This window comes from Kogia breviceps, chromosome 16 (assembly GCF_026419965.1).
Source record: "Kogia breviceps isolate mKogBre1 chromosome 16, mKogBre1 haplotype 1, whole genome shotgun sequence".
In the NCBI taxonomy this organism is placed as follows: Eukaryota; Metazoa; Chordata; class Mammalia; order Artiodactyla; family Physeteridae; genus Kogia; species Kogia breviceps.
Window position 1 is genome coordinate 36,078,655 of NC_081325.1, and position 288,358 is coordinate 36,367,012.

The window sequence follows — 288,358 nt, forward strand, 5'->3', positions numbered from 1 at the left end:
TAAAAGACACCGAATGTGGAAAAATGACTTGGTTGGAACCAGAGAAAAGAACTTGAGAGCAAGGCAGAATTGCAAAAATGGGATTTCAAGAGAGAGATGGGTCTCGCCTGGTAGGAACCTAGAATGTGGCAGTACTTCTTCAACCATGCCTTTGTCGAAAATGTGTGTATTCCTTTATCCTGAATATATTCAGGACAATGCATACACCGTTTTTGGCTAACCAAGCAGGGGCTCGGTGCAAATCAACACTACATAGTGCTATCACTTCCCATCAAAACAAACGGTCATCTACGAAAAGTGTAAAGACCAGAAATGCAGGGTAGGGTGGAGATTAATCGTTCCCATATTTTGTGGATTGTGGGATGGCAAATTGCAATCGCCCCTCTGGCGAAGTCTACGGTTGTGGGGCGCAGCAAAGCGTTGCCGCAAAGCAGGATAGAAAAAGCTGAGTCATCCATCCTGTAGCCAGTGCGCATGCGTTGAGATATGCTAACAAGGTTTTAGAGCAGTAACCAGTCCGAAGGCGACGTGTAGCTATGCCTTCTATATGAACCAGTCAGAGACTTGCACGGTACCCCGAATCTTATATAGGCAGCTGCAGTTAAGGCTGCGGGGTCTTCCTTCCATCTTTCCTTAACCAAGCTGTACTCCAATAAAGTGTGATACGAGAAGAATCTGGCGTGTGGCGACTGTTATTCTGCTGGTCAGACGCAGCTCGCCATAAGTGGTGCCGAAACCCGGGAATCGTTGCACCTCGCATGGAGGACCGATTCAGAACTCGACACACGGAGTGAACCGTTGGAGTGAACTGTCGGTGAGTAGTCCAGTCAGGTAAATTTTCGCTTTCACTTTTGTTCCTTTTGTTGTCCTCGCGTTCTTCCTTTGTGTGTTGTCGGCGTGGCCGAGTGCGCACCCCTGGTCGGTAAACAGTTCGAGTATTCTCCAGCTGCTTTCAGTAGGAATCGGCGGTATGGGGAATAGCTCATCTGCCGAAACTGCCATTGAGTTTCATGAACCCATTCAAGCCTTATTGAGAGATCGGGGACTTAAGCTGTCACAGAAAGCCATAAACAAGTTATTACAAGATATTGATGGCGCTGCACCCTGGTTTGCAGTGTCTGGCAGCTTGACTGTTCCATCATGGGAAAAACTCGGAAGAGATCTAACTGAGCACAGTAAGCTGGGAGAGCTTTCTCGGTGCACCCTCCCGTTGTGGAGGTTGATACACTCGTGTCTCAAGGGGGGAGGATGTGAGGATATAATTCAAAGGGGACGCAAGGCTCTTAGTATGTGTCAAGATAGTGCGTCAGAAGGCGAAAATGTAGGGACTACTGTAAATAGGCCTAAAAATCCAAGAAAAAGAGAAGAAAAACAAGCAGAAAAACAAGGGCCGGCGCCAAGATTGTATCCGCTCTTAGATGAGTTTAAAGCTTTACATTTATCTCAGGAAGAATTGAGTCCCAAAGAAGAGGCAGCTTTAGAAGAGGCGGCTGTAGAGTATGAACGGGGACAGTATGGGAGTTCCCCGTGTGCTCGTCCGCCATTATATGCCCCCGCTGCAGCACGAGCTTCCGCGCTTGTACAGACCCCTGCTTCAGCCGCTAATGCCCCCTGTGTACCTCAAGGACCATTAAAATGTACTTTTATCCCTCGGGAGGCATGGTCTCAGGTGCCCATGGCCTTTCCCGCATTTGAGGATCCAGCCACTCGTCAGAGATATTATGAGATGATAGATCATAAAATAATCAAGGATCTTGCAGAGGCTGCTAGAGGATATGGAGTCACTGCTAATTATACTCTGATGTTATTGCAACGCCTTACCCGAAATGCATTGACGCCCACAGATTGGCAGGACATTGCGCGTGCTTGCTTATCAATGGGGCAGTATCTGGACTGGAAATCCATTTTAACTGACTTGGCATATGGTCAGGCGAGGGAGAATGCCGCTCATGGGCAGCCTGCCTGGAATGTTGATATGTTATTAGGGCAAGGTCAATGGTTGAATAACCAAACAGTGTTTCCTGTGGAGGTCTATGGCCAAATAAACCAAATTGGTATGCAGGCCTGGCGTGCCCTCCCAAATAAAGGAGAAGTTTCAGGAAACCTGACTAAGATCATACAGGGCAGTACAGAAGCATTTTCTGACTTTGTAGCCAGAATGATGGAAGCTGCTGGTAGGATTTTTGGTAGTGTAGAAGATGCTATGCCATTAGTGAAGCAATTGATTTATGAGCAATGCACGAAGGAATGTCGTAGAGCAATCACACCAGTAAAAGGAAAGCCTTTAGATGTCTGGATGAAAATGTGCAGAGAAATAGGCAGGCCATTGTCTAACACTGGTCTTGCTGCAGCAGTTCTGGCCGCTGCCCGAAATACAACTAGTACCGTGAAATCAGGGGTTTGTTTCCAATGTGGACAGCCTGGGCACATTAAAAGGCAATGTAGAAATTTAGGCGCGAGGCCTAAAACGTCTTCGCCCCAGAAAATGCCAGGGACTTGTCCCCGATGCAAAAAAGGAAAGCATTGGGCCAACGAATGTAGATCTATTAAAGATATAACTGGACAAGTTATTCAGCCTGTTGCATCTGCAGTTAACCCTAGATCCACCTATGCTTCCGAGTCAAAAAACGGGAGAACGGGCCCATGGTCCCAGGGCCCGAAAGTTTTTGGGGCCCACGAGAATGTGACTTTCCAGCCACCCCGGCCCCAAGGCGAGCCACGACAGGATCCGCAGGGCTGGACCTCCGTGCCACCTCCAGAGTGGTATTAACAGCATCTATGGGTATACAACCTGTAAGTACAGACATGAGTGGACCACTGCCAAAGGGAGCAGTTGGGTTGGTGATTGGCCGTTCCTCTTCTACTTTGAAAGGACTTATAGTCCAACCTGGAGTAATTGACCCCGATTATACTGGACTCATTAAAGTGATGTGTCAATCCCCTAGGGGGGTAAGTATCATAAATCCTGGGGATCGGATTGCTCAGTTGTTAGTTTTACCATCTCTCCATGAGAATTATCCTGCATGCCCTAAGGAGCGGGGAGCTAACGGTTTTGGATCTACAGGAGTTGATTTTGCCCTTTTGTCATTGTCTCTTGACGATCGTCCAATGTTGGATTTGAAGATTGAAGGGAAGATATTTCCCGGATTAGTGGATACTGGGGCAGACCGTAGCATCATCACCCTCAAGTTTTGGCCAAAGTCGTGGCCTTTGCAACGATCTTCCCAGACGTTGCAGGGGCTAGGGTATGCACAGGCCCCTCACATTAGTTCCAAAGAATTGACCTGGATCTCAGGAGATCAGAGAGGGAAGTTTCGTCCCTTCGTGGTTGAGGGTTTACCGCTTAACTTATGGGGAAGAGATGTACAGAGTCAATTGAAACTTAGGCTTACTAATGATTATTCTGAGGTTTCTCAACAAATTATGTTGAAGGCAGGGTTCATACCAGATAGAGGGTTAGGAAAAAGGTTACAGGGGATTGTTGCCCCTATAGAAGCCCATGGGAATCCTCATCATCGAGGGTTGGGTTTTTCCCAGGGGTCACTGAGTTAATGATTCCGATTACTTGGATGACCATGACGCCAGTGTGGGTACCTCAGTGGCCTCTATCAAGGGAAAAACTGGAGGCAGCATCACAGCTAGTGGAAGAACAGTTACAGTTGGGGCATTTAGAACCCTCTCATTCACCCTGGAATACTCCCATTTTTGTTATTAAGAAAAAGTCAGGGAAATGGCGTTTGCTTCATGATCTGCGAGCAATAAATCAACAAATGCAGGTCATGGGTCCCATACAACGCGGGTTGCCAATGTTGACAGCCATCCCGCGAGGCTGGCCAGTTATAGCAGTAGATATAAAGGACTGTTTTTTCTCTATTCCGTTGAATGGGCAGGATAAAGAGAGATTTGCTTTTACCCTTCCCTCTGTTAATCATGAAAAGCCTGATCGGAGATATCAATGGGTTGTGCTTCCTCAAGGCATGGCTAACAGTCCCACTATGTGCCAGCTGTATGTTGACACGGCTTTGCAACCTGTACGAGACAAATTTCCCGGGGTAAGAATCATCCATTATATGGATGATGTGTTATTAGCGGCCCGTAGTATGGATTTACTTGATAACGTTTTAGGTGAATTAGCTGAACATTTGAGAACGAAAGGTTTGTTTCTTGCCCCAGAAAAGATTCAAAAAGGAGATGCCATAAAATTTTTAGGGACCACTATTGATGAGACTACAATTACTCCCCAAAAAATTGAAATCCGGACTAATAGCTTAACCACTTTGAATGATTTCCAGCGGCTTTTAGGAGACATAAATTGGGTTCGACCATATTTAAGTTTGACTCGATTGGAATTGAAGCCTTTGTTTGAAATATTAGAAGGCAATCCTGATCTTAACTCCCCGCGTCGCATGACTCTTGCAGCTCGGAAAGCACTCCATAAGGTGGAACAGGCCCTTATGAAGGCACAATTGCTGCGCTGTGAGCCTACCCTGCCTATTTGGATGTGTGTTCTCCCCACCTTGGGGTTTCCTACTGGTGTTCTATGGCAAAATGGACCCTTGCTTTGGATCCACACTAAATCTGTGGGGATGAGAACCCTGTCGCACTATCCATCCATGGTTGCTGAGGTAGCTCTATTAGGTATTAAACAATGTGTTTCCTCTTTTGCAAACTCACCAGACAGACTTGTAGTCCCCTATACGAAAAATCAAATAGAGGTTTTAACTGCAACTACCTCTGAATGGGCTATTCTTATTTATACCTTTTCCGGGGTAATTGATAATCATTTGCCTAAAAGCGAGCTTTTGGAGTTCATGATTCAACAACCTGTTATTTTTCCAAAAGTTACTGTGCAACAGCCCTTGGATGATGCCTTAACCATTTACACAGATGGATCTAAATCAGGGAGAGGAGCTTATATGGTCCAAGGACAACAGCCGGTGGTTATGAACTATCGACCCGGCACTCCTCAGGTTGTAGAATGTCAGGTGGTGTTGGAAGTTTTTAGACGCTTTCAGGAGCCCTTTAATTTAATTTCTGACTCATTATATGTCGTGAATGCAGTAAAAATCTTGGAAGTTACACCCTATGTGAAATCATCTAGTACAGTAGCGACCCTATTGACAGGGATAAGGTCACAGATATTGTCGCGTGTGCAGCCCTTTTACATTACTCATATTCGAGCACATTCCTTGTTGCCTGGCCCTATGGCAAAAGCAAATGAGCAAGTTGACCTGGCTACACGTGTTCTGGTAGCGCTGGATCCCGTAATGCAAGCTCAAGAATTTCATGACCTATATCACGTGTCATCTACTGTCTTAAGAAAAAAATTTCATATTACCAGGGAATCAGCCAGACACATTGTGAAAAGTTGCTCTGCCTGCGCTCAGTTCTTGCCTGCCCAACATGTTGGTGTTAATCCCAGAGGTGTTGCTCCAAATGAGTTATGGCAAATGGATGTCACTCATGTCTCTTCGTTTGGAAAACTACAATATGTACATGTGTCAGTAGATACTTGCTCGGGAGTATTTCATGCAACTCCCCTCTCTGGGGAACGGGTTCACCATGTTATTACCCATTGCCTTGAGGCCTGGGCAGCCTGGGGTAAGCCCACCAAGATAAAGACGGATAATGGCCCAGCCTATAGTTCTAAAAGTTTTGCTCTTTTTTGTCAACGGATGCAGGTGCTGCATGTTACTGGCTTGCCCTATAACCCACAAGGCCAAGGGATTATAGAGCGTGCCAATCGGACACTCAAAGAACTATTATTTAAACAAAAAGGGGGAATAGCAGAGAACTGCACCCCCAAACAGAGATTATCACTTGCCTTATTTACTATAAATTTTTTGAATGTGCATGATGATGATAAAACTGCTGCAGAGCGTCATGTGGCATTGACTCATAAAGAATATAGTACAGTGATGTGGAAAGATGTATTATCCAACCAATGGAAAGGCCCGGATCGCGTTATTGCTCGATCCAGGGGATCTCTCTGTGTCTCTCCACAGGATCAGGACCCGATTTGGGTGCCGTCAAGACTGACACGGAGCGTGGAAGAGAAGCTCGAAAGGGATGCCGAGTGTCGCACGGATGATGCAACAATGGATGATCGTAATGTTTCTTCCCTTGCTTAAGGCAGAGAACCTGACCTTTTGGGGGATCAGCCGGACCTGGCCAGTTCCCATGCCGGTGCATTCCCAGAGTAGAGTGCTCCCTATGCTGTATTCCACTAGCTGTGACATGAATGCGGCATGCACCACGCCATTAAAGCTTGATTGGGTGCCTTATAATGCTAGTAATATAGTTTTGAACAGAAGTCTTTGTTTCAGTTTCGATACTGACAAGGATTGTATTATTTTGAAAAAAGGAATATTACAGGCGTGGGAAAGCCCACTAAGGCATAGTATAGTTCCATTAAAGGTTTTGACGGAAGCGTTACAGCAGATTGCCTCTGGAGCCCAACAAGGTCAGGGTACGGGAATCAATGGCACTGACGAGGCAAATGTCACTACCTTTGCCTTGGAACATACAGGCATAGTTCCAGTAAGGAAAAACTCTTCTTGTGTACTGGCTAATAGGACCATTGTTGCTCCCTACTGTGAGCCAGATACGGCATCACCCCCGATTTTCACCCAATGTCAAGATAGAACCCTAGCGAAATATGAAATTAGCTCAGGTTTTCGATTTTCCCCTGATTTGAAGTCTTATATGGGTAGAAAGAATAAAATCACTAATGAGCGTTGGGTTTTTGAAGGGTGGCCATTTTACTCCTGGCTGTTGATTAATGAAGTGGGGGCCAGCATGGATATCTCTGCTTTGGCCATGTTGCAGCAAAGTAATGGTACCTATTACAATGTTTCTGGGACGGTGCAACATTCCAATGGGACCAGATATAAACTTAAGATCATGAAAACATATGAATCAGTGTATAATTACACCAGATCAGCAGCAGCGGTTTGTGTGAAATCGCCCTTTGTGCTGCTGCTTACTAATAACAGTGCAAATTGCACGAGATCTGGCTACTGCTGGCTGTCTGAGTGCTGGAATGGGACTCAGGTTACCACTGCCATCGTGGTGCGGGTGCCTACTTTCGTACCTATTCCGATTCGGGCAGATCCAAATAATTTCCCCATTTTAAATTTGCTTCGTATTAAAAGAGATTTTGGCATTACTGCCGCCATTGTCACAGCGATAGCCATTTCTGCCACCGCAGCGGTTACCGCAGGTGTAGCAATGGCGAGCCAAGTTAAGGCCGCAGGAGAAATCAATGAAATTGTGACAAAAACTTCACAGATTTTGGAAGAACAGACTCGATTTGATGCTCATATTGTGAGTGGCATTTTAGCTACCAATGAAAGAATCAATCTATTGGAAGAGGCCATGGATGATTTATATGGCCTCATACAAGTGGGCTGCATGCAGCATGTAGGCCATGTGTGTGTCACACCTTTTCTCGTTCCAGATGCACTCAATAAAAGCAGAGTGATCGGAAGATTCCTAGCGGGAAATTGGTCCCGAGAGGCGGAACGGATGATACTGAAACGGAAGATTCAAATATTGCGGCTTAATGCTACCAAACTGGAGCCAGTTACTTTCGGGGACTTACCTCTTGGCTCTCCTCTGCTTTCTCCTTTTTCAAAGAGTGGGTGGGAGTAGCTACGTTTGCAGCCTGCTGCCTGTTTGGGATTGTGTTATGTCTCTGGTTGGTCTGTCGAATTCGTGTCCGAGCGCGTCGAGATAAGGTTCTGCTCACTCAGGCGCTTTTGGCTATCGGTGAAGGTGATTCCCCTGCAGCCTGGCTCTCTGCCCTGAATAATCCCAGATGACTGCCCTTGCACGGAGAGGCCTTGCTGCCATTGCACCTCCATAGGGAGCTCTGTTTTTAGGTCTCGACAGCCCTAGCACCCTGCAGCCCTATGCTGGCATTGCACGCAGGAGGGTGTCGTAGATGTGCCATAGACAGCCCTTGCACCCTGCCGCCCTATGATGGCATTGCACGCAGGAGGGTGTCATAGATGTGCCAGTGGAAAACTGCCGTTGAACCGTGAGCACACCATGGTGTGAGCATGCGTACCGGCAAAACTTCACTGTGCTATAGTAAATAAATAAGGGGGAGATGTGGGGCGCGGCAAAGCGTTGCCGCAAAGCAGGATAGAAAAAGCTGAGTCATCCATCCTGTAGCCAGTGCGCATGCGTTGAGATATGCTAACAAGGTTTTAGAGCAGTAACCAGTCCGAAGGCGACGTGTAGCTATGCCTTCTATATGAACCAGTCAGAGACTTGCACGGTAACCCGAATCTTATATAGGCAGCTGCAGTAAAGGCTGCGGGGTCTTCCTTCAATCTTTCCTTAACCAAGCTGTACTCCAATAAAGTGTGATACGAGAAGAATCTGGCGTGTGGCGACTGTTATTCTGCTGGTCAGACGCAGCTCACCATATACGGTGTATTCCAAAAAAATGTAAGAAACAAAGCTACAGCACATAGGACACTTCCACTCAAGGACGTATATTTTCAGGAAAACCAAAGATCCTCAGGACATACGCAACCCAACGTTTACTGCTGCTCTCTTTACAAAAGCCTCGACTAGGGTACCATCTCAATGTCCTTGGATGGAAAACATGGATGAAGAAAATGTGATTCTTATCTACAATGATATATTTCTGAGCAGGGAATTCAATGAAATAACGTCACTTGCCGCCACCGGAGTGTTCTTAGTTACAATCATTCTCAGTGAATTTAGTCACATAGGAAAAAGTGGTTTATCAAAGATATGAGGTATAGGTGGAATATAAAATTGCATCACATGAACTAAATGGCAAACGAGAGAAAGAATTACACCTTTAGCAAACGCACTTACGCCTGTGGGAGTGCAAAGGTCACTTGAGGTGAGAAGAAATCAGGTGTTTCAAATGGGCACAGATACCATTCCATATCGACCAAAGACGGAATCAACACAACTTACTCTAAACCTCAAAGGACTGAATTCAGCCCACTTTACACACCAGAAAAGATTATTTACTCCTGGTCTGAATTTGAAAAACATTTATCGATGTCTCTCTGATAGAGAATCCAGTGGATGTACAGCAGCAAGCAACACAGCACTGAGAATCAGCTGCAGGCCGTTAGAAAAATAAACTGCAAAATAAAGGCAATGAGTGAGAAATAAATTCTTAGAGACTTCGTTCAGGGGCTGTGATTGAAGTTGTTTTGACCATATGTTAACACACAGAAGGATGGGACCTAAGGGAGGACACTCGTGGGTCTGAGTGTCTTCGTGAGCATGATTCAGCAAATGCAGCACGTTTAGAAAAACACTGCCTTGCGATGATTCCATGGATCCGAAATCTCCAAATGCAGATGACTCTTCCTACAGCGAACACATGCATGGGACAGCCACCGGATGCTACCCCATTGGAACGGGAAAAAAACTTGAAAAACCACCTCATCTTCTCATATCCTAGTGCTCGGGTTCAAGCTTCCAGCCGCTTTCGTGAATATATCCCAAGTTGGAGGAAGTCAGCACATTCAAAACCCTCTTTCTTATACCTTGGAATTGTTTCCATGGATGAACTGCAACGGGGAAGAATAAGACACAATGCATATATATTGGGACAGGCACATGGCACTCTAATTTCCAATGCTGCACAAGAATTGACCCAAGTCTAAGCTTGGACTGAGAAGCACACTAGGGCTTGATAATTTCCTGCTGCTTTGTGACCGGTTCCAAATGTGGGAAGTTGAGCAGGGGATCTCACGGAGCCTATAATTCATGGCGCTGCAGGATTGTAAAAGACACATAATGTGGAAAAATGCCTTGGGTTGAACCAGAAAAAAGAACTTGAGAGCAAGGCAGAATTGCAAAAATGGGATTTCAAGAGGGAGATGGGTCTCGCCTGGTAAGAACCTAGAATGTGGCAATACTTCTTCAACCATGCCTTTGTTGAAAAAGTATGTATATCCTGAATATATTCAGGATAAAGGCATACACCGTTTTGGGGCAACCTGGCAGGGGCTCAGTGCAAATCAACACTACATAGTGCTATCACTCCCCATCAAAAAAAAGGGTCATCTACGAAAAGTGTAAAGACCAGAAATGCAGAGTAGCGTGGAGATAAATCGTACCCACATTTTGTATATTGTGGGATGGCAAATTGCAATCGGCACTCTTGCAAAGTCTACGGTGTATTCCACAATAACGTAAGAAACAAAGCTAAAGCACACAGGACATTTCCACTCAAGGACGTATATTTTCAGGAAATCCAAAGATCCTCAGGACACAGGCAACCCAACGTTTACTGCTGCTCTCTTTACACAAGCCTCGAATAGGATACAATCTAACTTTCCTTGGATGGAAAACATGGATGCAGAATATGTGGTTCTTATCTATAATGATATATTTCTGAGCGGGGAAAATCAATGAAATAATGTCACTTGCCGCCACCGGAGTGTTCTTAGTTACAATCATTCTCAGTGAATTTAGTCACATAGAAAAATTGGTTTATCAAGGATCTGAGGTACAGGTGGAATATACAATTGCGTCACATGAACTACATGGCAAGTGAGAGAACGGATTACACATTTAACAAACACACTTATGCCTGTAGGAGCGCAAAGGTCACTTGAGGTGAGTAAAAACCAGGTGTTTTAAATGGGCACAGATACCATTCCATATAGACCAAAGAGGGAATCAACACAACTTACTCTAAACCTCAAAGCACTGAATCCAGCCCACTTTACACACCAGAAAAGATTATTTACAACTGGTCAGAATTTGCAACACAATTTATCGATGTCTCTCTGGAAGAGAATCAAGTGGATGTACAGCAGCAAACAACACAGCACAGAAAATCAGCTACACCCTGTGAGAAAACTAAACTGCAAAATAAAGGCAGTGAGTGAGAGATAAATTCTTAGAGACTTCGTTCATGGGCTATGATTGAAGTTGTTTTGACCATATATTAACACACAGAAGGATGGGACCTACGGGAGGACACTCGTGGTTTTGAGAGTCTTCGTGAGCATGAGTCAGCAAATGCAGCACTTTTAGAATAACACTAGCTTGCCCTCATTCCATGGATCCGAAATCTCCAAATGCAGATGACCCTTCCCACAGCGAACACATGCAAGGGACAGCCACCGGATGCTACCCCATTGGAACGGTAAAAAAACTTGAAAATCCACCTCATCTTCTCATATCCTCGTGCTCGGTTTCAAGCTTCCAGCTGCTTTCCTGTAAATATCCCAACTTGGAGGAAGTCAGCACTTTCAAAACCCTCTTTCTTATAGCTTGGCATTGGTTCCATGGATGGACAGCAACGGGGAAGAATAAGACACAATGCTTCATATTTGGACAGGCACATGGCGCTCTAATTTCCAATGCTGCACAAGAATTGACCCAAGTCTAAGCTTGCTCTCAGAAGCAGAATAGGGCTTGATAATTTCCTGCTGGTTTGTGACCAGTTCCGAAAGTGGGAAGTTGAGCAGGATATCTCAGGGAGCCTGTAATTCATGGCCCTGCAGGATTGTAAAAGACACCGAATGTGGAAAAATGATTTGGTTAGAACCAGAGAAAAGAACTTGAGAGCAAGGCAGAATTGCAAAAATGGGATTTCAAGAGAGAGATGGGTCTCGCCTGGTAGGAACCTAGAATGTGGCAGTACTTCTTCAACCATGCCTTTGTCGAAAATGTGTGTATGCCTTTATCCTGAATATATTCAGGACAATGCATACACCGTTTTTGGCTAACCAAGCAGGGGCTCGGTGCAAATCAACACTACATAGTGCTGTCACTTCCCATCAAAACAAACGGTCATCTACGAAAAGTGTAAAGACCAGAAATGCAGGGTAGGGTGGAGATTAATCGTTCCCATATTTTGTGGATTGTGGGATGGCAAATTGCAATCGGCCCTCTGGCGAAGTCTACGGTGTATTCCAAAATAATGTAAGAAACAAAGCTACAGCACCTAGGACACTTCCACTCAAGGACGTAAATTTTCAGGAAAACCAAAGATCCTCAGGACATACGCAACCCAACTTTTACTGCTGCTCTCTTTACAAAAGCCTCGACTAGGGTACCATCTCAATGTCCTTGGATGGAAAACATGGATGAAGGAAATGTGATTCTTATCTACAATGATATATTTCTGAGCAGGGAATTCAATGAAATAACGTCACTTGCCGCCACCGGAGTGTTCTTAGTTACAATCATTCTCAGTGAATTTAGTCACATAGGAAAAAGTGGTTTATCAAAGATATGAGGTATAGGTGGAATATAAAATTGCATCACATGAACTAAATGGCAAACGAGAGAAAGAATTACACCTTTAGCAAACGCACTTACGCCTGTGGGAGTGCAAAGGTCACTTGAGGTGAGAAGAAATCAGGTGTTTCAAATGGGCACAGATACCATTCCATATCGACCAAAGAGGGAATCAACACAACTTACTCTAAACCTCAAAGGACTGAATTCAGCCCACTTTACACACCAGAAAAGATTATTTACTCCTGGTCTGAATTTGAAAATCATTTATCGATGTCTCTCTGATAGAGAATCCAGTGGATGTACAGCAGCAAGCAACACAGCACTGAAAATCAGCTGCAGGCCGTTAGAAAAATAAACTGCAAAATAAAGGCAATGAGTGAGAAATAAATTCTTAGAGACTTCGTTCAGGGGCTGTGATTGAAGTTGTTTTGACCATATGTTAACACACAGAAGGATGGGACCTAAGGGAGGACACTCGTGGGTCTGAGTGTCTTCGTGAGCATGATTCAGCAAATGCAGCACGTTTAGAAAAACACTGCCTTGCGATGATTCCATGGATCCGAAATCTCCGAATGCAGATGACTCTTCCTACAGCGAACACATGCATGGGACAGCCACCGGATGCTACCCCATTGGAACGGGAAAAAAACTTGAAAAACCACCTCATCTTCTCATATCCTAGTGCTCGGGTTCAAGCTTCCAGCCGCTTTCGTGAATATATCCCAAGTTGGAGGAAGTCAGCACATTCAAAACCCTCTTTCTTATACCTTGGAATTGTTTCCATGGATGAACTGCAACGGGGAAGAATAAGACACAATGCATATATATTGGGACAGGCACATGGCACTCTAATTTCCAATGCTGCACAAGAATTGACCCAAGTCTAAGCTTGGACTGAGAAGCACACTAGGGCTTGATAATTTCCTGCTGCTTTGTGACCGGTTCCAAATGTGGGAAGTTGAGCAGGGGATCTCACGGAGCCTATAATTCATGGCGCTGCAGGATTGTAAAAGACACATAATGTGGAAAAATGCCTTGGGTTGAACCAGAAAAAAGAACTTGAGAGCAAGGCAGAATTGCAAAAATGGGATTTCAAGAGGGAGATGGGTCTCGCCTGGTAAGAACCTAGAATGTGGCAATACTTCTTCAACCAAGCCTTTGTTGAAAAAGGATGTATATCCTGAATATATTCAGGATAAAGGCATACACCGTTTTGGGGCAACCTGGCAGGGGCTCAGTGCAAATCAACACTACATAGTGCTATCACTCCCCATCAAAAAAAAGGGTCATCTACGAAAAGTGTAAAGACCAGAAATGCAGAGTAGCGTGGAGATAAATCGTACCCACATTTTGTATATTGTGGGATGGCAAATTGCTATCGGCACTCTTGCAAAGTCTACGGTGTATTCCACAATAATGTAAGAAACAAAGCTAAAGCACACAGGACATTTCCACTCAAGGACGTATATTTTCAGGAAATCCAAAGATCCTCAGGACACAGGCAACCCAACGTTTACTGCTGCTCTCTTTACAAAAGCCTCGAATAGGATACAATCTAACTTTCCTTGGATGGAAAACATGGATGAAGAATATGGGGTTCTTATCTATAATGATATATTTCTGAGCGGGGAAATCAATGAAATAATGTCACTTGCGGCCACCGGAGTGTTCTTAGTTACAATCATTCTCAGTGAATTTAGTCACATAGAAAACTTGGTTTATCAAGGATCTGAGGTACATGTGGAATATACAATTGCGTCACATGAACTACATGGCAAGTGAGAGAAGGAATTACACATTTAACAAACACACTTATGCCTGTAGGAGCGCAAAGGTCACTTGAGGTGAGTAAAAACCAGGTGTTTTAAATGGGCACAGATACCATTCCATATAGACCAAAGAGGGAATCAACACAACTTACTCTAAACCTCAAAGCACTGACTCCAGCCCACTTTACACACCAGAAAAGATTATTTACAACTGATCAGAATTTGAAACACAATTTATCGATGTCTCTCTGGAAGAGAATCAAGTGGATATACAGCAGCAAACAACATAGCACTGAAAATCAGCTACACCCTGTGAGAAAACTAAACTGCAAAATAAAGGCAGTGAGTGAGAGATAAATTCTTAGAGACTTCGTTCATGGGCTATGATTGAAGTTGTTTTGACCATATATTAACACACAGAAGGATGGGACCTACGGGAGGACACTCGTGGTTTTGAGAGTCTTCGTGAGCATGAGTCAGCAAATGCAGCACTTTTAGAATAACACTAGCTTGCCCTCATTCCATGGATCCGAAATCTCCAAATGCAGATGACCCTTCCCACAGCGAACACATGCAAGGGACAGCCACCGGATGCTACCCCATTGGAACGGGGAAAAAACTTGAAAATCCACCTCATCTTCTCATATCCTCGTGCTCGGGTTCAAGCTTCCAGCTGCTATCCTGTAAATATCCCAACTTGGAGGAAGTCAGCACTTTCAAAACCCTCTTTCTTATAGCTTGGCATTGGTTCCATGGATGGACAGCAACGGGGAAGAATAAGACACAATGCTTCATATTTGGACAGGCACATGGCACTCTAATTTCCAATGCTGCACAAGAATTGACCCAAGTCTAAGCTTGCTCTCAGAAGCAGAATAGGGCTTGATAATTTCCTGCTGGTTTGTGACCAGTTCCGAAAGTGGGAAGTTGAGCAGGATATCTCAGGAAGCCTGTAATTCATGGCCCTGCAGGATTGTAAAAGACACCGAATGTGGAAAAATGACTTGGTTGGAACCAGAGAAAAGAAGTTGAGAGCAAGGCAGAATTGCAAAAATGGGATTTCAAGAGAGAAATGGGTCTCGCCTGGTAAGAACCTAGAATGTGGCAGTACTTCTTCAACCATGCCTTTGTCGAAAATGTGTGTATGCCTTTATCCTGAATATATTCAGGACAATGCATACACCGTTTTTGGCTAACCAAGCAGGGGCTCGGTGCAAATCAACACTACATAGTGCTATCACTTCCCATCAAAACAAACGGTCATCTACGAAAAGTGTAAAGACCAGAAATGCAGGGTAGGGTGGATATTAATCGTTCCCATATTTTGTGGATTGTGGGATCGCAAATTGCAATCGGCCCTCTGGCGAAGTCTACGGTGTATTCCAAAATAATGTAAGAAACAAAGCTACAGCACATAGGACACTTCCAATCAAGGACGTATATTTTCAGGAAAACCAAAGATCCTCAGGACATACGCAACCCAACGTTTACTGCTGCTCTCTTTACAAAAGCCTCGACTAGGGTACCATCTCAATGTCCTTGGATGGAAAACATGGATGAAGAAAATGTGATTCTTATCTACAATGATATATTTCTGAGCAGGGAATTCAATGAAATAACGTCACTTGCCGCCACCGGAGTGTTCTTAGTTACAATCATTCTCAGTGAATTTAGTCACATAGGAAAAAGTGGTTTATCAAAGATATGAGGTATAGGTGGAATATAAAATTGCATCACATGAACTAAATGGCAAACGAGAGAAAGAATTACACCTTTAGCAAACGCACTTACGCCTGTGGGAGTGCAAAGGTCACTTGAGGTGAGAAGAAATCAGGTGTTTCAAATGGGCACAGATACCATTCCATATCGACCAAAGAGGGAATCAACACAACTTACTCTAAACCTCAAAGGACTGAATTCAGCCCACTTTACACACCAGAAAAGATTATTTACTCCTGGTCTGAATTTGAAAATCATTTATCGATGTCTCTCTGATAGAGAATCCAGTGGATGTACAGCAGCAAGCAACACAGCACTGAAAATCAGCTGCAGGCCGTTAGAAAAATAAACTGCAAAATAAAGGCAATGAGTGAGAAATAAATTCTTAGAGACTTCGTTCAGGGGCTGTGATTGAAGTTGTTTTGACCATATGTTAACACACAGAAGGATGGGACCTAAGGGAGGACACTCGTGGGTCTGAGTGTCTTCGTGAGCATGATTCAGCAAATGCAGCACGTTTAGAAAAACACTGCCTTGCGATGATTCCATGGATCCGAAATCTCCGAATGCAGATGACTCTTCCTACAGCGAACACATGCATGGGACAGCCACCGGATGCTACCCCATTGGAACGGGAAAAAAACTTGAAAAACCACCTCATCTTCTCATATCCTAGTGCTCGGGTTCAAGCTTCCAGCCGCTTTCGTGAATATATCCCAAGTTGGAGGAAGTCAGCACATTCAAAACCCTCTTTCTTATACCTTGGAATTGTTTCCATGGATGAACTGCAACGGGGAAGAATAAGACACAATGCATATATATTGGGACAGGCACATGGCACTCTAATTTCCAATGCTGCACAAGAATTGACCCAAGTCTAAGCTTGGACTGAGAAGCACACTAGGGCTTGATAATTTCCTGCTGCTTTGTGACCGGTTCCAAATGTGGGAAGTTGAGCAGGGGATCTCACGGAGCCTATAATTCATGGCGCTGCAGGATTGTAAAAGACACATAATGTGGAAAAATGCCTTGGGTTGAACCAGAAAAAAGAACTTGAGAGCAAGGCAGAATTGCAAAAATGGGATTTCAAGAGGGAGATGGGTCTCGCCTGGTAAGAACCTAGAATGTGGCAATACTTCTTCAACCAAGCCTTTGTTGAAAAAGGATGTATATCCTGAATATATTCAGGATAAAGGCATACACCGTTTTGGGGCAACCTGGCAGGGGCTCAGTGCAAATCAACACTACATAGTGCTATCACTCCCCATCAAAAAAAAGGGTCATCTACGAAAAGTGTAAAGACCAGAAATGCAGAGTAGCGTGGAGATAAATCGTACCCACATTTTGTATATTGTGGGATGGCAAATTGCTATCGGCACTCTTGCAAAGTCTACGGTGTATTCCACAATAATGTAAGAAACAAAGCTAAAGCACACAGGACATTTCCACTCAAGGACGTATATTTTCAGGAAATCCAAAGATCCTCAGGACACAGGCAACCCAACGTTTACTGCTGCTCTCTTTACAAAAGCCTCGAATAGGATACAATCTAACTTTCCTTGGATGGAAAACATGGATGAAGAATATGTGGTTCTTATCTATAATGATATATTTCTGAGCGGGGAAATCAATGAAATAATGTCACTTGCGGCCACCGGAGTGTTCTTAGTTACAATCATTCTCAGTGAATTTAGTCACATAGAAAAATTGGTTTATCAAGGATCTGAGGTACAGGTGGAATATACAATTGCGTCACATGAACTACATGGCAAGTGAGAGAAGGAATTACACATTTAACAAACACACTTATGCCTGTAGGAGCGCAAAGGTCACTTGAGGTGAGTAAAAACCAGGTGTTTTAAATGGGCACAGATACCATTCCATATAGACCAAAGAGGGAATCAACACAACTTACTCTAAACCTCAAAGCACTGACTCCAGCCCACTTTACACACCAGAAAAGATTATTTACAACTGGTCAGAATTTGCAACACAATTTATCGATGTCTCTCTGGAAGAGAATCAAGTGGATGTACAGCAGCAAACAACACAGCACTGAAAATCAGCTACACCCTGTGAGAAAACTAAACTGCAAAATAAAGGCAGTGAGTGAGAGATAAATTCTTAGAGACTTCGTTCATGGGCTATGATTGAAGTTGTTTTGACCATATATTAACACACAGAAGGATGGGACCTACGGGAGGACACTCGTGGTTTTGAGAGTCTTCGTGAGCATGAGTCAGCAAATGCAGCACTTTTAGAATAACACTAGCTTGCCCTCATTCCATGGATCCGAAATCTCCAAATGCAGATGACCCTTCCCACAGCGAACACATGCAAGGGACAGCCACCGGATGCTACCCCATTGGAACGGGGAAAAAACTTGAAAATCCACCTCATCTTCTCATATCCTCGTGCTCGGGTTCAAGCTTCCAGCTGCTTTCCTGTAAATATCCCAACTTGGAGGAAGTCAGCACTTTCAAAACCCTCTTTCTTATAGCTTGGCATTGGTTCCATGGATGGACAGCAACGGGGAAGAATAAGACACAATGCTTCACATTTGGACAGGCACATGGCACTCTAATTTCCAATGCTGCACAAGAATTGACCCAAGTCTAAGCTTGCTCTCAGAAGCAGAATAGGGCTTGATAATTTCCTGCTGGTTTGTGACCAGTTCCGAAAGTGGGAAGTTGAGCAGGATATCTCAGGGAGCCTATAATTCATGGCCCTGCAGGATTGTAAAAGACACCGAATGTGGAAAAATGACTTGGTTGGAACCAGAGAAAAGAACTTGAGAGCAAGGCAGAATTGCAAAAATGGGATTTCAAGAGAGAGATGGGTCTCGCCTGGTAAGAACCTAGAATGTGGCAGTACTTCTTCAACCATGCCTTTGTCGAAAATGTGTGTATGCCTTTATCCTGAATATATTCAGGACAATGCATACACCGTTTTTGGCTAACCAAGCAGGGGCTCGGTGCAAATCAACACTACATAGTGCTATCACTTCCCATCAAAACAAACGGTCATCTACGAAAAGTGTAAAGACCAGAAATGCAGGGTAGGGTGGAGATTAATCGTTCCCATATTTTGTGGATTGTGGGATGGCAAATTGCAATCGGCCCTCTGGCGAAGTCTACGGTGTATTCCAAAATAATGTAAGAAACAAAGCTACAGCACATAGGACACTTCCACTCAAGGTCGTATATTTTCAGGAAAACCAAAGATCCTCAGGACATACGCAACCCAACTTTTACTGCTGCTCTCTTTACAAAAGCGTCGACTAGGGTACCATCTCAATGTCCTTGGATGGAAAACATGGATGAAGAAAATGTGATTTTTATCTACAATGATATATTTCTGAGCAGGGAATTCAATGAAATAACGTCACTTGCCGCCACCGGAGTGTTCTTAGTTACAATCATTCTCAGTGAATTTAGTCACATAGAAAAAAGTGGTTTATCAAAGATATGAGGTATAGGTGGAATATAAAATTGCATCACATGAACTAAATGGCAAACGAGAGAAAGAATTACACCTTTAGCAAACGCACTTACGCCTGTGGGAGGGCAAAGGTCACTTGAGGTGAGAAGAAATCAGGTGTTTCAAATGGGCACAGATACCATTCCATATCGACCAAAGAGGGAATCAACACAACTTACTCTAAACCTCAAAGGACTGAATTCAGCCCACTTTACACACCAGAAATGATTATTTACTCCTGGTCTGAATTGGAAAAACATTTATCGATGTCTCTCTGATAGAGAATCCAGTGGATGTACAGCAGCAAGCAACACAGCACTGAGAATCAGCTGCAGGCAGTTAGAAAAATAAACTGCAAAATAAAGGCAATGAGTGAGAAATAAATTCTTAGAGACTTCGTTCAGGGGCTGTGATTGAAGTTGTTTTGACCATATGTTAACACACAGAAGGATGGGACCTAAGGGAGGACACTCATGGGTCTGAGTGTCTTCGTGAGCATGATTCAGCAAATGCAGCACGTTTAGAAAAACACTGCCTTGCGATGATTCCATGGATCCGAAATCTCCGAATGCAGATGACTCTTCCTACAGCGAACACATGCATGGGACAGCCACCGGATGCTACCCCATTGGAACGGGAAAAAAACTTGAAAAACCACCTCATCTTCTCATATCCTAGTGCTCGGGTTCAAGCTTCCAGCCGCTTTCGTGAATATATCCCAAGTTGGAGGAAGTCAGCACATTCAAAACCCTCTTTCTTATACCTTGGAATTGTTTCCATGGATGAACTGCAACGGGGAAGAATAAGACACAATGCATATATATTGGGAGAGGCACATGGCACTCTAATTTCCAATGCTGCACAAGAATTGACCCAAGTCTAAGCTTGGACTGAGAAGCACACTAGGGCTTGATAATTTCCTGCTGCTTTGTGACCGGTTCCAAATGTGGGAAGTTGTGCAGGGGATCTCACAGAGCCTACAATTCATGGCGCTGCAGGATTGTAAAAGACACATAATGTGGAAAAATGCCTTGGGTTGAACCAGAAAAAAGAACTTGAGAGCAAGGCAGAATTGCAAAAATGGGATTTCAAGAGGGGGATGGGTCTCGCCTGGTAAGAACCTAGAATGTGGCAATACTTCTTCAACCATGCCTTTGTTGAAAAAGTATGTATATCCTGAATATATTCAGGATAAAGGCATACACCGTTTTGGGGCAACCTGGCAGGGGCTCAGTGCAAATCAACACTAAATAGTGCTATCACTCCCCATCAAAAAAAAGGGTCATCTACGAAAAGTGTAAAGACCAGAAATGCAGAGTAGCGTGGAGATAAATCGTACCCACATTTTGTATATTGTGGGATGGCAAATTGCAATCGGCACTCTTGCAAAGTCTACGGTGTATTCCACAATAATGTAAGAAACAAAGCTAAAGCACACAGGACATTTCCACTCAAGGACGTATATTTTCAGGAAATCCAAAGATCCTCAGGACACAGGCAACCCAACGTTTACTGCTGCTCTCTTTACAAAAGCCTCGAATAGGATACAATCTAACTTTCCTTGGATGGAAAACATGGATGAAGAATATATGGTTCTTATCTATAATGATATATTTCTGAGCGGGGAAATCAATGAAATAATGTCACTTGCGGCCACCGGAGTGTTCTTAGTTACAATCATTCTCAGTGAATTTAGTCACATAGAAAAATTGGTTTATCAAGGATCTGAGGTACAGGTGGAATATACAATTGCGTCACATGAACTACATGGCAAGTGAGAGAAGGAATTACACATTTAACAAACACACTTATGCCTGTAGGAGCGCAAAGGTCACTTGAGGTGAGTAAAAACCAGGTGTTTTAAATGGGCACAGATACCATTCCATATAGACCAAAGAGGGAATCAACACAACTTACTCTAAACCTCAAAGCACTGAATCCAGCCCACTTTACACACCAGAAAAGATTATTTACAACTGGTCAGAATTTGCAACACAATTTATCGATGTCTCTCTGGAAGAGAATCAAGTGGATGTACAGCAGCAAACAACACAGCACTGAAAATCAGCTACACCCTGTGAGAAAACTAAACTGCAAAATAAAGGCAGTGAGTGAGAGATAAATTCTTAGAGACTTCGTTCATGGGCTATGATTGAAGTTGTTTTGACCATATATTAACACACAGAAGGATGGGACCTACGGGAGGACACTCGTGGTTTTGAGAGTCTTCGTGAGCATGAGTCAGCAAATGCAGCACTTTTAGAATAACACTAGCTTGCCCTCATTCCATGGATCCGAAATCTCCAAATGCAGATGACCCTTCCCACAGCGAACACATGCAAGGGACAGCCACAGGATGCTACCCCATTGGAACGGGAAAAAAACTTGAAAATCCACCTCATCTTCTCATATCCTCGTGCTCGGGTTCAAGCTTCCAGCTGCTATCCTGTAAATATCCCAACTTGGAGGAAGTCAGCACTTTCAAAACCCTCTTTCTTATAGCTTGGCATTGGTTCCATGGATGGACAGCAACGGGGAAGAATAAGACACAATGCTTCATATTTGGACAGGCACATGGCACTCTAATTTCCAATGCTGCACAAGAATTGACCCAAGTCTAAGCTTGCTCTCAGAAGCAGAATAGGGCTTGATAATTTCCTGCTGGTTTGTGACCAGTTCCGAAAGTGGGAAGTTGAGCAGGATATGTCAGGGAGCCTATAATTCATGGCCCTGCAGGATTGTAAAAGACACCGAATGTGGAAAAATGACTTGGTTGGAACCAGAGAAAATAAGTTGAGAGCAAGGCAGAATTGCAAAAATGGGATTTCAAGAGAGAAATGGGTCTCGCCTGGTAAGAACCTAGAATGTGGCAGTACTTCTTCAACCATGCCTTTGTCGAAAACGTGTGTATGACTTTATCCTGAATATATTCAGGATAATGCATACACCGTTTTTGGCTAACCAGGCAGGGGCTCGGTGCAAATCAACACTACATAGTGCTATCACTTCCCATCAAAACAAACGGTCATCTACGAAAAGTGTAAAGACCAGAAATGCAGGGTAGGTTGGATATTAATCGTTCCCATATTTTGTGGATTGTGGTATGGCAAATTGCAATCGGCCTTCTGGCGAAGTCTACAGTGTATTCCAAAATAATGTAAGAAACAAAGCTACAGCACATAGGACACTTCCACTCAAGGACGTATATTTTCAGGAAAACCAAAGATCCTCAGGACATACGCAACCCAACGTTTACTGCTGCTCTCTTTACAAAAGCCTCGACTAGGGTACCATCTCAATGTCCTTGGATGGAAAACATGGATGAAGAAAATGTGATTCTTATCTACAATGATATATTTCTGAGCAGGGAATTCAATGAAATAACGTCACTTGCCGCCACCGGAGTGTTCTTAGTTACAATCATTCTCAGTGAATTTAGTCACATAGAAAAAAGTGGTTTATCAAAGATATGAGGTATAGGTGGAATATAAAATTGCATCACATGAACCAAATGGCAACCGAGAGAAAGAATTACACCTTTAGCAAACGCACTTACGCCTGTGGGAGTGCAAAGGTCACTTGAGGTGAGAAGAAATCAGGTGTTTCAAATGGGCACAGATACCATTCCATTTCGACCAAAGAGGGAATCAACACAACTTACTCTAAACCTCAAAGGACTGAATTCAGCCTACTTTACACACCAGAAAAGATTATTTACTCCTGGTCTGAATTTGAAAAACATTTATCGATGTCTCTCTGATAGAGAATCCAGTGGATGTACAGCAGCAAGCAACACAGCACTGAGAATCAGCTGCAGGCCGTTAGAAAAATAAACTGCAAAATAAAGGCAATGAGTGAGAAATAAATTCTTAGAGACTTCGTTCAGGGGCTGTGATTGAAGTTGTTTTGACCATATGTTAACACAGAGAAGGATGGGACCTAAGGGAGGACACTCGTGGGTCTGAGTGTCTTCGTGAGCATGATTCAGCAAATGCAGCACGTTTAGAAAAACACTGCCTTGTGATGATTCCATGGATCCGAAATCTCCAAATGCAGATGACTCTTCCTACAGCGAACACATGCATGGGACAGCCACCGGATGCTACCCCATTGGAACGGGAAAAAAACTTGAAAAACCACCTCAACTTCTCATATCCTAGTGCTCGGGTTCAAGCTTCCAGCCGCTTTCGTGAATATATCCCAAGTTGGAAGAAGTCAGCACATTCAAAACCCTCTTTCTTATACCTTGGAATTGTTTCCCTGGATGAACTGCAACGGGGAAGAATAAGACACAATGCATATATATTGGGACAGGCACATGGCACTCTAATTTCCAATGCTGCACAAGAATTGACCCAAGTCTTAGCTTGGACTGAGAAGCACACTAGGGCTTGATAATTTCCTGCTGCTTTGTGACCGGTTCCAAATGTGGGAAGCTGAGCAGGGGATCTCACGGAGCCTATAATTCATGGCGCTGCAGGATTGTAAAAGACACATAATGTGGAAAAATGCCTTGGGTTGAACCAGAAAAATGAACTTGAGAGCAAGGCAGAATTGCAAAAATGGGATTTCAAGAGGGAGATGGGTCTCGCCTGGTAAGAACCTAGAATGTGGCAATACTTCTTCAACCAAGCCTTTGTTGAAAAAGGATGTATATCCTGAATATATTCAGGATAAAGGCATACACCGTTTTGGGGCAACCTGGCAGGGGCTCAGTGCAAATCAACACTACATAGTGCTATCACTCCCCATCAAAAAAAAGGGTCATCTACGAAAAGTGTAAAGACCAGAAATGCAGAGTAGCGTGGAGATAAATCGTACCCACATTTTGTATATTGTGGGATGGCAAATTGCAATCGGCACTCTTGCAAAGTCTACGGTGTATTCCACAATAATGTAAGAAACAAAGCTAAAGCACACAGGGCATTTCCACTCAAGGACGTATATTTTCAGGAAATCCAAAGATCCTCAGGACACAGGCAACCCAACGTTTACTGCTGCTCTCTTTACAAAAGCCTCGAATAGGATACAATCTAACTTTCCTTGGATGGAAAACATGGATGAAGAATATGTGGTTCTTATCTATAATGATATATTTCTGAGCGGGGAAATCAATGAAATAATGTCACTTGCCGCCACCGGAGTGTTCTTAGTTACAATCATTCTCAGTGAATTTAGTCACATAGAAAAATTGGTTTATCAAGGATCTGAGGTACAGGTGGAATATACAATTGCGTCACATGAACTACATGGCAAGTGAGAGAAGGAATTACACATTTAACAAACACACTTATGCCTGTAGGAGCACAAAGTTCACTTGAGGTGAGTAAAAACCAGGTGTTTTAAATGGGCACAGATACCATTCCATATAGACCAAAGAGGGAATCAACACAACTTACTCTAAACCTCAAAGCACTGAAACCAGCCCACTTTACACACCAGAAAAGATTATTTACAACTGGTCAGAATTTGAAACACAATTTATCGATGTCTCTCTGGAAGAGAATCAAGTGGATGTAGCAGCAAACAACACAGCACTGAAAATCAGCTACACCCTGTGAGAAAACTAAACTGCAAAATAAAGGCAGTGAGTGAGAGATAAATTCTTAGAGACTTCGTTCATGGGCTATGATTGAAGTTGTTTTGACCATATATTAACACACAGAAGGATGGGACCTACGGGAGGACACTCGTGGTTTGGAGAGTCTTCGTGAGCATGAGTCAGCAAATGCAGCACTTTTAGAATAACACTAGGTTGCCCTCATTCCACGGATCCGAAATCTCCAAATGCAGATGACCCTTCCCACAGCGAACACATGCAAGGGACAGCCACAGGATGCTACCCCATTGGAACGGGAAAAAAACTTGAAAATCCACCTCATCTTCTCATATCATCATGCTCGGGTTCAAGCTTCCAGCCGCTTTCCTGAAAATCCCAACTTGGAGGAAGTCAGCACTTTCAAAACCGTCTTTCTAATGCTTGGCATTGGTTCCATGGATGAAATGCAAAGGGGAAGTAATAGCAACAATGCCTATATATTTGGACAGGCACATGGTGCTCTAATTTCCAATGCTGCACAAGAATTGACCCAAGTCTAACCTTGCTCTCAGAAGAAGAATAGGGCTTGATAATTTCCTGCTGTTTTGTGACCAATTCCAAATGTGTGAAGTGGAAAGGGGATCGCAGGGAGCCTATAATTCATGGCCCTGCAGGATTGTAAAAGACACCGAATGTGGAAAAATCACTTGGATGGAACCAGAGAAAAGAAGTTGAGAGCAAGGCAGAATTGCAAAAATGGGATTTCAAGAGGTAGATGGGTCTCGCCTGGTAAGAACCTTGAATGTGGCAATACCTCTTCAACCACGCCTTTGTCGAAAAATGGTGTATGCCTTTGTCCTGAATATATTCAGCCTAAAGGCATACAGTGTTTTGGGGTAAGCAGGCAGGGGCTCGGTGCAAATCAACACTACATAGTGCTATCACTTCACATCAAAACAATGGGTCATCTACGAAAATTGTAAAGACCAGAAATGCAGGGTAGGGTTGTGATAAATCATACCCACATTTTGTGGATTGTGGGATGGCAAATTGCAATCGGCACTGTGGTGAAGTCTACGGTGTATTCTAAAATATTGTAAGAAGCAAAGCTACAGCACATAGGACACTTCCACTCAAGGATGTATATTTTCAGGAAAACCAAAGATCCTCAGACACAGGCAACCCAACGTTTACTGCTGCTCTCTTTACAAAAGTCTCGACTAGGATACAATCTAAATTTCCTTGGGCGGAAAACATGGATGAAGAATATGTGATTCTGGGCTTCCCTGGTGGCGAAGTGGTTGAGAGTCCGCCAGCCGATGCAGGGGACACGGGTTCGTGCCCCGGTCCGGGAAGATCCCACATGCTGCGGAGCGGCTGGGCCCGTGAGCCATGGCCCCGGAACCTGTGCTCCGCAACGGGAGAGGCCACAACAGTGAGAGGCCCACGTACCACAAAAAAAAAAAAAAAAAAAAAAAAAAAAAAAGAAAGAAGAATATGTGATTCTTATCTACAATGATATATTTCTGAGCGGGGAATTCAATGAATTAATGTCACTTGCCACCACCACAGATTTCTTCGTTACAATCATTCTCAGTGAATTCAGTCACATAGAAAAAAGTGGTTTTTCAAAGATCTGAGGTACAGGTGGAATATAAAATTGGGTCACATGAACTAAACGGCAAACGAGAGAAAGAATTACACATTTAGCAAACACACTTATGCCTGTAGGAGCACAAAGGTCATTTGAGGTGAGTAAAAACCTGGTGTTTTCAAGGGGCACAGATACCATTCCATATAGACCAAAGAGGGAATCAACAACTTACTCTAGACCTCCAAGGACTGAACTCAGCCCACTTTACACACCAGAAAAGATTATTTACACCAGGTCAGAATTTGAAAAACAATTTATTGATGTCTCTCTGGAAGAGAATCAAGTGGATGTACAGCAGCAAGCAACACAGCACTGAAAATCAGCTACACCCCGTTTGAAAAAAAAAAAACTGCAAATTAAAGGCAATGAGTGAGAGATAAATTCTTAGAGACTTTTTTCAGGGGCTGTGATTGAGGTTCTCTTGACCCTATATTAACCCACGGAAGGATGGGCCCTAAGGGGGGACATTCGTGGTTCTGAGAGTCTTTGTGAGCATGAGTCAGCAAATGCAGCACTTTTAGAATAACACTGCCTTGCGCTGATTCCATGGATTCGAAATCTCCAAATGCAGACGACCCTTCCTACAGAGAACACATGCAAGGGACAGCCACAGGATGCTATCCCATTGGAACGGAAAAAAACTTTAAAAACCACCACATCTTCTCATATCCTGGTACTCGGGTTTAAGCTATCAGCCGCTTTCCTGAAAATATCCCAACTTGGAGGAAGCCATCACTTTCAAAACCCACTTTCTTATGCTTGGAATTGGTTCCATGGATGAACTGCAACGGGGAAGTATAAGACGCAATGCGTATATATTTGGACAGGCACATGGCGCTCTTATTTCCAATGCTGCAAAAGAATTGACCGAAGTCTAAGCGTACTCTCAGAAGGAGAATAGCACTTGATAATTTCCTGCTGCTTTGTGACTGGTTTCGAAACTGGGAAGTGGAGCAGGGTGTCTCAGGGAGCCTATAATTCATGGTCCTGCAGGATGGTCAAAGACACCTAATGTGGAAAAATGACTTGGGTTGAACCAGGGAAAAGAAACAGAGAGCAAGGCAGAATAGCAAAATGGGATTTCAAGAGGCAGATGGGTCTTGTCTGATAAGAACTTAGAATGTGGCAGTACTTCTTCAACCATGCCTTTGCCGGAAAAGGGTGTATGCCTTTATCCTGAATATATTCAGGATAAAGGCATACACCGTTTTGGGGCAACCAGGCACGGGCTCGGTGCAAATCAACACTACATAGTGCTATCACTTCCCAGCAAAACAATCGGTCATCAACGAAAATTGTAAAGACCAGAAATGCAGGGTAGGGTGGAGATAAATCGTACCCACATTTTGTGGATTGTGGGATGGTAAATTGCAATTGGCACTCTGGCGAAGTCTATGGTGTATTCCAAAATAATGTCAGAAACAAAGCTACAGCACATAGGACACTTCAACTCAAGAACGTATATTTAAAGGAAAACCAAACATCCTCAGGACACAGGCAAACCAACGTTTACTGCTCCCCTCTTTATAAAAGCCTCCACTAGGATACCATCTAAGTTTCCTTGGACGGAAAACATAGATGAAGAAAATGGGATTCTTATCTACAATGATATATTTCTGAGCTGGGAATTCAATGAAATAACGTCATTGCCGCCACTGGAGTGTTCATAGTTACAATCATTCTCAGTGAATTTAGTCACATAGAAAAAAGTCCTTTATCAAAGTTATGAAGTACGGGTGGAACATAAAATTTTGTCACATGAACGAAAATGCAAACGAGAGAAAGAAATACCCATTTAGGAAACAAATTTCTGCCTGTAGGAGAGCAAAGTTCAGTTGAGGTGAGTAAAAACCAGGTGTTTTAAATGAGCACACATACCATTCCATATAGATCAAAGAGGGACTCAACACAACTTTCTCTAAACCTCAAAGGACTGAACTCAGCCCACTTTACACCAGAAAACATTATTTACAACTTGTCATATTTTGAAAAACAATTTATGGATGTCTCTCTGGAAGAGAATCAAGTGGATGTACAGCAAAAGGCAACACAGCACTGATAATCAGCTACACCCCGTTAGAAAAATAAACTGCAAAATAAAGTCAGTGAGTGAGAGATAAATTCTTAGAGACTTCGTTCAGGGCCTGTGATTGAAATTGTTTTGACCATATATTAACGCACAGAATGATTGGACCTAAGGGAGGACACTTGTGGGTTGAGAGTCTTGGTGATCATGAGTCAGCAAATGCCGCACTTTTAGAATGACACTGCCTTGCTCTGATCCCATGTATTCGAAATCTAAATATGCAGACGATCCTTCTTACAGCAAACACACGCATGGGAAAGCCACAGGATGCTACACCATTGGATCAGGAAAAAGCTTGAAAAGCCACTTCTTCTCATAACCCGGTGCTCGGGTACAGCTTCCAGCCGCCTTCCTGAAAATATCCCCAATTGGGGAAGTCAGCACTTTCAAAACCCTCTTTCTTATAGCTTGGAATTGGTTCCATGGATGAACTTCAACGGGGAAGAATAAGAATCAATACCTATATATTTTGACAGGCACATCGCGCTATAATTTCCAATGTGGAGCAAGAATTGATGCAAGGCTAAGCTTGCTCTCAGTAGGAGAATAGGGCTTGATAATTTCCTGCTGCTTTGTGACAGTTTCCGAAATTGGGAATTGGAGCAGGGGATCTCAGGAAGCCTATAATTCATGGCCCTGCAGGATGTTCAAAGACACCAAATGTGGAACAATGACTTGGGTTGTACCAGAGAAAAGAAATTGAGAGCAAGGCAGAATTGCAAAAATGGGATTTCAAGAGGAAGATTGGTCTCGCCAGGTAATAACCTAGAATGTGGCAGAACTTCTTCAACCATGTCTTTGTCGGAAAAGAGTATATGCCTTTATCCTGAATATATTCAGGATAAAGGCATACACCATTTTTGGGGAACCAGCCAGGGGCTCGGTGCAAATCAACACTACATAGTGCTATCACTTCCCATCAAAACAAAGGGTCATCTACGAAAAGTATAAAGACCAGAAATGCAGGGTAGGGTGGAGATAAATCGTACCCACATTTTGTGGATTGTGGGATGGCAAATTGCAATCGGCACTCAGGCGAAGTCTACGGTGTATTCCAAAATAATGTAAGAAACAAAGCTACAGCACATAGGACACTTCCACTCAAGGACGTATATTTTCAGGAAAACCACAGATTCTCCGGACACAGGCAACCCAACGTTTACTGCTGCTCCCTTTACAAAAGTCTCGAATAGGATACAATTCAAATTTCCTTGGACAGAAAACATGGATGAAGAACATGTGATTCTTATCTAAAATGATAAATTACTGAGCCAGGAATCAATGAAATAACGTCACTTGCCGGCACTTGAGTGTTCTTAGTTACAGTCATTCTCAGTGAATTTAGTCACATAGAAAAAAGTCATTTATCAAAGTTATAAGGTACAGGTGGAACATAAAATTGCGTCACATGAACGAAATGGCAAACGAGAGAACGAATTGCACATTTAGCAAACACACTTATGCCTGTAGGAGCACAAAGGTCACATGAGGGGAGTAAAAACCAAGGGTTTTAAATGAGCACAGATACCATTCCATATAGACCAAAGAGGGAATCAACACAACTTACTCTAAACCTCAAAGGACTGAACTCAGCCCACTTTACACACCAGAAAAGAGTATTTACAACTGGTCTGAATTTGTAAAACAATTTATCGATGTCTCTCTGGAAGAGAATCAAGTGGATGTACAGCAGCAAGCTACTCAGCACTGAAAATCAGCTACACGCCGTTAGAAAAATAAACTGCAAAATAAAGGCAGTGACTGAGAGTTAAATTCATAGAGACTTCGTTCAGGGGGGCTGTGATTGAATTTGTTTTGACCATATAGTAACACACAGAGGGATGGGACCTAAGGGAGGACACTCGTGGTTCTGAGCGCCTAGGTGAGCATGAGTCAGCAAATGCCCCACTCTTAGAATAACACTGCCTTGCCCTGATCCCATGGATCCCAAATCTCCAAATGCAGATAACCCTTCCTACAGTGAACACATGCATGGGACAGCCACAGGACGCTACCCCATTGAAACGGGAAAGAACTTGAAAAGCCACCTCATCTTCTCATATCCTGGTGCTCGGGTTCAAGCTTCCAGCAGCTTTCCTGAAAATATCCCCACTTGGGGAAGTCAGCACTTTCAAAACCCTCTTTCTTATAGCTTGGAATTGGTTCCTTGGATGAACTGCAATGGGGAAGAATAAGACACAATGCCTATATATGTGGACAGGTACATCACGCTCTAATTTCCAATGTGGAGCAAGAATTGACGCAAGTCTAAGCTTGTTCTCAGAAGGAGAATAGGGCTTGATAATTTCCTGCTGCTTTGTGACAGGTTCCGAAAGTGGAAAGTGGAGCAGGGGATCTCAGGGAGCCTATAATTCATGGCCCTGCAGGATGATAAAAGACACCAAATGTGGAAAAATGACTTGTGATGAACCAGAGAAAAGAAATTGAGAGCAAGTCAAAACTGCAAAAATGGGATTTCAAGAGGCACATGGGTCTCACCTGTTAAGAACCTAGAAAGTGGTAGTACTTCTTCAACCATGCCTTTGTCGGAAAAGAGTGTATGCCTTTACCCTGAATATATTCAGGGTAAAGGCATACACGGTTTTTGGGCAACCAGGAAGAGGCTCGGTGCAAATCAACACTATATAGTGCTATCACTTCCCATCAAAACAATAGCTCATCTACGAAAATTGTAAAGACCAGAAATGCAGGGTAGGGTGGAGATAAATCGTACCCACATTTTGTGGATTGTGGGATGGCAAATCGCAATCGGCACTCTGGCGAAGTCTATGGTGTATTCCAAAATAATATCAGAAACAAAGCTACAGCACATAGGACACTTCCACTCAAGGACGTATATTTTCAGGAAAACCAAAGATCCTCGGGACACAGGCAACCCAACCTTTACTGCTCCTCTCTTTACAAAAGCCTCAACTAGGATACCATCTAAATTTCCTTGGACAGAAAACATAGATGAAGAACATGTGATTCTTATCTACAATGATATATTACTAGGCCAGGAAATCAATGAAATAACATCACTTGCCACCACTGGAGTGTTCTTAGTTACAACCATTCTCAGTGAATTTAGTCACATATAAAAAAGTGGTTTATCAAAGGTATGAGGTACAGGTGGAACATAAAATTGCGTCACATGAACTAAATGGCAATCGGGGGAAGAATTACACATTTAGCAAACACAATTATGCCTGAAGGAACGCAAAGGTCACTTGTGGTGAGTCATAACCAGGTGTTTTAAATAAGGAAAGATACCATTCCATATCGACCAAAGAGGGAATCAACACAACTTACTCTAAACCTCAAAGGACTGAACTCAGCCCACTTTACACACCAGAAAAGAGTATTTACAACTGGTCAGAATTTGAAAAAAAAATTATCGAAGTCTCTCTGGAAGAGAATCAAGTGGATGTACAGCAGCAAGCTACTCAGCACTGAAAATCAGCTACACGCCGTTAGCAAAATAAACTGCAAAATAAAGGCAGTGACTGAGAGTTAAATTCTTAGAGACTTCGTTCAGGTACTGTGATTGAAGTTGTTTTGACCATATATTAACAAACAGAAGGATGGGACCTAAGGGAGGACACTCGTGGGTCTCAGAGTCCTGGTGAGCATGAGTCAGCAACTGCCGCACTTTTAGAATAACACTGCCTTGCCGTGATCCCATGGATCCCAAATCTCCAAATGCAGATGACCCTTCATACAGTGAACACATGCATGGGACAGGCACAGGATGCTACCCATTGAAACGGGATGAAACTTGAAAAGCCACCTCATCTTCTCATATGCTGTTGCTCGCGTTCAAGCTTCCACCCGCTTAACTGAAAATATCCCCACTTGGGGAAGTCAGCACTTTCAAAACCCTCTTTCTTATAGCTTGAAATTGGTTCCATGGATGAACTTCAACGAGGAAGAATAAGACACAATGCCTATATATTTGGACAGGCACATGGCGCTCTAATTTCCAATGCGGAGCAAGAATTGACCCAAGTCTAAGCTTGCTCTCAGAAGGACAAAAGGGCTTGATAATTTCCTGCTGCTTTGTGACCGGTTCCGAAAGTGGTAAGTGGAGCAGGGGATCTCAGGGAGCCTATAATTCATGGCCCTGCAGGATGTTCAAAGACACCAAATGTGGAACAATGACTTGGGTTGTACCAGAGAAAAGAAATTGAGAGCAAGGCAGAATTGCAAAAATGGGATTTCAAGACGGCGATGGGGCTCGCCTGCTAAGAACCTAGAATGTGGCAGTAATTCTTCAACCATGCCTTTGTCGAAAAAGGGTGTATGCCTTTATCCTGAATATATTCAGGATAAAGGCATACACGGTTTATGGGCAACCAGGCAGGAGCTCGGTGAAAATCAACACTACATAGTGCTATCAATTCCCATCAAAACAAAGGGTCATCTACGAAAAGTGTAAAGAGCAGAAATGCACGGGAGAGTGGAGATAAATCGTACCCACATTTTGTGGATTGTGGGATGGCAAATTGCAATCGGCACTCTGGCGAAGTCTACGGTGTATTCCAAAATAATGTCAGAAACAAAGCTACAGCACATAGGACACTTCCACTCAAGAACGTATATTTAACGGAAAACCAAAGATCCTCAGGACACAGGCAACCCAACCTTTACTGCTCCTCCCTTTATAAAAGCCTCCACTAGGATACCATCTAAATTTCCTTGGACGGAAAACATAGATGAAGAACATGTGATTCTTGTCTACAATCATATATTACTAAGCCAGGAAATCAATGAAATAACGTCACTTGCCACCACCGGAGTGTTCTTAGTTACAATCATTCTCTGTGAATTTAGTCACATAGAAAAAAGTCGTTTCTCAAAGTTATGAAGTACAGGTGGAACATAAAATTTCGTCACATGAACGAAATGCCAAACGAGAGAAAGAATTATACATTTAGCAAACACACTTATGCCTGTAGGAGCGCAAAGGTCACTTGAGGTGAGTAAAAACCAGGTGTTTTAAATGAGCACAGATACCATTCCCTATAGACCAAAGAGGGAATCAACACAACTTACTCTAAACCTCAAAGGACTGAACTCAGCCCACTTTACACAACAGAAAAGATTATTTACAACTGGTCAGAATTTGAAAAACAATTTATTGATGTCTCTTTGGCAGAGAATCAAGTGCATGTACAGCAGCAAGCAACAAAGCACTGAAAACCAGCGACACCCCGTTAGAAAAATAAACTGCAATAAAAAGGCGGTGAGTGAGAGATAAATTCTTAGAGATTTCGTTCAGGGGCTGTGATTGAAGTTGTTTTGACCATACATTAACACACAGAATGATGGGACCTAAGGGAGGACACTCCTGGGTCTCAGAGTCTTCGTGAGCATGAGTCAGCAAATGGAGCACTTTTAGAATTACACTGCCTTGCTCTGATTCCATGGATCCCAAATCTCCAAATGCAGATGACACTTCCTACAGTGAACCCATGCATGGGAACAACCACAGGATGCTACCCCATTGGAACGGGAAAAAACTTGATAAGCCACCTCATCTTCTCATATCCTTGTGCTCGGGTTCAAGCTTCCATCCGCTTTCCTGAAAATATCCCCACTTGGGGAACTCAGCACTTTCAAAATCCTCTTTCTTATAGGATGGTATTGGTTCTACGGATGAACTGCAATGGGGAAGAATAAGACAGAATTCCTATATATTTGGACAGGCACATGGAGCTCTAATTTCCAATGCGGAGCAAGAATTGACGGAAGTCTAATCTGGCTCTCAAAAGGAAAATAGGGCTTGAAATTTTCCTGCTGCTTTGTGACCGGTCCCAAAGTGGTAAGTTGAGAAGGGAATCTCAGGGAGCCTATAATTCATTGTCCAGCAGGATGGTAAAGATACCGAATGTGGAGAAATGCCTTGGGTTGAACCAGAGAAAAGAACTTGAGATCAAGGCAGTATTGCAAAAATGGGATTTCAAAAGAGAGATGGATCTCGCCTGGTAAGAAACTAGAATGTGGCAGCACTTCTTCAACCATGCCTTTGTCGGAAAAGGGTGTATGCCTTTATCCTGAATATATTCAGGATAAAGGCATACACCGCTTTTGGGAAACCAGGCAGGGGCTCGGTGCAAATCAACACTACATAGTGCTATCACTTCCCATCAAAACAAAGGGTCACCTAAGAAAAGTGTAAAGACCAGAAATGCAGGGTAGGGTGGAGATAAATCGTACCCACATTTTGTGGATTGTGGGATGGCAAATTGCAATCGCCACTCTGGCGAAGTTTACGGTGTATTCCAAAATAATGTGAGAAACAAAGCTACAACACATAGGACACTTCCACTCAAGGACGTATATTTTCAGGAAAACCAAAGATCCTCAGGATATACGCAACCCAACGTTTACTGCTGCTCTCTTTACAAAAGCCTCGACGATGATACCATCTAAATTTCCTTGGACGGGAAACATGGATGAAGACTATGTGATTCTTATCTACAATGATATATTACTGTGCCAGGAAATCAATGAATTAACGCACTTACCGCCACCGGAGTGTTCTTAGTTACAATCATTCTCAGTGAATTTAGTCACATAGAAAAAAGTGGTTTATCAAAGATATGAGGTACAGGTGGAACATAAAATTGCATAACATGAATGAAATGGCAAACGAGAGAAAGAATTACACGTTTAGCCAACACAGTTATGACTGTAGGAGCGCAAAGGTCACTTGAGATGAGTAAAAACCAGGTGTTTTAAATGGGCACAGATCCCATTCCATATAGACCAAAGAGGGAAACAACACAACTTACTCTAAACCTCAAAGGACTGACCTCAGCCCACTTTACACACCAGAAATGATTATTTACAACTGGTCAGAATTTGAAAAACAATTTATCGATGTCTCTCTGGAAGAGAATCAAGTGGATGTAGAGCAGCAGGCAACACAGCACTGAAAAACAGCTACACCCCATAAGAAAAATAAACTGCAAAATAAAGGCAGTGAGTGAGAGATAAATTCTTAGAATCTTCGTTCAGGGGCTGTGATTGAAGTTGTTTTGACCGTATACTAACACATAAAAGGATGGGACCTAAGGGAAGACACTCGTGGGTCTGAGAGTCTTCGTGAGCATGAGTCAGCAAATGCAGAACTTTTAGAATAACACTGCTTTGCCTTGATTCCATGGATCCGAAATCTCCAAATGCAGACGACCCTTCCTACAGCGATCACATGCATGGGAGAGCCACAGGATGCTACCGCATTGGAACGGGAATAAACTTGAAAAGCCACCTCATCTTCTCATATCCTCGTGCTCGGGGTCAAGCTTCCAGGCGCTTTCCTAAAAATATCCCCACTTGGGGAAGTCAGCACTTTCAAATCTCTCTTTCTTGTAGCTTGCAATTGGTTCCATGGATGAAGTGCAATGGGGAAGAATAAGAAACATTGCCAATATATTTGGACAGGCCCATGGCGCTGTAATTTCCAATGCTGAACAAGAATTGACCCAACTCTAAGATTGCTCTCACAAGGAGAATAGGGTTTGATAATTACCTGCTGCTTTCTGACTGCTTCCGAAAGTGGGAAGTTGAGCAGGGGATCTCAGGGAGCCTATAATTCATGGCGCTGCGGGATGGAAGAAGACACCTAATGTGGATAAATGCCTTGGGTTGAACCAGAGAAAAGAACTTGAGAGCAAGGCAGAATTGCAAACATGGGATTTCATGAGGGAGATGGGTCTCGCCTAATAAGAACCTGGAATGTGGCAGTACTTCTTCAAGCATGCCTAGGTCGAAAAAGGGTGTATGCCTTTATCCTGAATATATTCAGGATAAAGGCATACACCGTTTTTGGGCAACCAGGCAGTGGCTCGGTGCAAATCAACACTACATAGTGCTATCACTTCCCATCAAAACAAAGGGTCATCTACGAAAAGTGTAAAGACCAGAAATGCAGGGAAGGGTGGAGATAAATCATACCCACATTTTGTGGATTGTGGGATGGTAAATTGCAATTGGCACTCTGGCGAAGTCTATGGTGTATTCCAAAATAATGTCAGAAACAAAGCTACAGCACATAGGACACTTCCACTCAAGAACGTATATTTAACGGAAAACCAAAGATCCTCAGGACACAGGCAACCCAACCTTTACTGCTCCTCCCTTTATAAAAGCCTCCACTAGGATACCATCTAAATTTCCTTGGACGGAAAACATAGATGAAGAACATGTGATTCTTATCTACAATCATATATTACTAAGCCAGGAAATCAATGAAATAACGTCACTTGCCACCACCGGAGTGTTCTTAGTTACAATCATTCTCCGTGAATTTAGTCACATAGAAAAAAGTCGTTTCTCAAAGTTATGAAGTACAGGTGGAACATAAAATTTCGTCACATGAACGAAATGCCAAACGAGAGAAAGAATTATACATTTAGCAAACACACTTATGCCTGTAGGAGCGCAAAGGTCACTTGAGGTGAGTAAAAACCAGGTGTTTTAAATGAGCACAGATACCATTCCCTATAGACCAAAGAGGGAATCAACACAACTTACTCTAAACCTCAAAGGACTGAACTCAGCCCACTTTACACAACAGAAAAGATTATTTACAACTGGTCAGAATTTGAAAAACAATTTATTGATGTCTCTTTGGCAGAGAATCAAGTGCATGTACAGCAGCAAGCAACAAAGCACTGAAAACCAGCGACACCCCGTTAGAAAAATAAACTGCAATAAAAAGGCGGTGAGTGAGAGATAAATTCTTAGAGATTTCGTTCAGGGGCTGTGATTGAAGTTGTTTTGACCATACATTAACACACAGAAGGATGGGACCTAAGGGAGGACACTCCTGGGTCTCAGAGTCTTCGTGAGCATGAGTCAGCAAATGGAGCACTTTTAGAATTACACTGCCTTGCTCTGATTCCATGGATCCCAAATCTCCAAATGCAGATGACACTTCCTACAGTGAACCCATGCATGGGAACAACCACAAGATGCTACCCCATTGGAACGGGAAAAAACTTGATAAGCCACCTCATCTTCTCATATCCTTGTGCTCGGGTTCAAGCTTCCATCCGCTTTCCTGAAAATATCCCCACTTGGGGAACTCAGCACTTTCAAAATCCTCTTTCTTATAGGATGGTATTGGTTCTACGGATGAACTGCAATGGGGAAGAATAAGACAGAATTCCTATATATTTGGACAGGCACATGGAGCTCTAATTTCCAATGCGGAGCAAGAATTGACGGAAGTCTAATCTGGCTCTCAAAAGGAAAATAGGGCTTGAAATTTTCCTGCTGCTTTGTGACCGGTCCCAAAGTGGTAAGTTGAGAAGGGAATCTCAGGGAGCCTATAATTCATTGTCCAGCAGGATGGTAAAGATACCGAATGTGGAGAAATGCCTTGGGTTGAACCAGAGAAAAGAACTTGAGATCAAGGCAGTATTGCAAAAATGGGATTTCAAAAGAGAGATGGATCTCGCCTGGTAAGAAACTAGAATGTGGCAGCACTTCTTCAACCATGCCTTTGTCGGAAAAGGGTGTATGCCTTTATCCTGAATATATTCAGGATAAAGGCATACACCGCTTTTGGGCAACCAGGCAGGGGCTCGGTGCAAATCAACACTACATAGTGCTATCACTTCCCATCAAAACAAAGGGTCACCTAAGAAAAGTGTAAAGACCAGAAATGCAGGGTAGGGTGGAGATAAATCGTACCCACATTTTGTGGATTGTGGGATGGCAAATTGCAATCGCCACTCTGGCGAAGTTTACGGTGTATTCCAAAATAATGTGAGAAACAAAGCTACAACACATAGGACACTTCCACTCAAGGACGTATATTTTCAGGAAAACCAAAGATCCTCAGGATATACGCAACCCAACGTTTACTGCTGCTTTCTTTACAAAAGCCTCGACTATGATACCATCTAAATTTCCTTGGACGGGAAACATGGATGAAGACTATGTGATTCTTATCTACAATGATATATTACTGTGCCAGGAAATCAATGAATTAACGCACTTACCGCCACCGGAGTGTTCTTAGTTACAATCATTCTCAGTGAATTTAGTCACATAGAAAAAAGTGGTTTATCAAAGATATGAGGTACAGGTGGAACATAAAATTGCGTAACATGAATGAAATGGCAAACGAGAGAAAGAATTACACGTTTAGCCAACACAGTTATGACTGTAGGAGCGCAAAGGTCACTTGAGATGAGTAAAAACCAGGTGTTTTAAATGGGCACAGATCCCATTCCATATAGACCAAAGAGGGAAACAACACAACTTACTCTAAACCTCAAAGGACTGACCTCAGCCCACTTTACACACCAGAAATGATTATTTACAACTGGTCAGAATTTGAAAAACAATTTATCGATGTCTCTCTGGAAGAGAATCAAGTGGATGTAGAGCAGCAGGCAACACAGCACTGAAAAACAGCTACACCCCATAAGAAAAATAAACTGCAAAATAAAGGCAGTGAGTGAGAGATAAATTCTTAGAATCTTCGTTCAGGGGCTGTGATTGAAGTTGTTTTGACCATATACTAACACACAAAAGGATGGGACCTAAGGGAAGACACTCGTGGGTCTGAGAGTCTTCGTGAGCATGAGTCAGCAAATGCAGAACTTTTAGAATAACACTGCTTTGCCTTGATTCCATGGATCCGAAATCTCCAAATGCAGACGAGCCTTCCTACAGCGATCACATGCATGGGAGAGCCACAGGATGCTACCGCATTGGAATGGGAATAAACTTGAAAAGCCACCTCATCTTCTCATATCCTGGTGCTCGGGGTCAAGCTTCCAGGCGCTTTCCTAAAAATATCCCCACTTGGGGAAGTCAGCACTTTCAAATCTCTCTTTCTTGTAGCTTGCAATTGGTTCCATGGATGAAGTGCAACGGGGAAGAATAAGAAACATTGCCAATATATTTGGACAGGGCCATGGCGCTCTAATTTCCAATGCTGAACAAGAATTGCCCCAACTCTAAGATTGCTCTCACAAGGAGAATAGGGTTTGATAATTACCTGCTGCTTTCTGACTGCTTCCGAAAGTGGGAAGTTGAGCAGGGGATCTCAGGGAGCCTATAATTCATGGCGCTGCGGGACGGAAGAAGACACCTAATGTGGATAAATGCCTTGGGTTGAACCAGAGAAAAGAACTTGAGAGCAAGGCAGAATTGCAAACATGGGATTTCATGAGGGAGATGGGTCTCGCCTCATAAGAACCTGGAATGTGGCAGTACTTCTTCAAGCATGCGTAGGTCGAAAAAGGGTGTATGCCTTTATCCTGAATATATTCAGGATAAAGGCATACACCGTTTTTGGGCAACCAGGCAGTGGCTCGGTGCAAATCAACACTACATAGTGCTATCACTTCCCATCAAAACAAAGGGTCATCTACGAAAAGTGTAAAGACCAGAAATGCAGGGAAGGGTGGAGATTAATCATACCCACATTTTGTGGATTGTGGGACGGTAAATTGCAATTGGCACTCTGGCGAAGTCTATGGTGTATTCCAAAATAATGTCAGAAACAAAGCTACAGCACATAGGACACTTCCACTCAAGAACGTATATTTAACGGAAAACCAAAGATCCTCAGGACACAGGCAACCCAACCTTTACTGCTCCTCCCTTTATAAAAGCCTCCACTAGGATACCATCTAAATTTCCTTGGACGGAAAACATAGATGAAGAACATGTGATTCTTATCTACAATCATATATTACTAAGCCAGGAAATCAATGAAATAACGTCACTTGCCACCACCGGAGTGTTCTTAGTTACAATCATTCTCCGTGAATTTAGTCACATAGAAAAAAGTCGTTTCTCAAAGTTATGAAGTACAGGTGGAACATAAAATTTCGTCACATGAACGAAATGCCAAACGAGAGAAAGAATTATACATTTAGCAAACACACTTATGCCTGTAGGAGCGCAAAGGTCACTTGAGGTGAGTAAAAACCAGGTGTTTTAAATGAGCACAGATACCATTCCCTATAGACCAAAGAGGGAATCAACACAACTTACTCTAAACCTCAAAGGACTGAACTCAGCCCACTTTACACAACAGAAAAGATTATTTACAACTGGTCAGAATTTGAAAAACAATTTATTGATGTCTCTTTGGCAGAGAATCAAGTGCATGTACAGCAGCAAGCAACAAAGCACTGAAAACCAGCGACACCCCGTTAGAAAAATAAACTGCAATAAAAAGGCGGTGAGTGAGAGATAAATTCTTAGAGATTTCGTTCAGGGGCTGTGATTGAAGTTGTTTTGACCATACATTAACACACAGAAGGATGGGACCTAAGGGAGGACACTCCTGGGTCTCAGAGTCTTCGTGAGCATGAGTCAGCAAATGGAGCACTTTTAGAATTACACTGCCTTGCTCTGATTCCATGGATCCCAAATCTCCAAATGCAGATGACACTTCCTACAGTGAACCCATGCATGGGAACAACCACAGGATGCTACCCCATTGGAACGGGAAAAAACTTGATAAGCCACCTCATCTTCTCATATCCTTGTGCTCGGGTTCAAGCTTCCATCCGCTTTCCTGAAAATATCCCCACTTGGGGAACTCAGCACTTTCAAAATCCTCTTTCTTATAGGATGGTATTGGTTCTACGGATGAACTGCAATGGGGAAGAATAAGACAGAATTCCTATATATTTGGACAGGCACATGGAGCTCTAATTTCCAATGCGGAGCAAGAATTGACGGAAGTCTAATCTGGCTCTCAAAAGGAAAATAGGGCTTGAAATTTTCCTGCTGCTTTGTGACCGGTCCCAAAGTGGTAAGTTGAGAAGGGAATCTCAGGGAGCCTATAATTCATTGTCCAGCAGGATGGTAAAGATACCGAATGTGGAGAAATGCCTTGGGTTGAACCAGAGAAAAGAACTTGAGATCAAGGCAGAATTGCAAAAATGGGATTTCAAAAGAGAGATGGATCTCGCCTGGTAAGAAACTAGAATGTGGCAGCACTTCTTCAACCATGCCTTTGTCAGAAAAGGGTGTATGCCTTTATCCTGAATATATTCAGGATAAAGGCATACACCGCTTTTGGGCAACCAGGCAGGGGCTCGGTGCAAATCAACACTACATAGTGCTATCACTTCCCATCAAAACAAAAGGTCACCTAAGAAAAGTGTAAAGACCAGAAATGCAGGGTAGGGTGGAGATAAATCGTACCCACATTTTGTGGATTGTGGGATGGCAAATTGCAATCGCCACTCTGGCGAAGTTTACGGTGTATTCCAAAATAATGTGAGAAACAAAGCTACAACACATAGGACACTTCCACTCAAGGACGTATATTTTCAGGAAAACCAAAGATCCTCAGGATATACGCAACCCAACGTTTACTGCTGCTCTCTTTACAAAAGCCTCGACTATGATACCATCTAAATTTCCTTGGACGGGAAACATGGATGAAGACTATGTGATTCTTATCTACAATGATATATTACTGTGCCAGGAAATCAATGAATTAACGCACTTACCGCCACCGGAGTGTTCTTAGTTACAATCATTCTCAGTGAATTTAGTCACATAGAAAAAAGTGGTTTATCAAAGATATGAGGTACAGGTGGAACATAAAATTGCATAACATGAATGAAATGGCAAACGAGAGAAAGAATTACACGTTTAGCCAACACAGTTATGACTGTAGGAGCGCAAAGGTCACTTGAGATGAGTAAAAACCAGGTGTTTTAAATGGGCACAGATCCCATTCCATATAGACCAAAGAGGGAAACAACACAACTTACTCTAAACCTCAAAGGACTGAACTCAGCCCACTTTACACACCAGAAATGATTATTTACAACTGGTCAGAATTTGAAAAACAATTTATCGATGTCTCTCTGGAAGAGAATCAAGTGGATGTAGAGCAGCAGGCAACACAGCACTGAAAAACAGCTACACCCCATAAGAAAAATAAACTGCAAAATAAAGGCAGTGAGTGAGAGATAAATTCTTAGAATCTTCGTTCAGGGGCTGTGATTGAAGTTGTTTTGACCATATACTAACACACAAAAGGATGGGACCTAAGGGAAGACACTCGTGGGTCTGAGAGTCTTCGTGAGCATGAGTCAGCAAATGCAGAACTTTTAGAATAACACTGCTTTGCCTTGATTCCATGGATCCGAAATCTCCAAATGCAGACGACCCTTCCTACAGCGATCACATGCATGGGAGAGCCACAGGATGCTACCGCATTGGAACGGGAATAAACTTGAAAAGCCACCTCATCTTCTCATATCCTGGTGCTCGGGGTCAAGCTTCCAGGCGCTTTCCTAAAAATATCCCCACTTGGGGAAGTCAGCACTTTCAAATCTCTCTTTCTTGTAGCTTGCAATTGGTTCCATGGATGAAGTGCAACGGGGAAGAATAAGAAACATTGCCAATATATTTGGACAGGCCCATGGCGCTCTAATTTCCAATGCTGAACAAGAATTGCCCCAACTCTAAGATTGCTCTCACAAGGAGAATAGGGTTTGATAATTACCTACTGCTTTCTGACTGCTTCCGAAAGTGGGAAGTTGAGCAGGGGATCTCAGGGAGCCTATAATTCATGGCGCTGCGGGATGGAAGAAGACACCTAATGTGGATAAATGCCTTGGGTTGAACCAGAGAAAAGAACTTGAGAGCAAGGCAGAATTGCAAACATGGGATTTCATGAGGGAGATGGGTCTCGCCTCATAAGAACCTGGAATGTGGCAGTACTTCTTCAAGCATGCGTAGGTCGAAAAAGGGTGTATGCCTTTATCCTGAATATATTCAGGATAAAGGCATACACCGTTTTTGGGCAACCAGGCAGTGGCTCGGTGCAAATCAACACTACATAGTGCTATCACTTCCCATCAAAACAAAGGGTCATCTACGAAAAGTGTAAAGACCAGAAATGCAGGGAAGGGTGGAGATAAATCATACCCACATTTTGTGGATTGTGGGATGGTAAATTGCAATTGGCACTCTGGCGAAGTCTATGGTGTATTCCAAAATAATGTCAGAAACAAAGCTACAGCACATAGGACACTTCCACTCAAGAACGTATATTTAACGGAAAACCAAAGATCCTCAGGACACAGGCAACCCAACCTTTACTGCTCCTCCCTTTATAAAAGCCTCCACTAGGATACCATCTAAATTTCCTTGGACGGAAAACATAGATGAAGAACATGTGATTCTTATCTACAATCATATATTACTAAGCCAGGAAATCAATGAAATAACGTCACTTGCCACCACCGGAGTGTTCTTAGTTACAATCATTCTCCGTGAATTTAGTCACATAGAAAAAAGTCGTTTCTCAAAGTTATGAAGTACAGGTGGAACATAAAATTTCGTCACATGAAAGAAATGCCAAACGAGAGAAAGAATTATACATTTAGCAAACACACTTATGCCTGTAGGAGCGCAAAGGTCACTTGAGGTGAGTAAAAACCAGGTGTTTTAAATGAGCACAGATACCATTCCCTATAGACCAAAGAGGGAATCAACACAACTTACTCTAAACCTCAAAGGACTGAACTCAGCCCACTTTACACAACAGAAAAGATTATTTACAACTGGTCAGAATTTGAAAAACAATTTATTGATGTCTCTTTGGAAGAGAATCAAGTGCATGTACAGCAGCAAGCAACAAAGCACTGAAAACCAGCGACACCCCGTTAGAAAAATAAACTGCAATAAAAAGGCGGTGAGTGAGAGATAAATTCTTAGAGATTTCGTTCAGGGGCTGTGATTGAAGTTGTTTTGACCATACATTAACACACAGAAGGATGGGACCTAAGGGAGGACACTCCTGGGTCTCAGAGTCTTCGTGAGCATGAGTCAGCAAATGGAGCACTTTTAGAATTACACTGCCTTGCTCTGATTCCATGGATCCCAAATCTCCAAATGCAGATGACACTTCCTACAGTGAACCCATGCATGGGAACAACCACAGGATGCTACCCCATTGGAACGGGAAAAAACTTGATAAGCCACCTCATCTTCTCATATCCTTGTGCTCGGGTTCAAGCTTCCATCCGCTTTCCTGAAAATATCCCCACTTGGGGAACTCAGCACTTTCAAAATCCTCTTTCTTATAGGATGGTATTGGTTCTACGGATGAACTGCAATGGGGAAGAATAAGACAGAATTCCTATATATTTGGACAGGCACATGGAGCTCTAATTTCCAATGCGGAGCAAGAATTGACGGAAGTCTAATCTGGCTCTCAAAAGGAAAATAGGGCTTGAAATTTTCCTGCTGCTTTGTGACCGGTCCCAAAGTGGTAAGTTGAGAAGGGAATCTCAGGGAGCCTATAATTCATTGTCCAGCAGGATGGTAAAGATACCGAATGTGGAGAAATGCCTTGGGTTGAACCAGAGAAAAGAACTTGAGATCAAGGCAGAATTGCAAAAATGGGATTTCAAAAGAGAGATGGATCTCGCCTGGTAAGAAACTAGAATGTGGCAGCACTTCTTCAACCATGCCTTTGTCGGAAAAGGGTGTATGCCTTTATCCTGAATATATTCAGGATAAAGGCATACACCGCTTTTGGGCAACCAGGCAGGGGCTCGGTGCAAATCAACACTACATAGTGCTATCACTTCCCATCAAAACAAAGGGTCACCTAAGAAAAGTGTAAAGACCAGAAATGCAGGGTAGGGTGGAGATAAATCGTACCCACATTTTGTGGATTGTGGGATGGCAAATTGCAATCGCCACTCTGGCGAAGTTTACGGTGTATTCCAAAATAATGTGAGAAACAAAGCTACAACACATAGGACACTTCCACTCAAGGACGTATATTTTCAGGAAAACCAAAGATCCTCAGGATATACGCAACCCAACGTTTACTGCTGCTCTCTTTACAAAAGCCTCGACTATGATACCATCTAAATTTCCTTGGACGGGAAACATGGATGAAGACTATGTGATTCTTATCTACAATGATATATTACTGTGCCAGGAAATCAATGAATTAACGCACTTACCGCCACCGGAGTGTTCTTAGTTACAATCATTCTCAGTGAATTTAGTCACATAGAAAAAAGTGGTTTATCAAAGATATGAGGTACAGGTGGAACATAAAATTGCGTAACATGAATGAAATGGCAAACGAGAGAAAGAATTACACGTTTAGCCAACACAGTTATGACTGTAGGAGCGCAAAGGTCACTTGAGATGAGTAAAAACCAGGTGTTTTAAATGGGCACAGATCCCATTCCATATAGACCAAAGAGGGAAACAACACAACTTACTCTAAACCTCAAAGGACTGACCTCAGCCCACTTTACACACCAGAAATGATTATTTACAACTGGTCAGAATTTGAAAAACAATTTATCGATGTCTCTCTGGAAGAGAATCAAGTGGATGTAGAGCAGCAGGCAACACAGCACTGAAAAACAGCTACACCCCATAAGAAAAATAAACTGCAAAATAAAGGCAGTGAGTGAGAGATAAATTCTTAGAATCTTCGTTCAGGGGCTGTGATTGAAGTTGTTTTGACCATATACTAACACACAAAAGGATGGGACCTAAGGGAAGACACTCGTGGGTCTGAGAGTCTTCGTGAGCATGAGTCAGCAAATGCAGAACTTTTAGAATAACACTGCTTTGCCTTGATTCCATGGATCCGAAATCTCCAAATGCAGACGACCGTTCCTACAGCGATCACATGCATGGGAGAGCCACAGGATGCTACCGCATTGGAACGGGAATAAACTTGAAAAGCCACCTCATCTTCTCATATCCTGGTGCTCGGGGTCAAGCTTCCAGGCGCTTTCCTAAAAATATCCCCACTTGGGGAAGTCAGCACTTTCAAATCTCTCTTTCTTGTAGCTTGCAATTGGTTCCATGGATGAAGTGCAACGGGGAAGAATAAGAAACATTGCCAATATATTTGGACAGGGCCATGGCGCTCTAATTTCCAATGCTGAACAAGAATTGCCCCAACTCTAAGATTGCTCTCACAAGGAGAATAGGGTTTGATAATTACCTGCTGCTTTCTGACTGCTTCCGAAAGTGGGAAGTTGAGCAGGGGATCTCAGGGAGCCTATAATTCATGGTGCTGCGGGATGGAAGAAGACACCTAATGTGGATAAATGCCTTGGGTTGAACCAGAGAAAAGAACTTGAGAGCAAGGCAGAATTGCAAACATGGGATTTCATGAGGGAGATGGGTCTCGCCTAATAAGAACCTGGAATGTGGCAGTACTTCTTCAAGCATGCCTAGGTCGAAAAAGGGGGTATGCCTTTATCCTGAATATATTCAGGATAAAGGCATACACCGTTTTGGGGCAACCAGGCAGTGGCTCGGTGCAAATCAACACTACATAGTGCTATCACTTCCCATCAAAACAAAGGGTCATCTACGAAAAGTGTAAAGACCAGAAATGCAGGGAAGGGTGGAGATAAATCATACCCACATTTTGTGGATTGTGGGATGGTAAATTGCAATTGGCACTCTGGCGAAGTCTATGGTGTATTCCAAAATAATGTCAGAAACAAAGCTACAGCACATAGGACACTTCCACTCAAGAACGTATATTTAACGGAAAACCAAAGATCCTCAGGACACAGGCAACCCAACCTTTACTGCTCCTCCCTTTATAAAAGCCTCCACTAGGATACCATCTAAATTTCCTTGGACGGAAAACATAGATGAAGAACATGTGATTCTTATCTACAATCATATATTACTAAGCCAGGAAATCAATGAAATAACGTCACTTGCCACCACCGGAGTGTTCTTAGTTACAATCATTCTCCGTGAATTTAGTCACATAGAAAAAAGTCGTTTCTCAAAGTTATGAAGTACAGGTGGAACATAAAATTTCGTCACATGAAAGAAATGCCAAACGAGAGAAAGAATTATACATTTAGCAAACACACTTATGCCTGTAGGAGCGCAAAGGTCACTTGAGGTGAGTAAAAACCAGGTGTTTTAAATGAGCACAGATACCATTCCCTATAGACCAAAGAGGGAATCAACACAACTTACTCTAAACCTCAAAGGACTGAACTCAGCCCACTTTACACAACAGAAAAGATTATTTACAACTGGTCAGAATTTGAAAAACAATTTATTGATGTCTCTTTGGAAGAGAATCAAGTGCATGTACAGCAGCAAGCAACAAAGCACTGAAAACCAGCGACACCCCGTTAGAAAAATAAACTGCAATAAAAAGGCGGTGAGTGAGAGATAAATTCTTAGAGATTTCGTTCAGGGGCTGTGATTGAAGTTGTTTTGACCATACATTAACACACAGAAGGATGGGACCTAAGGGAGGACACTCCTGGGTCTCAGAGTCTTCGTGAGCATGAGTCAGCAAATGGAGCACTTTTAGAATTACACTGCCTTGCTCTGATTCCATGGATCCCAAATCTCCAAATGCAGATGACACTTCCTACAGTGAACCCATGCATGGGAACAACCACAGGATGCTACCCCATTGGAACGGGAAAAAACTTGATAAGCCACCTCATCTTCTCATATCCTTGTGCTCGGGTTCAAGCTTCCATCCGCTTTCCTGAAAATATCCCCACTTGGGGAACTCAGCACTTTCAAAATCCTCTTTCTTATAGGATGGTATTGGTTCTATGGATGAACTGCAATGGGGAAGAATAAGACAGAATTCCTATATATTTGGACAGGCACATGGAGCTCTAATTTCCAATGCGGAGCAAGAATTGACGGAAGTCTAATCTGGCTCTGAAAAGGAAAATAGGGCTTGAAAATTTCCTGCTGCTTTGTGACCAGTCCCAAAGTGGTAAGTTGAGAAGGGAATCTCAGGGAGCCTATAATTCATTGTCCAGCAGGATGGTAAAGATACCGAATGTGGAGAAATGCCTTGGGTTGAACCAGAGAAAAGAACTTGAGATCAAGGCAGTATTGCAAAAATGGGATTTCAAAAGAGAGATGGATCTCGCCTGGTAAGAAACTAGAATGTGGCAGCACTTCTTCAACCATGCCTTTGTCGGAAAAGGGTGTATGCCTTTATCCTGAATATATTCAGGATAAAGGCATACACCGCTTTTGGGCAACCAGGCAGGGGCTCGGTGCAAATCAACACTACATAGTGCTATCACTTCCCATCAAAACAAAGGGTCACCTAAGAAAAGTGTAAAGACCAGAAATGCAGGGTAGGGTGGAGATAAATCGTACCCACATTTTGTGGATTGTGGGATGGCAAATTGCAATCGCCACTCTGGCGAAGTTTACGGTGTATTCCAAAATAATGTGAGAAACAAAGCTACAACACATAGGACACTTCCACTCAAGGACGTATATTTTCAGGAAAACCAAAGATCCTCAGGATATACGCAACCCAACGTTTACTGCTGCTCTCTTTACAAAAGCCTCGACTATGATACCATCTAAATTTCCTTGGACGGGAAACATGGATGAAGACTATGTGATTCTTATCTACAATGATATATTACTGTGCCAGGAAATCAATGAATTAACGCACTTACCGCCACCGGAGTGTTCTTAGTTACAATCATTCTCAGTGAATTTAGTCACATAGAAAAAAGTGGTTTATCAAAGATATGAGGTACAGGTGGAACATAAAATTGCGTAACATGAATGAAATGGCAAACGAGAGAAAGAATTACACGTTTAGCCAACACAGTTATGACTGTAGGAGCGCAAAGGTCACTTGAGATGAGTAAAAACCAGGTGTTTTAAATGGGCACAGATCCCATTCCATATAGACCAAAGAGGGAAACAACACAACTTACTCTAAACCTCAAAGGACTGACCTCAGCCCACTTTACACACCAGAAATGATTATTTACAACTGGTCAGAATTTGAAAAACAATTTATCGATGTCTCTCTGGAAGAGAATCAAGTGGATGTAGAGCAGCAGGCAACACAGCACTGAAAAACAGCTACACCCCATAAGAAAAATAAACTGCAAAATAAAGGCAGTGAGTGAGAGATAAATTCTTAGAATCTTCGTTCAGGGGCTGTGATTGAAGTTGTTTTGACCATATACTAACACATAAAGGGATGGGACCTAACGGAAGACACTCGTGGGTCTGAGAGTCTTCGTGAGCATGAGTCAGCAAATGCAGAACTTTTAGAATAACACTGCTTTGCCTTGATTCCATGGATCCGAAATCTCCAAATGCAGACGACCGTTCCTACAGCGATCACATGCATGGGAGAGCCACAGGATGCTACCGCATTGGAACGGGAATAAACTTGAAAAGCCACCTCATCTTCTCATATCCTGGTGCTCGGGGTCAAGCTTCCAGGCGCTTTCCTAAAAATATCCCCACTTGGGGAAGTCAGCACTTTCAAATCTCTCTTTCTTGTAGCTTGCAATTGGTTCCATGGATGAAGTGCAACGGGGAAGAATAAGAAACATTGCCAATATATTTGGACAGGCCCATGGCGCTCTAATTTCCAATGCTGAACAAGAATTGCCCCAACTCTAAGATTGCTCTCACAAGGAGAATAGGGTTTGATAATTACCTGCTGCTTTCTGACTGCTTCCGAAAGTGGGAAGTTGAGCAGGGGATCTCAGGGAGCCAATAATTCATGGCGCTGCGGGATGGAAGAAGACACCTAATGTGGATAAATGCCTTGGGTTGAACCAGAGAAAAGAACTTGAGAGCAAGGCAGAATTGCAAACATGGGATTTCATGAGGGAGATGGGTCTCGCCTAATAAGAACCTGGAATGTGGCAGTACTTCTTCAAGCATGCCTAGGTCGAAAAAGGGTGTATGCCTTTATCCTGAATATATTCAGGATAAAGGCATACACCGTTTTGGGGCAACCAGGCAGGGGCTCGGTGCAAATCAACACTACATAGTGCTATCACTTCCCATCAAAACAAAGGGTCACCTAAGAAAAGTGTAAAGACCAGAAATGCAGGGTAGGGTGGAGATAAATCGTACCCACATTTTGTGGATTGTGGGATGGCAAATTGCAATCGCCACTCTGGCGAAGTTTACGGTGTATTCCAAAATAATGTGAGAAACAAAGCTACAACACATAGGACACTTCCACTCAAGGACGTATATTTTCAGGAAAACCAAAGATCCTCAGGATATACGCAACCCAACGTTTACTGCTGCTCTCTTTACAAAAGCCTCGACTATGATACCATCTAAATTTCCTTGGACGGGAAACATGGATGAAGACTATGTGATTCTTATCTACAATGATATATTACTGTGCCAGGAAATCAATGAATTAACGCACTTACCGCCACCGGAGTGTTCTTAGTTACAATCATTCTCAGTGAATTTAGTCACATAGAAAAAAGTGGTTTATCAAAGATATGAGGTACAGGTGGAACATAAAATTGCGTAACATGAATGAAATGGCAAACGAGAGAAAGAATTACACGTTTAGCCAACACAGTTATGACTGTAGGAGCGCAAAGGTCACTTGAGATGAGTAAAAACCAGGTGTTTTAAATGGGCACAGATCTCATTCCATATAGACCAAAGAGGGAAACAACACAACTTACTCTAAACCTCAAAGGACTGACCTCAGCCCACTTTACACACCAGAAATGATTATTGACAACTGGTCAGAATTTGAAAAACAATTTATCGATGTCTCTCTGGAAGAGAATCAAGTGGATGTAGAGCAGCAGGCAACACAGCACTGAAAAACAGCTACACCCCATAAGAAAAATAAACTGCAAAATAAAGGCAGTGAGTGAGAGATAAATTCTTAGAATCTTCGTTCAGGGGCTGTGATTGAAGTTGTTTTGACCATATACTAACACACAAAAGGATGGGACCTAAGGGAAGACACTCGTGGGTCTGAGAGTCTTCGTGAGCATGAGTCAGCAAATGCAGAACTTTTAGAATAACACTGCTTTGCCTTGATTCCATGGATCCGAAATCTCCAAATGCAGACGACCCTTCCTACAGTGATCACATGCATGGGAGAGCCACAGGATGCTACCGCATTGGAACGGGAATAAACTTGAAAAGCCACCTCATCTTCTCATATCCTGGTGCTCGGGGTCAAGCTTCCAGGCGCTTTCCTAAAAATATCCCCACTTGGGGAAGTCAGCACTTTCAAATCTCTCTTTCTTGTAGCTTGCAATTGGTTCCATGGATGTAGTGCAACGGGGAAGAATAAGAAACATTGCCAATATATTTGGACAGGGCCATGGCGCTCTAATTTCCAATGCTGAACAAGAATTGCCCCAACTCTAAGATTGCTCTCACAAGGAGAATAGGGTTTGATAATTACCTGCTGCTTTCTGACTGCTTCCGAAAGTGGGAAGTTGAGCAGGGGATCTCAGGGAGCCTATAATTCATGGCGCTGTGGGATGGAAGAAGACACCTAATGTGGATAAATGCCTTGGGTTGAACCAGAGAAAAGAACTTGAGAGCAAGGCAGAATTGCAAACATGGGATTTCATGAGGGAGATGGGTCTCGCCTCATAAGAACCTGGAATGTGGCAGTACTTCTTCAAGCATGCGTAGGTCGAAAAAGGGTGTATGCCTTTATCCTGAATATATTCAGGATAAAGGCATACACCGTTTTTGGGCAACCAGGCAGTGGCTCGGTGCAAATCAACACTACATAGTGCTATCACTTCCCATCAAAACAAAGGGTCATCTACGAAAAGTGTAAAGACCAGAAATGCAGGGAAGGGTGGAGATAAATCATACCCACATTTTGTGGATTGTGGGATGGTAAATTGCAATTGGCACTCTGGCGAAGTCTATGGTGTATTCCAAAATAATGTCAGAAACAAAGCTACAGCACATAGGACACTTCCACTCAAGAACGTATATTTAACGGAAAACCAAAGATCCTCAGGACACAGGCAACCCAACCTTTACTGCTCCTCCCTTTATAAAAGCCTCCACTAGGATACCATCTAAATTTCCTTGGACGGAAAACATAGATGAAGAACATGTGATTCTTATCTACAATCATATATTACTAAGCCAGGAAATCAATGAAATAACGTCACTTGCCACCACCGGAGTGTTCTTAGTTACAATCATTCTCCGTGAATTTAGTCACATAGAAAAAAGTCGTTTCTCAAAGTTATGAAGTACAGGTGGAACATAAAATTTCGTCACATGAACGAAATGCCAAACGAGAGAAAGAATTATACATTTAGCAAACACACTTATGCCTGTAGGAGCGCAAAGGTCACTTGAGGTGAGTAAAAACCAGGTGTTTTAAATGAGCACAGATACCATTCCCTATAGACCAAAGAGGGAATCAACACAACTTACTCTAAACCTCAAAGGACTGAACTCAGCCCACTTTACACAACAGAAAAGATTATTTACAACTGGTCAGAATTTGAAAAACAATTTATTGATGTCTCTTTGGCAGAGAATCAAGTGCATGTACAGCAGCAAGCAACAAAGCACTGAAAACCAGCGACACCCCGTTAGAAAAATAAACTGCAATAAAAAGGCGGTGAGTGAGAGATAAATTCTTAGAGATTTCGTTCAGGGGCTGTGATTGAAGTTGTTTTGACCATACATTAACACACAGAAGGATGGGACCTAAGGGAGGACACTCCTGGGTCTCAGAGTCTTCGTGAGCATGAGTCAGCAAATGGAGCACTTTTAGAATTACACTGCCTTGCTCTGATTCCATGGATCCCAAATCTCCAAATGCAGATGACACTTCCTACAGTGAACCCATGCATGGGAACAACCACAGGATGCTACCCCGTTGGAACGGGAAAAAACTTGATAAGCCACCTCATCTTCTCATATCCTTGTGCTCGGGTTCAAGCTTCCATCCGCTTTCCTGAAAATATCCCCACTTGGGGAACTCAGCACTTTCAAAATCCTCTTTCTTATAGGATGGTATTGGTTCTACGGATGAACTGCAATGGGGAAGAATAAGACAGAATTCCTATATATTTGGACAGGCACATGGAGCTCTAATTTCCAATGCGGAGCAAGAATTGACGGAAGTCTAATCTGGCTCTCAAAAGGAAAATAGGGCTTGAAATTTTCCTGCTGCTTTGTGACCGGTCCCAAAGTGGTAAGTTGAGAAGGGAATCTCAGGGAGCCTATAATTCATTGTCCAGCAGGATGGTAACGATACCGAATGTGGAGAAATGCCTTGGGTTGAACCAGAGAAAAGAACTTGAGATCAAGGCAGAATTGCAAAAATGGGATTTCAAAAGAGAGATGGATCTCGCCTGGTAAGAAACTAGAATGTGGCAGCACTTCTTCAACCATGCCTTTGTCGGAAAAGGGTGTATGCCTTTATCCTGAATATATTCAGGATAAAGGCATACACCGTTTTTGGGCAACCAGGCAGGGGCTCGGTGCAAATCAACACTACATAGTGCTATCACTTCCCATCAAAACAAAGGGTCACCTAAGAAAAGTGTAAAGACCAGAAATGCAGGGTAGGGTGGAGATAAATCGTACCCACATTTTGTGGATTGTGGGATGGCAAATTGCAATCGCCACTCTGGCGAAGTTTACGGTGTATTCCAAAATAATGTGAGAAACAAAGCTACAACACATAGGACACTTCCACTCAAGGACGTATATTTTCAGGAAAACCAAAGATCCTCAGGATATACGCAACCCAACGTTTACTGCTGCTCTCTTTACAAAAGCCTCGACTATGATACCATCTAAATTTCCTTGGACGGGAAACATGGATGAAGACTATGTGATTCTTATCTACAATGATATATTACTGTGCCAGGAAATCAATGAATTAACGCACTTACCGCCACCGGAGTGTTCTTAGTTACAATCATTCTCAGTGAATTTAGTCACATAGAAAAAAGTGGTTTATCAAAGATATGAGGTACAGGTGGAACATAAAATTGCGTAACATGAATGAAATGGCAAACGAGAGAAAGAATTACACGTTTAGCCAACACAGTTATGACTGTAGGAGCGCAAAGGTCACTTGAGATGAGTAAAAACCAGGTGTTTTAAATGGGCACAGATCCCATTCCATATAGACCAAAGAGGGAAACAACACAACTTACTCTAAACCTCAAAGGACTGACCTCAGCCCACTTTACACACCAGAAATGATTATTGACAACTGGTCAGAATTTGAAAAACAATTTATCGATGTCTCTCTGGAAGAGAATCAAGTGGATGTAGAGCAGCAGGCAACACAGCACTGAAAAACAGCTACACCCCATAAGAAAAATAAACTGCAAAATAAAGGCAGTGAGTGAGAGATAAATTCTTAGAATCTTCGTTCAGGGGCTGTGATTGAAGTTGTTTTGACCATATACTAACACACAAAAGGATGGGACCTAAGGGAAGACACTCGTGGGTCTGAGAGTCTTCGTGAGCATGAGTCAGCAAATGCAGAACTTTTAGAATAACACTGCTTTGCCTTGATTCCATGGATCCGAAATCTCCAAATGCAGACGACCCTTCCTACAGCGATCACATGCATGGGAGAGCCACAGGATGCTACCGCATTGGAACGGGAATAAACTTGAAAAGCCACCTCATCTTTTCATATCCTGGTGCTCGGGGTCAAGCTTCCAGGCGCTTTCCTAAATATATCCCCACTTGGGGAAGTCAGCACTTTCAAATCTCTCTTTCTTGTAGCTTGCAATTGGTTCCATGGATGAAGTGCAACGGGGAAGAATAAGAAACATTGCCAATATATTTGGACAGGCCCATGGCGCTCTAATTTCCAATGCTGAACAAGAATTGACCCAACTCTAAGATTGCTCTCACAAGGAGAATAGGGTTTGATAATTACCTGCTGCTTTCTGACTGCTTCCGAAAGTGGGAAGTTGAGCAGGGGATCTCAGGGAGCCTATAATTCATGGCGCTGCGGGACGGAAGAAGACACCTAATGTGGATAAATGCCTTGGGTTGAACCAGAGAAAAGAACTTGAGAGCAAGGCAGAATTGCAAACATGGGATTTCATGAGGGAGATGGGTCTCGCCTCATAAGAACCTGGAATGTGGCAGTACTTCTTCAAGCATGCGTAGGTCGAAAAAGGGTGTATGCCTTTATCCTGAATATATTCAGGATAAAGGCATACACCGTTTTTGGGCAACCAGGCAGTGGCTCGGTGCAAATCAACACTACATAGTGCTATCACTTCCCATCAAAACAAAGGGTCATCTACGAAAAGTGTAAAGACCAGAAATGCAGGGAAGGGTGGAGATAAATCATACCCACATTTTGTGGATTGTGGGATGGTAAATTGCAATTGGCACTCTGGCGAAGTCTATGGTGTATTCCAAAATAATGTCAGAAACAAAGCTACAGCACATAGGACACTTCCACTCAAGAACGTATATTTAACGGAAAACCAAAGATCCTCAGGACACAGGCAACCCAACCTTTACTGCTCCTCCCTTTATAAAAGCCTCCACTAGGATACCATCTAAATTTCCTTGGACGGAAAACATAGATGAAGAACATGTGATTCTTATCTACAATCATATATTACTAAGCCAGGAAATCAATGAAATAACGTCACTTGCCACCACCGGAGTGTTCTTAGTTACAATCATTCTCCGTGAATTTAGTCACATAGAAAAATGTCGTTTCTCAAAGTTATGAAGTACAGGTGGAACATAAAATTTCGTCACATGAACGAAATGCCAAACGAGAGAAAGAATTATACATTTAGCAAACACACTTATGCCTGTAGGAGCGCAAAGGTCACTTGAGGTGAGTAAAAACCAGGTGTTTTAAATGAGCACAGATACCATTCCCTATAGACCAAAGAGGGAATCAACACAACTTACTCTAAACCTCAAAGGACTGAACTCAGCCCACTTTACACAACAGAAAAGATTATTTACAACTGGTCAGAATTTGAAAAACAATTTATTGATGTCTCTTTGGCAGAGAATCAAGTGCATGTACAGCAGCAAGCAACAAAGCACTGAAAACCAGCGACACCCCGTTAGAAAAATAAACTGCAATAAAAAGGCGGTGAGTGAGAGATAAATTCTTAGAGATTTCGTTCAGGGGCTGTGATTGAAGTTGTTTTGACCATACATTAACACACAGAAGGATGGGACCTAAGGGAGGACACTCCTGGGTCTCAGAGTCTTCGTGAGCATGAGTCAGCAAATGGAGCACTTTTAGAATTACACTGCCTTGCTCTGATTCCATGGATCCCAAATCTCCAAATGCAGATGACACTTCCTACAGTGAACCCATGCATGGGAACAACCACAGGATGCTACCCCGTTGGAACGGGAAAAAACTTGATAAGCCACCTCATCTTCTCATATCCTTGTGCTCGGGTTCAAGCTTCCATCCGCTTTCCTGAAAATATCCCCACTTGGGGAACTCAGCACTTTCAAAATCCTCTTTCTTATAGGATGGTATTGGTTCTACGGATGAACTGCAATGGGGAAGAATAAGACAGAATTCCTATATATTTGGACAGGCACATGGAGCTCTAATTTCCAATGCGGAGCAAGAATTGACGGAAGTCTAATCTGGCTCTCAAAAGGAAAATAGGGCTTGAAATTTTCCTGCTGCTTTGTGACCGGTCCCAAAGTGGTAAGTTGAGAAGGGAATCTCAGGGAGCCTATAATTCATTGTCCAGCAGGATGGTAAAGATACCGAATGTGGAGAAATGCCTTGGGTTGAACCAGAGAAAAGAACTTGAGATCAAGGCAGAATTGCAAAAATGGGATTTCAAAAGAGAGATGGATCTCGCCTGGTAAGAAACTAGAATGTGGCAGCACTTCTTCAACCATGCCTTTGTCGGAAAAGGGTGTATGCCTTTATCCTGAATATATTCAGGATAAAGGCATACACCGTTTTTGGGCAACCAGGCAGGGGCTCGGTGCAAATCAACACTACATAGTGCTATCACTTCCCATCAAAACAAAGGGTCACCTAAGAAAAGTGTAAAGACCAGAAATGCAGGGTAGGGTGGAGATAAATCGTACCCACATTTTGTGGATAGTGGGATGGCAACTTGCAATCGCCACTCTGGCGAAGTTTACGGTGTATTCCAAAATAATGTGAGAAACAAAGCTACAACACATAGCACACTTCCACTCAAGGACGTATATTTTCAGGAAAACCAAAGATCCTCAGGATATACGCAACCCAACGTTTACTGCTGCTCTCTTTACAAAAGCCTCGACTATGATACCATCTAAATTTCCTTGGACGGGAAACATGGATGAAGACTATGTGATTCTTATCTACAATGATATATTACTGTGCCAGGAAATCAATGAATTAACGCACTTACCGCCACCGGAGTGTTCTTAGTTACAATCATTCTCAGTGAATTTAGTCACATAGAAAAAAGTGGTTTATCAAAGATATGAGGTACAGGTGGAACATAAAATTGCGTAACATGAATGAAATGGCAAACGAGAGAAAGAATTACACGTTTAGCCAACACAGTTATGACTGTAGGAGCGCAAAGGTCACTTGAGATGAGTAAAAACCAGGTGTTTTAAATGGGCACAGATCCCATTCCATATAGACCAAAGAGGGAAACAACACAACTTACTCTAAACCTCAAAGGACTGACCTCAGCCCACTTTACACACCAGAAATGATTATTTACAACTGGTCAGAATTTGAAAAACAATTTATCGATGTCTCTCTGGAAGAGAATCAAGTGGGTGTAGAGCAGCAGGCAACACAGCACTGAAAAACAGCTACACCCCATAAGAAAAATAAACTGCAAAATAAAGGCAGTGAGTGAGAGATAAATTCTTAGAATCTTCGTTCAGGGGCTGTGATTGAAGTTGTTTTGACCATATACTAACACACAAAAGGATGGGACCTAAGGGAAGACACTCGTGGGTCTGAGAGTCTTCGTGAGCATGAGTCAGCAAATGCAGAACTTTTAGAATAACACTGCTTTGCCTTGATTCCATGGATCCGAAATCTCCAAATGCAGACGACCCTTCCTACAGCGATCACATGCATGGGAGAGCCACAGGATGCTACCGCATTGGAACGGGAATAAACTTGAAAAGCCACCTCATCTTCTCATATCCTGGTGCTCGGGGTCAAGCTTCCAGGCGCTTTCCTAAAAATATCCCCACTTGGGGAAGTCAGCACTTTCAAATCTCTCTTTCTTGTAGCTTGCAATTGGTTCCATGGATGAAGTGCAACGGGGAAGAATAAGAAACATTGCCAATATATTTGGACAGGCCCATGGCGCTCTAATTTCCAATGCTGAACAAGAATTGACCCAACTCTAAGATTGCTCTCACAAGGAGAATAGGGTTTGATAATTACCTGCTGCTTTCTGACTGCTTCCGAAAGTGGGAAGTTGAGCAGGGGATCTCAGGGAGCCTATAATTCATGGCGCTGTGGGATGGAAGAAGACACCTAATGTGGATAAATGCCTTGGGTTGAACCAGAGAAAAGAACTTGAGAGCAAGGCAGAATTGCAAACATGGGATTTCATGAGGGAGATGGGTCTCGCCTAATAAGAACCTGGAATGTGGCAGTACTTCTTCAAGCATGCCTAGGTCGAAAAAGGGTGTATGCCTTTATCCTGAATATATTCAGGATAAAGGCATACACCGTTTTTGGGCAACCAGGCAGTGGCTCGGTGCAAATCAACACTACATAGTGCTATCACTTCCCATCAAAACAAAGGGTCATCTACGAAAAGTGTAAAGACCAGAAATGCAGGGAAGGGTGGAGATAAATCATACCCACATTTTGTGGATTGTGGGATGGTAAATTGCAATCGGCACTCTGGCGAAGTCTATGGTGTATTCCAAAATAATGTCAGAAACAAAGCTACAGCACATAGGACACTTCCACTCAAGAACGTATATTTAACGGAAAGCCAAAGATCCTCAGGACACAGGCAACCCAACCTTTACTGCTCCTCCCTTTATAAAAGCCTCCACTAGGATACCATCTAAATTTCCTTGGACGGAAAACATAGATGAAGAACATGTGATTCTTATCTACAATCATATATTACTAAGCCAGGAAATCAATGAAATAACGTCACTTGCCACCACCGGAGTGTTCTTAGTTACAATCATTCTCCGTGAATTTAGTCACATAGAAAAAAGTCGTTTCTCAAAGTTATGAAGTACAGGTGGAACATAAAATTTCGTCACATGAACGAAATGCCAAACGAGAGAAAGAATTATACATTTAGCAAACACACTTATGCCTGTAGGAGCGCAAAGGTCACTTGAGGTGAGTAAAAACCAGGTGTTTTAAATGAGCACAGATACCATTCCCTATAGACCAAAGAGGGAATCAACACAACTTACTCTAAACCTCAAAGGACTGAACTCAGCCCACTTTACACAACAGAAAAGATTATTTACAACTGGTCAGAATTTGAAAAACAATTTATTGATGTCTCTTTGGAAGAGAATCAAGTGCATGTACAGCAGCAAGCAACAAAGCACTGAAAACCAGCGACACCCCGTTAGAAAAATAAACTGCAATAAAAAGGCGGTGAGTGAGAGATAAATTCTTAGAGATTTCGTTCAGGGGCTGTGATTGAAGTTGTTTTGACCATACATTAACACACAGAAGGATGGGACCTAAGGGAGGACACTCCTGGGTCTCAGAGTCTTCGTGAGCATGAGTCAGCAAATGGAGCACTTTTAGAATTACACTGCCTTGCTCTGATTCCATGGATCCCAAATCTCCAAATGCAGATGACACTTCCTACAGTGAACCCATGCATGGGAACAACCACAGGATGCTACCCCATTGGAACGGGAAAAAACTTGATAAGCCACCTCATCTTCTCATATCCTTGTGCTCGGGTTCAAGCTTCCATCCGCTTTCCTGAAAATATCCCCACTTGGGGAACTCAGCACTTTCAAAATCCTCTTTCTTACAGGATGGTATTGGTTCTACGGATGAACTGCAATGGGGAAGATTAAGACAGAATTCCTATATATTTGGACAGGCACATGGAGCTCTAATTTCCAATGCGGAGCAAGAATTGACGGAAGTCTAATCTGGCTCTCAAAAGGAAAATAGGGCTTGAAAATTTCCTGCTGCTTTGTGACCGGTCCCAAAGTGGTAAGTTGAGAAGGGAATCTCAGGGAGCCTATAATTCATTGTCCAGCAGGATGGTAAAGATACCGAATGTGGAGAAATGCCTTGGGTTGAACCAGAGAAAAGAACTTGAGATCAAGGCAGAATTGCAAAAATGGGATTTCAAAAGAGAGATGGATCTCGCCTGGTAAGAAACTAGAATGTGGCAGCACTTCTTCAACCATGCCTTTGTCGGAAAAGGGTGTATGCCTTTATCCTGAATATATTCAGGATAAAGGCATACACCGTTTTTGGGCAACCAGGCAGTGTCTCGGTGCAAATCAACACTACATAGTGCTATCACTTCCCATCAAAACAAAGGGTCATCTACGAAAAGTGTAAAGACCAGAAATGCAGGGAAGGGTGGAGATAAATCATACCCACATTTTGTGGATTGTGGGATGGTAAATTGCAATTGGCACTCTGGCGAAGTCTATGGTGTATTCCAAAATAATGTCAGAAACAAAGCTACAGCACATAGGACACTTCCACTCAAGAACGTATATTTAACGTAAAGCCAAAGATCCTCAGGACACAGGCAACCCAACCTTTACTGCTCCTCCCTTTATAAAAGCCTCCACTAGGATACCATCTAAATTTCCTTGGACGGAAAACATAGATGAAGAACATGTGATTCTTTTCTACAATCATATATTACTAAGCCTGGAAATCAATGAAATAACGTCACTTGCCACCACCGGAGTGTTCTTAGTTACAATCATTCTCCGTGAATTTAGTCACATAGAAAAAAGTCGTTTCTCAAAGTTATGAAGTACAGGTGGAACATAAAATTTCGTCACATGAACGAAATGCCAAACGAGAGAAAGAATTATACATTTAGCAAACACACTTATGCCTGTAGGAGCGCAAAGGTCACTTGAGGTGAGTAAAAACCAGGTGTTTTAAATGAGCACAGATACCATTCCCTATAGACCAAAGAGGGAATCAACACAACTTACTCTAAACCTCAAAGGACTGAACTCAGCCCACTTTACACAACAGAAAAGATTATTTACAACTGGTCAGAATTTGAAAAACAATTTATTGATGTCTCTTTGGCAGAGAATCAAGTGCATGTACAGCAGCAAGCAACAAAGCACTGAAAACCAGCGACACCCCGTTAGAAAAATAAACTGCAATAAAAAGGCGGTGAGTGAGAGATAAATTCTTAGAGATTTCGTTCAGGGGCTGTGATTGAAGTTGTTTTGACCATACATTAACACACAGAAGGATGGGACCTAAGGGAGGACACTCCTGGGTCTCAGAGTCTTCGTGAGCATGAGTCAGCAAATGGAGCACTTTTAGAATTACACTGCCTTGCTCTGATTCCATGGATCCCAAATCTCCAAATGCAGATGACACTTCCTACAGTGAACCCATGCATGGGAACAACCACAGGATGCTACCCCATTGGAACGGGAAAAAACTTGATAAGCCACCTCATCTTCTCATATCCTTGTGCTCGGGTTCAAGCTTCCATCCGCTTTCCTGAAAATATCCCCACTTGGGGAACTCAGCACTTTCAAAATCCTCTTTCTTATAGGATGGTATTGGTTCTACGGATGAACTGCAATGGGGAAGAATAAGACAGAATTCCTATATATTTGGACAGGCACATGGAGCTCTAATTTCCAATGCGGAGCAAGAATTGACGGAAGTCTAATCTGGCTCTCAAAAGGAAAATAGGGCTTGAAAATTTCCTGCTGCTTTGTGACCGGTCCCAAAGTGGTAAGTTGAGAAGGGAATCTCAGGGAGCCTAGAATTCATTGTCCAGCAGGATGGTAAAGATACCGAATGTGGAGAAATGCCTTGGGTTGGACCAGAGGAAAGAACTTGAGATCAAGGCAGAATTGCAAAAATGGGATTTCAAAAGAGAGATGGATCTCGCCTGGTAAGAAACTAGAATGTGGCAGCACTTCTTCAACCATGCCTTTGTCGGAAAAGGGTGTATGCCTTTATCCTGAATATATTCAGGATAAAGGCATACACCGTTTTTGGGCAACCAGGCAGGGGCTCGGTGCAAATCAACACTACATAGTGCTATCACTTCCCATCAAAACAAAGGGTCACCTAAGAAAAGTGTAAAGACCAGAAATGCAGGGTAGGGTGGAGATAAATCGTACCCACATTTTGTGGATAGTGGGATGGCAAATTGCAATCGCCACTCTGGCGAAGTTTACGGTGTATTCCAAAATAATGTGAGAAACAAAGCTACAACACATAGCACACTTCCACTCAAGGACGTATATTTTCAGGAAAACCAAAGATCCTCAGGATATACGCAACCCAACGTTTACTGCTGCTCTCTTTACAAAAGCCTCGACTATGATACCATCTAAATTTCCTTGGACGGGAAACATGGATGAAGACTATGTGATTCTTATCTACAATGATATATTACTGTGCCAGGAAATCAATGAATTAACGCACTTACCGCCACCGGAGTGTTCTTAGTTACAATCATTCTCAGTGAATTTAGTCACATAGAAAAAAGTGGTTTATCAAAGATATGAGGTACAGGTGGAACATAAAATTGCGTAACATGAATGAAATGGCAAACGAGAGAAAGAATTACACGTTTAGCCAACACAGTTATGACTGTAGGAGCGCAAAGGTCACTTGAGATGAGTAAAAACCAGGTGTTTTAAATGGGCACAGATCCCATTCCATATAGACCAAAGAGGGAAACAACACAACTTACTCTAAACCTCAAAGGACTGACCTCAGCCCACTTTACACACCAGAAATGATTATTTACAACTGGTCAGAATTTGAAAAACAATTTATCGATGTCTCTCTGGAAGAGAATCAAGTGGGTGTAGAGCAGCAGGCAACACAGCACTGAAAAACAGCTACACCCCATAAGAAAAATAAACTGCAAAATAAAGGCAGTGAGTGAGAGATAAATTCTTAGAATCTTCGTTCAGGGGCTGTGATTGAAGTTGTTTTGACCATATACTAACACACAAAAGGATGGGACCTAAGGGAAGACACTCGTGGGTCTGAGAGTCTTCGTGAGCATGAGTCAGCAAATGCAGAACTTTTAGAATAACACTGCTTTGCCTTGATTCCATGGATCCGAAATCTCCAAATGCAGACGACCCTTCCTACAGCGATCACATGCATGGGAGAGCCACAGGATGCTACCGCATTGGAACGGGAATAAACTTGAAAAGCCACCTCATCTTCTCATATCCTGGTGCTCGGGGTCAAGCTTCCAGGCGCTTTCCTAAAAATATCCCCACTTGGGGAAGTCAGCACTTTCAAATCTCTCTTTCTTGTAGCTTGCAATTGGTTCCATGGATGAAGTGCAACGGGGAAGAATAAGAAACATTGCCAATATATTTGGACAGGCCCATGGCGCTCTAATTTCCAATGCTGAACAAGAATTGACCCAACTCTAAGATTGCTCTCACAAGGAGAATAGGGTTTGATAATTACCTGCTGCTTTCTGACTGCTTCCGAAAGTGGGAAGTTGAGCAGGGGATCTCAGGGAGCCTATAATTCATGGCGCTGCGGGATGGAAGAAGACACCTAATGTGGATAAATGCCTTGGGTTGAACCACAGAAAAGAACTTGAGAGCAAGGCAGAATTGCAAACATGGGATTTCATGAGGGAGATGGGTCTCGCCTCATAAGAACCTGGAATGTGGCAGTACTTCTTCAAGCATGCCTAGGTCGAAAAAGGGTGTATGCCTTTATCCTGAATATATTCAGGATAAAGGCATACACCGTTTTGGGGCAACCAGGCAGTGGCTCGGTGCAAATCAACACTACATAGTGCTATCACTTCCCATCAAAACAAAGGGTCATCTACGAAAAGTGTAAAGACCAGAAATGCAGGGAAGGGTGGAGATATATCATACCCACATTTTGTGGATTGTGGGACGGTAAATTGCAATTGGCACTCTGGCGAAGTCTATGGTGTATTCCAAAATAATGTCAGAAACAAAGCTACAGCCCATAGGACACTTCCACTCAAGAACGTATATTTAACGGAAAGCCAAAGATCCTCAGGACACAGGCAACCCAACCTTTACTGCTCCTCCCTTTATAAAAGCCTCCACTAGGATACCATCTAAATTTCCTTGGACGGAAAACATAGATGAAGAACATGTGATTCTTATCTACAATCATATATTACTAAGCCAGGAAATCAATGAAATAACGTCACTTGCCACCACCGGAGTGTTCTTAGTTACAATCATTCTCCGTGAATTTAGTCACATAGAAAAAAGTCGTTTCTCAAAGTTATGAAGTACAGGTGGAACATAAAATTTCGTCACATGAACGAAATGCCAAACGAGAGAAAGAATTATACATTTAGCAAACACACTTATGCTTGTAGGAGCGCAAAGGTCACTTGAGGTGAGTAAAAACCAGGTGTTTTAAATGAGCACAGATACCATTCCCTATAGACCAAAGAGGGAATCAACACAACTTACTCTAAACCTCAAAGGACTGAACTCAGCCCACTTTACACAACAGAAAAGATTATTTACAACTGGTCAGAATTTGAAAAACAATTTATTGATGTCTCTTTGGCAGAGAATCAAGTGCATGTACAGCAGCAAGCAACAAAGCACTGAAAACCAGCGACACCCCGTTAGAAAAATAAACTGCAATAAAAAGGCGGTGAGTGAGAGATAAATTCTTAGAGATTTCGTTCAGGGGCTGTGATTGAAGTTGTTTTGACCATACATTAACACACAGAAGGATGGGACCTAAGGGAGGACACTCCTGGGTCTCAGAGTCTTCGTGAGCATGAGTCAGCAAATGGAGCACTTTTAGAATTACACTGCCTTGCTCTGATTCCATGGATCCCAAATCTCCAAATGCAGATGACACTTCCTACAGTGAACCCATGCATGGGAACAACCACAGGATGCTACCCCATTGGAACGGGAAAAAACTTGATAAGCCACCTCATCTTCTCATATCCTTGTGCTCGGGTTCAAGCTTCCATCCGCTTTCCTGAAAATATCCCCACTTGGGGAACTCAGCACTTTCAAAATCCTCTTTCTTATAGGATGGTATTGGTTCTACGGATGAACTGCAATGGGGAAGAATAAGACAGAATTCCTATATATTTGGACAGGCACATGGAGCTCTAATTTCCAATGCGGAGCAAGAATTGACGGAAGTCTAATCTGGCTCTCAAAAGGAAAATAGGGCTTGAAAATTTCCTGCTGCTTTGTGACCGGTCCCAAAGTGGTAAGTTGAGAAGGGAATCTCAGGGAGCCTAGAATTCATTGTCCAGCAGGATGGTAAAGATACCGAATGTGGAGAAATGCCTTGGGTTGGACCAGAGGAAAGAACTTGAGATCAAGGCAGAATTGCAAAAATGGGATTTCAAAAGAGAGATGGATCTCGCCTGGTAAGAAACTAGAATGTGGCAGCACTTCTTCAACCATGCCTTTGTCGGAAAAGGGTGTATGCCTTTATCCTGAATATATTCAGGATAAAGGCATACACCGTTTTTGGGCAACCAGGCAGGGGCTCGGTGCAAATCAACACTACATAGTGCTATCACTTCCCATCAAAACAAAGGGTCACCTAAGAAAAGTGTAAAGACCAGAAATGCAGGGTAGGGTGGAGATAAATCGTACCCACATTTTGTGGATAGTGGGATGGCAACTTGCAATCGCCACTCTGGCGAAGTTTACGGTGTATTCCAAAATAATGTGAGAAACAAAGCTACAACACATAGCACACTTCCACTCAAGGACGTATATTTTCAGGAAAACCAAAGATCCTCAGGATATACGCAACCCAACGTTTACTGCTGCTCTCTTTACAAAAGCCTCGACTATGATACCATCTAAATTTCCTTGGACGGGAAACATGGATGAAGACTATGTGATTCTTATCTACAATGATATATTACTGTGCCAGGAAATCAATGAATTAACGCACTTACCGCCACCGGAGTGTTCTTAGTTACAATCATTCTCAGTGAATTTAGTCACATAGAAAAAAGTGGTTTATCAAAGATATGAGGTACAGGTGGAACATAAAATTGCGTAACATGAATGAAATGGCAAACGAGAGAAAGAATTACACGTTTAGCCAACACAGTTATGACTGTAGGAGCGCAAAGGTCACTTGAGATGAGTAAAAACCAGGTGTTTTAAATGGGCACAGATCCCATTCCATATAGACCAAAGAGGGAAACAACACAACTTACTCTAAACCTCAAAGGACTGACCTCAGCCCACTTTACACACCAGAAATGATTATTTACAACTGGTCAGAATTTGAAAAACAATTTATCGATGTCTCTCTGGAAGAGAATCAAGTGGGTGTAGAGCAGCAGGCAACACAGCACTGAAAAACAGCTACACCCCATAAGAAAAATAAACTGCAAAATAAAGGCAGTGAGTGAGAGATAAATTCTTAGAATCTTCGTTCAGGGGCTGTGATTGAAGTTGTTTTGACCATATACTAACACACAAAAGGATGGGACCTAAGGGAAGACACTCGTGGGTCTGAGAGTCTTCGTGAGCATGAGTCAGCAAATGCAGAACTTTTAGAATAACACTGCTTTGCCTTGATTCCATGGATCCGAAATCTCCAAATGCAGACGACCCTTCCTACAGCGATCACATGCATGGGAGAGCCACAGGATGCTACCGCATTGGAACGGGAATAAACTTGAAAAGCCACCTCATCTTCTCATATCCTGGTGCTCGGGGTCAAGCTTCCAGGCGCTTTCCTAAAAATATCCCCACTTGGGGAAGTCAGCACTTTCAAATCTCTCTTTCTTGTAGCTTGCAATTGGTTCCATGGATGAAGTGCAACGGGGAAGAATAAGAAACATTGCCAATATATTTGGACAGGCCCATGGCGCTCTAATTTCCAATGCTGAACAAGAATTGACCCAACTCTAAGATTGCTCTCACAAGGAGAATAGGGTTTGATAATTACCTGCTGCTTTCTGACTGCTTCCGAAAGTGGGAAGTTGAGCAGGGGATCTCAGGGAGCCTATAATTCATGGCGCTGCGGGATGGAAGAAGACACCTAATGTGGATAAATGCCTTGGGTTGAACCACAGAAAAGAACTTGAGAGCAAGGCAGAATTGCAAACATGGGATTTCATGAGGGAGATGGGTCTCGCCTCATAAGAACCTGGAATGTGGCAGTACTTATTCAAGCATGCCTAGGTCGAAAAAGGGTGTATGCCTTTATCCTGAATATATTCAGGATAAAGGCATACACCGTTTTGGGGCAACCAGGCAGTGGCTCGGTGCAAATCAACACTACATAGTGCTATCACTTCCCATCAAAACAAAGGGTCATCTACGAAAAGTGTAAAGACCAGAAATGCAGGGAAGGGTGGAGATATATCATACCCACATTTTGTGGATTGTGGGACGGTAAATTGCAATTGGCACTCTGGCGAAGTCTATGGTGTATTCCAAAATAATGTCAGAAACAAAGCTACAGCCCATAGGACACTTCCACTCAAGAACGTATATTTAACGGAAAGCCAAAGATCCTCAGGACACAGGCAACCCAACCTTTACTGCTCCTCCCTTTATAAAAGCCTCCACTAGGATACCATCTAAATTTCCTTGGACGGAAAACATAGATGAAGAACATGTGATTCTTATCTACAATCATATATTACTAAGCCAGGAAATCAATGAAATAACGTCACTTGCCACCACCGGAGTGTTCTTAGTTACAATCATTCTCCGTGAATTTAGTCACATAGAAAAAAGTCGTTTCTCAAAGTTATGAAGTACAGGTGGAACATAAAATTTCGTCACATGAACGAAATGCCAAACGAGAGAAAGAATTATACATTTAGCAAACACACTTATGCTTGTAGGAGCGCAAAGGTCACTTGAGGTGAGTAAAAACCAGGTGTTTTAAATGAGCACAGATACCATTCCCTATAGACCAAAGAGGGAATCAACACAACTTACTCTAAACCTCAAAGGACTGAACTCAGCCCACTTTACACAACAGAAAAGATTATTTACAACTGGTCAGAATTTGAAAAACAATTTATTGATGTCTCTTTGGCAGAGAATCAAGTGCATGTACAGCAGCAAGCAACAAAGCACTGAAAACCAGCGACACCCCGTTAGAAAAATAAACTGCAATAAAAAGGCGGTGAGTGACAGATAAATTCTTAGAGATTTCGTTCAGGGGCTGTGATTGAAGTTGTTTTGACCATACATTAACACACAGAAGGATGGGACCTAAGGGAGGACACTCCTGGGTCTCAGAGTCTTCGTGAGCATGAGTCAGCAAATGGAGCACTTTTAGAATTACACTGCCTTGCTCTGATTCCATGGATCCCAAATCTCCAAATGCAGATGACACTTCCTACAGTGAACCCATGCATGGGAACAACCACAGGATGCTACCCCATTGGAACGGGAAAAAACTTGATAAGCCACCTCATCTTCTCATATCCTTGTGCTCGGGTTCAAGCTTCCATCCGCTTTCCTGAAAATATCCCCACTTGGGGAACTCAGCACTTTCAAAATCCTCTTTCTTATAGGATGGTATTGGTTCTACGGATGAACTGCAATGGGGAAGAATAAGACAGAATTCCTATATATTTGGACAGGCACATGGAGCTCTAATTTCCAATGCGGAGCAAGAATTGACGGAAGTCTAATCTGGCTCTCAAAAGGAAAATAGGGCTTGAAATTTTCCTGCTGCTTTGTGACCGGTCCCAAAGTGGTAAGTTGAGAAGGGAATCTCAGGGAGCCTATAATTCATTGTCCAGCAGGATGGTAAAGATACCGAATGTGGAGAAATGCCTTGGGTTGAACCAGAGAAAAGAACTTGAGATCAAGGCAGAATTGCAAAAATGGGATTTCAAAAGAGAGATGGATCTCGCCTGGTAAGAAACTAGAATGTGGCAGCACTTCTTCAACCATGCCTTTGTCGGAAAAGGGTGTATGCCTTTATCCTGAATATATTCAGGATAAAGGCATACACCGTTTTTGGGCAACCAGGCAGGGGCTCGGTGCAAATCAACACTACATAGTGCTATCACTTCCCATCAAAACAAAGGGTCACCTAAGAAAAGTGTAAAGACCAGAAATGCAGGGTAGGGTGGAGATAAATCGTACCCACATTTTGTGGATAGTGGGATGGCAACTTGCAATCGCCACTCTGGCGAAGTTTACGGTGTATTCCAAAATAATGTGAGAAACAAAGCTACAACACATAGCACACTTCCACTCAAGGACGTATATTTTCAGGAAAACCAAAGATCCTCAGGATATACGCAACCCAACGTTTACTGCTGCTCTCTTTACAAAAGCCTCGACTATGATACCATCTAAATTTCCTTGGACGGGAAACATGGATGAAGACTATGTGATTCTTATCTACAATGATATATTACTGTGCCAGGAAATCAATGAATTAACGCACTTACCGCCACCGGAGTGTTCTTAGTTACAATCATTCTCAGTGAATTTAGTCACATAGAAAATAGTGGTTTATCAAAGATATGAGGTACAGGTGGAACATAAAATTGCGTAACATGAATGAAATGGCAAACGAGAGAAAGAATTACACGTTTAGCCAACACAGTTATGACTGTAGGAGCGCAAAGGTCACTTGAGATGAGTAAAAACCAGGTGTTTTAAATGGGCACAGATCCCATTCCATATAGACCAAAGAGGGAAACAACACAACTTACTCTAAACCTCAAAGGACTGACCTCAGCCCACTTTACACACCAGAAATGATTATTTACAACTGGTCAGAATTTGAAAAACAATTTATCGATGTCTCTCTGGAAGAGAATCAAGTGGATGTAGAGCAGCAGGCAACACAGCACTGAAAAACAGCTACACCCCATAAGAAAAATTAACTGCAAAATAAAGGCAGTGAGTGAGAGATAAATTCTTAGAATCTTCGTTCAGGGGCTGTGATTGAAGTTGTTTTGACCATATACTAACACATAAAGGGATGGGACCTAACGGAAGACACTCGTGGGTCTGAGAGTCTTCGTGAGCATGAGTCAGCAAATGCAGAACTTTTAGAATAACACTGCTTTGCCTTGATTCCATGGATCCGAAATCTCCAAATGCAGACGAGCCTTCCTACAGCCATCACATGCATGGGAGAGCCACAGGATGCTACCGCATTGGAACGGGAATAAACTTGAAAAGCCACCTCATCTTCTCATATCCTGGTGCTCGGGGTCAAGCTTCCAGGCGCTTTCCTAAAAATATCCCCACTTGGGGAAGTCAGCACTTTCAAATCTCTCTTTCTTGTAGCTTGCAATTGGTTCCATGGATGAAGTGCAACGGGGAAGAATAAGAAACATTGCCAATATATTTGGACAGGCCCATGGCGCTCTAATTTCCAATGCTGAACAAGAATTGACCCAACTCTAAGATTGCTCTCACAAGGAGAATAGGGTTTGATAATTACCTGCTGCTTTCTGACTGCTTCCGAAAGTGGGAAGTTGAGCAGGGGATCTCAGGGAGCCTATAATTCATGGCGCTGCGGGATGGAAGAAGACACCTAATGTGGATAAATGCCTTGGGTTGAACCACAGAAAAGAACTTGAGAGCAAGGCAGAATTGCAAACATGGGATTTCATGAGGGAGATGGGTCTCGCCTAATAAGAACCTGGAATGTGGCAGTACTTCTTCAAGCATGCCTAGGTCGAAAAAGGGTGTATGCCTTTATCCTGAATATATTCAGGATAAAGGCATACACCGTTTTGGGGCAACCAGGCAGTGGCTCGGTGCAAATCAACACTACATAGTGCTATCACTTCCCATCAAAACAAAGGGTCATCTACGAAAAGTGTAAAGACCAGAAATGCAGGGAAGGGTGGAGATAAATCATACCCACATTTTGTGGATTGTGGGATGGTAAATTGCAATTGGCACTCTGGCGAAGTCTATGGTGTATTCCAAAATAATGTCAGAAACAAAGCTAGAGCACATAGGACACTTCCACTCAAGAACGTATATTTAACGGAAAGCCAAAGATCCTCAGGACACAGGCAACCCAACCTTTACTGCTCCTCCCTTTATAAAAGCCTCCACTAGGATACCATCTAAATTTCCTTGGACGGAAAACATAGATGAAGAACATGTGATTCTTATCTACAATCATATATTACTAAGCCAGGAAATCAATGAAATAACGTCACTTGCCACCACCAGAGTGTTCTTAGTTACAATCATTCTCCGTGAATTTAGTCACATAGAAAGAAGTCGTTTCTCAAAGTTATGAAGTACAGGTGGAACATAAAATTTCGTCACATGAACGAAATGCCAAACGAGATAAAGAATTATACATTTGGCAAACACACTTATGCCTGTAGGAGCGCAAAGGTCACTTGAGGTGAGTAAAAACCAGGTGTTTTAAATGAGCACAGATACCATTCCCTATAGACCAAAGAGGGAATCAACACAACTTACTCTAAACCTCAAAGGACTGAACTCAGCCCACTTTACACAACAGAAAAGATTATTTACAACTGGTCAGAATTTGAAAAACAATTTATTGATGTCTCTTTGGAAGAGAATCAAGTGCATGTACAGCAGCAAGCAACAAGGCACTGAAAACCAGCGACACCCCGTTAGAAAAATAAACTGCAATAAAAAGGCGGTGAGTGAGAGATAAATTCTTAGAGATTTCGTTCAGGGGCTGTGATTGAAGTTGTTTTGACCATACATTAACACACAGAAGGATGGGACCTAAGGGAGGACACTCCTGGGTCTCAGAGTCTTCGTGAGCATGAGTCAGCAAATGGAGCACTTTTAGAATTACACTGCCTTGCTCTGATTCCATGGATCCCAAATCTCCAAATGCAGATGACACTTCCTACAGTGAACCCATGCATGGGAACAACCACAGGATGCTACCCCATTGGAACGGGAAAAAACTTGATAAGCCACCTCATCTTCTCATATCCTTGTGCTCGGGTTCAAGCTTCCATCCGCTTTCCTGAAAATATCCCCACTTGGGGAACTCAGCACTTTCAAAATCCTCTTTCTTATAGGATGGTATTGGTTCTACGGATGAACTGCAATGGGGAAGAATAAGACAGAATTCCTATATATTTGGACAGGCACATGGAGCTCTAATTTCCAATGCGGAGCAAGAATTGACGGAAGTCTAATCTGGCTCTCAAAAGGAAAATAGGGCTTGAAATTTTCCTGCTGCTTTGTGACCGGTCCCAAAGTGGTAAGTTGAGAAGGGAATCTCAGGGAGCCTATAATTCATTGTCCAGCAGGATGGTAAAGATACCGAATGTGGAGAAATGCCTTGGGTTGAACCAGAGAAAAGAACTTGAGATCAAGGCAGAATTGCAAAAATGGGATTTCAAAAGAGAGATGGATCTCGCCTGGTAAGAAACTAGAATGTGGCAGCACTTCTTCAACCATGCCTTTGTCGGAAAAGGGTGTATGCCTTTATCCTGAATATATTCAGGATAAAGGCATACACCGTTTTTGGGCAACCAGGCAGGGGCTCGGTGCAAATCAACACTACATAGTGCTATCACTTCCCATCAAAACAAAGGGTCACCTAAGAAAAGTGTAAAGACCAGAAATGCAGGGTAGGGTGGAGATAAATCGTACCCACATTTTGTGGATAGTGGGATGGCAACTTGCAATCGCCACTCTGGCGAAGTTTACGGTGTATTCCAAAATAATGTGAGAAACAAAGCTACAACACATAGCACACTTCCACTCAAGGACGTATATTTTCAGGAAAACCAAAGATCCTCAGGATATACGCAACCCAACGTTTACTGCTGCTCTCTTTACAAAAGCCTCGACTATGATACCATCTAAATTTCCTTGGACGGGAAACATGGATGAAGACTATGTGATTCTTATCTACAATGATATATTACTGTGCCAGGAAATCAATGAATTAACGCACTTACCGCCACCGGAGTGTTCTTAGTTACAATCATTCTCAGTGAATTTAGTCACATAGAAAATAGTGGTTTATCAAAGATATGAGGTACAGGTGGAACATAAAATTGCGTAACATGAATGAAATGGCAAACGAGAGAAAGAATTACACGTTTAGCCAACACAGTTATGACTGTAGGAGCGCAAAGGTCACTTGAGATGAGTAAAAACCAGGTGTTTTAAATGGGCACAGATCCCATTCCATATAGACCAAAGAGGGAAACAACACAACTTACTCTAAACCTCAAAGGACTGACCTCAGCCCACTTTACACACCAGAAATGATTATTTACAACTGGTCAGAATTTGAAAAACAATTTATCGATGTCTCTCTGGAAGAGAATCAAGTGGGTGTAGAGCAGCAGGCAACACAGCACTGAAAAACAGCTACACCCCATAAGAAAAATAAACTGCAAAATAAAGGCAGTGAGTGAGAGATAAATTCTTAGAATCTTCGTTCAGGGGCTGTGATTGAAGTTGTTTTGACCATATACTAACACACAAAAGGATGGGACCTAAGGGAAGACACTCGTGGGTCTGAGAGTCTTCGTGAGCATGAGTCAGCAAATGCAGAACTTTTAGAATAACACTGCTTTGCCTTGATTCCATGGATCCGAAATCTCCAAATGCAGACGACCCTTCCTACAGCGATCACATGCATGGGAGAGCCACAGGATGCTACCGCATTGGAACGGGAATAAACTTGAAAAGCCACCTCATCTTCTCATATCCTGGTGCTCGGGGTCAAGCTTCCAGGCGCTTTCCTAAAAATATCCCCACTTGGGGAAGTCAGCACTTTCAAATCTCTCTTTCTTGTAGCTTGCAATTGGTTCCATGGATGAAGTGCAACGGGGAAGAATAAGAAACATTGCCAATATATTTGGACAGGCCCATGGCGCTCTAATTTCCAATGCTGAACAAGAATTGACCCAAATCTAAGATTGCTCTCACAAGGAGAATAGGGTTTGATAATTACCTGCTGCTTTCTGACTGCTTCCGAAAGTGGGAAGTTGAGCAGGGGATCTCAGGGAGCCTATAATTCATGGCGCTGCGGGATGGAAGAAGACACCTAATGTGGATAAATGCCTTGGGTTGAACCACAGAAAAGAACTTGAGAGCAAGGCAGAATTGCAAAAATGGGATTTCATGAGGGAGATGGGTCTCGCCTAATAAGAACCTGGAATGTGGCAGTACTTCTTCAAGCATGCCTAGGTCGAAAAAGGGTGTATGCCTTTATCCTGAATATATTCAGGATAAAGGCATACACCGTTTTTGGGCAACCAGGCAGTGGCTCGGTGCAAATCAACACTACATAGTGCTATCACTTCCCATCAAAACAAAGGGTCATCTACGAAAAGTGTAAAGACCAGAAATGCAGGGAACGGTGGAGATAAATCATACCCACATTTTGTGGATTGTGGGATGGTAAATTGCAATTGGCACTCTGGCGAAGTCTATGGTGTATTCCAAAATAATGTCAGAAACAAAGCTACAGCACATAGGACACTTCCACTCAAGAACGTATATTTAACGGAAAGCCAAAGATCCTCAGGACACAGGCAACCCAACCTTTACTGCTCCTCCCTTTATAAAAGCCTCCACTAGGATACCATCTAAATTTCCTTGGACGGAAAACATAGATGAAGAACATGTGATTCTTATCTACAATCATATATTACTAAGCCAGGAAATCAATGAAATAACGTCACTTGCCACCACCAGAGTGTTCTTAGTTACAATCATTCTCCGTGAATTTAGTCACATAGAACGAAGTCGTTTCTCAAAGTTATGAAGTACAGGTGGAACATAAAATTTCGTCACATGAACGAAATGCCAAACGAGATAAAGAATTATACATTTAGCAAACACACTTATGCCTGTAGGAGCGCAAAGGTCACTTGAGGTGAGTAAAAACCAGGTGTTTTAAATGAGCACAGATACCATTCCCTATAGACCAAAGAGGGAATCAACACAACTTACTCTAAGCCTCAAAGGACTGAACTCAGCCCACTTTACACAACAGAAAAGATTATTTACAACTGGTCAGAATTTGAAAAACAATTTATTGATGTCTCTTTGGAAGAGAATCAAGTGCATGTACAGCAGCAAGCAACAAAGCACTGAAAACCAGCGACACCCCGTTAGAAAAATAAACTGCAATAAAAAGGCGGTGAGTGAGAGATAAATTCTTAGAGATTTCGTTCAGGGGCTGTGATTGAAGTTGTTTTGACCATACATTAACACACAGAAGGATGGGACCTAAGGGAGGACACTCCTGGGTCTCAGAGTCTTCGTGAGCATGAGTCAGCAAATGGAGCACTTTTAGAATTACACTGCCTTGCTCTGATTCCATGGATCCCAAATCTCCAAATGCAGATGACACTTCCTACAGTGAACCCATGCATGGGAACAACCACAGGATGCTACCCCATTGGAACGGGAAAAAACTTGATAAGCCACCTCATCTTCTCATATCCTTGTGCTCGGGTTCAAGCTTCCATCCGCTTTCCTGAAAATATCCCCACTTGGGGAACTCAGCACTTTCAAAATCCTCTTTCTTATAGGATGGTATTGGTTCTACGGATGAACTGCAATGGGGAAGAATAAGACAGAATTCCTATATATTTGGACAGGCACATGGAGCTCTAATTTCCAATGCGGAGCAAGAATTGACGGAAGTCTAATCTGGCTCTCAAAAGGAAAATAGGGCTTGAAATTTTCCTGCTGCTTTGTGACCGGTCCCAAAGTGGTAAGTTGAGAAGGGAATCTCAGGGAGCCTATAATTCATTGTCCAGCAGGATGGTAAAGATACCGAATGTGGAGAAATGCCTTGGGTTGAACCAGAGAAAAGAACTTGAGATCAAGGCAGAATTGCAAAAATGGGATTTCAAAAGAGAGATGGATCTCGCCTGGTAAGAAACTAGAATGTGGCAGCACTTCTTCAACCATGCCTTTGTCGGAAAAGGGTGTATGCCTTTATCCTGAATATATTCAGGATAAAGGCATACACCGTTTTTGGGCAACCAGGCAGGGGCTCGGTGCAAATCAACACTACATAGTGCTATCACTTCCCATCAAAACAAAGGGTCACCTAAGAAAAGTGTAAAGACCAGAAATGCAGGGTAGGGTGGAGATAAATCGTACCCACATTTTGTGGATAGTGGGATGGCAAATTGCAATCGCCACTCTGGCGAAGTTTACGGTGTATTCCAAAATAATGTGAGAAACAAAGCTACAACACATAGGACACTTCCACTCAAGGACGTATATTTTCAGGAAAACCAAAGATCCTCAGGATATACGCAACCCAACGTTTACTGCTGCTCTCTTTACAAAAGCCTCGACTATGATACCATCTAAATTTCCTTGGACGGGAAACATGGATGAAGACTATGTGATTCTTATCTACAATGATATATTACTGTGCCAGGAAATCAATGAATTAACGCACTTACCGCCACCGGAGTGTTCTTAGTTACAATCATTCTCAGTGAATTTAGTCACATAGAAAATAGTGGTTTATCAAAGATATGAGGTACAGGTGGAACATAAAATTGCGTAACATGAATGAAATGGCAAACGAGAGAAAGAATTACACGTTTAGCCAACACAGTTATGACTGTAGGAGCGCAAAGGTCACTTGAGATGAGTAAAAACCAGGTGTTTTAAATGGGCACAGATCCCATTCCATATAGACCAAAGAGGGAAACAACACAACTTACTCTAAACCTCAAAGGACTGACCTCAGCCCACTTTACACACCAGAAATGATTATTTACAACTGGTCAGAATTTGAAAAACAATTTATCGATGTCTCTCTGGAAGAGAATCAAGTGGATGTAGAGCAGCAGGCAACACAGCACTGAAAAACAGCTACACCCCATAAGAAAAATAAACTGCAAAATAAAGGCAGTGAGTGAGAGATAAATTCTTAGAATCTTCGTTCAGGGGCTGTGATTGAAGTTGTTTTGACCATATACTAACACACAAAAGGATGGGACCTAAGGGAAGACACTCGTGGGTCTGAGAGTCTTCGTGAGCATGAGTCAGCAAATGCAGAACTTTTAGAATAACACTGCTTTGCCTTGATTCCATGGATCCGAAATCTCCAAATGCAGACGACCCTTCCTACAGCGATCACATGCATGGGAGAGCCACAGGATGCTACCGCATTGGAACGGGAATAAACTTGAAAAGCCACCTCATCTTCTCATATCCTGGTGCTCGGGGTCAAGCTTCCAGGCGCTTTCCTAAAAATATCCCCACTTGGGGAAGTCAGCACTTTCAAATCTCTCTTTCTTGTAGCTTGCAATTGGTTCCATGGATGAAGTGCAACGGGGAAGAATAAGAAACATTGCCAATATATTTGGACAGGCCCATGGCGCTCTAATTTCCAATGCTGAACAAGAATTGACCCAACTCTAAGATTGCTCTCACAAGGAGAATAGGGTTTGATAATTACCTGCTGCTTTCTGACTGCTTCCGAAAGTGGGAAGTTGAGCAGGGGATCTCAGGGAGCCTATAATTCATGGCGCTGCGGGATGGAAGAAGACACCTAATGTGGATAAATGCCTTGGGTTGAACCACAGAAAAGAACTTGAGAGCAAGGCAGAATTGCAAAAATGGGATTTCATGAGGGAGATGGGTCTCGCCTAATAAGAACCTGGAATGTGGCAGTACTTCTTCAAGCATGCCTAGGTCGAAAAAGGGTGTATGCCTTTATCCTGAATATATTCAGGATAAAGGCATACACCGTTTTGGGGCAACCAGGCAGTGGCTCGGTGCAAATCAACACTACATAGTGCTATCACTTCCCATCAAAACAAAGGGTCATCTACGAAAAGTGTAAAGACCAGAAATGCAGGGAAGGGTGGAGATAAATCATACCCACATTTTGTGGATTGTGGGATGGTAAATTGCAATTGGCACTCTGGCGAAGTCTATGGTGTATTCCAAAATAATGTCAGAAACAAAGCTACAGCACATAGGACACTTCCACTCAAGAACGTATATTTAACGGAAAGCCAAAGATCCTCAGGACACAGGCAACCCAACCTTTACTGCTCCTCCCTTTATAAAACCCTCCACTAGGATACCATCTAAATTTCCTTGGACGGAAAACATAGATGAAGAACATGTGATTCTTATCTACAATCATATATTACTAAGCCAGGAAATCAATGAAATAACGTCACTTGCCACCACCAGAGTGTTCTTAGTTACAATCATTCTCCGTGAATTTAGTCACATAGAAAGAAGTCGTTTCTCAAAGTTATGAAGTACAGGTGGAACATAAAATTTCGTCACATGAACGAAATGCCAAACGAGATAAAGAATTATACATTTAGCAAACACACTTATGCCTGTAGGAGCGCAAAGGTCACTTGAGGTGAGTAAAAACCAGGTGTTTTAAATGAGCACAGATACCATTCCCTATAGACCAAAGAGGGAATCAACACAACTTACTCTAAGCCTCAAAGGACTGAACTCAGCCCACTTTACACAACAGAAAAGATTATTTACAACTGGTCAGAATTTGAAAAACAATTTATTGATGTCTCTTTGGAAGAGAATCAAGTGCATGTACAGCAGCAAGCAACAAAGCACTGAAAACCAGCGACACCCCGTTAGAAAAATAAACTGCAATAAAAAGGCGGTGAGTGAGAGATAAATTCTTAGAGATTTCGTTCAGGGGCTGTGATTGAAGTTGTTTTGACCATACATTAACACACAGAAGGATGGGACCTAAGGGAGGACACTCCTGGGTCTCAGAGTCTTCGTGAGCATGAGTCAGCAAATGGAGCACTTTTAGAATTACACTGCCTTGCTCTGATTCCATGGATCCCAAATCTCCAAATGCAGATGACACTTCCTACAGTGAACCCATGCATGGGAACAACCACAGGATGCTACCCCATTGGAACGGGAAAAAACTTGATAAGCCACCTCATCTTCTCATATCCTTGTGCTCGGGTTCAAGCTTCCATCCGCTTTCCTGAAAACATCCCCACTTGGGGAACTCAGCACTTTCAAAATCCTCTTTCTTATAGGATGGTATTGGTTCTACGGATGAACTGCAATGGGGAAGAATAAGACAGAATTCCTATATATTTGGACAGGCACATGGAGCTCTAATTTCCAATGCGGAGCAAGAATTGACGGAAGTCTAATCTGGCTCTCAAAAGGAAAATAGGGCTTGAAATTTTCCTGCTGCTTTGTGACCGGTCCCAAAGTGGTAAGTTGAGAAGGGAATCTCAGGGAGCCTATAATTCATTGTCCAGCAGGATGGTAAAGATACCGAATGTGGAGAAATGCCTTGGGTTGAACCAGAGAAAAGAACTTGAGATCAAGGCAGAATTGCAAAAATGGGATTTCAAAGGAGAGATGGATCTCGCCTGGTAAGAAACTAGAATGTGGCAGCACTTCTTCAACCATGCCTTTGTCGGAAAAGGGTGTATGCCTTTATCCTGAATATATTCAGGATAAAGGCATACACCGTTTTTGGGCAACCAGGCAGGGGCTCGGTGCAAATCAACACTACATAGTGCTATCACTTCCCATCAAAACAAAGGGTCACCTAAGAAAAGTGTAAAGACCAGAAATGCAGGGTAGGGTGGAGATAAATCGTACCCACATTTTGTGGATTGTGGGATGGCAAATTGCAATCGCCACTCTGGCGAAGTTTACGGTGTATTCCAAAATAATGTGAGAAACAAAGCTACAACACATAGGACACTTCCACTCAAGGACGTATATTTTCAGGAAAACCAAAGATCCTCAGGATATACGCAACCCAACGTTTACTGCTGCTCTCTTTACAAAAGCCTCGACTATGATACCATCTAAATTTCCTTGGACGGGAAACATGGATGAAGACTATGTGATTCTTATCTACAATGATATATTACTGTGCCAGGAAATCAATGAATTAACGCACTTACCGCCACCGGAGTGTTCTTAGTTACAATCATTCTCAGTGAATTTAGTCACATAGAAAAAAGTGGTTTATCAAAGATATGAGGTACAGGTGGAACATAAAATTGCGTAACATGAATGAAATGGCAAACGAGAGAAAGAATTACACGTTTAGCCAACACAGTTATGACTGTAGGAGCGCAAAGGTCACTTGAGATGAGTAAAAACCAGGTGTTTTAAATGGGCACAGATCCCATTCCATATAGACCAAAGAGGGAAACAACACAACTTACTCTAAACCTCAAAGGACTGACCTCAGCCCACTTTACACACCAGAAATGATTATTTACAACTGGTCAGAATTTGAAAAACAATTTATCGATGTCTCTCTGAAAGAGAATCAAGTGGATGTAGAGCAGCAGGCAACACAGCACTGAAAAACAGCTACACCCCATAAGAAAAATAAACTGCAAAATAAAGGCAGTGAGTGAGAGATAAATTCTTAGAATCTTCGTTCAGGGGCTGTGATTGAAGTTGTTTTGACCATATACTAACACACAAAAGGATGGGACCTAAGGGAAGACACTCGTGGGTCTGAGAGTCTTCGTGAGCATGAGTCAGCAAATGCAGAACTTTTAGAATAACACTGCTTTGCCTTGATTCCATGGATCCGAAATCTCCAAATGCAGACGACCCTTCCTACAGCGATCACATGCATGGGAGAGCCACAGGATGCTACCGCATTGGAACGGGAATAAACTTGAAAAGCCACCTCATCTTCTCATATCCTGGTGCTCGGGGTCAAGCTTCCAGGCGCTTTCCTAAAAATATCCCCACTTGGGGAAGTCAGCACTTTCAAATCTCTCTTTCTTGTAGCTTGCAATTGGTTCCATGGATGAAGTGCAACGGGGAAGAATAAGAAACATTGCCAATATATTTGGACAGGCCCATGGCGCTCTAATTTCCAATGCTGAACAAGAATTGACCCAACTCTAAGATTGCTCTCACAAGGAGAATAGGGTTTGATAATTACCTGCTGCTTTCTGACTGCTTCCGAAAGTGGGAAGTTGAGCAGGGGATCTCAGGGAGCCTATAATTCATGGCGCTGCGGGATGGAAGAAGACACCTAATGTGGATAAATGCCTTGGGTTGAACCACAGAAAAGAACTTGAGAGCAAGGCAGAATTGCAAAAATGGGATTTCATGAGGGAGATGGGTCTCGCCTAATAAGAACCTGGAATGTGGCAGTACTTCTTCAAGCATGCCTAGGTCGAAAAAGGGTGTATGCCTTTATCCTGAATATATTCAGGATAAAGGCATACACCGTTTTTGGGCAACCAGGCAGTGGCTCGGTGCAAATCAACACTACATAGTGCTATCACTTCCCATCAAAACAAAGGGTCATCTACGAAAAGTGTAAAGACCAGAAATGCAGGGAAGGGTGGAGATAAATCATACCCACATTTTGTGGATTGTGGGATGGTAAATTGCAATTGGCACTCTGGCGAAGTCTATGGTGTATTCCAAAATAATGTCAGAAACAAAGCTACAGCACATAGGACACTTCCACTCAAGAACGTATATTTAACGGAAAGCCAAAGATCCTCAGGACACAGGCAACCCAACCTTTACTGCTCCTCCCTTTATAAAAGCCTCCACTAGGATACCATCTAAATTTCCTTGGACGGAAAACATAGATGAAGAACATGTGATTCTTATCTACAATCATATATTACTAAGCCAGGAAATCAATGAAATAACATCACTTGCCACCACCGGAGTGTTCTTAGTTACAATCATTCTCCGTGAATTTAGTCACATAGAAAAAAGTCGTTTCTCAAAGTTATGAAGTACAGGTGGAACATAAAATTTCGTCACATGAACGAAATGCCAAACGAGAGAAAGAATTATACATTTAGCAAACACACTTATGCCTGTAGGAGCGCAAAGGTCACTTGAGGTGAGTAAAAACCAGGTGTTTTAAATGAGCACAGATACCATTCCCTATAGACCAAAGAGGGAATCAACACAACTTACTCTAAGCCTCAAAGGACTGAACTCAGCCCACTTTACACAACAGAAAAGATTATTTACAACTGGTCAGAATTTGAAAAACAATTTATTGATGTCTCTTTGGAAGAGAATCAAGTGCATGTACAGCAGCAAGCAACAAAGCACTGAAAACCAGCGACACCCCGTTAGAAAAATAAACTGCAATAAAAAGGCGGTGAGTGAGAGATAAATTCTTAGAGATTTCGTTCAGGGGCTGTGATTGAAGTTGTTTTGACCATACATTAACACACAGAAGGATGGGACCTAAGGGAGGACACTCCTGGGTCTCAGAGTCTTCGTGAGCATGAGTCAGCAAATGGAGCACTTTTAGAATTACACTGCCTTGCTCTGATTCCATGGATCCCAAATCTCCAAATGCAGATGACACTTCCTACAGTGAACCCATGCATGGGAACAACCACAGGATGCTAACCCATTGGAACGGGAAAAAACTTGAAAAGCCACCTCATCTTCTCATATCCTTGTGCTCGGGTTCAAGCTTCCATCCGTTTTCCTGAAAATATCCCCACTTGGGGAACTCAGCACTTTCAAAATCCTCTTTCTTATAGGATGGTATTGGTTCTACGGATGAACTGCAATGGGGAAGAATAAGACAGAATTCCTATATATTTGGACAGGCACATGGAGCTCTAATTTCCAATGCGGAGCAAGAATTGACGGAAGTCTAATCTGGCTCTCAAAAGGAAAATAGGGCTTGAAATTTTCCTGCTGCTTTGTGACCGGTCCCAAAGTGGTAAGTTGAGAAGGGAATCTCAGGGAGCCTATAATTCATTGTCCAGCAGGATGGTAAAGATACCGAATGTGGAGAAATGCCTTGGGTTGAACCAGAGAAAAGAACTTGAGATCAAGGCAGAATTGCAAAAATGGGATTTCAAAAGAGAGATGGATCTCGCCTGGTAAGAAACTAGAATGTGGCAGCACTTCTTCAACCATGCCTTTGTCGGAAAAGGGTGTATGCCTTTATCCTGAATATATTCAGGATAAAGGCATACACCATTTTTGGGCAACCAGGCAGGGGCTCGGTGCAAATCAACACTACATAGTGCTATCACTTCCCATCAAAACAAAGGGTCACCTAAGAAAAGTGTAAAGACCAGAAATGCAGGGTAGGGTGGAGATAAATCGTACCCACATTTTGTGGATTGTGGGATGGCAAATTGCAATCGCCACTCTGGCGAAGTTTACGGTGTATTCCAAAATAATGTGAGAAACAAAGCTACAACACATAGGACACTTCCACTCAAGGACGTATATTTTCAGGAAAACCAAAGATCCTCAGGATATACGCAACCCAACGTTTACTGCTGCTCTCTTTACAAAAGCCTCGACTATGATACCATCTAAATTTCCTTGGACGGGAAACATGGATGAAGACTATGTGATTCTTATCTACAATGATATATTACTGTGCCAGGAAATCAATGAATTAACGCACTTACCGCCACCGGAGTGTTCTTAGTTACAATCATTCTCAGTGAATTTAGTCACATAGAAAAAAGTGGTTTATCAAAGATATGAGGTACAGGTGGAACATAAAATTGCGTAACATGAATGAAATGGCAAACGAGAGAAAGAATTACACGTTTAGCCAACACAGTTATGACTGTAGGAGCGCAAAGGTCACTTGAGATGAGTAAAAACCAGGTGTTTTAAATGGGCACAGATCCCATTCCATATAGACCAAAGAGGGAAACAACACAACTTACTCTAAACCTCAAAGGACTGACCTCAGCCCACTTTACACACCAGAAATGATTATTTACAACTGGTCAGAATTTGAAAAACAATTTATCGATGTCTCTCTGAAAGAGAATCAAGTGGATGTAGAGCAGCAGGCAACACAGCACTGAAAAACAGCTACACCCCATAAGAAAAATAAACTGCAAAATAAAGGCAGTGAGTGAGAGATAAATTCTTAGAATCTTCGTTCAGGGGCTGTGATTGAAGTTGTTTTGACCATATACTAACACACAAAAGGATGGGACCTAAGGGAAGACACTCGTGGGTCTGAGAGTCTTCGTGAGCATGAGTCAGCAAATGCAGAACTTTTAGAATAACACTGCTTTGCCTTGATTCCATGGATCCGAAATCTCCAAATGCAGATGACCCTTCCTACAGCGATCACATGCATGGGAGAGCCACAGGATGCTACCGCATTGGAACGGGAATAAACTTGAAAAGCCACCTCATCTTCTCATATCCTGGTGCTCGGGGTCAAGCTTCCAGGCGCTTTCCTAAAAATATCCCCACTTGGGGAAGTCAGCACTTTCAAATCTCTCTTTCTTGTAGCTTGCAATTGGTTCCATGGATGAAGTGCAACGGGGAAGAATAAGAAATATTGCCAATATATTTGGACAGGCCCATGGCGCTCTAATTTCCAATGCTGAACAAGAATTGACCCAACTCTAAGATTGCTCTCACAAGGAGAATAGGGTTTGATAATTACCTGCTGCTTTCTGACTGCTTCCGAAAGTGGGAAGTTGAGCAGGGGATCTCAGGGAGCCTATAATTCATGGCGCTGCGGGATGGAAGAAGACACCTAATGTGGATAAATGCCTTGGGTTGAACCACAGAAAAGAACTTGAGAGCAAGGCAGAATTGCAAACATGGGATTTCATGAGGGAGATGGGTCTCGCCTAATAAGAACCTGGAATGTGGCAGTACTTCTTCAAGCATGCCTAGGTCGAAAAAGGGTGTATGCCTTTATCCTGAATATATTCAGGATAAAGGCATACACCGTTTTGGGGCAACCAGGCAGTGGCTCGGTGCAAATCAACACTACATAGTGCTATCACTTCCCATCAAAACAAAGGGTCATCTACGAAAAGTGTAAAGACCAGAAATGCAGGGACGGGTGGAGATAAATCATACCCACATTTTGTGGATTGTGGGATGGTAAATTGCAATTGGCACTCTGGCGAAGTCTATGGTGTATTCCAAAATAATGTCAGAAACAAAGCTACAGCACATAGGACACTTCCACTCAAGAACGTATATTTAACGGAAAGCCAAAGATCCTCAGGACACAGGCAACCCAACCTTTACTGCTCCTCCCTTTATAAAAGCCTCCACTAGGATACCATCTAAATTTCCTTGGACGGAAAACATAGATGAAGAACATGTGATTCTTATCTACAATCATATATTACTAAGCCAGGAAATCAATGAAATAACGTCACTTGCCACCACCGGAGTGTTCTTAGTTACAATCATTCTCCGTGAATTTAGTCACATAGAAAAAAGTCGTTTCTCAAAGTTATGAAGTACAGGTGGAACATAAAATTTCGTCACATGAACGAAATGCCAAACGAGAGAAAGAATTATACATTTAGCAAACACACTTATGCCTGTAGGAGCGCAAAGGTCACTTGAGGTGAGTAAAAACCAGGTGTTTTAAATGAGCACAGATACCATTCCCTATAGACCAAAGAGGGAATCAACACAACTTACTCTAAACCTCAAAGGACTGAACTCAGCCCACTTTACACAACAGAAAAGATTATTTACAACTGGTCAGAATTTGAAAAACAATTTATTGATGTCTCTTTGGAAGAGAATCAAGTGCATGTACAGCAGCAAGCAACAAAGCACTGAAAACCAGCGACACCCCGTTAGAAAAATAAACTGCAATAAAAAGGCGGTGAGTGAGAGATAAATTCTTAGAGATTTCGTTCAGGGGCTGTGATTGAAGTTGTTTTGACCATACATTAACACACAGAAGGATGGGACCTAAGGGAGGACACTCCTGGGTCTCAGAGTCTTCGTGAGCATGAGTCAGCAAATGGAGCACTTTTAGAATTACACTGCCTTGCTCTGATTCCATGGATCCCAAATCTCCAAATGCAGATGACACTTCCTACAGTGAACCCATGCATGGGAACAACCACAGGATGCTACCCCATTGGAACGGGAAAAAACTTGATAAGCCACCTCATCTTCTCATATCCTTGTGCTCGGGTTCAAGCTTCCATCCGCTTTCCTGAAAATATCCCCACTTGGGGAACTCAGCACTTTCAAAATCCTCTTTCTTATAGGATGGTATTGGTTCTACGGATGAACTGCAATGGGGAAGAATAAGACAGAATTCCTATATATTTGGACAGGCACATGGAGCTCTAATTTCCAATGCGGAGCAAGAATTGACGGAAGTCTAATCTGGCTCTCAAAAGGAAAATAGGGCTTGAAATTTTCCTGCTGCTTTGTGACCGGTCCCAAAGTGGTAAGTTGAGAAGGGAATCTCAGGGAGCCTATAATTCATTGTCCAGCAGGATGGTAAAGATACCGAATGTGGAGAAATGCCTTGGGTTGAACCAGAGAAAAGAACTTGAGATCAAGGCAGAATTGCAAAAATGGGATTTCAAAAGAGAGATGGGTCTCGCCTGGTAAGAAACTAGAATGTGGCAGCACTTCTTCAACCATGCCTTTGTCGGAAAAGGGTGTATGCCTTTATCCTGAATATATTCAGGATAAAGGCATACACCGTTTTTGGGCAACCAGGCAGGGGCTCGGTGCAAATCAACACTACATAGTGCTATCACTTCCCATCAAAACAAAGGGTCACCTAAGAAAAGTGTAAAGACCAGAAATGCAGGGTAGGGTGGAGATAAATCGTACCCACATTTTGTGGATTGTGGGATGGCAAATTGCAATCGCCACTCTGGCGAAGTTTACGGTGTATTCCAAAATAATGTGAGAAACAAAGCTACAACACATAGGACACTTCCACTCAAGGACGTATATTTTCAGGAAAACCAAAGATCCTCAGGATATACGCAACCCAACGTTTACTGCTGCTCTCTTTACAAAAGCCTCGACTATGATACCATCTAAATTTGCTTGGACGGGAAACATGGATGAAGACTATGTGATTCTTATCTACAATGATATATTACTGTGCCAGGAAATCAATGAATTAACGCACTTACCGCCACCGGAGTGTTCTTAGTTACAATCATTCTCAGTGAATTTAGTCACATAGAAAAAAGTGGTTTATCAAAGATATGAGGTACAGGTGGAACATAAAATTGCGTAACATGAATGAAATGGCAAACGAGAGAAAGAATTACACGTTTAGCCAACACAGTTATGACTGTAGGAGCGCAAAGGTCACTTGAGATGAGTAAAAACCAGGTGTTTTAAATGGGCACAGATCCCATTCCATATAGACCAAAGAGGGAAACAACACAACTTACTCTAAACCTCAAAGGACTGACCTCAGCCCACTTTACACACCAGAAATGATTATTTACAACTGGTCAGAATTTGAAAAACAATTTATCGATGTCTCTCTGAAAGAGAATCAAGTGGATGTAGAGCAGCAGGCAACACAGCACTGAAAAACAGCTACACCCCATAAGAAAAATAAACTGCAAAATAAAGGCAGTGAGTGAGAGATAAATTCTTAGAATCTTCGTTCAGGGGCTGTGATTGAAGTTGTTTTGACCATATACTAACACACAAAAGGATGGGACCTAAGGGAAGACACTCGTGGGTCTGAGAGTCTTCGTGAGCATGAGTCAGCAAATGCAGAACTTTTAGAATAACACTGCTTTGCCTTGATTCCATGGATCCGAAATCTCCAAATGCAGACGACCCTTCCTACAGCGATCACATGCATGGGAGAGCCACAGGATGCTACCGCATTGGAACGGGAATAAACTTGAAAAGCCACCTCATCTTCTCATATCCTGGTGCTCGGGGTCAAGCTTCCAGGCGCTTTCCTAAAAATATCCCCACTTGGGGAAGTCAGCACTTTCAAATCTCTCTTTCTTGTAGCTTGCAATTGGTTCCATGGATGAAGTGCAACGGGGAAGAATAAGAAACATTGCCAATATATTTGGACAGGCCCATGGCGCTCTAATTTCCAATGCTGAACAAGAATTGACCCAACTCTAAGATTGCTCTCACAAGGAGAATAGGGTTTGATAATTACCTGCTGCTTTCTGACTGCTTCCGAAAGTGGGAAGTTGAGCAGGGGATCTCAGGGAGCCTATAATTCATGGCGCTGCGGGATGGAAGAAGACACCTAATGTGGATAAATGCCTTGGGTTGAACCACAGAAAAGAACTTGAGAGCAAGGCAGAATTGCAAAAATGGGATTTCATGAGGGAGATGGGTCTCGCCTAATAAGAACCTGGAATGTGGCAGTACTTCTTCAAGCATGCCTAGGTCGAAAAAGGGTGTATGCCTTTATCCTGAATATATTCAGGATAAAGGCATACACCGTTTTGGGGCAACCAGGCAGTGGCTCGGTGCAAATCAACACTACATAGTGCTATCACTTCCCATCAAAACAAAGGGTCATCTACGAAAAGTGTAAAGACCAGAAATGCAGGGACGGGTGGAGATAAATCATACCCACATTTTGTGGATTGTGGGATGGTAAATTGCAATTGGCACTCTGGCGAAGTCTATGGTGTATTCCAAAATAATGTCAGAAACAAAGCTACAGCACATAGGACACTTCCACTCAAGAACGTATATTTAACGGAAAACCAAAGATCCTCAGGACACAGGCAACCCAACCTTTACTGCTCCTCCCTTTATAAAAGCCTCCACTAGGATACCATCTAAATTTCCTTGGACGGAAAACATAGATGAAGAACATGTGATTCTTATCTACAATCATATATTACTAAGCCAGGAAATCAATGAAATAACGTCACTTGCCACCACCGGAGTGTTCTTAGTTACAATCATTCTCCGTGAATTTAGTCACATAGAAAAAAGTCGTTTCTCAAAGTTATGAAGTACAGGTGGAACATAAAATTTCGTCACATGAACGAAATGCCAAACGAGAGAAAGAATTATACATTTAGCAAACACACTTATGCCTGTAGGAGCGCAAAGGTCACTTGAGGTGAGTAAAAACCAGGTGTTTTAAATGAGCACAGATACCATTCCCTATAGACCAAAGAGGGAATCAACACAACTTACTCTAAACCTCAAAGGACTGAACTCAGCCCACTTTACACAACAGAAAAGATTATTTACAACTGGTCAGAATTTGAAAAACAATTTATTGATGTCTCTTTGGAAGAGAATCAAGTGCATGTACAGCAGCAAGCAACAAAGCACTGAAAACCAGCGACACCCCGTTAGAAAAATAAACTGCAATAAAAAGGCGGTGAGTGAGAGATAAATTCTTAGAGATTTCGTTCAGGGGCTGTGATTGAAGTTGTTTTGACCATACATTAACACACAGAAGGATGGGACCTAAGGGAGGACACTCCTGGGTCTCAGAGTCTTCGTGAGCATGAGTCAGCAAATGGAGCACTTTTAGAATTACACTGCCTTGCTCTGATTCCATGGATCCCAAATCTCCAAATGCAGATGACACTTCCTACAGTGAACCCATGCATGGGAACAACCACAGGATGCTACCCCATTGGAACGGGAAAAAACTTGATAAGCCACCTCATCTTCTCATATCCTTGTGCTCGGGTTCAAGCTTCCATCCGCTTTCCTGAAAATATCCCCACTTGGGGAACTCAGCACTTTCAAAATCCTCTTTCTTATAGGATGGTATTGGTTCTACGGATGAACTGCAATGGGGAAGAATAAGACAGAATTCCTATATATTTGGACAGGCACATGGAGCTCTAATTTCCAATGCGGAGCAAGAATTGACGGAAGTCTAATCTGGCTCTCAAAAGGAAAATAGGGCTTGAAATTTTCCTGCTGCTTTGTGACCGGTCCCAAAGTGGTAAGTTGAGAAGGGAATCTCAGGGAGCCTATAATTCATTGTCCAGCAGGATGGTAAAGATACCGAATGTGGAGAAATGCCTTGGGTTGAACCAGAGAAAAGAACTTGAGATCAAGGCAGAATTGCAAAAATGGGATTTCAAAAGAGAGATGGGTCTCGCCTGGTAAGAAACTAGAATGTGGCAGCACTTCTTCAACCATGCCTTTGTCGGAAAAGGGTGTATGCCTTTATCCTGAATATATTCAGGATAAAGGCATACACCGTTTTTGGGCAACCAGGCAGGGGCTCGGTGCAAATCAACACTACATAGTGCTATCACTTCCCATCAAAACAAAGGGTCACCTAAGAAAAGTGTAAAGACCAGAAATGCAGGGTAGGGTGGAGATAAATCGTACCCACATTTTGTGGATTGTGGGATGGCAAATTGCAATCGCCACTCTGGCGAAGTTTACGGTGTATTCCAAAATAATGTGAGAAACAAAGCTACAACACATAGGACACTTCCACTCAAGGACGTATATTTTCAGGAAAACCAAAGATCCTCAGGATATACGCAACCCAACGTTTACTGCTGCTCTCTTTACAAAAGCCTCGACTATGATACCATCTAAATTTCCTTGGACGGGAAACATGGATGAAGACTATGTGATTCTTATCTACAATGATATATTACTGTGCCAGGAAATCAATGAATTAACGCACTTACCGCCACCGGAGTGTTCTTAGTTACAATCATTCTCAGTGAATTTAGTCACATAGAAAAAAGTGGTTTATCAAAGATATGAGGTACAGGTGGAACATAAAATTGCGTAACATGAATGAAATGGCAAACGAGAGAAAGAATTACACGTTTAGCCAACACAGTTATGACTGTAGGAGCGCAAAGGTCACTTGAGATGAGTAAAAACCAGGTGTTTTAAATGGGCACAGATCCCATTCCATATAGACCAAAGAGGGAAACAACACAACTTACTCTAAACCTCAAAGGACTGACCTCAGCCCACTTTACACACCAGAAATGATTATTTACAACTGGTCAGAATTTGAAAAACAATTTATCGATGTCTCTCTGGAAGAGAATCAAGTGGATGTAGAGCAGCAGGCAACACAGCACTGAAAAACAGCTACACCCCATAAGAAAAATAAACTGCAAAATAAAGGCAGTGAGTGAGAGATAAATTCTTAGAATCTTCGTTCAGGGGCTGTGATTGAAGTTGTTTTGACCATATACTAACACACAAAAGGATGGGACCTAAGGGAAGACACTCGTGGGTCTGAGAGTCTTCGTGAGCATGAGTCAGCAAATGCAGAACTTTTAGAATAACACTGCTGTGCCTTGATTCCATGGATCCGAAATCTCCAAATGCAGATGACCCTTACTACAGCGATCACATGCATGGGAGAGCCACAGGATGCTACCACATTGGAACGGGAATAAACTTGAAAAGCCACCTCATCTTCTCATATCCTGGTGCTCGGGGTCAAGCTTCCAGGCGCTTTCCTAAAAATATCCCCACTTGGGGAAGTCAGCACTTTCAAATCTCTCTTTCTTGTAGCTTGCAATTGGTTCCATGGATGAAGTGCAACGGGGAAGAATAAGAAACATTGCCAATATATTTGGACAGGCCCATGGCGCTCTAATTTCCAATGCTGAACAAGAATTGACCCAACTCTAAGATTGCTCTCACAAGGAGAATAGGGTTTGATAATTACCTGCTGCTTTCTGACTGCTTCCGAAAGTGGGAAGTTGAGCAGGGGATCTCAGGGAGCCTATAATTCATGGCGCTGCGGGATGGAAGAAGACACCTAATGTGGATAAATGCCTTGGGTTGAACCAGAGAAAAGAACTTGAGAGCAAGGCAGAATTGCAAACATGGGATTTCATGAGGGAGATGGGTCTCGCCTAATAAGAACCTGGAATGTGGCAGTACTTCTTCAAGCATGCGTAGGTCGAAAAAGGGTGTATGCCTTTATCCTGAATATATTCAGGATAAAGGCATACACCGTTTTTGGGCAACCAGGCAGTGGCTCGGTGCAAATCAACACTACATAGTGCTATCACTTCCCATCAAAACAAAGGGTCATCTACGAAAAGTGTAAAGACCAGAAATGCAGGGAAGGGTGGAGATAAATCATACCCACATTTTGTGGATTGTGGGATGGTAAATTGCAATTGGCACTCTGGCGAAGTCTATGGTGTATTCCAAAATAATGTCAGAAACAATGCTACAGCACATAGGACACTTCCACTCAAGAACGTATATTTAACGGAAAACCAAAGATCCTCAGGACACAGGCAACCCAACCTTTACTGCTCCTCCCTTTATAAAAGCCTCCACTAGGATACCATCTAAATTTCCTTGGACGGAAAACATAGATGAAGAACATGTGATTCTTATCTACAATCATATATTACTAAGCCAGGAAATCAATGAAATAACGTCACTTGCCACCACCGGAGTGTTCTTAGTTACAATCATTCTCCGTGAATTTAGTCACATAGAAAAAAGTCGTTTCTCAAAGTTATGAAGTACAGGTGGAACATAAAATTTCGTCACATGAATGAAATGCCAAACGAGAGAAAGAATTATACATTTAGCAAACACACTTATGCCTGTAGGAACGCAAAGGTCACTTGAGGTGAGTAAAAACCAGGTGTTTTAAATGAGCACAGATACCATTCCCTATAGACCAAAGAGGGAATCAACACAACTTACTCTAAACCTCAAAGGACTGAACTCAGCCCACTTTACACAACAGAAAAGATTATTTACAACTGGTCAGAATTTGAAAAACAATTTATTGATGTCTCTTTGGCAGAGAATCAAGTGCATGTACAGCAGCAAGCAACAAAGCACTGAAAACCAGCGACACCCCGTTAGAAAAATAAACTGCAATAAAAAGGCGGTGAGTGAGAGATAAATTCTTAGAGATTTCGTTCAGGGGCTGTGATTGAAGTTGTTTTGACCATACATTAACACACAGAAGGATGGGACCTAAGGGAGGACACTCCTGGGTCTCAGAGTCTTCGTGAGCATGAGTCAGCAAATGGAGCACTTTTAGAATTACACTGCCTTGCTCTGATTCCATGGATCCCAAATCTCCAAATGCAGATGACACTTCCTACAGTGAACCCATGCATGGGAACAACCACAGGATGCTACCCCATTGGAACGGGAAAAAACTTGATAAGCCACCTCATCTTCTCATATCCTTGTGCTCGGGTTCAAGCTTCCATCCGCTTTCCTGAAAATATCCCCACTTGGGGAACTCAGCACTTTCAAAATCCTCTTTCTTATAGGATGGTATTGGTTCTACGGATGAACTGCAATGGGGAAGAATAAGACAGAATTCCTATATATTTGGACAGGCACATGGAGCTCTAATTTCCAATGCGGAGCAAGAATTGACGGAAGTCTAATCTGGCTCTCAAAAGGAAAATAGGGCTTGAAATTTTCCTGCTGCTTTGTGACCGGTCCCAAAGTGGTAAGTTGAGAAGGGAATCTCAGGGAGCCTATAATTCATTGTCCAGCAGGATGGTAAAGATACCGAATGTGGAGAAATGCCTTGGGTTGAACCAGAGAAAAGAACTTGAGATCAAGGCAGAATTGCAAAAATGGGATTTCAAAAGAGAGATGGGTCTCGCCTGGTAAGAAACTAGAATGTGGCAGCACTTCTTCAACCATGCCTTTGTCGGAAAAGGGTGTATGCCTTTATCCTGAATATATTCAGGATAAAGGCATACACTGCTTTTGGGCAACCAGGCAGGGGCTCGGTGCAAATCAACACTACATAGTGCTATCACTTCCCATCAAAACAAAGGGTCACCTAAGAAAAGTGTAAAGACCAGAAATGCAGGGTAGGGTGGAGATAAATCGTACCCACATTTTGTGGATTGTGGGATGGCAAATTGCAATCGCCACTCTGGCGAAGTTTACGGTGTATTCCAAAATAATGTGAGAAACAAAGCTACAACACATAGGACACTTCCACTCAAGGACGTATATTTTCAGGAAAACCAAAGATCCTCAGGATATACGCAACCCAACGTTTACTGCTGCTCTCTTTACAAAAGCCTCGACGATGATACCATCTAAATTTCCTTGGACGGGAAACATGGATGAAGACTATGTGATTCTTATCTACAATGATATATTACTGTGCCAGGAAATCAATGAATTAACGCACTTACCGCCACCGGAGTGTTCTTAGTTACAATCATTCTCAGTGAATTTAGTCACATAGAAAAAAGTGGTTTATCAAAGATATGAGGTACAGGTGGAACATAAAATTGCGTAACATGAATGAAATGGCAAACGAGAGAAAGAATTACACGTTTAGCCAACACAGTTATGACTGTAGGAGCGCAAAGGTCACTTGAGATGAGTAAAAACCAGGTGTTTTAAATGGGCACAGATCCCATTCCATATAGACCAAAGAGGGAAACAACACAACTTACTCTAAACCTCAAAGGACTGACCTCAGCCCACTTTACACACCAGAAATGATTATTTACAACTGGTTAGAATTTGAAAAACAATTTATCGATGTCTCTCTGGAAGAGAATCAAGTGGATGTAGAGCAGCAGGCAACACAGCACTGAAAAACAGCTACACCCCATAAGAAAAATTAACTGCAAAATAAAGGCAGTGAGTGAGAGATAAATTCTTAGAATCTTCGTTCAGGGTCTGTGATTGAAGTTGTTTTGACCATATACTAACACACAAAAGGATGGGACCTAAGGGAAGACACTCGTGGGTCTGAGAGTCTTCGTGAGCATGAGTCAGCAAATGCAGAACTTTTAGAATAACACTGCTTTGCCTTGATTCCATGGATCCGAAATCTCCAAATGCAGACGACCCTTCCTACAGCGATCACATGCATGGGAGAGCCACAGGATGCTACCGCATTGGAACGGGAATAAACTTGAAAAGCCACCTCATCTTCTCATATCCTGGTGCTCGGGGTCAAGCTTCCAGGCGCTTTCCTAAAAATATCCCCACTTGGGGAAGTCAGCACTTTCAAATCTCTCTTTCTTGTAGCTTGCAATTGGTTCCATGGATGAAGTGCAACGGGGAAGAATAAGAAACATTGCCAATATATTTGGACAGGCCCATGGCGCTCTAATTTCCAATGCTGAACAAGAATTGACCCAACTCTAAGATTGCTCTCACAAGGAGAATAGGGTTTGATAATTACCTGCTGCTTTCTGACTGCTTCCGAAAGTGGGAAGTTGAGCAGGGGATCTCAGGGAGCCTATAATTCATGGCGCTGCGGGATGGAAGAAGACACCTAATGTGGATAAATGCCTTGGGTTGAACGACAGAAAAGAACTTGAGAGCAAGGCAGAATTGCAAACATGGGATTTCATGAGGGAGATGGGTCTCGCCTAATAAGAACCTGGAATGTGGCAGTACTTCTTCAAGCATGCCTAGGTCGAAAAAGGGTGTATGCCTTTATCCTGAATATATTCAGGATAAAGGCATACACCGTTTTTGGGCAACCAGGCAGTGGCTCGGTGCAAATCAACACTACATAGTGCTATCACTTCCCATCAAAACAAAGGGTCATCTACGAAAAGTGTAAAGCCCAGAAATGCAGGGAAGGGTGGAGATAAATCATACCCACATTTTGTGGATTGTGGGATGGTAAATTGCAATTGGCACTCTGGCGAAGTCTATGGTGTATTCCAAAATAATGTCAGAAACAAAGCTACAGCACATAGGACACTTCCACTCAAGAATGTATATTTAACGGAAAACCAAAGATCCTCAGGACACAGGCAACCCAACCTTTACTGCTCCTCCCTTTATAAAAGCCTCCACTAGGATACCATCTAAATTTCCTTGGACGGAAAACATAGATGAAGAACATGTGATTCTTATCTACAATCATATATTACTAAGCCAGGAAATCAATGAAATAACGTCACTTGCCACCACCGGAGTGTTCTTAGTTACAATCATTCTCCGTGAATTTAGTCACATAGAAAAAAGTCGTTTCTCAAAGTTATGAAGTACAGGTGGAACATAAAATTTCGTCACATGAAAGAAATGCCAAACGAGAGAAAGAATTATACATTTAGCAAACACACTTATGCCTGTAGGAGCGCAAAGGTCACTTGAGGTGAGTAAAAACCAGGTGTTTTAAATGAGCACAGATACCATTCCCTATAGACCAAAGAGGGAATCAACACAACTTACTCTAAACCTCAAAGGACTGAACTCAGCCCACTTTACACAACAGAAAAGATTATTTACAACTGGTCAGAATTTGAAAAACAATTTATTGATGTCTCTTTGGCAGAGAATCAAGTGCATGTACAGCAGCAAGCAACAAAGCACTGAAAACCAGCGACACCCCGTTAGAAAAATAAACTGCAATAAAAAGGCGGTGAGTGAGAGATAAATTCTTAGAGATTTCGTTCAGGGGCTGTGATTGAAGTTGTTTTGACCATACATTAACACACAGAAGGATGGGACCTAAGGGAGGACACTCCTGGGTCTCAGAGTCTTCGTGAGCATGAGTCAGCAAATGGAGCACTTTTAGAATTACACTGCCTTGCTCTGATTCCATGGATCCCAAATCTCCAAATGCAGATGACACTTCCTACAGTGAACCCATGCATGGGAACAACCACAGGATGCTACCCCATTGGAACGGGAAAAAACTTGATAAGCCACCTCATCTTCTCATATCCTTGTGCTCGGGTTCAAGCTTCCATCCGCTTTCCTGAAAATATCCCCACTTGGGGAACTCAGCACTTTCAAAATCCTCTTTCTTATAGGATGGTATTGGTTCTACGGATGAACTGCAATGGGGAAGAATAAGACAGAATTCCTATATATTTGGACAGGCACATGGAGCTCTAATTTCCAATGCGGAGCAAGAATTGACGGAAGTCTAATCTGGCTCTCAAAAGGAAAATAGGGCTTGAAATTTTCCTGCTGCTTTGTGACCGGTCCCAAAGTGGTAAGTTGAGAAGGGAATCTCAGGGAGCCTATAATTCATTGTCCAGCAGGATGGTAAAGATACCGAATGTGGAGAAATGCCTTGGGTTGAACCAGAGAAAAGAACTTGAGATCAAGGCAGAATTGCAAAAATGGGATTTCAAAAGAGAGATGGGTCTCGCCTGGTAAGAAACTAGAATGTGGCAGCACTTCTTCAACCATGCCTTTGTCGGAAAAGGGTGTATGCCTTTATCCTGAATATATTCAGGATAAAGGCATACACTGCTTTTGGGCAACCAGGCAGGGGCTCGGTGCAAATCAACACTACATAGTGCTATCACTTCCCATCAAAACAAAGGGTCACCTAAGAAAAGTGTAAAGACCAGAAATGCAGGGTAGGGTGGAGATAAATCGTACCCACATTTTGTGGATTGTGGGATGGCAAATTGCAATCGCCACTCTGGCGAAGTTTACGGTGTATTCCAAAATAATGTGAGAAACAAAGCTACAACACATAGGACACTTCCACTCAAGGACGTATATTTTCAGGAAAACCAAAGATCCTCAGGATATACGCAACCCAACGTTTACTGCTGCTCTCTTTACAAAAGCCTCGACGATGATACCATCTAAATTTCCTTGGACGGGAAACATGGATGAAGACTATGTGATTCTTATCTACAATGATATATTACTGTGCCAGGAAATCAATGAATTAACGCACTTACCGCCACCGGAGTGTTCTTAGTTACAATCATTCTCAGTGAATTTAGTCACATAGAAAAAAGTGGTTTATCAAAGATATGAGGTACAGGTGGAACATAAAATTGCGTAACATGAATGAAATGGCAAACGAGAGAAAGAATTACACGTTTAGCCAACACAGTTATGACTGTAGGAGCGCAAAGGTCACTTGAGATGAGTAAAAACCAGGTGTTTTAAATGGGCACAGATCCCATTCCATATAGACCAAAGAGGGAAACAACACAACTTACTCTAAACCTCAAAGGACTGACCTCAGCCCACTTTACACACCAGAAATGATTATTTACAACTGGTCAGAATTTGAAAAACAATTTATCGATGTCTCTCTGGAAGAGAATCAAGTGGATGTAGAGCAGCAGGCAACACAGCACTGAAAAACAGCTACACCCCATAAGAAAAATAAACTGCAAAATAAAGGCAGTGAGTGAGAGATAAATTCTTAGAATCTTCGTTCAGGGTCTGTGATTGAAGTTGTTTTGACCATATACTAACACACAAAAGGATGGGACCTAAGGGAAGACACTCGTGGGTCTGAGAGTCTTCGTGAGCATGAGTCAGCAAATGCAGAACTTTTAGAATAACACTGCTTTGCCTTGATTCCATGGATCCGAAATCTCCAAATGCAGACGACCCTTCCTACAGCGATCACATGCATGGGAGAGCCACAGGATGCTACCGCATTGGAACGGGAATAAACTTGAAAAGCCACCTCATCTTCTCATATCCTGGTGCTCGGGGTCAAGCTTCCAGGCGCTTTCCTAAAAATATCCCCACTTGGGGAAGTCAGCACTTTCAAATCTCTCTTTCTTGTAGCTTGCAATTGGTTCCATGGATGAAGTGCAACGGGGAAGAATAAGAAACATTGCCAATATATTTGGACAGGCCCATGGCGCTCTAATTTCCAATGCTGAACAAGAATTGACCCAACTCTAAGATTGCTCTCACAAGGAGAATAGGGTTTGATAATTACCTGCTGCTTTCTGACTGCTTCCGAAAGTGGGAAGTTGAGCAGGGGATCTCAGGGAGCCTATAATTCATGGCGCTGCGGGATGGAAGAAGACACCTAATGTGGATAAATGCCTTGGGTTGAACGACAGAAAAGAACTTGAGAGCAAGGCAGAATTGCAAACATGGGATTTCATGAGGGAGATGGGTCTCGCCTAATAAGAACCTGGAATGTGGCAGTACTTCTTCAAGCATGCCTAGGTCGAAAAAGGGTGTATGCCTTTATCCTGAATATATTCAGGATAAAGGCATACACCGTTTTTGGGCAACCAGGCAGTGGCTCGGTGCAAATCAACACTACATAGTGCTATCACTTCCCATCAAAACAAAGGGTCATCTACGAAAAGTGTAAAGCCCAGAAATGCAGGGAAGGGTGGAGATAAATCATACCCACATTTTGTGGATTGTGGGATGGTAAATTGCAATTGGCACTCTGGCGAAGTCTATGGTGTATTCCAAAATAATGTCAGAAACAAAGCTACAGCACATAGGACACTTCCACTCAAGAATGTATATTTAACGGAAAACCAAAGATCCTCAGGACACAGGCAACCCAACCTTTACTGCTCCTCCCTTTATAAAAGCCTCCACTAGGATACCATCTAAATTTCCTTGGACGGAAAGCATAGATGAAGAACATGTGATTCTTATCTACAATCATATATTACTAAGCCAGGAAATCAATGAAATAACGTCACTTGCCACCACCGGAGTGTTCTTAGTTACAATCATTCTCCGTGAATTTAGTCACATTGAAAAAAGTCGTTTCTCAAAGTTATGATTTACAAGTGGAACATAAAATTTCGTCACATGAACGAAATGCCAAACGAGAGAAAGAATTATACATTTAGCAAACACACTTATGCCTGTAGGAGCGCAAAGGTCACTTGAGGTGAGTAAAAACCAGGTGTTTTAAATGAGCACAGATACCATTCCCTATAGACCAAAGAGGGAATCAACACAACTTACTCTAAACCTCAAAGGACTGAACTCAGCCCACTTTACACAACAGAAAAGATTATTTACAACTGGTCAGAATTTGAAAAACAATTTATTGATGTCTCTTTGGCAGAGAATCAAGTGCATGTACAGCAGCAAGCAACAAAGCACTGAAAACCAGCGACACCCCGTTAGAAAAATAAACTGCAATAAAAAGGCGGTGAGTGAGAGATAAATTCTTAGAGATTTCGTTCAGGGGCTGTGATTGAAGTTGTTTTGACCATACATTAACACACAGAAGGATGGGACCTAAGGGAGGACACTCCTGGGTCTCAGAGTCTTCGTGAGCATGAGTCAGCAAATGGAGCACTTTTAGAATTACACTGCCTTGCTCTGATTCCATGGATCCCAAATCTCCAAATGCAGATGACACTTCCTACAGTGAACCCATGCATGGGAACAACCACAGGATGCTACCCCATTGGAACGGGAAAAAACTTGATAAGCCACCTCATCTTCTCATATCCTTGTGCTCGGGTTCAAGCTTCCATCCGCTTTCCTGAAAATATCCCCACTTGGGGAACTCAGCACTTTCAAAATCCTCTTTCTTATAGGATGGTATTGGTTCTACGGATGAACTGCAATGGGGAAGAATAAGACAGAATTCCTATATATTTGGACAGGCACATGGAGCTCTAATTTCCAATGCGGAGCAAGAATTGACGGAAGTCTAATCTGGCTCTCAAAAGGAAAATAGGGCTTGAAATTTTCCTGCTGCTTTGTGACCGGTCCCAAAGTGGTAAGTTGAGAAGGGAATCTCAGGGAGCCTATAATTCATTGTCCAGCAGGATGGTAAAGATACCGAATGTGGAGAAATGCCTTGGGTTGAACCAGAGAAAAGAACTTGAGATCAAGGCAGAATTGCAAAAATGGGATTTCAAAAGAGAGATGGGTCTCGCCTGGTAAGAAACTAGAATGTGGCAGCACTTCTTCAACCATGCCTTTGTCGGAAAAGGGTGTATGCCTTTATCCTGAATATATTCAGGATAAAGGCATACACTGCTTTTGGGCAACCAGGCAGGGGCTCGGTGCAAATCAACACTACATAGTGCTATCACTTCCCATCAAAACAAAGGGTCACCTAAGAAAAGTGTAAAGACCAGAAATGCAGGGTAGGGTGGAGATAAATCGTACCCACATTTTGTGGATTGTGGGATGGCAAATTGCAATCGCCACTCTGGCGAAGTTTACGGTGTATTCCAAAATAATGTGAGAAACAAAGCTACAACACATAGGACACTTCCACTCAAGGACGTATATTTTCAGGAAAACCAAAGATCCTCAGGATATACGCAACCCAACGTTTACTGCTGCTCTCTTTACAAAAGCCTCGACGATGATACCATCTAAATTTCCTTGGACGGGAAACATGGATGAAGACTATGTGATTCTTATCTACAATGATATATTACTGTGCCAGGAAATCAATGAATTAACGCACTTACCGCCACCGGAGTGTTCTTAGTTACAATCATTCTCAGTGAATTTAGTCACATAGAAAAAAGTGGTTTATCAAAGATATGAGGTACAGGTGGAACATAAAATTGCGTAACATGAATGAAATGGCAAACGAGAGAAAGAATTACACGTTTAGCCAACACAGTTATGACTGTAGGAGCGCAAAGGTCACTTGAGATGAGTAAAAACCAGGTGTTTTAAATGGGCACAGATCCCATTCCATATAGACCAAAGAGGGAAACAACACAACTTACTCTAAACCTCAAAGGACTGACCTCAGCCCACTTTACACACCAGAAATGATTATTTACAACTGGTCAGAATTTGAAAAACAATTTATCGATGTCTCTCTGGAAGAGAATCAAGTGGATGTAGAGCAGCAGGCAACACAGCACTGAAAAACAGCTACACCCCATAAGAAAAATAAACTGCAAAATAAAGGCAGTGAGTGAGAGATAAATTCTTAGAATCTTCGTTCAGGGTCTGTGATTGAAGTTGTTTTGACCATATACTAACACACAAAAGGATGGGACCTAAGGGAAGACACTCGTGGGTCTGAGAGTCTTCGTGAGCATGAGTCAGCAAATGCAGAACTTTTAGAATAACACTGCTTTGCCTTGATTCCATGGATCCGAAATCTCCAAATGCAGACGACCCTTCCTACAGCGATCACATGCATGGGAGAGCCACAGGATGCTACCGCATTGGAACGGGAATAAACTTGAAAAGCCACCTCATCTTCTCATATCCTGGTGCTCGGGGTCAAGCTTCCAGGCGCTTTCCTAAAAATATCCCCACTTGGGGAAGTCAGCACTTTCAAATCTCTCTTTCTTGTAGCTTGCAATTGGTTCCATGGATGAAGTGCAACGGGGAAGAATAAGAAACATTGCCAATATATTTGGACAGGCCCATGGCGCTCTAATTTCCAATGCTGAACAAGAATTGACCCAACTCTAAGATTGCTCTCACAAGGAGAATAGGGTTTGATAATTACCTGCTGCTTTCTGACTGCTTCCGAAAGTGGGAAGTTGAGCAGGGGATCTCAGGGAGCCTATAATTCATGGCGCTGCGGGATGGAAGAAGACACCTAATGTGGATAAATGCCTTGGGTTGAACGACAGAAAAGAACTTGAGAGCAAGGCAGAATTGCAAACATGGGATTTCATGAGGGAGATGGGTCTCGCCTAATAAGAACCTGGAATGTGGCAGTACTTCTTCAAGCATGCCTAGGTCGAAAAAGGGTGTATGCCTTTATCCTGAATATATTCAGGATAAAGGCATACACCGTTTTTGGGCAACCAGGCAGTGGCTCGGTGCAAATCAACACTACATAGTGCTATCACTTCCCATCAAAACAAAGGGTCATCTACGAAAAGTGTAAAGCCCAGAAATGCAGGGAAGGGTGGAGATAAATCATACCCACATTTTGTGGATTGTGGGATGGTAAATTGCAATTGGCACTCTGGCGAAGTCTATGGTGTATTCCAAAATAATGTCAGAAACAAAGCTACAGCACATAGGACACTTCCACTCAAGAATGTATATTTAACGGAAAACCAAAGATCCTCAGGACACAGGCAACCCAACCTTTACTGCTCCTCCCTTTATAAAAGCCTCCACTAGGATACCATCTAAATTTCCTTGGACGGAAAGCATAGATGAAGAACATGTGATTCTTATCTACAATCATATATTACTAAGCCAGGAAATCAATGAAATAACGTCACTTGCCACCACCGGAGTGTTCTTAGTTACAATCATTCTCCGTGAATTTAGTCACATTGAAAAAAGTCGTTTCTCAAAGTTATGATTTACAAGTGGAACATAAAATTTCGTCACATGAACGAAATGCCAAACGAGAGAAAGAATTATACATTTAGCAAACACACTTATGCCTGTAGGAGCGCAAAGGTCACTTGAGGTGAGTAAAAACCAGGTGTTTTAAATGAGCACAGATACCATTCCCTATAGACCAAAGAGGGAATCAACACAACTTACTCTAAACCTCAAAGGACTGAACTCAGCCCACTTTACACAACAGAAAAGATTATTTACAACTGGTCAGAATTTGAAAAACAATTTATTGATGTCTCTTTGGCAGAGAATCAAGTGCATGTACAGCAGCAAGCAACAAAGCACTGAAAACCAGCGACACCCCGTTAGAAAAATAAACTGCAATAAAAAGGCGGTGAGTGAGAGATAAATTCTTAGAGATTTCGTTCAGGGGCTGTGATTGAAGTTGTTTTGACCATACATTAACACACAGAAGGATGGGACCTAAGGGAGGACACTCCTGGGTCTCAGAGTCTTCGTGAGCATGAGTCAGCAAATGGAGCACTTTTAGAATTACACTGCCTTGCTCTGATTCCATGGATCCCAAATCTCCAAATGCAGATGACACTTCCTACAGTGAACCCATGCATGGGAACAACCACAGGATGCTACCCCATTGGAACGGGAAAAAACTTGATAAGCCACCTCATCTTCTCATATCCTTGTGCTCGGGTTCAAGCTTCCATCCGCTTTCCTGAAAATATCCCCACTTGGGGAACTCAGCACTTTCAAAATCCTCTTTCTTATAGGATGGTATTGGTTCTACGGATGAACTGCAATGGGGAAGAATAAGACAGAATTCCTATATATTTGGACAGGCACATGGAGCTCTAATTTCCAATGCGGAGCAAGAATTGACGGAAGTCTAATCTGGCTCTCAAAAGGAAAATAGGGCTTGAAAATTTCCTGCTGCTTTGTGACCGGTCCCAAAGTGGTAAGTTGAGAAGGGAATCTCAGGGAGCCTATAATTCATTGTCCAGCAGGATGGTAAAGATACCGAATGTGGAGAAATGCCTTGGGTTGAACCAGAGGAAAGAACTTGAGATCAAGGCAGAATTGCAAAAATGGGATTTCAAAAGAGAGATGGATCTCGCCTGGTAAGAAACTAGAATGTGGCAGCACTTCTTCAACCATGCCTTTGTCGGAAAAGGGTGTATGCCTTTATCCTGAATATATTCAGGATAAAGGCATACACCGTTTTTGGGCAACCAGGCAGGGGCTCGGTGCAAATCAACACTACATAGTGCTATCACTTCCCATCAAAACAAAGGGTCACCTAAGAAAAGTGTAAAGACCAGAAATGCAGGGTAGGGTGGAGATAAATCGTACCCACATTTTGTGGATTGTGGGATGGCAAATTGCAATCGCCACTCTGGCGAAGTTTACGGTGTATTCCAAAATAATGTGAGAAACAAAGCTACAACACATAGGACACTTCCACTCAAGGACGTATATTTTCAGGAAAACCAAAGATCCTCAGGATATACGCAACCCAACGTTTACTGCTGCTCTCTTTACAAAAGCCTCGACGATGATACCATCTAAATTTCCTTGGACGGGAAACATGGATGAAGACTATGTGATTCTTATCTACAATGATATATTACTGTGCCAGGAAATCAATGAATTAACGCACTTACCGCCACCGGAGTGTTCTTAGTTACAATCATTCTCAGTGAATTTAGTCACATAGAAAAAAGTGGTTTATCAAAGATATGAGGTACAGGTGGAACATAAAATTGCGTAACATGAATGAAATGGCAAACGAGAGAAAGAATTACACGTTTAGCCAACACAGTTATGACTGTAGGAGCGCAAAGGTCACTTGAGATGAGTAAAAACCAGGTGTTTTAAATGGGCACAGATCCCATTCCATATAGACCAAAGAGGGAAACAACACAACTTACTCTAAACCTCAAAGGACTGACCTCAGCCCACTTTACACACCAGAAATGATTATTTACAACTGGTCAGAATTTGAAAAACAATTTATCGATGTCTCTCTGGAAGAGAATCAAGTGGATGTAGAGCAGCAGGCAACACAGCACTGAAAAACAGCTACACCCCATAAGAAAAATTAACTGCAAAATAAAGGCAGTGAGTGAGAGATAAATTCTTAGAATCTTCGTTCAGGGGCTGTGATTGAAGTTGTTTTGACCATATACTAACACACAAAAGGATGGGACCTAAGGGAAGACACTCGTGGGTCTGAGAGTCTTCGTGAGCATGAGTCAGCAAATGCAGAACTTTTAGAATAACACTGCTTTGCCTTGATTCCATGGATCCGAAATCTCCAAATGCAGACGACCCTTCCTACAGCGATCACATGCATGGGAGAGCCACAGGATGCTACCGCATTGGAACGGGAATAAACTTGAAAAGCCACCTCATCTTCTCATATCCTGGTGCTCGGGGTCAAGCTTCCAGGCGCTTTCCTAAAAATATCCCCACTTGGGGAAGTCAGCACTTTCAAATCTCTCTTTCTTGTAGCTTGCAATTGGTTCCATGGATGAAGTGCAACGGGGAAGAATAAGAAACATTGCCAATATATTTGGACAGGCCCATGGCGCTCTAATTTCCAATGCTGAACAAGAATTGACCCAACTCTAAGATTGCTCTCACAAGGAGAATAGGGTTTGATAATTACCTGCTGCTTTCTGACTGCTTCCGAAAGTGGGAAGTTGAGCAGGGGATCTCAGGGAGCCTATAATTCATGGCGCTGCGGGATGGAAGATGACACCTAATGTGGATAAATGCCTTGGGTTGAACCACAGAAAAGAACTTGAGAGCAAGGCAGAATTGCAAACATGGGATTTCATGAGGGAGATGGGTCTCGCCTAATAAGAACCTGGAATGTGGCAGTACTTCTTCAAGCATGCCTAGGTCGAAAAAGGGTGTATGCCTTTATCCTGAATATATTCAGGATAAAGGCATACACCGTTTTTGGGCAACCAGGCAGTGGCTCGGTGCAAATCAACACTACATAGTGCTATCACTTCCCATCAAACAAAGGGTCATCAACGAAAAGTGTAAAGACCAGAAATGCAGGGAAGGGTGGAGATAAATCATACCCACATTTTGTGGATTGTGGGATGGTAAATTGCAATTGGCACTCTGGCGAAGTCTATGGTGTATTCCAAAATAATGTCAGAAACAAAGCTACAGCACATAGGACACTTCCACTCAAGAACGTATATTTAACGGAAAGCCAAAGATCCTCAGGACACAGGCAACCCAACCTTTACTGCTCCTCCCTTTATAAAAGCCTCCACTAGGATACCATCTAAATTTCCTTGGACGGAAAACATAGATGAAGAACATGTGATTCTTATCTACAATCATATATTACTAAGCCAGGAAATCAATGAAATAACGTCACTTGCCACCACCGGAGTGTTCTTAGTTACAATCATTCTCCGTGAATTTAGTCACATAGAAAAAAGTCGTTTCTCAAAGTTATGAAGTACAGGTGGAACATAAAATTTCGTCACATGAACGAAATGCCAAACGAGAGAAAGAATTATACATTTAGCAAACACACTTATGCCTGTAGGAGCGCAAAGGTCACTTGAGGTGAGTAAAAACCAGGTGTTTTAAATGAGCACAGATACCATTCCCTATAGACCAAAGAGGGAATCAACACAACTTACTCTAAACCTCAAAGGACTGAACTCAGCCCACTTTACACAACAGAAAAGATTATTTACAACTGGTCAGAATTTGAAAAACAATTTATTGATGTCTCTTTGGAAGAGAATCAAGTGCATGTACAGCAGCAAGCAACAAAGCACTGAAAACCAGCGACACCCCGTTAGAAAAATAAACTGCAATAAAAAGGCGGTGAGTGAGAGATAAATTCTTAGAGATTTCGTTCAGGGGCTGTGATTGAAGTTGTTTTGACCATACATTAACACACAGAAGGATGGGACCTAAGGGAGGACACTCCTGGGTCTCAGAGTCTTCGTGAGCATGAGTCAGCAAATGGAGCACTTTTAGAATTACACTGCCTTGCTCTGATTCCATGGATCCCAAATCTCCAAATGCAGATGACACTTCCTACAGTGAACCCATGCATGGGAACAACCACAGGATGCTACCCCATTGGAACGGGAAAAAACTTGATAAGCCACCTCATCTTCTCATATCCTTGGGCTCGGGTTCAAGCTTCCATCCGCTTTCCTGAAAATATCCCCACTTGGGGAACTCAGCACTTTCAAAATCCTCTTTCTTATAGGATGGTATTGGTTCTACGGATGAACTGCAATGGGGAAGAATAAGACAGAATTCCTATATATTTGGACAGGCACATGGAGCTCTAATTTCCAATGCGGAGCAAGAATTGACGGAAGTCTAATCTGGCTCTCAAAAGGAAAATAGGGCTTGAAAATTTCCTGCTGCTTTGTGACCGGTCCCAAAGTGGTAAGTTGAGAAGGGAATCTCAGGGAGCCTATAATTCATTGTCCAGCAGGATGGTAAAGATACCGAATGTGGAGAAATGCCTTGGGTTGAACCAGAGAAAAGAACTTGAGATCAAGGCAGAATTGCAAAAATGGGATTTCAAAAGAGAGATGGATCTCGCCTGGTAAGAAACTAGAATGTGGCAGCACTTCTTCAACCATGCCTTTGTCGGAAAAGGGTGTATGCCTTTATCCTGAATATATTCAGGATAAAGGCATACACCGTTTTTGGGCAACCAGGCAGGGACTCGGTGCAAATCAACACTACATAGTGCTATCACTTCCCATCAAAACAAAAGGTCACCTAAGAAAAGTGTAAAGACCAGAAATGCAGGGTAGGGTGGAGATAAATCGTACCCACATTTTGTGGATTGTGGGATGGCAAATTGCAATCGCCACTCTGGTGAAGTTTACGGTGTATTCCAAAATAATGTGAGAAACAAAGCTACAACACATAGGACACTTCCACTCAAGGACGTATATTTTCAGGAAAACCAAAGATCCTCAGGATATACGCAACCCAACGTTTACTGCTGCTCTCTTTACAAAAGCCTCGACTATGATACCATCTAAATTTCCTTGGACGGGAAACATGGATGAAGACTATGTGATTCTTATCTACAATGATATATTACTGTGCCAGGAAATCAATGAATTAACGCACTTACCGCCACCGGAGTGTTCTTAGTTACAATCATTCTCAGTGAATTTAGTCACATAGAAAAAAGTGGTTTATCAAAGATATGAGGTACAGGTGGAACATAAAATTGCGTAACATGAATGAAATGGCAAACGAGAGAAAGAATTACACGTTTAGCCAACACAGTTATGACTGTAGGAGCGCAAAGGTCACTTGAGATGAGTAAAAACCAGGTGTTTTAAATGGGCACAGATCCCATTCCATATAGACCAAAGAGGGAAACAACACAACTTACTCTAAACCTCAAAGGACTGACCTCAGCCCACTTTACACACCAGAAATGATTATTTACAACTGGTCAGAATTTGAAAAACAATTTATCGATGTCTCTCTGGAAGAGAATCAAGTGGATGTAGAGCAGCAGGCAACACAGCACTGAAAAACAGCTACACCCCATAAGAAAAATTAACTGCAAAATAAAGGCAGTGAGTGAGAGATAAATTCTTAGAATCTTCGTTCAGGGGCTGTGATTGAAGTTGTTTTGACCATATACTAACACACAAAAGGATGGGACCTAAGGGAAGACACTCGTGGGTCTGAGAGTCTTCGTGAGCATGAGTCAGCAAATGCAGAACTTTTAGAATAACACTGCTTTGCCTTGATTCCATGGATCCGAAATCTCCAAATGCAGACGACCCTTCCTACAGCGATCACATGCATGGGAGAGCCACAGGATGCTACCGCATTGGAACGGGAATAAACTTGAAAAGCCACCTCATCTTCTCATATCCTGGTGCTCGGGGTCAAGCTTCCAGGCGCTTTCCTAAAAATATCCCCACTTGGGGAAGTCAGCACTTTCAAATCTCTCTTTCTTGTAGCTTGCAATTGGTTCCATGGATGAAGTGCAACGGGGAGGAATAAGAAACATTGCCAATATATTTGGACAGGCCCATGGCGCTCTAATTTCCAATGCTGAACAAGAATTGACCCAACTCTAAGATTGCTCTCACAAGGAGAATAGGGTTTGATAATTACCTGCTGCTTTCTGACTGCTTCCGAAAGTGGGAAGTTGAGCAGGGGATCTCAGGGAGCCTATAATTCATGGCGCTGCGGGATGGAAGAAGACACCTAATGTGGATAAATGCCTTGGGTTGAACCAGAGAAAAGAACTTGAGAGCAAGGCAGAATTGCAAACATGGGATTTCATGAGGGAGATGGGTCTCGCCTAATAAGAACCTGGAATGTGGCAGTACTTCTTCAAGCATGCCTAGGTCGAAAAAGGGTGTATGCCTTTATCCTGAATATATTCAGGATAAAGGCATACACCGTTTTTGGGCAACCAGGCAGTGGCTCGGTGCAAATCAACACTACATAGTGCTATCACTTCCCATCAAAACAAAGGGTCATCTACGAAAAGTGTAAAGCCCAGAAATGCAGGGAAGGGTGGAGATAAATCATACCCACATTTTGTGGATTGTGGGATGGTAAATTGCAATTGGCACTCTGGCGAAGTCTATGGTGTATTCCAAAATAATGTCAGAAACAAAGCTACAGCACATAGGACACTTCCACTCAAGAACGTATATTTAACGGAAAGCCAAAGATCCTCAGGACACAGGCAACCCAACCTTTACTGCTCCTCCCTTTATAAAAGCCTCCACTAGGATACCATCTAAATTTCCTTGGACGGAAAACATAGATGAAGAACATGTGATTCTTATCTACAATCATATATTACTAAGCCAGGAAATCAATGAAATAACGTCACTTGCCACCACCGGAGTGTTCTTAGTTACAATCATTCTCCGTGAATTTAGTCACATAGAAAAAAGTCGTTTCTCAAAGTTATGAAGTACAGGTGGAACATAAAATTTCGTCACATGAACGAAATGCCAAACGAGAGAAAGAATTATACATTTAGCAAACACACTTATGCCTGTAGGAGCGCAAAGGTCACTTGAGGTGAGTAAAAACCAGGTGTTTTAAATGAGCACAGATACCATTCCCTATAGACCAAAGAGGGAATCAACACAACTTACTCTAAACCTCAAAGGACTGAACTCAGCCCACTTTACACAACAGAAAAGATTATTTACAACTGGTCAGAATTTGAAAAACAATTTATTGATGTCTCTTTGGCAGAGAATCAAGTGCATGTACAGCAGCAAGCAACAAAGCACTGAAAACCAGCGACACCCCGTTAGAAAAATAAACTGCAATAAAAAGGCGGTGAGTGAGAGATAAATTCTTAGAGATTTCGTTCAGGGGCTGTGATTGAAGTTGTTTTGAACATACATTAACACACAGAAGGATGGGACCTAAGGGAGGACACTCCTGGGTCTCAGAGTCTTCGTGAGCATGAGTCAGCAAATGGAGCACTTTTAGAATTACACTGCCTTGCTCTGATTCCATGGATCCCAAATCTCCAAATGCAGATGACACTTCCTACAGTGAACCCATGCATGGGAACAACCACAGGATGCTACCCCATTGGAACGGGAAAAAACTTGATAAGCCACCTCATCTTCTCATATCCTTGTGCTCGGGTTCAAGCTTCCATCCGCTTTCCTGAAAATATCCCCACTTGGGGAACTCAGCACTATCAAAATCCTCTTTCTTATAGGATGGTATTGGTTCTACGGATGAACTGCAATGGGGAAGAATAAGACAGAATTCCTATATATTTGGACAGGCACATGGAGCTCTAATTTCCAATGCGGAGCAAGAATTGACGGAAGTCTAATCTGGCTCTCAAAAGGAAAATAGGGCTTGAAAATATCCTGCTGCTTTGTGACCGGTCCCAAAGTGGTAAGTTGAGAAGGGAATCTCAGGGAGCCTATAATTCATTGTCCAGCAGGATGGTAAAGATACCGAATGTGGAGAAATGCCTTGGGTTGAACCAGAGAAAAGAACTTGAGATCAAGGCAGAATTGCAAAAATGGGATTTCAAAAGAGAGATGGGTCTCGCCTGGTAAGAAACTAGAATGTGGCAGCACTTCTTCAACCATGCCTTTGTCGGAAAAGGGTGTATGCCTTTATCCTGAATATATTCAGGATAAAGGCATACACCGCTTTTGGGCAACCAGGCAGGGGCTCGGTGCAAATCAACACTACATAGTGCTATCACTTCCCATCAAAACAAAGGGTCACCTAAGAAAAGTGTAAAGACCAGAAATGCAGGGTAGGGTGGAGATAAATCGTACCCACATTTTGTGGATTGTGGGATGGCAAATTGCAATCGCCACTCTGGCGAAGTTTACGGTGTATTCCAAAATAATGTGAGAAACAAAGCTACAACACATAGGACACTTCCACTCAAGGACGTATATTTTCAGGAAAACCAAAGATCCTCAGGATATACGCAACCCAACGTTTACTGCTGCTCTCTTTACAAAAGCCTCGACGATGATACCATCTAAATTTCCTTGGACGGGAAACATGGATGAAGACTATGTGATTCTTATCTACAATGATATATTACTGTGCCAGGAAATCAATGAATTAACGCACTTACCGCCACCGGAGTGTTCTTAGTTACAATCATTCTCAGTGAATTTAGTCACATAGAAAAAAGTGGTTTATCAAAGATATGAGGTACAGGTGGAACATAAAATTGCGTAACATGAATGAAATGGCAAATGAGAGAAAGAATTACACGTTTAGCCAACACAGTTATGACTGTAGGAGCGCAAAGGTCACTTGAGATGAGTAAAAACCAGGTGTTTTAAATGGGCACAGATCCCATTCCATATAGACCAAAGAGGGAAACAACACAACTTACTCTAAACCTCAAAGGACTGACCTCAGCCCACTTTACACACCAGAAATGATTATTTACAACTGGTCAGAATTTGAAAAACAATTTATCGATGTCTCTCTGGAAGAGAATCAAGTGGATGTAGAGCAGCAGGCAACACAGCACTGAAAAACAGCTACACCCCATAAGAAAAATAAACTGCAAAATAAAGGCAGTGAGTGAGAGATAAATTCTTAGAATCTTCGTTCAGGGTCTGTGATTGAAGTTGTTTTGACCATATACTAACACACAAAAGGATGGGACCTAAGGGAAGACACTCGTGGGTCTGAGAGTCTTCGTGAGCATGAGTCAGCAAATGCAGAACTTTTAGAATAACACTGCTTTGCCTTGATTCCATGGATCCGAAATCTCCAAATGCAGACGACCCTTCCTACAGCGATCACATGCATGGGAGAGCCACAGGATGCTACCGCATTGGAACGGGAATAAACTTGAAAAGCCACCTCATCTTCTCATATCCTGGTGCTCGGGGTCAAGCTTCCAGGCGCTTTCCTAAAAATATCCCCACTTGGGGAAGTCAGCACTTTCAAATCTCTCTTTCTTGTAGCTTGCAATTGGTTCCATGGATGAAGTGCAACGGGGAAGAATAAGAAACATTGCCAATATATTTGGACAGGCCCATGGCGCTCTAATTTCCAATGCTGAACAAGAATTGACCCAACTCTAAGATTGCTCTCACAAGGAGAATAGGGTTTGATAATTACCTGCTGCTTTCTGACTGCTTCCGAAAGTGGGAAGTTGAGCAGGGAATCTCAGGGAGCCTATAATTCATGGCGCTGCGGGATGGAAGAAGACACCTAATGTGGATAAATGCCTTGGGTTGAACGACAGAAAAGAACTTGAGAGCAAGGCAGAATTGCAAACATGGGATTTCATGAGGGAGATGGGTCTCGCCTAATAAGAACCTGGAATGTGGCAGTACTTCTTCAAGCATGCGTAGGTCGAAAAAGGGTGTATGCCTTTATCCTGAATATATTCAGGATAAAGGCATACACCGTTTTTGGGCAACCAGGCAGTGGCTCGGTGCAAATCAACACTACATAGTGCTATCACTTCCCATCAAAACAAAGGGTCATCTACGAAAAGTGTAAAGCCCAGAAATGCAGGGAAGGGTGGAGATAAATCATACCCACATTTTGTGGATTGTGGGATGGTAAATTGCAATTGGCACTCTGGCGAAGTCTATGGTGTATTCCAAAATAATGTCAGAAACAAAGCTACAGCACATAGGACACTTCCACTCAAGAATGTATATTTAACGGAAAGCCAAAGATCCTCAGGACACAGGCAACCCAACCTTTACTGCTCCTCCCTTTATAAAAGCCTCCACTAGGATACCATCTAAATTTCCTTGGACGGAAAGCATAGATGAAGAACATGTGATTCTTATCTACAATCATATTTTACTAAGCCAGGAAATCAATGAAATAACGTCACTTGCCACCACCGGAGTGTTCTTAGTTACAATCATTCTCCGTGAATTTAGTCACATTGAAAAAAGTCGTTTCTCAAAGTTATGATTTACAAGTGGAACATAAAATTTCGTCACATGAACGAAATGCCAAACGAGAGAAAGAATTATACATTTAGCAAACACACTTATGCCTGTAGGAGCGCAAAGGTCACTTGAGGTGAGTAAAAACCAGGTGTTTTAAATGAGCACAGATACCATTCCCTATAGACCAAAGAGGGAATCAACACAACTTACTCTAAACCTCAAAGGACTGAACTCAGCCCACTTTACACAACAGAAAAGATTATTTACAACTGGTCAGAATTTGAAAAACAATTTATTGATGTCTCTTTGGAAGAGAATCAAGTGCATGTACAGCAGCAAGCAACAAAGCACTGAAAACCAGCGACACCCCGTTAGAAAAATAAACTGCAATAAAAAGGCGGTGAGTGAGAGATAAATTCTTAGAGATTTCGTTCAGGGGCTGTGATTGAAGTTGTTTTGACCATACATTAACACACAGAAGGATGGGACCTAAGGGAGGACACTCCTGGGTCTCAGAGTCTTCGTGAGCATGAGTCAGCAAATGGAGCACTTTTAGAATTACACTGCCTTGCTCTGATTCCATGGATCCCAAATCTCCAAATGCAGATGACACTTCCTACAGTGAACCCATGCATGGGAACAACCACAGGATGCTACCCCATTGGAACGGGAAAAAACTTGATAAGCCACCTCATCTTCTCATATCCTTGTGCTCGGGTTCAAGCTTCCATCCGCTTTCCTGAAAATATCCCCACTTGGGGAACTCAGCACTTTCAAAATCCTCTTTCTTATAGGATGGTATTGGTTCTACGGATGAACTGCAATGGGGAAGAATAAGACAGAATTCCTATATATTTGGACAGGCACATGGAGCTCTAATTTCCAATGCGGAGCAAGAATTGACGGAAGTCTAATCTGGCTCTCAAAAGGAAAATAGGGCTTGAAATTTTCCTGCTGCTTTGTGACCGGTCCCAAAGTGGTAAGTTGAGAAGGGAATCTCAGGGAGCCTATAATTCATTGTCCAGCAGGATGGTAAAGATACCGAATGTGGAGAAATGCCTTGGGTTGAACCAGAGAAAAGAACTTGAGATCAAGGCAGAATTGCAAAAATGGGATTTCAAAGGAGAGATGGATCTCGCCTGGTAAGAAACTAGAATGTGGCAGCACTTCTTCAACCATGCCTTTGTCGGAAAAGGGTGTATGCCTTTATCCTGAATATATTCAGGATAAAGGCATACACCGCTTTTGGGCAACCAGGCAGGGGCTCGGTGCAAATCAACACTACATAGTGCTATCACTTCCCATCAAAACAAAGGGTCACCTAAGAAAAGTGTAAAGACCAGAAATGCAGGGTAGGGTGGAGATAAATCGTACCCACATTTTGTGGATTGTGGGATGGCAAATTGCAATCGCCACTCTGGCGAAGTTTACGGTGTATTCCAAAATAATGTGAGAAACAAAGCTACAACACATAGGACACTTCCACTCAAGGACGTATATTTTCAGGAAAACCAAAGATCCTCAGGATATACGCAACCCAACGTTTACTGCTGCTCTCTTTACAAAAGCCTCGACTATGATACCATCTAAATTTCCTTGGACGGGAAACATGGATGAAGACTATGTGATTCTTATCTACAATGATATATTACTGTGCCAGGAAATCAATGAATTAACGCACTTACCGCCACCGGAGTGTTCTTAGTTACAATCATTCTCAGTGAATTTAGTCACATAGAAAAAAGTGGTTTATCAAAGATATGAGGTACAGGTGGAACATAAAATTGCGTAACATGAATGAAATGGCAAACGAGAGAAAGAATTACACGTTTAGCCAACACAGTTATGACTGTAGGAGCGCAAAGGTCACTTGAGATGAGTAAAAACCAGGTGTTTTAAATGGGCACAGATCCCATTCCATATAGACCAAAGAGGGAAACAACACAACTTACTCTAAACCTCAAAGGACTGACCTCAGCCCACTTTACACACCAGAAATGATTATTTACAACTGGTCAGAATTTGAAAAACAATTTATCGATGTCTCTCTGGAAGAGAATCAAGTGGATGTAGAGCAGCAGGCAACACAGCACTGAAAAACAGCTACACCCCATAAGAAAAATAAACTGCAAAATAAAGGCAGTGAGTGAGAGATAAATTCTTAGAATCTTCGTTCAGGGGCTGTGATTGAAGTTGTTTTGACCATATACTAACACACAAAAGGATGGGACCTAAGGGAAGACACTCGTGGGTCTGAGAGTCTTCGTGAGCATGAGTCAGCAAATGCAGAACTTTTAGAATAACACTGCTTTGCCTTGATTCCATGGATCCGAAATCTCCAAATGCAGACGACCCTTCCTACAGCGATCACATGCATGGGAGAGCCACAGGATGCTACCGCATTGGAACGGGAATAAACTTGAAAAGCCACCTCATCTTCTCATATCCTGGTGCTCGGGGTCAAGCTTCCAGGCGCTTTCCTAAAAATATCCCCACTTGGGGAAGTCAGCACTTTCAAATCTCTCTTTCTTGTAGCTTGCAATTGGTTCCATGGATGAAGTGCAACGGGGAAGAATAAGAAACATTGCCAATATATTTGGACAGGCCCATGGCGCTCTAATTTCCAATGCTGAACAAGAATTGACCCAACTCTAAGATTGCTCTCACAAGGAGAATAGGGTTTGATAATTACCTGCTGCTTTCTGACTGCTTCCGAAAGTGGGAAGTTGAGCAGGGGATCTCAGGGAGCCTATAATTCATGGCGCTGCGGGATGGAAGAAGACACCTAATGTGGATAAATGCCTTGGGTTGAACCAGAGAAAAGAACTTGAGAGCAAGGCAGAATTGCAAACATGGGATTTCAAAAGAGAGATGGGTCTCGCCTAATAAGAACCTGGAATGTGGCAGTACTTCTTCAAGCATGCGTAGGTCGAAAAAGGGTGTATGCCTTTATCCTGAATATATTCAGGATAAAGGCATACACCGTTTTTGGGCAACCAGGCAGCGGCTCGGTGCAAATCAACACTACATAGTGCTATCACTTCCCATCAAAACAAAGGGTCATCTACGAAAAGTGTAAAGACCAGAAATGCAGGGAAGGGTGGAGATAAATCATACCCACATTTTGTGGATTGTGGGTTGGTAAATTGCAATTGGCACTCTGGCGAAGTCTTTGGTGTATTCCAAAATAATGTCAGAAACAAAGCTACAGCACATAGGACACTTCCACTCAAGAACGTATATTTAACGGAAAACCAAAGATCCTCAGGACACAGGCAACCCAACCTTTACTGCTCCTCCCTTTATAAAAGCCTCCACTAGGATACCATCTAAATTTCCTTGGACGGAAAACATAGATGAAGAACATGTGATTCTTATCTACAATCATATATTACTAAGCCAGGAAATCAATGAAATAACGTCACTTGCCACCACCGGAGTGTTCTTAGTTACAATCATTCTCCGTGAATTTAGTCACATAGAAAAATGTCGTTTCTCAAAGTTATGAAGTACAGGTGGAACATAAAATTTCGTCACATGAACGAAATGCCAAACGAGAGAAAGAATTATACATTTAGCAAACACACTTATGCCTGTAGGAGCGCAAAGGTCACTTGAGGTGAGTAAAAACCAGGTGTTTTAAATGAGCACAGATACCATTCCCTATAGACCAAAGAGGGAATCAACACAACTTACTCTAAACCTCAAAGGACTGAACTCAGCCCACTTTACACAACAGAAAAGATTATTTACAACTGGTCAGAATTTGAAAAACAATTTATTGATGTCTCTTTGGAAGAGAATCAAGTGCATGTACAGCAGCAAGCAACAAAGCACTGAAAACCAGCGACACCCCGTTAGAAAAATAAACTGCAATAAAAAGGCGGTGAGTGAGAGATAAATTCTTAGAGATTTCGTTCAGGGGCTGTGATTGAAGTTGTTTTGACCATACATTAACACACAGAAGGATGGGACCTAAGGGAGGACACTCCTGGGTCTCAGAGTCTTCGTGAGCATGAGTCAGCAAATGGAGCACTTTTAGAATTACACTGCCTTGCTCTGATTCCATGGATCCCAAATCTCCAAATGCAGATGACACTTCCTACAGTGAACCCATGCATGGGAACAACCACAGGGTGCTACCCCATTGGAACGGGAAAAAACTTGATAAGCCACCTCATCTTCTCATATCCTTGTGCTCGGGTTCAAGCTTCCATCCGCTTTCCTGAAAATATCCCCACTTGGGGAACTCAGCACTTTCAAAATCCTCTTTCTTATAGGATGGTATTGGTTCTACGGATGAACTGCAATGGGGAAGAATAAGACAGAATTCCTATATATTTGGACAGGCACATGGAGCTCTTATTTCCAATGCGGAGCAAGAATTGACGGAAGTCTAATCTGGCTCTCAAAAGGAAAATAGGGCTTGAAAATTTCCTGCTGCTTTGTGACCGGTCCCAAAGTGGTAAGTTGAGAAGGGAATCTCAGGGAGCCTATAATTCATTGTCCAGCAGGATGGTAAAGATACCGAATGTGGAGAAATGCCTTGGGTTGAACCAGAGAAAAGAACTTGAGATCAAGGCAGAATTGCAAAAATGGGATTTCAAAAGAGAGATGGATCTCGCCTGGTAAGAAACTAGAATGTGGCAGCACTTCTTCAACCATGCCTTTGTCGGAAAAGGGTGTATGCCTTTATCCTGAATATATTCAGGATAAAGGCATACACCGTTTTTGGGCAACCAGGCAGTGGCTCGGTGCAAATCAACACTCCATAGTGCTATCACTTCCCATCAAAACAAAGGGTCACCTAAGAAAAGTGTAAAGACCAGAAATGCAGGGTAGGGTGGAGATAAATCGTACCCACATTTTGTGGATTGTGGGATGGCAAATTGCAATCGCCACTCTGGCGAAGTTTACAGTGTATTCCAAAATAATGTGAGAAACAAAGCTACAACACATAGGACACTTCCACTCAAGGACGTATATTTTCAGGAAAACCAAAGATCCTCAGGATATACGCAACCCAACGTTTACTGCTGCTCTCTTTACAAAAGCCTCGACTATGATACCATCTAAATTTCCTTGGACGGGAAACATGGATGAAGACTATGTGATTCTTATCTACAATGATATATTACTGTGCCAGGAAATCAATGAATTAACGCACTTACCGCCACCGGAGTGTTCTTAGTTACAATCATTCTCAGTGAATTTAGTCACATAGAAAAAAGTGGTTTATCAAAGATATGAGGTACAGGTGGAACATAAAATTGCGTAACATGAATGAAATGGCAAACGAGAGAAAGAATTACACGTTTAGCCAACACAGTTATGACTGTAGGAGCGCAAAGGTCACTTGAGATGAGTAAAAACCAGGTGTTTTAAATGGGCACAGATCCCATTCCATATAGACCAAAGAGGGAAACAACACAACTTACTCTAAACCTCAAAGGACTGACCTCAGCCCACTTTACACACCAGAAATGATTATTTACAACTGGTCAGAATTTGAAAAACAATTTATCGATGTCTCTCTGGAAGAGAATCAAGTGGATGTAGAGCAGCAGGCAACACAGCACTGAAAAACAGCTACACCCCATAAGAAAAATAAACTGCAAAATAAAGGCAGTGAGTGAGAGATAAATTCTTAGAATCTTCGTTCAGGGGCTGTGATTGAAGTTGTTTTGACCATATACTAACACACAAAAGGATGGGACCTAAGGGAAGACACTCGTGGGTCTGAGAGTCTTCGTGAGCATGAGTCAGCAAATGCAGAACTTTTAGAATAACACTGCTTTGCCTTGATTCCATGGATCCGAAATCTCCAAATGCAGACGACCCTTCCTACAGCGATCACATGCATGGGAGAGCCACAGGATGCTACCGCATTGGAACGGGAATAAACTTGAAAAGCCACCTCATCTTCTCATATCCTGGTGCTCGGGGTCAAGCTTCCAGGCGCTTTCCTAAAAATATCCCCACTTGGGGAAGTCAGCACTTTCAAATCTCTCTTTCTTGTAGCTTGCAATTGGTTCCATGGATGAAGTGCATCGGGGAAGAATAAGAAGCATTGCCAATATATTTGGACAGGCCCATGGCGCTCTAATTTCCAATGCTGAACAAGAATTGACCCAACTCTAAGATTGCTCTCACAAGGAGAATAGGGTTTGATAATTACCTGCTGCTTTCTGACTGCTTCCGAAAGTGGGAAGTTGAGCAGGGGATCTCAGGGAGCCTATAATTCATGGCGCTGCGGGATGGAAGAAGACACCTAATGTAGATAAATGCCTTGGGTTGAACCACAGAAAAGAACTTGAGAGCAAGGCAGAATTGCAAACATGGGATTTCATGAGGGAGATGGGTCTCGCCTAATAAGAACCTGGAATGTGGCAGTACTTCTTCAAGCATGCCTAGGTCGAAAAAGGGTGTATGCCTTTATCCTGAATATATTCAGGATAAAGGCATACACCGTTTTTGGGCAACCAGGCAGTGGCTCGGTGCAAATCAACACTACATAGTGCTATCACTTCCCGTCAAAACAAAGGGTCATCTACGAAAAGTGTAAAGACCAGAAATGCAGGGAAGGGTGGAGATAAATCATACCCACATTTTGTGGATTGTGGGATGGTAAATTGCAATTGGCACTCTGGCGAAGTCTATGGTGTATTCCAAAATAATGTCAGAAACAAAGCTACAGCACATAGGACACTTCCACTCAAGAACGTATATTTAACGGAAAGCCAAAGATCCTCAGGACACAGGCAACCCAACCTTTACTGCTCCTCCCTTTATAAAAGCCTCCACTAGCATACCATCTAAATTTCCTTGGACGGAAAACATAGATGAAGAACATGTGATTCTTATCTACAATCATATATTACTAAGCCAGGAAATCAATGAAATAACGTCACTTGCCACCACCGGAGTGTTCTTAGTTACAATCATTCTCCGTGAATTTAGTCACATAGAAAAAAGTCGTTTCTCAAAGTTATGAAGTACAGGTGGAACATAAAATTTCATCACATGAACGAAATGCCAAACGAGAGAAAGAATTATACATTTAGCAAACACACTTATGCCTGTAGGAGCGCAAAGGTCACTTGAGGTGAGTAAAAACCAGGTGTTTTAAATGAGCACAGATACCATTCCCTATAGACCAAAGACGGAATCAACACAACTTACTCTAAACCTCAAAGGACTGAACTCAGCCCACTTTACACAACAGAAAAGATTATTTACAACTGGTCAGAATTTGAAAAACAATTTATTGATGTCTCTTTGGAAGAGAATCAAGTGCATGTACAGCAGCAAGCAACAAAGCACTGAAAACCAGCGACACCCCGTTAGAAAAATAAACTGCAATAAAAAGGCGGTGAGTGAGAGATAAATTCTTAGAGATTTCGTTCAGGGGCTGTGATTGAAGTTGTTTTGACCATACATTAACACACAGAAGGATGGGACCTAAGGGAGGACACTCCTGGGTCTCAGAGTCTTCGTGAGCATGAGTCAGCAAATGGAGCACTTTTAGAATTACACTGCCTTGCTCTGATTCCATGGATCCCAAATCTCCAAATGCAGATGACACTTCCTACAGTGAACCCATGCATGGGAACAACCACAGGATGCTACCCCATTGGAACGGGAAAAAACTTGATAAGCCACCTCATCTTCTCATATCCTTGTGCTCGGGTTCAAGCTTCCATCCGCTTTCCTGAAAATATCCCCACTTGGGGAACTCAGCACTTTCAAAATCCTCTTTCTTATAGGATGGTATTGGTTCTACGGATGAACTGCAATGGGGAAGAATAAGACAGAATTCCTATATATTTGGACAGGCACATGGAGCTCTAATTTCCAATGCGGAGCAAGAATTGACGGAAGTCTAATCTGGCTCTCAAAAGGAAAATAGGGCTTGAAAATTTCCTGCTGCTTTGTGACCGGTCCCAAAGTGGTAAGTTGAGAAGGGAATCTCAGGGAGCCTATAATTCATTGTCCAGCAGGATGGTAAAGATACCGAATGTGGAGAAATGCCTTGGGGTGAACCAGAGAAAAGAACTTGAGATCAAGGCAGTATTGCAAAAATGGGATTTCAAAAGAGAGATGGATCTCGCCTGGTAAGAAACTAGAATGTGGCAGCACTTCTTCAACCATGCCTTTGTCGGAAAAGGGTGTATGCCTTTATCCTGAATATATTCAGGATAAAGGCATACACCGCTTTTGGGCAACCAGGCAGGGGCTCGGTGCAAATCAACACTACATAGTGCTATCACTTCCCATCAAAACAAAGGGTCACCTAAGAAAAGTGTAAAGACCAGAAATGCAGGGTAGGGTGGAGATAAATCGTACCCACATTTTGTGGATTGTGGGATGGCAAATTGCAATCGCCACTCTGGCGAAGTTTACGGTGTATTCCAAAATAATGTGAGAAACAAAGCTACAACACATAGGACACTTCCACTCAAGGACGTATATTTTCAGGAAAACCAAAGATCCTCAGGATATACGCAACCCAACGTTTACTGCTGCTCTCTTTACAAAAGCCTCGACGATGATACCATCTAAATTTCCTTGGACGGGAAACATGGATGAAGACTATGTGATTCTTATCTACAATGATATATTACTGTGCCAGGAAATCAATGAATTAACGCACTTACCGCCACCGGAGTGTTCTTAGTTACAATCATTCTCAGTGAATTTAGTCACATAGAAAAAAGTGGTTTATCAAAGATATGAGGTACAGGTGGAACATAAAATTGCGTAACATGAATGAAATGGCAAACGAGAGAAAGAATTACACGTTTAGCCAACACAGTTATGACTGTAGGAGCGCAAAGGTCACTTGAGATGAGTAAAAACCAGGTGTTTTAAATGGGCACAGATCCCATTCCATATAGACCAAAGAGGGAAACAACACAACTTACTCTAAACCTCAAAGGACTGACCTCAGCCCAATTTACACACCAGAAATGATTATTTACAACTGGTCAGAATTTGAAAAACAATTTATCGATGTCTCTCTGGAAGAGAATCAAGTGGGTGTAGAGCAGCAGGCAACACAGCACTGAAAAACAGCTACACCCCATAAGAAAAATAAACTGCAAAATAAAGGCAGTGAGTGAGAGATAAATTCTTAGAATCTTCGTTCAGGGGCTGTGATTGAAGTTGTTTTGACCATATACTAACACACAAAAGGATGGGACCTAAGGGAAGACACTCGTGGGTCTGAGAGTCTTCGTGAGCATGAGTCAGCAAATGCAGAACTTTTAGAATAACACTGCTTTGCCTTGATTCCATGGATCCGAAATCTCCAAATGCAGACGACCCTTCCTACAGCGATCACATGCATGGGAGAGCCACAGGATGCTACCGCATTGGAACGGGAATAAACTTGAAAAGCCACCTCATCTTCTCATATCCTGGTGCTCGGGGTCAAGCTTCCAGGCGCTTTCCTAAAAATATCCCCACTTGGGGAAGTCAGCACTTTCAAATCTCTCTTTCTTGTAGCTTGCAATTGGTTCCATGGATGAAGTGCAACGGGGAAGAATAAGAAACATTGCCAATATATTTGGACAGGCCCATGGCGCTCTAATTTCCAATGCTGAACAAGAATTGACCCAACTCTAAGATTGCTCTCACAAGGAGAATAGGGTTTGATAATTACCTGCTGCTTTCTGACTGCTTCCGAAAGTGGGAAGTTGAGCAGGGGATCTCAGGGAGCCTATAATTCATGGCGCTGCGGGATGGAAGAAGACACCTAATGTGGATAAATGCCTTGGGTTGAACCACAGAAAAGAACTTGAGAGCAAGGCAGAATTGCAAACATGGGATTTCATGAGGGAGATGGGTCTCGCCTAATAAGAACCTGGAATGTGGCAGTACTTCTTCAAGCATGCCTAGGTCGAAAAAGGGTGTATGCCTTTATCCTGAATATATTCAGGATAAAGGCATACACCGTTTTTGGGCAACCAGGCAGTGGCTCGGTGCAAATCAACACTACATAGTGCTATCACTTCCCGTCAAAACAAGGGGTCATCTACGAAAAGTGTAAAGACCAGAAATGCAGGGAAGGGTGGAGATAAATCATACCCACATTTTGTGGATTGTGGGATGGTAAATTGCAATTGGCACTCTGGCGAAGTCTATGGTGTATTCCAAAATAATGTCAGAAACAAAGCTACAGCACATAGGACACTTCCACTCAAGAACGTATATTTAACGGAAAGCCAAAGATCCTCAGGACACAGGCAACCCAACCTTTACTGCTCCTCCCTTTATAAAAGCCTCCACTAGCATACCATCTAAATTTCCTTGGACGGAAAACATAGATGAAGAACATGTGATTCTTATCTACAATCATATATTACTAAGCCAGGAAATCAATGAAATAACGTCACTTGCCACCACCGGAGTGTTCTTAGTTACAATCATTCTCCGTGAATTTAGTCACATAGAAAAAAGTCGTTTCTCAAAGTTATGAAGTACAGGTGGAACATAAAATTTCATCACATGAACGAAATGCCAAACGAGAGAAAGAATTATACATTTAGCAAACACACTTATGCCTGTAGGAGCGCAAAGGTCACTTGAGGTGAGTAAAAACCAGGTGTTTTAAATGAGCACAGATACCATTCCCTATAGACCAAAGACGGAATCAACACAACTTACTCTAAACCTCAAAGGACTGAACTCAGCCCACTTTACACAACAGAAAAGATTATTTACAACTGGTCAGAATTTGAAAAACAATTTATTGATGTCTCTTTGGAAGAGAATCAAGTGCATGTACAGCAGCAAGCAACAAAGCACTGAAAACCAGCGACACCCCGTTAGAAAAATAAACTGCAATAAAAAGGCGGTGAGTGAGAGATAAATTCTTAGAGATTTCGTTCAGGGGCTGTGATTGAAGTTGTTTTGACCATACATTAACACACAGAAGGATGGGACCTAAGGGAGGACACTCCTGGGTCTCAGAGTCTTCGTGAGCATGAGTCAGCAAATGGAGCACTTTTAGAATTACACTGCCTTGCTCTGATTCCATGGATCCCAAATCTCCAAATGCAGATGACACTTCCTACAGTGAACCCATGCATGGGAACAACCACAGGATGCTACCCCATTGGAACGGGAAAAAACTTGATAAGCCACCTCATCTTCTCATATCCTTGTGCTCGGGTTCAAGCTTCCATCCGCTTTCCTGAAAATATCCCCACTTGGGGAACTCAGCACTTTCAAAATCCTCTTTCTTATAGGATGGTATTGGTTCTACGGATGAACTGCAATGGGGAAGAATAAGACAGAATTCCTATATATTTGGACAGGCACATGGAGCTCTAATTTCCAATGCGGAGCAAGAATTGACGGAAGTCTAATCTGGCTCTCAAAAGGAAAATAGGGCTTGAAAATTTCCTGCTGCTTTGTGACCGGTCCCAAAGTGGTAAGTTGAGAAGGGAATCTCAGGGAGCCTATAATTCATTGTCCAGCAGGATGGTAAAGATACCGAATGTGGAGAAATGCCTTGGGGTGAACCAGAGAAAAGAACTTGAGATCAAGGCAGTATTGCAAAAATGGGATTTCAAAAGAGAGATGGATCTCGCCTGGTAAGAAACTAGAATGTGGCAGCACTTCTTCAACCATGCCTTTGTCGGAAAAGGGTGTATGCCTTTATCCTGAATATATTCAGGATAAAGGCATACACCGCTTTTGGGCAACCAGGCAGGGGCTCGGTGCAAATCAACACTACATAGTGCTATCACTTCCCATCAAAACAAAGGGTCACCTAAGAAAAGTGTAAAGACCAGAAATGCAGGGTAGGGTGGAGATAAATCGTACCCACATTTTGTGGATTGTGGGATGGCAAATTGCAATCGCCACTCTGGCGAAGTTTACGGTGTATTCCAAAATAATGTGAGAAACAAAGCTACAACACATAGGACACTTCCACTCAAGGACGTATATTTTCAGGAAAACCAAAGATCCTCAGGATATACGCAACCCAACGTTTACTGCTGCTCTCTTTACAAAAGCCTCGACTATGATACCATCTAAATTTGCTTGGACGGGAAACATGGATGAAGACTATGTGATTCTTATCTACAATGATATATTACTGTGCCAGGAAATCAATGAATTAACGCACTTACCGCCACCGGAGTGTTCTTAGTTACAATCATTCTCAGTGAATTTAGTCACATAGAAAAAAGTGGTTTATCAAAGATATGAGGTACAGGTGGAACATAAAATTGCGTAACATGAAGGAAATGGCAAACGAGAGAAAGAATTACACGTTTAGCCAACACAGTTATGACTGTAGGAGCGCAAAGGTCACTTGAGATGAGTAAAAACCAGGTGTTTTAAATGGGCACAGATCCCATTCCATATAGACCAAAGAGGGAAACAACACAACTTACTCTAAACCTCAAAGGACTGACCTCAGCCCAATTTACACACCAGAAATGATTATTTACAACTGGTCAGAATTTGAAAAACAATTTATCGATGTCTCTCTGGAAGAGAATCAAGTGGGTGTAGAGCAGCAGGCAACACAGCACTGAAAAACAGCTACACCCCATAAGAAAAATAAACTGCAAAATAAAGGCAGTGAGTGAGAGATAAATTCTTAGAATCTTCGTTCAGGGGCTGTGATTGAAGTTGTTTTGACCATATACTAACACACAAAAGGATGGGACCTAAGGGAAGACACTCGTGGGTCTGAGAGTCTTCGTGAGCATGAGTCAGCAAATGCAGAACTTTTAGAATAACACTGCTTTGCCTTGATTCCATGGATCCGAAATCTCCAAATGCAGACGACCCTTCCTACAGCGATCACATGCATGGGAGAGCCACAGGATGCTACCGCATTGGAACGGGAATAAACTTGAAAAGCCACCTCATCTTCTCATATCCTGGTGCTCAGGGTCAAGCTTCCAGGCGCTTTCCTAAAAATATCCCCACTTGGGGAAGTCAGCACTTTCAAATCTCTCTTTCTTGTAGCTTGCAATTGGTTCCATGGATGAAGTGCAATGGGGAAGAATAAGAAACATTGCCAATATATTTGGACAGGCCCATGGCGCTCTAATTTCCAATGCTGAACAAGAATTGACCCAACTCTAAGATTGCTCTCACAAGGAGAATAGGGTTTGATAATTACCTGCTGCTTTCTGACTGCTTCCGAAAGTGGGAAGTTGAGCAGGGGATCTCAGGGAGCCTATAATAAATGGCGCTGCGGGATGGAAGAAGACACCTAATGTGGATAAATGCCTTGGGTTGAACCAGAGAAAAGAACTTGAGAGCAAGGCAGAATTGCAAAAATGGGATTTCATGAGGGAGATGGGTCTCGCCTAATAAGAACCTGGAATGTGGCAGTACTTCTTCAAGCATGCCTAGGTCGAAAAAGGGTGTATGCCTTTATCCTGAATATATTCAGGATAAAGGCATACACCGTTTTGGGGCAACCAGGCAGTGGCTCGGTGCAAATCAACACTACATAGTGCTATCACTTCCCATCAAAACAAAGGGTCATCTACGAAAAGTGTAAAGACCAGAAATGCAGGGAAGGGTGGAGATAAATCATACCCACATTTTGTGGATTGTGGGATGGTAAATTGCAATTGGCACTCTGGCGAAGTCTATGGTGTATTCCAAAATAATGTCAGAAACAAAGCTACAGCACATAGGACACTTCCACTCAAGAACGTATATTTAACGGAAAGCCAAAGATCCTCAGGACACAGGCAACCCAACCTTTACTGCTCCTCCCTTTATAAAAGCCTCCACTAGCATACCATCTAAATTTCCTTGGACGGAAAACATAGATGAAGAACATGTGATTCTTATCTACAATCATATATTACTAAGCCAGGAAATCAATGAAATAACGTCACTTGCCACCACCGGAGTGTTCTTAGTTACAATCATTCTCCGTGAATTTAGTCACATAGAAAAAAGTCGTTTCTCAAAGTTATGAAGTACAGGTGGAACATAAAATTTCGTCACATGAACGAAATGCCAAACGAGAGAAAGAATTATACATTTAGCAAACACACTTATGCCTGTAGGAGCGCAAAGGTCACTTGAGGTGAGTAAAAACCAGGTGTTTTAAATGAGCACAGATACCATTCCCTATAGACCAAAGAGGGAATCAACACAACTTACTCTAAACCTCAAAGGACTGAACTCAGCCCACTTTACACAACAGAAAAGATTATTTACAACTGGTCAGAATTTGAAAAACAATTTATTGATGTCTCTTTGGAAGAGAATCAAGTGCATGTACAGCAGCAAGCAACAAAGCACTGAAAACCAGCGACACCCCGTTAGAAAAATAAACTGCAATAAAAAGGCGGTGAGTGAGAGATAAATTCTTAGAGATTTCGTTCAGGGGCTGTGATTGAAGTTGTTTTGACCATACATTAACACACAGAAGGATGGGACCTAAGGGAGGACACTCCTGGGTCTCAGAGTCTTCGTGAGCATGAGTCAGCAAATGGAGCACTTTTAGAATTACACTGCCTTGCTCTGATTCCATGGATCCCAAATCTCCAAATGCAGATGACACTTCCTACAGTGAACCCATGCATGGGAACAACCACAGGATGCTACCCCATTGGGACGGGAAAAAACTTGATAAGCCACCTCATCTTCTCATATCCTTGTGCTCGGGTTCAAGCTTCCATCCGCTTTCCTGAAAATATCCCCACTTGGGGAACTCAGCACTTTCAAAATCCTCTTTCTTATAGGATGGTATTGGTTCTACGGATGAACTGCAATGGGGAAGAATAAGACAGAATTCCTATATATTTGGACAGGCACATGGAGCTCTAATTTCCAATGCGGAGCAAGAATTGACGGAAGTCTAATCTGGCTCTCAAAAGGAAAATAGGGCTTGAAAATTTCCTGCTGCTTTGTGACCGGTCCCAAAGTGGTAAGTTGAGAAGGGAATCTCAGGGAGCCTATAATTCATTGTCCAGCAGGATGGTAAAGATACCGAATGTGGAGAAATGCCTTGGGTTGAACCAGAGAAAAGAACTTGAGATCAAGGCAGAATTGCAAAAATGGGATTTCAAAAGAGAGATGGATCTCGCCTGGTAAGAAACTAGAATGTGGCAGCACTTCTTCAACCATGCCTTTGTTGGAAAAGGGTGTATGCCTTTATCCTGAATATATTCAGGATAAAGGCATACACCGTTTTTGGGCAACCAGGCAGGGGCTCGGTGCAAATCAACACTCCATAGTGCTATCACTTCCCATCAAAACAAAGGGTCACCTAAGAAAAGTGTAAAGACCAGAAATGCAGGGTAGGGTGGAGATAAATCGTACCCACATTTTGTGGATTGTGGGATGGCAAATTGCAATCGCCACTCTGGCGAAGTTTACGGTGTATTCCAAAATAATGTGAGAAACAAAGCTACAACACATAGGACACTTCCACTCAAGGACGTATATTTTCAGGAAAACCAAAGATCCTCAGGATATACGCAACCCAACGTTTACTGCTGCTCTCTTTACAAAAGCCTCGACGATGATACCATCTAAATTTCCTTGGACGGGAAACATGGATGAAGACTATGTGATTCTTATCTACAATGATATATTACTGTGCCAGGAAATCAATGAATTAACGCACTTACCGCCACCGGAGTGTTCTTAGTTACAATCATTCTCAGTGAATTTAGTCACATAGAAAAAAGTGGTTTATCAAAGATATGAGGTACAGGTGGAACATAAAATTGCGTAACATGAATGAAATGGCAAACGAGAGAAAGAATTACACGTTTAGCCAACACAGTTATGACTGTAGGAGCGCAAAGGTCACTTGAGATGAGTAAAAACCAGGTGTTTTAAATGGGCACAGATCCCATTCCATATAGACCAAAGAGGGAAACAACACAACTTACTCTAAACCTCAAAGGACTGACCTCAGCCCACTTTACACACCAGAAATGATTATTTACAACTGGTCAGAATTTGAAAAACAATTTATCGATGTCTCTCTGGAAGAGGATCAAGTGGATGTAGAGCAGCAGGCAACACAGCACTGAAAAACAGCTACACCCCATAAGAAAAATAAACTGCAAAATAAAGGCAGTGAGTGAGAGATAAATTCTTAGAATCTTCGTTCAGGGGCTGTGATTGAAGTTGTTTTGACCATATACTAACACACAAAAGGATGGGACCTAAGGGAAGACACTCGTGGGTCTGAGAGTCTTCGTGAGCATGAGTCAGCAAATGCAGAACTTTTAGAATAACACTGCTTTGCCTTGATTCCATGGATCCGAAATCTCCAACTGCAGACGACCCTTCCTACAGCGATCACATGCATGGGAGAGCCACAGGATGCTACCGCATTGGAACGGGAATAAACTTGAAAAGCCACCTCATCTTCTCATATCCTGGTGCTCGGGGTCAAGCTTCCAGGCGCTTTCCTAAAAATATCCCCACTTGGGGAAGTCAGCACTTTCAAATCTCTCTTTCTTGTAGCTTGCAATTGGTTCCATGGATGAAGTGCATCGGGGAAGAATAAGAAGCATTGCCAATATATTTGGACAGGCCCATGGCGCTCTAATTTCCAATGCTGAACAAGAATTGACCCAACTCTAAGATTGCTCTCACAAGGAGAATAGGGTTTGATAATTACCTGCTGCTTTCTGACTGCTTCCGAAAGTGGGAAGTTGAGCAGGGGATCTCAGGGAGCCTATAATTCATGGCGCTGCGGGATGGAATAAGACACCTAATGTGGATAAATGCCTTGGGTTGAACCACAGAAAAGAACTTGAGAGCAAGGCAGAATTGCAAACATGGGATTTCATGAGGGAGATGGGTCTCGCCTAATAAGAACCTGGAATGTGGCAGTACTTCTTCAAGCATGCCTAGGTCGAAAAAGGGTGTATGCCTTTATCCTGAATATATTCAGGATAAAGGCATACACCGTTTTGGGGCAACCAGGCAGTGGCTCGGTGCAAATCAACACTACATAGTGCTATCACTTCCCATCAAAACAAAGGGTCATCTACGAAAAGTGTAAAGACCAGAAATGCAGGGAAGGGTGGAGATAAATCATACCCACATTTTGTGGATTGTGGGATGGTAAATTGCAATTGGCACTCTGGCGAAGTCTATGGTGTATTCCAAAATAATGTCAGAAACAAAGCTACAGCACATAGGACACTTCCACTCAAGAACGTATATTTAACGGAAAGCCAAAGATCCTCAGGACACAGGCAACCCAACCTTTACTGCTCCTCCCTTTATAAAAGCCTCCACTAGGATACCATCTAAATTTCCTTGGACGGAAAACATAGATGAAGAACATGTGATTCTTATCTACAATCATATATTACTAAGCCAGGAAATCAATGAAATAACGTCACTTGCCACCACCGGAGTGTTCTTAGTTACAATCATTCTCCGTGAATTTAATCACATAGAAAAAAGTCGTTTCTCAAAGATATGAAGTACACGTGGAACATAAAATTTCGTCACATGAACGAAATGCCAAACGAGAGAAAGAATTATACATTTAGCAAACACACTTATGCCTGTAGGAGCGCAAAGGTCACTTGAGGTGAGTAAAAACCAGGTGTTTTAAATGAGCACAGATACCATTCCCTATAGACCAAAGAGGGAATCAACACAACTTACTCTAAACCTCAAAGGACTGAACTCAGCCCACTTTACACAACAGAAAAGATTATTTACAACTGGTCAGAATTTGAAAAACAATTTATTGATGTCTCTTTGGAAGAGAATCAAGTGCATGTACAGCAGCAAGCAACAAAGCACTGAAAACCAGCGACACCCCGTTAGAAAAATAAACTGCAATAAAAAGGCGGTGAGTGAGAGATAAATTCTTAGAGATTTCGTTCAGGGGCTGTGATTGAAGTTGTTTTGACCATACATTAACACACAGAAGGATGGGACCTAAGGGAGGACACTCCTGGGTCTCAGAGTCTTCGTGAGCATGAGTCAGCAAATGGAGCACTTTTAGAATTACACTGCCTTGCTCTGATTCCATGGATCCCAAATCTCCAAATGCAGATGACACTTCCTACAGTGAACCCATGCATGGGAACAACCACAGGATGCTACCCCATTGGAACGGGAAAAAACTTGATAAGCCACCTCATCTTCTCATATCCTTGTGCTCGGGTTCAAGCTTCCATCCGCTTTCCTGAAAATATCCCCACTTGGGGAACTCAGCACTTTCAAAATCCTCTTTCTTATAGGATGGTATTGGTTCTACGGATGAACTGCAATGGGGAAGAATAAGACAGAATTCCTATATATTTGGACAGGCACATGGAGCTCTAATTTCCAATGCGGAGCAAGAATTGACGGAAGTCTAATCTGGCTCTCAAAAGGAAAATAGGGCTTGAAAATTTCCTGCTGCTTTGTGACCGGTCCCAAAGTGGTAAGTTGAGAAGGGAATCTCAGGGAGCCTATAATTCATTGTCCAGCAGGATGGTAAAGATACCGAATGTGGAGAAATGCCTTGGGTTGAACCAGAGAAAAGAACTTGAGATCAAGGCAGAATTGCAAAAATGGGATTTCAAAAGAGAGATGGATCTCGCCTGGTAAGAAACTAGAATGTGGCAGCACTTCTTCAACCATGCCTTTGTCGGAAAAGGGTGTATGCCTTTATCCTGAATATATTCAGGATAAAGGCATACACCGCTTTTGGGCAACCAGGCAGGGGCTCGGTGCAAATCAACACTACATAGTGCTATCACTTCCCATCAAAACAAAGGGTCACCTAAGAAAAGTGTAAAGACCAGAAATGCAGGGTAGGGTGGAGATAAATCGTACCCACATTTTGTGGATTGTGGGATGGCAAATTGCAATCGCCACTCTGGCGAAGTTTACGGTGTATTCCAAAATAATGTGAGAAACAAAGCTACAACACATAGGACACTTCCACTCAAGGACGTATATTTTCAGGAAAACCAAAGATCCTCAGGATATACGCAACCCAACGTTTACTGCTGCTCTCTTTACAAAAGCCTCGACTATGATACCATCTAAATTTGCTTGGACGGGAAACATGGATGAAGACTATGTGATTCTTATCTACAATGATATATTACTGTGCCAGGAAATCAATGAATTAACGCACTTACCGCCACCGGAGTGTTCTTAGTTACAATCATTCTCAGTGAATTTAGTCACATAGAAAAAAGTGGTTTATCAAAGATATGAGGTACAGGTGGAACATAAAATTGCGTAACATGAATGAAATGGCAAACGAGAGAAAGAATTACACGTTTAGCCAACACAGTTATGACTGTAGGAGCTCAAAGGTCACTTGAGATGAGTAAAAACCAGGTGTTTTAAATGGGCACAGATCCCATTCCATATAGACCAAAGAGGGAAACAACACAACTTACTCTAAACCTCAAAGGACTGACCTCAGCCCACTTTACACACCAGAAATGATTATTTACAACTGGTCAGAATTTGAAAAACAATTTATCGATGTCTCTCTGGAAGAGAATCAAGTGGGTGTAGAGCAGCAGGCAACACAGCACTGAAAAACAGCTACACCCCGTAAGAAAAATAAACTGCAAAATAAAGGCAGTGAGTGAGAGATAAATTCTTAGAATCTTCGTTCAGGGGCTGTGATTGAAGTTGTTTTGACCATATACTAACACACAAAAGGATGGGACCTAAGGGAAGACACTCGTGGGTCTGAGAGTCTTCGTGAGCATGAGTCAGCAAATGCAGAACTTTTAGAATAACACTGCTTTGCCTTGATTCCATGGATCCGAAATCTCCAAATGCAGACGACCCTTCCTACAGCGATCACATGCATGGGAGAGCCACAGGATGCTACCGCATTGGAACGGGAATAAACTTGAAAAGCCACCTCATCTTCTCATATCCTGGTGCTCGGGGTCAAGCTTCCAGGCGCTTTCCTAAAAATATCCCCACTTGGGGAAGTCAGCACTTTCAAATCTCTCTTTCTTGTAGCTTGCAATTGGTTCCATGGATGAAGTGCAACGGGGAAGAATAAGAAACATTGCCAATATATTTGGACAGGCCCATGGCGCTCTAATTTCCAATGCTGAACAAGAATTGACCCAACTCTAAGATTGCTCTCACAAGGAGAATAGGGTTTGATAATTACCTGCTGCTTTCTGACTGCTTCCGAAAGTGGGAAGTTGAGCAGGGGATCTCAGGGAGCCTATAATTCATGGCGCTGCGGGATGGAAGAAGACACCTAATGTGGATAAATGCCTTGGGTTGAACCACAGAAAAGAACTTGAGAGCAAGGCAGAATTGCAAAAATGGGATTTCATGAGGGAGATGGGTCTCGCCTAATAAGAACCTGGAATGTGGCAGTACTTCTTCAAGCATGCCTAGGTCGAAAAAGGGTGTATGCCTTTATCCTGAATATATTCAGGATAAAGGCATACACCGTTTTGGGGCAACCAGGCAGTGGCTCGGTGCAAATCAACACTACATAGTGCTATCACTTCCCATCAAAACAAAGGGTCATCTACGAAAAGTGTAAAGACCAGAAATGCAGGGAAGGGTGGAGATAAATCATACCCACATTTTGTGGATTGTGGGATGGTAAATTGCAATTGGCACTCTGGCGAAGTCTATGGTGTATTCCAAAATAATGTCAGAAACAAAGCTACAGCACATAGGACACTTCCACTCAAGAACGTATATTTAACGGAAAGCCAAAGATCCTCAGGACACAGGCAACCCAACCTTTACTGCTCCTCCCTTTATAAAAGCCTCCACTAGGATACCATCTAAATTTCCTTGGACGGAAAACATAGATGAAGAACATGTGATTCTTATCTACAATCATATATTACTAAGCCAGGAAATCAATGAAATAACGTCACTTGCCACCACCGGAGTGTTCTTAGTTACAATCATTCTCCGTGAATTTAGTCACATAGAAAAAAGTCGTTTCTCAAAGATATGAAGTACACGTGGAACATAAAATTTCGTCACATGAACGAAATGCCAAACGAGAGAAAGAATTATACATTTAGCAAACACACTTATGCCTGTAGGAGCGCAAAGGTCACTTGAGGTGAGTAAAAACCAGGTGTTTTAAATGAGCACAGATACCATTCCCTATAGACCAAAGAGGGAATCAACACAACTTACTCTAAACCTCAAAGGACTGAACTCAGCCCACTTTACACAACAGAAAAGATTATTTACAACTGGTCAGAATTTGAAAAACAATTTATTGATGTCTCTTTGGAAGAGAATCAAGTGCATGTACAGCAGCAAGCAACAAAGCACTGAAAACCAGCGACACCCCGTTAGAAAAATAAACTGCAATAAAAAGGCGGTGAGTGAGAGATAAATTCTTAGAGATTTCGTTCAGGGGCTGTGATTGAAGTTGTTTTGACCATACATTAACACACAGAAGGATGGGACCTAAGGGAGGACACTCCTGGGTCTCAGAGTCTTCGTGAGCATGAGTCAGCAAATGGAGCACTTTTAGAATTACACTGCCTTGCTCTGATTCCATGGATCCCAAATCTCCAAATGCAGATGACACTTCCTACAGTGAACCCATGCATGGGAACAACCACAGGATGCTACCCCATTGGAACGGGAAAAAACTTGATAAGCCACCTCATCTTCTCATATCCTTGTGCTCGGGTTCAAGCTTCCATCCGCTTTCCTGAAAATATCCCCACTTGGGGAACTCAGCACTTTCAAAATCCTCTTTCTTATAGGATGGTATTGGTTCTACGGATGAACTGCAATGGGGAAGAATAAGACAGAATTCCTATATATTTGGACAGGCACATGGAGCTCTAATTTCCAATGCGGAGCAAGAATTGACGGAAGTCTAATCTGGCTCTCAAAAGGAAAATAGGGCTTGAAAATTTCCTGCTGCTTTGTGACCGGTCCCAAAGTGGTAAGTTGAGAAGGGAATCTCAGGGAGCCTATAATTCATTGTCCAGCAGGATGGTAAAGATACCGAATGTGGAGAAATGCCTTGGGTTGAACCAGAGAAAAGAACTTGAGATCAAGGCAGAATTGCAAAAATGGGATTTCAAAAGAGAGATGGATCTCGCCTGGTAAGAAACTAGAATGTGGCAGCACTTCTTCAACGATGCCTTTGTCGGAAAAGGGTGTATGCCTTTATCCTGAATATATTCAGGATAAAGGCATACACCGCTTTTGGGCAACCAGGCAGGGGCTCGGTGCAAATCAACACTACATAGTGCTATCACTTCCCATCAAAACAAAGGGTCACCTAAGAAAAGTGTAAAGACCAGAAATGCAGGGTAGGGTGGAGATAAATCGTACCCACATTTTGTGGATTGTGGGATGGCAAATTGCAATCGCCACTCTGGCGAAGTTTACGGTGTATTCCAAAATAATGTGAGAAACAAAGCTACAACACATAGGACACTTCCACTCAAGGACGTATATTTTCAGGAAAACCAAAGATCCTCAGGATATACGCAACCCAACGTTTACTGCTGCTCTCTTTACAAAAGCCTCGACTATGATACCATCTAAATTTGCTTGGACGGGAAACATGGATGAAGACTATGTGATTCTTATCTACAATGATATATTACTGTGCCAGGAAATCAATGAATTAACGCACTTACCGCCACCGGAGTGTTCTTAGTTACAATCATTCTCAGTGAATTTAGTCACATAGAAAAAAGTGGTTTATCAAAGATATGAGGTACAGGTGGAACATAAAATTGCGTAACATGAATGAAATGGCAAACGAGAGAAAGAATTACACGTTTAGCCAACACAGTTATGACTGTAGGAGCGCAAAGGTCACTTGAGATGAGTAAAAACCAGGTGTTTTAAATGGGCACAGATCCCATTCCATATAGACCAAAGAGGGAAACAACACAACTTACTCTAAACCTCAAAGGACTGACCTCAGCCCACTTTACACACCAGAAATGATTATTTACAACTGGTCAGAATTTGAAAAACAATTTATCGATGTCTCTCTGGAAGAGAATCAAGTGGGTGTAGAGCAGCAGGCAACACAGCACTGAAAAACAGCTACACCCCGTAAGAAAAATAAACTGCAAAATAAAGGCAGTGAGTGAGAGATAAATTCTTAGAATCTTCGTTCAGGGTCTGTGATTGAAGTTGTTTTGACCATATACTAACACACAAAAGGATGGGACCTAAGGGAAGACACTCGTGGGTCTGAGAGTCTTCGTGAGCATGAGTCAGCAAATGCAGAACTTTTAGAATAACACTGCTTTGCCTTGATTCCATGGATCCGAAATCTCCAAATGCAGACGACCCTTCCTACAGCGATCACATGCATGGGAGAGCCACAGGATGCTACCGCATTGGAACGGGAATAAACTTGAAAAGCCACCTCATCTTCTCATATCCTGGTGCTCGGGGTCAAGCTTCCAGGCGCTTTCCTAAAAATATCCCCACTTGGGGAAGTCAGCACTTTCAAATCTCTCTTTCTTGTAGCTTGCAATTGGTTCCATGGATGAAGTGCAACGGGGAAGAATAAGAAACATTGCCAATATATTTGGACAGGCCCATGGCGCTCTAATTTCCAATGCTGAACAAGAATTGACCCAACTCTAAGATTGCTCTCACAAGGAGAATAGGGTTTGATAATTACCTGCTGCTTTCTGACTGCTTCCGAAAGTGGGAAGTTGAGCAGGGGATCTCAGGGAGCCTATAATTCATGGCGCTGCGGGATGGAAGAAGACACCTAATGTGGATAAATGCCTTGGGTTGAACCACAGAAAAGAACTTGAGAGCAAGGCAGAATTGCAAAAATGGGATTTCATGAGGGAGATGGGTCTCGCCTAATAAGAACCTGGAATGTGGCAGTACTTCTTCAAGCATGCCTAGGTCGAAAAAGGGTGTATGCCTTTATCCTGAATATATTCAGGATAAAGGCATACACCGTTTTTGGGCAACCAGGCAGTGGCTCGGTGCAAATCAACACTACATAGTGCTATCACTTCCCATCAAAACAAAGGGTCATCTACGAAAAGTGTAAAGACCAGAAATGCAGGGAAGGGTGGAGATAAATCATACCCACATTTTGTGGATTGTGGGATGGTAAATTGCAATTGGCACTCTGGCGAAGTCTATGGTGTATTCCAAAATAATGTCAGAAACAAAGCTACAGCACATAGGACACTTCCACTCAAGAACGTATATTTAACGGAAAGCCAAAGATCCTCAGGACACAGGCAACCCAACCTTTACTGCTCCTCCCTTTATAAAAGCCTCCACTAGGATACCATCTAAATTTCCTTGGACGGAAAACATAGATGAAGAACATGTGATTCTTATCTACAATCATATATTACTAAGCCAGGAAATCAATGAAATAACGTCACTTGCCACCACCAGAGTGTTCTTAGTTACAATCATTCTCCGTGAATTTAGTCACATAGAAAAAAGTCGTTTCTCAAAGATATGAAGTACAGGTGGAACATAAAATTTCGTCACATGAACGAAATGCCAAACGAGAGAAAGAATTATACATTTAGCAAACACACTTATGCCTGTAGGAGCGCAAAGGTCACTTGAGGTGAGTAAAAACCAGGTGTTTTAAATGAGCACAGATACCATTCCCTATAGACCAAAGAGGGAATCAACACAACTTACTCTAAACCTCAAAGGACTGAACTCAGCCCACTTTACACAACAGAAAAGATTATTTACAACTGGTCAGAATTTGAAAAACAATTTATTGATGTCTCTTTGGAAGAGAATCAAGTGCATGTACAGCAGCAAGCAACAAAGCACTGAAAACCAGCGACACCCCGTTAGAAAAATAAACTGCAATAAAAAGGCGGTGAGTGAGAGATAAATTCTTAGAGATTTCGTTCAGGGGCTGTGATTGAAGTTGTTTTGACCATACATTAACACACAGAAGGATGGGACCTAAGGGAGGACACTCCTGGGTCTCAGAGTCTTCGTGAGCATGAGTCAGCAAATGGAGCACTTTTAGAATTACACTGCCTTGCTCTGATTCCATGGATCCCAAATCTCCAAATGCAGATGACACTTCCTACAGTGAACCCATGCATGGGAACAACCACAGGATGCTACCCCATTGGAACGGGAAAAAACTTGATAAGCCACCTCATCTTCTCATATCCTTGTGCTCGGGTTCAAGCTTCCATCCGCTTTCCTGAAAATATCCCCACTTGGGGAACTCAGCACTTTCAAAATCCTCTTTCTTATAGGATGGTATTGGTTCTACGGATGAACTGCAATGGGGAAGAATAAGACAGAATTCCTATATATTTGGACAGGCACATGGAGCTCTAATTTCCAATGCGGAGCAAGAATTGACGGAAGTCTAATCTGGCTCTCAAAAGGAAAATAGGGCTTGAAATTTTCCTGCTGCTTTGTGACCGGTCCCAAAGTGGTAAGTTGAGAAGGGAATCTCAGGGAGCCTATAATTCATTGTCCAGCAGGATGGTAAAGATACCGAATGTGGAGAAATGCCTTGGGTTGAACCAGAGGAAAGAACTTGAGATCAAGGCAGAATTGCAAAAATGGGATTTCAAAAGAGAGATGGATCTCGCCTGGTAAGAAACTAGAATGTGGCAGCACTTCTTCAACCATGCCTTTGTCGGAAAAGGGTGTATGCCTTTATCCTGAATATATTCAGGATAAAGGCATACACCGTTTTTGGGCAACCAGGCAGGGGCTCAGTGCAAATCAACACTCCATAGTGCTATCACTTCCCATCAAAACAAAGGGTCACCTAAGAAAAGTGTAAAGACCAGAAATGCAGGGTAGGGTGGAGATAAATCGTACCCACATTTTGTGGATTGTGGGATGGCAAATTGCAATCGCCACTCTGGCGAAGTTTACGGTGTATTCCAAAATAATGTGAGAAACAAAGCTACAACACATAGGACACTTCCACTCAAGGACGTATATTTTCAGGAAAACCAAAGATCCTCAGGATATACGCAACCCAACGTTTACTGCTGCTCTCTTTACAAAAGCCTCGACTATGATACCATCTAAATTTCCTTGGACGGGAAACATGGATGAAGACTATGTGATTCTTATCTACAATGATATATTACTGTGCCAGGAAATCAATGAATTAACGCACTTACCGCCACCGGAGTGTTCTTAGTTACAATCATTCTCAGTGAATTTAGTCACATAGAAAAAAGTGGTTTATCAAAGATATGAGGTACAGGTGGAACATAAAATTGCGTAACATGAATGAAATGGCAAACGAGAGAAAGAATTACACGTTTAGCCAACACAGTTATGACTGTAGGAGCGCAAAGGTCACTTGAGATGAGTAAAAACCAGGTGTTTTAAATGGGCACAGATCCCATTCCATATAGACCAAAGAGGGAAACAACACAACTTACTCTAAACCTCAAAGGACTGACCTCAGCCCACTTTACACACCAGAAATGATTATTTACAACTGGTCAGAATTTGAAAAACAATTTATCGATGTCTCTCTGGAAGAGGATCAAGTGGATGTAGAGCAGCAGGCAACACAGCACTGAAAAACAGCTATACCCCATAAGAAAAATAAACTGCAAAATAAAGGCAGTGAGTGAGAGATAAATTCTTAGAATCTTCGTTCAGGGGCTGTGATTGAAGTTGTTTTGACCATATACTAACACACAAAAGGATGGGACCTAAGGGAAGACACTCGTGGGTCTGAGAGTCTTCGTGAGCATGAGTCAGCAAATGCAGAACTTTTAGAATAACACTGCTTTGCCTTGATTCCATGGATCCGAAATCTCCAAATGCAGACGACCCTTCCTACAGCGATCACATGCATGGGAGAGCCACAGGATGCTACCGCATTGGAACGGGAATAAACTTGAAAAGCCACCTCATCTTCTCATATCCTGGTGCTCGGGGTCAAGCTTCCAGGCGCTTTCCTAAAAATATCCCCACTTGGGGAAGTCAGCACTTTCAAATCTCTCTTTCTTGTAGCTTGCAATTGGTTCCATGGATGAAGTGCAACGGGGAAGAATAAGAAGCATTGCCAATATATTTGGACAGGCCCATGGCGCTCTAATTTCCAATGCTGAACAAGAATTGACCCAACTCTAAGATTGCTCTCACAAGGAGAATAGGGTTTGATAATTACCTGCTGCTTTCTGACTGCTTCCGAAAGTGGGAAGTTGAGCAGGAGATCTCAGGGAGCCTATAATTCATGGCGCTGCGGGATGGAATAAGACACCTAATGTGGATAAATGCCTTGGGTTGAACCACAGAAAAGAACTTGAGAGCAAGGCAGAATTGCAAACATGGGATTTCATGAGGGAGATGGGTCTCGCCTAATAAGAACCTGGAATGTGGCAGTACTTCTTCAAGCATGCCTAGGTCGAAAAAGGGTGTATGCCTTTATCCTGAATATATTCAGGATAAAGGCATACACCGTTTTGGGGCAACCAGGCAGTGGCTCGGTGCAAATCAACACTACATAGTGCTATCACTTCCCATCAAAACAAAGGGTCATCTACGAAAAGTGTAAAGACCAGAAATGCAGGGAAGGGTGGAGATAAATCATACCCACATTTTGTGGATTGTGGGATGGTAAATTGCAATTGGCACTCTGGCGAAGTCTATGGTGTATTCCAAAATAATGTCAGAAACAAAGCTACAGCACATAGGACACTTCCACTCAAGAACGTATATTTAACGGAAAGCCAAAGATCCTCAGGACACAGGCAACCCAACCTTTACTGCTCCTCCCTTTATAAAAGCCTCCACTAGGATACCATCTAAATTTCCTTGGACGGAAAACATAGATGAAGAACATGTGATTCTTATCTACAATCATATATTACTAAGCCAGGAAATCAATGAAATAACGTCACTTGCCACCACCGGAGTGTTCTTAGTTACAATCATTCTCCGTGAATTTAGTCACATAGAAAAAAGTCGTTTCTCAAAGTTATGAAGTACAGGTGGAACATAAAATTTCGTCACATGAACGAAATGCCAAACAAGAGAAAGAATTATACATTTAGCAAACACACTTATGCCTGTAGGAGCGCAAAGGTCACTTGAGGTGAGTAAAAACCAGGTGTTTTAAATGAGCACAGATACCATTCCCTATAGACCAAAGAGGGAATCAACACAACTTACTCTAAACCTCAAAGGACTGAACTCAGCCCACTTTACACAACAGAAAAGATTATTTACAACTGGTCAGAATTTGAAAAACAATTTATTGATGTCTCTTTGGAAGAGAATCAAGTGCATGTACAGCAGCAAGCAACAAAGCACTGAAAACCAGCGACACCCCGTTAGAAAAATAAACTGCAATAAAAAGGCGGTGAGTGAGAGATAAATTCTTAGAGATTTCGTTCAGGGGCTGTGATTGAAGTTGTTTTGACCATACATTAACACACAGAAGGATGGGACCTAAGGGAGGACACTCCTGGGTCTCAGAGTCTTCGTGAGCATGAGTCAGCAAATGGAGCACTTTTAGAATTACACTGCCTTGCTCTGATTCCATGGATCCCAAATCTCCAAATGCAGATGACACTTCCTACAGTGAACCCATGCATGGGAACAACCACAGGATGCTACCCCATTGGAACGGGAAAAAACTTGATAAGCCACCTCATCTTCTCATATCCTTGTGCTCGGGTTCAAGCTTCCATCCGCTTTCCTGAAAATATCCCCACTTGGGGAACTCAGCACTTTCAAAATCCTCTTTCTTATAGGATGGTATTGGTTCTACGGATGAACTGCAATGGGGAAGAATAAGACAGAATTCCTATATATTTGGACAGGCACATGGAGCTCTAATTTCCAATGCGGAGCAAGAATTGACGGAAGTCTAATCTGGCTCTCAAAAGGAAAATAGGGCTTGAAAATTTCCTGCTGCTTTGTGACCGGTCCCAAAGTGGTAAGTTGAGAAGGGAATCTCAGGGAGCCTATAATTCATTGTCCAGCAGGATGGTAAAGATACCGAATGTGGAGAAATGCCTTGGGTTGAACCAGAGAAAAGAACTTGAGATCAAGGCAGAATTGCAAAAATGGGATTTCAAAAGAGAGATGGATCTCGCCTGGTAAGAAACTAGAATGTGGCAGCACTTCTTCAACCATGCCTTTGTCGGAAAAGGGTGTATGCCTTTATCCTGAATATATTCAGGATAAAGGCATACACCGTTTTTGGGCAACCAGGCAGGGGCTCGGTGCAAATCAACACTCCATAGTGCTATCACTTCCCATCAAAACAAAGGGTCACCTAAGAAAAGTGTAAAGACCAGAAATGCAGGGTAGGGTGGAGATAAATCGTACCCACATTTTGTGGATTGTGGGATGGCAAATTGCAATCGCCACTCTGGCGAAGTTTACGGTGTATTCCAAAATAATGTGAGAAACAAAGCTACAACACATAGGACACTTCCACTCAAGGACGTATATTTTCAGGAAAACCAAAGATCCTCAGGATATACGCAACCCAACGTTTACTGCTGCTCTCTTTACAAAAGCCTCGACTATGATACCATCTAAATTTCCTTGGACGGGAAACATGGATGAAGACTATGTGATTCTTATCTACAATGATATATTACTGTGCCAGGAAATCAATGAATTAACGCACTTACCGCCACCGGAGTGTTCTTAGTTACAATCATTCTCAGTGAATTTAGTCACATAGAAAAAAGTGGTTTATCAAAGATATGAGGTACAGGTGGAACATAAAATTGCGTAACATGAATGAAATGGCAAACGAGAGAAAGAATTACACGTTTAGCCAACACAGTTATGACTGTAGGAGCGCAAAGGTCACTTGAGATGAGTAAAAACCAGGTGTTTTAAATGGGCACAGATCCCATTCCATATAGACCAAAGAGGGAAACAACACAACTTACTCTAAACCTCAAAGGACTGACCTCAGCCCACTTTACACACCAGAAATGATTATTTACAACTGGTCAGAATTTGAAAAACAATTTATCGATGTCTCTCTGGAAGAGAATCAAGTGGATGTAGAGCAGCAGGCAACACAGCACTGAAAAACAGCTACACCCCATAAGAAAAATAAACTGCAAAATAAAGGCAGTGAGTGAGAGATAAATTCTTAGAATCTTCGTTCAGGGGCTGTGATTGAAGTTGTTTTGACCATATACTAACACACAAAAGGATGGGACCTAAGGGAAGACACTCGTGGGTCTGAGAGTCTTCGTGAGCATGAGTCAGCAAATGCAGAACTTTTAGAATAACACTGCTTTGCCTTGATTCCATGGATCCGAAATCTCCAAATGCAGACGACCCTTCCTACAGCGATCACATGCATGGGAGAGCCACAGGATGCTACCGCATTGGAACGGGAATAAACTTGAAAAGCCACCTCATCTTCTCATATCCTGGTGCTCGGGGTCAAGCTTCCAGGCGCTTTCCTAAAAATATCCCCACTTGGGGAAGTCAGCACTTTCAAATCTCTCTTTCTTGTAGCTTGCAATTGGTTCCATGGATGAAGTGCAACGGGGAAGAATAAGAAACATTGCCAATATATTTGGACAGGCCCATGGCGCTCTAATTTCCAATGCTGAACAAGAATTGACCCAACTCTAAGATTGCTCTCACAAGGAGAATAGGGTTTGATAATTACCTGCTGCTTTCTGACTGCTTCCGAAAGTGGGAAGTTGAGCAGGGGATCTCAGGGAGCCTATAATTCATGGCGCTGCGGGATGGAAGAAGACACCTAATGTGGATAAATGCCTTGGGTTGAACCAGAGAAAAGAACTTGAGAGCAAGGCAGAATTGCAAACATGGGATTTCATGAGGGAGATGGGTCTCGCCTAATAAGAACCTGGAATGTGGCAGTACTTCTTCAAGCATGCCTAGGTCGAAAAAGGGTGTATGCCTTTATCCTGAATATATTCAGGATAAAGGCATACACCGTTTTTGGGCAACCAGGCAGTGGCTCGGTGCAAATCAACACTACATAGTGCTATCACTTCCCATCAAAACAAAGGGTCATCTACGAAAAGTGTAAAGACCAGAAATGCAGGGAAGGGTGGAGATAAATCATACCCACATTTTGTGGATTGTGGGATGGTAAATTGCAATCGGCACTCTGGCGAAGTCTATGGTGTATTCCAAAATAATGTCAGAAACAAAGCTACAGCACATAGGACACTTCCACTCAAGAACGTATATTTAACGGAAAGCCAAAGATCCTCAGGACACAGGCAACCCAACCTTTACTGCTCCTCCCTTTATAAAAGCCTCCACTAGGATACCATCTAAATTTCCTTGGACGGAAAACATAGATGAAGAACATGTGATTCTTATCTACAATCATATATTACTAAGCCAGGAAATCAATGAAATAACGTCACTTGCCACCACCGGAGTGTTCTTAGTTACAATCATTCTCCGTGAATTTAGTCACATAGAAAAAAGTCGTTTCTCAAAGTTATGAAGTACAGGTGGAACATAAAATTTCGTCACATGAACGAAATGCCAAACGAGAGAAAGAATTATACATTTAGCAAACACACTTATGCCTGTAGGAGCGCAAAGGTCACTTGAGGTGAGTAAAAACCAGGTGTTTTAAATGAGCACAGATACCATTCCCTATAGACCAAAGAGGGAATCAACACAACTTACTCTAAACCTCAAAGGACTGAACTCAGCCCACTTTACACAACAGAAAAGATTATTTACAACTGGTCAGAATTTGAAAAACAATTTATTGATGTCTCTTTGGAAGAGAATCAAGTGCATGTACAGCAGCAAGCAACAAAGCACTGAAAACCAGCGACACCCCGTTAGAAAAATAAACTGCAATAAAAAGGCGGTGAGTGAGAGATAAATTCTTAGAGATTTCATTCAGGGGCTGTGATTGAAGTTGTTTTGACCATACATTAACACACAGAAGGATGGGACCTAAGGGAGGACACTCCTGGGTCTCAGAGTCTTCGTGAGCATGAGTCAGCAAATGGAGCACTTTTAGAATTACACTGCCTTGCTCTGATTCCATGGATCCCAAATCTCCAAATGCAGATGACACTTCCTACAGTGAACCCATGCATGGGAACAACCACAGGATGCTACCCCATTGGAACGGGAAAAAACTTGATAAGCCACCTCATCTTCTCATATCCTTGTGCTCGGGTTCAAGCTTCCATCCGCTTTCCTGAAAATATCCCCACTTGGGGAACTCAGCACTTTCAAAATCCTCTTTCTTATAGGATGGTATTGGTTCTACGGATGAACTGCAATGGGGAAGAATAAGACAGAATTCCTATATATTTGGACAGGCACATGGAGCTCTAATTTCCAATGCGGAGCAAGAATTGACGGAAGTCTAATCTGGCTCTCAAAAGGAAAATAGGGCTTGAAAATTTCCTGCTGCTTTGTGACCGGTCCCAAAGTGGTAAGTTGAGAAGGGAATCTCAGGGAGCCTATAATTCATTGTCCAGCAGGATGGTAAAGATACCGAATGTGGAGAAATGCCTTGGGTTGAACCAGAGAAGAGAACTTGAGATCAAGGCAGAATTGCAAAAATGGGATTTCAAAAGAGAGATGGATCTCGCCTGGTAAGAAACTAGAATGTGGCAGCACTTCTTCAACCATGCCTTTGTCGGAAAAGGGTGTATGCCTTTATCCTGAATATATTCAGGATAAAGGCATACACCGTTTTTGGGCAACCAGGCAGGGGCTCGGTGCAAATCAACACTCCATAGTGCTATCACTTCCCATCAAAACAAAGGGTCACCTAAGAAAAGTGTAAAGACCAGAAATGCAGGGTAGGGTGGAGATAAATCGTACCCACATTTTGTGGATTGTGGGATGGCAAATTGCAATCGCCACTCTGGCGAAGTTTACGGTGTATTCCAAAATAATGTGAGAAACAAAGCTACAACACATAGGACACTTCCACTCAAGGACGTATATTTTCAGGAAAACCAAAGATCCTCAGGATATACGCAACCCAACGTTTACTGCTGCCTTCTTTACAAAAGCCTCGACTATGATACCATCTAAATTTCCTTGGACGGGAAACATGGATGAAGACTATGTGATTCTTATCTACAATGATATATTACTGTGCCAGGAAATCAATGAATTAACGCACTTACCGCCACCGGAGTGTTCTTAGTTACAATCATTCTCAGTGAATTTAGTCACATAGAAAAAAGTGGTTTATCAAAGATATGAGGTACAGGTGGAACATAAAATTGCGTAACATGAATGAAATGGCAAACGAGAGAAAGAATTACACGTTTAGCCAACACAGTTATGACTGTAGGAGCGCAAAGGTCACTTGAGATGAGTAAAAACCAGGTGTTTTAAATGGGCACAGATCCCATTCCATATAGACCAAAGAGGGAAACAACACAACTTACTCTAAACCTCAAAGGACTGACCTCAGCCCACTTTACACACCAGAAATGATTATTTACAACTGGTCAGAATTTGAAAAACAATTTATCGATGTCTCTCTGGAAGAGAATCAAGTGGATGTAGAGCAGCAGGCAACACAGCACTGAAAAACAGCTACACCCCATAAGAAAAATAAACTGCAAAATAAAGGCAGTGAGTGAGAGATAAATTCTTAGAATCTTCGTTCAGGGGCTGTGATTGAAGTTGTTTTGACCATATACTAACACACAAAAGGATGGGACCTAAGGGAAGACACTCGTGGGTCTGAGAGTCTTCGTGAGCATGAGTCAGCAAATGCAGAACTTTTAGAATAACACTGCTTTGCCTTGATTCCATGGATCCGAAATCTCCAAATGCAGACGAGCCTTCCTACAGCGATCACATGCATGGGAGAGCCACAGGATGCTACCGCATTGGAACGGGAATAAACTTGAAAAGCCACCTCATCTTCTCATATCCTGGTGCTCGGGGTCAAGCTTCCAGGCGCTTTCCTAAAAATATCCCCACTTGGGGAAGTCAGCACTTTCAAATCTCTCTTTCTTGTAGCTTGCAATTGGTTCCATGGATGAAGTGCAACGGGGAAGAATAAGAAACATTGCCAATATATTTGGACAGGCCCATGGCGCTCTAATTTCCAATGCTGAACAAGAATTGACCCAACTCTAAGATTGCTCTCACAAGGAGAATAGGGTTTGATAATTACCTGCTGCTTTCTGACTGCTTCCGAAAGTGGGAAGTTGAGCAGGGGATCTCAGGGAGCCTATAATTCATGGCGCTGCGGGATGGAAGAAGACACCTAATGTGGATAAATGCCTTGGGTTGAACCAGAGAAAAGAACTTGAGAGCAAGGCAGAATTGCAAACATGGGATTTCATGAGGGAGATGGGTCTCGCCTAATAAGAACCTGGAATGTGGCAGTACTTCTTCAAGCATGCCTAGGTCGAAAAAGGGTGTATGCCTTTATCCTGAATATATTCAGGATAAAGGCATACACCGTTTTTGGGCAACCAGGCAGTGGCTCGGTGCAAATCAACACTACATAGTGCTATCACTTCCCATCAAAACAAAGGGTCATCTACGAAAAGTGTAAAGACCAGAAATGCAGGGAAGGGTGGAGATAAATCATACCCACATTTTGTGGATTGTGGGATGGTAAATTGCAATCGGCACTCTGGCGAAGTCTATGGTGTATTCCAAAATAATGTCAGAAACAAAGCTACAGCACATAGGACACTTCCACTCAAGAACGTATATTTAACGGAAAGCCAAAGATCCTCAGGACACAGGCAACCCAACCTTTACTGCTCCTCCCTTTATAAAAGCCTCCACTAGGATACCATCTAAATTTCCTTGGACGGAAAACATAGATGAAGAACATGTGATTCTTATCTACAATCATATATTACTAAGCCAGGAAATCAATGAAATAACGTCACTTGCCACCACCGGAGTGTTCTTAGTTACAATCATTCTCCGTGAATTTAGTCACATAGAAAAAAGTCGTTTCTCAAAGTTATGAAGTACAGGTGGAACATAAAATTTCGTCACATGAACGAAATGCCAAACGAGAGAAAGAATTATACATTTAGCAAACACACTTATGCCTGTAGGAGCGCAAAGGTCACTTGAGGTGAGTAAAAACCAGGTGTTTTAAATGAGCACAGATACCATTCCCTATAGACCAAAGAGGGAATCAACACAACTTACTCTAAACCTCAAAGGACTGAACTCAGCCCACTTTACACAACAGAAAAGATTATTTACAACTGGTCAGAATTTGAAAAACAATTTATTGATGTCTCTTTGGAAGAGAATCAAGTGCATGTACAGCAGCAAGCAACAAAGCACTGAAAACCAGCGACACCCCGTTAGAAAAATAAACTGCAATAAAAAGGCGGTGAGTGAGAGATAAATTCTTAGAGATTTCGTTCAGGGGCTGTGATTGAAGTTGTTTTGACCATACATTAACACACAGAAGGATGGGACCTAAGGGAGGACACTCCTGGGTCTCAGAGTCTTCGTGAGCATGAGTCAGCAAATGGAGCACTTTTAGAATTACACTGCCTTGCTCTGATTCCATGGATCCCAAATCTCCAAATGCAGATGACACTTCCTACAGTGAACCCATGCATGGGAACAACCACAGGATGCTACCCCATTGGAACGGGAAAAAACTTGATAAGCCACCTCATCTTCTCATATCCTTGTGCTCGGGTTCAAGCTTCCATCCGCTTTCCTGAAAATATCCCCACTTGGGGAACTCAGCACTTTCAAAATCCTCTTTCTTATAGGATGGTATTGGTTCTACGGATGAACTGCAATGGGGAAGAATAAGACAGAATTCCTATATATTTGGACAGGCACATGGAGCTCTAATTTCCAATGCGGAGCAAGAATTGACGGAAGTCTAATCTGGCTCTCAAAAGGAAAATAGGGCTTGAAAATTTCCTGCTGCTTTGTGACCGGTCCCAAAGTGGTAAGTTGAGAAGGGAATCTCAGGGAGCCTATAATTCATTGTCCAGCAGGATGGTAAAGATACCGAATGTGGAGAAATGCCTTGGGTTGAACCAGAGAAAAGAACTTGAGATCAAGGCAGAATTGCAAAAATGGGATTTCAAAAGAGAGATGGATCTCGCCTGGTAAGAAACTAGAATGTGGCAGCACTTCTTCAACCATGCCTTTGTCGGAAAAGGGTGTATGCCTTTATCCTGAATATATTCAGGATAAAGGCATACACCGTTTTTGGGCAACCAGGCAGGGGCTCGGTGCAAATCAACACTCCATAGTGCTATCACTTCCCATCAAAACAAAGGGTCACCTAAGAAAAGTGTAAAGACCAGAAATGCAGGGTAGGGTGGAGATAAATCGTACCCACATTTTGTGGATAGTGGGATGGCAAATTGCAATCGCCACTCTGGCGAAGTTTACGGTGTATTCCAAAATAATGTGAGAAACAAAGCTACAACACATAGGACACTTCCACTCAAGGACGTATATTTTCAGGAAAACCAAAGATCCTCAGGATATACGCAACCCAACGTTTACTGCTGCTCTCTTTACAAAAGCCTCGACTATGATACCATCTAAATTTCCTTGGACGGGAAACATGGATGAAGACTATGTGATTCTTATCTACAATGATATATTACTGTGCCAGGAAATCAATGAATTAACGCACTTACCGCCACCGGAGTGTTCTTAGTTACAATCATTCTCAGTGAATTTAGTCACATAGAAAAAAGTGGTTTATCAAAGATATGAGGTACAGGTGGAACATAAAATTGCGTAACATGAATGAAATGGCAAACGAGAGAAAGAATTACACGTTTAGCCAACACAGTTATGACTGTAGGAGCGCAAAGGTCACTTGAGATGAGTAAAAACCAGGTGTTTTAAATGGGCACAGATCCCATTCCATATAGACCAAAGAGGGAAACAACACAACTTACTCTAAACCTCAAAGGACTGACCTCAGCCCACTTTACACACCAGAAATGATTATTTACAACTGGTCAGAATTTGAAAAACAATTTATCGATGTCTCTCTGGAAGAGAATCAAGTGGATGTAGAGCAGCAGGCAACACAGCACTGAAAAACAGCTACACCCCATAAGAAAAATAAACTGCAAAATAAAGGCAGTGAGTGAGAGATAAATTCTTAGAATCTTCGTTCAGGGGCTGTGATTGAAGTTGTTTTGACCATATACTAACACACAAAAGGATGGGACCTAAGGGAAGACACTCGTGGGTCTGAGAGTCTTCGTGAGCATGAGTCAGCAAATGCAGAACTTTTAGAATAACACTGCTTTGCCTTGATTCCATGGATCCGAAATCTCCAAATGCAGACGACCCTTCCTACAGCGATCACATGCATGGGAGAGCCACAGGATGCTACCGCATTGGAACGGGAATAAACTTGAAAAGCCACCTCATCTTCTCATATCCTGGTGCTCGGGGTCAAGCTTCCAGGCGCTTTCCTAAAAATATCCCCACTTGGGGAAGTCAGCACTTTCAAATCTCTCTTTCTTGTAGCTTGCAATTGGTTCCATGGATGAAGTGCAACGGGGAAGAATAAGAAACATTGCCAATATATTTGGACAGGCCCATGGCGCTCTAATTTCCAATGCTGAACAAGAATTGACCCAACTCTAAGATTGCTCTCACAAGGAGAATAGGGTTTGATAATTACCTGCTGCTTTCTGACTGCTTCCGAAAGTGGGAAGTTGAGCAGGGGATCTCAGGGAGCCTATAATTCATGGCGCTGCGGGATGGAAGAAGACACCTAATGTGGATAAATGCCTTGGGTTGAACCAGAGAAAAGAACTTGAGAGCAAGGCAGAATTGCAAACATGGGATTTCATGAGGGAGATGGGTCTCGCCTAATAAGAACCTGGAATGTGGCAGTACTTCTTCAAGCATGCCTAGGTCGAAAAAGGGTGTATGCCTTTATCCTGAATATATTCAGGATAAAGGCATACACCGTTTTTGGGCAACCAGGCAGTGGCTCGGTGCAAATCAACACTACATAGTGCTATCACTTCCCATCAAAACAAAGGGTCATCTACGAAAAGTGTAAAGACCAGAAATGCAGGGAAGGGTGGAGATAAATCATACCCACATTTTGTGGATTGTGGGATGGTAAATTGCAATCGGCACTCTGGCGAAGTCTATGGTGTATTCCAAAATAATGTCAGAAACAAAGCTACAGCACATAGGACACTTCCACTCAAGAACGTATATTTAACGGAAAGCCAAAGATCCTCAGGACACAGGCAACCCAACCTTTACTGCTCCTCCCTTTATAAAAGCCTCCACTAGGATACCATCTAAATTTCCTTGGACGGAAAACATAGATGAAGAACATGTGATTCTTATCTACAATCATATATTACTAAGCCAGGAAATCAATGAAATAACGTCACTTGCCACCACCGGAGTGTTCTTAGTTACAATCATTCTCCGTGAATTTAGTCACATAGAAAAAAGTCGTTTCTCAAAGTTATGAAGTACAGGTGGAACATAAAATTTCGTCACATGAACGAAATGCCAAACGAGAGAAAGAATTATACATTTAGCAAACACACTTATGCCTGTAGGAGCGCAAAGGTCACTTGAGGTGAGTAAAAACCAGGTGTTTTAAATGAGCACAGATACCATTCCCTATAGACCAAAGAGGGAATCAACACAACTTACTCTAAACCTCAAAGGACTGAACTCAGCCCACTTTACACAACAGAAAAGATTATTTACAACTGGTCAGAATTTGAAAAACAATTTATTGATGTCTCTTTGGAAGAGAATCAAGTGCATGTACAGCAGCAAGCAACAAAGCACTGAAAACCAGCGACACCCCGTTAGAAAAATAAACTGCAATAAAAAGGCGGTGAGTGAGAGATAAATTCTTAGAGATTTCGTTCAGGGGCTGTGATTGAAGTTGTTTTGACCATACATTAACACACAGAAGGATGGGACCTAAGGGAGGACACTCCTGGGTCTCAGAGTCTTCGTGAGCATGAGTCAGCAAATGGAGCACTTTTAGAATTACACTGCCTTGCTCTGATTCCATGGATCCCAAATCTCCAAATGCAGATGACACTTCCTACAGTGAACCCATGCATGGGAACAACCACAGGATGCTACCCCATTGGAACGGGAAAAAACTTGATAAGCCACCTCATCTTCTCATATCCTTGTGCTCGGGTTCAAGCTTCCATCCGCTTTCCTGAAAATATCCCCACTTGGGGAACTCAGCACTTTCAAAATCCTCTTTCTTATAGGATGGTATTGGTTCTACGGATGAACTGCAATGGGGAAGAATAAGACAGAATTCCTATATATTTGGACAGGCACATGGAGCTCTAATTTCCAATGCGGAGCAAGAATTGACGGAAGTCTAATCTGGCTCTCAAAAGGAAAATAGGGCTTGAAAATTTCCTGCTGCTTTGTGACCGGTCCCAAAGTGGTAAGTTGAGAAGGGAATCTCAGGGAGCCTATAATTCATTGTCCAGCAGGATGGTAAAGATACCGAATGTGGAGAAATGCCTTGGGTTGAACCAGAGAAAAGAACTTGAGATCAAGGCAGAATTGCAAAAATGGGATTTCAAAAGAGAGATGGATCTCGCCTGGTAAGAAACTAGAATGTGGCAGCACTTCTTCAACCATGCCTTTGTCGGAAAAGGGTGTATGCCTTTATCCTGAATATATTCAGGATAAAGGCATACACCGTTTTTGGGCAACCAGGCAGGGGCTCGGTGCAAATCAACACTCCATAGTGCTATCACTTCCCATCAAAACAAAGGGTCACCTAAGAAAAGTGTAAAGACCAGAAATGCAGGGTAGGGTGGAGATAAATCGTACCCACATTTTGTGGATTGTGGGATGGCAAATTGCAATCGCCACTCTGGCGAAGTTTACGGTGTATTCCAAAATAATGTGAGAAACAAAGCTACAACACATAGGACACTTCCACTCAAGGACGTATATTTTCAGGAAAACCAAAGATCCTCAGGATATACGCAACCCAACGTTTACTGCTGCTCTCTTTACAAAAGCCTCGACTATGATACCATCTAAATTTCCTTGGACGGGAAACATGGATGAAGACTATGTGATTCTTATCTACAATGATATATTACTGTGCCAGGAAATCAATGAATTAACGCACTTACCGCCACCGGAGTGTTCTTAGTTACAATCATTCTCAGTGAATTTAGTCACATAGAAAAAAGTGGTTTATCAAAGATATGAGGTACAGGTGGAACATAAAATTGCGTAACATGAATGAAATGGCAAACGAGAGAAAGAATTACACGTTTAGCCAACACAGTTATGACTGTAGGAGCGCAAAGGTCACTTGAGATGAGTAAAAACCAGGTGTTTTAAATGGGCACAGATCCCATTCCATATAGACCAAAGAGGGAAACAACACAACTTACTCTAAACCTCAAAGGACTGACCTCAGCCCACTTTACACACCAGAAATGATTATTTACAACTGGTCAGAATTTGAAAAACAATTTATCGATGTCTCTCTGGAAGAGAATCAAGTGGATGTAGAGCAGCAGGCAACACAGCACTGAAAAACAGCTACACCCCATAAGAAAAATAAACTGCAAAATAAAGGCAGTGAGTGAGAGATAAATTCTTAGAATCTTCGTTCAGGGGCTGTGATTGAAGTTGTTTTGACCATATACTAACACACAAAAGGATGGGACCTAAGGGAAGACACTCGTGGGTCTGAGAGTCTTCGTGAGCATGAGTCAGCAAATGCAGAACTTTTAGAATAACACTGCTTTGCCTTGATTCCATGGATCCGAAATCTCCAAATGCAGACGAGCCTTCCTACAGCGATCACATGCATGGGAGAGCCACAGGATGCTACCGCATTGGAACGGGAATAAACTTGAAAAGCCACCTCATCTTCTCATATCCTGGTGCTCGGGGTCAAGCTTCCAGGCGCTTTCCTAAAAATATCCCCACTTGGGGAAGACAGCACTTTCAAATCTCTCTTTCTTGTAGCTTGCAATTGGTTCCATGGATGAAGTGCAACGGGGAAGAATAAGAAACATTGCCAATATATTTGGACAGGCCCATGGCGCTCTAATTTCCAATGCTGAACAAGAATTGACCCAACTCTAAGATTGCTCTCACAAGGAGAATAGGGTTTGATAATTACCTGCTGCTTTCTGACTGCTTCCGAAAGTGGGAAGTTGAGCAGGGGATCTCAGGGAGCCTATAATTCATGGCGCTGCGGGATGGAAGAAGACACCTAATGTGGATAAATGCCTTGGGTTGAACCAGAGAAAAGAACTTGAGAGCAAGGCAGAATTGCAAACATGGGATTTCATGAGGGAGATGGGTCTCGCCTAATAAGAACCTGGAATGTGGCAGTACTTCTTCAAGCATGCCTAGGTCGAAAAAGGGTGTATGCCTTTATCCTGAATATATTCAGGATAAAGGCATACACCGTTTTTGGGCAACCAGGCAGTGGCTCGGTGCAAATCAACACTACATAGTGCTATCACTTCCCATCAAAACAAAGGGTCATCTACGAAAAGTGTAAAGACCAGAAATGCAGGGAAGGGTGGAGATAAATCATACCCACATTTTGTGGATTGTGGGATGGTAAATTGCAATCGGCACTCTGGCGAAGTCTATGGTGTATTCCAAAATAATGTCAGAAACAAAGCTACAGCACATAGGACACTTCCACTCAAGAACGTATATTTAACGGAAAACCAAAGATCCTCAGGACACAGGCAACCCAACCTTTACTGCTCCTCCCTTTATAAAAGCCTCCACTAGGATACCATCTAAATTTCCTTGGACGGAAAACATAGATGAAGAACATGTGATTCTTATCTACAATCATATATTACTAAGCCTGGAAATCAATGAAATAACGTCACTTGCCACCACCGGAGTGTTCTTAGTTACAATCATTCCCCGTGAATTTAGTCACATAGAAAAAAGTCGTTTCTCAAAGTTATGAAGTACAGGTGGAACATAAAATTTCGTCACATGAACGAAATGCCAAACGAGAGAAAGAATTATACATTTAGCAAACACACTTATGCCTGTAGGAGCGCAAAGGTCACTTGAGGTGAGTAAAAACCAGGTGTTTTAAATGAGCACAGATACCATTCCCTATAGACCAAAGAGGGAATCAACACAACTTACTCTAAACCTCAAAGGACTGAACTCAGCCCACTTTACACAACAGAAAAGATTATTTACAACTGGTCAGAATTTGAAAAACAATTTATTGATGTCTCTTTGGAAGAGAATCAAGTGCATGTACAGCAGCAAGCAACAAAGCACTGAAAACCAGCGACACCCCGTTAGAAAAATAAACTGCAATAAAAAGGCGGTGAGTGAGAGATAAATTCTTAGAGATTTCGTTCAGGGGCTGTGATTGAAGTTGTTTTGACCATACATTAACACACAGAAGGATGGGACCTAAGGGAGGACACTCCTGGGTCTCAGAGTCTTCGTGAGCATGAGTCAGCAAATGGAGCACTTTTAGAATTACACTGCCTTGCTCTGATTCCATGGATCCCAAATCTCCAAATGCAGATGACACTTCCTACAGTGAACCCATGCATGGGAACAACCACAGGATGCTACCCCATTGGAACGGGAAAAAACTTGATAAGCCACCTCATCTTCTCATATCCTTGTGCTCGGGTTCAAGCTTCCATCCGCTTTCCTGAAAATATCCCCACTTGGGGAACTCAGCACTTTCAAAATCCTCTTTCTTATAGGATGGTATTGGTTCTACGGATGAACTGCAATGGGGAAGAATAAGACAGAATTCCTATATATTTGGACAGGCACATGGAGCTCTAATTTCCAATGCGGAGCAAGAATTGACGGAAGTCTAATCTGGCTCTCAAAAGGAAAATAGGGCTTGAAATTTTCCTGCTGCTTTGTGACCGGTCCCAAAGTGGTAAGTTGAGAAGGGAATCTCAGGGAGCCTATAATTCATTGTCCAGCAGGATGGTAAAGATACCGAATGTGGAGAAATGCCTTGGGTTGAACCAGAGAAGAGAACTTGAGATCAAGGCAGAATTGCAAAAATGGGATTTCAAAAGAGAGATGGATCTCGCCTGGTAAGAAACTAGAATGTGGCAGCACTTCTTCAACCATGCCTTTGTCGGAAAAGGGTGTATGCCTTTATCCTGAATATATTCAGGATAAAGGCATACACCGTTTTTGGGCAACCAGGCAGGGGCTCGGTGCAAATCAACACTCCATAGTGCTATCACTTCCCATCAAAACAAAGGGTCACCTAAGAAAAGTGTAAAGACCAGAAATGCAGGGTAGGGTGGAGATAAATCGTACCCACATTTTGTGGATTGTGGGATGGCAAATTGCAATCGCCACTCTGGCGAAGTTTACGGTGTATTCCAAAATAATGTGAGAAACAAAGCTACAACACATAGGACACTTCCACTCAAGGACGTATATTTTCAGGAAAACCAAAGATCCTCAGGATATACGCAACCCAACGTTTACTGCTGCCTTCTTTACAAAAGCCTCGACTATGATACCATCTAAATTTCCTTGGACGGGAAACATGGATGAAGACTATGTGATTCTTATCTACAATGATATATTACTGTGCCAGGAAATCAATGAATTAACGCACTTACCGCCACCGGAGTGTTCTTAGTTACAATCATTCTCAGTGAATTTAGTCACATAGAAAAAAGTGGTTTATCAAAGATATGAGGTACAGGTGGAACATAAAATTGCGTAACATGAATGAAATGGCAAACGAGAGAAAGAATTACACGTTTAGCCAACACAGTTATGACTGTAGGAGCGCAAAGGTCACTTGAGATGAGTAAAAACCAGGTGTTTTAAATGGGCACAGATCCCATTCCATATAGACCAAAGAGGGAAACAACACAACTTACTCTAAACCTCAAAGGACTGACCTCAGCCCACTTTACACACCAGAAATGATTATTTACAACTGGTCAGAATTTGAAAAACAATTTATCGATGTCTCTCTGGAAGAGAATCAAGTGGATGTAGAGCAGCAGGCAACACAGCACTGAAAAACAGCTACACCCCATAAGAAAAATAAACTGCAAAATAAAGGCAGTGAGTGAGAGATAAATTCTTAGAATCTTCGTTCAGGGGCTGTGATTGAAGTTGTTTTGACCATATACTAACACACAAAAGGATGGGACCTAAGGGAAGACACTCGTGGGTCTGAGAGTCTTCGTGAGCATGAGTCAGCAAATGCAGAACTTTTAGAATAACACTGCTTTGCCTTGATTCCATGGATCCGAAATCTCCAAATGCAGACGACCCTTCCTACAGCGATCACATGCATGGGAGAGCCACAGGATGCTACCGCATTGGAACGGGAATAAACTTGAAAAGCCACCTCATCTTCTCATATCCTGCTGCTCGGGGTCAAGCTTCCAGGCGCTTTCCTAAAAATATCCCCACTTGGGGAAGTCAGCACTTTCAAATCTCTCTTTCTTGTAGCTTGCAATTGGTTCCATGGATGAAGTGCAACGGGGAAGAATAAGAAACATTGCCAATATATTTGGACAGGCCCATGGCGCTCTAATTTCCAATGCTGAACAAGAATTGACCCAACTCTAAGATTGCTCTCACAAGGAGAATAGGGTTTGATAATTACCTGCTGCTTTCTGACTGCTTCCGAAAGTGGGAAGTTGAGCAGGGGATCTCAGGGAGCCTATAATTCATGGCGCTGCGGGATGGAAGAAGACACCTAATGTGGATAAATGCCTTGGGTTGAACCAGAGAAAAGAACTTGAGAGCAAGGCAGAATTGCAAACATGGGATTTCATGAGGGAGATGGGTCTCGCCTAATAAGAACCTGGAATGTGGCAGTACTTCTTCAAGCATGCCTAGGTCGAAAAAGGGTGTATGCCTTTATCCTGAATATATTCAGGATAAAGGCATACACCGTTTTTGGGCAACCAGGCAGTGGCTCGGTGCAAATCAACACTACATAGTGCTATCACTTCCCATCAAAACAAAGGGTCATCTACGAAAAGTGTAAAGACCAGAAATGCAGGGAAGGGTGGAGATAAATCATACCCACATTTTGTGGATTGTGGGATGGTAAATTGCAATCGGCACTCTGGCGAAGTCTATGGTGTATTCCAAAATAATGTCAGAAACAAAGCTACAGCACATAGGACACTTCCACTCAAGAACGTATATTTAACGGAAAGCCAAAGATCCTCAGGACACAGGCAACCCAACCTTTACTGCTCCTCCCTTTATAAAAGCCTCCACTAGGATACCATCTAAATTTCCTTGGACGGAAAACATAGATGAAGAACATGTGATTCTTATCTACAATCATATATTACTAAGCCAGGAAATCAATGAAATAACGTCACTTGCCACCACCGGAGTGTTCTTAGTTACAATCATTCTCCGTGAATTTAGTCACATAGAAAAAAGTCGTTTCTCAAAGTTATGAAGTACAGGTGGAACATAAAATTTCGTCACATGAACGAAATGCCAAACGAGAGAAAGAATTATACATTTAGCAAACACACTTATGCCTGTAGGAGCGCAAAGGTCACTTGAGGTGAGTAAAAACCAGGTGTTTTAAATGAGCACAGATACCATTCCCTATAGACCAAAGAGGGAATCAACACAACTTACTCTAAACCTCAAAGGACTGAACTCAGCCCACTTTACACAACAGAAAAGATTATTTACAACTGGTCAGAATTTGAAAAACAATTTATTGATGTCTCTTTGGAAGAGAATCAAGTGCATGTACAGCAGCAAGCAACAAAGCACTGAAAACCAGCGACACCCCGTTAGAAAAATAAACTGCAATAAAAAGGCGGTGAGTGAGAGATAAATTCTTAGAGATTTCGTTCAGGGGCTGTGATTGAAGTTGTTTTGACCATACATTAACACACAGAAGGATGGGACCTAAGGGAGGACACTCCTGGGTCTCAGAGTCTTCGTGAGCATGAGTCAGCAAATGGAGCACTTTTAGAATTACACTGCCTTGCTCTGATTCCATGGATCCCAAATCTCCAAATGCAGATGACACTTCCTACAGTGAACCCATGCATGGGAACAACCACAGGATGCTACCCCATTGGAACGGGAAAAAACTTGATAAGCCACCTCATCTTCTCATATCCTTGTGCTCGGGTTCAAGCTTCCATCCGCTTTCCTGAAAATATCCCCACTTGGGGAACTCAGCACTTTCAAAATCCTCTTTCTTATAGGATGGTATTGGTTCTACGGATGAACTGCAATGGGGAAGAATAAGACAGAATTCCTATATATTTGGACAGGCACATGGAGCTCTAATTTCCAATGCGGAGCAAGAATTGACGGAAGTCTAATCTGGCTCTCAAAAGGAAAATAGGGCTTGAAAATTTCCTGCTGCTTTGTGACCGGTCCCAAAGTGGTAAGTTGAGAAGGGAATCTCAGGGAGCCTATAATTCATTGTCCAGCAGGATGGTAAAGATACCGAATGTGGAGAAATGCCTTGGGTTGAACCAGAGAAAAGAACTTGAGATCAAGGCAGAATTGCAAAAATGGGATTTCAAAGGAGAGATGGATCTCGCCTGGTAAGAAACTAGAATGTGGCAGCACTTCTTCAACCATGCCTTTGTCGGAAAAGGGTGTATGCCTTTATCCTGAATATATTCAGGATAAAGGCATACACCGCTTTTGGGCAACCAGGCAGGGGCTCGGTGCAAATCAACACTCCATAGTGCTATCACTTCCCATCAAAACAAAGGGTCACCTAAGAAAAGTGTAAAGACCAGAAATGCAGGGTAGGGTGGAGATAAATCGTACCCACATTTTGTGGATTGTGGGATGGCAAATTGCAATCGCCACTCTGGCGAAGTTTACGGTGTATTCCAAAATAATGTGAGAAACAAAGCTACAACACATAGGACACTTCCACTCAAGGACGTATATTTTCAGGAAAACCAAAGATCCTCAGGATATACGCAACCCAACGTTTACTGCTGCTCTCTTTACAAAAGCCTCGACTATGATACCATCTAAATTTCCTTGGACGGGAAACATGGATGAAGACTATGTGATTCTTATCTACAATGATATATTACTGTGCCAGGAAATCAATGAATTAACGCACTTACCGCCACCGGAGTGTTCTTAGTTACAATCATTCTCAGTGAATTTAGTCACATAGAAAAACGTGGTTTATCAAAGATATGAGGTACAGGTGGAACATAAAATTGCGTAACATGAATGAAATGGCAAACGAGAGAAAGAATTACACGTTTAGCCAACACAGTTATGACTGTAGGAGCGCAAAGGTCACTTGAGATGAGTAAAAACCAGGTGTTTTAAATGGGCACAGATCCCATTCCATATAGACCAAAGAGGGAAACAACACAACTTACTCTAAACCTCAAAGGACTGACCTCAGCCCACTTTACACACCAGAAATGATTATTTACAACTGGTCAGAATTTGAAAAACAATTTATCGATGTCTCTCTGGAAGAGAATCAAGTGGATGTAGAGCAGCAGGCAACACAGCACTGAAAAACAGCTACACCCCATAAGAAAAATAAACTGCAAAATAAAGGCAGTGAGTGAGAGATAAATTCTTAGAATCTTCGTTCAGGGGCTGTGATTGAAGTTGTTTTGACCATATACTAACACACAAAAGGATGGGACCTAAGGGAAGACACTCGTGGGTCTGAGAGTCTTCGTGAGCATGAGTCAGCAAATGCAGAACTTTTAGAATAACACTGCTTTGCCTTGATTCCATGGATCCGAAATCTCCAAATGCAGACGAGCCTTCCTACAGCGATCACATGCATGGGAGAGCCACAGGATGCTACCGCATTGGAACGGGAATAAACTTGAAAAGCCACCTCATCTTCTCATATCCTGGTGCTCGGGGTCAAGCTTCCAGGCGCTTTCCTAAAAATATCCCCACTTGGGGAAGTCAGCACTTTCAAATCTCTCTTTCTTGTAGCTTGCAATTGGTTCCATGGATGAAGTGCAACGGGGAAGAATAAGAAACATTGCCAATATATTTGGACAGGCCCATGGCGCTCTAATTTCCAATGCTGAACAAGAATTGACCCAACTCTAAGATTGCTCTCACAAGGAGAATAGGGTTTGATAATTACCTGCTGCTTTCTGACTGCTTCCGAAAGTGGGAAGTTGAGCAGGGGATCTCAGGGAGCCTATAATTCATGGCGCTGCGGGATGGAAGAAGACACCTAATGTGGATAAATGCCTTGGGTTGAACCAGAGAAAAGAACTTGAGAGCAAGGCAGAATTGCAAACATGGGATTTCATGAGGGAGATGGGTCTCGCCTAATAAGAACCTGGAATGTGGCAGTACTTCTTCAAGCATGCCTAGGTCGAAAAAGGGTGTATGCCTTTATCCTGAATATATTCAGGATAAAGGCATACACCGTTTTTGGGCAACCAGGCAGTGGCTCGGTGCAAATCAACACTACATAGTGCTATCACTTCCCATCAAAACAAAGGGTCATCTACGAAAAGTGTAAAGACCAGAAATGCAGGGAAGGGTGGAGATAAATCATACCCACATTTTGTGGATTGTGGGATGGTAAATTGCAATCGGCACTCTGGCGAAGTCTATGGTGTATTCCAAAATAATGTCAGAAACAAAGCTACAGCACATAGGACACTTCCACTCAAGAACGTATATTTAACGGAAAGCCAAAGATCCTCAGGACACAGGCAACCCAACCTTTACTGCTCCTCCCTTTATAAAAGCCTCCACTAGGATACCATCTAAATTTCCTTGGACGGAAAACATAGATGAAGAACATGTGATTCTTATCTACAATCATATATTACTAAGCCAGGAAATCAATGAAATAACGTCACTTGCCACCACCGGAGTGTTCTTAGTTACAATCATTCTCCGTGAATTTAGTCACATAGAAAAAAGTCGTTTCTCAAAGTTATGAAGTACAGGTGGAACATAAAATTTCGTCACATGAACGAAATGCCAAACGAGAGAAAGAATTATACATTTAGCAAACACACTTATGCCTGTAGGAGCGCAAAGGTCACTTGAGGTGAGTAAAAACCAGGTGTTTTAAATGAGCACAGATACCATTCCCTATAGACCAAAGAGGGAATCAACACAACTTACTCTAAACCTCAAAGGACTGAACTCAGCCCACTTTACACAACAGAAAAGATTATTTACAACTGGTCAGAATTTGAAAAACAATTTATTGATGTCTCTTTGGAAGAGAATCAAGTGCATGTACAGCAGCAAGCAACAAAGCACTGAAAACCAGCGACACCCCGTTAGAAAAATAAACTGCAATAAAAAGGCGGTGAGTGAGAGATAAATTCTTAGAGATTTCGTTCAGGGGCTGTGATTGAAGTTGTTTTGACCATACATTAACACACAGAAGGATGGGACCTAAGGGAGGACACTCCTGGGTCTCAGAGTCTTCGTGAGCATGAGTCAGCAAATGGAGCACTTTTAGAATTACACTGCCTTGCTCTGATTCCATGGATCCCAAATCTCCAAATGCAGATGACACTTCCTACAGTGAACCCATGCATGGGAACAACCACAGGATGCTACCCCATTGGAACGGGAAAAAACTTGATAAGCCACCTCATCTTCTCATATCCTTGTGCTCGGGTTCAAGCTTCCATCCGCTTTCCTGAAAATATCCCCACTTGGGGAACTCAGCACTTTCAAAATCCTCTTTCTTATAGGATGGTATTGGTTCTACGGATGAACTGCAATGGGGAAGAATAAGACAGAATTCCTATATATTTGGACAGGCACATGGAGCTCTAATTTCCAATGCGGAGCAAGAATTGACGGAAGTCTAATCTGGCTCTCAAAAGGAAAATAGGGCTTGAAAATTTCCTGCTGCTTTGTGACCGGTCCCAAAGTGGTAAGTTGAGAAGGGAATCTCAGGGAGCCTATAATTCATTGTCCAGCAGGATGGTAAAGATACCGAATGTGGAGAAATGCCTTGGGTTGAACCAGAGAAAAGAACTTGAGATCAAGGCAGAATTGCAAAAATGGGATTTCAAAAGAGAGATGGATCTCGCCTGGTAAGAAACTAGAATGTGGCAGCACTTCTTCAACCATGCCTTTGTCGGAAAAGGGTGTATGCCTTTATCCTGAATATATTCAGGATAAAGGCATACACCGTTTTTGGGCAACCAGGCAGGGGCTCGGTGCAAATCAACACTCCATAGTGCTATCACTTCCCATCAAAACAAAGGGTCACCTAAGAAAAGTGTAAAGACCAGAAATGCAGGGTAGGGTGGAGATAAATCGTACCCACATTTTGTGGATTGTGGGATGGCAAATTGCAATCGCCACTCTGGCGAAGTTTACGGTGTATTCCAAAATAATGTGAGAAACAAAGCTACAACACATAGGACACTTCCACTCAAGGACGTATATTTTCAGGAAAACCAAAGATCCTCAGGATATACGCAACCCAACGTTTACTGCTGCTCTCTTTACAAAAGCCTCGACTATGATACCATCTAAATTTCCTTGGACGGGAAACATGGATGAAGACTATGTGATTCTTATCTACAATGATATATTACTGTGCCAGGAAATCAATGAATTAACGCACTTACCGCCACCGGAGTGTTCTTAGTTACAATCATTCTCAGTGAATTTAGTCACATAGAAAAAAGTGGTTTATCAAAGATATGAGGTACAGGTGGAACATAAAATTGCGTAACATGAATGAAATGGCAAACGAGAGAAAGAATTACACGTTTAGCCAACACAGTTATGACTGTAGGAGCGCAAAGGTCACTTGAGATGAGTAAAAACCAGGTGTTTTAAATGGGCACAGATCCCATTCCATATAGACCAAAGAGGGAAACAACACAACTTACTCTAAACCTCAAAGGACTGACCTCAGCCCACTTTACACACCAGAAATGATTATTTACAACTGGTCAGAATTTGAAAAACAATTTATCGATGTCTCTCTGGAAGAGAATCAAGTGGATGTAGAGCAGCAGGCAACACAGCACTGAAAAACAGCTACACCCCATAAGAAAAATAAACTGCAAAATAAAGGCAGTGAGTGAGAGATAAATTCTTAGAATCTTCGTTCAGGGGCTGTGATTGAAGTTGTTTTGACCATATACTAACACACAAAAGGATGGGACCTAAGGGAAGACACTCGTGGGTCTGAGAGTCTTCGTGAGCATGAGTCAGCAAATGCAGAACTTTTAGAATAACACTGCTTTGCCTTGATTCCATGGATCCGAAATCTCCAAATGCAGACGACCCTTCCTACAGCGATCACATGCATGGGAGAGCCACAGGATGCTACCGCATTGGAACGGGAATAAACTTGAAAAGCCACCTCATCTTCTCATATCCTGGTGCTCGGGGTCAAGCTTCCAGGCGCTTTCCTAAAAATATCCCCACTTGGGGAAGTCAGCACTTTCAAATCTCTCTTTCTTGTAGCTTGCAATTGGTTCCATGGATGAAGTGCAACGGGGAAGAATAAGAAACATTGCCAATATATTTGGACAGGCCCATGGCGCTCTAATTTCCAATGCTGAACAAGAATTGACCCAACTCTAAGATTGCTCTCACAAGGAGAATAGGGTTTGATAATTACCTGCTGCTTTCTGACTGCTTCCGAAAGTGGGAAGTTGAGCAGGGGATCTCAGGGAGCCTATAATTCATGGCGCTGCGGGATGGAAGAAGACACCTAATGTGGATAAATGCCTTGGGTTGAACCAGAGAAAAGAACTTGAGAGCAAGGCAGAATTGCAAACATGGGATTTCATGAGGGAGATGGGTCTCGCCTAATAAGAACCTGGAATGTGGCAGTACTTCTTCAAGCATGCCTAGGTCGAAAAAGGGTGTATGCCTTTATCCTGAATATATTCAGGATAAAGGCATACACCGTTTTTGGGCAACCAGGCAGTGGCTCGGTGCAAATCAACACTACATAGTGCTATCACTTCCCATCAAAACAAAGGGTCATCTACGAAAAGTGTAAAGACCAGAAATGCAGGGAAGGGTGGAGATAAATCATACCCACATTTTGTGGATTGTGGGATGGTAAATTGCAATCGGCACTCTGGCGAAGTCTATGGTGTATTCCAAAATAATGTCAGAAACAAAGCTACAGCACATAGGACACTTCCACTCAAGAACGTATATTTAACGGAAAGCCAAAGATCCTCAGGACACAGGCAACCCAACCTTTACTGCTCCTCCCTTTATAAAAGCCTCCACTAGGATACCATCTAAATTTCCTTGGACGGAAAACATAGATGAAGAACATGTGATTCTTATCTACAATCATATATTACTAAGCCAGGAAATCAATGAAATAACGTCACTTGCCACCACCGGAGTGTTCTTAGTTACAATCATTCTCCGTGAATTTAGTCACATAGAAAAAAGTCGTTTCTCAAAGTTATGAAGTACAGGTGGAACATAAAATTTCGTCACATGAACGAAATGCCAAACGAGAGAAAGAATTATACATTTAGCAAACACACTTATGCCTGTAGGAGCGCAAAGGTCACTTGAGGTGAGTAAAAACCAGGTGTTTTAAATGAGCACAGATACCATTCCCTATAGACCAAAGAGGGAATCAACACAACTTACTCTAAACCTCAAAGGACTGAACTCAGCCCACTTTACACAACAGAAAAGATTATTTACAACTGGTCAGAATTTGAAAAACAATTTATTGATGTCTCTTTGGAAGAGAATCAAGTGCATGTACAGCAGCAAGCAACAAAGCACTGAAAACCAGCGACACCCCGTTAGAAAAATAAACTGCAATAAAAAGGCGGTGAGTGAGAGATAAATTCTTAGAGATTTCGTTCAGGGGCTGTGATTGAAGTTGTTTTGACCATACATTAACACACAGAAGGATGGGACCTAAGGGAGGACACTCCTGGGTCTCAGAGTCTTCGTGAGCATGAGTCAGCAAATGGAGCACTTTTAGAATTACACTGCCTTGCTCTGATTCCATGGATCCCAAATCTCCAAATGCAGATGACACTTCCTACAGTGAACCCATGCATGGGAACAACCACAGGATGCTACCCCATTGGAACGGGAAAAAACTTGATAAGCCACCTCATCTTCTCATATCCTTGTGCTCGGGTTCAAGCTTCCATCCGCTTTCCTGAAAATATCCCCACTTGGGGAACTCAGCACTTTCAAAATCCTCTTTCTTATAGGATGGTATTGGTTCTACGGATGAACTGCAATGGGGAAGAATAAGACAGAATTCCTATATATTTGGACAGGCACATGGAGCTCTAATTTCCAATGCGGAGCAAGAATTGACGGAAGTCTAATCTGGCTCTCAAAAGGAAAATAGGGCTTGAAATTTTCCTGCTGCTTTGTGACCGGTCCCAAAGTGGTAAGTTGAGAAGGGAATCTCAGGGAGCCTATAATTCATTGTCCAGCACGATGGTAAAGATACCGAATGTGGAGAAATGCCTTGGGTTGAACCAGAGAAAAGAACTTGAGATCAAGGCAGAATTGCAAAAATGGGATTTCAAAAGAGAGATGGATCTCGCCTGGTAAGAAACTAGAATGTGGCAGCACTTCTTCAACCATGCCTTTGTCGGAAAAGGGTGTATGCCTTTATCCTGAATATATTCAGGATAAAGGCATACACCGTTTTTGGGCAACCAGGCATGGGCTCGGTGCAAATCAACACTACATAGTGCTATCACTTCCCATCAAAACAAAGGGTCACCTAAGAAAAGTGTAAAGACCAGAAATGCAGGGTAGGGTGGAGATAAATCGTACCCACATTTTGTGGATTGTGGGATGGCAAATTGCAATCGCCACTCTGGCGAAGTTTACGGTGTATTCCAAAATAATGTGAGAAACAAAGCTACAACACATAGGACACTTCCACTCAAGGACGTATATTTTCAGGAAAACCAAAGATCCTCAGGATATACGCAACCCAACGTTTACTGCTGCTCTCTTTACAAAAGCCTCGACTATGATACCATCTAAATTTCCTTGGACGGGAAACATGGATGAAGACTATGTGATTCTTATCTACAATGATATATTACTGTGCCAGGAAATCAATGAATTAACGCACTTACCGCCACCGGAGTGTTCTTAGTTACAATCATTCTCAGTGAATTTAGTCACATAGAAAAAAGTGGTTTATCAAAGATATGAGGTACAGGTGGAACATAAAATTGCGTAACATGAATGAAATGGCAAACGAGAGAAAGAATTACACGTTTAGCCAACACAGTTATGACTGTAGGAGCGCAAAGGTCACTTGAGATGAGTAAAAACCAGGTGTTTTAAATGGGCACAGATCCCATTCCATATAGACCAAAGAGGGAAACAACACAACTTACTCTAAACCTCAAAGGACTGACCTCAGCCCACTTTACACACCAGAAATGATTATTTACAACTGGTCAGAATTTGAAAAACAATTTATCGATGTCTCTCTGGAAGAGAATCAAGTGGATGTAGAGCAGCAGGCAACACAGCACTGAAAAACAGCTACACCCCATAAGAAAAATAAACTGCAAAATAAAGGCAGTGAGTGAGAGATAAATTCTTAGAATCTTCGTTCAGGGGCTGTGATTGAAGTTGTTTTGACCATATACTAACACACAAAAGGATGGGACCTAAGGGAAGACACTCGTGGGTCTGAGAGTCTTCGTGAGCATGAGTCAGCAAATGCAGAACTTTTAGAATAACACTGCTTTGCCTTGATTCCATGGATCCGAAATCTCCAAATGCAGACGACCCTTCCTACAGCGATCACATGCATGGGAGAGCCACAGGATGCTACCGCATTGGAACGGGAATAAACTTGAAAAGCCACCTCATCTTCTCATATCCTGGTGCTCGGGGTCAAGCTTCCAGGCGCTTTCCTAAAAATATCCCCACTTGGGGAAGTCAGCACTTTCAAATCTCTCTTTCTTGTAGCTTGCAATTGGTTCCATGGATGAAGTGCAACGGGGAAGAATAAGAAACATTGCCAATATATTTGGACAGGCCCATGGCGCTCTAATTTCCAATGCTGAACAAGAATTGACCCAACTCTAAGATTGCTCTCACAAGGAGAATAGGGTTTGATAATTACCTGCTGCTTTCTGACTGCTTCCGAAAGTGGGAAGTTGAGCAGGGGATCTCAGGGAGCCTATAATTCATGGCGCTGCGGGATGGAAGAAGACACCTAATGTGGATAAATGCCTTGGGTTGAACCAGAGAAAAGAACTTGAGAGCAAGGCAGAATTGCAAACATGGGATTTCATGAGGGAGATGGGTCTCGCCTAATAAGAACCTGGAATGTGGCAGTACTTCTTCAAGCATGCCTAGGTCGAAAAAGGGTGTATGCCTTTATCCTGAATATATTCAGGATAAAGGCATACACCGTTTTTGGGCAACCAGGCAGTGGCTCGGTGCAAATCAACACTACATAGTGCTATCACTTCCCATCAAAACAAAGGGTCATCTACGAAAAGTGTAAAGACCAGAAATGCAGGGAAGGGTGGAGATAAATCATACTCACATTTTGTGGATTGTGGGATGGTAAATTGCAATTGGCACTCTGGCGAAGTCTATGGTGTATTCCAAAATAATGTCAGAAACAAAGCTACAGCACATAGGACACTTCCACTCAAGAACGTATATTTAACGGAAAACCAAAGATCCTCAGGACACAGGCAACCCAACCTTTACTGCTCCTCCCTTTATAAAAGCCTCCACTAGGATACCATCTAAATTTCCTTGGACGGAAAGCATAGATGAAGAACATGTGATTCTTATCTACAATCATATATTACTAAGCCAGGAAATCAATGAAATAACGTCACTTGCCACCACCGGAGTGTTCTTAGTTACAATCATTCTCCGTGAATTTAGTCACATAGAAAAAAGTCGTTTCTCAAAGTTATGAAGTACAGGTGGAACATAAAATTTCGTCACATGAACGAAATGCCAAACGAGAGAAAGAATTATACATTTAGCAAACACACTTATGCCTGTAGGAGCGCAAAGGTCACTTGAGGTGAGTAAAAACCAGGTGTTTTAAATGAGCACAGATACCATTCCCTATAGACCAAAGAGGGAATCAACACAACTTACTCTAAACCTCAAAGGACTGAACTCAGCCCACTTTACACAACAGAAAAGATTATTTACAACTGGTCAGAATTTGAAAAACAATTTATTGATGTCTCTTTGGAAGAGAATCAAGTGCATGTACAGCAGCAAGCAACAAAGCACTGAAAACCAGCGACACCCCGTTAGAAAAATAAACTGCAATAAAAAGGCGGTGAGTGAGAGATAAATTCTTAGAGATTTCGTTCAGGGGCTGTGATTGAAGTTGTTTTGACCATACATTAACACACAGAAGGATGGGACCTAAGGGAGGACACTCCTGGGTCTCAGAGTCTTCGTGAGCATGAGTCAGCAAATGGAGCACTTTTAGAATTACACTGCCTTGCTCTGATTCCATGGATCCCAAATCTCCAAATGCAGATGACACTTCCTACAGTGAACCCATGCATGGGAACAACCACAGGATGCTACCCCATTGGAACGGGAAAAAACTTGATAAGCCACCTCATCTTCTCATATCCTTGTGCTCGGGTTCAAGCTTCCATCCGCTTTCCTGAAAATATCCCCACTTGGGGAACTCAGCACTTTCAAAATCCTCTTTCTTATAGGATGGTATTGGTTCTACGGATGAACTGCAATGGGGAAGAATAAGACAGAATTCCTATATATTTGGACAGGCACATGGAGCTCTAATTTCCAATGCGGAGCAAGAATTGACGGAAGTCTAATCTGGCTCTCAAAAGGAAAATAGGGCTTGAAAATTTCCTGCTGCTTTGTGACCGGTCCCAAAGTGGTAAGTTGAGAAGGGAATCTCAGGGAGCCTATAATTCATTGTCCAGCAGGATGGTAAAGATACCGAATGTGGAGAAATGCCTTGGGTTGAACCAGAGAAAAGAACTTGAGATCAAGGCAGAATTGCAAAAATGGGATTTCAAAGGAGAGATGGATCTCGCCTGGTAAGAAACTAGAATGTGGCAGCACTTCTTCAACCATGCCTTTGTCGGAAAAGGGTGTATGCCTTTATCCTGAATATATTCAGGATAAAGGCATACACCGCTTTTGGGCAACCAGGCAGGGGCTCGGTGCAAATCAACACTACATAGTGCTATCACTTCCCATCAAAACAAAGGGTCACCTAAGAAAAGTGTAAAGACCAGAAATGCAGGGTAGGGTGGAGATAAATCGTACCCACATTTTGTGGATTGTGGGATGGCAAATTGCAATCGCCACTCTGGCGAAGTTTACGGTGTATTCCAAAATAATGTGAGAAACAAAGCTACAACACATAGGACACTTCCACTCAAGGACGTATATTTTCAGGAAAACCAAAGATCCTCAGGATATACGCAACCCAACGTTTACTGCTGCTCTCTTTACAAAAGCCTCGACTATGATACCATCTAAATTTCCTTGGACGGGAAACATGGATGAAGACTATGTGATTCTTATCTACAATGATATATTACTGTGCCAGGAAATCAATGAATTAACGCACTTACCGCCACCGGAGTGTTCTTAGTTACAATCATTCTCAGTGAATTTAGTCACATAGAAAAACGTGGTTTATCAAAGATATGAGGTACAGGTGGAACATAAAATTGCGTAACATGAATGAAATGGCAAACGAGAGAAAGAATTACACGTTTAGCCAACACAGTTATGACTGTAGGAGCGCAAAGGTCACTTGAGATGAGTAAAAACCAGGTGTTTTAAATGGGCACAGATCCCATTCCATATAGACCAAAGAGGGAAACAACACAACTTACTCTAAACCTCAAAGGACTGACCTCAGCCCACTTTACACACCAGAAATGATTATTTACAACTGGTCAGAATTTGAAAAACAATTTATCGATGTCTCTCTGGAAGAGAATCAAGTGGATGTAGAGCAGCAGGCAACACAGCACTGAAAAACAGCTACACCCCATAAGAAAAATAAACTGCAAAATAAAGGCAGTGAGTGAGAGATAAATTCTTAGAATCTTCGTTCAGGGGCTGTGATTGAAGTTGTTTTGACCATATACTAACACACAAAAGGATGGGACCTAAGGGAAGACACTCGTGGGTCTGAGAGTCTTCGTGAGCATGAGTCAGCAAATGCAGAACTTTTAGAATAACACTGCTTTGCCTTGATTCCATGGATCCGAAATCTCCAAATGCAGACGAGCCTTCCTACAGCGATCACATGCATGGGAGAGCCACAGGATGCTACCGCATTGGAACGGGAATAAACTTGAAAAGCCACCTCATCTTCTCATATCCTGGTGCTCGGGGTCAAGCTTCCAGGCGCTTTCCTAAAAATATCCCCACTTGGGGAAGTCAGCACTTTCAAATCTCTCTTTCTTGTAGCTTGCAATTGGTTCCATGGATGAAGTGCAACGGGGAAGAATAAGAAACATTGCCAATATATTTGGACAGGCCCATGGCGCTCTAATTTCCAATGCTGAACAAGAATTGACCCAACTCTAAGATTGCTCTCACAAGGAGAATAGGGTTTGATAATTACCTGCTGCTTTCTGACTGCTTCCGAAAGTGGGAAGTTGAGCAGGGGATCTCAGGGAGCCTATAATTCATGGCGCTGCGGGATGGAAGAAGACACCTAATGTGGATAAATGCCTTGGGTTGAACCAGAGAAAAGAACTTGAGAGCAAGGCAGAATTGCAAACATGGGATTTCATGAGGGAGATGGGTCTCGCCTAATAAGAACCTGGAATGTGGCAGTACTTCTTCAAGCATGCCTAGGTCGAAAAAGGGTGTATGCCTTTATCCTGAATATATTCAGGATAAAGGCATACACCGTTTTTGGGCAACCAGGCAGTGGCTCGGTGCAAATCAACACTACATAGTGCTATCACTTCCCATCAAAACAAAGGGTCATCTACGAAAAGTGTAAAGACCAGAAATGCAGGGAAGGGTGGAGATAAATCATACCCACATTTTGTGGATTGTGGGTTGGTAAATTGCAATTGGCACTCTGGCGAAGTCTATGGTGTATTCCAAAATAATGTCAGAAACAAAGCTACAGCACATAGGACACTTCCACTCAAGAACGTATATTTAACGGAAAACCAAAGATCCTCAGGACACAGGCAACCCAACCTTTACTGCTCCTCCCTTTATAAAAGCCTCCACTAGGATACCATCTAAATTTCCTTGGACGGAAAACATAGATGAAGAACATGTGATTCTTATCTACAATCATATATTACTAAGCCAGGAAATCAATGAAATAACGTCACTTGCCACCACCGGAGTGTTCTTAGTTACAATCATTCCCCGTGAATTTAGTCACATAGAAAAAAGTCGTTTCTCAAAGTTATGAAGTACAGGTGGAACATAAAATTTCGTCACATGAACGAAATGCCAAACGAGAGAAAGAATTATACATTTAGCAAACACACTTATGCCTGTAGGAGCGCAAAGGTCACTTGAGGTGAGTAAAAACCAGGTGTTTTAAATGAGCACAGATACCATTCCCTATAGACCAAAGAGGGAATCAACACAACTTACTCTAAACCTCAAAGGACTGAACTCAGCCCACTTTACACAACAGAAAAGATTATTTACAACTGGTCAGAATTTGAAAAACAATTTATTGATGTCTCTTTGGAAGAGAATCAAGTGCATGTACAGCAGCAAGCAACAAAGCACTGAAAACCAGCGACACCCCGTTAGAAAAATAAACTGCAATAAAAAGGCGGTGAGTGAGAGATAAATTCTTAGAGATTTCGTTCAGGGGCTGTGATTGAAGTTGTTTTGACCATACATTAACACACAGAAGGATGGGACCTAAGGGAGGACACTCCTGGGTCTCAGAGTCTTCGTGAGCATGAGTCAGCAAATGGAGCACTTTTAGAATTACACTGCCTTGCTCTGATTCCATGGATCCCAAATCTCCAAATGCAGATGACACTTCCTACAGTGAACCCATGCATGGGAACAACCACAGGGTGCTACCCCATTGGAACGGGAAAAAACTTGATAAGCCACCTCATCTTCTCATATCCTTGTGCTCGGGTTCAAGCTTCCATCCGCTTTCCTGAAAATATCCCCACTTGGGGAACTCAGCACTTTCAAAATCCTCTTTCTTATAGGATGGTATTGGTTCTACGGATGAACTGCAATGGGGAAGAATAAGACAGAATTCCTATATATTTGGACAGGCACATGGAGCTCTAATTTCCAATGCGGAGCAAGAATTGACGGAAGTCTAATCTGGCTCTCAAAAGGAAAATAGGGCTTGAAAATTTCCTGCTGCTTTGTGACCGGTCCCAAAGTGGTAAGTTGAGAAGGGAATCTCAGGGAGCCTATAATTCATTGTCCAGCAGGATGGTAAAGATACCGAATGTGGAGAAATGCCTTGGGTTGAACCAGAGAAAAGAACTTGAGATCAAGGCAGAATTGCAAAAATGGGATTTCAAAAGAGAGATGGATCTCGCCTGGTAAGAAACTAGAATGTGGCAGCACTTCTTCAACCATGCCTTTGTCGGAAAAGGGTGTATGCCTTTATCCTGAATATATTCAGGATAAAGGCATACACCGTTTTTTGGCAACCAGGCAGGGGCTCGGTGCAAATCAACACTACATAGTGCTATCACTTCCCATCAAAACAAAGGGTCACCTAAGAAAAGTGTAAAGACCAGAAATGCAGGGTAGGGTGGAGATAAATCGTACCCACATTTTGTGGATTGTGGGATGGCAAATTGCAATCGCCACTCTGGCGAAGTTTACGGTGTATTCCAAAATAATGTGAGAAACAAAGCTACAACACATAGGACACTTCCACTCAAGGACGTATATTTTCAGGAAAACCAAAGATCCTCAGGATATACGCAACCCAACGTTTACTGCTGCTCTCTTTACAAAAGCCTCGACTATGATACCATCTAAATTTCCTTGGACGGGAAACATGGATGAAGACTATGTGATTCTTATCTACAATGATATATTACTGTGCCAGGAAATCAATGAATTAACGCACTTACCGCCACCGGAGTGTTCTTAGTTACAATCATTCTCAGTGAATTTAGTCACATAGAAAAAAGTGGTTTATCAAAGATATGAGGTACAGGTGGAACATAAAATTGCGTAACATGAATGAAATGGCAAACGAGAGAAAGAATTACACGTTTAGCCAACACAGTTATGACTGTAGGAGCGCAAAGGTCACTTGAGATGAGTAAAAACCAGGTGTTTTAAATGGGCACAGATCCCATTCCATATAGACCAAAGAGGGAAACAACACAACTTACTCTAAACCTCAAAGGACTGACCTCAGCCCACTTTACACACCAGAAATGATTATTTACAACTGGTCAGAATTTGAAAAACAATTTATCGATGTCTCTCTGGAAGAGGATCAAGTGGATGTAGAGCAGCAGGCAACACAGCACTGAAAAACAGCTACACCCCATAAGAAAAATAAACTGCAAAATAAAGGCAGTGAGTGAGAGATAAATTCTTAGAATCTTCGTTCAGGGGCTGTGATTGAAGTTGTTTTGACCATATACTAACACACAAAAGGATGGGACCTAAGGGAAGACACTCGTGGGTCTGAGAGTCTTCGTGAGCATGAGTCAGCAAATGCAGAACTTTTAGAATAACACTGCTTTGCCTTGATTCCATGGATCCGAAATCTCCAAATGCAGACGAGCCTTCCTACAGCGATCACATGCATGGGAGAGCCACAGGATGCTACCGCATTGGAATGGGAATAAACTTGAAAAGCCACCTCATCTTCTCATATCCTGGTGCTCGGGGTCAAGCTTCCAGGCGCTTTCCTAAAAATATCCCCACTTGGGGAAGTCAGCACTTTCAAATCTCTCTTTCTTGTAGCTTGCAATTGGTTCCATGGATGAAGTGCAACGGGGAAGAATAAGAAACATTGCCAATATATTTGGACAGGCCCATGGTGCTCTAATTTCCAATGCTGAACAAGAATTGACCCAACTCTAAGATTGCTCTCACAAGGAGAATAGGGTTTGATAATTACCTGCTGCTTTCTGACTGCTTCCGAAAGTGGGAAGTTGAGCAGGGGATCTCAGGGAGCCTATAATTCATGGCGCTGCGGGATGGAAGAAGACACCTAATGTGGATAAATGCCTTGGGTTGAACCAGAGAAAAGAACTTGAGAGCAAGGCAGAATTGCAAACATGGGATTTCATGAGGGAGATGGGTCTCGCCTAATAAGAACCTGGAATGTGGCAGTACTTCTTCAAGCATGCCTAGGTCGAAAAAGGGTGTATGCCTTTATCCTGAATATATTCAGGATAAAGGCATACACCGTTTTGGGGCAACCAGGCAGTGGCTCGGTGCAAATCAACACTACATAGTGCTATCACTTCCCATCAAAACAAAGGGTCATCTACGAAAAGTGTAAAGACCAGAAATGCAGGGAAGGGTGGAGATAAATCATACCCACATTTTGTGGATTGTGGGTTGGTAAATTGCAATTGGCACTCTGGCGAAGTCTATGGTGTATTCCAAAATAATGTCAGAAACAAAGCTATAGCACATAGGACACTTCCACTCAAGAACGTATATTTAACGGAAAACCAAAGATCCTCAGGACACAGGCAACCCAACCTTTACTGCTCCTCCCTTTATAAAAGCCTCCACTAGGATACCATCTAAATTTCCTTGGACGGAAAACATAGATGAAGAACATGTGATTCTTATCTACAATCATATATTACTAAGCCAGGAAATCAATGAAATAACGTCACTTGCCACCACCGGAGTGTTCTTAGTTACAATCATTCTCCGTGAATTTAGTCACATAGAAAAAAGTCGTTTCTCAAAGTTATGAAGTACAGGTGGAACATAAAATTTCGTCACATGAACGAAATGCCAAACGAGAGAAAGAATTATACATTTAGCAAACACACTTATGCCTGTAGGAGCGCAAAGGTCACTTGAGGTGAGTAAAAACCAGGTGTTTTAAATGAGCACAGATACCATTCCCTATAGACCAAAGAGGGAATCAACACAACTTACTCTAAACCTCAAAGGACTGAACTCAGCCCACTTTACACAACAGAAAAGATTATTTACAACTGGTCAGAATTTGAAAAACAATTTATTGATGTCTCTTTGGAAGAGAATCAAGTGCATGTACAGCAGCAAGCAACAAAGCACTGAAAACCAGCGACACCCCGTTAGAAAAATAAACTGCAATAAAAAGGCGGTGAGTGAGAGATAAATTCTTAGAGATTTCGTTCAGGGGCTGTGATTGAAGTTGTTTTGACCATACATTAACACACAGAAGGATGGGACCTAAGGGAGGACACTCCTGGGTCTCAGAGTCTTCGTGAGCATGAGTCAGCAAATGGAGCACTTTTAGAATTACACTGCCTTGCTCTGATTCCATGGATCCCAAATCTCCAAATGCAGATGACACTTCCTACAGTGAACCCATGCATGGGAACAACCACAGGATGCTACCCCATTGGAACGGGAAAAAACTTGATAAGCCACCTCATCTTCTCATATCCTTGTGCTCGGGTTCAAGCTTCCATCCGCTTTCCTGAAAATATCCCCACTTGGGGAACTCAGCACTTTCAAAATCCTCTTTCTTATAGGATGGTATTGGTTCTACGGATGAACTGCAATGGGGAAGAATAAGACAGAATTCCTATATATTTGGACAGGCACATGGAGCTCTAATTTCCAATGCGGAGCAAGAATTGACGGAAGTCTAATCTGGCTCTCAAAAGGAAAATAGGGCTTGAAAATTTCCTGCTGCTTTGTGACCGGTCCCAAAGTGGTAAGTTGAGAAGGGAATCTCAGGGAGCCTATAATTCATTGTCCAGCAGGATGGTAAAGATACCGAATGTGGAGAAATGCCTTGGGTTGAACCAGAGAAAAGAACTTGAGATCAAGGCAGAATTGCAAAAATGGGATTTCAAAAGAGAGATGGATCTCGCCTGGTAAGAAACTAGAATGTGGCAGCACTTCTTCAACCATGCCTTTGTCGGAAAAGGGTGTATGCCTTTATCCTGAATATATTCAGGATAAAGGCATACACCGTTTTTGGGCAACCAGGCAGGGGCTCGGTGCAAATCAACACTACATAGTGCTATCACTTCCCATCAAAACAAAGGGTCACCTAAGAAAAGTGTAAAGACCAGAAATGCAGGGTAGGGTGGAGATAAATCGTACCCACATTTTGTGGATTGTGGGATGGCAAATTGCAATCGCCACTCTGGCGAAGTTTACGGTGTATTCCAAAATAATGTGAGAAACAAAGCTACAACACATAGGACACTTCCACTCAAGGACGTATATTTTCAGGAAAACCAAAGATCCTCAGGATATACGCAACCCAACGTTTACTGCTGCTCTCTTTACAAAAGCCTCGACTATGATACCATCTAAATTTCCTTGGACGGGAAACATGGATGAAGACTATGTGATTCTTATCTACAATGATATATTACTGTGCCAGGAAATCAATGAATTAACGCACTTACCGCCACCGGAGTGTTCTTAGTTACAATCATTCTCAGTGAATTTAGTCACATAGAAAAAAGTGGTTTATCAAAGATATGAGGTACAGGTGGAACATAAAATTGTGTAACATGAATGAAATGGCAAACGAGAGAAAGAATTACACGTTTAGCCAACACAGTTATGACTGTAGGAGCGCAAAGGTCACTTGAGATGAGTAAAAACCAGGTGTTTTAAATGGGCACAGATCCCATTCCATATAGACCAAAGAGGGAAACAACACAACTTACTCTAAACCTCAAAGGACTGACCTCAGCCCACTTTACACACCAGAAATGATTATTTACAACTGGTCAGAATTTGAAAAACAATTTATCGATGTCTCTCTGGAAGAGAATCAAGTGGATGTAGAGCAGCAGGCAACACAGCACTGAAAAACAGCTACACCCCATAAGAAAAATTAACTGCAAAATAAAGGCAGTGAGTGAGAGATAAATTCTTAGAATCTTCGTTCAGGGGCTGTGATTGAAGTTGTTTTGACCATATATTAACACACAAAAGGATGGGACCTAAGGGAAGACACTCGTGGGTCTGAGAGTCTTCGTGAGCATGAGTCAGCAAATGCAGAACTTTTAGAATAACACTGCTTTGCCTTGATTCCATGGATCCGAAATCTCCAAATGCAGACGACCCTTCCTACAGCGATCACATGCATGGGAGAGCCACAGGATGCTACCGCATTGGAACGGGAATAAACTTGAAAAGCCACCTCATCTTCTCATATCCTGGTGCTCGGGGTCAAGCTTCCAGGCGCTTTCCTCAAAATATCCCCACTTGGGGAAGTCAGCACTTTCAAATCTCTCTTTCTTGTAGCTTGCAATTGGTTCCATGGATGAAGTGCAACGGGGAAGAATAAGAAACATTGCCAATATATTTGGACAGGCCCATGGCGCTCTAATTTCCAATGCTGAACAAGAATTGACCCAACTCTAAGATTGCTCTCACAAGGAGAATAGGGTTTGATAATTACCTGCTGCTTTCTGACTGCTTCCGAAAGTGGGAAGTTGAGCAGGGGATCTCAGGGAGCCTATAATTCATGGCGCTGCGGGATGGAAGAAGACACCTAATGTGGATAAATGCCTTGGGTTGAACCAGAGAAAAGAACTTGAGAGCAAGGCAGAATTGCAAACATGGGATTTCATGAGGGAGATGGGTCTCGCCTCATAAGAACCTGGAATGTGGCAGTACTTCTTCAAGCATGCCTAGGTCGAAAAAGGGTGTATGCCTTTATCCTGAATATATTCAGGATAAAGGCATACACCGTTTTTGGGCAACCAGGCAGTGGCTCGGTGCAAATCAACACTACATAGTGCTATCACTTCCCATCAAAACAAAGGGTCATCTACGAAAAGTGTAAAGACCAGAAATGCAGGGAAGGGTGGAGATAAATCATACCCACATTTTGTGGATTGTGGGATGGTAAATTGCAATTGGCACTCTGGCGAAGTCTATGGTGTATTCCAAAATAATGTCAGAAACAAAGCTACAGCACATAGGACACTTCCACTCAAGAACGTATATTTAACGGAAAACCAAAGATCCTCAGGACACAGGCAACCCAACCTTTACTGCTCCTCCCTTTATAAAAGCCTCCACTAGGATACCATCTAAATTTCCTTGGACGGAAAACATAGATGAAGAACATGTGATTCTTATCTACAATCATATATTACTAAGCCAGGAAATCAATGAAATAACGTCACTTGCCACCACCGGAGTGTTCTTAGTTACAATCATTCTCCGTGAATTTAGTCACATAGAAAAAAGTCGTTTCTCAAAGTTATGAAGTACAGGTGGAACATAAAATTTCGTCACATGAACGAAATGCCAAACGAGAGAAAGAATTATACATTTAGCAAACGCACTTATGCCTGTAGGAGCGCAAAGGTCACTTGAGGTGAGTAAAAACCAGGTGTTTTAAATGAGCACAGATACCATTCCCTATAGACCAAAGAGGGAATCAACACAACTTACTCTAAACCTCAAAGGACTGAACTCAGCCCACTTTACACAACAGAAAAGATTATTTACAACTGGTCAGAATTTGAAAAACAATTTATTGATGTCTCTTTGGAAGAGAATCAAGTGCATGTACAGCAGCAAGCAACAAAGCACTGAAAACCAGCGACACCCCGTTAGAAAAATAAACTGCAATAAAAAGGCGGTGAGTGAGAGATAAATTCTTAGAGATTTCGTTCAGGGGCTGTGATTGAAGTTGTTTTGACCATACATTAACACACAGAAGGATGGGACCTAAGGGAGGACACTCCTGGGTCTCAGAGTCTTCGTGAGCATGAGTCAGCAAATGGAGCACTTTTAGAATTACACTGCCTTGCTCTGATTCCATGGATCCCAAATCTCCAAATGCAGATGACACTTCCTACAGTGAACCCATGCATGGGAACAACCACAGGATGCTACCCCATTGGAACGGGAAAAAACTTGATAAGCCACCTCATCTTCTCATATCCTTGTGCTCGGGTTCAAGCTTCCATCCGCTTTCCTGAAAATATCCCCACTTGGGGAACTCAGCACTTTCAAAATCCTCTTTCTTATAGGATGGTATTGGTTCTACGGATGAACTGCAATGGGGAAGAATAAGACAGAATTCCTATATATTTGGACAGGCACATGGAGCTCTAATTTCCAATGCGGAGCAAGAATTGACGGAAGTCTAATCTGGCTCTCAAAAGGAAAATAGGGCTTGAAAATTTCCTGCTGCTTTGTGACCGGTCCCAAAGTGGTAAGTTGAGAAGGGAATCTCAGGGAGCCTATAATTCATTGTCCAGCAGGATGGTAAAGATACCGAATGTGGAGAAATGCCTTGGGTTGAACCAGAGAAAAGAACTTGAGATCAAGGCAGAATTGCAAAAATGGGATTTCAAAAGAGAGATGGATCTCGCCTGGTAAGAAACTAGAATGTGGCAGCACTTCTTCAACCATGCCTTTGTCGGAAAAGGGTGTATGCCTTTATCCTGAATATATTCAGGATAAAGGCATACACCGTTTTTGGGCAACCAGGCAGGGGCTCGGTGCAAATCAACACTACATAGTGCTATCACTTCCCATCAAAACAAAGGGTCACCTAAGAAAAGTGTAAAGACCAGAAATGCAGGGTAGGGTGGAGATAAATCGTACCCACATTTTGTGGATTGTGGGATGGCAAATTGCAATCGCCACTCTGGCGAAGTTTACGGTGTATTCCAAAATAATGTGAGAAACAAAGCTACAACACATAGGACACTTCCACTCAAGAACGTATATTTTCAGGAAAACCAAAGATCCTCAGGATATACGCAACCCAACGTTTACTGCTGCTCTCTTTACAAAAGCCTCGACTATGATACCATCTAAATTTCCTTGGACGGGAAACATGGATGAAGACTATGTGATTCTTATCTACAATGATATATTACTGTGCCAGGAAATCAATGAATTAACGCACTTACCGCCACCGGAGTGTTCTTAGTTACAATCATTCTCAGTGAATTTAGTCACATAGAAAAAAGTGGTTTATCAAAGATATGAGGTACAGGTGGAACATAAAATTGTGTAACATGAATGAAATGGCAAACGAGAGAAAGAATTACACGTTTAGCCAACACAGTTATGACTGTAGGAGCGCAAAGGTCACTTGAGATGAGTAAAAACCAGGTGTTTTAAATGGGCACAGATCCCATTCCATATAGACCAAAGAGGGAAACAACACAACTTACTCTAAACCTCAAAGGACTGAACTCAGCCCACTTTACACACCAGAAATGATTATTTACAACTGGTCAGAATTTGAAAAACAATTTATCGATGTCTCTCTGGAAGAGGATCAAGTGGATGTAGAGCAGCAGGCAACACAGCACTGAAAAACAGCTACACCCCATAAGAAAAATTAACTGCAAAATAAAGTCAGTGAGTGAGAGATAAATTCTTAGAATCTTCGTTCAGGGGCTGTGATTGAAGTTGTTTTGACCATATACTAACACACAAAAGGATGGGACCTAAGGGAAGACACTCGTGGGTCTGAGAGTCTTCGTGAGCATGAGTCAGCAAATGCAGAACTTTTAGAATAACACTGCTTTGCCTTGATTCCATGGATCCGAAATCTCCAAATGCAGACGACCCTTCCTACAGCGATCACATGCATGGGAGAGCCACAGGATGCTACCGCATTGGAACGGGAATAAACTTGAAAAGCCACCTCATCTTCTCATATCCTGGTGCTCGGGGTCAAGCTTCCAGGCGCTTTCCTAAAAATATCCCCACTTGGGGAAGTCAGCACTTTCAAATCTCTCTTTCTTGTAGCTTGCAATTGGTTCCATGGATGAAGTGCAACGGGGAAGAATAAGAAACATTGCCAATATATTTGGACAGGCCCATGGCGCTCTAATTTCCAATGCTGAACAAGAATTGACCCAACTCTAAGATTGCTCTCACAAGGAGAATAGGGTTTGATAATTACCTGCTGCTTTCTGACTGCTTCCGAAAGTGGGAAGTTGAGCAGGGGATCTCAGGGAGCCTATAATTCATGGCGCTGTGGGATGGAAGAAGACACCTAATGTGGATAAATGCCTTGGGTTGAACCAGAGAAAAGAACTTGAGAGCAAGGCAGAATTGCAAACATGTGATTTCATGAGGGAGATGGGTCTCGCCTAATAAGAACCTGGAATGTGGCAGTACTTCTTCAAGCATGCCTAGGTCGAAAAAGGGTGTATGCCTTTATCCTGAATATATTCAGGATAAAGGCATACACCGTTTTTGGGAAACCAGGCAGTGGCTCGGTGCAAATCAACACTACATAGTGCTATCACTTCCCATCAAAACAAAGGGTCATCTACGAAAAGTGTAAAGACCAGAAATGCAGGGTAGGGTGGAGATAAATCGTACCCACATTTTGTGGATTGTGGGATGGTAAATTGCAATTGGCACTCTGGCGAAGTCTATGGTGTATTCCAAAATAATGTCAGAAACAAAGCTACAGCACAAAGGACACTTCCACTCAAGAACGTATATTTAACGGAAAACCAAAGATCCTCAGGACACAGGCAACCCAACCTTTACTGCTCCTCCCTTTATAAAAGCCTCCACTAGGATACCATCTAAATTTCCTTGGACGGAAAACATAGATAAAGAACATGTGATTCTTATCTACAATCATATATTACTAAGCCAGGAAATCAATGAAATAACGTCACTTGCCACCACCGGAGTGTTCTTAGTTACAATCATTCTCCGTGAACTTAGTCACATAGAAAAAAGTCGTTTCTCAAAGTTATGAAGTACAGGTGGAACATAAAATTTCGTCACATGAACGAAATGCCAAACGAGAGAAAGAATTATACATTTAGCAAACACACTTATGCCTGTAGGAGCGCAAAGGTCACTTGAGGTGAGTAAAAACCAGGTGTTTTAAATGAGCACAGATACCATTCCCTATAGACCAAAGAGGGAATCAACACAACTTACTCTAAACCTCAAAGGACTGAACTCAGCCCACTTTACACAACAGAAAAGATTATTTACAACTGGTCAGAATTTGAAAAACAATTTATTGATGTCTCTTTGGAAGAGAATCAAGTGCATGTACAGCAGCAAGCAACAAAGCACTGAAAACCAGCGACACCCCGTTAGAAAAATAAACTGCAATAAAAAGGCGGTGAGTGAGAGATAAATTCTTAGAGATTTCGTTCAGGGGCTGTGATTGAAGTTGTTTTGACCATACATTAACACACAGAAGGATGGGACCTAAGGGAGGACACTCCTGGGTCTCAGAGTCTTCGTGAGCATGAGTCAGCAAATGGAGCACTTTTAGAATTACACTGCCTTGCTCTGATTCCATGGATCCCAAATCTCCAAATGCAGATGACACTTCCTACAGTGAACCCATGCATGGGAACAACCACAGGATGCTACCCCATTGGAACGGGAAAAAACTTGATAAGCCACCTCATCTTCTCATATCCTTGTGCTCGGGTTCAAGCTTCCATCCGCTTTCCTGAAAATATCCCCACTTGGGGAACTCAGCACTTTCAAAATCCTCTTTCTTATAGGATGGTATTGGTTCTACGGATGAACTGCAATGGGGAAGAATAAGACAGAATTCCTATATATTTGGACAGGCACATGGAGCTCTAATTTCCAATGCGGAGCAAGAATTGACGGAAGTCTAATCTGGCTCTCAAAAGGAAAATAGGGCTTGAAAATTTCCTGCTGCTTTGTGACCGGTCCCAAAGTGGTAAGTTGAGAAGGGAATCTCAGGGAGCCTATAATTCATTGTCCAGCAGGATGGTAAAGATACCGAATGTGGAGAAATGCCTTGGGTTGAACCAGAGAAAAGAACTTGAGATCAAGGCAGAATTGCAAAAATGGGATTTCAAAAGAGAGATGGATCTCGCCTGGTAAGAAACTAGAATGTGGCAGCACTTCTTCAACCATGCCTTTGTCGGAAAAGGGTGTATGCCTTTATCCTGAATATATTCAGGATAAAGGCATACACCGTTTTTGGGCAACCAGGCAGGGGCTCGGTGCAAATCAACACTACATAGTGCTATCACTTCCCATCAAAACAAAGGGTCACCTAAGAAAAGTGTAAAGACCAGAAATGCAGGGTAGGGTGGAGATAAATCGTACCCACATTTTGTGGATTGTGGGATGGCAAATTGCAATCGCCACTCTGGCGAAGTTTACGGTGTATTCCAAAATAATGTGAGAAACAAAGCTACAACACATAGGACACTTCCACTCAAGAACGTATATTTTCAGGAAAACCAAAGATCCTCAGGATATACGCAACCCAACGTTTACTGCTGCTCTCTTTACAAAAGCCTCGACTATGATACCATCTAAATTTCCTTGGACGGGAAACATGGATGAAGACTATGTGATTCTTATCTACAATGATATATTACTGTGCCAGGAAATCAATGAATTAACGCACTTACCGCCACCGGAGTGTTCTTAGTTACAATCATTCTCAGTGAATTTAGTCACATAGAAAAAAGTGGTTTATCAAAGATATGAGGTACAGGTGGAACATAAAATTGTGTAACATGAATGAAATGGCAAACGAGAGAAAGAATTACACGTTTAGCCAACACAGTTATGACTGTAGGAGCGCAAAGGTCACTTGAGATGAGTAAAAACCAGGTGTTTTAAATGGGCACAGATCCCATTCCATATAGACCAAAGAGGGAAACAACACAACTTACTCTAAACCTCAAAGGACTGACCTCAGCCCACTTTACACACCAGAAATGATTATTTACAACTGGTCAGAATTTGAAAAACAATTTATCGATGTCTCTCTGGAAGAGGATCAAGTGGATGTAGAGCAGCAGGCAACACAGCACTGAAAAACAGTTACACCCCATAAGAAAAATTAACTGCAAAATAAAGGCAGTGAGTGAGAGATAAATTCTTAGAATCTTCGTTCAGGGGCTGTGATTGAAGTTGTTTTGACCATATATTAACACACAAAGGATGGGACCTAAGGGAAGACCCTCGTGGGTCTGAGAGTCTTCGTGAGCATGAGTCAGCAAATGCAGAACTTTTAGAATAACACTGCTTTGCCTTGATTCCATGGATCCGAAATCTCCAAATGCAGACGACCCTTCCTACAGCGATCACATGCATGGGAGAGCCACAGGATGCTACCGCATTGGAACGGGAATAAACTTGAAAAGCCACCTCATCTTCTCATATCCTGGTGCTCGGGGTCAAGCTTCCAGGCGCTTTCCTAAAAATATCCCCACTTGGGGAAGTCAGCACTTTCAAATCTCTCTTTCTTGTAGCTTGCAATTGGTTCCATGGATGAAGTGCAACGGGGAAGAATAAGAAACATTGCCAATATATTTGGACAGGCCCATGGCGCTCTAATTTCCAATGCTGAACAAGAATTGACCCAACTCTAAGATTGCTCTCACAAGGAGAATAGGGTTTGATAATTACCTGCTGCTTTCTGACTGCTTCCGAAAGTGGGAAGTTGAGCAGGGGATCTCAGGGAGCCTATAATTCATGGCGCTGTGGGATGGAAGAAGACACCTAATGTGGATAAATGCCTTGGGTTGAACCAGAGAAAAGAACTTGAGAGCAAGGCAGAATTGCAAACATGGGATTTCATGAGGGAGATGGGTCTCGCCTAATAAGAACCTGGAATGTGGCAGTACTTCTTCAAGCATGCCTAGGTCGAAAAAGGGTGTATGCCTTTATCCTGAATATATTCAGGATAAAGGCATACACCGTTTTGGGGCAACCAGGCAGTGGCTCGGTGCAAATCAACACTACATAGTGCTATCACTTCCCATAAAAACAAAGGGTCATCTACGAAAAGTGTAAAGACCAGAAATGCAGGGTAGGGTGGAGATAAATCGTACCCACATTTTGTGGATTGTGGGATGGTAAATTGCAATTGGCACTCTGGCGAAGTCTATGGTGTATTCCAAAATAATGTCTGAAACAAAGCTACAGCACAAAGGACACTTCCACTCAAGAACGTATATTTAACGGAAAACCAAAGATCCTCAGGACACAGGCAACCCAACCTTTACTGCTCCTCCCTTTATAAAAGCCTCCACTAGGATACCATCTAAATTTCCTTGGACGGAAAACATAGATAAAGAACATGTGATTCTTATCTACAATCATATATTACTAAGCCAGGAAATCAATGAAATAACGTCACTTGCCACCACCGGAGTGTTCTTAGTTACAATCATTCTCCGTGAATTTAGTCACATAGAAAAAAGTCGTTTCTCAAAGTTATGAAGTACAGGTGGAACATAAAATTTCGTCACATGAACGAAATGCCAAACGAGAGAAAGAATTATACATTTAGCAAACACACTTATGCCTGTAGGAGCGCAAAGGTCACTTGAGGTGAGTAAAAACCAGGTGTTTTAAATGAGCACAGATACCATTCCCTATAGACCAAAGAGGGAATCAACACAACTTACTCTAAACCTCAAAGGACTGAACTCAGCCCACTTTACACAACAGAAAAGATTATTTACAACTGGTCAGAATTTGAAAAACAATTTATTGATGTCTCTTTGGAAGAGAATCAAGTGCATGTACAGCAGCAAGCAACAAAGCACTGAAAACCAGCGACACCCCGTTAGAAAAATAAACTGCAATAAAAAGGCGGTGAGTGAGAGATAAATTCTTAGAGATTTCGTTCAGGGGCTGTGATTGAAGTTGTTTTGACCATACATTAACACACAGAAGGATGGGACCTAAGGGAGGACACTCCTGGGTCTCAGAGTCTTCGTGAGCATGAGTCAGCAAATGGAGCACTTTTAGAATTACACTGCCTTGCTCTGATTCCATGGATCCCAAATCTCCAAATGCAGATGACACTTCCTACAGTGAACCCATGCATGGGAACAACCACAGGATGCTACCCCATTGGAACGGGAAAAAACTTGATAAGCCACCTCATCTTCTCATATCCTTGTGCTCGGGTTCAAGCTTCCATCCGCTTTCCTGAAAATATCCCCACTTGGGGAACTCAGCACTTTCAAAATCCTCTTTCTTATAGGATGGTATTGGTTCTACGGATGAACTGCAATGGGGAAGAATAAGACAGAATTCCTATATATTTGGACAGGCACATGGAGCTCTAATTTCCAATGCGGAGCAAGAATTGACGGAAGTCTAATCTGGCTCTCAAAAGGAAAATAGGGCTTGAAAATTTCCTGCTGCTTTGTGACCGGTCCCAAAGTGGTAAGTTGAGAAGGGAATCTCAGGGAGCCTATAATTCATTGTCCAGCAGGATGGTAAAGATACCGAATGTGGAGAAATGCCTTGGGTTGAACCAGAGAAAAGAACTTGAGATCAAGGCAGAATTGCAAAAATGGGATTTCAAAAGAGAGATGGATCTCGCCTGGTAAGAAACTAGAATGTGGCAGCACTTCTTCAACCATGCCTTTGTCGGAAAAGGGTGTATGCCTTTATCCTGAATATATTCAGGATAAAGGCATACACCGTTTTTGGGCAACCAGGCAGGGGCTCGGTGCAAATCAACACTACATAGTGCTATCACTTCCCATCAAAACAAAGGGTCACCTAAGAAAAGTGTAAAGACCAGAAATGCAGGGTAGGGTGGAGATAAATCGTACCCACATTTTGTGGATTGTGGGATGGCAAATTGCAATCGCCACTCTGGCGAAGTTTACGGTGTATTCCAAAATAATGTGAGAAACAAAGCTACAACACATAGGACACTTCCACTCAAGAACGTATATTTTCAGGAAAACCAAAGATCCTCAGGATATACGCAACCCAACGTTTACTGCTGCTCTCTTTACAAAAGCCTCGACTATGATACCATCTAAATTTCCTTGGACGGGAAACATGGATGAAGACTATGTGATTCTTATCTACAATGATATATTACTGTGCCAGGAAATCAATGAATTAACGCACTTACCGCCACCGGAGTGTTCTTAGTTACAATCATTCTCAGTGAATTTAGTCACATAGAAAAAAGTGGTTTATCAAAGATATGAGGTACAGGTGGAACATAAAATTGCGTAACATGAATGAAATGGCAAACGAGAGAAAGAATTACACGTTTAGCCAACACAGTTATGACTGTAGGAGCGCAAAGGTCACTTGAGATGAGTAAAAACCAGGTGTTTTAAATGGGCACAGATCCCATTCCATATAGACCAAAGAGGGAAACAGCACAACTTACTCTAAACCTCAAAGGACTGACCTCAGCCCACTTTACACACCAGAAATGATTATTTACAACTGGTCAGAATTTGAAAAACAATTTATCGATGTCTCTCTGGAAGAGAATCAAGTGGATGTAGAGCAGCAGGCAACACAGCACTGAAAAACAGCTACACCCCATAAGAAAAATTAACTGCAAAATAAAGGCAGTGAGTGAGAGATAAATTCTTAGAATCTTCGTTCAGGGGCTGTGATTGAAGTTGTTTTGACCATATATTAACACACAAAAGGATGGGACCTAAGGGAAGACACTCGTGGGTCTGAGAGTCTTCGTGAGCATGAGTCAGCAAATGCAGAACTTTTAGAATAACACTGCTTTGCCTTGATTCCATGGATCCGAAATCTCCAAATGCAGACGACCCTTCCTACAGCGATCACATGCATGGGAGAGCCACAGGATGCTACCGCATTGGAACGGGAATAAACTTGAAAAGCCACCTCATCTTCTCATATCCTGGTGCTCGGGGTCAAGCTTCCAGGCGCTTTCCTCAAAATATCCCCACTTGGGGAAGTCAGCACTTTCAAATCTCTCTTTCTTGTAGCTTGCAATTGGTTCCATGGATGAAGTGCAACGGGGAAGAATAAGAAACATTGCCAATATATTTGGACAGGCCCATGGCGCTCTAATTTCCAATGCTGAACAAGAATTGACCCAACTCTAAGATTGCTCTCACAAGGAGAATAGGGTTTGATAATTACCTGCTGCTTTCTGACTGCTTCCGAAAGTGGGAAGTTGAGCAGGGGATCTCAGGGAGCCTATAATTCATGGCGCTGCGGGATGGAAGAAGACACCTAATGTGGATAAATGCCTTGGGTTGAACCAGAGAAAAGAACTTGAGAGCAAGGCAGAATTGCAAACATGGGATTTCATGAGGGAGATGGGTCTCGCCTAATAAGAACCTGGAATGTGGCAGTACTTCTTCAAGCATGCCTAGGTCGAAAAAGGGTGTATGCTTTTATCCTGAATATATTCAGGATAAAGGCATACACCGTTTTTGGGCAACCAGGCAGTGGCTCGGTGCAAATCAACACTACATAGTGCTATCACTTCCCATCAAAACAAAGGGTCATCTACGAAAAGTGTAAAGACCAGAAATGCAGGGAAGGGTGGAGATAAATCATACCCACATTTTGTGGATTGTGGGATGGTAAATTGCAATTGGCACTCTGGCGAAGTCTATGGTGTATTCCAAAATAATGTCAGAAACAAAGCTACAGCACATAGGACACTTCCACTCCAGAACGTATATTTAACGGAAAACCAAAGATCCTCAGGACACAGGCAACCCAACCTTTACTGCTCCTCCCTTTATAAAAGCCTCCACTAGGATACCATCTAAATTTCCTTGGACGGAAAACATAGATGAAGAACATGTGATTCTTATCTACAATCATATATTACTAAGCCAGGAAATCAATGAAATAACGTCACTTGCCACCACCGGAGTGTTCTTAGTTACAATCATTCTCCGTGAATTTAGTCACATAGAAAAAAGTCGTTTCTCAAAGTTATGAAGTACAGGTGGAACATAAAATTTCGTCACATGAACGAAATGCCAAACGAGAGAAAGAATTATACATTTAGCAAACACACTTATGCCTGTAGGAGCGCAAAGGTCACTTGAGGTGAGTAAAAACCAGGTGTTTTAAATGAGCACAGATACCATTCCCCATAGACCAAAGAGGGAATCAACACAACTTACTCTAAACCTCAAAGGACTGAACTCAGCCCACTTTACACAACAGAAAAGATTATTTACAACTGGTCAGAATTTGAAAAACAATTTATTGATGTCTCTTTGGAAGAGAATCAAGTGCATGTACAGCAGCAAGCAACAAAGCACTGAAAACCAGCGACACCCCGTTAGAAAAATAAACTGCAATAAAAAGGCGGTGAGTGAGAGATAAATTCTTAGAGATTTCGTTCAGGGGCTGTGATTGAAGTTGTTTTGACCATACATTAACACACAGAAGGATGGGACCTAAGGGAGGACACTCCTGGGTCTCAGAGTCTTCGTGAGCATGAGTCAGCAAATGGAGCACTTTTAGAATTACACTGCCTTGCTCTGATTCCATGGATCCCAAATCTCCAAATGCAGATGACACTTCCTACAGTGAACCCATGCATGGGAACAACCACAGGGTGCTACCCCATTGGAACGGGAAAAAACTTGATAAGCCACCTCATCTTCTCATATCCTTGTGCTCGGGTTCAAGCTTCCATCCGCTTTCCTGAAAATATCCCCACTTGGGGAACTCAGCACTTTCAAAATCCTCTTTCTTATAGGATGGTATTGGTTCTACGGATGAACTGCAATGGGGAAGAATAAGACAGAATTCCTATATATTTGGACAGGCACATGGAGCTCTAATTTCCAATGCGGAGCAAGAATTGACGGAAGTCTAATCTGGCTCTCAAAAGGAAAATAGGGCTTGAAAATTTCCTGCTGCTTTGTGACCGGTCCCAAAGTGGTAAGTTGAGAAGGGAATCTCAGGGAGCCTATAATTCATTGTCCAGCAGGATGGTAAAGATACCGAATGTGGAGAAATGCCTTGGGTTGAACCAGAGAAAAGAACTTGAGATCAAGGCAGAATTGCAAAAATGGGATTTCAAAAGAGAGATGGATCTCGCCTGGTAAGAAACTAGAATGTGGCAGCACTTCTTCAACCATGCCTTTGTCGGAAAAGGGTGTATGCCTTTATCCTGAATATATTCAGGATAAAGGCATACACCGTTTTTGGGCAACCAGGCAGGGGCTCGGTGCAAATCAACACTACATAGTGCTATCACTTCCCATCAAAACAAAGGGTCACCTAAGAAAAGTGTAAAGACCAGAAATGCAGGGTAGGGTGGAGATAAATCGTACCCACATTTTGTGGATTGTGGGATGGCAAATTGCAATCGCCACTCTGGCGAAGTTTACGGTGTATTCCAAAATAATGTGAGAAACAAAGCTACAACACATAGGACACTTCCACTCAAGGACGTATATTTTCAGGAAAACCAAAGATCCTCAGGATATACGCAACCCAACGTTTACTGCTGCTCTCTTTACAAAAGCCTCGACTATGATACCATCTAAATTTCCTTGGATGGGAAACATGGATGAAGACTATGTGATTCTTATCTACAATGATATATTACTGTGCCAGGAAATCAATGAATTAACGCACTTACCGCCACCGGAGTGTTCTTAGTTACAATCATTCTCAGTGAATTTAGTCACATAGAAAAAAGTGGTTTATCAAAGATATGAGGTACAGGTGGAACATAAAATTGCGTAACATGAATGAAATGGCAAACGAGAGAAAGAATTACACGTTTAGCCAACACAGTTATGACTGTAGGAGCGCAAAGGTCACTTGAGATGAGTAAAAACCAGGTGTTTTAAATGGGCACAGATCCCATTCCATATAGACCAAAGAGGGAAACAACACAACTTACTCTAAACCTCAAAGGACTGACCTCAGCCCACTTTACACACCAGAAATGATTATTTACAACTGGTCAGAATTTGAAAAACAATTTATCGATGTCTCTCTGGAAGAGGATCAAGTGGATGTAGAGCAGCAGGCAACACAGCACTGAAAAACAGCTACACCCCATAAGAAAAATAAACTGCAAAATAAAGGCAGTGAGTGAGAGATAAATTCTTAGAATCTTCGTTCAGGGGCTGTGATTGAAGTTGTTTTGACCATATACTAACACACAAAAGGATGGGACCTAAGGGAAGACACTCGTGGGTCTGAGAGTCTTCGTGAGCATGAGTCAGCAAATGCAGAACTTTTAGAATAACACTGCTTTGCCTTGATTCCATGGATCCGAAATCTCCAAATGCAGACGACCCTTCCTACAGCGATCACATGCATGGGAGAGCCACAGGACGCTACCGCATTGGAACGGGAATAAACTTGAAAAGCCACCTCATCTTCTCATATCCTGGTGCTCGGGGTCAAGCTTCCAGGCGCTTTCCTAAAAATATCCCCACTTGGGGAAGTCAGCACTTTCAAATCTCTCTTTCTTGTAGCTTGCAATTGGTTCCATGGATGAAGTGCAACGGGGAAGAATAAGAAACATTGCCAATATATTTGGACAGGCCCATGGCGCTCTAATTTCCAATGCTGAACAAGAATTGACCCAACTCTAAGATTGCTCTCACAAGGAGAATAGGGTTTGATAATTACCTGCTGCTTTCTGACTGCTTCCGAAAGTGGGAAGTTGAGCAGGGGATCTCAGGGAGCCTATAATTCATGGCGCTGCGGGATGGAAGAAGACACCTAATGTGGATAAATGCCTTGGGTTGAACCACAGAAAAGAACTTGAGAGCAAGGCAGAATTGCAAACATGGGATTTCATGAGGGAGATGGGTCTCGCCTAATAAGAACCTGGAATGTGGCAGTACTTCTTCAAGCATGCCTAGGTCGAAAAAGGGTGTATGCCTTTATCCTGAATATATTCAGGATAAAGGCATACACCGTTTTTGGGCAACCAGGCAGTGGCTCGGTGCAAATCAACACTACATAGTGCTATCACTTCCCATCAAAACAAAGGGTCATCTACGAAAAGTGTAAAGACCAGAAATGCAGGGTAGGGTGGAGATAAATCGTACCCACATTTTGTGGATTGTGGGATGGTAAATTGCAATTGGCACTCTGGCGAAGTCTATGGTGTATTCCAAAATAATGTCAGAAACAAAGCTACAGCACAAAGGACACTTCCACTCAAGAATGTATATTTAACGGAAAACCAAAGATCCTCAGGACACAGGCAACCCAACCTTTACTGCTCCTCCCTTTATAAAAGCCTCCACTAGGATACCATCTAAATTTCCTTGGACGGAAAACATAGATAAAGAACATGTGATTCTTATATACAATCATATATTACTAAGCCAGGAAATCAATGAAATAACGTCACTTGCCACCACCGGAGTGTTCTTAGTTACAATCATTCTCCGTGAATTTAGTCACATAGAAAAAAGTCGTTTCTCAAAGTTATGAAGTACAGGTGGAACATAAAATTTCGTCACATGAACGAAATGCCAAACGAGAGAAAGAATTATACATTTAGCAAACACACTTATGCCTGTAGGAGCGCAAAGGTCACTTGAGGTGAGTAAAAACCAGGTGTTTTAAATGAGCACAGATACCATTCCCTATAGACCAAAGAGGGAATCAACACAACTTACTCTAAACCTCAAAGGACTGAACTCAGCCCACTTTACACAACAGAAAAGATTATTTACAACTGGTCAGAATTTGAAAAACAATTTATTGATGTCTCTTTGGAAGAGAATCAAGTGCATGTACAGCAGCAAGCAACAAAGCACTGAAAACCAGCGACACCCCGTTAGAAAAATAAACTGCAATAAAAAGGCGGTGAGTGAGAGATAAATTCTTAGAGATTTCGTTCAGGGGCTGTGATTGAAGTTGTTTTGACCATACATTAACACACAGAAGGATGGGACCTAAGGGAGGACACTCCTGGGTCTCAGAGTCTTCGTGAGCATGAGTCAGCAAATGGAGCACTTTTAGAATTACACTGCCTTGCTCTGATTCCATGGATCCCAAATCTCCAAATGCAGATGACACTTCCTACAGTGAACCCATGCATGGGAACAACCACAGGATGCTACCCCATTGGAACGGGAAAAAACTTGATAAGCCACCTCATCTTCTCATATCCTTGTGCTCGGGTTCAAGCTTCCATCCGCTTTCCTGAAAATATCCCCACTTGGGGAACTCAGCACTTTCAAAATCCTCTTTCTTATAGGATGGTATTGGTTCTACGGATGAACTGCAATGGGGAAGAATAAGACAGAATTCCTATATATTTGGACAGGCACATGGAGCTCTAATTTCCAATGCGGAGCAAGAATTGACGGAAGTCTAATCTGGCTCTCAAAAGGAAAATAGGGCTTGAAAATTTCCTGCTGCTTTGTGACCGGTCCCAAAATGGTAAGTTGAGAAGGGAATCTCAGGGAGCCTATAATTCATTGTCCAGCAGGATGGTAAAGATACCGAATGTGGAGAAATGCCTTGGGTTGAACCAGAGGAAAGAACTTGAGATCAAGGCAGAATTGCAAAAATGGGATTTCAAAAGAGAGATGGATCTCGCCTGGTAAGAAACTAGAATGTGGCAGCACTTCTTCAACCATGCCTTTGTCGGAAAAGGGTGTATGCCTTTATCCTGAATATATTCAGGATAAAGGCATACACCGTTTTTGGGCAACCAGGCAGGGGCTCGGTGCAAATCAACACTACATAGTGCTATCACTTCCCATCAAAACAAAAGGTCAGCTAAGAAAAGTGTAAAGACCAGAAATGCAGGGTAGGGTGGAGATAAATCGTACCCACATTTTGTGGATTGTGGGATGGCAAATTGCAATCGCCACTCTGGCGAAGTTTACGGTGTATTCCAAAATAATGTGAGAAACAAAGCTACAACACATAGGACACTTCCACTCAAGGACGTATATTTTCAGGAAAACCAAAGATCCTCAGGATATACGCAACCCAACGTTTACTGCTGCTCTCTTTACAAAAGCCTCGACTATGATACCATCTAAATTTCCTTGGACGGGAAACATGGATGAAGACTATGTGATTCTTATCTACAATGATATATTACTGTGCCAGGAAATCAATGAATTAACGCACTTACCGCCACCGGAGTGTTCTTAGTTACAATCATTCTCAGTGAATTTAGTCACATAGAAAAAAGTGGTTTATCAAAGATATGAGGTACAGGTGGAACATAAAATTGTGTAACATGAATGAAATGGCAAACGAGAGAAAGAATTACACGTTTAGCCAACACAGTTATGACTGTAGGAGCGCAAAGGTCACTTGAGATGAGTAAAAACCAGGTGTTTTAAATGGGCACAGATCCCATTCCATATAGACCAAAGAGGGAAACAACACAACTTACTCTAAACCTCAAAGGACTGACCTCAGCCCACTTTACACACCAGAAATGATTATTTACAACTGGTCAGAATTTGAAAAACAATTTATCGATGTCTCTCTGGAAGAGGATCAAGTGGATGTAGAGCAGCAGGCAACACAGCACTGAAAAACAGCTACACCCCATAAGAAAAATAAACTGCAAAATAAAGGCAGTGAGTGAGAGATAAATTCTTAGAATCTTCGTTCAGGGGCTGTGATTGAAGTTGTTTTGACCATATATTAACACACAAAAGGATGGGACCTAAGGGAAGACACTCGTGGGTCTGAGAGTCTTCGTGAGCATGAGTCAGCAAATGCAGAACTTTTAGAATAACACTGCTTTGCCTTGATTCCATGGATCCGAAATCTCCAAATGCAGACGACCCTTCCTACAGCGATCACATGCATGGGAGAGCCACAGGATGCTACCGCATTGGAACGGGAATAAACTTGAAAAGCCACCTCGTCTTCTCATATCCTGGTGCTCGGGGTCAAGCTTCCAGGCGCTTTCCTAAAAATATCCCCACTTGGGGAAGTCAGCACTTTCAAATCTCTCTTTCTTGTAGCTTGCAATTGGTTCCATGGATGAAGTGCAACGGGGAAGAATAAGAAACATTGCCAATATATTTGGACAGGCCCATGGCGCTCTAATTTCCAATGCTGAACAAGAATTGACCCAACTCTAAGATTGCTCTCACAAGGAGAATAGGGTTTGATAATTACCTGCTGCTTTCTGACTGCTTCTGAAAGTGGGAAGTTGAGCAGGGGATCTCAGGGAGCCTATAATTCATGGTGCTGCGGGATGGAAGAAGACACCTAATGTGGATAAATGCCTTGGGTTGAACCAGAGAAAAGAACTTGAGAGCAAGGCAGAATTGCAAACATGGGATTTCATGAGGGAGATGGGTCTCGCCTAATAAGAACCTGGAATGTGGCAGTACTTCTTCAAGCATGCCTAGGTCGAAAAAGGGTGTATGCCTTTATCCTGAATATATTCAGGATAAAGGCATACACCGTTTTTGGGCAACCAGGCAGTGGCTCGGTGCAAATCAACACTACATAGTGCTATCACTTCCCATCAAAACAAAGGGTCATCTACGAAAAGTGTAAAGACCAGAAATGCAGGGAAGTGTGGAGATAAATCATACCCACATTTTGTGGATTGTGGGATGGTAAATTGCAATTGGCACTCTGGCAAAGTCTATGGTGTATTCCAAAATAATGTCAGAAACAAAGCTACAGCACATAGGACACTTCCACTCAAGAACGTATATTTAACGGAAAACCAAAGATCCTCAGGACACAGGCAACCCAACCTTTACTGCTCCTCCCTTTATAAAAGCCTCCACTAGGATACCATCTAAATTTCCTTGGACGGAAAACATAGATGAAGAACATGTGATTCTTATCTACAATCATATATTACTAAGCCAGGAAATCAATGAAATAACGTCACTTGCCACCACCGGAGTGTTCTTAGTTACAATCATTCTCCGTGAATTTAGTCACATAGAAAAAAGTCGTTTCTCAAAGTTATGAAGTACAGGTGGAACATAAAATTTCGTCACATGAACGAAATGCCAAACGAGAGAAAGAATTATACATTTAGCAAACACACTTATGCCTGTAGGAGCGCAAAGGTCACTTGAGGTGAGTAAAAACCAGGTGTTTTAAATGAGCACAGATACCATTCCCTATAGACCAAAGAGGGAATCAACACAACTTACTCTAAACCTCAAAGGACTGAACTCAGCCCACTTTACACAACAGAAAAGATTATTTACAACTGGTCAGAATTTGAAAAACAATTTATTGATGTCTCTTTGGCAGAGAATCAAGTGCATGTACAGCAGCAAGCAACAAAGCACTGAAAACCAGCGACACCCCGTTAGAAAAATAAACTGCAATAAAAAGGCGGTGAGTGAGAGATAAATTCTTAGAGATTTCGTTCAGGGGCTGTGATTGAAGTTGTTTTGACCATACATTAACACACAGAAGGATGGGACCTAAGGGAGGACACTCCTGGGTCTCAGAGTCTTCGTGAGCATGAGTCAGCAAATGGAGCACTTTTAGAATTACACTGCCTTGCTCTGATTCCATGGATCCCAAATCTCCAAATGCAGATGACACTTCCTACAGTGAACCCATGCATGGGAACAACCACAGGATGCTACCCCATTGGAACGGGAAAAAACTTGATAAGCCACCTCATCTTCTCATATCCTTGTGCTCGGGTTCAAGCTTCCATCCGCTTTCCTGAAAATATCCCCACTTGGGGAACTCAGCACTTTCAAAATCCTCTTTCTTATAGGATGGTATTGGTTCTACGGATGAACTGCAATGGGGAAGAATAAGACAGAATTCCTATATATTTGGACAGGCACATGGAGCTCTAATTTCCAATGCGGAGCAAGAATTGACGGAAGTCTAATCTGGCTCTCAAAAGGAAAATAGGGCTTGAAAATTTCCTGCTGCTTTGTGACCGGTCCCAAAGTGGTAAGTTGAGAAGGGAATCTCAGGGAGCCTATAATTCATTGTCCAGCAGGATGGTAAAGATACCGAATGTGGAGAAATGCCTTGGGTTGAACCAGAGGAAAGAACTTGAGATCAAGGCAGAATTGCAAAAATGGGATTTCAAAAGAGAGATGGATCTCGCCTGGTAAGAAACTAGAATGTGGCAGCACTTCTTCAACCATGCCTTTGTCGGAAAAGGGTGTATGCCTTTATCCTGAATATATTCAGGATAAAGGCATACACCGTTTTTGGGCAACCACGCAGGGGCTCGGTGCAAATCAACACTACATAGTGCTATCACTTCCCATCAAAACAAAAGGTCACCTAAGAAAAGTGTAAAGACCAGAAATGCAGGGTAGGGTGGAGATAAATCGTACCCACATTTTGTGGATTGTGGGATGGCAAATTGCAATCGCCACTCTGGCGAAGTTTACGGTGTATTCCAAAATAATGTGAGAAACAAAGCTACAACACATAGGACACTTCCACTCAAGGACGTATATTTTCAGGAAAACCAAAGATCCTCAGGATATACGCAACCCAACGTTTACTGCTGCTCTCTTTACAAAAGCCTCGACTATGATACCATCTAAATTTCCTTGGACGGGAAACATGGATGAAGACTATGTGATTCTTATCTACAATGATATATTACTGTGCCAGGAAATCAATGAATTAACGCACTTACCGCCACCGGAGTGTTCTTAGTTACAATCATTCTCAGTGAATTTAGTCACATAGAAAAAAGTGGTTTATCAAAGATATGAGGTACAGGTGGAACATAAAATTGTGTAACATGAATGAAATGGCAAACGAGAGAAAGAATTACACGTTTAGCCAACACAGTTATGACTGTAGGAGCGCAAAGGTCACTTGAGATGAGTAAAAACCAGGTGTTTTAAATGGGCACAGATCCCATTCCATATAGACCAAAGAGGGAAACAACACAACTTACTCTAAACCTCAAAGGACTGACCTCAGCCCACTTTACACACCAGAAATGATTATTTACAACTGGTCAGAATTTGAAAAACAATTTATCGATGTCTCTCTGGAAGAGGATCAAGTGGATGTAGAGCAGCAGGCAACACAGCACTGAAAAACAGCTACACCCCATAAGAAAAATTAACTGCAAAATAAAGTCAGTGAGTGAGAGATAAATTCTTAGAATCTTCGTTCAGGGGCTGTGATTGAAGTTGTTTTGACCATATACTAACACACAAAAGGATGGGACCTAAGGGAAGACACTCGTGGGTCTGAGAGTCTTCGTGAGCATGAGTCAGCAAATGCAGAACTTTTAGAATAACACTGCTTTGCCTTGATTCCATGGATCCGAAATCTCCAAATGCAGACGAGCCTTCCTACAGCGATCACATGCATGGGAGAGCCACAGGATGCTACCGCATTGGAACGGGAATAAACTTGAAAAGCCACCTCATCTTCTCATATCCTGGTGCTCGGGGTCAAGCTTCCAGGCGCTTTCCTAAAAATATCCCCACTTGGGGAAGTCAGCACTTTCAAATCTCTCTTTCTTGTAGCTTGCAATTGGTTCCATGGATGAAGTGCAACGGGGAAGAATAAGAAACATTGCCAATATATTTGGACAGGCCCATGGCGCTCTAATTTCCAATGCTGAACAAGAATTGACCCAACTCTAAGATTGCTCTCACAAGGAGAATAGGGTTTGATAATTACCTGCTGCTTTCTGACTGCTTCCGAAAGTGGGAAGTTGAGCAGGGGATCTCAGGGAGCCTATAATTCATGGCGCTGCGGGATGGAAGAAGACACGTAATGTGGATAAATGCCTTGGGTTGAAGCAGAGAAAAGAAATTGAGAGCAAGGCATAATTGCAAACATGGGATTTCATGAGGGAGATGGGTCTCGCCTAATAAGAACCTGGAATGTGGCAGTACTTCTTCAAGCATGCCTAGGTCGAAAAAGGGTGTATGCCTTTATCCTGAATATATTCAGGATAAAGGCATACACCGTTTTGGGGCAACCAGGCAGTGGCTCGGTGCAAATCAACACTACATAGTGCTATCACTTCCCATAAAAACAAAGGGTCATCTACGAAAAGTGTAAAGACCAGAAATGCAGGGAAGGGTGGAGATAAATCATACCCACATTTTGTGGATTGTGGGATGGTAAATTGCAATTGGCACTCTGGCGAAGTCTATGGTGTATTCCAAAATAATGTCAGAAACAAAGCTACAGCACATAGGACACTTCCACTCAAGAACGTATATTTAACGGAAAACCAAAGATCCTCAGGACACAGGCAACCCAACCTTTACTGCTCCTCCCTTTATAAAAGCCTCCACTAGGATACCATCTAAATTTCCTTGGACGGAAAACATAGATGAAGAACATGTGATTCTTATCTACAATCATATATTACTAAGCCAGGAAATCAATGAAATAACGTCACTTGCCACCACCGGAGTGTTCTTAGTTACAATCATTCTCCGTGAATTTAGTCACATAGAAAAAAGTCGTTTCTCAAAGTTATGAAGTACAGGTGGAACATAAAATTTCGTCACATGAACGAAATGCCAAACGAGAGAAAGAATTATACATTTAGCAAACACACTTATGCCTGTAGGAGCGCAAAGGTCACTTGAGGTGAGTAAAAACCAGGTGTTTTAAATGAGCACAGATACCATTCCCTATAGACCAAAGAGGGAATCAACACAACTTACTCTAAACCTCAAAGGACTGAACTCAGCCCACTTTACACAACAGAAAAGATTATTTACAACTGGTCAGAATTTGAAAAACAATTTATTGATGTCTCTTTGGAAGAGAATCAAGTGCATGTACAGCAGCAAGCAACAAAGCACTGAAAACCAGCGACACCCCGTTAGAAAAATAAACTGCAATAAAAAGGCGGTGAGTGAGAGATAAATTCTTAGAGATTTCGTTCAGGGGCTGTGATTGAAGTTGTTTTGACCATACATTAACACACAGAAGGATGGGACCTAAGGGAGGACACTCCTGGGTCTCAGAGTCTTCGTGAGCATGAGTCAGCAAATGGAGCACTTTTAGAATTACACTGCCTTGCTCTGATTCCATGGATCCCAAATCTCCAAATGCAGATGACACTTCCTACAGTGAACCCATGCATGGGAACAACCACAGGATACTACCCCATTGGAACGGGAATAAACTTGAAAAGCCACCTCATCTTCTCATATCCTGGTGCTCGGAGTCAAGCTTCCAGGCGCTTTCCTAATAATATCCCCAATTGGGGAAGTCAGCACTTTCAAATCTCTCTTTCTTGTAGCTTGCAATTGGTTCCATGGATGAAGTGCAACGGGGAAGAATAAGAAACATTGCCAATATATTTGGACAGGCCCATGGCGCTCTAATTTCCAATGCTGAACAAGAATTGACCCAACTCTAAGATTGCTCTCACAAGGAGAATAGGGTTTGATAATTACCTGCTGCTTTCTGACTGCTTCCGAAAGTGGGAAGTTGAGCAGGGGATCTCAGGGAGCCTATAATTCATGGCGCTGCGGGATGGAAGAAGACACCTAATGTGGATAAATGCCTTGGGTTGAACCAGAGAAAAGAACTTGAGAGCAAGGCAGAATTGCAAACATGGGATTTCATGAGGGAGATGGGTCTCGCCTCATAAGAACCTGGAATGTGGCAGTACTTCTTCAAGCATGCCTAGGTCGAAAAAGGGTGTATGCCTTTATCCTGAATATATTCAGGATAAAGGCATACACCGTTTTTGGGCAACCAGGCAGTGGCTCGGTGCAAATCAACACTACATAGTGCTATCACTTCCCATCAAAACAAAGGGTCATCTACGAAAAGTGTAAAGACCAGAAATGCAGGGAAGGGTGGAGATAAATCATACCCACATTTTGTGGATTGTGGGATGGTAAATTGCAATTGGCACTCTGGCGAAGTCTATGGTGTATTCCAAAATAATGTCAGAAACAAAGCTACAGCACATAGGACACTTCCACTCAAGAACGTATATTTAACGGAAAACCAAAGATCCTCAGGACACAGGCAACCCAACCTTTACTGCTCCTCCCTTTATAAAAGCCTCCACTAGGATACCATCTAAATTTCCTTGGACGGAAAACATAGATGAAGAACATGTGATTCTTATCTACAATCATATATTACTAAGCCAGGAAATCAATGAAATAACGTCACTTGCCACCACCGGAGTGTTCTTAGTTACAATCATTCTCCGTGAATTTAGTCACATAGAAAAAAGTCGTTTCTCAAAGTTATGAAGTACAGGTGGAACATAAAATTTCGTCACATGAACGAAATGCCAAACGAGAGAAAGAATTATACATTTAGCAAACACACTTATGCCTGTAGGAGCGCAAAGGTCACTTGAGGTGAGTAAAAACCAGGTGTTTTAAATGAGCACAGATACCATTCCCTATAGACCAAAGAGGGAATCAACACAACTTACTCTAAACCTCAAAGGACTGAACTCAGCCCACTTTACACAACAGAAAAGATTATTTACAACTGGTCAGAATTTGAAAAACAATTTATTGATGTCTCTTTGGAAGAGAATCAAGTGCATGTACAGCAGCAAGCAACAAAGCACTGAAAACCAGCGACACCCCGTTAGAAAAATAAACTGCAATAAAAAGGCGGTGAGTGAGAGATAAATTCTTAGAGATTTCGTTCAGGGGCTGTGATTGAAGTTGTTTTGACCATACATTAACACACAGAAGGATGGGACCTAAGGGAGGACACTCCTGGGTCTCAGAGTCTTCGTGAGCATGAGTCAGCAAATGGAGCACTTTTAGAATTACACTGCCTTGCTCTGATTCCATGGATCCCAAATCTCCAAATGCAGATGACACTTCCTACAGTGAACCCATGCATGGGAACAACCACAGGATACTACCCCATTGGAACGGGAATAAACTTGAAAAGCCACCTCATCTTCTCATATCCTGGTGCTCGGAGTCAAGCTTCCAGGCGCTTTCCTAATAATATCCCCAATTGGGGAAGTCAGCACTTTCAAATCTCTCTTTCTTGTAGCTTGCAATTGGTTCCATGGATGAAGTGCAACGGGGAAGAATAAGAAACATTGCCAATATATTTGGACAGGCCCATGGCGCTCTAATTTCCAATGCTGAACAAGAATTGACCCAACTCTAAGATTGCTCTCACAAGGAGAATAGGGTTTGATAATTACCTGCTGCTTTCTGACTGCTTCCGAAAGTGGGAAGTTGAGCAGGGGATCTCAGGGAGCCTATAATTCATGGCGCTGCGGGATGGAAGAAGACACCTAATGTGGATAAATGCCTTGGGTTGAACCAGAGAAAAGAACTTGAGAGCAAGGCAGAATTGCAAACATGGGATTTCATGAGGGAGATGGGTCTCGCCTCATAAGAACCTGGAATGTGGCAGTACTTCTTCAAGCATGCCTAGGTCGAAAAAGGGTGTATGCCTTTATCCTGAATATATTCAGGATAAAGGCATACACCGTTTTTGGGCAACCAGGCAGTGGCTCGGTGCAAATCAACACTACATAGTGCTATCACTTCCCATCAAAACAAAGGGTCATCTACGAAAAGTGTAAAGACCAGAAATGCAGGGAAGGGTGGAGATAAATCATACCCAGATTTTGTGGATTGTGGGATGGTAAATTGCAATTGGCACTCTGGCGAAGTCTATGGTGTATTCCAAAATAATGTCAGAAACAAAGCTACAGCACATAGGACACTTCCACTCAAGAACGTATATTTAACGGAAAACCAAAGATCCTCAGGACACAGGCAACCCAACCTTTACTGCTCCTCCCTTTATAAAAGCCTCCACTAGGATACCATCTAAATTTCCTTGGACGGAAAGCATAGATGAAGAACATGTGATTCTTATCTACAATCATATATTACTAAGCCAGGAAATCAATGAAATAACGTCACTTGCCACCACCGGAGTGTTCTTAGTTACAATCATTCTCCGTGAATTTAGTCACATAGAAAAAAGTCGTTTCTCAAAGTTATGAAGTACAGGTGGAACATAAAATTTCGTCACATGAACGAAATGCCAAACGAGAGAAAGAATTATACATTTAGCAAACACACTTATGCCTGTAGGAGCGCAAAGGTCACTTGAGGTGAGTAAAAACCAGGTGTTTTAAATGAGCACAGATACCATTCCCTATAGACCAAAGAGGGAATCAACACAACTTACTCTAAACCTCAAAGGACTGAACTCAGCCCACTTTACACAACAGAAAAGATTATTTACAACTGGTCAGAATTTGAAAAACAATTTATTGATGTCTCTTTGGAAGAGAATCAAGTGCATGTACAGCAGCAAGCAACAAAGCACTGAAAACCAGCGACACCCCGTTAGAAAAATAAACTGCAATAAAAAGGCGGTGAGTGAGAGATAAATTCTTAGAGATTTCGTTCAGGGGCTGTGATTGAAGTTGTTTTGACCATACATTAACACACAGAAGGATGGGACCTAAGGGAGGACACTCCTGGGTCTCAGAGTCTTCGTGAGCATGAGTCAGCAAATGGAGCACTTTTAGAATTACACTGCCTTGCTCTGATTCCATGGATCCCAAATCTCCAAATGCAGATGACACTTCCTACAGTGAACCCATGCATGGGAACAACCACAGGATGCTACCCCATTGGAACGGGAAAAACCTTGATAAGCCACCTCATCTTCTCATATCCTTGTGCTCGGGTTCAAGCTTCCATCCGCTTTCCTGAAAATATCCCCACTTGGGGAACTCAGCACTTTCAAAATCCTCTTTCTTATAGGATGGTATTGGTTCTACGGATGAACTGCAATGGGGAAGAATAAGACAGAATTCCTATATATTTGGACAGGCACATGGAGCTCTAATTTCCAATGCGGAGCAAGAATTGACGGAAGTCTAATCTGGCTCTCAAAAGGAAAATAGGGCTTGAAAATTTCCTGCTGCTTTGTGACCGGTCCCAAAGTGGTAAGTTGAGAAGGGAATCTCAGGGAGCCTATAATTCATTGTCCAGCAGGATGGTAAAGATACCGAATGTGGAGAAATGCCTTGGGTTGAACCAGAGAAAAGAACTTGAGATCAAGGCAGAATTGCAAAAATGGGATTTCAAAAGAGAGATGGATCTCGCCTGGTAAGAAACTAGAATGTGGCAGCACTTCTTCAACCATGCCTTTGTCGGAAAAGGGTGTATGCCTTTATCCTGAATATATTCAGGATAAAGGCATACACCGTTTTTGGGCAACCAGGCAGGGGCTCGGTGCAAATCAACACTACATAGTGCTATCACTTCCCATCAAAACAAAGGGTCACCTAAGAAAAGTGTAAAGACCAGAAATGCAGGGTAGGGTGGAGATAAATCGTACCCACATTTTGTGGATTGTGGGATGGCAAATTGCAATCGCCACTCTGGCGAAGTTTACGGTGTATTCCAAAATAATGTGAGAAACAAAGCTACAACACATAGGACACTTCCACTCAAGGACGTATATTTTCAGGAAAACCAAAGATCCTCAGGATATACGCAACCCAACGTTTACTGCTGCTCTCTTTACAAAAGCCTCGACTATGATACCATCTAAATTTCCTTGGACGGGAAACATGGATGAAGACTATGTGATTCTTATCTACAATGATATATTACTGTGCCAGGAAATCAATGAATTAACGCACTTACCGCCACCGGAGTGTTCTTAGTTACAATCATTCTCAGTGAATTTAGTCACATAGAAAAAAGTGGTTTATCAAAGATATGAGGTACAGGTGGAACATAAAATTGCGTAACATGAATGAAATGGCAAACGAGAGAAAGAATTACACGTTTAGCCAACACAGTTATGACTGTAGGAGCGCAAAGGTCACTTGAGATGAGTAAAAACCAGGTGTTTTAAATGGGCACAGATCCCATTCCATATAGACCAAAGAGGGAAACAACACAACTTACTCTAAACCTCAAAGGACTGACCTCAGCCCACTTTACACACCAGAAATGATTATTTACAACTGGTCAGAATTTGAAAAACAATTTATCGATGTCTCTCTGGAAGAGAATCAAGTGGATGTAGAGCAGCAGGCAACACAGCACTGAAAAACAGCTACACCCCATAAGAAAAATAAACTGCAAAATAAAGGCAGTGAGTGAGAGATAAATTCTTAGAATCTTCGTTCAGGGGCTGTGATTGAAGTTGTTTTGACCATATACTAACACTCAAAAGGATGGGACCTAAGGGAAGACACTCGTGGGTCTGAGAGTCTTCGTGAGCATGAGTCAGCAAATGTAGAACTTTTAGAATAACACTGCTTTGCCTTGATTCCATGGATCCGAAATCTCCAAATGCAGACGACCCTTCCTACAACGATCACATGCATGGGAGAGCCACAGGATGCTACCGCATTGGAACGGGAATAAACTTGAAAAGCCACCTCATCTTCTCATATCCTGGTGCTCGGGGTCAAGCTTCCAGGCGCTTTCCTCAAAATATCCCCACTTGGGGAAGTCAGCACTTTCAAATCTCTCTTTCTTGTAGCTTGCAATTGGTTCCATGGATGAAGTGCAACGGGGAAGAATAAGAAACTTTGCCAATATATTTGGACAGGCCCATGGCGCTCTAATATCCAATGCTGAACAAGAATTGACCCAACTCTAAGATTGCTCTCACAAGGAGAATAGGGTTTGATAATTACCTGCTGCTTTCTGACTGCTTCCGAAAGTGGGAAGTTGAGCAGGGGATCTCAGGGAGCCTATAATTCATGGTGCTGCGGGATGGAAGAAGACACCTAATGTGGATAAATGCCTTGGGTTGAACCAGAGAAAAGAACTTGAGAGCAAGGCAGAATTGCAAACATGGAATTTCATGAGGGAGATGGGTCTCGCCTAATAAGAACCTGGAATGTGGCAGTACTTCTTCAAGCATGCCTAGGTCGAAAAAGGGTGTATGCCTTTATCCTGAATATATTCAGGATAAAGGCATACACCGTTTTTGGGCAACCAGGCAGTGGCTCGGTGCAAATCAACACTACATAGTGCTATCACTTCCCATCAAAACAAAGGGTCATCTACGAAAAGTGTAAAGACCAGAAATGCAGGGAAGGGTGGAGATAAATCATACCCACATTTTGTGGATTGTGGGATGGTAAATTCCAATTGGCACTCTGGCGAAGTCTATGGTGTATTCCAAAATAATGTCAGAAACAAAGCTACAGCACATAGGACACTTCCACTCAAGAACGTATATTTAACGGAAAACCAAAGATCCTCAGGACACAGGCAACCCAACCTTTACTGCTCCTCCCTTTATAAAAGCCTCCACTAGGATACCATCTAAATTTCCTTGGACGGAAAACATAGATGAAGAACATGTGATTCTTATCTACAATCATATATTACTAAGCCAGGAAATCAATGAAATAACGTCACTTGCCACCACCGGAGTGTTCTTAGTTACAATCATTCCCCGTGAATTTAGTCACATAGAAAAAAGTCGTTTCTCAAAGTTATGAAGTACAGGTGGAACATAAAATTTCGTCACATGAACGAAATGCCAAACGAGAGAAAGAATTATACATTTAGCAAACACACTTATGCCTGTAGGAGCGCAAAGGTCACTTGAGGTGAGTAAAAACCAGGTGTTTTAAATGAGCACAGATACCATTCCCTATAGACCAAAGAGGGAATCAACACAACTTACTCTAAACCTCAAAGGACTGAACTCAGCCCACTTTACACAACAGAAAAGATTATTTACAACTGGTCAGAATTTGAAAAACAATTTATTGATGTCTCTTTGGAAGAGAATCAAGTGCATGTACAGCAGCAAGCAACAAAGCACTGAAAACCAGCGACACCCCGTTAGAAAAATAAACTGCAATAAAAAGGCGGTGAGTGAGAGATAAATTCTTAGAGATTTCGTTCAGGGGCTGTGATTGAAGTTGTTTTGACCATACATTAACACACAGAAGGATGGGACCTAAGGGAGGACACTCCTGGGTCTCAGAGTCTTCGTGAGCATGAGTCAGCAAATGGAGCACTTTTAGAATTACACTGCCTTGCTCTGATTCCATGGATCCCAAATCTCCAAATGCAGATGACACTTCCTACAGTGAACCCATGCATGGGAACAACCACAGGATACTACCCCATTGGAACGGGAATAAACTTGAAAAGCCACCTCATCTTCTCATATCCTGGTGCTCGGAGTCAAGCTTCCAGGCGCTTTCCTAATAATATCCCCAATTGGGGAAGTCAGCACTTTCAAATCTCTCTTTCTTGTAGCTTGCAATTGGTTCCATGGATGAAGTGCAACGGGGAAGAATAAGAAACATTGCCAATATATTTGGACAGGCCCATGGCGCTCTAATTTCCAATGCTGAACAAGAATTGACCCAACTCTAAGATTGCTCTCACAAGGAGAATAGGGTTTGATAATTACCTGCTGCTTTCTGACTGCTTCCGAAAGTGGGAAGTTGAGCAGGGGATCTCAGGGAGCCTATAATTCATGGCGCTGCGGGATGGAAGAAGACACCTAATGTGGATAAATGCCTTGGGTTGAACCAGAGAAAAGAACTTGAGAGCAAGGCAGAATTGCAAACATGGGATTTCATGAGGGAGATGGGTCTCGCCTCATAAGAACCTGGAATGTGGCAGTACTTCTTCAAGCATGCCTAGGTCGAAAAAGGGTGTATGCCTTTATCCTGAATATATTCAGGATAAAGGCATACACCGTTTTTGGGCAACCAGGCAGTGGCTCGGTGCAAATCAACACTACATAGTGCTATCACTTCCCATCAAAACAAAGGGTCATCTACGAAAAGTGTAAAGACCAGAAATGCAGGGAAGGGTGGAGATAAATCATACCCAGATTTTGTGGATTGTGGGATGGTAAATTGCAATTGGCACTCTGGCGAAGTCTATGGTGTATTCCAAAATAATGTCAGAAACAAAGCTACAGCACATAGGACACTTCCACTCAAGAACGTATATTTAACGGAAAACCAAAGATCCTCAGGACACAGGCAACCCAACCTTTACTGCTCCTCCCTTTATAAAAGCCTCCACTAGGATACCATCTAAATTTCCTTGGACGGAAAGCATAGATGAAGAACATGTGATTCTTATCTACAATCATATATTACTAAGCCAGGAAATCAATGAAATAACGTCACTTGCCACCACCGGAGTGTTCTTAGTTACAATCATTCTCCGTGAATTTAGTCACATAGAAAAAAGTCGTTTCTCAAAGTTATGAAGTACAGGTGGAACATAAAATTTCGTCACATGAACGAAATGCCAAACGAGAGAAAGAATTATACATTTAGCAAACACACTTATGCCTGTAGGAGCGCAAAGGTCACTTGAGGTGAGTAAAAACCAGGTGTTTTAAATGAGCACAGATACCATTCCCTATAGACCAAAGAGGGAATCAACACAACTTACTCTAAACCTCAAAGGACTGAACTCAGCCCACTTTACACAACAGAAAAGATTATTTACAACTGGTCAGAATTTGAAAAACAATTTATTGATGTCTCTTTGGAAGAGAATCAAGTGCATGTACAGCAGCAAGCAACAAAGCACTGAAAACCAGCGACACCCCGTTAGAAAAATAAACTGCAATAAAAAGGCGGTGAGTGAGAGATAAATTCTTAGAGATTTCGTTCAGGGGCTGTGATTGAAGTTGTTTTGACCATACATTAACACACAGAAGGATGGGACCTAAGGGAGGACACTCCTGGGTCTCAGAGTCTTCGTGAGCATGAGTCAGCAAATGGAGCACTTTTAGAATTACACTGCCTTGCTCTGATTCCATGGATCCCAAATCTCCAAATGCAGATGACACTTCCTACAGTGAACCCATGCATGGGAACAACCACAGGATGCTACCCCATTGGAACGGGAAAAACCTTGATAAGCCACCTCATCTTCTCATATCCTTGTGCTCGGGTTCAAGCTTCCATCCGCTTTCCTGAAAATATCCCCACTTGGGGAACTCAGCACTTTCAAAATCCTCTTTCTTATAGGATGGTATTGGTTCTACGGATGAACTGCAATGGGGAAGAATAAGACAGAATTCCTATATATTTGGACAGGCACATGGAGCTCTAATTTCCAATGCGGAGCAAGAATTGACGGAAGTCTAATCTGGCTCTCAAAAGGAAAATAGGGCTTGAAAATTTCCTGCTGCTTTGTGACCGGTCCCAAAGTGGTAAGTTGAGAAGGGAATCTCAGGGAGCCTATAATTCATTGTCCAGCAGGATGGTAAAGATACCGAATGTGGAGAAATGCCTTGGGTTGAACCAGAGAAAAGAACTTGAGATCAAGGCAGAATTGCAAAAATGGGATTTCAAAAGAGAGATGGATCTCGCCTGGTAAGAAACTAGAATGTGGCAGCACTTCTTCAACCATGCCTTTGTCGGAAAAGGGTGTATGCCTTTATCCTGAATATATTCAGGATAAAGGCATACACCGTTTTTGGGCAACCAGGCAGGGGCTCGGTGCAAATCAACACTACATAGTGCTATCACTTCCCATCAAAACAAAGGGTCACCTAAGAAAAGTGTAAAGACCAGAAATGCAGGGTAGGGTGGAGATAAATCGTACCCACATTTTGTGGATTGTGGGATGGCAAATTGCAATCGCCACTCTGGCGAAGTTTACGGTGTATTCCAAAATAATGTGAGAAACAAAGCTACAACACATAGGACACTTCCACTCAAGGACGTATATTTTCAGGAAAACCAAAGATCCTCAGGATATACGCAACCCAACGTTTACTGCTGCTCTCTTTACAAAAGCCTCGACTATGATACCATCTAAATTTCCTTGGACGGGAAACATGGATGAAGACTATGTGATTCTTATCTACAATGATATATTACTGTGCCAGGAAATCAATGAATTAACGCACTTACCGCCACCGGAGTGTTCTTAGTTACAATCATTCTCAGTGAATTTAGTCACATAGAAAAAAGTGGTTTATCAAAGATATGAGGTACAGGTGGAACATAAAATTGCGTAACATGAATGAAATGGCAAACGAGAGAAAGAATTACACGTTTAGCCAACACAGTTATGACTGTAGGAGCGCAAAGGTCACTTGAGATGAGTAAAAACCAGGTGTTTTAAATGGGCACAGATCCCATTCCATATAGACCAAAGAGGGAAACAACACAACTTACTCTAAACCTCAAAGGACTGACCTCAGCCCACTTTACACACCAGAAATGATTATTTACAACTGGTCAGAATTTGAAAAACAATTTATCGATGTCTCTCTGGAAGAGAATCAAGTGGATGTAGAGCAGCAGGCAACACAGCACTGAAAAACAGCTACACCCCATAAGAAAAATAAACTGCAAAATAAAGGCAGTGAGTGAGAGATAAATTCTTAGAATCTTCGTTCAGGGGCTGTGATTGAAGTTGTTTTGACCATATACTAACACTCAAAAGGATGGGACCTAAGGGAAGACACTCGTGGGTCTGAGAGTCTTCGTGAGCATGAGTCAGCAAATGTAGAACTTTTAGAATAACACTGCTTTGCCTTGATTCCATGGATCCGAAATCTCCAAATGCAGACGACCCTTCCTACAACGATCACATGCATGGGAGAGCCACAGGATGCTACCGCATTGGAACGGGAATAAACTTGAAAAGCCACCTCATCTTCTCATATCCTGGTGCTCGGGGTCAAGCTTCCAGGCGCTTTCCTCAAAATATCCCCACTTGGGGAAGTCAGCACTTTCAAATCTCTCTTTCTTGTAGCTTGCAATTGGTTCCATGGATGAAGTGCAACGGGGAAGAATAAGAAACTTTGCCAATATATTTGGACAGGCCCATGGCGCTCTAATATCCAATGCTGAACAAGAATTGACCCAACTCTAAGATTGCTCTCACAAGGAGAATAGGGTTTGATAATTACCTGCTGCTTTCTGACTGCTTCCGAAAGTGGGAAGTTGAGCAGGGGATCTCAGGGAGCCTATAATTCATGGTGCTGCGGGATGGAAGAAGACACCTAATGTGGATAAATGCCTTGGGTTGAACCAGAGAAAAGAACTTGAGAGCAAGGCAGAATTGCAAACATGGAATTTCATGAGGGAGATGGGTCTCGCCTAATAAGAACCTGGAATGTGGCAGTACTTCTTCAAGCATGCCTAGGTCGAAAAAGGGTGTATGCCTTTATCCTGAATATATTCAGGATAAAGGCATACACCGTTTTTGGGCAACCAGGCAGTGGCTCGGTGCAAATCAACACTACATAGTGCTATCACTTCCCATCAAAACAAAGGGTCATCTACGAAAAGTGTAAAGACCAGAAATGCAGGGAAGGGTGGAGATAAATCATACCCACATTTTGTGGATTGTGGGATGGTAAATTCCAATTGGCACTCTGGCGAAGTCTATGGTGTATTCCAAAATAATGTCAGAAACAAAGCTACAGCACATAGGACACTTCCACTCAAGAACGTATATTTAACGGAAAACCAAAGATCCTCAGGACACAGGCAACCCAACCTTTACTGCTCCTCCCTTTATAAAAGCCTCCACTAGGATACCATCTAAATTTCCTTGGACGGAAAACATAGATGAAGAACATGTGATTCTTATCTACAATCATATATTACTAAGCCAGGAAATCAATGAAATAACGTCACTTGCCACCACCGGAGTGTTCTTAGTTACAATCATTCCCCGTGAATTTAGTCACATAGAAAAAAGTCGTTTCTCAAAGTTATGAAGTACAGGTGGAACATAAAATTTCGTCACATGAACGAAATGCCAAACGAGAGAAAGAATTATACATTTAGCAAACACACTTATGCCTGTAGGAGCGCAAAGGTCACTTGAGGTGAGTAAAAACCAGGTGTTTTAAATGAGCACAGATACCATTCCCTATAGACCAAAGAGGGAATCAACACAACTTACTCTAAACCTCAAAGGACTGAACTCAGCCCACTTTACACAACAGAAAAGATTATTTACAACTGGTCAGAATTTGAAAAACAATTTATTGATGTCTCTTTGGAAGAGAATCAAGTGCATGTACAGCAGCAAGCAACAAAGCACTGAAAACCAGCGACACCCCGTTAGAAAAATAAACTGCAATAAAAAGGCGGTGAGTGAGAGATAAATTCTTAGAGATTTCGTTCAGGGGCTGTGATTGAAGTTGTTTTGACCATACATTAACACACAGAAGGATGGGACCTAAGGGAGGACACTCCTGGGTCTCAGAGTCTTCGTGAGCATGAGTCAGCAAATGGAGCACTTTTAGAATTACACTGCCTTGCTCTGATTCCATGGATCCCAAATCTCCAAATGCAGATGACACTTCCTACAGTGAACCCATGCATGGGAACAACCACAGGATGCTACCCCATTGGAACGGGAAAAAACTTGATAAGCCACCTCATCTTCTCATATCCTTGTGCTCGGGTTCAAGCTTCCATCCGCTTTCCTGAAAATATCCCCACTTGGGGAACTCAGCACTTTCAAAATCCTCTTTCTTATAGGATGGTATTGGTTCTACGGATGAACTGCAATGGGGAAGAATAAGACAGAATTCCTATATATTTGGACAGGCACATGGAGCTCTAATTTCCAATGCGGAGCAAGAATTGACGGAAGTCTAATCTGGCTCTCAAAAGGAAAATAGGGCTTGAAATTTTCCTGCTGCTTTGTGACCGGTCCCAAAGTGGTAAGTTGAGAAGGGAATCTCAGGGAGCCTATAATTCATTGTCCAGCAGGATGGTAAAGATACCGAATGTGGAGAAATGCCTTGGGTTGAACCAGAGAAAAGAACTTGAGATCAAGGCAGAATTGCAAAAATGGGATTTCAAAAGAGAGATGGTTCTCGCCTGGTAAGAAACTAGAATGTGGCAGCACTTCTTCAACCATGCCTTTGTCGGAAAAGGGTGTATGCCTTTATCCTGAATATATTCAGGATAAAGGCATACACCGTTTTTGGGCAACCAGGCAGGGGCTCGGTGCAAATCAACACTACATAGTGCTATCACTTCCCATCAAAACAAAGGGTCACCTAAGAAAAGTGTAAAGACCAGAAATGCAGGGTAGGGTGGAGATAAATCGTACCCACATTTTGTGGATTGTGGGATGGCAATTTGCAATCGCCACTCTGGCGAAGTTTACGGTGTATTCCAAAATAATGTGAGAAACAAAGCTACAACACATAGGACACTTCCACTCAAGGACGTATATTTTCAGGAAAACCAAAGATCCTCAGGATATACGCAACCCAACGTTTACTGCTGCTCTCTTTACAAAAGCCTCGACTATGATACCATCTAAATTTCCTTGGACGGGAAACATGGATGAAGACTATGTGATTCTTATCTACAATGATATATTACTGTGCCAGGAAATCAATGAATTAACGCACTTACCGCCACCGGAGTGTTCTTAGTTACAATCATTCTCAGTGAATTTAGTCACATAGAAAAAAGTGGTTTATCAAAGATATGAGGTACAGGTGGAACATAAAATTGCGTAACATGAAGGAAATGGCAAACGAGAGAAAGAATTACACGTTTAGCCAACACAGTTATGACTGTAGGAGCGCAAAGGTCACTTGAGATGAGTAAAAACCAGGTGTTTTAAATGGGCACAGATCCCATTCCATATAGACCAAAGAGGGAAACAACACAACTTACTCTAAACCTCAAAGGACTGACCTCAGCCCACTTTACACACCAGAAATGATTATTTACAACTGGTCAGAATTTGAAAAACAATTTATCGATGTCTCTCTGGAAGAGAATCAAGTGGATGTAGAGCAGCAGGCAACACAGCACTGAAAAACAGCTACACCCCATAAGAAAAATTAACTGCAAAATAAAGGCAGTGAGTGAGAGATAAATTCTTAGAATCTTCGTTCAGGGGCTGTGATTGAAGTTGTTTTGACCATATACTAACACACAAAAGGATGGGACCTAAGGGAAGACACTCGTGGGTCTGAGAGTCTTCGTGAGCATGAGTCAGCAAATGCAGAACTTTTAGAATAACACTGCTTTGCCTTGATTCCATGGATCCGAAATTTCCAAATGCAGACGAGCCTTCCTACAGCGATCACATGCATGGGAGAGCCACAGGATGCTACCGCATTGGAACGGGAATAAACTTGAAAAGCCACCTCATCTTCTCATATCCTGGTGCTCGGGGTCAAGCTTCCAGGCGCTTTCCTAAAAATATCCCCACTTGGGGAAGTCAGCACTTTCAAATCTCTCTTTCTTGTAGCTTGCAATTGGTTCCATGGATGAAGTGCAACGGGGAAGAATAAGAAACATTGCCAATATATTTGGACAGGCCCATGGCGCTCTAATTTCCAATGCTGAACAAGAATTGACCCAACTCTAAGATTGCTCTCACAAGGAGAATAGGGTTTGATAATTACCTGCTGCTTTCTGACTGCTTCCGAAAGTGGGAAGTTGAGCAGGGGATCTCAGGGAGACTATAATTCATGGCGCTGCGGGATGGAAGAAGACACCTAATGTGGATAAATGCCTTGGGTTGAACCAGAGAAAAGAACTTGAGAGCAAGGCAGAATTGCAAACATGGGATTTCATGAGGGAGATGGGTCTCGCCTCATAAGAACCTGGAATGTGGCAGTACTTCTTCAAGCATGCCTAGGTCGAAAAAGGGTGTATGCCTTTATCCTGAATATATTCAGGATAAAGGCATACACCGTTTTTGGGCAACCAGGCAGTGGCTCGGTGCAAATCAACACTACATAGTGCTATCACTTCCCATCAAAACAAAGGGTCATCTACGAAAAGTGTAAAGACCAGAAATGCAGGGAAGGGTGGAGATAAATCATACCCACATTTTGTGGATTGTGGGATGGTAAATTGCAATTGGCACTCTGGCGAAGTCTATGGTGTATTCCAAAATAATGTCAGAAACAAAGCTACAGCACATAGGACACTTCCACTCAAGAACGTATATTTAACGGAAAACCAAAGATCCTCAGGACACAGGCAACCCAACCTTTACTGCTCCTCCCTTTATAAAAGCCTCCATTAGGATACCATCTAAATTTCCTTGGACGGAAAACATAGATGAAGAACATGTGATTCTTATCTACAATCATATATTACTAAGCCAGGAAATCAATGAAATAACGTCACTTGCCACCACCGGAGTGTTCTTAGTTACAATCATTCCCCGTGAATTTAGTCACATAGAAAAAAGTCGTTTCTCAAAGTTATGAAGTACAGGTGGAACATAAAATTTCGTCACATGAACGAAATGCCAAACGAGATAAAGAATTATACATTTAGCAAACACACTTATGCCTGTAGGAGCTCAAAGGTCACTTGAGGTGAGTAAAAACCAGGTGTTTTAAATGAGCACAGATACCATTCCCTATAGACCAAAGAGGGAATCAACACAACTTACTCTAAACCTCAAAGGACTGAACTCAGCCCACTTTACACAACAGAAAAGATTATTTACAACTGGTCAGAATTTGAAAAACAATTTATTGATGTCTCTTTGGAAGAGAATCAAGTGCATGTACAGCAGCAAGCAACAAAGCACTGAAAACCAGCGACACCCCGTTAGAAAAATAAACTGCAATAAAAAGGCGGTGAGTGAGAGATAAATTCTTAGAGATTTCGTTCAGGGGCTGTGATTGAAGTTGTTTTGACCATACATTAACACACAGAAGGATGGGACCTAAGGGAGGACACTCCTGGGTCTCAGAGTCTTCGTGAGCATGAGTCAGCAAATGGAGCACTTTTAGAATTACACTGCCTTGCTCTGATTCCATGGATCCCAAATCTCCAAATGCAGATGACACTTCCTACAGTGAACCCATGCATGGGAACAACCACAGGATGCTACCCCATTGGAACGGGAAAAAACTTGATAAGCCACCTCATCTTCTCATATCCTTGTGCTCGGGTTCAAGCTTCCATCCGCTTTCCTGAAAATATCCCCACTTGGGGAACTCAGCACTTTCAAAATCCTCTTTCTTATAGGATGGTATTGGTTCTACGGATGAACTGCAATGGGGAAGAATAAGACAGAATTCCTATATATTTGGACAGGCACATGGAGCTCTAATTTCCAATGCGGAGCAAGAATTGACGGAAGTCTAATCTGGCTCTCAAAAGGAAAATAGGGCTTGAAATTTTCCTGCTGCTTTGTGACCGGTCCCAAAGTGGTAAGTTGAGAAGGGAATCTCAGGGAGCCTATAATTCATTGTCCAGCAGGATGGTAAAGATACCGAATGTGGAGAAATGCCTTGGGTTGAACCAGAGAAAAGAACTTGAGATCAAGGCAGAATTGCAAAAATGGGATTTCAAAAGAGAGATGGTTCTCGCCTGGTAAGAAACTAGAATGTGGCAGCACTTCTTCAACCATGCCTTTGTCGGAAAAGGGTGTATGCCTTTATCCTGAATATATTCAGGATAAAGGCATACACCGTTTTTGGGCAACCAGGCAGGGGCTCGGTGCAAATCAACACTACATAGTGCTATCACTTCCCATCAAAACAAAGGGTCACCTAAGAAAAGTGTAAAGACCAGAAATGCAGGGTAGGGTGGAGATAAATCGTACCCACATTTTGTGGATTGTGGGATGGCAATTTGCAATTGCCACTCTGGCGAAGTTTACGGTGTATTCCAAAATAATGTGAGAAACAAAGCTACAACACATAGGACACTTCCACTCAAGGACGTATATTTTCAGGAAAACCAAAGATCCTCAGGATATACGCAACCCAACGTTTACTGCTGCTCTCTTTACAAAAGCCTCGACTATGATACCATCTAAATTTCCTTGGACGGGAAACATGGATGAAGACTATGTGATTCTTATCTACAATGATATATTACTGTGCCAGGAAATCAATGAATTAACGCACTTACCGCCACCGGAGTGTTCTTAGTTACAATCATTCTCAGTGAATTTAGTCACATAGAAAAAAGTGGTTTATCAAAGATATGAGGTACAGGTGGAACATAAAATTGCGTAACATGAATGAAATGGCAAACGAGAGAAAGAATTACACGTTTAGCCAACACAGTTATGACTGTAGGAGCGCAAAGGTCACTTGAGATGAGTAAAAACCAGGTGTTTTAAATGGGCACAGATCCCATTCCATATAGACCAAAGAGGGAAACAACACAACTTACTCTAAACCTCAAAGGACTGACCTCAGCCCACTTTACACACCAGAAATGATTATTTACAACTGGTCAGAATTTGAAAAACAATTTATCGATGTCTCTCTGGAAGAGAATCAAGTGGATGTAGAGCAGCAGGCAACACAGCACTGAAAAACAGCTACACCCCGTAAGAAAAATAAACTGCAAAATAAAGGCAGTGAGTGAGAGATAAATTCTTAGAATCTTCGTTCAGGGGCTGTGATTGAAGTTGTTTTGACCATATACTAACACACAAAAGGATGGGACCTAAGGGAAGACACTCGTGGGTCTGAGAGTCTTCGTGAGCATGAGTCAGCAAATGCAGAACTTTTAGAATAACACTGCTTTGCCTTGATTCCATGGATCCGAAATCTCCAAATGCAGACGACCCTTCCTACAGCGATCACATGCATGGGAGAGCCACAGGATGCTACCGCATTGGAACGGGAATAAACTTGAAAAGCCACCTCATCTTCTCATATCCTGGTGCTCGGGGTCAAGCTTCCAGGCGCTTTCCTAAAAATATCCCCAATTGGGGAAGTCAGCACTTTCAAATCTCGCTTTCTTGTAGCTTGCAATTGGTTCCATGGATGAAGTGCAACGGGGAAGAATAAGAAACTTTGCCAATATATTTGGACAGGCCCATGGCGCTCTAATTTCCAATGCTGAACAAGAATTGACCCAACTCTAAGATTGCTCTCACAAGGAGAATAGGGTTTGATAATTACCTGCTGCTTTCTGACTGCTTCCGAAAGTGGGAAGTTGAGCAGGGGATCTCAGGGAGCCTATAATTCATGGCGCTGCGGGATGGAAGAAGACACCTAATGTGGATAAATGCCTTGGGTTGAACCAGAGAAAAGAACTTGAGAGCAAGGCAGAATTGCAAACATGGGATTTCATGAGGGAGATGGGTCTCGCCTAATAAGAACCTGGAATGTGGCAGTACTTCTTCAAGCATGCCTAGGTCGAAAAAGGGTGTATGCCTTTATCCTGAATATATTCAGGATAAAGGCATACACCGTTTTTGGGCAACCAGGCAGTGGCTCGGTGCAAATCAACACTACATAGTGCTATCACTTCCCATCAAAACAAAGGGTCATCTACGAAAAGTGTAAAGACCAGAAATGCAGGGAAGGGTGGAGATAAATCATACCCACATTTTGTGGATTGTGGGATGGTAAATTGCAATTGGCACTCTGGCGAAGTCTATGGTGTATTCCAAAATAATGTCAGAAACAAAGCTACAGCACATAGGACACTTCCACTCAAGAACGTATATTTAACGGAAAACCAAAGATCCTCAGGACACAGGCAACCCAACCTTTACTGCTCCTCCCTTTATAAAAGCCTCCACTAGGATACCATCTAAATTTCCTTGGACGGAAAACATAGATGAAGAACATGTGATTCTTATCTACAATCATATATTACTAAGCCAGGAAATCAATGAAATAACGTCACTTGCCACCACCGGAGTGTTCTTAGTTACAATCATTCTCCGTGAATTTAGTCACATAGAAAAAAGTCGTTTCTCAAAGTTATGAAGTACAGGTGGAACATAAAATTTCGTCACATGAACGAAATGCCAAACGAGAGAAAGAATTATACATTTAGCAAACACACTTATGCCTGTAGGAGCGCAAAGGTCACTTGAGGTGAGTAAAAACCAGGTGTTTTAAATGAGCACAGATACCATTCCCTATAGACCAAAGAGGGAATCAACACAACTTACTCTAAACCTCAAAGGACTGAACTCAGCCCACTTTACACAACAGAAAAGATTATTTACAACTGGTCAGAATTTGAAAAACAATTTATTGATGTCTCTTTGGAAGAGAATCAAGTGCATGTACAGCAGCAAGCAACAAAGCACTGAAAACCAGTGACACCCCGTTAGAAAAATAAACTGCAATAAAAAGGCGGTGAGTGAGAGATAAATTCTTAGAGATTTCGTTCAGGGGCCGTGATTGAAGTTGTTTTGACCATACATTAACACACAGAAGGATGGGACCTAAGGGAGGACACTCCTGGGTCTCAGAGTCTTCGTGAGCATGAGTCAGCAAATGGAGCACTTTTAGAATTACACTGCCTTGCTCTGATTCCATGGATCCCAAATCTCCAAATGCAGATGACACTTCCTACAGTGAACCCATGCATGGGAACAACCACAGGATGCTACCCCATTGGAACGGGAAAAAACTTGATAAGCCACCTCATCTTCTCATATCCTTGTGCTCGGGTTCAAGCTTCCATCCGCTTTCCTGAAAATATCCCCACTTGGGGAACTCAGCACTTTCAAAATCCTCTTTCTTATAGGATGGTATTTGTTCTACAGATGAACTGCAATGGGGAAAAATAAGACAGGCTTCCTATATATTTGGACAGGCACATGGAGCTCTAATTTCCAATGCGGAGCAAGAATTGACGGAAGTCTAATCTGGCTCTCAAAAGGAAAATAGGGCTTGAAAATTTCCTGCTGCTTTGTGACCGGTCCCAAAGTGGTAAGTTGAGAAGGGAATCTCAGGGAGCCTATAATTCATTGTCCAGCAGGATGGTAAAGATACCGAATGTGGAGAAATGCCTTGGGTTGGACCAGAGGAAAGAACTTGAGATCAAGGCAGAATTGCAAAAATGGGATTTCAAAAGAGAGATGGATCTCGCCTGGTAAGAAACTAGAATGTGGCAGCACTTCTTCAACCATTCCTTTGTCGGAAAAGGGTGTATGCCTTTATCCTGAATATATTCAGGATAAAGGCATACACCGTTTTTGGGCAACCAGGCAGGGGCTCGGTGCAAATCAACACTACATAGTGCTATCACTTCCCATCAAAACAAAGGGTCACCTAAGAAAAGTGTAAAGACCAGAAATGCAGGGTAGGGTGGAGATAAATCGTACCCACATTTTGTGGATTGTGGGATGGCAAATTGCAATCGCCACTCTGGCGAAGTTTACGGTGTATTCCAAAATAATGTGAGAAACAAAGCTACAACACATAGGACACTTCCACTCAAGGACGTATATTTTCAGGAAAACCAAAGATCCTCAGGATATACGCAACCCAACGTTTACTGCTGCTCTCTTTACAAAAGCCTCGACTATGATACCATCTAAATTTCCTTGGACGGGAAACATGGATGAAGACTATGTGATTCTTATCTACAATGATATATTACTGTGCCAGGAAATCAATGAATTAACGCACTTACCGCCACCGGAGTGTTCTTAGTTACAATCATTCTCAGTGAATTTAGTCACATAGAAAAAAGTGGTTTATCAAAGATATGAGGTACAGGTGGAACATAAAATTGCGTAACATGAATGAAATGGCAAACGAGAGAAAGAATTACACGTTTAGCCAACACAGTTATGACTGTAGGAGCGCAAAGGTCACTTGAGATGAGTAAAAACCAGGTGTTTTAAATGGGCACAGATCCCATTCCATATAGACCAAAGAGGGAAACAACACAACTTACTCTAAACCTCAAAGGACTGACCTCAGCCCACTTTACACATCAGAAATGATTATTTACAACTGGTCAGAATTTGAAAAACAATTTATCGATGTCTCTCTGGAAGAGAATCAAGTGGATGTAGAGCAGCAGGCAACACAGCACTGAAAAACAGCTACACCCCATAAGAAAAATAAACTGCAAAATAAAGGCAGTGAGTGAGAGATAAATTCTTAGAATCTTCGTTCAGGGGCTGTGATTGAAGTTGTTTTGACCATATACTAACACACAAAAGGATGGGACCTAAGGGAAGACACTCGTGGGTCTGAGAGTCTTCGTGAGCATGAGTCAGCAAATGCAGAACTTTTAGAATAACACTGCTTTGCCTTGATTCCATGGATCCGAAATCTCCAAATGCAGACGACCCTTCCTACAGCGATCACATGCATGGGAGAGCCACAGGATGCTACCGCATTGGAACGGGAATAAACTTGAAAAGCCACCTCATCTTCTCATATCCTGGTGCTCGGGGTCAAGCTTCCAGGCGCTTTCCTAAAAATATCCCCACTTGGGGAAGTCAGCACTTTCAAATCTCTCTTTCTTGTAGCTTGCAATTGGTTCCATGGATGAAGTGCAACGGGGAAGAATAAGAAACTTTGCCAATATATTTGGACAGGCCCATGGCACTCTAATTTCCAATGCTGAACAAGAATTGACCCAACTCTAAGATTGCTCTCACAAGGAGAATAGGGTTTGATAATTACCTGCTGCTTTCTGACCGCTTCCGAAAGTGGGAAGTTGAGCAGGGGATCTCAGGGAGCCTATAATTCATGGCGCTGGGGGATGGAAGAAGACACCTAATGTGGATAAATGCCTTGAGTTGAACCAGAGAAAAGAACTTGAGAGCAAGGCAGAATTGCAAACATGGGATTTCATGAGGGAGATAGGTCTCGCCTAATAAGAACCTGGAATGTGGCAGTACTTCTTCAAGCATGCCTAGGTCGAAAAAGGGTGTATGCCTTTATCCTGAATATATTCAGGATAAAGGCATACACCGTTTTTGGGCAACCAGGCAGTGGCTCGGTGCAAATCAACACTACATAGTGCTATCACTTCCCATCAAAACAAAGGGTCATCTACGAAAAGTGTAAAGACCAGAAATGCAGGGAAGGGTGGAGATAAATCATACCCAGATTTTGTGGATTGTGGGATGGTAAATTGCAATTGGCACTCTGGCGAAGTCTATGGTGTATTCCAAAATAATGTCAGAAACAAAGCTACAGCACATAGGACACTTCCACTCAAGAACGTATATTTAACGGAAAGCCAAAGATCCTCAGGACACAGGCAACCCAACCTTTACTGCTCCTCCCTTTATAAAAGCCTCCACTAGGATACCATCTAAATTTCCTTGGACGGAAAACATAGATGAAGAACATGTGATTCTTATCTACAATCATATATTACTAAGCCAGGAAATCAATGAAATAACGTCACTTGCCACCACCGGAGTGTTCTTAGTTACAATCATTCCCCGTGAATTTAGTCACATAGAAAAAAGTCATTTCTCAAAGTTATGAAGTACAGGTGGAACATAAAATTTCGTCACATGAACGAAATGCCAAACGAGAGAAAGAATTATACATTTAGCAAACACACTTATGCCTGTAGGAGCGCAAAGGTCACTTGAGGTGCGTAAAAACCAGGTGTTTTAAATGAGCACAGATACCATTCCCTATAGACCAAAGAGGGAATCAACACAACTTACTCTAAACCTCAAAGGACTGAACTCAGCCCACTTTACACAACAGAAAAGATTATTTACAACTGGTCAGAATTTGAAAAACAATTTATTGATGTCTCTTTGGAAGAGAATCAAGTGCATGTACAGCAGCAAGCAACAAAGCACTGAAAACCAGCGACACCCCGTTAGAAAAATAAACTGCAATAAAAAGGCGGTGAGTGAGAGATAAATTCTTAGAGATTTCGTTCAGGGGCTGTGATTGAAGTTGTTTTGACCATACATTAACACACAGAAGGATGGGACCTAAGGGAGGACACTCCTGGGTCTCAGAGTCTTCGTGAGCATGAGTCAGCAAATGGAGCACTTTTAGAATTACACTGCCTTGCTCTGATTCCATGGATCCCAAATCTCCAAATGCAGATGACACTTCCTACAGTGAACCCATGCATGGGAACAACCACAGGATGCTACCCCATTGGAACGGGAAAAACCTTGATAAGCCACCTCATCTTCTCATATCCTTGTGCTCGGGTTCAAGCTTCCATCCGCTTTCCTGAAAATATCCCCACTTGGGGAACTCAGCACTTTCAAAATCCTCTTTCTTATAGGATGGTATTGGTTCTACGGATGAACTGCAATGGGGAAGAATAAGACAGAATTCCTATATATTTGGACAGGCACATGGAGCTCTAATTTCCAATGCGGAGCAAGAATTGACGGAAGTCTAATCTGGCTCTCAAAAGGAAAATAGGGCTTGAAAATTTCCTGCTGCTTTGTGACCGGTCCCAAAGTGGTAAGTTGAGAAGGGAATCTCAGGGAGCCTATAATTCACTGTCCAGCAGGATGGTAAAGATACCGAATGTGGAGAAATGCCTTGGGTTGAACCAGAGAAAAGAACTTGAGATCAAGGCAGAATTGCAAAAATGGGATTTCAAGAGAGAGATGGGTCTCGCCTGGTAAGAAACTAGAATGTGGCAGCACTTCTTCAACCATGCCTTTGTCGGAAAAGGGTGTATGCCTTTATCCTGAATATATTCAGGATAAAGGCATACACCGTTTTTGGGCAACCAGGCATGGGCTCGGTGCAAATCAACACTACATAGTGCTATCACTTCCCATCAAAACAAAGGGTCACCTAAGAAAAGTGTAAAGACCAGAAATGCAGGGTAGGGTGGAGATAAATCGTACCCACATTTTGTGGATTGTGGGATGGCAAATTGCAATCGCCACTCTGGCGAAGTTTACGGTGTATTCCAAAATAATGTGAGAAACAAAGCTACAACACATAGGACACTTCCACTCAAGGACGTATATTTTCAGGAAAACCAAAGATCCTCAGGATATACGCAACCCAACGTTTACTGCTGCTCTCTTTACAAAAGCCTCGACTATGATACCATCTAAATTTCCTTGGACGGGAAACATGGATGAAGACTATGTGATTCTTATCTACAATGATATATTACTGTGCCAGGAAATCAATGAATTAACGCACTTACCGCCACCGGAGTGTTCTTAGTTACAATCATTCTCAGTGAATTTAGTCACATAGAAAAAAGTGGTTTATCAAAGATATGAGGTACAGGTGGAACATAAAATTGCATAACATGAATGAAATGGCAAACGAGAGAAAGAATTACACGTTTAGCCAACACAGTTATGACTGTAGGAGCGCAAAGGTCACTTGAGATGAGTAAAAACCAGGTGTTTTAAATGGGCACAGATCCCATTCCATATAGACCAAAGAGGGAAACAACACAACTTACTCTAAACCTCAAAGGACTGACCTCAGCCCACTTTACACACCAGAAATGATTATTTACAACTGGTCAGAATTTGAAAAACAATTTATCGATGTCTCTCTGGAAGAGAATCAAGTGGATGTAGAGCAGCAGGCAACACAGCACTGAAAAACAGCTACACCCCGTTAGAAAAATAAACTGCAATAAAAAGGCGGTGAGTGAGAGATAAATTCTTAGAGATTTCGTTCAGGGGCTGTGATTGAAGTTGTTTTGACCATACATTAACACACAGAAGGATGGGACCTAAGGGAGGACACTCCTGGGTCTCAGAGTCTTCGTGAGCATGAGTCAGCAAATGGAGCACTTTTAGAATTACACTGCCTTGCTCTGATTCCATGGATCCCAAATCTCCAAATGCAGATGACACTTCCTACAGTGAACCCATGCATGGGAACAACCACAGGATGCTACCCCATTGGAACGGGAAAAAACTTGATAAGCCACCTCATCTTCTCATATCCTTGTGCTCGGGTTCAAGCTTCCATCCGCTTTCCTGAAAATATCCCCACTTGGGGAACTCAGCACTTTCAAAATCCTCTTTCTTATAGGATGGTATTGGTTCTACGGATGAACTGCAATGGGGAAGAATAAGACAGAATTCCTATATATTTGGACAGGCACATGGAGCTCTAATTTCCAATGCGGAGCAAGAATTGACGGAAGTCTAATCTGGCTCTCAAAAGGAAAATAGGGCTTGAAATTTTCCTGCTGCTTTGTGACCGGTCCCAAAGTGGTAAGTTGAGAAGGGAATCTCAGGGAGCCTATAATTCATTGTCCAGCAGGATGGTAAAGATACCGAATGTGGAGAAATGCCTTGGGTTGAACCAGAGAAAAGAACTTGAGATCAAGGCAGAATTGCAAAAATGGGATTTCAAGAGAGAGATGGGTCTCGCCTGGTAAGAAACTAGAATGTGGCAGCACTTCTTCAACCATGCCTTTGTCGGAAAAGGGTGTATGCCTTTATCCTGAATATATTCAGGATAAAGGCATACACCGTTTTTGGGCAACCAGGCAGTGGCTCGGTGCAAATCAACACTACATAGTGCTATCACTTCCCATCAAAACAAAGGGTCATCAACGAAAAGTGTAAAGACCAGAAATGCAGGGAAGGGTGGAGATAAATCGTACCCACATTTTGTGGATTGTGGGATGGCAAATTGCAATCGCCACTCTGGCGAAGTTTACGGTGTATTCCAAAATAATGTCAGAAAAAAAGCTACAGCACATAGGACACTTCCACTCAAGAACGTATATTTAACGGAAAGCCAAAGATCCTCAGGACACAGGCAACCCAACCTTTACTGCTCCTCCCTTTATAAAAGCCTCCACTAGGATACCATCTAAATTTCCTTGGACGGAAAACATAGATGAAGAACATGTGATTCTTATCTACAATCATATATTACTAAGCCAGGAAATCAATGAAATAAAGTCACTTGCCACCACCGGAGTGTTCTTAGTTACAATCATTCTCCGTGAATTTAGTCACATAGAAAAAAGTCGTTTCTCAAAGTTATGAAGTACAGGTGGAACATAAAATTTCGTCACATGAACGAAATGCCAAACGAGAGAAAGAATTATACATTTAGCAAACACACTTATGCCTGTAGGAGCGCAAAGGTCACTTGAGGTGAGTAAAAACCAGGTGTTTTAAATGAGCACAGATACCATTCCCTATAGACCAAAGAGGGAATCAACACAACTTACTCTAAACCTCAAAGGACTGAACTCAGCCCACTTTACACAACAGAAAAGATTATTTACAACTGGTCAGAATTTGAAAAACAATTTATTGATGTCTCTTTGGAAGAGAATCAAGTGCATGTACAGCAGCAAGCAACAAAGCACTGAAAACCAGCGACACCCCGTTAGAAAAATAAACTGCAATAAAAAGGCGGTGAGTGAGAGATAAATTCTTAGAGATTTCGTTCAGGGGCTGTGATTGAAGTTGTTTTGACCATACATTAACACACAGAAGGATGGGACCTAAGGGAGGACACTCCTGGGTCTCAGAGTCTTCGTGAGCATGAGTCAGCAAATGGAGCACTTTTAGAATTACACTGCCTTGCTCTGATTCCATGGATCCCAAATCTCCAAATGCAGATGACACTTCCTACAGTGAACCCATGCATGGGAACAACCACAGGATGCTACCCCATTGGAACGGGAAAAAACTTGATAAGCCACCTCATCTTCTCATATCCTTGTGCTCGGGTTCAAGCTTCCATCCGCTTTCCTGAAAATATCCCCACTTGGGGAACTCAGCACTTTCAAAATCCTCTTTCTTATAGGATGGTATTGGTTCTACGGATGAACTGCAATGGGGAAGAATAAGACAGAATTCCTATATATTTGGACAGGCACATGGAGCTCTAATTTCCAATGCGGAGCAAGAATTGACGGAAGTCTAATCTGGCTCTCAAAAGGAAAATAGGGCTTGAAATTTTCCTGCTGCTTTGTGACCGGTCCCAAAGTGGTAAGTTGAGAAGGGAATCTCAGGGAGCCTATAATTCATTGTCCAGCAGGATGGTAAAGATACCGAATGTGGAGAAATGCCTTGGGTTGAACCAGAGAAAAGAACTTGAGATCAAGGCAGAATTGCAAAAATGGGATTTCAAGAGAGAGATGGGTCTCGCCTGGTAAGAAACTAGAATGTGGCAGCACTTCTTCAACCATGCCTTTGTCGGAAAAGGGTGTATGCCTTTATCCTGAATATATTCAGGATAAAGGCATACACCGTTTTTGGGCAACCAGGCATGGGCTCGGTGCAAATCAACACTACATAGTGCTATCACTTCCCATCAAAACAAAGGGTCACCTAAGAAAAGTGTAAAGACCAGAAATGCAGGGTAGGGTGGAGATAAATCGTACCCACATTTTGTGGATTGTGGGATGGCAAATTGCAATCGCCACTCTGGCGAAGTTTACGGTGTATTCCAAAATAATGTGAGAAACAAAGCTACAACACATAGGACACTTCCACTCAAGGACGTATATTTTCAGGAAAACCAAAGAATCTCAGGATATACGCAACCCAACGTTTACTGCTGCTCTCTTTACAAAAGCCTCGACGATGATACCATCTAAATTTCCTTGGACGGGAAACATGGATGAAGACTATGTGATTCTTATCTACAATGATATATTACTGTGCCAGGAAATCAATGAATTAACGCACTTACCGCCACCGGAGTGTTCTTAGTTACAATCATTCTCAGTGAATTTAGTCACATAGAAAAAAGTGTTTTATCAAAGATATGAGGTACAGGTGGAACATAAAATTGCGTAACATGAATGAAATGGCAAACGAGAGAAAGAATTACACGTTTAGCCAACACAGTTATGACTGTAGGAGCGCAAAGGTCACTTGAGATGAGTAAAAACCAGGTGTTTTAAATGGGCACAGATCCCATTCCATATAGACCAAAGAGGGAAACAACACAACTTACTCTAAACCTCAAAGGACTGACCTCAGCCCACTTTACACACCAGAAATGATTATTTACAACTGGTCAGAATTTGAAAAACAATTTATCGATGTCTCTCTGGAAGAGAATCAAGTGGATGTAGAGCAGCAGGCAACACAGCACTGAAAAACAGCTACACCCCATAAGAAAAATAAACTGCAAAATAAAGGCAGTGAGTGAGAGATAAATTCTTAGAATCTTCGTTCAGGGGCTGTGATTGAAGTTGTTTTGACCATATACTAACACACAAAAGGATGGGACCTAAGGGAAGACACTCGTGGGTCTGAGAGTCTTCGTGAGCATGAGTCAGCAAATGCAGAACTTTTAGAATAACACTGCTTTGCCTTGATTCCATGGATCCGAAATCTCCAAATGCAGACGACCCTTCCTACAGCGATCACATGCATGGGAGAGCCACAGGATGCTACCGCATTGGAACGGGAATAAACTTGAAAAGCCACCTCATCTTCTCATATCCTGGTGCTCGGGGTCAAGCTTCCAGGCGCTTTCCTCAAAATATCCCCACTTGGGGAAGTCAGCACTTTCAAATCTCTCTTTCTTGTAGCTTGCAATTGGTTCCATGGATGAAGTGCAACGGGGAAGAATAAGAAACATTGCCAATATATTTGGACAGGCCCATGGCGCTCTAATTTCCAATGCTGAACAAGAATTGACCCAACTCTAAGATTGCTCTCACAAGGAGAATAGGGTTTGATAATTACCTGCTGCTTTCTGACTGCTTCCGAAAGTGGGAAGTTGAGCAGGGGATCTCAGGGAGCCTATAATTCATGGTGTTGCGGGATGGAAGAAGACACCTAATGTGGATAAATGCCTTGGGTTGAACCAGAGAAAAGAACTTGAGAGCAAGGCATAATTGCAAACATGGGATTTCATGAGGGAGATGGGTCTCGCCTCATAAGAACCTGGAATGTGGCAGTACTTCTTCAAGCATGCCTAGGTCGAAAAAGGGTGTATGCCTTTATCCTGAATATATTCAGGATAAAGGCATACACCGTTTTTGGGCAACCAGGCAGTGGCTCGGTGCAAATCAACACTACATAGTGCTATCACTTCCCATCAAAACAAAGGGTCATCTACGAAAAGTGTAAAGACCAGAAATGCAGGGAAGGGTGGAGATAAATCATACCCACATTTTGTGGATTGTGGGATGGTAAATTGCAATTGGCACTCTGGCGAAGTCTATGGTGTATTCCAAAATAATGTCAGAAACAAAGCTACAGCACATAGGACACTTCCACTCAAGAACGTATATTTAACGGAAAACCAAAGATCCTCAGGACACAGGCAACCCAACCTTTACTGCTCCTCCCTTTATAAAAGCCTCCACTAGGATACCATCTAAATTTCCTTGGACGGAAAACATAGATGAAGAACATGTGATTCTTATCTACAATCATATATTACTAAGCCAGGAAATCAATGAAATAACGTCACTTGCCACCACCGGAGTGTTCTTAGTTACAATCATTCTCCGTGAATTTAGTCACATAGAAAAAAGTCGTTTCTCAAAGTTATGAAGTACAGGTGGAACATAAAATTTCGTCACATGAACGAAATGCCAAACGAGAGAAAGAATTATACATTTAGCAAACACACTTATGCCTGTAGGAGCGCAAAGGTCACTTGAGGTGAGTAAAAACCAGGTGTTTTAAATGAGCACAGATACCATTCCCTATAGACCAAAGAGGGAATCAACACAACTTACTCTAAACCTCAAAGGACTGAACTCAGCCCACTTTACACAACAGAAAAGATTATTTACAACTGGTCAGAATTTGAAAAACAATTTATTGATGTCTCTTTGGAAGAGAATCAAGTGCATGTACAGCAGCAAGCAACAAAGCACTGAAAACCAGCGACACCCCGTTAGAAAAATAAACTGCAATAAAAAGGCGGTGAGTGAGAGATAAATTCTTAGAGATTTCGTTCAGGGGCTGTGATTGAAGTTGTTTTGACCATACATTAACACACAGAAGGATGGGACCTAAGGGAGGACACTCCTGGGTCTCAGAGTCTTCGTGAGCATGAGTCAGCAAATGGAGCACTTTTAGAATTACACTGCCTTGCTCTGATTCCATGGATCCCAAATCTCCAAATGCAGATGACACTTCCTACAGTGAACCCATGCATGGGAACAACCACAGGATACTACCCCATTGGAACGGGAATAAACTTGAAAAGCCACCTCATCTTCTCATATCCTGGTGCTCGGAGTCAAGCTTCCAGGCGCTTTCCTAATAATATCCCCAATTGGGGAAGTCAGCACTTTCAAATCTCTCTTTCTTTTAGCTTGCAATTGGTTCCATGGATGAAGTGCAACGGGGAAGAATAAGAAACATTGCCAATATATTTGGACAGGCCCATGGCGCTGTAATTTCCAATGCTGAACAAGAATTGACCCAACTCTAAGATTGCTCTCACAAGGAGAATAGGGTTTGATAATTACCTGCTGCTTTCTGACTGCTTCCGAAAGTGGGAAGTTGACCAGGGGATCTCAGGGAGCCTATAATTCATGGCGCTGCGGGATGGAAGAAGACACGTAATGTGGATAAATGCCTTGGGTTGAAGCAGAGAAAAGAAATTGAGAGCAAGGCATAATTGCAAACATGGGATTTCATGAGGGAGATGGGTCTCGCCTAATAAGAACCTGGAATGTGGCAGTACTTCTTCAAGCATGCCTAGGTCGAAAAAGGGTGTATGCCTTTATCCTGAATATATTCAGGATAAAGGCATACACCGTTTTTGGGCAACCAGGCAGTGGCTCGGTGCAAATCAACACTACATAGTGCTATCACTTCCCATCAAAACAAAGGGTCATCTACGAAAAGTGTAAAGACCAGAAATGCAGGGAAGGGTGGAGATAAATCATACCCACATTTTGTGGATTGTGGGATGGTAAATTGCAATTGGCACTCTGGCGAAGTCTATGGTGTATTCCAAAATAATGTCAGAAACAAAGCTACAGCACATAGGACACTTCCACTCAAGAACGTATATTTAACGGAAAACCAAAGATCCTCAGGACACAGGCAACCCAACCTTTACTGCTCCTCCCTTTATAAAAGCCTCCACTAGGATACCATGTAAATTTCCTTGGACGGAAAACATAGATGAAGAACATGTGATTCTTATCTACAATCATATATTACTAAGCCAGGAAATCAATGAAATAACGTCACTTGCCACCACCGGAGTGTTCTTAGTTACAATCATTCTCCGTGAATTTAGTCACATAGAAAAAAGTCGTTTCTCAAAGTTATGAAGTACAGGTGGAACATAAAATTTCGTCACATGAACGAAATGCCAAACGAGAGAAAGAATTATACATTTAGCAAACACACTTATGCCTGTAGGAGCTCAAAGGTCACTTGAGGTGAGTAAAAACCAGGTGTTTTAAATGAGCACAGATACCATTCCCTATAGACCAAAGAGGGAATCAACACAACTTACTCTAAACCTCAAAGGACTGAACTCAGCCCACTTTACACAACAGAAAAGATTATTTACAACTGGTCAGAATTTGAAAAACAATTTATTGATGTCTCTTTGGAAGAGAATCAAGTGCATGTACAGCAGCAAGCAACAAAGCACTGAAAACCAGCGACACCCCGTTAGAAAAATAAACTGCAATAAAAAGGCGGTGAGTGAGAGATAAATTCTTAGAGATTTCGTTCAGGGGCTGTGATTGAAGTTGTTTTGACCATACATTAACACACAGAAGGATGGGACCTAAGGGAGGACACTCCTGGGTCTCAGAGTCTTCGTGAGCATGAGTCAGCAAATGGAGCACTTTTAGAATTACACTGCCTTGCTCTGATTCCATGGATCCCAAATCTCCAAATGCAGATGACACTTCCTACAGTGAACCCATGCATGGGAACAACCACAGGATGCTACCCCATTGGAACGGGAAAAACCTTGATAAGCCACCTCATCTTCTCATATCCTTGTGCTCGGGTTCAAGCTTCCATCCGCTTTCCTGAAAATATCCCCACTTGGGGAACTCAGCACTTTCAAAATCCTCTTTCTTATAGGATGGTATTGGTTCTACGGATGAACTGCAATGGGGAAGAATAAGACAGAATTCCTATATATTTGGACAGGCACATGGAGCTCTAATTTCCAATGCGGAGCAAGAATTGACGGAAGTCTAATCTGGCTCTCAAAAGGAAAATAGGGCTTGAAAATTTCCTGCTGCTTTGTGACCGGTCCCAAAGTGGTAAGTTGAGAAGGGAATCTCAGGGAGCCTATAATTCATTGTCCAGCAGGATGGTAAAGATACCGAATGTGGAGAAATGCCTTGGGTTGAACCAGAGAAAAGAACTTGAGATCAAGGCAGAATTGCAAAAATGGGATTTCAAAAGAGAGATGGATCTCGCCTGGTAAGAAACTAGAATGTGGCAGCACTTCTTCAACCATGCCTTTGTCGGAAAAGGGTGTATGCCTTTATCCTGAATATATTCAGGATAAAGGCATACACCGTTTTTGGGCAACCAGGCAGGGGCTCGGTGCAAATCAACACTACATAGTGCTATCACTTCCCATCAAAACAAAGGGTCACCTAAGAAAAGTGTAAACACCAGAAATGCAGGGTAGGGTGGAGATAAATCGTACCCACATTTTGTGGATTGTGGGATGGCAAATTGCAATCGCCACTCTGGCGAAGTTTACGGTGTATTCCAAAATAATGTGAGAAACAAAGCTACAACACATAGGACACTTCCACTCAAGGACGTATATTTTCAGGAAAACCAAAGATCCTCAGGATATACGCAACCCAACGTTTACTGCTGCTCTCTTTACAAAAGCCTCGACTATGATACCATCTAAATTTCCTTGGACGGGAAACATGGATGAAGACTATGTGATTCTTATCTACAATGATATATTACTGTGCCAGGAAATCAATGAATTAACGCACTTACCGCCACCGGAGTGTTCTTAGTTACAATCATTCTCAGTGAATTTAGTCACATAGAAAAAAGTGGTTTATCAAAGATATGAGGTACAGGTGGAACATAAAATTGCGTAACATGAATGAAATGGCAAACGAGAGAAAGAATTACACGTTTAGCCAACACAGTTATGACTGTAGGAGCGCAAAGGTCACTTGAGATGAGTAAAAACCAGGTGTTTTAAATGGGCACAGATCCCATTCCATATAGACCAAAGAGGGAAACAACACAACTTACTCTAAACCTCAAAGGACTGACCTCAGCCCACTTTACACACCAGAAATGATTATTTACAACTGGTCAGAATTTGAAAAACAATTTATCGATGTCTCTCTGGAAGAGAATCAAGTGGATGTAGAGCAGCAGGCAACACAGCACTGAAAAACAGCTACACCCCATAAGAAAAATAAACTGCAAAATAAAGGCAGTGAGTGAGAGATAAATTCTTAGAATCTTCGTTCAGGGGCTGTGATTGAAGTTGTTTTGACCATATACTAACACACAAAAGGATGGGACCTAAGGGAAGACACTCGTGGGTCTGAGAGTCTTCGTGAGCATGAGTCAGCAAATGCAGAACTTTTAGAATAACACTGCTTTGCCTTGATTCCATGGATCCGAAATCTCCAACTGCAGACGACCCTTCCTACAGCGATCACATGCATGGGAGAGCCACAGGATGCTACCGCATTGGAACGGGAATAAACTTGAAAAGCCACCTCATCTTCTCATATCCTGGTGCTCGGGGTCAAGCTTCCAGGCGCTTTCCTAAAAATATCCCCACTTGGGGAAGTCAGCACTTTCAAATCTCTCTTTCTTGTAGCTTGCAATTGGTTCCATGGATGAAGTGCAACGGGGAAGAATAAGAAACATTGCCAATATATTTGGACAGGCCCATGGCGCTCTAATTTCCAATGCTGAACAAGAATTGACCCAACTCTAAGATTGCTCTCACAAGGAGAATAGGGTTTGATAATTACCTGCTGCTTTCTGACTGCTTCCGAAAGTGGGAAGTTGAGCAGGGGATCTCAGGGAGCCTATAATTCATGGTGCTGCGGGATGGAAGAAGACACCTAATGTGGATAAATGCCTTGGGTTGAACCAGAGAAAAGAACTTGAGAGCAAGGCATAATTGCAAACATGGGATTTCATGAGGGAGATGGGTCTCGCCTCATAAGAACCTGGAATGTGGCAGTACTTCTTCAAGCATGCCTAGGTCGAAAAAGGGTGTATGCCTTTATCCTGAATATATTCAGGATAAAGGCATACACCGTTTTTGGGCAACCAGGCAGTGGCTCGGTGCAAATCAACACTACATAGTGCTATCACTTCCCATCAAAACAAAGGGTCATCTACGAAAAGTGTAAAGACCAGAAATGCAGGGAAGGGTGGAGATAAATCATACCCACATTTTGTGGATTGTGGGATGGTAAATTGCAATCGGCACTCTGGCGAAGTCTATGGTGTATTCCAAAATAATGTCAGAAACAAAGCTACAGCACATAGGACACTTCCACTCAAGAACGTATATTTAACGGAAAGCCAAAGATCCTCAGGACACAGGTAACCCAACCTTTACTGCTCCTCCCTTTATAAAAGCCTCCACTAGGATACCATGTAAATTTCCTTGGACGGAAAACATAGATGAAGAACATGTGATTCTTATCTACAATCATATATTACTAAGCCAGGAAATCAATGAAATAACGTCACTTGCCACCACCGGAGTGTTCTTAGTTACAATCATTCTCCGTGAATTTAGTCACATAGAAAAAAGTCGTTTCTCAAAGTTATGAAGTACAGGTGGAACATAAAATTTCGTCACATGAACGAAATGCCAAACGAGAGAAAGAATTATACATTTAGCAAACACACTTATGCCTGTAGGAGCGCAAAGGTCACTTGAGGTGAGTAAAAACCAGGTGTTTTAAATGAGCACAGATACCATTCCCTATAGACCAAAGAGGGAATCAACACAACTTACTCTAAACCTCAAAGGACTGAACTCAGCCCACTTTACACAACAGAAAAGATTATTTACAACTGGTCAGAATTTGAAAAACAATTTATTGATGTCTCTTTGGAAGAGAATCAAGTGCATGTACAGCAGCAAGCAACAAAGCACTGAAAACCAGCGACACCCCGTTAGAAAAATAAACTGCAATAAAAAGGCGGTGAGTGAGAGATAAATTCTTAGAGATTTCGTTCAGGGGCTGTGATTGAAGTTGTTTTGACCATACATTAACACACAGAAGGATGGGACCTAAGGGAGGACACTCCTGGGTCTCAGAGTCTTCGTGAGCATGAGTCAGCAAATGGAGCACTTTTAGAATTACACTGCCTTGCTCTGATTCCATGGATCCCAAATCTCCAAATGCAGATGACACTTCCTACAGTGAACCCATGCATGGGAACAACCACAGGATACTACCCCATTGGAACGGGAATAAACTTGAAAAGCCACCTCATCTTCTCATATCCTGGTGCTCGGAGTCAAGCTTCCAGGCGCTTTCCTAATAATATCCCCAACTGGGGAAGTCAGCACTTTCAAATCTCTCTTTCTTGTAGCTTGCAATTGGTTCCATGGATGAAGTGCAACGGGGAAGAATAAGAAACATTGCCAATATATTTGGACAGGCCCATGGCGCTCTAATTTCCAATGCTGAACAAGAATTGACCCAACTCTAAGATTGCTCTCACAAGGAGAATAGGGTTTGATAATTACCTGCTGCTTTCTGACTGCTTCCGAAAGTGGGAAGTTGACCAGGGGATCTCAGGGAGCCTATAATTCATGGCGCTGCGGGATGGAAGAAGACACGTAATGTGGATAAATGCCTTGGGTTGAAGCAGAGAAAAGAAATTGAGAGCAAGGCATAATTGAAAACATGGGATTTCATGAGGGAGATGGGTCTCGCCTAATAAGAACCTGGAATGTGGCAGTACTTCTTCAAGCATGCCTAGGTCGAAAAAGGGTGTATGCCTTTATCCTGAATATATTCAGGATAAAGGCATACACCGTTTTTGGGCAACCAGGCAGTGGCTCGGTGCAAATCAACACTACATAGTGCTATCACTTCCCATCAAAACAAAGGGTCATCTACGAAAAGTGTAAAGACCAGAAATGCAGGGAAGGGTGGAGATAAATCATACCCACATTTTGTGGATTGTGGGATGGTAAATTGCAATTGGCACTCTGGCGAAGTCTATGGTGTATTCCAAAATAATGTCAGAAACAAAGCTACAGCACATAGGACACTTCCACTCAAGAACGTATATTTAACGGAAAACCAAAGATCCTCAGGACACAGGCAACCCAACCTTTACTGCTCCTCCCTTTATAAAAGCCTCCACTAGGATACCATGTAAATTTCCTTGGACGGAAAACATAGATGAAGAACATGTGATTCTTATCTACAATCATATATTACTAAGCCAGGAAATCAATGAAATAACGTCACTTGCCACCACCGGAGTGTTCTTAGTTACAATCATTCTCCGTGAATTTAGTCACATAGAAAAAAGTCGTTTCTCAAAGTTATGAAGTACAGGTGGAACATAAAATTTCGTCACATGAACGAAATGCCAAACGAGAGAAAGAATTATACATTTAGCAAACACACTTATGCCTGTAGGAGCGCAAAGGTCACTTGAGGTGAGTAAAAACCAGGTGTTTTAAATGAGCACAGATACCATTCCCTATAGACCAAAGAGGGAATCAACACAACTTACTCTAAACCTCAAAGGACTGAACTCAGCCCACTTTACACAACAGAAAAGATTATTTACAACTGGTCAGAATTTGAAAAACAATTTATTGATGTCTCTTTGGAAGAGAATCAAGTGCATGTACAGCAGCAAGCAACAAAGCACTGAAAACCAGCGACACCCCGTTAGAAAAATAAACTGCAATAAAAAGGCGGTGAGTGAGAGATAAATTCTTAGAGATTTCGTTCAGGGGCTGTGATTGAAGTTGTTTTGACCATACATTAACACACAGAAGGATGGGACCTAAGGGAGGACACTCCTGGGTCTCAGAGTCTTCGTGAGCATGAGTCAGCAAATGGAGCACTTTTAGAATTACACTGCATTGCTCTGATTCCATGGATCCCAAATCTCCAAATGCAGATGACACTTCCTACAGTGAACCCATGCATGGGAACAACCACAGGATGCTACCCCATTGGAACGGGAAAAACCTTGATAAGCCACCTCATCTTCTCATATCCTTGTGCTCGGGTTCAAGCTTCCATCCGCTTTCCTGAAAATATCCCCACTTGGGGAACTCAGCACTTTCAAAATCCTCTTTCTTATAGGATGGTATTGGTTCTACGGATGAACTGCAATGGGGAAGAATAAGACAGAATTCCTATATATTTGGACAGGCACATGGAGCTCTAATTTCCAATGCGGAGCAAGAATTGACGGAAGTCTAATCTGGCTCTCAAAAGGAAAATAGGGCTTGAAAATTTCCTGCTGCTTTGTGACCGGTCCCAAAGTGGTAAGTTGAGAAGGGAATCTCAGGGAGCCTATAATTCATTGTCCAGCAGGATGGTAAAGATACCGAATGTGGAGAAATGCCTTGGGTTGAACCAGAGAAAAGAACTTGAGATCAAGGCAGAATTGCAAAAATGGGATTTCAAAAGAGAGATGGATCTCGCCTGGTAAGAAACTAGAATGTGGCAGCACTTCTTCAACCATGCCTTTGTCGGAAAAGGGTGTATGCCTTTATCCTGAATATATTCAGGATAAAGGCATACACCGTTTTTGGGCAACCAGGCAGGGGCTCGGTGCAAATCAACACTACATAGTGCTATCACTTCCCATCAAAACAAAGGGTCACCTAAGAAAAGTGTAAACACCAGAAATGCAGGGTAGGGTGGAGATAAATCGTACCCACATTTTGTGGATTGTGGGATGGCAAATTGCAATCGCCACTCTGGCGAAGTTTACGGTGTATTCCAAAATAATGTGAGAAACAAAGCTACAACACATAGGACACTTCCACTCAAGGACGTATATTTTCAGGAAAACCAAAGATCCTCAGGATATACGCAACCCAACGTTTACTGCTGCTCTCTTTACAAAAGCCTCGACTATGATACCATCTAAATTTCCTTGGACGGGAAACATGGATGAAGACTATGTGATTCTTATCTACAATGATATATTACTGTGCCAGGAAATCAATGAATTAACGCACTTACCGCCACCGGAGTGTTCTTAGTTACAATCATTCTCAGTGAATTTAGTCACATAGAAAAAAGTGGTTTATCAAAGATATGAGGTACAGGTGGAACATAAAATTGCGTAACATGAATGAAATGGCAAACGAGAGAAAGAATTACACGTTTAGCCAACACAGTTATGACTGTAGGAGCGCAAAGGTCACTTGAGATGAGTAAAAACCAGGTGTTTTAAATGGGCACAGATCCCATTCCATATAGACCAAAGAGGGAAACAACACAACTTACTCTAAACCTCAAAGGACTGACCTCAGCCCACTTTACACACCAGAAATGATTATTTACAACTGGTCAGAATTTGAAAAACAATTTATCGATGTCTCTCTGGAAGAGAATCAAGTGGATGTAGAGCAGCAGGCAACACAGCACTGAAAAACAGCTACACCCCATAAGAAAAATAAACTGCAAAATAAAGGCAGTGAGTGAGAGATAAATTCTTAGAATCTTCGTTCAGGGGCTGTGATTGAAGTTGTTTTGACCATATACTAACACTCAAAAGGATGGGACCTAAGGGAAGACACTCGTGGGTCTGAGAGTCTTCGTGAGCATGAGTCAGCAAATGTAGAACTTTTAGAATAACACTGCTTTGCCTTGATTCCATGGATCCGAAATCTCCAAATGCAGACGACCCTTCCTACAACGATCACATGCATGGGAGAGCCACAGGATGCTACCGCATTGGAACGGGAATAAACTTGAAAAGCCACCTCATCTTCTCATATCCTGGTGCTCGGGGTCAAGCTTCCAGGCGCTCTCCTAAAAATATCCCCACTTGGGGAAGTCAGCACTTTCAAATCTCTCTTTCTTGTAGCTTGCAATTGGTTCCATGGATGAAGTGCAACGGGGAAGAATAAGAAACTTTGCCAATATATTTGGACAGGCCCATGGCGCTCTAATATCCAATGCTGAACAAGAATTGACCCAACTCTAAGTTTGCTCTCACAAGGAGAAGAGGGTTTGATAATTACCTGCTGCTTTCTGACTGCTTCCGAAAGTGGGAAGTTGAGCAGGGGATCTCAGGGAGCCTATAATTCATGGTGCTGCGGGATGGAAGAAGACACCTAATGTGGATAAATGCCTTGGGTTGAACCAGAGAAAAGAACTTGAGAGCAAGGCAGAATTGCAAACATGGGATTTCATGAGGGAGATGGGTCTCGCCTAATAAGAACCTGGAATGTGGCAGTACTTCTTCAAGCATGCCTAGGTTGAAAAAGGGTGTATGCCTTTATCCTGAATATATTCAGGATAAAGGCATACACCGTTTTTGGGCAACCAGGCAGGGGCTCGGTGCAAATCAACACTACATAGTGCTATCACTTCCCATCAAAACAAAGGGTCATCTACGAAAAGTGTAAAGACCAGAAATGCAGGGAAGGGTGGAGATAAATCATACCCACATTTTGTGGATTGTGGGATGGTAAATTGCAATTGGCACTCTGGCGAAGTCTATGGTGTATTCCAAAATAATGTCAGAAACAAAGCTACAGCACATAGGACACTTCCACTCAAGAACGTATATTTAACGGAAAACCAAAGATCCTCAGGACACAGGCAACCCAACCTTTACTGCTCCTCCCTTTATAAAAGCCTCCACTAGGATACCATCTAAATTTCCTTGGACGGAAAACATAGATGAAGAACATGTGATTCTTATCTACAATCATATATTACTAAGCCAGGAAATCAATGAAATAACGTCACTTGCCACCACCGGAGTGTTCTTAGTTACAATCATTCCCCGTGAATTTAGTCACATAGAAAAAAGTCGTTTCTCAAAGTTATGAAGTACAGGTGGAACATAAAATTTCGTCACATGAACGAAATGCCAAACGAGAGAAAGAATTATACATTTAGCAAACACACTTATGCCTGTAGGAGCGCAAAGGTCACTTGAGGTGAGTAAAAACCAGGTGTTTTAAATGAGCACAGATACCATTCCCTATAGACCAAAGAGGGAATCAACACAACTTACTCTAAACCTCAAAGGACTGAACTCAGCCCACTTTACACAACAGAAAAGATTATTTACAACTGGTCAGAATTTGAAAAACAATTTATTGATGTCTCTTTGGAAGAGAATCAAGTGCATGTACAGCAGCAAGCAACAAAGCACTGAAAACCAGCGACACCCCGTTAGAAAAATAAACTGCAATAAAAAGGCGGTGAGTGAGAGATAAATTCTTAGAGATTTCGTTCAGGGGCTGTGATTGAAGTTGTTTTGACCATACATTAACACACAGAAGGATGGGACCTAAGGGAGGACACTCCTGGGTCTCAGAGTCTTCGTGAGCATGAGTCAGCAAATGGAGCACTTTTAGAATTACACTGCCTTGCTCTGATTCCATGGATCCCAAATCTCCAAATGCAGATGACACTTCCTACAGTGAACCCATGCATGGGAACAACCACAGGATGCTACCCCATTGGAACGGGAAAAAACTTGATAAGCCACCTCATCTTCTCATATCCTTGTGCTCGGGTTCAAGCTTCCATCCGCTTTCCTGAAAATATCCCCACTTGGGGAACTCAGCACTTTCAAAATCCTCTTTCTTATAGGATGGTATTGGTTCTACGGATGAACTGCAATGGGGAAGAATAAGACAGAATTCCTATATATTTGGACAGGCACATGGAGCTCTAATTTCCAATGCGGAGCAAGAATTGACGGAAGTCTAATCTGGCTCTCAAAAGGAAAATAGGGCTTGAAAATTTCCTGCTGCTTTGTGACCGGTCCCAAAGTGGTAAGTTGAGAAGGGAATCTCAGGGAGCCTATAATTCATTGTCCAGCAGGATGGTAAAGATACCGAATGTGGAGAAATGCCTTGGGTTGAACCAGAGGAAAGAACTTGAGATCAAGGCAGAATTGCAAAAATGGGATTTCAAAAGAGAGATGGATCTCGCCTGGTAAGAAACTAGAATGTGGCAGCACTTCTTCAACCATGCCTTTGTCGGAAAAGGGTGTATGCCTTTATCCTGAATATATTCAGGATAAAGGCATACACCGTTTTTGGGCAACCAGGCAGGGGCTCGGTGCAAATCAACACTACATAGTGCTATCACTTCCCATCAAAACAAAGGGTCACCTAAGAAAAGTGTAAAGACCAGAAATGCAGGGTAGGGTGGAGATAAATCGTACCCACATTTTGTGGATTGTGGGATGGCAAATTGCAATCGCCACTCTGGCGAAGTTTACGGTGTATTCCAAAATAATGTGAGAAACAAAGCTACAACACATAGGACACTTCCACTCAAGGACGTATATTTTCAGGAAAACCAAAGATCCTCAGGATATACGCAACCCAACGTTTACTGCTGCTCTCTTTACAAAAGCCTCGACGATGATACCATCTAAATTTCCTTGGACGGGAAACATGGATGAAGACTATGTGATTCTTATCTACAATGATATATTACTGTGCCAGGAAATCAATGAATTAACGCACTTACCGCCACCGGAGTGTTCTTAGTTACAATCATTCTCAGTGAATTTAGTCACATAGAAAAAAGTGGTTTATCAAAGATATGAGGTACAGGTGGAACATAAAATTGCGTAACATGAAGGAAATGGCAAACGAGAGAAAGAATTACACGTTTAGCCAACACAGTTATGACTGTAGGAGCGCAAAGGTCACTTGAGATGAGTAAAAACCAGGTGTTTTAAATGGGCACAGATCCCATTCCATATAGACCAAAGAGGGAAACAACACAACTTACTCTAAACCTCAAAGGACTGACCTCAGCCCACTTTACACACCAGAAATGATTATTTACAACTGGTCAGAATTTGAAAAACAATTTATCGATGTCTCTCTGGAAGAGAATCAAGTGGATGTAGAGCAGCAGGCAACACAGCACTGAAAAACAGCTACACCCCATAAGAAAAATAAACTGCAAAATAAAGGCAGTGAGTGAGAGATAAATTCTTAGAATCTTCGTTCAGGGGCTGTGATTGAAGTTGTTTTGACCATATATTAACACACAAAAGGATGGGACCTAAGGGAAGACACTCGTGGGTCTGAGAGTCTTCGTGAGCATGAGTCAGCAAATGCAGAACTTTTAGAATAACACTGCTTTGCCTTGATTCCATGGATCCGAAATCTCCAAATGCAGACGACCCTTCCTACAGCGATCACATGCATGGGAGAGCCACAGGATGCTACCGCATTGGAACGGGAATAAACTTGAAAAGCCACCTCATCTTCTCATATCCTGGTGCTCGGGGTCAAGCTTCCAGTCGCTTTCCTAAAAATATCCCCACTTGGGGAAGTCAGCACTTTCAAATCTCTCTTTCTTGTAGCTTGCAATTGGTTCCATGGATGAAGTGCAACGGGGAAGAATAAGAAACATTGCCAATATATTTGGACAGGGCCATGGCGCTCTAATTTCCAATGCTGAACAAGAATTGACCCAACTCGAAGATTGCTCTCACAAGGAGAATAGGGTTTGATAATTACCTGCTGCTTTCTGACTGCTTCCGAAAGTGGGAAGTTGAGCAGGGGATCTCAGGGAGCCTATAATTCATGGCGCTGCGGGATGGAAGAAGACACCTAATGTGGATAAATGCCTTGGGTTGAACCAGAGAAAAGAACTTGAGAGCAAGGCAGAATTGCAAACATGGGATTTCATGAGGGAGATGGGTCTCGCCTCATAAGAACCTGGAATGTGGCAGTACTTCTTCAAGCATGCCTAGGTCGAAAAAGGGTGTATGCCTTTATCCTGAATATATTCAGGATAAAGGCATACACCGTTTTTGGGCAACCAGGCAGTGGCTCGGTGCAAATCAACACTACATAGTGCTATCACTTCCCATCAAAACAAAGGGTCATCTACGAAAAGTGTACAGACCAGAAATGCAGGGAAGGGTGGAGATAAATCATACCCACATTTGGTGGATTGTGGGATGGTAAATTGCAATTGGCACTCTGGCGAAGTCTATGGTGTATTCCAAAATAATGTCAGAAACAAAGCTACAGCACATAGGACACTTCCACTCAAGAACGTATATTTAACGGAAAACCAAAGATCCTCAGGACACAGGCAACCCAACCTTTACTGCTCCTCCCTTTATAAAAGCCTCCACTAGGATACCATCTAAATTTCCTTGGACGGAAAACATAGATGAAGAACATGTGATTCTTATCTACAATCATACATTACTAAGCCAGGAAATCAATGAAATAACGTCACTTGCCACCACCGGAGTGTTCTTAGTTACAATCATTCCCCGTGAATTTAGTCACATAGAAAAAAGTCGTTTCTCAAAGTTATGAAGTACAGGTGGAACATAAAATTTCGTCACATGAACGAAATGCCAAACGAGAGAAAGAATTATACATTTAGCAAACACACTTATGCCTGTAGGAGCGCAAAGGTCACTTGAGGTGAGTAAAAACCAGGTGTTTTAAATGAGCACAGATACCATTCCCTATAGACCAAAGAGGGAATCAACACAACTTACTCTAAACCTCAAAGGACTGAACTCAGCCCACTTTACACAACAGAAAAGATTATTTACAACTGGTCAGAATTTGAAAAACAATTTATTGATGTCTCTTTGGAAGAGAATCAAGTGCATGTACAGCAGCAAGCAACAAAGCACTGAAAACCAGCGACACCCCGTTAGAAAAATAAACTGCAATAAAAAGGTGGTGAGTGAGAGATAAATTCTTAGAGATTTCGTTCAGGGGCTGTGATTGAAGTTGTTTTGACCATACATTAACACACAGAAGGATGGGACCTAAGGGAGGACACTCCTGGGTCTCAGAGTCTTCGTGAGCATGAGTCAGCAAATGGAGCACTTTTAGAATTACACTGCCTTGCTCTGATTCCATGGATCCCAAATCTCCAAATGCAGATGACACTTCCTACAGTGAACCCATGCATGGGAACAACCACAGGATGCTACCCCATTGGAACGGGAAAAAACTTGATAAGCCACCTCATCTTCTCATATCCTTGTGCTCGGGTTCAAGCTTCCATCCGCTTTCCTGAAAATATCCCCACTTGGGGAACTCAGCACTTTCAAAATCCTCTTTCTTATAGGATGGTATTGGTTCTACGGATGAACTGCAATGGGGAAGAATAAGACAGAATTCCTATATATTTGGACAGGCACATGGAGCTCTAATTTCCAATGCGGAGCAAGAATTGACGGAAGTCTAATCTGGCTCTCAAAAGGAAAATAGGGCTTGAAATTTTCCTGCTGCTTTGTGACCGGTCCCAAAGTGGTAAGTTGAGAAGGGAATCTCAGGGAGCCTATAATTCATTGTCCAGCAGGATGGTAAAGATACCGAATGTGGAGAAATGCCTTGGGTTGAACCAGAGGAAAGAACTTGAGATCAAGGCAGAATTGCAAAAATGGGATTTCAAAAGAGAGATGGATCTCGCCTGGTAAGAAACTAGAATGTGGCAGCACTTCTTCAACCATGCCTTTGTCGGAAAAGGGTGTATGCCTTTATCCTGAATATATTCAGGATAAAGGCATACACCGTTTTGGGGCAACCAGGCAGGGGCTCAGTGCAAATCAACACTACATAGTGCTATCACTTCCCATCAAAACAAAGGGTCACCTAAGAAAAGTGTAAAGACCAGAAATGCAGGGTAGGGTGGAGATAAATCGTACCCACATTTTGTGGATTGTGGGATGGCAAATTGCAATCGCCACTCTGGCGAAGTTTACGGTGTATTCCAAAATAATGTGAGAAACAAAGCTACAACACATAGGACACTTCCACTCAAGGACGTATATTTTCAGGAAAACCAAAGATCCTCAGGATATACGCAACCCAACGTTTACTGCTGCTCTCTTTACAAAAGCCTCGACGATGATACCATCTAAATTTCCTTGGACGGGAAACATGGATGAAGACTATGTGATTCTTATCTACAATGATATATTACTGTGCCAGGAAATCAATGAATTAACGCACTTACCGCCACCGGAGTGTTCTTAGTTACAATCATTCTCAGTGAATTTAGTCACATAGAAAAAAGTGGTTTATCAAAGATATGAGGTACAGGTGGAACATAAAATTGCGTAACATGAAGGAAATGGCAAACGAGAGAAAGAATTACACGTTTAGCCAACACAGTTATGACTGTAGGAGCGCAAAGGTCACTTGAGATGAGTAAAAACCAGGTGTTTTAAATGGGCACAGATCCCATTCCATATAGACCAAAGAGGGAAACAACACAACTTACTCTAAACCTCAAAGGACTGACCTCAGCCCACTTTACACACCAGAAATGATTATTTACAACTGGTCAGAATTTGAAAAACAATTTATCGATGTCTCTCTGGAAGAGAATCAAGTGGATGTAGAGCAGCAGGCAACACAGCACTGAAAAACAGCTACACCCCATAAGAAAAATAAACTGCAAAATAAAGGCAGTGAGTGAGAGATAAATTCTTAGAATCTTCGTTCAGGGGCTGTGATTGAAGTTGTTTTGACCGTATATTAACACACAAAAGGATGGGACCTAAGGGAAGACACTCGTGGGTCTGAGAGTCTTCGTGAGCATGAGTCAGCAAATGCAGAACTTTTAGAATAACACTGCTTTGCCTTGATTCCATGGATCCGAAATCTCCAAATGCAGACGACCCTTCCTACAGCGATCACATGCATGGGAGAGCCACAGGATGCTACCGCATTGGAACGGGAATAAACTTGAAAAGCCACCTCATCTTCTCATATCCTGGTGCTCGGGGTCAAGCTTCCAGGCGCTTTCCTAAAAATATCCCCACTTGGGGAAGTCAGCACTTTCAAATCTCTCTTTCTTGTAGCTTGCAATTGGTTCCATGGATGAAGTGCAACGGGGAGGAATAAGAAACATTGCCAATATATTTGGACAGGCCCATGGCGCTCTAATTTCCAATGCTGAACAAGAATTGACCCAACTCTAAGATTGCTCTCACAAGGAGAATAGGGTTTGATAATTACCTGCTGCTTTCTGACTGCTTCCGAAAGTGGGAAGTTGAGCAGGGGATCTCAGGGAGCCTATAATTCATGGCGCTGCGGGATGGAAGAAGACACCTAATGTGGATAAATGCCTTGGGTTGAACCAGAGAAAAGAACTTGAGAGCAAGGCAGAATTGCAAACATGGGATTTCATGAGGGAGATGGGTCTCGCCTCATAAGAACCTGGAATGTGGCAGTACTTCTTCAAGCATGCCTAGGTCGAAAAAGGGTGTATGCCTTTATCCTGAATATATTCAGGATAAAGGCATACACCGTTTTGGGGCAACCAGGCAGTGGCTCGGTGCAAATCAACACTACATAGTGCTATCACTTCCCATCAAAACAAAGGGTCATCTACGAAAAGTGTAAAGACCAGAAATGCAGGGAAGGGTGGAGATAAATCATACCCACATTTGGTGGATTGTGGGATGGTAAATTGCAATTGGCACTCTGGCGAAGTCTATGGTGTATTCCAAAATAATGTCAGAAACAAAGCTACAGCACATAGGACACTTCCACTCAAGAACGTATATTTAACGGAAAACCAAAGATCCTCAGGACACAGGCAACCCAACCTTTACTGCTCCTCCCTTTATAAAAGCCTCCACTAGGATACCATCTAAATTTCCTTGGACGGAAAACATAGATGAAGAACATGTGATTCTTATCTACAATCATATATTACTAAGCCAGGAAATCAATGAAATAACGTCACTTGCCACCACCGGAGTGTTCTTAGTTACAATCATTCCCCGTGAATTTAGTCACATAGAAAAAAGTCGTTTCTCAAAATTATGAAGTACAGGTGGAACATAAAATTTCGTCACATGAACGAAATGCCAAACGAGAGAAAGAATTATACATTTAGCAAACACACTTATGCCTGTAGGAGCGCAAAGGTCACTTGAGGTGAGTAAAAACCAGGTGTTTTAAATGAGCACAGATACCATTCCCTATAGACCAAAGAGGGAATCAACACAACTTACTCTAAACCTCAAAGGACTGAACTCAGCCCACTTTACACAACAGAAAAGATTATTTACAACTGGTCAGAATTTGAAAAACAATTTATTGATGTCTCTTTGGAAGAGAATCAAGTGCATGTACAGCAGCAAGCAACAAAGCACTGAAAACCAGCGACACCCCGTTAGAAAAATAAACTGCAATAAAAAGGTGGTGAGTGAGAGATAAATTCTTAGAGATTTCGTTCAGGGGCTGTGATTGAAGTTGTTTTGACCATACATTAACACACAGAAGGATGGGACCTAAGGGAGGACACTCCTGGGTCTCAGAGTCTTCGTGAGCATGAGTCAGCAAATGGAGCACTTTTAGAATTACACTGCCTTGCTCTGATTCCATGGATCCCAAATCTCCAAATGCAGATGACACTTCCTACAGTGAACCCATGCATGGGAACAACCACAGGATGCTACCCCATTGGAACGGGAAAAAACTTGATAAGCCACCTCATCTTCTCATATCCTTGTGCTCGGGTTCAAGCTTCCATCCGCTTTCCTGAAAATATCCCCACTTGGGGAACTCAGCACTTTCAAAATCCTCTTTCTTATAGGATGGTATTGGTTCTACGGATGAACTGCAATGGGGAAGAATAAGACAGAATTCCTATATATTTGGACAGGCACATGGAGCTCTAATTTCCAATGCGGAGCAAGAATTGACGGAAGTCTAACCTGGCTCTCAAAAGGAAAATAGGGCTTGAAATTTTCCTGCTGCTTTGTGACCGGTCCCAAAGTGGTAAGTTGAGAAGGGAATCTCAGGGAGCCTATAATTCATTGTCCAGCAGGATGGTAAAGATACCGAATGTGGAGAAATGCCTTGGGTTGAACCAGAGGAAAGAACTTGAGATCAAGGCAGAATTGCAAAAATGGGATTTCAAAAGAGAGATGGATCTCGCCTGGTAAGAAACTAGAATGTGGCAGCACTTCTTCAACCATGCCTTTGTCGGAAAAGGGTGTATGCCTTTATCCTGAATATATTCAGGATAAAGGCATACACCGTTTTGGGGCAACCAGGCAGGGGCTCAGTGCAAATCAACACTACATAGTGCTATCACTTCCCATCAAAACAAAGGGTCACCTAAGAAAAGTGTAAAGACCAGAAATGCAGGGTAGGGTGGAGATAAATCGTACCCACATTTTGTGGATTGTGGGATGGCAAATTGCAATCGCCACTCTGGCGAAGTTTACGGTGTATTCCAAAATAATGTGAGAAACAAAGCTACAACACATAGGACACTTCCACTCAAGGACGTATATTTTCAGGAAAACCAAAGATCCTCAGGATATACGCAACCCAACGTTTACTGCTGCTCTCTTTACAAAAGCCTCGACGATGATACCATCTAAATTTCCTTGGACGGGAAACATGGATGAAGACTATGTGATTCTTATCTACAATGATATATTACTGTGCCAGGAAATCAATGAATTAACGCACTTACCGCCACCGGAGTGTTCTTAGTTACAATCATTCTCAGTGAATTTAGTCACATAGAAAAAAGTGGTTTATCAAAGATATGAGGTACAGGTGGAACATAAAATTGCGTAACATGAATGAAATGGCAAACGAGAGAAAGAATTACACGTTTAGCCAACACAGTTATGACTGTAGGAGCGCAAAGGTCACTTGAGATGAGTAAAAACCAGGTGTTTTAAATGGGCACAGATCCCATTCCATATAGACCAAAGAGGGAAACAACACAACTTACTCTAAACCTCAAAGGACTGACCTCAGCCCACTTTACACACCAGAAATGATTATTTACAACTGGTCAGAATTTGAAAAACAATTTATCGATGTCTCTCTGGAAGAGAATCAAGTGGATGTAGAGCAGCAGGCAACACAGCACTGAAAAACAGCTACACCCCATAAGAAAAATAAACTGCAAAATAAAGGCAGTGAGTGAGAGATAAATTCTTAGAATCTTCGTTCAGGGGCTGTGATTGAAGTTGTTTTGACCGTATATTAACACACAAAAGGATGGGACCTAAGGGAAGACACTCGCGGGTCCGAGAGTCTTCGTGAGCATGAGTCAGCAAATGCAGAACTTTTAGAATAACACTGCTTTGCCTTGATTCCATGGATCCGAAATCTCCAAATGCAGACGACCCTTCCTACAGCGATCACATGCATGGGAGAGCCACAGGATGCTACCGCATTGGAACGGGAATAAACTTGAAAAGCCACCTCATCTTCTCATATCCTGGTGCTCGGGGTCAAGCTTCCAGGCGCTTTCCTCAAAATATCCCCACTTGGGGAAGTCAGCACTTTCAAATCTCTCTTTCTTGTAGCTTGCAATTGGTTCCATGGATGAAGTGCAACGGGGAAGAATAAGAAACATTGCCAATATATTTGGACAGGCCCATGGCGCTCTAATTTCCAATGCTGAACAAGAATTGACCCAACTCGAAGATTGCTCTCACAAGGAGAATAGGGTTTGATAATTACCTGCTGCTTTCTGACTGCTTCCGAAAGTGGGAAGTTGAGCAGGGGATCTCAGGGAGCCTATAATTCATGGCGCTGCGGGATGGAAGAAGACACCTAATGTGGATAAATGCCTTGGGTTGAACCAGAGAAAAGAACTTGAGAGCAAGGCAGAATTGCAAACATGGGATTTCATGAGGGAGATGGGTCTCGCCTCATAAGAACCTGGAATGTGGCAGTACTTCTTCAAGCATGCCTAGGTCGAAAAAGGGTGTATGCCTTTATCCTGAATATATTCAGGATAAAGGCATACACCGTTTTTGGGCAACCAGGCAGTGGCTCGGTGCAAATCAACACTACATAGTGCTATCACTTCCCATCAAAACAAAGGGTCATCTACGAAAAGTGTAAAGACCAGAAATGCAGGGAAGGGTGGAGATAAATCATACCCACATTTGGTGGATTGTGGGATGGTAAATTGCAATCGGCACTCTGGCGAAGTCTATGGTGTATTCCAAAATAATGTCAGAAACAAAGCTACAGCACATAGGACACTTCCACTCCAGAACGTATATTTAACGGAAAACCAAAGATCCTCAGGACACAGGCAACCCAACCTTTACTGCTCCTCCCTTTATAAAAGCCTCCACTAGGATACCATCTAAATTTCCTTGGACGGAAAACATAGATGAAGAACATGTGATTCTTATCTACAATCATATATTACTAAGCCAGGAAATCAATGAAATAACGTCACTTGCCACCACCGGAGTGTTCTTAGTTACAATCATTCTCCGTGAATTTAGTCACATAGAAAAAAGTCGTTTCTCAAAGTTATGAAGTACAGGTGGAACATAAAATTTCGTCACATGAACGAAATGCCAAACGAGAGAAAGAATTATACATTTAGCAAACACACTTATGCCTGTAGGAGCGCAAAGGTCACTTGAGGTGAGTAAAAACCAGGTGTTTTAAATGAGCACAGATACCATTCCCTATAGACCAAAGAGGGAATCAACACAACTTACTCTAAACCTCAAAGGACTGAACTCAGCCCACTTTACACAACAGAAAAGATTATTTACAACTGGTCAGAATTTGAAAAACAATTTATTGATGTCTCTTTGGAAGAGAATCAAGTGCATGTACAGCAGCAAGCAACAAAGCACTGAAAACCAGCGACACCCCGTTAGAAAAATAAACTGCAATAAAAAGGCGGTGAGTGAGAGATAAATTCTTAGAGATTTCGTTCAGGGGCTGTGATTGAAGTTGTTTTGACCATACATTAACACACAGAAGGATGGGACCTAAGGGAGGACACTCCTGGGTCTCAGAGTCTTCGTGAGCATGAGTCAGCAAATGGAGCACTTTTAGAATTACACTGCCTTGCTCTGATTCCATGGATCCCAAATCTCCAAATGCAGATGACACTTCCTACAGTGAACCCATGCATGGGAACAACCACAGGATGCTACCCCATTGGAACGGCAAAAAACTTGATAAGCCACCTCATCTTCTCATATCCTTGTGCTCGGGTTCAAGCTTCCATCCGCTTTCCTGAAAATATCCCCACTTGGGGAACTCAGCACTTTCAAAATCCTCTTTCTTATAGGATGGTATTGGTTCTACGGATGAACTGCAATGGGGAAGAATAAGACAGAATTCCTATATATTTGGACAGGCACATGGAGCTCTAATTTCCAATGCGGAGCAAGAATTGACGGAAGTCTAATCTGGCTCTCAAAAGGAAAATAGGGCTTGAAATTTTCCTGCTGCTTTGTGACCGGTCCCAAAGTGGTAAGTTGAGAAGGGAATCTCAGGGAGCCTATAATTCATTGTCCAGCAGGATGGTAAAGATACCGAATGTGGAGAAATGCCTTGGGTTGAACCAGAGAAAAGAACTTGAGATCAAGGCAGAATTGCAAAAATGGGATTTCAAGAGAGAGATGGGTCTCGCCTGGTAAGAAACTAGAATGTGGCAGCACTTCTTCAACCATGCCTTTGTCGGAAAAGGGTGTATGCCTTTATCCTGAATATATTCAGGATAAAGGCATACACCGTTTTTGGGCAACCAGGCATGGGCTCGGTGCAAATCAACACTACATAGTGCTATCACTTCCCATCAAAACAAAGGGTCACCTAAGAAAAGTGTAAAGACCAGAAATGCAGGGTAGGGTGGAGATAAATCGTACCCACATTTTGTGGATTGTGGGATGGCAAATTGCAATCGCCACTCTGGCGAAGTTTACGGTGTATTCCAAAATAATGTGAGAAACAAAGCTACAACACATAGGACACTTCCACTCAAGGACGTATATTTTCAGGAAAACCAAAGATCCTCAGGATATACGCAACCCAACGTTTACTGCTGCTCTCTTTACAAAAGCCTCGACTATGATACCATCTAAATTTCCTTGGACGGGAAACATGGATGAAGACTATGTGATTCTTATCTACAATGATATATTACTGTGCCAGGAAATCAATGAATTAACGCACTTACCGCCACCGGAGTGTTCTTAGTTACAATCATTCTCAGTGAATTTAGTCACATAGAAAAAAGTGGTTTATCAAAGATATGAGGTACAGGTGGAACATAAAATTGCGTAACATGAATGAAATGGCAAACGAGAGAAAGAATTACACGTTTAGCCAACACAGTTATGACTGTAGGAGCGCAAAGGTCACTTGAGATGAGTAAAAACCAGGTGTTTTAAATGGGCACAGATCCCATTCCATATAGACCAAAGAGGGAAACAACACAACTTACTCTAAACCTCAAAGGACTGACCTCAGCCCACTTTACACACCAGAAATGATTATTTACAACTGGTCAGAATTTGAAAAACAATTTATCGATGTCTCTCTGGAAGAGAATCAAGTGGATGTAGAGCAGCAGGCAACACAGCACTGAAAAACAGCTACACCCCATAAGAAAAATAAACTGCAAAATAAAGGCAGTGAGTGAGAGATAAATTCTTAGAATCTTCGTTCAGGGGCTGTGATTGAAGTTGTTTTGACCGTATACTAACACACAAAAGGATGGGACCTAAGGGAAGACACTCGTGGGTCTGAGAGTCTTCGTGAGCATGAGTCAGCAAATGCAGAACTTTTAGAATAACACTGCTTTGCCTTGATTCCATGGATCCGAAATCTCCAAATGCAGACGACCCTTCCTACAGCGATCACATGCATGGGAGAGCCACAGGATGCTACCGCATTGGAACGGGAATAAACTTGAAAAGCCACCTCATCTTCTCATATCCTGGTGCTCGGGGTCAAGCTTCCAGGCGCTTTCCTAAAAATATCCCCACTTGGGGAAGTCAGCACTTTCAAATCTCTCTTTCTTGTAGCTTGCAATTGGTTCCATGGATGAAGTGCAACGGGGAAGAATAAGAAACTTTGCCAATATATTTGGACAGGCCCATGGCACTCTAATTTCCAATGCTGAACAAGAATTGACCCAACTCTAAGATTGCTCTCACAAGGAGAATAGGGTTTGATAATTACCTGCTGCTTTCTGACTGCTTCCGAAATTGGGAAGTTGAGCAGGGGATCTCAGGAAGCCTATAATTCATGGCGCTGCGGGATGGAAGAAGACACCTAATGTGGATAAATGCCTTGGGTTGAACCACAGAAAAGAACTTGAGAGCAAGGCAGAATTGCAAAAATGGGATTTCATGAGGGAGATGGGTCTCGCCTAATAAGAACATGGAATGTGGCAGTACTTCTTCAAGCATGCCTAGGTCGAAAAAGGGTGTATGCCTTTATCCTGAATATATTCAGGATAAAGGCATACACCGTTTTTGGGCAACCAGGCAGTGGCTCGGTGCAAATCAACACTACATAGTGCTATCACTTCCCATCAAAACAAAGGGTCATCTACAAAAAGTGTAAAGACCAGAAATGCAGGGAAGGGTGGAGATAAATCATACCCACATTTTGTGGATTGTGGGATGGTAAATTGCAATTGGCACTCTGGCGAAGTCTATGGTGTATTCCAAAATAATGTCAGAAACAAAGCTACAGCACATAGGACACTTCCACTCAAGAACGTATATTTAACGGAAAGCCAAAGATCCTCAGGACACAGGCAACCCAACCTTTACTGCTCCTCCCTTTATAAAAGCCTCCACTAGGATACCATCTAAATTTCCTTGGACGGAAAACATAGATGAAGAACATGTGATTCTTATCTACAATCATATATTACTAAGCCAGGAAATCAATGAAATAACGTCACTTGCCACCACCGGAGTGTTCTTAGTTACAATCATTCTCCGTGAATTTAGTCACATAGAAAAAAGTCGTTTCTCAAAGTTATGAAGTACAGGTGGAACATAAAATTTCGTCACATGAACGAAATGCCAAACGAGAGAAAGAATTATACATTTAGCAAACACACTTATGCCTGTAGGAGCGCAAAGGTCACTTGAGGTGAGTAAAAACCAGGTGTTTTAAATGAGCACAGATACCATTCCCTATAGACCAAAGAGGGAATCAACACAACTTACTCTAAACCTCAAAGGACTGAACTCAGCCCACTTTACACAACAGAAAAGATTATTTACAACTGGTCAGAATTTGAAAAACAATTTATTGATGTCTCTTTGGAAGAGAATCAAGTGCATGTACAGCAGCAAGCAACAAAGCACTGAAAACCAGCGACACCCCGTTAGAAAAATAAACTGCAATAAAAAGGCGGTGAGTGAGAGATAAATTCTTAGAGATTTCGTTCAGGGGCTGTGATTGAAGTTGTTTTGACCATACATTAACACACAGAAGGATGGGACCTAAGGGAGGACACTCCTGGGTCTCAGAGTCTTCGTGAGCATGAGTCAGCAAATGGAGCACTTTTAGAATTACACTGCCTTGCTCTGATTCCATGGATCCCAAATCTCCAAATGCAGATGACACTTCCTACAGTGAACCCATGCATGGGAACAACCACAGGATGCTACCCCATTGGAACGGGAAAAAACTTGATAAGCCACCTCATCTTCTCATATCCTTGTGCTCGGGTTCAAGCTTCCATCCGCTTTCCTGAAAATATCCCCACTTGGGGAACTCAGCACTTTCAAAATCCTCTTTCTTATAGGATGGTATTGGTTCTACGGATGAACTGCAATGGGGAAGAATAAGACAGAATTCCTATATATTTGGACAGGCACATGGAGCTCTAATTTCCAATGCGGAGCAAGAATTGACGGAAGTCTAATCTGGCTCTCAAAAGGAAAATAGGGCTTGAAATTTTCCTGCTGCTTTGTGACCGGTCCCAAAGTGGTAAGTTGAGAAGGGAATCTCAGGGAGCCTATAATTCATTGTCCAGCAGGATGGTAAAGATACCGAATGTGGAGAAATGCCTTGGGTTGAACCAGAGAAAAGAACTTGAGATCAAGGCAGAATTGCAAAAATGGGATTTCAAGAGAGAGATGGGTCTCGCCTGGTAAGAAACTAGAATGTGGCAGCACTTCTTCAACCATGCCTTTGTCGGAAAAGGGTGTATGCCTTTATCCTGAATATATTCAGGATAAAGGCATACACCGTTTTTGGGCAACCAGGCATGGGCTCGGTGCAAATCAACACTACATAGTGCTATCACTTCCCATCAAAACAAAGGGTCACCTAAGAAAAGTGTAAAGACCAGAAATGCAGGGTAGGGTGGAGATAAATCGTACCCACATTTTGTGGATTGTGGGATGGCAAATTGCAATCGCCACTCTGGCGAAGTTTACGGTGTATTCCAAAATAATGTGAGAAACAAAGCTACAACACATAGGACACTTCCACTCAAGGACGTATATTTTCAGGAAAACCAAAGATCCTCAGGATATACGCAACCCAACGTTTACTGCTGCTCTCTTTACAAAAGCCTCGACTATGATACCATCTAAATTTCCTTGGACGGGAAACATGGATGAAGACTATGTGATTCTTATCTACAATGATATATTACTGTGCCAGGAAATCAATGAATTAACGCACTTACCGCCACCGGAGTGTTCTTAGTTACAATCATTCTCAGTGAATTTAGTCACATAGAAAAAAGTGGTTTATCAAAGATATGAGGTACAGGTGGAACATAAAATTGCGTAACATGAATGAAATGGCAAACGAGAGAAAGAATTACACGTTTAGCCAACACAGTTATGACTGTAGGAGCGCAAAGGTCACTTGAGATGAGTAAAAACCAGGTGTTTTAAATGGGCACAGATCCCATTCCATATAGACCAAAGAGGGAAACAACACAACTTACTCTAAACCTCAAAGGACTGACCTCAGCCCACTTTACACACCAGAAATGATTATTTACAACTGGTCAGAATTTGAAAAACAATTTATCGATGTCTCTCTGGAAGAGAATCAAGTGGATGTAGAGCAGCAGGCAACACAGCACTGAAAAACAGCTACACCCCATAAGAAAAATAAACTGCAAAATAAAGGCAGTGAGTGAGAGATAAATTCTTAGAATCTTCGTTCAGGGGCTGTGATTGAAGTTGTTTTGACCGTATACTAACACACAAAAGGATGGGACCTAAGGGAAGACACTCGTGGGTCTGAGAGTCTTCGTGAGCATGAGTCAGCAAATGCAGAACTTTTAGAATAACACTGCTTTGCCTTGATTCCATGGATCCGAAATCTCCAACTGCAGACGACCCTTCCTACAGCGATCACATGCATGGGAGAGCCACAGGATGCTACCGCATTGGAACGGGAATAAACTTGAAAAGCCACCTCATCTTCTCATATCCTGGTGCTCGGGGTCAAGCTTCCAGGCGCTTTCCTAAAAATATCCCCACTTGGGGAAGTCAGCACTTTCAAATCTCTCTTTCTTGTAGCTTGCAATTGGTTCCATGGATGAAGTGCAACGGGGAAGAATAAGAAACTTTGCCAATATATTTGGACAGGCCCATGGCACTCTAATTTCCAATGCTGAACAAGAATTGACCCAACTCTAAGATTGCTCTCACAAGGAGAATAGGGTTTGATAATTACCTGCTGCTTTCTGACTGCTTCCGAAATTGGGAAGTTGAGCAGGGGATCTCAGGAAGCCTATAATTCATGGCGCTGCGGGATGGAAGAAGACACCTAATGTGGATAAATGCCTTGGGTTGAACCACAGAAAAGAACTTGAGAGCAAGGCAGAATTGCAAAAATGGGATTTCATGAGGGAGATGGGTCTCGCCTAATAAGAACATGGAATGTGGCAGTACTTCTTCAAGCATGCCTAGGTCGAAAAAGGGTGTATGCCTTTATCCTGAATATATTCAGGATAAAGGCATACACCGTTTTTGGGCAACCAGGCAGTGGCTCGGTGCAAATCAACACTACATAGTGCTATCACTTCCCATCAAAACAAAGGGTCATCTACAAAAAGTGTAAAGACCAGAAATGCAGGGAAGGGTGGAGATAAATCATACCCACATTTTGTGGATTGTGGGATGGTAAATTGCAATTGGCACTCTGGCGAAGTCTATGGTGTATTCCAAAATAATGTCAGAAACAAAGCTACAGCACATAGGACACTTCCACTCAAGAACGTATATTTAACGGAAAGCCAAAGATCCTCAGGACACAGGCAACCCAACCTTTACTGCTCCTCCCTTTATAAAAGCCTCCACTAGGATACCATCTAAATTTCCTTGGACGGAAAACATAGATGAAGAACATGTGATTCTTATCTACAATCATATATTACTAAGCCAGGAAATCAATGAAATAACGTCACTTGCCACCACCGGAGTGTTCTTAGTTACAATCATTCTCCGTGAATTTAGTCACATAGAAAAAAGTCGTTTCTCAAAGTTATGAAGTACAGGTGGAACATAAAATTTCGTCACTTGAACGAAATGCCAAACGAGAGAAAGAATTATACATTTAGCAAACACACTTATGCCTGTAGGAGCGCAAAGGTCACTTGAGGTGAGTAAAAACCAGGTGTTTTAAATGAGCACAGATACCATTCCCTATAGACCAAAGAGGGAATCAACACAACTTACTCTAAACCTCAAAGGACTGAACTCAGCCCACTTTACACAACAGAAAAGATTATTTACAACTGGTCAGAATTTGAAAAACAATTTATTGATGTCTCTTTGGAAGAGAATCAAGTGCATGTACAGCAGCAAGCAACAAAGCACTGAAAACCAGCGACACCCCGTTAGAAAAATAAACTGCAATAAAAAGGCGGTGAGTGAGAGATAAATTCTTAGAGATTTCGTTCAGGGGCTGTGATTGAAGTTGTTTTGACCATACATTAACACACAGAAGGATGGGACCTAAGGGAGGACACTCCTGGGTCTCAGAGTCTTCGTGAGCATGAGTCAGCAAATGGAGCACTTTTAGAATTACACTGCCTTGCTCTGATTCCATGGATCCCAAATCTCCAAATGCAGATGACACTTCCTACAGTGAACCCATGCATGGGAACAACCACAGGATGCTACCCCATTGGAACGGGAAAAAACTTGATAAGCCACCTCATCTTCTCATATCCTTGTGCTCGGGTTCAAGCTTCCATCCGCTTTCCTGAAAATATCCCCACTTGGGGAACTCAGCACTTTCAAAATCCTCTTTCTTATAGGATGGTATTGGTTCTACGGATGAACTGCAATGGGGAAGAATAAGACAGAATTCCTATATATTTGGACAGGCACATGGAGCTCTAATTTCCAATGCGGAGCAAGAATTGACGGAAGTCTAATCTGGCTCTCAAAAGGAAAATAGGGCTTGAAAATTTCCTGCTGCTTTGTGACCGGTCCCAAAGTGGTAAGTTGAGAAGGGAATCTCAGGGAGCCTATAATTCATTGTCCAGCAGGATGGTAAAGATACCGAATGTGGAGAAATGCCTTGGGTTGAACCAGAGAAAAGAACTTGAGATCAAGGCAGAATTGCAAAAATGGGATTTCAAGAGAGAGATGGGTCTCGCCTGGTAAGAAACTAGAATGTGGCAGCACTTCTTCAACCATGCCTTTGTCGGAAAAGGGTGTATGCCTTTATCCTGAATATATTCAGGATAAAGGCATACACCGTTTTTGGGCAACCAGGCATGGGCTCGGTGCAAATCAACACTACATAGTGCTATCACTTCCCATCAAAACAAAGGGTCACCTAAGAAAAGTGTAAAGACCAGATATGCAGGGTAGGGTGGAGATAAATCGTACCCACATTTTGTGGATTGTGGGATGGCAAATTGCAATCGCCACTCTGGCGAAGTTTACGGTGTATTCCAAAATAATGTGAGAAACAAAGCTACAACACATAGGACACTTCCACTCAAGGACGTATATTTTCAGGAAAACCAAAGATCCTCAGGATATACGCAACCCAACGTTTACTGCTGCTCTCTTTACAAAAGCCTCGACTATGATACCATCTAAATTTCCTTGGACGGGAAACATGGATGAAGACTATGTGATTCTTATCTACAATGATATATTACTGTGCCAGGAAATCAATGAATTAACGCACTTACCGCCACCGGAGTGTTCTTAGTTACAATCATTCTCAGTGAATTTAGTCACATAGAAAAAAGTGGTTTATCAAAGATATGAGGTACAGGTGGAACATAAAATTGCGTAACATGAAGGAAATGGCAAACGAGAGAAAGAATTACACGTTTAGCCAACACAGTTATGACTGTAGGAGCGCAAAGGTCACTTGAGATGAGTAAAAACCAGGTGTTTTAAATGGGCACAGATCCCATTCCATATAGACCAAAGAGGGAAACAACACAACTTACTCTAAACCTCAAAGGACTGACCTCAGCCCACTTTACACACCAGAAATGATTATTTACAACTGGTCAGAATTTGAAAAACAATTTATCGATGTCTCTCTGGAAGAGAATCAAGTGGATGTAGAGCAGCAGGCAACACAGCACTGAAAAACAGCTACACCCCATAAGAAAAATAAACTGCAAAATAAAGGCAGTGAGTGAGAGATAAATTCTTAGAATCTTCGTTCAGGGGCTGTGATTGAAGTTGTTTTGACCATATACTAACACTCAAAAGGATGGGACCTAAGGGAAGACACTCGTGGGTCTGAGAGTCTTCGTGAGCATGAGTCAGCAAATGCAGAACTTTTAGAATAACACTGCTTTGCCTTGATTCCATGGATCCGAAATCTCCAAATGCAGACGACCCTTCCTACAGTGATCACATGCATGGGAGAGCCACAGGATGCTACCGCATTGGAACGGGAATAAACTTGAAAAGCCACCTCATCTTCTCATATCCTGGTGCTCGGGGTCAAGCTTCCAGGCGCTTTCCTAAAAATATCCCCACTTGGGGAAGTCAGCACTTTCAAATCTCTCTTTCTTGTAGCTTGCAATTGGTTCCATGGATGAAGTGCAACGGGGAAGAATAAGAAACATTGCCAATATATTTGGACAGGCCCATGGCGCTCTAATTTCCAATGCTGAACAAGAATTGACCCAACTCTAAGATTGCTCTCACAAGGAGAATAGGGTTTGATAATTACCTGCTGCTTTCTGACTGCTTCCGAAAGTGGGAAGTTGAGCAGGGGATCTCAGGGAGCCTATAATTCATGGCGCTGCGGGATGGAAGAAGACACCTAATGTGGATAAATGCCTTGGGTTGAACCAGAGAAAAGAACTTGAGAGCAAGGCATAATTGCAAACATGGGATTTCATGAGGGAGATGGGTCTCGCCTCATAAGAACCTGGAATGTGGCAGTACTTCTTCAAGCATGCCTAGGTCGAAAAAGGGTGTATGCCTTTATCCTGAATATATTCAGGATAAAGGCATACACCGTTTTTGGGCAACCAGGCAGTGGCTCGGTGCAAATCAACACTACATAGTGCTATCACTTCCCATCAAAACAAAGGGTCATCTACGAAAAGTGTAAAGACCAGAAATGCAGGGAAGGGTGGAGATAAATCATACCCACATTTTGTGGATTGTGGGATGGTAAATTGCAATCGGCACTCTGGCGAAGTCTATGGTGTATTCCAAAATAATGTCAGAAACAAAGCTACAGCACATAGGACACTTCCACTCCAGAACGTATATTTAACGGAAAACCAAAGATCCTCAGGACACAGGCAACCCAACCTTTACTGCTCCTCCCTTTATAAAAGCCTCCACTAGGATACCATCTAAATTTCCTTGGACGGAAAACATAGATGAAGAACATGTGATTCTTATCTACAATCATATATTACTAAGCCAGGAAATCAATGAAATAACGTCACTTGCCACCACCGGAGTGTTCTTAGTTACAATCATTCTCCGTGAATTTAGTCACATAGAAAAAAGTCGTTTCTCAAAGTTATGAAGTACAGGTGGAACATAAAATTTCATCACATGAACGAAATGCCAAACGAGAGAAAGAATTATACATTTAGCAAACACACTTATGCCTGTAGGAGCGCAAAGGTCACTTGAGGTGAGTAAAAACCAGGTGTTTTAAATGAGCACAGATACCATTCCCTATAGACCAAAGAGGGAATCAACACAACTTACTCTAAACCTCAAAGGACTGAACTCAGCCCACTTTACACAACAGAAAAGATTATTTACAACTGGTCAGAATTTGAAAAACAATTTATTGATGTCTCTTTGGAAGAGAATCAAGTGCATGTACAGCAGCAAGCAACAAAGCACTGAAAACCAGCGACACCCCGTTAGAAAAATAAACTGCAATAAAAAGGCGGTGAGTGAGAGATAAATTCTTAGAGATTTCGTTCAGGGGCTGTGATTGAAGTTGTTTTGACCATACATTAACACACAGAAGGATGGGACCTAAGGGAGGACACTCCTGGGTCTCAGAGTCTTCGTGAGCATGAGTCAGCAAATGGAGCACTTTTAGAATTACACTGCCTTGCTCTGATTCCATGGATCCCAAATCTCCAAATGCAGATGACACTTCCTACAGTGAACCCATGCATGGGAACAACCACAGGATGCTACCCCATTGGAACGGGAAAAACCTTGATAAGCCACCTCATCTTCTCATATCCTTGTGCTCGGGTTCAAGCTTCCATCCGCTTTCCTGAAAATATCCCCACTTGGGGAACTCAGCACTTTCAAAATCCTCTTTCTTATAGGATGGTATTGGTTCTACGGATGAACTGCAATGGGGAAGAATAAGACAGAATTCCTATATATTTGGACAGGCACATGGAGCTCTAATTTCCAATGCGGAGCAAGAATTGACGGAAGTCTAATCTGGCTCTCAAAAGGAAAATAGGGCTTGAAATTTTCCTGCTGCTTTGTGACCGGTCCCAAAGTGGTAAGTTGAGAAGGGAATCTCAGGGAGCCTATAATTCATTGTCCAGCAGGATGGTAAAGATACCGAATGTGGAGAAATGCCTTGGGTTGAACCAGAGAAAAGAACTTGAGATCAAGGCAGAATTGCAAAAATGGGATTTTAAGAGAGAGATGGGTCTCGCCTGGTAAGAAACTAGAATGTGGCAGCACTTCTTCAACCATGCCTTTGTCGGAAAAGGGTGTATGCCTTTATCCTGAATATATTCAGGATAAAGGCATACACCGTTTTTGGGCAACCAGGCATGGGCTCGGTGCAAATCAACACTACATAGTGCTATCACTTCCCATCAAAACAAAGGGTCACCTAAGAAAAGTGTAAAGACCAGAAATGCAGGGTAGGGTGGAGATAAATCGTACCCACATTTTGTGGATTGTGGGATGGCAAATTGCAATCGCCACTCTGGCGAAGTTTACGGTGTATTCCAAAATAATGTGAGAAACAAAGCTACAACACATAGGACACTTCCACTCAAGGACGTATATTTTCAGGAAAACCAAAGATCCTCAGGATATACGCAACCCAACGTTTACTGCTGCTCTCTTTACAAAAGCCTCGACTATGATACCATCTAAATTTCCTTGGACGGGAAACATGGATGAAGACTATGTGATTCTTATCTACAATGATATATTACTGTGCCAGGAAATCAATGAATTAACGCACTTACCGCCACCGGAGTGTTCTTAGTTACAATCATTCTCAGTGAATTTAGTCACATAGAAAAAAGTGGTTTATCAAAGATATGAGGTACAGGTGGAACATAAAATTGCGTAACATGAATGAAATGGCAAACGAGAGAAAGAATTACACGTTTAGCCAACACAGTTATGACTGTAGGAGCGCAAAGGTCACTTGAGATGAGTAAAAACCAGGTGTTTTAAATGGGCACAGATCCCATTCCATATAGACCAAAGAGGGAAACAACACAACTTACTCTAAACCTCAAAGGACTGACCTCAGCCCACTTTACACACCAGAAATGATTATTTACAACTGGTCAGAATTTGAAAAACAATTTATCGATGTCTCTCTGGAAGAGAATCAAGTGGATGTAGAGCAGCAGGCAACACAGCACTGAAAAACAGCTACACCCCATAAGAAAAATAAACTGCAAAATAAAGGCAGTGAGTGAGAGATAAATTCTTAGAATCTTCGTTCAGGGGCTGTGATTGAAGTTGTTTTGACCATATACTAACACTCAAAAGGATGGGACCTAAGGGAAGACACTCGTGGGTCTGAGAGTCTTCGTGAGCATGAGTCAGCAAATGCAGAACTTTTAGAATAACACTGCTTTGCCTTGATTCCATGGATCCGAAATCTCCAAATGCAGACGACCCTTCCTACAGCGATCACATGCATGGGAGAGCCACAGGATGCTACCGCATTGGAACGGGAATAAACTTGAAAAGCCACCTCATCTTCTCATATCCTGGTGCTCGGGGTCAAGCTTCCAGGCGCTTTCCTAAAAATATCCCCACTTGGGGAAGTCAGCACTTTCAAATCTCTCTTTCTTGTAGCTTGCAATTGGTTCCATGGATGAAGTGCAACGGGGAAGAATAAGAAACATTGCCAATATATTTGGACAGGCCCATGGCGCTCTAATTTCCAATGCTGAACAAGAATTGACCCAACTCTAAGATTGCTCTCACAAGGAGAATAGGGTTTGATAATTACCTGCTGCTTTCTGACTGCTTCCGAAAGTGGGAAGTTGAGCAGGGGATCTCAGGGAGCCTATAATTCATGGCGCTGCGGGATGGAAGAAGACACCTAATGTGGATAAATGCCTTGGGTTGAACCAGAGAAAAGAACTTGAGAGCAAGGCATAATTGCAAACATGGGATTTCATGAGGGAGATGGGTCTCGCCTCATAAGAACCTGGAATGTGGCAGTACTTCTTCAAGCATGCCTAGGTCGAAAAAGGGTGTATGCCTTTATCCTGAATATATTCAGGATAAAGGCATACACCGTTTTTGGGCAACCAGGCAGTGGCTCGGTGCAAATCAACACTACATAGTGCTATCACTTCCCATCAAAACAAAGGGTCATCTACGAAAAGTGTAAAGACCAGAAATGCAGGGAAGGGTGGAGATAAATCATACCCACATTTTGTGGATTGTGGGATGGTAAATTGCAATCGGCACTCTGGCGAAGTCTATGGTGTATTCCAAAATAATGTCAGAAACAAAGCTACAGCACATAGGACACTTCCACTCAAGAACGTATATTTAACGCAAAGCCAAAGATCCTCAGGACACAGGCAACCCAACCTTTACTGCTCCTCCCTTTATAAAAGCCTCCACTAGGATACCATCTAAATTTCCTTGGACGGAAAACATAGATGAAGAACATGTGATTCTTATCTACAATCATATATTACTAAGCCAGGAAATCAATGAAATAACGTCACTTGCCACCACCGGAGTGTTCTTAGTTACAATCATTCTCCGTGAATTTAGTCACATAGAAAAAAGTCGTTTCTCAAAGTTATGAAGTACAGGTGGAACATAAAATTTCGTCACATGAACGAAATGCCAAACGAGAGAAAGAATTATACATTTAGCAAACACACTTATGCCTGTAGGAGCGCAAAGGTCACTTGAGGTGAGTAAAAACCAGGTGTTTTAAATGAGCACAGATACCATTCCCTATAGACCAAAGAGGGAATCAACACAACTTACTCTAAACCTCAAAGGACTGAACTCAGCCCACTTTACACAACAGAAAAGATTATTTACAACTGGTCAGAATTTGAAAAACAATTTATTGATGTCTCTTTGGAAGAGAATCAAGTGCATGTACAGCAGCAAGCAACAAAGCACTGAAAACCAGCGACACCCCGTTAGAAAAATAAACTGCAATAAAAAGGCGGTGAGTGAGAGATAAATTCTTAGAGATTTCGTTCAGGGGCTGTGATTGAAGTTGTTTTGACCATACATTAACACACAGAAGGATGGGACCTAAGGGAGGACACTCCTGGGTCTCAGAGTCTTCGTGAGCATGAGTCAGCAAATGGAGCACTTTTAGAATTACACTGCCTTGCTCTGATTCCATGGATCCCAAATCTCCAAATGCAGATGACACTTCCTACAGTGAACCCATGCATGGGAACAACCACAGGATGCTACCCCATTGGAACGGGAAAAAACTTGATAAGCCACCTCATCTTCTCATATCCTTGTGCTCGGGTTCAAGCTTCCATCCGCTTTCCTGAAAATATCCCCACTTGGGGAACTCAGCACTTTCAAAATCCTCTTTCTTATAGGATGGTATTGGTTCTACGGATGAACTGCAATGGGGAAGAATAAGACAGAATTCCTATATATTTGGACAGGCACATGGAGCTCTAATTTCCAATGCGGAGCAAGAATTGACGGAAGTCTAATCTGGCTCTCAAAAGGAAAATAGGGCTTGAAATTTTCCTGCTGCTTTGTGACCGGTCCCAAAGTGGTAAGTTGAGAAGGGAATCTCAGGGAGCCTATAATTCATTGTCCAGCAGGATGGTAAAGATACCGAATGTGGAGAAATGCCTTGGGTTGAACCAGAGAAAAGAACTTGAGATCAAGGCAGAATTGCAAAAATGGGATTTCAAGAGAGAGATGGGTCTCGCCTGGTAAGAAACTAGAATGTGGCAGCACTTCTTCAACCATGCCTTTGTCGGAAAAGGGTGTATGCCTTTATCCTGAATATATTCAGGATAAAGGCATACACCGTTTTTGGGCAACCAGGCATGGGCTCGGTGCAAATCAACACTACATAGTGCTATCACTTCCCATCAAAACAAAGGGTCACCTAAGAAAAGTGTAAAGACCAGAAATGCAGGGTAGGGTGGAGATAAATCGTACCCACATTTTGTGGATTGTGGGATGGCAAATTGCAATCGCCACTCTGGCGAAGTTTACGGTGTATTCCAAAATAATGTGAGAAACAAAGCTACAACACATAGGACACTTCCACTCAAGGACGTATATTTTCAGGAAAACCAAAGATCCTCAGGATATACGCAACCCAACGTTTACTGCTGCTCTCTTTACAAAAGCCTGGACTATGATACCATCTAAATTTCCTTGGACGGGAAACATGGATGAAGACTATGTGATTCTTATCTACAATGATATATTACTGTGCCAGGAAATCAATGAATTAACGCACTTACCGCCACCGGAGTGTTCTTAGTTACAATCATTCTCAGTGAATTTAGTCACATAGAAAAAAGTGGTTTATCAAAGATATGAGGTACAGGTGGAACATAAAATTGCGTAACATGAATGAAATGGCAAACGAGAGAAAGAATTACACGTTTAGCCAACACAGTTATGACTGTAGGAGCGCAAAGGTCACTTGAGATGAGTAAAAACCAGGTGTTTTAAATGGGCACAGATCCCATTCCATATAGACCAAAGAGGGAAACAACACAACTTACTCTAAACCTCAAAGGACTGACCTCAGCCCACTTTACACACCAGAAATGATTATTTACAACTGGTCAGAATTTGAAAAACAATTTATCGATGTCTCTCTGGAAGAGAATCAAGTGGATGTAGAGCAGCAGGCAACACAGCACTGAAAAACAGCTACACCCCATAAGAAAAATAAACTGCAAAATAAAGGCAGTGAGTGAGAGATAAATTCTTAGAATCTTCGTTCAGGGGCTGTGATTGAAGTTGTTTTGACCGTATACTAACACACAAAAGGATGGGACCTAAGGGAAGACACTCGTGGGTCTGAGAGTCTTCGTGAGCATGAGTCAGCAAATGCAGAACTTTTAGAATAACACTGCTTTGCCTTGATTCCATGGATCCGAAATCTCCAACTGCAGACGACCCTTCCTACAGCGATCACATGCATGGGAGAGCCACAGGATGCTACCGCATTGGAACGGGAATAAACTTGAAAAGCCACCTCATCTTCTCATATCCTGGTGCTCGGGGTCAAGCTTCCAGGCGCTTTCCTAAAAATATCCCCACTTGGGGAAGTCAGCACTTTCAAATCTCTCTTTCTTGTAGCTTGCAATTGGTTCCATGGATGAAGTGCAACGGGGAAGAATAAGAAACTTTGCCAATATATTTGGACAGGCCCATGGCACTCTAATTTCCAATGCTGAACAAGAATTGACCCAACTCTAAGATTGCTCTCACAAGGAGAATAGGGTTTGATAATTACCTGCTGCTTTCTGACTGCTTCCGAAATTGGGAAGTTGAGCAGGGGATCTCAGGAAGCCTATAATTCATGGCGCTGCGGGATGGAAGAAGACACCTAATGTGGATAAATGCCTTGGGTTGAACCACAGAAAAGAACTTGAGAGCAAGGCAGAATTGCAAAAATGGGATTTCATGAGGGAGATGGGTCTCGCCTAATAAGAACATGGAATGTGGCAGTACTTCTTCAAGCATGCCTAGGTCGAAAAAGGGTGTATGCCTTTATCCTGAATATATTCAGGATAAAGGCATACACCGTTTTTGGGCAACCAGGCAGTGGCTCGGTGCAAATCAACACTACATAGTGCTATCACTTCCCATCAAAACAAAGGGTCATCTACAAAAAGTGTAAAGACCAGAAATGCAGGGAAGGGTGGAGATAAATCATACCCACATTTTGTGGATTGTGGGATGGTAAATTGCAATTGGCACTCTGGCGAAGTCTATGGTGTATTCCAAAATAATGTCAGAAACAAAGCTACAGCACATAGGACACTTCCACTCAAGAACGTATATTTAACGGAAAGCCAAAGATCCTCAGGACACAGGCAACCCAACCTTTACTGCTCCTCCCTTTATAAAAGCCTCCACTAGGATACCATCTAAATTTCCTTGGACGGAAAACATAGATGAAGAACATGTGATTCTTATCTACAATCATATATTACTAAGCCAGGAAATCAATGAAATAACGTCACTTGCCACCACCGGAGTGTTCTTAGTTACAATCATTCTCCGTGAATTTAGTCACATAGAAAAAAGTCGTTTCTCAAAGTTATGAAGTACAGGTGGAACATAAAATTTCGTCACATGAACGAAATGCCAAACGAGAGAAAGAATTATACATTTAGCAAACACACTTATGCCTGTAGGAGCGCAAAGGTCACTTGAGGTGAGTAAAAACCAGGTGTTTTAAATGAGCACAGATACCATTCCCTATAGACCAAAGAGGGAATCAACACAACTTACTCTAAACCTCAAAGGACTGAACTCAGCCCACTTTACACAACAGAAAAGATTATTTACAACTGGTCAGAATTTGAAAAACAATTTATTGATGTCTCTTTGGAAGAGAATCAAGTGCATGTACAGCAGCAAGCAACAAAGCACTGAAAACCAGCGACACCCCGTTAGAAAAATAAACTGCAATAAAAAGGCGGTGAGTGAGAGATAAATTCTTAGAGATTTCGTTCAGGGGCTGTGATTGAAGTTGTTTTGACCATACATTAACACACAGAAGGATGGGACCTAAGGGAGGACACTCCTGGGTCTCAGAGTCTTCGTGAGCATGAGTCAGCAAATGGAGCACTTTTAGAATTACACTGCCTTGCTCTGATTCCATGGATCCCAAATCTCCAAATGCAGATGACACTTCCTACAGTGAACCCATGCATGGGAACAACCACAGGATGCTACCCCATTGGAACGGGAAAAAACTTGATAAGCCACCTCATCTTCTCATATCCTTGTGCTCGGGTTCAAGCTTCCATCCGCTTTCCTGAAAATATCCCCACTTGGGGAACTCAGCACTTTCAAAATCCTCTTTCTTATAGGATGGTATTGGTTCTACGGATGAACTGCAATGGGGAAGAATAAGACAGAATTCCTATATATTTGGACAGGCACATGGAGCTCTAATTTCCAATGCGGAGCAAGAATTGACGGAAGTCTAATCTGGCTCTCAAAAGGAAAATAGGGCTTGAAAATTTCCTGCTGCTTTGTGACCGGTCCCAAAGTGGTAAGTTGAGAAGGGAATCTCAGGGAGCCTATAATTCATTGTCCAGCAGGATGGTAAAGATACCGAATGTGGAGAAATGCCTTGGGTTGAACCAGAGAAAAGAACTTGAGATCAAGGCAGAATTGCAAAAATGGGATTTCAAGAGAGAGATGGGTCTCGCCTGGTAAGAAACTAGAATGTGGCAGCACTTCTTCAACCATGCCTTTGTCGGAAAAGGGTGTATGCCTTTATCCTGAATATATTCAGGATAAAGGCATACACCGTTTTTGGGCAACCAGGCATGGGCTCGGTGCAAATCAACACTACATAGTGCTATCACTTCCCATCAAAACAAAGGGTCACCTAAGAAAAGTGTAAAGACCAGAAATGCAGGGTAGGGTGGAGATAAATCGTACCCACATTTTGTGGATTGTGGGATGGCAAATTGCAATCGCCACTCTGGCGAAGTTTACGGTGTATTCCAAAATAATGTGAGAAACAAAGCTACAACACATAGGACACTTCCACTCAAGGACGTATATTTTCAGGAAAACCAAAGATCCTCAGGATATACGCAACCCAACGTTTACTGCTGCTCTCTTTACAAAAGCCTCGACTATGATACCATCTAAATTTCCTTGGACGGGAAACATGGATGAAGACTATGTGATTCTTATCTACAATGATATATTACTGTGCCAGGAAATCAATGAATTAACGCACTTACCGCCACCGGAGTGTTCTTAGTTACAATCATTCTCAGTGAATTTAGTCACATAGAAAAAAGTGGTTTATCAAAGATATGAGGTACAGGTGGAACATAAAATTGCGTAACATGAAGGAAATGGCAAACGAGAGAAAGAATTACACGTTTAGCCAACACAGTTATGACTGTAGGAGCGCAAAGGTCACTTGAGATGAGTAAAAACCAGGTGTTTTAAATGGGCACAGATCCCATTCCATATAGACCAAAGAGGGAAACAACACAACTTACTCTAAACCTCAAAGGACTGACCTCAGCCCACTTTACACACCAGAAATGATTATTTACAACTGGTCAGAATTTGAAAAACAATTTATCGATGTCTCTCTGGAAGAGAATCAAGTGGATGTAGAGCAGCAGGCAACACAGCACTGAAAAACAGCTACACCCCATAAGAAAAATAAACTGCAAAATAAAGGCAGTGAGTGAGAGATAAATTCTTAGAATCTTCGTTCAGGGGCTGTGATTGAAGTTGTTTTGACCATATACTAACACTCAAAAGGATGGGACCTAAGGGAAGACACTCGTGGGTCTGAGAGTCTTCGTGAGCATGAGTCAGCAAATGCAGAACTTTTAGAATAACACTGCTTTGCCTTGATTCCATGGATCCGAAATCTCCAAATGCAGACGACCCTTCCTACAGCGATCACATGCATGGGAGAGCCACAGGATGCTACCGCATTGGAACGGGAATAAACTTGAAAAGCCACCTCATCTTCTCATATCCTGGTGCTCGGGGTCAAGCTTCCAGGCGCTTTCCTCAAAATATCCCCACTTGGGGAAGTCAGCACTTTCAAATCTCTCTTTCTTGTAGCTTGCAATTGGTTCCATGGATGAAGTGCAACGGGGAAGAATAAGAAACATTGCCAATATATTTGGACAGGCCCATGGCGCTCTAATTTCCAATGCTGAACAAGAATTGACCCAACTCTAAGATTGCTCTCACAAGGAGAATAGGGTTTGATAATTACCTGCTGCTTTCTGACTGCTTCCGAAAGTGGGAAGTTGAGCAGGGGATCTCAGGGAGCCTATAATTCATGGCGCTGCGGGATGGAAGAAGACACCTAATGTGGATAAATGCCTTGGGTTGAACCAGAGAAAAGAACTTGAGAGCAAGGCATAATTGCAAACATGGGATTTCATGAGGGAGATGGGTCTCGCCTCATAAGAACCTGGAATGTGGCAGTACTTCTTCAAGCATGCCTAGGTCGAAAAAGGGTGTATGCCTTTATCCTGAATATATTCAGGATAAAGGCATACACCGTTTTTGGGCAACCAGGCAGTGGCTCGGTGCAAATCAACACTACATAGTGCTATCACTTCCCATCAAAACAAAGGGTCATCTACGAAAAGTGTAAAGACCAGAAATGCAGGGAAGGGTGGAGATAAATCATACCCACATTTTGTGGATTGTGGGATGGTAAATTGCAATCGGCACTCTGGCGAAGTCTATGGTGTATTCCAAAATAATGTCAGAAACAAAGCTACAGCACATAGGACACTTCCACTCCAGAACGTATATTTAACGGAAAACCAAAGATCCTCAGGACACAGGCAACCCAACCTTTACTGCTCCTCCCTTTATAAAAGCCTCCACTAGGATACCATCTAAATTTCCTTGGACGGAAAACATAGATGAAGAACATGTGATTCTTATCTACAATCATATATTACTAAGCCAGGAAATCAATGAAATAACGTCACTTGCCACCACCGGAGTGTTCTTAGTTACAATCATTCTCCGTGAATTTAGTCACATAGAAAAAAGTCGTTTCTCAAAGTTATGAAGTACAGGTGGAACATAAAATTTCGTCACATGAACGAAATGCCAAACGAGAGAAAGAATTATACATTTAGCAAACACACTTATGCCTGTAGGAGCGCAAAGGTCACTTGAGGTGAGTAAAAACCAGGTGTTTTAAATGAGCACAGATACCATTCCCTATAGACCAAAGAGGGAATCAACACAACTTACTCTAAACCTCAAAGGACTGAACTCAGCCCACTTTACACAACAGAAAAGATTATTTACAACTGGTCAGAATTTGAAAAACAATTTATTGATGTCTCTTTGGAAGAGAATCAAGTGCATGTACAGCAGCAAGCAACAAAGCACTGAAAACCAGCGACACCCCGTTAGAAAAATAAACTGCAATAAAAAGGCGGTGAGTGAGAGATAAATTCTTAGAGATTTCGTTCAGGGGCTGTGATTGAAGTTGTTTTGACCATACATTAACACACAGAAGGATGGGACCTAAGGGAGGACACTCCTGGGTCTCAGAGTCTTCGTGAGCATGAGTCAGCAAATGGAGCACTTTTAGAATTACACTGCCTTGCTCTGATTCCATGGATCCCAAATCTCCAAATGCAGATGACACTTCCTACAGTGAACCCATGCATGGGAACAACCACAGGATGCTACCCCATTGGAACGGGAAAAAACTTGATAAGCCACCTCATCTTCTCATATCCTTGTGCTCGGGTTCAAGCTTCCATCCGCTTTCCTGAAAATATCCCCACTTGGGGAACTCAGCACTTTCAAAATCCTCTTTCTTATAGGATGGTATTGGTTCTACGGATGAACTGCAATGGGGAAGAATAAGACAGAATTCCTATATATTTGGACAGGCACATGGAGCTCTAATTTCCAATGCGGAGCAAGAATTGACGGAAGTCTAATCTGGCTCTCAAAAGGAAAATAGGGCTTGAAAATTTCCTGCTGCTTTGTGACCGGTCCCAAAGTGGTAAGTTGAGAAGGGAATCTCAGGGAGCCTATAATTCATTGTCCAGCAGGATGGTAAAGATACCGAATGTGGAGAAATGCCTTGGGTTGAACCAGAGAAAAGAACTTGAGATCAAGGCAGAATTGCAAAAATGGGATTTCAAGAGAGAGATGGGTCTCGCCTGGTAAGAAACTAGAATGTGGCAGCACTTCTTCAACCATGCCTTTGTCGGAAAAGGGTGTATGCCTTTATCCTGAATATATTCAGGATAAAGGCATACACCGTTTTTGGGCAACCAGGCATGGGCTCGGTGCAAATCAACACTACATAGTGCTATCACTTCCCATCAAAACAAAGGGTCACCTAAGAAAAGTGTAAAGACCAGAAATGCAGGGTAGGGTGGAGATAAATCGTACCCACATTTTGTGGATTGTGGGATGGCAAATTGCAATCGCCACTCTGGCGAAGTTTACGGTGTATTCCAAAATAATGTGAGAAACAAAGCTACAACACATAGGACACTTCCACTCAAGGACGTATATTTTCAGGAAAACCAAAGATCCTCAGGATATACGCAACCCAACGTTTACTGCTGCTCTCTTTACAAAAGCCTCGACTATGATACCATCTAAATTTCCTTGGACGGGAAACATGGATGAAGACTATGTGATTCTTATCTACAATGATATATTACTGTGCCAGGAAATCAATGAATTAACGCACTTACCGCCACCGGAGTGTTCTTAGTTACAATCATTCTCAGTGAATTTAGTCACATAGAAAAACGTGGTTTATCAAAGATATGAGGTACAGGTGGAACATAAAATTGCGTAACATGAATGAAATGGCAAACGAGAGAAAGAATTACACGTTTAGCCAACACAGTTATGACTGTAGGAGCGCAAAGGTCACTTGAGATGAGTAAAAACCAGGTGTTTTAAATGGGCACAGATCCCATTCCATATAGACCAAAGAGGGAAACAACACAACTTACTCTAAACCTCAAAGGACTGACCTCAGCCCACTTTACACACCAGAAATGATTATTTACAACTGGTCAGAATTTGAAAAACAATTTATCGATGTCTCTCTGGAAGAGAATCAAGTGGATGTAGAGCAGCAGGCAACACAGCACTGAAAAACAGCTACACCCCATAAGAAAAATAAACTGCAAAATAAAGGCAGTGAGTGAGAGATAAATTCTTAGAATCTTCGTTCAGGGGCTGTGATTGAAGTTGTTTTGACCATATACTAACACTCAAAAGGATGGGACCTAAGGGAAGACACTCGTGGGTCTGAGAGTCTTCGTGAGCATGAGTCAGCAAATGCAGAACTTTTAGAATAACACTGCTTTGCCTTGATTCCATGGATCCGAAATCTCCAAATGCAGACGACCCTTCCTACAGCGATCACATGCATGGGAGAGCCACAGGATGCTACCGCATTGGAACGGGAATAAACTTGAAAAGCCACCTCATCTTCTCATATCCTGGTGCTCGGGGTCAAGCTTCCAGGCGCTTTCCTAAAAATATCCCCACTTGGGGAAGTCAGCACTTTCAAATCTCTCTTTCTTGTAGCTTGCAATTGGTTCCATGGATGAAGTGCAACGGGGAAGAATAAGAAACATTGCCAATATATTTGGACAGGGCCATGGCGCTCTAATTTCCAATGCTGAACAAGAATTGACCCAACTCTAAGATTGCTCTCACAAGGAGAATAGGGTTTGATAATTACCTGCTGCTTTCTGACTGCTTCCGAAAGTGGGAAGTTGAGCAGGGGATCTCAGGGAGCCTATAATTCATGGCGCTGCGGGATGGAAGAAGACACCTAATGTGGATAAATGCCTTGGGTTGAACCAGAGAAAAGAACTTGAGAGCAAGGCATAATTGCAAACATGGGATTTCATGAGGGAGATGGGTCTCGCCTCATAAGAACCTGGAATGTGGCAGTACTTCTTCAAGCATGCCTAGGTCGAAAAAGGGTGTATGCCTTTATCCTGAATATATTCAGGATAAAGGCATACACCGTTTTTGGGCAACCAGGCAGTGGCTCGGTGCAAATCAACACTACATAGTGCTATCACTTCCCATCAAAACAAAGGGTCATCTACGAAAAGTGTAAAGACCAGAAATGCAGGGAAGGGTGGAGATAAATCATACCCACATTTTGTGGATTGTGGGATGGTAAATTGCAATCGGCACTCTGGCGAAGTCTATGGTGTATTCCAAAATAATGTCAGAAACAAAGCTACAGCACATAGGACACTTCCACTCAAGAACGTATATTTAACGCAAAGCCAAAGATCCTCAGGACACAGGCAACCCAACCTTTACTGCTCCTCCCTTTATAAAAGCCTCCACTAGGATACCATCTAAATTTCCTTGGACGGAAAACATAGATGAAGAACATGTGATTCTTATCTACAATCATATATTACTAAGCCAGGAAATCAATGAAATAACGTCACTTGCCACCACCGGAGTGTTCTTAGTTACAATCATTCTCCGTGAATTTAGTCACATAGAAAAAAGTCGTTTCTCAAAGTTATGAAGTACAGGTGGAACATAAAATTTCGTCACATGAACGAAATGCCAAACGAGAGAAAGAATTATACATTTAGCAAACACACTTATGCCTGTAGGAGCGCAAAGGTCACTTGAGGTGAGTAAAAACCAGGTGTTTTAAATGAGCACAGATACCATTCCCTATAGACCAAAGAGGGAATCAACACAACTTACTCTAAACCTCAAAGGACTGAACTCAGCCCACTTTACACAACAGAAAAGATTATTTACAACTGGTCAGAATTTGAAAAACAATTTATTGATGTCTCTTTGGAAGAGAATCAAGTGCATGTACAGCAGCAAGCAACAAAGCACTGAAAACCAGCGACACCCCGTTAGAAAAATAAACTGCAATAAAAAGGCGGTGAGTGAGAGATAAATTCTTAGAGATTTCGTTCAGGGGCTGTGATTGAAGTTGTTTTGACCATACATTAACACACAGAAGGATGGGACCTAAGGGAGGACACTCCTGGGTCTCAGAGTCTTCGTGAGCATGAGTCAGCAAATGGAGCACTTTTAGAATTACACTGCCTTGCTCTGAGTCCATGGATCCCAAATCTCCAAATGCAGATGACACTTCCTACAGTGAACCCATGCATGGGAACAACCACAGGATGCTACCCCATTGGAACGGGAATAAACTTGAAAAGCCACCTCATCTTCTCATATCCTTGTGCTCGGGTTCAAGCTTCCATCCGCTTTCCTGAAAATATCCCCACTTGGGGAACTCAGCACTTTCAAAATCCTCTTTCTTATAGGATGGTATTGGTTCTACGGATGAACTGCAATGGGGAAGAATAAGACAGAATTCCTATATATTTGGACAGGCACATGGAGCTCTAATTTCCAATGCGGAGCAAGAATTGACGGAAGTCTAATCTGGCTCTCAAAAGGAAAATAGGGCTTGAAAATTTCCTGCTGCTTTGTGACCGGTCCCAAAGTGGTAAGTTGAGAAGGGAATCTCAGGGAGCCTATAATTCATTGTCCAGCAGGATGGTAAAGATACCGAATGTGGAGAAATGCCTTGGGTTGAACCAGAGGAAAGAACTTGAGATCAAGGCAGAATTGCAAAAATGGGATTTCAAAAGAGAGATGGATCTCGCCTGGTAAGAAACTAGAATGTGGCAGCACTTCTTCAACCATGCCTTTGTCGGAAAAGGGTGTATGCCTTTATCCTGAATATATTCAGGATAAAGGCATACACCGTTTTTGGGCAACCAGGCAGGGGCTCAGTGCAAATCAACACTACATAGTGCTATCACTTCCCATCAAAACAAAGGGTCACCTAAGAAAAGTGTAAAGACCAGAAATGCAGGGTAGGGTGGAGATAAATCGTACCCACATTTTCTGGATTGTGGGATGGCAAATTGCAATCGCCACTCTGGCGAAGTTTACGCTGTATTCCAAAATAATGTGAGAAACAAAGCTACAACACATAGGACACTTCCACTCAAGGACGTATATTTTCAGGAAAACCAAAGATCCTCAGGATATACGCAACCCAACGTTTACTGCTGCTCTCTTTACAAAAGCCTCGACGATGATACCATCTAAATTTCCTTGGACGGGAAACATGGATGAAGACTATGTGATTCTTATCTACAATGATATATTACTGTGCCAGGAAATCAATGAATTAACGCACTTACCGCCACCGGAGTGTTCTTAGTTACAATCATTCTCAGTGAATTTAGTCACATAGAAAAAAGTGGTTTATCAAAGATATGAGGTACAGGTGGAACATAAAATTGCGTAACATGAAGGAAATGGCAAACGAGAGAAAGAATTACACGTTTAGCCAACACAGTTATGACTGTAGGAGCGCAAAGGTCACTTGAGATGAGTAAAAACCAGGTGTTTTAAATGGGCACAGATCCCATTCCATATAGACCAAAGAGGGAAACAACACAACTTACTCTAAACCTCAAAGGACTGACCTCAGCCCACTTTACACACCAGAAATGATTATTTACAACTGGTCAGAATTTGAAAAACAATTTATCGATGTCTCTCTGGAAGAGAATCAAGTGGATGTAGAGCAGCAGGCAACACAGCACTGAAAAACAGCTACACCCCATAAGAAAAATAAACTGCAAAATAAAGGCAGTGAGTGAGAGATAAATTCTTAGAATCTTCGTTCAGGGGCTGTGATTGAAGTTGTTTTGACCATATATTAACACACAAAAGGATGGGACCTAAGGGAAGACACTCGTGGGTCTGAGAGTCTTTGTGAGCATGAGTCAGCAAATGCAGAACTCTTAGAATAACACTGCTTTGCTTTGATTCCATGGATCCGAAATCTCCAAATGCAGACGACCCTTCCTACAGCGATCACATGCATGGGAGAGCCACAGGATGCTACCGCATTGGAACGGGAATAAACTTGAAAAGCCACCTCATCTTCTCATATCCTGGTGCTCGGGGTCAAGCTTCCAGGCGCTTTCCTAAAAATATCCCCACTTGGGGAAGTCAGCACTTTCAAATCTCTCTTTCTTGTAGCTTGCAATTGGTTCCATGGATGAAGTGCAACGGGGAAGAATAAGAAACATTGCCAATATATTTGGACAGGCCCATGGCGCTCTAATTTCCAATGCTGAACAAGAATTGACCCAACTCTAAGATTGCTCTCACAAGGAGAATAGGGTTTGATAATTACCTGCTGCTTTCTGACTGCTTCCGAAAGTGGGAAGTTGAGCAGGGGATCTCAGGGAGCCTATAATTCATGGCGCTGCGGGATGGAAGAAGACACCTAATGTGGATAAATGCCTTGGGTTGAACCAGAGAAAAGAACTTGAGAGCAAGGCAGAATTGCAAACATGGGATTTCATGAGGGAGATGGGTCTCGCCTCATAAGAACCTGGAATGTGGCAGTACTTCTTCAAGCATGCCTAGGTCGAAAAAGGGTGTATGCCTTTATCCTGAATATATTCAGGATAAAGGCATACACCGTTTTTGGGCAACCAGGCAGTGGCTCGGTGCAAATCAACACTACATAGTGCTATCACTTCCCATCAAAACAAAGGGTCATCTACGAAAAGTGTAAAGACCAGAAATGCAGGGAAGGGTGGAGATAAATCATACCCACATTTGGTGGATTGTGGGATGGTAAATTGCAATTGGCACTCTGGCGAAGTCTATGGTGTATTCCAAAATAATGTCAGAAACAAAGCTACAGCACATAGGACACTTCCACTCCAGAACGTATATTTAACGGAAAACCAAAGATCCTCAGGACACAGGCAACCCAACCTTTACTGCTCCTCCCTTTATAAAAGCCTCCACTAGGATACCATCTAAATTTCCTTGGATGGAAAACATAGATGAAGAACATGTGATTCTTATCTACAATCATATATTACTAAGCCAGGAAATCAATGAAATAACGTCACTTGCCACCACCGGAGTGTTCTTAGTTACAATCATTCTCCGTGAATTTAGTCACATAGAAAAAAGTCGTTTCTCAAAGTTATGAAGTACAGGTGGAACATAAAATTTCGTCACATGAACGAAATGCCAAACGAGAGAAAGAATTATACATTTAGCAAACACACTTATGCCTGTAGGAGCGCAAAGGTCACTTGAGGTGAGTAAAAACCAGGTGTTTTAAATGAGCACAGATACCATTCCCTATAGACCAAAGAGGGAATCAACACAACTTACTCTAAACCTCAAAGGACTGAACTCAGCCCACTTTACACAACAGAAAAGATTATTTACAACTGGTCAGAATTTGAAAAACAATTTATTGATGTCTCTTTGGAAGAGAATCAAGTGCATGTACAGCAGCAAGCAACAAAGCACTGAAAACCAGCGACACCCCGTTAGAAAAATAAACTGCAATAAAAAGGCGGTGAGTGAGAGATAAATTCTTAGAGATTTCGTTCAGGGGCTGTGATTGAAGTTGTTTTGACCATACATTAACACACAGAAGGATGGGACCTAAGGGAGGACACTCCTGGGTCTCAGAGTCTTCGTGAGCATGAGTCAGCAAATGGAGCACTTTTAGAATTACACTGCCTTGCTCTGATTCCATGGATCCCAAATCTCCAAATGCAGATGACACTTCCTACAGTGAACCCATGCATGGGAACAACCACAGGATGCTACCCCATTGGAACGGGAAAAAACTTGATAAGCCACCTCATCTTCTCATATCCTTGTGCTCGGGTTCAAGCTTCCATCCGCTTTCCTGAAAATATCCCCACTTGGGGAACTCAGCACTTTCAAAATCCTCTTTCTTATAGGATGGTATTGGTTCTACGGATGAACTGCAATGGGGAAGAATAAGACAGAATTCCTATATATTTGGACAGGCACATGGAGCTCTAATTTCCAATGCGGAGCAAGAATTGACGGAAGTCTAATCTGGCTCTCAAAAGGAAAATAGGGCTTGAAAATTTCCTGCTGCTTTGTGACCGGTCCCAAAGTGGTAAGTTGAGAAGGGAATCTCAGGGAGCCTATAATTCATTGTCCAGCAGGATGGTAAAGATACCGAATGTGGAGAAATGCCTTGGGTTGAACCAGAGGAAAGAACTTGAGATCAAGGCAGAATTGCAAAAATGGGATTTCAAAAGAGAGATGGATCTCGCCTGGTAAGAAACTAGAATGTGGCAGCACTTCTTCAACCATGCCTTTGTCGGAAAAGGGTGTATGCCTTTATCCTGAATATATTCAGGATAAAGGCATACACCGTTTTTGGGCAACCAGGCAGGGGCTCAGTGCAAATCAACACTACATAGTGCTATCACTTCCCATCAAAACAAAGGGTCACCTAAGAAAAGTGTAAAGACCAGAAATGCAGGGTAGGGTGGAGATAAATCGTACCCACATTTTCTGGATTGTGGGATGGCAAATTGCAATCGCCACTCTGGCGAAGTTTACGCTGTATTCCAAAATAATGTGAGAAACAAAGCTACAACACATAGGACACTTCCACTCAAGGACGTATATTTTCAGGAAAACCAAAGATCCTCAGGATATACGCAACCCAATGTTTACTGCTGCTCTCTTTACAAAAGCCTCGACGATGATACCATCTAAATTTCCTTGGACGGGAAACATGGATGAAGACTATGTGATTCTTATCTACAATGATATATTACTGTGCCAGGAAATCAATGAATTAACGCACTTACCGCCACCGGAGTGTTCTTAGTTACAATCATTCTCAGTGAATTTAGTCACATAGAAAAAAGTGGTTTATCAAAGATATGAGGTACAGGTGGAACATAAAATTGCGTAACATGAATGAAATGGCAAACGAGAGAAAGAATTACACGTTTAGCCAACACAGTTATGACTGTAGGAGCGCAAAGGTCACTTGAGATGAGTAAAAAACAGGTGTTTTAAATGGGCACAGATCCCATTCCATATAGACCAAAGAGGGAAACAACACAACTTACTCTAAACCTCAAAGGACTGACCTCAGCCCACTTTACACACCAGAAATGATTATTTACAACTGGTCAGAATTTGAAAAACAATTTATCGATGTCTCTCTGGAAGAGAATCAAGTGGATGTAGAGCAGCAGGCAACACAGCACTGAAAAACAGCTACACCCCATAAGAAAAATAAACTGCAAAATAAAGGCAGTGAGTGAGAGATAAATTCTTAGAATCTTCGTTCAGGGGCTGTGATTGAAGTTGTTTTGACCATATATTAACACACAAAAGGATGGGACCTAAGGGAAGACACTCGTGGGTCTGAGAGTCTTCGTGAGCATGAGTCAGCAAATGCAGAACTTTTAGAATAACACTGCTTTGCCTTGATTCCATGGATCCGAAATCTCCAAATGCAGACGACCCTTCCTACAGCGATCACATGCATGGGAGAGCCACAGGATGCTACCGCATTGGAACGGGAATAAACTTGAAAAGCCACCTCATCTTCTCATATCCTGGTGCTCGGGGTCAAGCTTCCAGGCGCTTTCCTAAAAATATCCCCACTTGGGGAAGTCAGCACTTTCAAATCTCTCTTTCTTGTAGCTTGCAATTGGTTCCATGGATGAAGTGCAACGGGGAAGAATAAGAAACATTGCCAATATATTTGGACAGGCCCATGGCGCTCTAATTTCCAATGCTGAACAAGAATTGACCCAACTCTAAGATTGCTCTCACAAGGAGAATAGGGTTTGATAATTACCTGCTGCTTTCTGACTGCTTCCGAAAGTGGGAAGTTGAGCAGGGGATCTCAGGGAGCCTATAATTCATGGCGCTGCGGGATGGAAGAAGACACCTAATGTGGATAAATGCCTTGGGTTGAACCAGAGAAAAGAACTTGAGAGCAAGGCAGAATTGCAAACATGGGATTTCATGAGGGAGATGGGTCTCGCCTCATAAGAACCTGGAATGTGGCAGTACTTCTTCAAGCATGCCTAGGTCGAAAAAGGGTGTATGCCTTTATCCTGAATATATTCAGGATAAAGGCATACACCGTTTTTGGGCAACCAGGCAGTGGCTCGGTGCAAATCAACACTACATAGTGCTATCACTTCCCATCAAAACAAAGGGTCATCTACGAAAAGTGTAAAGACCAGAAATGCAGGGAAGGGTGGAGATAAATCATACCCACATTTGGTGGATTGTGGGATGGTAAATTGCAATTGGCTCTCTGGCGAAGTCTATGGTGTATTCCAAAATAATGTCAGAAACAAAGCTACAGCACATAGGACACTTCCACTCAAGAACGTATATTTAACGGAAAACCAAAGATCCTCAGGACACAGGCAACCCAACCTTTACTGCTCCTCCCTTTATAAAAGCCTCCACTAGGATACCATCTAAATTTCCTTGGACGGAAAACATAGATGAAGAACATGTGATTCTTATCTACAATCATATATTACTAAGCCAGGAAATCAATGAAATAACGTCACTTGCCACCACCGGAGTGTTCTTAGTTACAATCATTCTCCGTGAATTTAGTCACATAGAAAAAAGTCGTTTCTCAAAGTTATGAAGTACAGGTGGAACATAAAATTTCGTCACATGAACGAAATGCCAAACGAGAGAAAGAATTATACATTTAGCAAACACACTTATGCCTGTAGGAGCGCAAAGGTCACTTGAGGTGAGTAAAAACCAGGTGTTTTAAATGAGCACAGATACCATTCCCTATAGACCAAAGAGGGAATCAACACAACTTACTCTAAACCTCAAAGGACTGAACTCAGCCCACTTTACACAACAGAAAAGATTATTTACAACTGGTCAGAATTTGAAAAACAATTTATTGATGTCTCTTTGGCAGAGAATCAAGTGCATGTACAGCAGCAAGCAACAAAGCACTGAAAACCAGCGACACCCCGTTAGAAAAATAAACTGCAATAAAAAGGCGGTGAGTGAGAGATAAATTCTTAGAGATTTCGTTCAGGGGCTGTGATTGAAGTTGTTTTGACCATACATTAACACACAGAAGGATGGGACCTAAGGGAGGACACTCCTGGGTCTCAGAGTCTTCGTGAGCATGAGTCAGCAAATGGAGCACTTTTAGAATTACACTGCCTTGCTCTGATTCCATGGATCCCAAATCTCCAAATGCAGATGACACTTCCTACAGTGAACCCATGCATGGGAACAACCACAGGATGCTACCCCATTGGAACGGGAAAAAACTTGATAAGCCACCTCATCTTCTCATATCCTTGTGCTCGGGTTCAAGCTTCCATCCGCTTTCCTGAAAATATCCCCACTTGGGGAACTCAGCACTTTCAAAATCCTCTTTCTTATAGGATGGTATTGGTTCTACGGATGAACTGCAATGGGGAAGAATAAGACAGAATTCCTATATATTTGGACAGGCACATGGAGCTCTAATTTCCAATGCGGAGCAAGAATTGACGGAAGTCTAATCTGGCTCTCAAAAGGAAAATAGGGCTTGAAAATTTCCTGCTGCTTTGTGACCGGTCCCAAAGTGGTAAGTTGAGAAGGGAATCTCAGGGAGCCTATAATTCATTGTCCAGCAGGATGGTAAAGATACCGAATGTGGAGAAATGCCTTGGTTTGAACCAGAGGAAAGAACTTGAGATCAAGGCAGAATTGCAAAAATGGGATTTCAAAAGAGAGATGGATCTCGCCTGGTAAGAAACTAGAATGTGGCAGCACTTCTTCAACCATGCCTTTGTCGGAAAAGGGTGTATGCCTTTATCCTGAATATATTCAGGATAAAGGCATACACCGTTTTTGGGCAACCAGGCAGGGGCTCAGTGCAAATCAACACTACATAGTGCTATCACTTCCCATCAAAACAAAGGGTCACCTAAGAAAAGTGTAAAGACCAGAAATGCAGGGTAGGGTGGAGATAAATCGTACCCACATTTTGTGGATTGTGGGATGGCAAATTGCAATCGCCACTCTGGCGAAGTTTACGCTGTATTCCAAAATAATGTGAGAAACAAAGCTACAACACATAGGACACTTCCACTCAAGGACGTATATTTTCAGGAAAACCAAAGATCCTCAGGATATACGCAACCCAACGTTTACTGCTGCTCTCTTTACAAAAGCCTCGACGATGATACCATCTAAATTTCCTTGGACGGGAAACATGGATGAAGACTATGTGATTCTTATCTACAATGATATATTACTGTGCCAGGAAATCAATGAATTAACACACTTACCGCCACCGGAGTGTTCTTAGTTACAATCATTCTCAGTGAATTTAGTCACATAGAAAAAAGTGGTTTATCAAAGATATGAGGTACAGGTGGAACATAAAATTGCGTAACATGAAGGAAATGGCAAACGAGAGAAAGAATTACACGTTTAGCCAACACAGTTATGACTGTAGGAGCGCAAAGGTCACTTGAGATGAGTAAAAACCAGGTGTTTTAAATGGGCACAGATCCCATTCCATATAGACCAAAGAGGGAAACAACACAACTTACTCTAAACCTCAAAGGACTGACCTCAGCCCACTTTACACACCAGAAATGATTATTTACAACTGGTCAGAATTTGAAAAACAATTTATCGATGTCTCTCTGGAAGAGAATCAAGTGGATGTAGAGCAGCAGGCAACACAGCACTGAAAAACAGCTACACCCCATAAGAAAAATAAACTGCAAAATAAAGGCAGTGAGTGAGAGATAAATTCTTAGAATCTTCGTTCAGGGGCTGTGATTGAAGTTGTTTTGACCATATATTAACACACAAAAGGATGGGACCTAAGGGAAGACACTCGTGGGTCTGAGAGTCTTCGTGAGCATGAGTCAGCAAATGCAGAACTTTTAGAATAACACTGCTTTGCCTTGATTCCATGGATCCGAAATCTCCAAATGCAGACGACCCTTCCTACAGCGATCACATGCATGGGAGAGCCACAGGATGCTACCGCATTGGAACGGGAATAAACTTGAAAAGCCACCTCATCTTCTCATATCCTGGTGCTCGGGGTCAAGCTTCCAGGCGCTTTCCTCAAAATATCCCCACTTGGGGAAGTCAGCACTTTCAAATCTCTCTTTCTTGTAGCTTGCAATTGGTTCCATGGATGAAGTGCAACGGGGAAGAATAAGAAACATTGCCAATATATTTGGACAGGGCCATGGCGCTCTAATTTCCAATGCTGAACAAGAATTGACCCAACTCTAAGATTGCTCTCACAAGGAGAATAGGGTTTGATAATTACCTGCTGCTTTCTGACTGCTTCCGAAAGTGGGAAGTTGAGCAGGGGATCTCAGGGAGCCTATAATTCATGGCGCTGCGGGATGGAAGAAGACACCTAATGTGGATAAATGCCTTGGGTTGAACCAGAGAAAAGAACTTGAGAGCAAGGCAGAATTGCAAACATGGGATTTCATGAGGGAGATGGGTCTCGCCTCATAAGAACCTGGAATGTGGCAGTACTTCTTCAAGCATGCCTAGGTCGAAAAAGGGTGTATGCCTTTATCCTGAATATATTCAGGATAAAGGCATACACCGTTTTTGGGCAACCAGGCAGTGGCTCGGTGCAAATCAACACTACATAGTGCTATCACTTCCCATCAAAACAAAGGGTCATCTACGAAAAGTGTAAAGACCAGAAATGCAGGGAAGGGTGGAGATAAATCATACCCACATTTTGTGGATTGTGGGATGGTAAATTGCAATCGGCACTCTGGCGAAGTCTATGGTGTATTCCAAAATAATGTCAGAAACAAAGCTACAGCACATAGGACACTTCCACTCAAGAACGTATATTTAACGGAAAGCCAAAGATCCTCAGGACACAGGCAACCCAACCTTTACTGCTCCTCCCTTTATAAAAGCCTCCACTAGGATACCATCTAAATTTCCTTGGACGGAAAACATAGATGAAGAACATGTGATTCTTATCTACAATCATATATTACTAAGCCAGGAAATCAATGAAATAACGTCACTTGCCACCACCGGAGTGTTCTTAGTTACAATCATTCTCCGTGAATTTAGTCACATAGAAAAAAGTCGTTTCTCAAAGTTATGAAGTACAGGTGGAACATAAAATTTCGTCACATGAACGAAATGCCAAACGAGAGAAAGAATTATACATTTATCAAACACACTTATGCCTGTAGGAGCGCAAAGGTCACTTGAGGTGAGTAAAAACCAGGTGTTTTAAATGAGCACAGATACCATTCCCTATAGACCAAAGAGGGAATCAACACAACTTACTCTAAACCTCAAAGGACTGAACTCAGCCCACTTTACACAACAGAAAAGATTATTTACAACTGGTCAGAATTTGAAAAACAATTTATTGATGTCTCTTTGGAAGAGAATCAAGTGCATGTACAGCAGCAAGCAACAAAGCACTGAAAACCAGCGACACCCCGTTAGAAAAATAAACTGCAATAAAAAGGCGGTGAGTGAGAGATAAATTCTTAGAGATTTCGTTCAGGGGCTGTGATTGAAGTTGTTTTGACCATACATTAACACACAGAAGGATGGGACCTAAGGGAGGACACTCCTGGGTCTCAGAGTCTTCGTGAGCATGAGTCAGCAAATGGAGCACTTTTAGAATTACACTGCCTTGCTCTGATTCCATGGATCCCAAATCTCCAAATGCAGATGACACTTCCTACAGTGAACCCATGCATGGGAACAACCACAGGATGCTACCCCATTGGAACGGGAAAAAACTTGATAAGCCACCTCATCTTCTCATATCCTTGTGCTCGGGTTCAAGCTTCCATCCGCTTTCCTGAAAATATCCCCACTTGGGGAACTCAGCACTTTCAAAATCCTCTTTCTTATAGGATGGTATTGGTTCTACGGATGAACTGCAATGGGGAAGAATAAGACAGAATTCCTATATATTTGGACAGGCACATGGAGCTCTAATTTCCAATGCGGAGCAAGAATTGACGGAAGTCTAATCTGGCTCTCAAAAGGAAAATAGGGCTTGAAATTTTCCTGCTGCTTTGTGACCGGTCCCAAAGTGGTAAGTTGAGAAGGGAATCTCAGGGAGCCTATAATTCATTGTCCAGCAGGATGGTAAAGATACCGAATGTGGAGAAATGCCTTGGGTTGAACCAGAGGAAAGAACTTGAGATCAAGGCAGAATTGCAAAAATGGGATTTCAAAAGAGAGATGGATCTCGCCTGGTAAGAAACTAGAATGTGGCAGCACTTCTTCAACCATGCCTTTGTCGGAAAAGGGTGTATGCCTTTATCCTGAATATATTCAGGATAAAGGCATACACCGTTTTTGGGCAACCAGGCAGGGGCTCAGTGCAAATCAACACTACATAGTGCTATCACTTCCCATCAAAACAAAGGGTCACCTAAGAAAAGTGTAAAGACCAGAAATGCAGGGTAGGGTGGAGATAAATCGTACCCACATTTTCTGGATTGTGGGATGGCAAATTGCAATCGCCACTCTGGCGAAGTTTACGGTGTATTCCAAAATAATGTGAGAAACAAAGCTACAACACATAGGACACTTCCACTCAAGGACGTATATTTTCAGGAAAACCAAAGATCCTCAGGATATACGCAACCCAACGTTTACTGCTGCTCTCTTTACAAAAGCCTCGACGATGATACCATCTAAATTTCCTTGGACGGGAAACATGGATGAAGACTATGTGATTCTTATCTACAATGATATATTACTGTGCCAGGAAATCAATGAATTAACGCACTTACCGCCACCGGAGTGTTCTTAGTTACAATCATTCTCAGTGAATTTAGTCACATAGAAAAAAGTGGTTTATCAAAGATATGAGGTACAGGTGGAACATAAAATTGCGTAACATGAAGGAAATGGCAAACGAGAGAAAGAATTACACGTTTAGCCAACACAGTTATGACTGTAGGAGCGCAAAGGTCACTTGAGATGAGTAAAAACCAGGTGTTTTAAATGGGCACAGATCCCATTCCATATAGACCAAAGAGGGAAACAACACAACTTACTCTAAACCTCAAAGGACTGACCTCAGCCCACTTTACACACCAGAAATGATTATTTACAACTGGTCAGAATTTGAAAAACAATTTATCGATGTCTCTCTGGAAGAGAATCAAGTGGATGTAGAGCAGCAGGCAACACAGCACTGAAAAACAGCTACACCCCATAAGAAAAATAAACTGCAAAATAAAGGCAGTGAGTGAGAGATAAATTCTTAGAATCTTCGTTCAGGGGCTGTGATTGAAGTTGTTTTGACCATATATTAACACACAAAAGGATGGGACCTAAGGGAAGACACTCGTGGGTCTGAGAGTCT